The following is a 288,358-nucleotide window of genomic DNA, read 5'->3' on the forward strand; positions in this document are numbered from 1 at the left end:
TCGTTTCCTTTGATTTAGGGCTCTCAAACCACTTCTCCATTGAACAATGGTTAGTTCCTTGCGATATAAAATGTCGAACATCCGCCCCAGACATAGGGATTGTGCAATCCCGTCCTTCCTTCAATGCTTTCTTCGTGAGACCATCAGCATCTTCATTTTCCTTTATTCCAATGTGGCTGGGTATCCATTGGAATACGATGTTGTGACCCTGCCATGAGGCATATTCCACAGTTTCTGCGATACATTGTGCTATTTCACCATTTTTGTAAAGTGATCTCACATTTCTGATTAGCTGAAGAGCAGGTTTGCTATCAGTGCATATCACCCATTTTCGTGGCTCGGGATTCTCGCAGATAAGCTTAACTGCTTCAAAGATAGCCACCAATTCTGCTGTCGTCGATGAAGATTTGTGCGATAATTTGTACATCTTCTTTTTCTGAATTTCGGGTATAAAGACCGCACAGGCTGACGCTTCTTCTGTGCATGATCCGTCTGTATATATCTTCGTTTTCTTCATTATGCATTACATGAAGCTGATGAAGTACCAACTGTGCCGCTACTAGAGGTGCCATGTCTGATTTCTTCTCTATGCCGTCTATTTCACGGATAACGTTGAGAAGTGGCAACGTCCAAGGTGATTTTGAAGGTTTCCATTGTTTAAATTCTGGTACTACTGCTTGAAATGATGATATAGTATCCTGTAGGCTCGTTGCCGTCCTTTGCGTTAGTGCGCCAGTTAAAAAATGACTTTCATGTTGCGTGAAAATTCTAAATAAATTTCGAGATGTTTCTTTAGTTCGGAGTACTGCCAAAGGTGGCTCTCGCGCCTCCGCATACACTAAAGCACTGGAAGTTGACCGTGGTAAACCCAGACATACCCTCAAGCTCCTTGCCAAAAACAAGTGAAGTCTCCTTTCGGTGGAGGCTGGGAGTCCGTGCAGCAGAGGCAGTGAGTAAGTTACGATGGGCCGTATCGAGGCAACATGTAGGGCTAATAACGACTCTGTAGTACCACCCCATTTGGCCCCGCAGAGATGCCGGAGGATTCGAATGGCCTGATTCACTTTTTGTTCCAGGTACTGTACATGAGGCGACCATGTTAGTCTCCGATCTAAAATTACTCCCAAGAATTTATGAGTTTTAACCATTTGAATAGGCTGATTTTGCAGAATAATCTGGAAATTTCCAGGTCTTTATAGTGTAAACGGAAGTATGGCTGTTTTAGCCAGACTCAGTGTCATATCTCTTTTTTTTAGAAAATGGTCTACTTAATACAATCCTTCTTGTAGAGTTTGTTGTACATCCAAAAACGATGGACCAGACGTCCATATACTTATATCATCAGCATATACTGAACATCTGATGTTAGGTGGAAGATTATACGGGAGCTGCGCCATGACTGCATTAAAAAGAGTAGGGCTTAGCACGCTGCCCTCTGGCACTCCTTGGTTGACGACATGTTCTGACGTTGGGCCCTCCTGCGAAACTACAAAAATTTTCCGGTGCTTCAGGAAGTCAGCGATCCAACGCAGTATCTTGCCCTTGAATCCCTGTAACGCCAGGCCTTCCAGAACGTGAACGTGACTCACTGTGTCGTATGCTCGGTGGACATCAAGGAATACGGCGACCGTGATGTTTCCTTGCGTTCGTTGGTTTTCCACATCTGTGACCAAATCCAGAATGCAGTCCATTGTGCATCTACCTCTTCTGAAGCCGGCTATGCTTTCTGGTAGTAGATTTTTTATGTCTTGCTACCATAAAATTTGTTCATTGATCATTTTTTCCATCACTTTTGAAAAACAACTTGTCAAACTAACCGGCCTAAACGAGTCCAACTGCATAGGGCTCTTCCCTGGCTTTAGCAACGGTACTACTTTTGATATCTTCCAACTTTCCGGAATTTTTCTTCTTGCCAATTTTTATTATAGATGTCCAACAGGTGTTTTTTCCTTTTTTTGCACAAATTAGCAAGAGCAGCGTATGTAACTCCATCTGTTCCTGGTGAACTTGTTCGTTTTACTGAAGACAGCACATATTGGAGCTCCTCTGGTGTGAAGCTGTCATTCAGATCTGATGAACTGATCGCAGAAAACTTTGTTACAACCGCCGAAGCAGATTATGCTGAGGATTTATATTCGCTAGTTTGGGCGGTCTCTCCATTTCTCAGTATAAGATCGCAAAATTCTTCGGCAATCACACGTTCGCTAACTCCTCGAGACAGCGCTAGAGCCTGTAGTGGTCTCGAGTGGACTACTGGCTTTCGGAGGGCACGTACCATGTTCCACAGTTGAGGCGCCGAGGTAACTGAAGAGAGTGAGGCACATAAATCTTGCCACCTTTTGGTTGAAAGCTTCTGCAGTTGGTTACGTATTGCAGAATGAACTTTCTGTGCCACCTTGAAATCTTCTAAATTACCCGACCTGCGATATCTTCTTTCAGATCGGCGTCGTATTGCCCGAAGCCTCTCATACTCAGCGTCAACACCCGAATACCCATCTGGAACGGGTACTGCACGAGTTGCTTTTGTTAGAAATTTTGTTATCTTCGATGCATAAGTTCCTGCGTCAGAACAAGGTTCAAGATTTTGTCTCTTTAGTTCTCGATAGATTGCTCAATTTGTAATTCTTGTTGTGTGGTTATTTTTTGTTTTCTTCAATTTTGGGTGATATATGAATATTGGCAAGTGGTCACTGCCTCTTGTGTCAGCGTCTGCAGTCCAGTCTGCTCCAGCCGCTAATTCAGAGGAGCACACAGTAATGTCTAGTACGCTGCAGTAGTTATGCCCCCGTAGAAACGTCGGAGAACCATCATTTAGTATAGTGTAACCATAATCTTCGCATATTTTTACTATAGCAGATCCTCTTACACTACAACGCTCACTACCCCACAATTCATGGTGCGCGTTAAAATCACCACATATGATTATGGGATCATGGTCAGATCTACACACTGCAGCCAACTCTGCGTATGAAACGTTTGCTTGAGGGTGCACGTAAACACTAACTACAGTTACAGTAATGTTACGAAACTTCACCTTGCATCTAACGAATTCCGGCGCACCTGTATTTGATGTAGCCACAAGTGTCGACGGAATATCGCGTCTCACACGCAACATCACTCTGCGTTTTGCAGCAGGACGTTCTGCTTGGTACACCACATAATTGGACAAGCGAAAGTTAGTGAATACTCTTGTTTCGGAAATACACAAAACCGGAAACCCGTGCTGAGCGACGAATTTCCGAAAATCTCAACTCTTATTCTGCAAACCGTTGCAGTTCCACTGGAATATTGCACTTCTTTTGTACTAGTTAGATAGTCCGGTAGCCCTGATTACGACAAGAGAAGATGCTCAACATCTAGCACCAATTTCACTTCTGGTAAAGAAGTGAACTCCTGGAATCCAAGGTGCGCAGTTGAGCCAAATTATCAGACAAGGCTGGAGGGATTCAAGATGGCTGCTCCTTTAGTACTGGGGCAGAAGGAGAAGCCGGATGTTCGCATCGTGCTCACTGTGATATACAACTGCACCTACATTATTCGAGCTGTAAGGACAAATTACAGTGATTGTAGCCGCAACATGACATTGCCTGTTTTGTCATTGTCTTGTATAAGGACCATTACTTTATGGCTCGACACTATTTATGTATACTATAGAGTGCATTTCAACAAATATGGCACCAATTTGGCTGGTTAGAATAGTGCCAGCAATAAGTTGATGCCAAATTAGGTTACTGTTCCTACTTGTCACTCTCTACAGTGAACAGCTAAATGCACCGATTGTAAAACGCTAACATAATGCAACAAATTAATCACGGGAAGCGCTCTGCAAGCTGGTTTACAAGAAAAATAAATGTCTAAAAAAGTGTTAAAAGATCTAGCAAAAGTGTTTCTAGAATCTTGGCAAGAAGTTTACTAGGCTTCTTATAAGTATAGTAAACATTTACAAAAGTTCTTTAAAAAATTTAGAACAACGTTTTTAGACTTCTTGCTAATTAGTAATTCATTAGTAACTGCCATCCATCATTACAATAATCTGTTTTGCTTGGAGACAAGATGGGCTTTTAAACGTCAGCTCATTATTATTTCAGGTGTTGCCTGGAATGTATCATACTGTACATCGAAAAGTGAATGCGAAATTTTAACAAATCTTGTTCCATACGTTAAACCTTTTATTCTTAACAATGACCGCAAACTTTGTCCCAAAACTTGCATGCTTTATAGTAACTATAACTATACAAAGGAATTGAGGGGCTGGCCAGATACTTGGTCCAGGAACCTGCACACATACAAAAGGCACAAACTGTTTTCTTCGAACAGACTTCTATCAGTGCAACGAAAATTAGCAGGCTAGCTTAGCAAACACATTATCGGCCCAGTAGCATATATATGAAGCTAGAAAATTTGTTACAGCCAAAAAGCAGCAGTCGAACAATTGATTTTTTTCTCGCCCAGCGCGCTTTAATTTCGGTATCTTAGAACCATGAGTAGTCGAAATTAATGGCTTTCACAACAAATCTGTGTTTAAGAATCAAATGGTGATTTTGGCAACACCCCGAATTCTAATTCCATCCAAGATACTCTAACAAAAGACACAGTGAAGTAAAAAATGCTACAGTATTCCAGAATGCCTTCTGTCAGTCATCATTAACAATGTTAAACATGATTAAGTATCACTATAATATATCACATATGGTTAGGTATTAGTAAAGTTAGGTATGATTAAGCGTGACAGAAAATCACTTCATTGTACTTTCGGCATTAAATTCAAGAAGACAATGAACCAAGGTTACAAAAACATTAAAACAAAATATTCAGTCAATATTACAGTAAAAATTAAACCATTGATCTGCTACAGCCTTATTGATATGCAAAAAGTTCCATCTTAAGTGACTAACTACAGATTACACAAAAATTAAAGAAGACAAAATCTTAGGAAGCAGCACTGACACATTCAGAGACGGGTTTTGTGCTTGCAATAAAATTCAACCCTAAGAACAGAAAAATCTGCCTTTGCAGATAAGTTAGGTGGCATTTTTGAGGTCGGCAGGAGGGACTACATGGGCATGTGTATTTTCATCATGTTTGGTCCGCAAGTGCAGAGAGTGTCTCCACGCACCATGTACCCCTAAATGTTGTTATGAGAAGGAGTCTGACTCTCGTTATGAGAAGGAGTCAGGCGAAGGCACCGTTCCGGTGCTTTAAAGGTGGTTATCTGACGCACTCTTGTAATGCTTGATCTGCGAGGCGTGTACAATATTATTGGACCGCACAGCAGATGATGATGTATAGATGGGTCTGATCTCATGTGACAGGTGTTGCTTGGCGAAATACAGGCTAAGGTCTCCTGTAATAATACAAAAAGTTTTTCCGATGGACCCACCCGACTATGAGGGGACCAGAGTAAAACGAGGGTACCGGGAGCAAAATGTACGTCTCGATGTTCCGCATTATATCGACGACGTTGGTTGGTCTGCGACGCCATCAGCAGAGTGCGGGCGAGCTGACGGGCATGATCGGCTCGCGCAATCGCGTCGTGGCGTACTCACTGGTGGACGAGGTGTGAGCCGAGATTACTATGTCCTGTGGTAAAATCGGCAGTCTTCTGTACAATAAGTAGAACGGCGAAAAGCCCACTGTGTCGTGAGGTTATGAATCATATATAAAAGTTGCGTAGGGTAAGGCAAGTTCCCAGTCTCGGTGATCGGGCGACACGCACATAGCGAGCATATTTGTGAGAGTACTGTTAGAGCGTTCCGTAAGGCCGTTTGTTTGAGGGTGGTAAGCGGGGGTCAGTGTGTGTTGCGTGGCACAAGAACGCAGGATGTCCGATGACTTGGGATAGAAATGTACTGCCACTGTTAGTGAGGAGTTGTTTGGGGCACCGTGAACCAATATAACGTCCCGTAACAATAATTCAGTGACGTCGATTGCATAGGTTCGCGGTAAAGCTCGGGTAATAGCGTAGCATGTAGCGTAATCTGTAATCACGGCTGTACATTTGTTTCCCAATGTTTATGTGGGAGCGCAGCGATGGCGTAGTGGTTAGAGCATCCGCCTCGCATGCAAGAGGTCCGTGGTTCAAATCCCGGTACCGCGCAGTTCCCAACCGGATTAAAAAAAATCCGCGTGTTGATGGAACTGCATTAAGAGGCCTGGGGTGCGGCCTCACCGGCAAACACCGCCGAGAACGCACTCCCTCACCAGAGAAGGATTGGCCACCCTGGTGCAGTATCTGGCCACTACCTCCCACATGCTTACGTCAAATACCTCACGGCCCTCAGTCCCCAGCAGCTGCGAAGCAAATGACCACGGCGGCAGTCAAATCTGCAACGCAGCAGAGGGTGCTAAGAATCTCTGGATCCAGACAGGCCGCCATTGGAACCTGAAACTGGCAACGTTTAATGCTAGAACCTTATCTAGTGAGGGAAGTCTAGCTGTACTATTCGAGGAGCTAGAGGGTGTTAAATGGGATATAATAGGGCTCAGTGAGGCTAGGAGGACAGATGAGGCCTATACGGTGCTACAGAATGGGCACGTCCTTTTCTACAGGGGCTTGGCAGACAGAAGATAACTGGGAGTGGGGTTCCTAATTCACAGAAACATAGCTGGCAACATAGAGGAATACTATAGCATTAATGAAAGGGTGGTAGGTATCGTAATTAAACTGAATAAAAGATACAAGATGAAGGTAGTACAGGCTTACGCGCCTACATCCAGCCATGATGACGCTTCAGTTGAAAGCTTCTATGAAGACGTGGAATCGGCAATGAGTAAGGTAAAAACACAGTATACTATAGTGATGGTCGACTTTAATGGAAAGGTAGGGAAGAAGCAGGCTGGAGACCAGGCAGTAGGAGATTATGGCATCGGTACTAGAAACGCCAGAGGAGAGCTACTAGTAGAATTCGCAGAACGCAATAATTTACGGATTTTGAATACCTTCTACCGAAAACGAGAAAACCGCAAGTGGACATGGAGGAAATGGCCAAAATAAGAACGAAATAGACTTTATAATGAGTGCACACCTTGGAATCGTGCAGGATGTGGAAGTGATTGGCAAGGTACGATGCAGTGACCATAGAATGGTACGGTCTCGAATTCGCCTAGACTTGAAGACGAAACGACAGAAATTGATACGCAAGAAGCCAATCAATCAGCTAGCACTGAGAGGGAAAGTACAGGAATTCAGAGTGTCGCTGCAGAACAGGTACTCGGCTCTTAGTGAGGAAACCAACCTTAGCGTAGGTACAATGAATGATAATCTGATGAGTGTCATTACGGAGTGTGCAGTGGAGGTTCGAGGCAGGGTAGTTAGACAGGACACTGGCAAGCTTTCCCATGAAACGAAGAACCTAATTAAGAAGCGTCAAATGATGAAAGTGTCAAGTACAACAGACAAAATAGAACTGGCACAGCTTTCGAAGTTGATTAATAAACGTAAGGTATGCGATGTAAGAAGGTATAACATGGAGAGAATGGAACACGCTCTGAAAAACGGAGGAAGTGTCAAAGCATTGAAGAGGAAACTTGGGATAGGCAAAAGTCGGATGTATGCACTAAGGGACAAAGAAGGCAAAATAACTACCAATATGCATAGGATAGTTAAAATAGCGGAGGAGGTTTACAGAGATCTGTACAGTAGCCGAGACAACCACGACCGTAATACTATAAGAACTAGCAGTAACCCAGATTACACCCCACCAGTAATGATAGAAGAAGTCAGAAAAGCTTTGAAGAGCATGCGAAGGGGCAAAGCTGCTGGTGAGGATCAGGTAACACCAGATCTGCTGAAAGATGGAGGACAGATTGTGTTAGAAAAACTAGCCACCCTGTTTACGAGGTGTCTCCTGACGGGAAGAGTACCAGAGTCTTGGAAGAACGCTAACATCATCTTAGTACATAAGAAAGGAGATGACAAGGACTTGAAGAATTACAGGCCGATCAGCTTGCTCTCTGTAGTAAACAAGCTATTTACAAAGGTAATTGCTAACAGAGTAAAGAAAACATTGGAATTCAATCAACCAAAGGAACAAGCAGGATTTCGAACAGGCTACTCAACAATTAACCACATTCATACTATCAATGAGGTAATAGAGAAATGCTCAGAGTATAACCAACCACTATACATAGCCTTCATAGATTACGAGAAGGCGTTTGATTCAGTAGAAATATCAGCCGTCATGCAAACACTGCGGAATCAGGGCGCAGATGAAGTATATATAAACATTCTGGAAGAAATCTACAGGGGATCAACTGCTACCATAGTGCTTCATAAAGAAAGCAACAGAATACCAATCAAGAAGGGTGTAAGGCAGGGGGACACAATTTCCCCAATGCTATTTAACGCGTGCTTACAGGAGGTTTTCAGAAGCCTAGAATGGGAACAGTTAGGGATAAGAGTCAATGGAGAATACCTTAGTAACCTGCGCTTTGCCGATGACATTGCATTGCTGAGTAACTCGGGGGACGAATTGCAACTCATGACTACGGAGTTAGACAAGGAGAGCAGAAAGGTGGGTCTTAAAATTAATCTGCAGAAAACGAAAGTAATGTACAACAACCTCGGCAAGGAGCAGCGCTTCGAGATAGGTAATAGTGCACTTGAAGTTGTAAAAGACTATGTCTACTTAAGGCAGGTAATAACCGCAGAGCCGAACCACGAGATTGAAGTAACTAGAAGAATAAGAATGGGGTGGAGCACATTCGGCAAGCACTCTCAAATTATGACAGGTAGATTGCCACTATCCCTCAAGAGGAAGGTATATAACAGCTGTATCTTGCCGGTACATAGCTATGGAGCAGAAATCTGGAGACTTACGAAGAGGGTTCAGCTTAAATTGAGGACGACGCAGCGAGCAATGGAAAGAAAAATGGTAGGTGTAACCTTAGGAGACAAGAAAAGAGCAGAGTGGACTAGGGAACAAACGGGCGTTAAGGATATCATAGCTGAAATCAAGAAGAAGAAATGGACATGGGCAGGGAATGTAGCGCGTAGACAGAATAACCGCTGGTCATTAAGGGTAACTGACTGGATTCCCAGAGAAGGGATGCGGGTTAGGGGGAGACAAAAGGTTAGGTGGGCAGATGAGATTAAGAAGTTTTCGGGTATAAATTGGCAGCAGCAAGCACAGGACCGGGTTAACGGGCGGAACATGGGAGAGGCCTTTGTCCTGCAGTGGACGTAGTCAGGCTGATGATGATGATGAAAGAACCTGCTTGTGGCAGGGATCGTAGAATCGCCTTGAGAGCCGCAAAGATTATTGGCAAAATGACTTGCTCGTTTCCGGCTGTCTCCGCCGAGATCGCATTTCTTGAAAAATTTTTCCTCAGCAAGCTGCTTTGACCCTTCCCTTTGGTAGTCAGTGGCTCCTTGGCTGTGTCTGGCCCGGCAGAAAGTTCTACTTCAGCATGTTCCTGGGCCCGCACTTCTTTGCCAACGCGATGTTTTGGTGCTGAGCTCTTCAATACTTCCGAGTAAGAGTCGTGGCGCCACTGTTTTGCATTTCCTTGTGCCGCAGGAACATCTTCGACTACATCCGCATTAGGTGCTGGACCACTTTGTATCTTATGGTACCCTTTTACATTTCTCTCTCTTTGTGCCGCTGATGCCAAACAATTTCGAGAGCAGCCTGAGAACGACGCCGGATGTGGTCCAGCACAGTTGGCACACTTAGGTTGACGCTTCGAGGTGCATTCTTTGTAATCATGTGCACCCGCACATACCTTGCATCTCTTGGTTCCCCTGCAAGTCTTAGCCTTATGTCCATATCTCCGGCAGTTGTAACACCTTACCAATTACTCAATGTATTCTTCGACAGTGTGAACCGTAAAGCCGAGAGCAACTCTTTTTGGCAATGGCATGTCATGTCTAAACTGGAGTATTACATTACGTATGGGCTGCATTGTGGCACTTCCATCTTCATTTCTTACCCATCTCTTTTGTCGTGTGACTGAGATTACTCCAGCATCTTTAAGATATTCCAGTAGGTCATAATCACTGTATTCGAGTGAAACATCTCTTGTCTTTGCTAGGGTCTTCATGTAAGACTGAGGTATCATCACATGTACAGGCAATCCAGCCAGACTCTTGATCAGCAGCAACTTGTTTGCCGAGTACAAAGACCGTACACCAACACAAAAACTTCCGTCTCTGTTGATTTTTGATGATGTCACTTTCTCATTGATAGCGGAGATTATCTCTGATGATATGCGATTGGGATTCACCTTCCAGAAGGAGTCCTCGGCAGCGATTGGTCTGAACACCACCGGTATCCCCGTAGCTCGGTTCTTGTGATGGGTGACCACCGTGTAAGCTCCCTCGTCTTCCTTGGGTGCTTCTGTATCCATATGTGTCATGTCATTAAGGGAATACGTCGATGTAGCGTCATCGTTGTCAACCCCTTCTTCCTCCTCTGTACGCCTCTTCTTGCACTGCGAGGCCTCGCTGTTCTCTGTATGGGACGTCGATATTGTTGCTGAGCCTGCAGCAACTTGAAGTCGAGCGGGATGGATAAGTGGTGCTCGGCTTGGCGCTAGCGGCATCTCGTTGTCCCCCATACCCGGGCTTTGGCAGGTATGAGGCACGGGCCCGCTAAGGGGCAATTCTGATCGCGATGCGTAGTGAAACTCCGACTCAACGATGTTTAGCTGCCACTCTGAAGACAGTCCACCCACCGCACACACTGTAAAAAGATCCTGAACTCAATATAATAACTGAATTAAGAGAGCGAAATGAAGCTACGGGCTTCTTCCATTCACTTCTTCTTCCTTCGCTGTTACTGACACTGACAGCTGAGTATCACCCATAGAAAACAAATTCAATCAGTGTTCCAAGTTTGTTAAAATTCCTGAGGGTTACGCTGGAGTAGACGCCGAATACGAAAGACTTAGGGCCATTCACCGCAGAGCAGAAGGAAAACACAGACGCACGGGTCTACTTGAACATTACCACGACTGTCAAAAAACGCATGACCGCATGAGACGACAACTGGATAGACTAGGCAAAAAGGGCTGGCGGGAATTCCGCACTTCGCTACCGCCACTTACACCCGAGTCAAAATTATGGAATGTTCTACGCTTTTTAAGTGGGACAGTAACACATCAACAACCATTTAGAGCCTTAGCTTTAGTGAAAAATGTACCGGAAACGACCATTGCGGACGAATTTTGTCAGCGTATTACACGACCAAGTACAGCCAGGCACACGCCTGAATAGATTAAGTCTGTTGGAGATAGTAAAGCATTGATTAACTTTTCTCTCAATAGACATCATGATGACCTAGATCATCCGTTTTCACTACAAGAATAAATAACGCTCTTGTAGCGTGCCGACAGAGGACAGCAGCTGGTCCTGATGGGATAACATATGCAGCATTAAAAAAACTGGGTCCTGTGGCCACATATACTTTGTTGAAGATATTTTATGATGCATGGACAACATAGTGCCTTCCACCCTACTCGAAAGTTGCAACAGTGGTTCCGATTCTCAAAGTCAGAAATACTCTTTATCCATAGATTCTTTCCGTCATGTCAGCCTGACTAGCTGTCTTCGTAAGCTTATGGAAAAGATGATAGACGCTAGACTTCAGTGGTAGGTAGAATGTACGAACGTGCTTCCAAAAAAATATGGCAGGCTTTCGTAAACGCCGCTGCACCATGGATGCCATTCTAGACATTGTAACTTATGTAGATCATGAGAGGAGCTGTGGAAGAATCGTCGTTGCAGTATTTCTAGATATAAAGCAACCATTTGAAGCAACCAGCCACGCTCATGTACTACACGGTTTGATTCTGTTGGGAATAGTTGGCAGAACCACTAAGATGGATTGCAAAATTCTTAAGAGACAGGAAAATCTTCATAGACACAGCTGACGGTAAATGTAAAGAGCATGAAGTTAGTCAAGGGGTTCCACAGGGTAGCGTAATAAGCCCATTTCATTTAATTGCGTTATGGCTGAAATATCCCATATCTAATCTATTTGCTTGAAATGTTTCATATATGCAGACGATCTGTGCCTTTGGGCATCAGGCACAAGCATTCAAGCAGTTCAGCAAAAACTTCAAGATGGGCTGACAATAATCAATGACTTCTTTGAAAGTAGAGACATGATTCTTTTTGCATGAGAAAACGTTTGTACTTCCAATCACAAGGAAATGCCTTAAGAAATTAAACTTCAGATAGACTCTCAGCGCTTACAACTTAAGCGACAGCACAAATTTTTAGGGGTTATTTTAGACAGACGTCTGTCTTGGGCACCATAGTTAAAATCATTAGAGGACAAAGTCAAATCCCTAATCAATATATCACGTCGACTGACCGGAGTAAAATGGGTAGTTCATGTTCTTCCTTATTGCGTGTATATTTAGCGATCATTCGACAAAGAATAACTTACTCTGCCCCGCTTTTACATGGAATATCACGTAACTTAGAGGAGAGGATTTAAAGATTGTTGGCCAGAAGCCTTCGTACATGTCTTGGTATATCACGAGCGTCTGCCAGTGCTTTAGTAATTGCGCAGTCTCGTCAACCGACTTTCCATGCTATGAAATTTACGGAAACTTGCCGGCATTATCTTTGGTTGGCAACTCAACACGCTAATCATTCCTTATACCGAGCTATTCAGGAGAGATCAGCTGCAAAAATACATAAAAATATAATAGAAATGAAGAGTTCACTGCCTACGCCCGAATACTGGCCTCCATGTGTATCCCACCCACCATGGCGACTCTCTATCCCAGATATTACAACTTCGATTCCGAGATTAAATTGTAAGATTGATATGGGCACAATTGTAATAAAGCAATTAACTTTAACACACCTTTATACCAATTATGAAGACTATACTAACGTGTACACCGACGGATCATGTCTGAATGAAAGCTCTACGTCGGCATTCTTTTTACCTGCATACCAAGCGAGAAAAGCTTTTAAACTCAGCCATTTCACAACATCCACAACAGCCGAACTCTATGCAATACTCTGTGCTTTACGCTTCATATGTTTACAGCCAGTTCCACGTCGATGGGTAGTTATCAGTGACGCACAATCCTCATTAGTTTCTTTAAAAGGAATCAGCTTGGGCAACAAAGCTAGTGAGCTCTCACATGAAATATAGAGGACGTACGCTATAGCAAAAAAATCAAAGCACACCATAATGTTCCAGTGGGTGCCAAGCCCCTGTGGAATCACAGGAAACGACATAGCTGATCACATTGCACATGCAGCACACCAAGAAGATAATATATCACTGCTACCTCTACCGATGAGCGATGCACGGTGTCTAATAAATAAGCTGAGCTGTCAACTGTCTGAGGAAACCTGGTTAGAAAATGGTGCGCAAAACTCTCTGTTGTATAACATTGATCCCAGTATAGAATATACTATTCCGTTAAAGGTTAGCCGACAGGTAGAAAAATCATCAATAGGCTTCGACTTGGTACAGCCTACACGAAGGCTTTCTTGTATAGAATAAGAAAAGCTGGCAGTCCTACCTGCTGATGTGGAGAAACTCAAGAAGACATGGAGCACATTCTTCTGCATTGTAAAAATCATGACGTACCTCGAAAGAACCTTTTTCAAAAACTCAATTTTTTGGATTAGTGACCTCCATAAATTGCAAAAATTTGGGTCCATGACCAAAAGGAAAGCCACAAGCCACTGCAGCGTGTGCAGTCGTTCACTTTCTGGAGAAATCAGATATAGTTCAAAAGTACTAAAACAACACACTTCACTGTTAACCGGTATGTTTCATAACAGTTATTTCGTGTTTCACTACGATATTTTTAGGAAAAACTTTCTGAAAACAGTTGAGTATTTAAGCGACAAGATCACCTTAGGCATTTTATTGAACTTTCAAGTTTTGTGTGAACACTTAAATTGGCGTGATTAGTTGTGTTTTTACAAACTCAGTGTGGTGCGGACACATTTATATGTAGTGTGGACACATTTATCTGTGGTGTGGACACTCAGCTTTGAAAAACGGGAACTCATTGTGTAAGTGTTGTGCTATGTACATATGTACAGCCTTGTGTTTGCTACAAGATGTGCGGTGTCGACTTTTGTGCAAGAGAAGAGGAGTAGCTGGCGCCACGTATAGGGACCAACCCCTTCTTACATACATTTAATTAAAAAATATACACATACATCAAAGAAGCTGCAACGTCTTTGATCAAGCGTGCTAGGGTACACAAGGTCCTCATCACCTATCAGCAGATAATATTTATCTAAACCTACTCATAGCGTGCGTGTGTTAAAGATGGGTAATGTATAAAAATATTTATATTTCACATTGTTTTTCATCGTAGTTTTCATATTACACTGAATATGTATGTACTTCAATATTTGTTATAATGCCGATGATGCATTACGTATTTATCGCTAAGGAACAGCTTGGTTTGAATATTTGACTGATGTTATTCTGTTCGTTGTAGTCTTCCTCGTTTATTTATTATTTGTATGCATTTGTTGAACATTTTTATGCGCTGTTTTGTTGTACCTGCCCGAAGTCCCGCACGAAGAGTGGGCCAAGCCAAGTGATACTCTCTCCTTTTGCCCCCTTTGTGGGCATTTTGTGAAATGCTTGAATAAATCCATAAATAAAAATAACATATATAACATACTGAACACCAAAACCTATTTAGAGTCTCGTGTTTTTCGGTTATAACGTGCTTGAGCGCTGAGCCACAGATAATTAATTTTCCTATCACTTCAGTTTGGGGTCTCTCCAGTGGTGACGAAGATAGAATGAAGGCTTCCAGAGCTTGAGGAGACCACTAGAAACAAGGATGCCTCCAGGATGGCAAAGGTATCACAGATTTTCACAGTCAGCGCTCCTTTTAGCGTTGCTTAGACAGAGTTCGTTAAAAATAATGCGCGTGGACGTGGACTCCCATGAACAGCAGCACGTGTGAAGTTGTGAAGAAAAGCGAGGGCACTTCACCACGCAAGTGAATGAGACAGCGGTAAGTCAGACATCATTTCGGCTAGTGCGAAGAGAGAACAAGGCGATGGCAGATTGGTCAGTGGACTCGCGATGTAATGCAAAAGATCGCCTGTAGAGCAACCTTGATGGAGGGGGGGGGGAAATATCACGAGATGAACACTGGCGGTACCCAGGACGATGAGGTTAGGCGGTCGCCGCCGAAACGAGAAAAGCTGCGTTTTTTTGATTACGATAGGAATTATAAGGACACTCTCGGCTGGATTTTGCCACCGGCGTTGGCATCGACGTCAACGTGGGCGTCACCGCGTCACTCACCGTATATGTATGCGTATCTATATATAGGAAAACGCGAGAAAGAAAAAAAAACAGCAAAGGCTTTGACGCGCGGAATCGAACGTGGGACATCCACATCATGACTGCGAGGAGTAAACCACTAAGCCACCGACGGGCACGTCATGCAACGGTCAAACGACAAGCTATTCATATCCACCACTTACCACTGTTGGCAAGCTTCTCGGACGGGGGGGGGGGGAGCCTGTCGTGTTTTCAGCATTATCAGCAAGATGGCGCAATGAGCGCGTGGTTACTCTCATATCTCACGGTTCCTTTGGACGTGGAGGGGAGGGGAGTGGACGATCTCTCACGTGCCCTGATCTCCCAGTGGGGAGGATTATACGTCTGGGCTGGCGTTGGGCTTGCACTGAAACGATTTTGTTGTATTTGCGGGGCGCACAGAGGTCAATGCAATCGTTGCACAGCCTCCGTTTGTGAAAAGGGCGTGCTTTCCAGACACAGCGAAGTAACAACTGAGACGCTTATTCGCGTTCCTCTGTACCGGTGAAGATGTTTCATGCGTCATTTGTGCGCAAGAAACGTGGGGCACGTTTCGATCTATTTGCCATCAGGCGCGTGGCGTTCCAATTTGTTGCTATTGCGTTCATTGCTTCGCCTTTGCGGCAAAGCTGTGACTTTTTCTTTTGCAAGGACCTTGCAGAATCGAGACGATACTCTTCTTTAGTTGTTTGGGAAGGAGGAATATGGCCGTGTGTCTGTAGTAGTGGTTTGTAAGCAAAGACAAATGCAGTGACCATGAAACAAAGAAGTGCGTGTGGGACTCCGCTCTGGCGAGCGAGCCCAACCGATGCGATTCGTAAAAGCTCTGTTGCCCTTATAAACCTTGCCTGACTCTTCAGAGATACGTGACGATATGACCTTTTGAACGCTAACTTGCGTATTGGGAGCGATAGCGACGTTTGGAGTGTTGCTGTCGCTGTGACGTCATCACGTGACTCACCTAAGCCGTTGTCAGTGCTTGCTTTCAACTCCGAATAGGTTCAACATAGAGGTTTGTTCATACGCTCGTCACCGCATACCGGACGCATTCGAGGCCACCTTAATGTGAATGAGCCCTAATAAGGCGTCGCGGCACCGATACACTTGACTGATAAACGAAAATTGAAGAAACAACTCAGCATTCATCCTCAAGTGCACAGCTCACTCTGCAGTCACTTTTCTTTATTGCAAAGCATTTCTTAGAGAGCTTCGGCAACATTTAGCGCATTTATCTATCTATCTATCTATCTATCTATCTATCTATCTATCTATCTATCTATCTATCTATCTATCTATCTATCTATCTATCTATCTATCTATCTATCTATCTATCTATCTATCTATCTATCTATCTATCTATCTATCTATCTATCTATCTATCTATCTATCTATCTATCTATCTATCTATCTATCTATCTATCTATCTATCTATCTATCTATCTATCTATCTATCTATCTATCTATCTATCTATCTATCTATCTATCTATCTATCTATCTATCTATCTATCTATCTATCTATCTATCTGTCTGTCTATCTATCTATCTATCTATCTATCTATCTATCTATCTATCTATCTATCTATCTATCTATCTATCTATCTATCTATCTATCTATCTATCTATCTATCTATCTATCTATCTATCTATCTATCTATCTATCTATCTATCTAGCCGCCTATGACTTTTAGCTCTGCGGGCCGTTTCGATAATAGCATAGATACCGAACTTGGTATGCCATAACATGTCTGCATGAAGAACGTATTTGACTAGTCATAACATGAAAAAAGGGTATGAACGTCATGAATGTCATGATTTATATTTCACGGTCCTGCTGCCCTTGCGGTGGTTTCGTTCACATGACATGTTGCAAAACTGGCATTGTATGACATGACTGCGTGGCAAACATGAGAGACCCTAACATTTAAATCACGGCGTATACATCATGAGGAGACCGCCAGGTGGCGCCGAGGAGTGCACACGCGTTCACATCGGCTCCAATAATCATCGTGCCTAGCAGCGATTAAAATCATGTGACTACCAGTGAAATTACGGGAATTGCGCAGGAAGACGTCAGGTACACGCTAACACCACCTTTTTGGACAAGCGATCCCGGTTTCCTCTGAGAAGTGAAGACCTTCGGCAGAGCATGCCAACCCGCCACGCTAAGCCTCGCGGCGAAGCGGAACGCGGAGCCCTGGCAGCCAGCTCTTGGCCCACGCGTCGCGCTGCGCCTGCCCGAACCCCAATGGACAACGACCCAGAACTAGCCCAGGCACTCATGGCCACAGATGACTCAGACATCGAAGCACAAGTGAGCTCTGCAGTGGACGCCAACGGAGATTTCTTTTCACCTGACGAGGTGCTACAAGGGGAATCTACTAGCGACGCCGAGAACGAGGAAAAAGACTCTGCGGAGGAATGCGACGACGAAGTCAGGAAGGGTAAGGGGCTGGTAGCAATCTCATTGCGACTGCGAAAACGCATCAGGAAACAAGAACGTGCAGCCAGTGATGACAGTGTTGCTCGAGGCGTAACTGAGAGCAACAACTCCGACGCTAGGACGCTTGCAGGAGAGCGACGCGGAAGAGCATCTGAAAGGGGCCGAAGACGAACGCGCGCAGGGACGCTGCCCAAAAACAATATGATGGTTATCATGCGGCCCAGACCAGGGTTAGTTGTGAAGGAACTGAAAGCATGCCAGGTTGCGCGAGCGATAGAACATGCGAGCGGTGACCCGGAAGCCTGTAACAGCCACAAATTTTTGCTTCGCCTTCGCAACGGATCAAACAAAATTATTGCAAGCACTCCGTACGAAGATGTAGCACAAAAGATCTTGAAGATAAAAACACTGGAGCTCAATGGCACCAACTATCCCGTAAACACCTACATATCCACTCCTGCTGGATACTTCAAAAGAGTGGTGCGCCTATTAGAACGCGAAACGCCAGAAGCTGAACTACTGAGCCATCTCCGAGTGCGCACTCAAGGAGTGACAACTGTTTAAGCCCGCATGCTCGGACAGTCACAAACTGCAGTGATCACGTTCATTGGAACAATACTGCCGCACTTCGTGTATTATTACGGTGGTGAAATGCCGTGCGTGCCTTATCAACCCACACGGCAGTACTGTAAACTCTGCAAGAGCCAGGTACATAGGACGGATGTTTGTTCCACACCAATGACAAAGGCGTGCAGCATTTCCGCCTAAGAGACCCACCTAAGGACCACACTTGCAATCCGGAATGTGCCCTGTGCGGTGGATGCCATCCCACGGCGGCATCGGAGTGCACCAAAAAACTCAAACGCGTCCTTCAAAAGGGGCGGTCGTTGCTGTCACACCACAAACCGCTGGCATACTCAAGAGACGCTGGTTCAGCCCGGACCACGAGGACTCTGCACCACCAGGCGGGGCCTGTTCCAGTTCCCGATCTAGGTCTCGATCTACATCCCGATCCAGATCCGGCTCTCGAGACTGCTCCAACTCCAGGAATGGTTACCACAAGCAAGCCCAAGCAAAGCAACAACACCACAAGGGCAAGAAGGCGCAGAAAAAGAAAGAAAAGAACCAGGTGAGCTGGGCAACAAAATCTTCCCTACACTCACACCAAACACCACAACTCACGCGCTTAGAACGTGAATGAGAGATAATGTGGGTGAGAATAGGTGACCTAGAACGTGAAAATAGGGAACTAAAAAAGCAACAAACGCAGCACCAGCAACAAAACCCTATAACCGCCCAGAATGGCCAGATATTGCAGACCCAACCGAATGCAGGAGGCGACTCAATGATTACGTGATGATGATATATGTTGTTTAATGGTGCAAGGGCCATTGATGGCCAAAGAGCGCCAGGAAATGATATCGGATGAGAGCAATGGTTATGGTAAATGGCTGTAAAAGGGCCTAAATTTCTGCGCTCTAAAGATGCGTAAGACATACATTTATTAAAATCATGAATCATGGCATGCTTAACTTCACTTTCATAGTGAAGTGAAGCATGCCTGGTGAGAATGTGTCTTTAGTTATCATAACATCATAAAATAGGAGCGTTATATTAGACCGATTTCTCGCCAGCGCCCTTGGCCCCAAGGGCCGGGAGACAGGTGCTCTTTTGGATGTAGCATCCGCAGCAGCAACCTCCTTTCGGAGGCCGTGCTACCGATAACTTGAGTAGATAACATGGAAAGTATTTACTTCCTTTAAGAATGCGTTCCATGCATTATATTTAAAAAGAGGTTCGCAACCAACAAACATAGCTGGGTGAAGGGTCCTTGTACGCTAGTGGAAAATGCTTTTTCCTGTAAGCCTCTAGCTCAGAGAATTCAAGGAGTATGTGAAGTACGGTAAGTGGACGGCCACATCTGTGACAGCTGGGTGGGTCACCACCGGACAAAAGGTGTGTGTGCGTGCTGTGTGTGTGTCCTATTCTAAGCCGACGGAGACTGACCTCTGTACGGCGTGTTTTCGACGTGGGTGGCCAGTTACCGAGGTATGATTTAATCAAGTGTAACTTGTTATGAGTTTGTTGATCCCATAACTTCTGCCAGTAAGCCCTGAGCTTTTTCCGTATGTTTGGTTTTAGGTCCATTATAGGGACAGCAACTGAAGAGTTGGCGGAGCTTCCGTTAATTGACGTGGCGAGCTGGTCGGCCAACACATTTCCTTCAATCTCGCGATGTCCTGGCACCCAGCACACGACGATATGTTGCTTGGAAGTATAGGCTGCGCAGAGTATTGAATAGAGGGATATAACTATAAGGTTTCTGTATTTTTAAGACTTTTCAACGCTTTTACGACACTCAGAGAGTCTGTGTATATAACTACCCTTGGCGTATTCAATTGTTTGATGTGTTTAACGGCTACGAGTAACGCGTAAGCCTCGGCTGTAAAAATGCTTGTGCTGGTAGACAGAACGCCGGCATCCGAGAAGGATGGGCCGACCGCCGCATAAGACACGCCAGTATGGGACTTGGATGCATCGGTATAATATTCTGGACAGTCATATTTATGTTGCAGCTCTAAGAAATACATCCGAATGTGTATGGGGGAGGCATGCTTTGTGACAGCTACGAAAGATGTGTCACAGTCTATAACCAGCCACTTCAATGGCGGGAGCCGCAGAGCGGGGGCGCTGAGGTGGTATTCAAGCAGTGGGACATCTGTTTCTTCACCTAGGTCTCTGACACGCAGCGAGAAAGGGCGTGCCATTGCAGGTCGATTGTAAAAAAGTTGAGAGCTGGACAGGTCGTTGATGGTGGAAAATGCAGGTTGCTCACTGTTCGCATTTACTTTAAGGAAATACATGAAGGAAGAATAAGTTCTCTGCAGATGGAGTGACCACTCGTCCGATTCTTCATAAAGGCTTTCAAATGGGCTTTTTTTAAAGGCGCCTGTGGACAGGCGGATGCCTTGATGATGAACAGGGTCTTACATTTTCAGAGCGCTTGGCGTGGCAGAGTGATAGACTATTGCCCCATACTCAAGACGTGAGCATTTAAGGCTTCTATACAGATTCATTAGGCACTTTCTGTCGCTGCCCCACGTTGTTCGTGACAGCACCTTTAGGATATTCACTGTTTTCGAGCATTTATTTTTAAGATGTTTTATGTGCGGTACAAAGTTTAACTTCGCATCTAAAATTATACCTAAGAACTTATGTTCTGTGTTTACGGGTAGACGCTCACCCTTAAGGACCAGTTCAGGTTCAGGGTGCAAGCCTCGTTTTTGTGGAAAAAGGACACAGGTGCTTTTCTGTGGGTTCAGTTTGAACCCGTTTTCATCAGCCCATTTGGATACCTTGTTAAGGGCGAGCTGAACCTGTCGCTCACAGATCCCAAGAGAACACAATTGAAACCTATCTACACATCCTCGACATGTGTTGAATAAAAAATATTACGGGGGATGTACAGACGGAGAGAATTCATTTTTATAATAAAGAGCGTACAGCTGAGCACCCCACCCTGTGGCACTCCGGTTTCCTGTACAAATGTTCGGGACAGAACATTGCTCACTCTAATGCGGAAGGTACGATCAGACAGATAGCTTTCAATGACACTGAACATATTACCGTGTATACCTATGTGTGAGAGGTCTCTCAATATTCCAAACCTCCACGTAGTATCGTAGGCCTTCTCCATGTCGAGGAACACAGATAAGAAAAACTGATTATGAACAAAAGTTTCACGTATGTGTGCCTCGATACGTATAAGATGGTCGGTGGTAGATCGGCCCTCTGTAAACCCGCACTGGTATGGGTCGAGCAATTTGTTTGTTTCTAAGTAGTGGAGTCAGCGGCAATTATTCAATTTTTCAAACAGTTTGCAGAGGGAGCTTGTTAACGCTATAGGTCTGTAACTTGATACAGTAGAGGGATCATTTCCCTGCTTCAAAATTGGAATTATAACAGCCTCCTTCCCGGAGGAGGGGATCAAACCTGAAGACTGTATGCAATTATAAAGAGAGAGGAGGGTTTTTTTAGTTGCGGAGGGTAGTTCCTTCAGCATCGCGTACATTACGTTGTCAGAACCTGGGGTAGATGTATTACAGCAGCTGAGTGCTGTTAGCAGTTCTGCTAAGCAGAACGGTGCATTATATGCCTCATTTCTTGCGGATTTTCTTTCTAACTTTAGTTTTTCTATTCGTGCCTTGTAATTCTGGAAGGATTCGGAGTAGTGTGAGGAGCTCGATATGTGTTCGAAATGTGTGCCAAGAAAGTTGGCTTGATCCTCCAAGCTTTCCCCGAGGCTATTAACTAGTGGAAGAGAATACGTTTGTTGGCCCCTAATTTTCTTTACCTTATTCCACACTGTTACCTTATCTGTGTACGAGTTGATACTCGGTATAAACTTTGTCCAGCTCTCTCGTCTAGCTTGTCGACGCGTTCTCCTTGGCTGCGATTTGACCCGCTTGAAATTTTCCAGGTTTTCTGCTGTAGGGGAATCGCGAAGCAACGCCCATGCTTTGTTCTGAGTGGTCCGTGCTTTCCTGCATGCGTCGTTTCACCATGAAACTCGCCGTTTAGAAGACATACCGCTCGTTTTGGCAATACATTTAGATGCGGCATCAAGTATAAAAGCTGTAAAATACGTGACAGCGTCATCTATGGTTAGGGCAGACAGCTCAGTCCATGTCATGCGTGTAAGAGTTCTATACCCTTCCCAATCAGCAGAGTCAATATTCCATCGAGGAACCTGCGGGGATAGTTGATCTTTGTTCGGCGCACTCAGGATGATTGGCAAGTGGTCACTCCCATAAGGGTTTTTAAAAACGTTCCACTTAAAAACAGGTAAAAGGGACGGTGATGAAATGCCAAGATCTATGGAGGAGTACGTGTTGTTTGCAAAGCTAAAATACGTAGGCTCCTTTATATTTAAAAGACATAAACTAGAAAAGAAAAGGAGCTGCTCAATGAGATGTCCTCGCGCATCACAGTGAGCATCGCCCCACAAGACATTGTGTGCATTAAAATCACCTAGAACCAGAAACGGCTCTGGGAGTTCATCTATTAATGATTCTAGATCACGTCTGTGTAGCTGTTGATGCGGTGGTATGTACGCAGAACATATGGTAATGAGTTTTTTAAAAAGCACAGCTCGAATGGCCACTGCCTAAAGGGCCATTTGGAGCTTCAAATGCTGGCATGCTTTACTACGATCAACTATAATGGCTACACCGCCAGATGGTACGACAGCATCCTCCCGGTGTTTTCGGAAAATAATATATTGTCGTAGGAAGTCCTTGTGCTTAGGAGTTAAGTGCGTTTCTCGCACACGTAGCACTTTCGCGTTAAACTTACTCAGAAGTTCTTGGACGTCATCTAAATTTCTAAGTATTCCCCTTACGTTCCACTGTATGATTTTGTCTATAGTAGAAAAAAAGGGAAAAAGTGCTGTGTGCAAAGAAGACGCCGATTAACTCATTTTACAGGGCCTTTGTCAGGCCCTGTAATCGGCGTTCTGTCCTTTTTGGGGCGGTCGAGAGAAGCTCGCCGCTCCTTCGGCGCTTCCTGCGCCCTTTAGCTTGAACTGGTGTCCATAGCCTCTTGCGAGGCACTGGATGCCCGCTCTAAAGAGGGATCTGTGTGTCGCTTAGACTTCGCCTCGATCGACGAAGTCTTTGTCCCCACCAAGCTGGGGGTTGATGAAGCCCCCTTGGCCTTGTGATTGCCCTGGCTGCTGACAGATCTTGTAGAGGTCACTGGTGTGGACAGGCTGAATGTGGGCAGGGCAGCGCTGGATGCTCCCGCCGTAGGCGCTTGTGGCATTGGCCTCGGCACGTTAGGCGCGGTCCGGGCAACTGCCAAGGGCCTTTGTGGTGCCGCCCCTCGTCGCACCACTTCGGCAAAAGGTGTTTTTAGTGCTAATGATAACAAGACCCGTTGTCTTGCTTCCCTGAATGTGATATTTTCCTTAAACTTTATAGTTATTATTTCTTTTTCTCTTTTCCAGGCTGGGCACGCTCTGGAGTATGTGGGGTGACTACTTTCGCAGTTAGCGCAGAGTACCTCGTCATGACTACATTCATCAGCACTGTGGCCGGTTGTGCCACACTTAGCACACATCCATCAGCTGCCCTCGGCAGCTCTGGGATGCATGACCAAATTGCTGGCATTTGAAACAACGCCTCGGGTTGGGAATGAAGGGTCGGACATAAAATTTTACATAGCCAGTTTCGAGAGTCTCAGGTAAAGTGGTTGAGTTGAAGGTGAGTATCAAGTGCTTTGTTGCTATTTCATTGTTGTTACGTCTCATTTTGATGCGCTGGACATGTATTACACCTTGGGCCTTCCATCCATCAAAGAGCTCTTCTTCACTCAGTGTCATCAAATCTTCGTCCGATACCACGCCCTTCACTGTATTCATGGTACGGTGTGCGCTCACAGAGACGGGGATGTTACCAAAGGCTACGAGGTGCGAGAGTTTATTGTACTGTTCCTTGTCTTTTAATTCGAGAAGCAGATCTCCACTTGCCATCTTTGTGGCCTTATAACCGGTTCCAATGGTCTCTCTCAAGCACTTGGCCACAAGAAAGAGTGAGATTGCTCTAGCTTTTGTAGATGATTGTTCGCAGTAGAGGACATGGTATTTTGGGAAAGTTTCTCCGTTTTTGGGCCAAAGTAGTAAAGTTGCGTCGGTGCGTACCCTTTTCGAAGCACGATCAGTTAAAGAGGGGGTCGAGTATTCCATGAGAAAATGTGTATTTTTTGGTAACGGCGCCTACCACCCACCACGGAGTCCAACGAGGAGACGTGGCAGAGCAAGTGGGCATGTGTGCACAACGCCAGCAGTACGCCGTTACTATAACCCAATATGGTTTACCCTAGTTTGAATAGCCACACAAGGTTAACCCTTGCCGCCAGGAAAAACAGAAGTAAATTGGAGAGAGGAGAGATTAGGAAAGATTGAAAGTAAGAGGGAAAGACGAAGATGAAGAGAGGCAGAGACAGCAAAAGGCGACTGTCGGTTTCCCCTGGGTGGGTCAGCCCAGGGGTGCCGTCTACGTGAAGCCGGGTCCAAAGGGGTGTGTTGCCTCTTCCAGGGGGCCTTAAAAGTCCAATCACCCAGCGTCGGCTCAACCCCCAGGATCCCCTTTTCCCCGGACACGGCTCAGCCATGCACGGCTAGGCGTGGGAGGGAGCCAAAACTCCCCCATTAGCTCGGGTACGTGGTGTCGCTACACACCAAACGCCCACTTGCGCAGGCGCCCCTGCGGAGTCAATGATTACGTCGTCGATGCTGAAGGAAACATTAAAGGAAGTTATACCGACAGTTATAGTGCAAGTAATGATAAAGGTAGATAGAAAGCTAGATATTCTGAACAAGAAAATCCAGGCACAACACATCGAATTCACGAAAACCTTGCGAAAGCATGCCACAGGCATCAACATCAGAGGAAAGCTGAAAACATTTACAACAGGCCCGGATTGTCGTTCGTGAACCAGGAGATGCGTAACGGCTTCATATCAAACGCATCGTTCAGAAAAGTGTGAAATATGGGAGTGGAACTGTCGTGGTTTTAGGTGGAAAAGATGGCAACTGTTGCAGCTGGTGGCGTCGCAACAAAAGTCACCTGCTGTCATAGCAGTCCAGGAAGCCGGAACACAACCAAAATTACGGGGCTACGAAACTTACAGTACCGGGGACGCAGAATGGAAAGTTGCTACATTAGTCGATAACTCAATTGCAGCAATATGTCATCAGCCCATAGAAGAGGCAGATATCCCGAATATCATAACAGAAATAACCTACAAAGGGAGCCGTAGAAAGAGCGCCTTAGTACTTAATATCTATAGCCCCCCAAGACAAGATAAAGCAACGTTCGACAAGCTCTTCCAAGAGACAGCAAAACTAGCGAAAGGGAAATCATTAATCATAGTTGGGGACTTTAGTGCCAGGCATGCAAGCTGGGGATATAAGATGCAAGACAGCAAAGTCAAGAATATCGCAAGACAAATAGAGAAACTGGAAAAGACGCTGTTAACTGACCCTGCAATACCAACGAGAATAGGTAACAGCGTATCCATGGACACAAGTTCGGACTTGACGATAGTACACAACTGCCACAGCGTGGACTGGTACAACACCCTTGAAAACCTGGGCAGTGATCATTACACACGAAGCACCACAATCCGCACCGGCTGAATCCGCAAACACGTCGGCACAGCCAAAATTACAGACTGGCATGCATATAGAAAATCGTGAAAAGCGCATGTGACTGCCATAGACGACTTGGACGAGTGGTGCAAAGTAATTTGAAATGAAAAGCAAATGCACACCAAAACCGTCGCCCCAACAGATGACACCCCAGAAGTAGACGCTCACCTTCTCCACCTGTGGGAAGCAAAAAGAAACCTCACTAAAAGATGGAAAAGTCAAAAGCGAAATAAGGAACTCAAAGCGAAAACTAAAGAAATAACACAGCAAGCCGAACAGTACGCTAATCAACTCGTGACAGCCAACTGGGAACAATTTTGCGATTATCTAAATGGAACTTTAGGAACAGCAAAGACATGGAATATCCTCAGAGCCATGATTGACCCTCTGAAAACTAAACGCGAAGGACCAAAGTCTCTAGAAAGATTATTGCACACGTATCTAGGCACACGAGATGACCTCCTTCAAGACATCTTTATTAAGTGTTTCGGCGCCCGAGCCATCACAGCCCCTTACCACGCTAAATACACTGAGCTCCCAAACTCTGAACTGGATGCACTTTTCACGCATGCCATGGTCAGAGCGGCAATCGACAGCATGAAACGCAACACAGCGCTTGGGGCGGATCAAATCACCAATGCCATGATTCGAAACATGAATGACGAAGCCACAACAGCGCTTCCAAACTTCATTAACAAAGACTGGGTGAATGGCATTATACCTCAGCAATGGAAGCATGCTGTAACAATTATGATACCTAAACCAGGAAAGAAATCGGCAATAGAAAACCTCAGGCCAATCTATTTTACCTCATGCTTACGCAAAGTGTTTGAGAGATTAATAAATACCAGTTTCGACGGCACTTTCAACAAAATAACTTGTTTCCAAACACCATGTTTTGTTTCCGCTCGAACCATTCCACGCAGGACATCCTTCTGCTTTTAAAAGGAGAAAGTACTAACAAATGTTCCAAAAGCAGGAGAAAACATCGTCATGGCCATCGAAATAAAAGGCATTTTCGACAACGTAAGCCATAAGGCCATATTAGATGGGCTAGCAGCGACAAACTGCGGTCAAAGGACGTACAACTATGTACAGAGCTTCCTGACTAAAAAAGCTGTTGTTATCAGATTAGGAGAAGGCGAATCCAATGTCTTCCACCCACCGAGAAAAGGCACACCAGAAGGCGCTGTGATCTCACCTACGCTTTTCAACATAGCCATGATAGGTCTAGCCAGAAAACTGGAAGATATTCCCGACATCCGACACTCCTTCTATGCGGATGACATCACTATATGGACAACCAAGGGTAGCCTGGCAGAAGAAGAGCGGCTTCCACTGGCAGCTAAAACAGTCGAAGAGTACACTAAAGAAAGGAGACTTCAGTGCTAAGAAGAAAAATTAGAACTCATTCGGTTCTCCAAGAGTAAAAAAACAAAGGACAGACCCGAGTCTCCGCCTTGAGGTCAAGCTAGACGCAATATTATTCCAGAGAAAACGACTGCTCGAATCTTAGGGATGGGGTTACAGTCCAATCAGCGATGTCCCCACACACTGAATATGTTTAAACGAACAGCTCAACAAATTGTTCGTATGATAGCTCGAATAACAAAAAATCGTGCTAAACTGAAAGAAAAAGACGTACTTCGTTTAGTAAAGAGCTTAGTTATCAGCAGACTAACATACTCGCTACCCTAGCACAACATAAACAGAAAGGAGAAAGAAAAAGCAGACAAAATTATAAGGATGGCGTATAAAGCGGCTCTGCGACTACCACAAAGCACTTCAACTGCGAAGCTATTACCACTCGAACTTCACAATACATTTGATGAGTTGGCTGATGCGCAAGTAAACACCCGGATTAACCGCCTGCTACAGACACCAACCGGCCGAAAACTTCTTCAGACGATTGGCCTCGGTGAACAAGTACAGGCACATGGAAGAGCAAAGGAATTGTCGTGCTCAGTCAGAGCCTGGTACAAGATATGCCCCCTAACGAATGTCACAAAACGAGCGCTCAAAAAAGGGCGCGCCGCCAAATTCTCACGACGAAACGCCGGAGTGACGTCGTGAGGTCAACGATAAAAAAAGAAAATAAGCATCCAAAGACTCCCCGGGCACGCGTCCCTCTCCCCTCGGAAGCGTAGGTTCGCCGACGAACCTCCTCACCCCACATCGGCGGCCGAGCAAGCCCTCGAAATTTCTAGATGGAAAGGTCTAGATGGAAAGGTGAATCATCCGTCGCGGATGGCCCTCGTACCGTCTCACGCTTTCCCCCAGCCTTCGCTGCGCATCGCGCCGACGAAATGATGAGAATTTTCTGGAATCGTGCGCGGAAGGTACTTAACCGAGCAGCGGAGATGGAAGATCAGGAGAAGACGGAAGTTAGCGCCAGAGCGCGTAGGGATTCCGCCGTGTAGTCGGCGAAGGTTTTGTCCGTAGAGACAAAGCAGGAGAAGATGATTTCCACCTGAGGGGTGACGGCTCGAGCTGCAGGCAAGAGTGTGTGTTTACCGCTATCGAGCGAAGACGCGTGGCAACAGCTGCGTGTGTGAAGCCGACGTGCTTCCGGTGAAGAAGTTTGAAGCTTGGAGAGTGGCTAATTGAAGACGCGAGGTTTCCTAGAAGAGAAACTTCGGGGGCAGCGGAACGACAACCAACGTGAGGTTTCCTGGAAGAGAAACTTCGGGGGCAGCGGAACGACAACAACGCTGGACTTTGAGTGAGTGATTCTTGGAAGAGTATCATCCAGACTTTTGTTCGAAGAACTTTGGACTGAATAGGTTTTCTATCTCTTTAGTCTTTAAGTGTCTTGGTTGCTCAATGCATGCGACTGCATTGTAGTGCGTATTGCTGTCTGTGTCCGTTGTTTCGAGTGTTGCTGATTGTACTGTGTAGTACGATGTTTGATTGGTGACATATTGTATGCAACTATTGTGGAGTGTGTATACTTGTGTATTGTTTTAAATCTGCCATTATTGAGAATATAATTTTGTTTTGTTTATCAACTCTCGGCTCTGACTTGTTCTTTGGACCACAGCCGGCGTCCGCTGGCGCGCCAAAAAGGACTACTTCTAAATTCTTCACGCTTTCGTGGTGCGGTTCGGGGGGCCGGTACTTCGGCCCTTGGAAGTAGCCCGGCGGTCGCCTCCCTATTAACGGGACCTGGGACACCGAAGAACATGGACCGAGTTTTACATGCTGGAAGACGTAAAGCAAGAGCCGCTTACATAGATAAAAACAAAAAATATTTGAATACGGCCAGATTTACTGACGCTACACCATATCAGGCAAATGCGAAGAACATGGTGGCCGTGGTCCCAGACAAAAAAGGAAACGTCACAAGTTGTGCCTCCAAAGCCCAAGTCTCTATCACAGAAGCGGAGGAGATAGCGATCGCGCTGGCTATCAAGGAGAGCAGGGAGCGAAAAGCCCCAATGAAAATCATCACAGATTCGAAGGCTGCATGTAGAAATTACGATAAAGGTAGAATATGTATGAAGGCCTTCCAAATTCTAACCAAAGCTCATAAAGACTTTCCAATTGAATACACCCAAACCATTATCTGGGCGCCAGGGCACGAGGGCGTCACCGGGAACCAGCTTGCGGATGAGGTGGCTCCAGGCTTCACAAATCACCGAGCTTCCTTGCACACTGCAATAGAGGATCCAACGCCCCTAGACCCTAACTTTGGTACAATTCTTCAGTATTACAGGGACAATAGAAAAACTGTATCCATCACCGCATAAGAAACTTTCAGCAGTGGAATCGGTGGAATTACGCAGAATACAAACAAACACATACACGAACTTACACAGGCTGCATGTATTCTACCCCACAGTATACAAAGATATATGTCCGTGGTGCGGGGCCGCACCAACTCTGTTTCACATCACGTGGGAGTGTACGCATCACAATGAAGAACACCACAACATGAACAACACAGAGGAACAATGGGAGGCACTGCTGTCCAGCTCGGCCATTGTTGATCAGCGCTGGCTGGTCCAACGGGTAGAGATGCTGGCTAGGGCCAGCGGAGCCATGGAATAGAGGTCCGACCATTTGGAATGCTCCGCGTTACGCGCAAATAAAGTTTTCTCTCTCTCTCTACATATCATGTAAGTTATAACTACACGCCACGCTAATAATGCTCTGGCTCTCGTGATAATCATGACAAGCGTGTCATGTAAAACGTGACTGCATGCTACACTCATGATGTGCTCACGGCCGTTTCGCTAGCTTCACATATACCAAATTTGGTATTACTATGCGTGACTGGATGACGAAAGTACATGACTGGTGCAAACATGATAATCAAGAGACGCGTGTCATGTAAGAACATCACTACATGCCACGATCATCATGCGCTCGCGGCCATTTCGCTGGCTTCCCACATACTAAATTGTTGTTACGTAACGTCAATAGACCCGAAGGTACATGACTGGTGCAAACATGACGATCATGACACACGTGACATGTAAGATCATGACAACATACCATGCTCATCATGCGCTCGAGACCGCTTCGGTAGGTTCACTTACACCAAATTTGGTATCAAGCGACGTAAATAGACGACGAAGGTAAGTGACAAATCCAAACATGATAATCATGATATGCGTGTCATGTAGAACGTCTGCTGCGCTTATAGCGTGCTCGCGGCCGTTTCGCTAGCTTCAATTATATCTCCCCGCAGAGGCGTAGGCGGCACCACTGGGCTGACCCACACAGGCGAAATCGGCAGTCACCTTTTCCTATCTCTCTCTCCCTACATCTTCGTCTTTATCTCTCACTTTTTCTTTCCTGTAGTCTACTCTCTTCCGTTTACTTCCAAACTTCCTGGTGGCTAGGGTTAACCATGTGCAAATAGCCTATCTTGGTCTAGGCGCATTGGGTTATGGCAGTGTTGTAGGGCTGACGCCTGCAGGTTTTGCAGGTTGTAAGGCTGACGTCTGCAGGCGAGTATGTTGCGTAAGTTAGTTATACGAGATGGAAGGGTCCTGGTTTTCCGAAACGTCAGCACCACACTCCCCGATAGCTACAAGGCTTAATAGACCAAGAAGTTACGTAAGGAATTGACTCTGTATGAGTCAGTAAAATGTAGTGACTCAAGCAAATAGTCGAGCCTTCATGTGTTTTTAACGCTAAAACGCACAAAATAGATGTACCACTAAGAGTGAGAAAATGAAGCTTGGCAAAAAAGCGTATTTTTGTTCTTGCAGAAGAAGTTGAACCTGTTAAAAATGTCGTTGATCCATGTTTTGTGCAAAAACATGATGACGTAATCACATTTTTATTTAAAAAATACATGGCAAAAGCTACTAGACGTGCTCTTCTGACAAAAAAAGACCTCATTATTTCTTGCCGCATTCTGGTGATGTTATGTCATGCATTGAAAATTATATCCACAATCGCGGTGCTCTTGCTTATCAAAATGACACAGAACTATGAACACAAGTTTTTGAGAGCTTTTAGAGGTGCGCCTTAATCCGACATTTTTAACGTGGGAAGAGAATCCGTGCCTACAAACCAACAGAATATGCATTGGATTGTGTATCAGTCGCATCCTGAATGACCTTTTCTTAGCCCAACTTCATGGAGGAGCACGCGAACAATTGAAAATGCCAATATTACGAAACACATTCCGGCATGTAGACGGCTTCGCAATCATTTTCGAAACGGATTAAACGTGCCTAGAACCTCGCTGCTGTTCAACGGAAGCACACGCTCATGGCGGCGTGCTGCACAACAATGGCAGCTCTGCAGATTTATTTGATCATATGAGTTGCAAAACTGCGTTCCGAAACTCCGACACGCCATTAGCCGACCTTGCGGGATTGAGCCGATTGTTGCGCCATCTGGGAGCGACAATAAAAAAACACTGCATTGCCACTTGTGTGCGCGACGTTTTTTTTTATGCAGCTAAATGCCGCGCGCAACACTGGCGTTGTCGCCTCATTAAATGGCCTTAGCTTGCATGGCGCCCACCACCGCGGCTTTCGCTCTGCAAAGGCGTAATCAAAGCCGGGTCAAAGCGTCAAGGTTTATTTTGTCGAAGGTGGTGCTTGCAATTTCGTGCTACCATGGTTTCAATTCTGCGCCTTGCTTATTTCTATTACTCCTCGCTTGCTCGTTTGAAAATGTGCGCTTGAGATCCATTGCTCGCGGGAAGTCTGACGAATCCTTTTAACAGTTCCACTCTGCGGTTCACGATGCGTCTCACTGACACGATGGAAGTGATGACCTCACAAACAAGGCACAGACACGGTAGAGTGCAAACCAAAGCACAACAGTACTTTCCGTGAATTGGCCGCTTTGTTTTGCATGCAGTGGTCGAATTCCACTTATCGCGATATCAATAAGACACCGGCTAAGATACCATGTAATAATGAAAGCCTGATTACAAGAAAGTGGGAACTTGAACATTGCTATTTTCTTGAAACTAGCACTGTGAACGTTCTTTTCTCTTCAGGTGCTATGTTTGTGGAGTCTTTCCAACGACACCGGCGTTTGCTGCTTATGCAACGTCGTTTGCTGTCATCGACAGACTCACTAGGTTGGATCCACCCGGATCAGCGTTGCATCCTGCTTGCATCACGCCTTGCGGCTGACTATTTTGCCGAAATGTAAACATCGTGGGCTCGCCACATGAATCTGATAAACTACCGACTTCGCTGCACCGTTCATTACGCTGTGCTAGCTGTGTACCTACCACACGAACATGCCGCTTATAGCCACGTTACTTCTAGCGCAATGCGGAAAACACGAAAAAGGACACAACAGCAAGAGAACAAGCAGCTCCTCTGTCCTTTATCACGTCTCCGCCTTTGGGACAAAGTAACATGCCCAGCACCTTTAGGCACCAACTCACCTAAGAAGAAATTCTAGGCACTGCCATGCTGTATGGCGGAATGCGGTGGCGCTCACAATCTTGCTAATCGCAAGAACAAAAATATTGCGTTTTCTAGTTAGTTTTGTTGTCCAGAGATGGCGCTACAATTTACTCACTTCCGCCATTTCAGCCAGTGCCGTGTTCGTATTTTGGTACATGGAGCCTACGGGGAGTTTCCCAACTCATATGATTTAATAACTCTGGCAGCTCTGCTGGTATATGGGTTCGGTGGCACTGCGCGGTACTGTGTGCTGCCGTGCGAGGAATCAGGAAACATCCCGAGTCGGCACTGAGTGCAACTGGTGCAACTGGCTAATGGGGAAGTTGATCGTGGGTGTTTTCTGGTCAACACTACAGCAGAAGTGAGCGTGATGCCACGTGTCAACTGATCGCAAAAGCCTGTTCTCGTTGCGGTTGCAAGCTGAATAGAACAAGATACTGACGTAGGGGTGCTGCTCAGTAGAACTGGGCTCAAGAGGAGATTTGAGTGTATATTCCCAGTATACTACACTAAATTACCTTCCTGGGAGCGGACTTTTTGCCTCAATTTGGACTGGTCTTAGATAGACGCATCCGGCGCTTACAAGATGCCCTCTGTAAAGCAGAAGTGTGGAGAAAGCCACGTAAGCATCTGCGTCCAGACTCTACACTTGCGATCCAACTGAACTCCACACAATTTACGACTGTCCTACGTGACTCTCCGAACCTGACGCGGCTGCCACGCACTGGTGGTGTTATCAGGAACAATATTTTTCACCGCATTTCAACCGCAGTATTCCCGGTTTACGCACGTCAACTAAAAAATATCCAAAATATGTACTCTCCTACTTCACGCTCCCCGACCCACCCTGGTGAGCTCGGGGTCACGCGCACCTTTAGACCTTTAGATGCTTCGGCCAGGTGCGCACCTGGCCGAGCAGACGAGCGCAGTAAAATAGGCTGCGAGTGCGAAGTCCCTTCTTCCGATGACTTCTCCCGAACTATGATGATATGTGGGGTTTAACGTCTCAGAACCACCATATGATTATGAGAGACTCCGTAGTGGAGGGCTCCGGAGCTTCCGACCGCCTGGTGTTTTTTAGCGTGCACCGAAATCTGAGCACACGGGCCTACAACATTTCCGCATTCATCGGAAATGCAGCCACTGCAGCCGGGATTCGATCCCGCGACATGCGGGTCAGCAGCTTAGTACCTTAGCCACTAGACCACCCCGGCGGGGCGTCCGGATAGACGTTCCAGCGCTTTATCAATGGCGTTTTTCACGGTCTAGCCTTTGTCAAGCATACCTAGATGATCTCTTTATCGCAAGCTGCTCATAAGATGTGCATGACGTGCATCTGCGATATTTGTTTCGGCGCCTGGCAGAGTATTCAGTACTGCTGAATACAGAGAAGTTGGAATTTCGGGTGCGGAAGCTGACGTTTGTTGACCACGTCATCTCGAATTGTAGACCTCCACACCATCCAGACAGGGTCAAATCTGTGGAGAGCTTCCCACGACCCAATACGTAACGTAAGCTCCGCGAGTTCCGGGTCTCTTAAACTACTACCGTGGTTTCAACCCTTGTGCGCAACTATTCCAGAACTTTCTGACCTCCTGCTGTCAGCACACGAAGATACAACTGGACAGAAGGCCCCAAAGCATTGGGACAGAAGGCCCCTTCTGTCCCAAAGCATGGGACAGAAGGCCCCAAAACAATTTCTTGTAGGAAACCAAGAAACCTCTCGCCGACGACGTGCTGCTCACTTACGTGCAGCCGAGACCTCTTCAGCGCGTTAGCAACGTTGGACGCAGCTGTGGGTGCCGCACTTAAACAGCACATTTTAGTGCCCTCGTTTGATCGCGTGCTCTGTTCCAACGGCTGCAGGAGCATTCCCTCGTTGTGATAGCCTCGAAATGTATTTTAAGCGCATTCGAGCTCAGGTTTTCGAGCCATCACATGCCAACGCTAGGTATACCCCCTCTCTAGTGACATGTATAAGCCAACCAAAATTATTCTCACTCTATAACACTTCATCAGATACGCCAATTCATGGGGCTTCGTAATTTTTTCAGTGCTTATCGCACAGCACTTTGAAGAACTACTTCGACCCCTTACATCCCGAACTGAAAGAGGCCAGCCACTTATAAGCAGGTGAACCGCTTAAAGTGATTGACTTGCTTCGGCCAATGGCCAACGGTCATCTGCCATTTATTAGCAGACAAAATCCCAGGCTGGGTTTACTGCTGCCAAGCAAGCGGTTGCTAACGCCGTGCTTCTTGATAATTTGCGAAGCAATGTACCTACTCGGTTGGTTGTGGACGCATGCAGCGTGGCAGTCGGAGCCATCTTTCAGCAGTTAATTACTGCACATGAAAACCCCTGTATTTTACTCTCGGAAGCTACTTCCTCCAGAGACCCGTCACAGCGTTTTCGACCGGGAGTTATTAGGTATCTACAATGCAATATACCACTTGCTACGTTTTTTCGAGGACACTCGCTTTACGTACTGACCACTCACTCGCCACTGACGGACGTTTATCGCACAAACATTTGAAAGTATTCGCTATGTGAAATCCACCATCTTGATGATATTTCACAACTGATATAACGTGAAAGGCGCTGACAACACTGCTGAAGACTCCCTTTCTGGTATAGCCACGACTGACTCTTCATCTCTAACAATAAACTGCGCCACATTGTCCACCGCACAGTAGATTGATAGAGCTCGCCGCTTTTTGGGAGAACCCTAGTTCTCTTTCGACTATGCCTGGTGCTACACACATTATCATCTGAGTCCTTGTGGAGTGATGCTCTGCGCACCTTCCCCACCCTTTCGTTTCCGCCTTAATAAGTCCCACCGTTTTCCACTTTTTTATGGCATTTGTTACTCGGGCTTTCGGGCTACTCATTGTCTTCTAAACCAGGGCTATGCCTGGCCAAGAATCATTGGTGGTGTGCGTGCCTGGACGCTAATGTGCCTGTTCTGTCAAAAGAGAAAGATCGTCATATTACGACGCCTCCAAAAGCTTTACTTCCACCCGGCCGTCATTTCGCCCACGTTCATCTGGACATTGTAAAACTTCTATCACAGTCTCAGAGCTGCCGTTATATACTGACCATATTCGATTGTTTAACGCTCTTGCCGTAGGCTGTTTCCTTCCAAGGTATCTCTACCGAGGCAGTTGCCCGCGTTTTGATTTATACGTGGGTATCTCGTTTTGACTTCACTGGCACTGTGACAACAGACCGTGAACGTCCATTGGCTCGTTGTTTGTCTGTCTGAATTACATCCTCAGAGCCAGACATTGTCGTGGTACTGTGTATCACCCCTGCGCCATTGACATGGTTGAACGCCTTCCACGACAACTGCGGACCGCTTACCCCACGCCTCATTAGGGCGACCTGGGTTGATGCCTTGCCACGTGCTGCTCCTAGGTTTGCTGGGTGTTAGCAGCAGAGATAGTGTACAGGAGTTCTATGCGGCTCACTAGGGACCTTTTTACATCAACGCAGCTACAATCGCAGCTACAAAAAAACCTAAAATGCTCCCTAGACTGCGTTGTAGACGGCCGGCTTACCCCACTTCAGCCTTCCTATCAGACGGCAATTCTTGTTCCCCCTTACTTGGCCAGCCCACGTTTTTGTGCGCTAGGACTCGGTCAGACCACATTTAACGCTAGCTTATGACGCATTATTTCACGCCCTCAAATACACCCGAAAAACTGCCACTCTCCTGGAAATCGGCTGCGAAGAGACACTCAGCTTTAACCGGCTTAAGCCCACGCAGCTGGAGACTGTTATAAAAACCTCCCATCTACACCTGACATCAATCCTGTTTGACACCCCCAAAACTTGTCAGATTTTGATTTCCAGACTACATAGGGGGCCTTGTAGCGCCCTCGTTATGACGACGCGCGAAACAGAGAGCGTGCCAAAGGAAGGAAAAAGACAGCACATGGAGGTGTAATGTCATGCCGTGGCTGGCGTTCGCTGCTGGCGTCGATTATGGCCCCGACATGTCTTTTTCGCTCCGGGGATATAAGCCTACAACAATAAAGGAGTATGGTGACGAATCGTCTTCTTCCCTTTGAAACTGACACCCACTTAACAGCGATACAGCCTCTTAGGCGTAAACTTTGGCTGTCTGCTCAAGAATAGGGCACTTCCGGCATCACGAGCTACCGAATTTTATGCTTGGAGAGACCATGAATCTCTCACGGATGGCTTGCAGTCACTGAGTAATGAGGGGGTATCCATACTTCCCGTTAACTGCGGTAATGTTATGAATATTAGAATTTACCACGGACATCTGCCACATCAAATGAGACGACAATTCTGTGGCTGATTCCCTTTCACAGAGTCTAGTGAGTGCATCAATCTCACCCAGAAAAAGAGACCATGTAGAATAAAGGAAGCCTCCTCGTTGGAAGGATGGATAACAGAGCGACTTTGTTGCCCAAAGCGCCGTTGCATAAACGCTTCTGTTGTCGGCTGTTCCTAAATTCAAGCCCCAGAAACGAACCGCATGCTCCACGCACTAGTCACATCATCGTCATTTTTTTCTTCTAATATTTAACAAACTTAGCCGCCTGATGTGAACAGTTCTAAAGGGTAGTATTTTTGCACAAGCCTGACCAGGTGCGAGCAATTCTGTATTCAGGCTTTATATTAACGAACTAAGCCATCCTTAAAAAATGGCGCCTGACGATGAACTCTAAATCACCTACGTTCTAACACATGGTTTGTTCACGAGAATTTCTACCAGGTCCATGTGAACCAGTGTTGGATAATCCTGTTTTGCTCCGGCACCTGTTCTTCCATCGGTGCTTCTGACGATTGTTCCATGCTTGTGCTACTGAACGGGTGCCTTGTCACAAACAATCGTTATGCCGCCTCTTCCACAACGTTCTGTTGCAGCTCTTTTTGAAGAGTTTTGTTGATATCCTTGTTGTCACTTTGTTTACGCTAGTACCATCAGCGTTCTTGCTCTGCCACAGCCAGGACTTCCTCAGTCGCGGCTGTGATGCTGTCTTGAAATTCTTCGCGGTCGTTTTAGAATAGTTGTGCAAAACGGAAGCCGTGGACATCGCACCGGGCCTTCTGTTACGCCTTTTTTTCAGGTGTGTAGTGAACACTGTACTTGTGTTGTACGCTTTTTTCAAGGGCTTTTACCTCGAGCCGCCGATGGTCCAATCACTGCTGTCACTGTGTCTCGGACAAAGGAGTCTCGTTGGGCCTCTCAGTGAGTTTGGTCATTTGTAGTGTTCCACCATGATGTCATTTGGGATCACTTTGGTCAGAATCGCGAAAGACATCTTAGTGTTTGAAAGCTCCAATCGTCCAAGAGCCTTGAGACCTCTCACGTTTATGTTCACCGTATCTAGGAGATTCCTCATGGGGGTCACATCGATGGAACATCGTACAGGCTTGAGCGTTCTAAGGGTATGCATGTACTTATGCTCGATGATCCTCGTGTTTCCGAAGCGGTTGGTTAGGATTCCGACAACATCTGCGTGTGAAGAATCTCACCTGAATTCCCTGAATCACTTTGGCCGCTGATCAAACCAAAAGAAATTTCAGGCGGTGAAATCTTTCCCCGTTCTTCAGGATGGCGTTCACATGAACGACATGCTTGAAATGTCCCAGAAGGGCTGTTATTGTAGCACTGCTTCATTAAAGTGAACCAAGTCAAGCTTCAGTTGTCTTGGAGCACTACCCATGGAATGATTCCCCGAAGTCGTTCCTGGAGTCACATCATCGTTGGGTATTGCCAAGCATCGGTCGAACGACGTTCAAGCTGAAGTTGCTCGATGCGATACTAGAGAAGAGACAGCGTCGCTGCTGCGTTGTCTTTGTACTCCAAGACCGATAGATAGTCTCAGCAGCTTGCTCGTCCATGAAAAGCCCTTCTAGTTGTTCGTTGAGCGCTCGTGGTCTATAGTTGCAGTTGTGCAGTCTGTCATGCAGAAATGAAAGCGTGAGGGCGCTAAACTGGCTCGATGCAACGAGTTGGCTTGCCTCGTTACGCAGACGCGTATGTAAAGCTCGTTGGGTAGCTAGTTTGCCTTTGATCCGATCCATCTTCGTTGGTGTGGAAATCCTTTTGTTGCCAGGTTGCTCGTGTCGCAAATCCCGGGTTTCTCGGCACAATAAAAAGTAGAATAAAAAAAAATTGCCCGCAGCTTCCCTCGGGGGAACACTGAGGAGGATGCGGAGCATATAATTGGTTAACGGGGTGTTAAAGTGCGACTTACTTGGGTCGACGGCTAAATTGGTTAACGTAGTTGTGAAATGGGGTGTTAAATTGCGACTTACTTGGGTCGCTGGCTAAATTGGTTAACGTGGTTGTAGGAGGGGTGTTAAATGAGTGAACACGTACGACACGTATGCGAAAGGGCGGTGTTTATTTATTGCGACGAACTTTGAGCACGATGGCTTTTTGGTCGGTAAAGTGAAGAGTGAGTGGATCGGGTTGCAGCGGTCGTAGGTCGAAATTTGCAAAGACGTGGTCGATGCAGGTTCCGCGAATGGTGGTCGGCTGGTGGTGTTTGCAGTCGTCGTGCGTTGCGCGTTTCAGCGAGTGTCGCGACGCCATGTATTCGACTATCCACCCGCTCCATCGCAGTGAGTTCGCTTACGACGCGCGAACGCCCTTCGGGACCCACACGCAGACGCTCGAGCGTTTCGAGCAATCGATCCCAGTGCAGTTCGTAAGCGGACAGCGTGAGGAAGACGTGGGGCCTGCCTAGTTGGCGAATCATTGCAAAGAGTTCTTTGCGCCGCTCTGGCCAGTACTGAATCGTGTTTGGTATTCCGCGCATGAAGCCGAGATCCCGGTTGAGCACGTCGTCGAGAAACTCGCGTCGGCCGCTCTCGAGTTGTTGGCGGGTGAACGAGTCGGTGGTCGCGTTCGTTGGGAACGTCATGGTCTTTTCGGCCACGTTGAAGCGCATAACCTTGGCGGCCATGTACAGAGGAGAAGCGCACGCGGTGTGTAGAGGAGGAAGGGTGCACAGATGGTCGGGGAGTGAAGCGCGCGCGGTGTGTAGAGGAGGAAGGGATGCACAGATGGTGGAAGAAGGAGGAGGAAGCTTGCGGACGGCGCCGCACTACAAGCCTCGAGTGTTAGATGCTCCGCATCTAAAACACTCGTCGTTGTAAGAATGAAAAACAGGTCGACTATATTGCCCAGAGCACCGTTGCATAGACGCGTTCATTGTCAGCCGTTCCAAATGTCAAGTCCCAGAAACGCGCCGCACGCTCCACACGCAAGCCACATTATTGTCATCCTCTTCTTTAAACATTTAACAGTCCTCAAGAAAATAGCGGCTGCTGAATGGAATGCCCAATTGTACCGCCCTGCAGTAATGTCTGCGTTACCAAACATAAATTGGTTCCCCTTGTCCAGCTCAAAAGGACTTCGCTACGACACAGTGTTTGGAGCTGTTGGGCTTCGCAAAAGTTCTTCACAGCACGTTTTCTGTGGGCTGCAATCAAACGTGATTCTCGACAATAGAGTGGTCAATGTCTCGCGTGCCAGCACTCCATGGTACAGCGTCACATCGTGGCATAGTTGAAGACTGCTCCTGACGACATCGTTGGAACGTTGCCACCCTGTCAGGGGGAAATGAACTTGTTAATTTGTGCGCAACGTTTCACACGTCTGCCAGAGAATATTCTCTTCTGCAACTGGTGCTCATGCTTTCGTTAGCCAACAGCTCTATAGCTAATCGTGCATCAGAATCATAGCTCATTGCGCATCAGAACGATGGCCTACCATGTGATGAGTTACACAACGGTTGAGATATTTCACCGGTAGTTGAAAGCCGTGCTCATGGCAATTGAAGAACACCCCTGGGTTGAAGCACTTCCCATCGTACGTTGGGGTAAACGTACTGAGTTCAAGGCATACCTTGTGTATAGCCCGACCCAGCGTATGCCTGGTGTACGGCCCAACCCTGTGTCTTCCTCGCCAGGCCGACGCATGATTCGTCCATACACAAGGTAAAAAAAGTTATACCAACTAAAACATCGAGTGCCCCTGGTCTTGATAACATACCTCCAAAGCTATTAAAATCCACTGGAGCTACTTCTAGCCACATTCCGCAAATCATATTCTCTCAGTCCCTCTCCGAAGGTATCATACCTGCGGACTGGAGGGTAGCCAAGGTAACCCCAGTATTCAAATCAGGTGACCGTTCTAACCCATCTAATTATCGTTCTATTTCGCTGACATGGATTGCCTGCAAATGCCTCGAGCACATTATTTATTCGCACGTTGCCCACCACCTCGATAACAACGGGGTTTTGTTCAAAAATCAGCACGGCTTCCGACCTGGTTTGTCCTGCGAAACTTAGCTCTTTGAATTCACTGCCGACCTCCACCTAAATTTAGATTCTCTATTTCAAACTGACGTCATATACATAGACTTCTCTAAAGCCTTCGATCGTGTCGCTCATCAACGACTAATAAACAAACTCTGCTGTCTGAACTTGGACCCTTTAGCCCTGTCATGGATCCGATGCTTCCTATCACACCGATCTCAGTTCACTGACATTGCCCGTCTTCACTCCACTGCTGCTCCCGTTAAATCTGGTGTCCCTCAGGGGTCAGTACTCGGCTCCTTACTCTTCTTCATATATGTGAACGATCTACCATCAGGAATTTCGTCATCCGTTTGATTATTTGCGGACGATTACGTCCTTTATCGCCGAATAACCACCCCTGACGACCACGAAATTCTACAAAATGACCTATCCTTAATTGAAAACTGGTGTTCACTCTGGATTATGCAGACCAATGTTTCCAAATGCAAAGTCATGCGCGTATGTCGCAAACAGTCTAACTCGGAACACGTCTACAATTTAAACTCAACGACCTTGGCGTATGTATAGTTACCGATACCTTGGCGTGCTTATTTATAACTCTCACGTGGTCGGATCACATCACACACTTAGTTGCTGACGCATCAAAGAAGCTTGGTTACATTCGAAGAACGTTATGCCTATCACCTACTACAGTCCGTAAAATTGCGTACGTAACCTTCATTCGTACGAAGCTCGAATACGCATCGTCCATTTGGAGCCCTCACCAAACCTATCTGATTAATCTGTTGGAATCCGTTCAGAATAGTGCTGCCCGGTTCATTATGTCCAATTACGATCACTCATCAAGCATCACTTTTATAAAGGAGTCTTTAAACATGCAGAATCTAGCTGACAGACGTATAATTTCTCGACTTTGTTTATTTCACAAATTATACTATTATTTTCCTCACTTGCACGGTTCTCTCTCGCTTTCTCCCGCCCGCTATTCTCGCCGGCTATTTAATTCCAGAAGCCTCCAACGTCTTTTCGGTACGACCATTGCATTCAATAAGTCATTTTTTCCTGTCGCCATCGAGGAATGGAATAACTTACCGCAAGCCATCGTCTCAGAGCGTGACTCGTGCGCATCCAAACAACTACTAACAGCTCACTTAAACTTGGAAGCCCATTAAAACTCTACCACTGTCACTGTATTTTGTGCTCTTGTATGTGTAAATTTTGTGCGCGCATGTTTTTATACTTGTATAAGTACATTTTCTGTGCGTCTGTTCTCGGATCCTGCAAAAGTATTGCTCGTGTGTTTGTACAACTTTCTATTTTTTTCTTCGTATTTGTATTTAGAAAAATGTCCCCACTCCTTATGTAATGCCCCTAAGGGGCCCTTAAGGGTCAAATAAATGATGATCTTGATGATGACGATGATATAGCGCTGTAGCCGTCGTTCGCTATTTACCTGACCAACAAGCCCACATTTCTTATCGTGAGTATGCATCCCGCCTACTTCACATCAAGCTTTGGTGTACACCGCCACGAGGTACACTTTTAGCGTTCACCTCATTTCAGTTGTGTAGCCACGCCTTTTTGCTTAACGTGGAAAACCACCTGAAGCAACGTATGACAAACATTTAAAAGTTATCCGCCAAGAGCTTGTCAGTGGACCGAGTGGCGTCGGCACACGTGGAAATCAAGTGGTCCAGGGCATTAACCTCAATGTTTTTGCATAACACCTCAGAGTAGGTACACAACCCACACCTACGGGAATTCCTCAAGAGACTGAATTTCACTGCACACGCTGCACATCTGTCCGTCGCTGCACACGCGACGGACAGATGCGCCAGGTTAGCCAATGTATGCTTTGGCTGTTAATTTTGGTCGTGCCCTGACAAGGGCGAGGAGTACTGTAGTGAACTTGCCAGCGTGTCGCAGATCGACGTTACATTTCCTCTCTCTGCGCCACCAACAAAGGCACCAAGAGAGAAAGGAAAGGAGAAACCTGCCCCCGGTGAATCTAGTTAACTAGCCATAAAACCAAGTTGGTACTGGCACCTGAACCAACACCCTTCATTCCCACGTCACTCGTGCGTCAGCAAGGTAATGTTTATTTATTACACAGTTTGTTTATTGTTTGGTCGATTCCCCATACTTTCGTTACTACGCGCTTGTAAACTGGTCTATTCAAATTATACGCATATCCTTAGCTTGTTTTTCTTCAAAATTTGCTTTGCAGAACGGGTCAGATGTTTCCGCTGTGTCTGCCCCGCCGCGGTGGTCTAGTGGCTAAGATACTCGGCTGCTGACCCGCAGGGCGCGGGTTCGAATCCCGGCTGCGGCGGCTGCATTTTCGATGGAGGCGGAAATGTTGTAGGCCCGTGTGCTCAGATTTGGGTGCACGTTAAAGAACCCCAGGGGGTCAAAATTTCCGGAGCCCTCCACTACGGCGTCTCTCATAATCATATCGTGGTTTTGGGACGTTCAACCCCACAAATCAATCAAATCCGCTGTGTCTGCTTGCGTACGAAACGTTCTAATAGTCGCCGTCTTCGCGCTGGCGATGCTAGAGTAGCAGCTTGTGACACCCCCCTATGGCGTCATCTATAGGAAGGTTCGAAGCATTTCTGGTGACAATTTTGTGCTCCATGTGGCGCATGTCTGTTTTATTGGCACATTGAGAGTGCGCCCCGTATGCTGCATAGGTAAATCAGGAGCAACTTCATCACGAGATATACTCAACAGAGCAACTATGTTTACTCCGTGATATATCTATAGATACAACTTTATTTGAAAAAAAATCAAAGTAAATGTGGGTGGCCCGTAGACGTCTAGGAGTCCCCTGACCGACATGTCTAAGCAGGCTCGGACCATCAGCCACAACTGGTCGTCCGAGCCAGTGGCCCGAAGAGCGGCCTCCCACGCGGAAAAGGAAGGGTTAGGGATATGGTCTACAGCCACTGGATTCGGGCAGCTCCACAAGCAGTGAAAAAGATCAGCTCGGGGGGCCCCGCAAGTGGTGCATTGTAGTTAGTGAAAAGCGGGATGAAACAGGCGTGCTAGATAGTCTGGAGCTGGCACGAAACTGAACTCCCTTCAGGGGTGATGGAGTAATGTGGGGCAGGAAAATCTCGTCTACCGTTTCGGTAATACCTCGTAAAATCACGGTAGGTGTGGATTCCCTCTTGTTGTTTTCTCATGGGTTTGGGTGAGTAAGCCAACGGAGTCCGCATGAAAAGACCTTGGTCGTGCGCATGAACGCGCTAATTCCCAGGGATACACTCATGGCCAGGCACCCACGTGATAGCCATTGCATGAGGTAGTGAAGAAATGTTCAGTGTGCGTGAGGCCATCTTTGGAGGCCTTCAAGGAAGTATGGATAAGCGCTTTGGAATTCAGTGCAAGTTTGAGTAATGGTAGAATCAGCGGCCACATGCGCCGTTACGTGGGCCAGTCCAACCACCCCAGCGACGTCAGGGCGTTCTCTTTTAACCGACGCGGAAATGCGAATGCGTCTGTCTTCTGTCATGGCAGCAGCTGTGGCCGTTTTTTCGAGTGGGCGTACCGCAGCGTTGACATAGATGACGTCTTCACAATTTTTGTACCGCCGTATGTAATAACCAGCGCGTGGGTTGTGTCGGTCGGGGGACGTTGTGGCTTTATGTGGCGCGGCAAAGGTTCGAGTTGCATGTGTGCCGTGACCCTCATTAGAATTGGCGACCAAGCTTCTTCGTTACGCATCGTGTCACTTGATTAGCGCTCCAGGGTTTGGAGCGGGTTCCACCCTGAAGGTGTCCGAGCAATGCACAAGAGTTGATTGCTTCTCTGTGCATCTAATAGAAGGAGAGTAGTTTGCTGCGCATTGGCACCCTCAGTGTGGTTTTAACCACCCACCTGATTGGACTGTTAGCCCGTTCCACTTGCTTTTGAGCAAGGTGGTGATACGGAAGATGTTAAGCGAGGCGACCTACCATCAAAGCATCCACAATTTGCATGGTGTCCTTTTCAGATAGACCATGATTGCGCGATGCACTCCTGTAGATCAGTTCTAAAATTTAATTTATTTGTTTATCAAGAAAGTTCAAGGTGAAGTTTGCGTCTAAGTTTGACGATATGTGTAGACCTGATACCCTGATTTTATGTACTCTTGGCACAGGTTGACCATGCACTCTCAGACCAATGCTTGGGTCACGCATGTGGGGTTAAATTTGTAAATAACCCCGACTTTTCTGGAGAACAGTGGAGACCCATATGCTGCTCGACGAGGTTATTAGCAGTTTGTAGAACGTCTTGTGTCTTCCCAACAGAGCCATGACACACCCACAGAGTCATATCATTGTCATATCATTGTCATAAGACGCGTGCTAGAATTTAGAAATATCACCAAGTTTTTTGGCCAATGGGGCCAAGGCTACATTGAGTAAGAGCAGTGATAGGACAGCTTTCTTGGGTGTGCCCCTGTTTGGTGGAAAAAAGTGGCGGATGTGAGCCCACTTAACCTAACCTCGGTGGTGTGATTTGCCAAAAAAATTTTGACATAATGCTAGGTCCTATGGCCACAGCCAGTGGTGACCAACGTCTTGAGAATTTGTTCGCGTCCTGCACTGTCGAAAGCCTTTTGTATGTCTTATGCGAGTATGGCTCTGGTTCGGGCTGTCTGTCGTTTGGCACAAAATATGGTCTCTTTAACATGCAGGAGGACATCCTGCGCCAATAGGTTAGGACGAAAGTCAAACTGGGTGTTGGAAAAGAAATGCATAGCTTCTAAATGTGGTCGTTCTCGACGGAGAACAGCATGCTCAAAATGTTTCCCTACACAGCACATTAGCGAGTTGGGTTGTAAATTTAGGAGACGTAGTGATTGGTCTGATTTAGGAATCAGATTATTCTGTCCATGTTTCCAAACACAAGGTAGCGTGCCTTTCCTCCAGTGTTTGTTAAAAGAGATCCATGAGCTCCTGCAGAGATACGTCATGTAAGCTTCGGAGGACCTTGTATGTTATACGAGCCGGCTCTGGTGCAGTGTCCCGGGTAATACAAGGAAGAACCTGTTTCACCTCTGAAAGCTTGATATCTGCATCTAAGTTGTCCTGATCAGGGGAGTGTTAAAGGGAGTGTGTTCGGTTCCACCGGTAGGAGCTGAGGATTGTTAATGTTTTTTACGTGTGTCACAATGTCTGTACCTTTTTGCTGTTCTAGGTAAATGAGCCGTTCGGTAGTGGCGTGAATGTGGTTCTTGGTCGACATGGGATCTAGAGGGGCCCCTGGGATGTTCCATGTATATTTTGTGTGAAGTGTTTCTTTCAGTGTGCCACAAATGTGTTCCCTATTTGATTTAGCTAGCTGGTGGCATACTGTGCAGCCTCCTCTGTGACTGCAGCGACACGTAGGTGAAGTTTGTGGTTGAGTCTCTGACGCTTCCATCGTTTACAATGACTTCGTTGAGGCTCCAACAGATGGAAGACATGAGGGTCAACTTGACGCGCGTTATGTGTGTTCTTAATCTTTTAGATGCGGAGCATCTTATACTCGCGCCTTGTAGTGCGCCGTCCGCGCCGTCCGCGCCGTCCGCACCGCTTCTCGAACATTCGACAGCTGACGCGCGCGCATGCGCCGTCGCGCCGTCGCCCACTCTTCCACCATCTGTGCATCCCTTCCTCCTCTACACACCGCGCGCGCTTCACTCCTCCACCATCTGTGCACCCTTCCTCCTCTACACACCGCGTTCGACATCTACAATTCTCCTGATTCTCCAGTGGACGCGCATGTGCCGTCGCGCTTCGAGAACATTCAACAGCTGACAGTGCATGCGCCGTCGTGCTGTATATATACTCAAGGTCGGCGCTCGCTCGCTCAGTTGCCGCTCGTCGGTTGGTTTGTACGGCGCGTCGACGTCCAAGGTCGCGGTGAAATGAATTCCAACGAATCCACAAACACAATGATCGACGTCCCTTCGACCAGCGCCGCCCTTTCGCATACGTGTGTACGTGTTCACTCATTTAACACCCCCTCCTACAACCACGTTAACCAATTTAGCCATCGACCCAAGTAAGTCGCAATTTAACACCCCATTTCACAACCACGTTAACCAATTTAGCCATCGACCCAAGTAAGTCGCACTTTAACACCCCGTTAACCAATTATATGGTCCGCATCCTCCTCAGTGTTCCCCCGAGGGAAGCTGCGGGCAATCTTTTTACCAGGCTTTTCAAAGGCGTCTTATATCATTTGAGTCCAGGACTCTATAGACTGCGGAGTAGTATCCTCCGCGGCGATATATGTTCGGGGTTTACCCCAGTCAACAAAAGTCTGCATTTTAGGTCGGAAAAGTTTAAAGTTTTACTTTATGACGGCTGGAATCACATGGTGGTTGCTACGCAGTGTATCCGGCAGAACCTTATGTGTTTTACTATCACATGTGCACTCACTATCGTTAGGTTAGGCGTGGTATCTCTGGCGGTGCAAGTGCCTACTCGCGTTGGCACCGTAAGATCAGTAATTAAGGCAAGTGCGTGCTGCATCATGGCGCTATGTACAAGGTTACCTTTCGATGGATTACTTACGGAATGGCGTGCATTATGGCGTGCATTAAAGTCACGCACTATGATGTGATGTGTGCATCGCGTCTGAGCAAGAATTTTCAGTATCTCGTTGCCCTTATTGTTAGGGGTGCTGTATATGCTGATTACCAGGGGTACTTCGATCACCCGATGTGTGATTCGATGGGATTACCTATAGCAGAATTGTACTCGGTTCTTTTCTTTGAAAAGCTTCCCGTAGGGGTCCGATCTATGAATGGAAGGGTTTCATGAATAAGAATAGCGGTGCGCGTTGTTACGGATGCCACCTGATATCCTAGCAAAAAGATAGGCTCAGACCCGTCTCCTGCAGAGCCATGATATTGTCACGACGTCAAAACAGAGGTAGTGCCGCAGATATTGAGACACCAGAAGCAGGTCGATCTTTTAAATTAGAACGCGCAAGAGAGTTTTTTTTCCGTCTATTTCGTAGTCTTTCGTGACACATGCACAACTGCCATTGTCTTTCTTGAGCAAGCACGTGACATATGCCTCCATCCGAAAGACCCATCGTCCCGATGCGAAACGTAGGTGCTCTACCAGGCGTATGAAGTGGTCGTACGAAAACGGTAATCGGGAGCTAAATTACTCGGAAATTACGGTTTCATACGCACGACGTGCATGACTTCGGGCAAATGCTTTTGGCGCTTAGAACTACAATCAGTGTCGGGAACAACTTCGTAGTTCACGTCATTTATTTATTTATTTTTTATTTATTTTGTTACCCTCAATCGCCGAAGCTTTACAGAGGGGAGTGGGTTACAACATGAAAAATATACGTGCTATTTTATACATGAACAAAACTAAAAAAAAAAAAAAAACCTCTACTCAATGAGGCGTAACAAAAGTGAAACGTAAAAATAAGGAAATCACAATGAGCAAATAGTGAATGTAGTAAAATTATACAGTACTAGCAAAAAAGTGTAAAAGTAAGGGAAATGACACACACACACAAAAAATCAAGAATCCACTGGAAAACGCTGGCATCTTGACACGTGGAGACAGAACTTCGTAAGGAGGGGAATAGATCGGATGACTAAGGAGAGCTATCGCGAAATAGGTGAGCTGATAAAGAATGACGAAAGAGGGAGTGATCAGAGATGGAAACGATGTCACCTGGTAGCCGATTCCAATCGTTTGATGTGACCGGTATGAAGGAGCAAGAAAATGTGTTTGTGTAGCAGAAAGTACCTTTAACCTTGTGTTCATGGTCGATCCGAGAGGAGTGATATGTGGGAGGCGTAATGAGCTCATTACGCAGTGATGGATGATGGTAGGTCTTATGGAAAAGGCAAAGGCGGAAGTACTTGCGACGCAGTGATAGAGGTGGCAGTGACAAGTGGTGCTTCATTGCTGTTACGCTTGATGTACGGTGATAATCCGATAGAATAAAACGTGCAGCGTTATTTTGAATTAGCTCAAGGTGCCTAATCAAGTTTTCGTGGTGAGGGTTCCAGATTGCAGCAGCGTACTCCAATTTCGAGCGCACGAGGGTTTTATAAAGAAGCATCTTCAAGGAAAGTGGGGCGTTGCTGAAATTTCGACGTATGTATCCCAATGTACGGTTAGCATTGTTCGTGATGACGTTAATATGGGCATTCCATGTTAGATTGAAAGAAATGGTGACGCCTAAGTACCGGTATGACGACACTTGGTCAAGATAAACATCACCCAGTTTGTATGTTGAGGAGTTATTAGGCTGGCGGGAGACTGTCATTAGCTTGCATTTTTTGGGATTTAATTTCATAAGCCATTTATCGCACCAATTCCTAATGTTATTTAAGTCTGTCTGCAAGATGTTCCTATCATCATCGGTACGTATTTCCCTGTAAAGCACACAGTCATCGGCATATAAATGAACGGATGAAGAAACGCAGTCAGGGAGATCATTAATATATATTAAAAACAGCAGAGGTCCCAGAACTGAGCCTTGCGGGACACCCGATGTTACACTTATTTCCGGCGAGTCATGACCGTTAACAGTGACGTACTGAAGACGGTTTGTTAGAAAGTAGTTGAGCCATGCCAGTACATTCGAGTCAAGGTTGAGAGAGGAGAGCTTATGCATTAGTAAAGCGTGATTGACTTTTTCAAATGCTTTTGCAAAATCCAGGAAAATGCAGTCAATTAGAGATTGTTTATCAAGAATGGTATGCAGGTGATGAGTGAAAAGAAGCAACTGGGTTTCACAGGAAAACGTACGCCTAAAACCGTGTTGGGCCGATGTAAAAAATGAATTCGATTCTAAAAGTTTCGCAATATGTGAATGCAGTACATGTTCCATTAGTTTACACGGAATGCTTGTTAGTGAAATGGGCCGATAGTTAAGAGCGGAGTGTTTATCACCAGACTTGTGTATCGGCACAACCTTACCGACCTTCCAGTCCAGCGGCAAAGTTGCTTGGTCAAGTGACTGCTGGAAAATCTTACACAAGAAGAGAGACGAATATGCGCTTGTTTGTTTGAGAAATTTTGAGTTGATACCGTCAGTCCCACATGATGAGGATGTTTTTAAGGTGTCAATTAACTTCAAAATTCCTGCAGAATCAAAAATGATAGGAAACATTGAGCGGTAGTCACGGCACACAACTGCGTCAACAGGCGCAGCAGTATTTCCCGAGAAATTGGCTGAAAAAATATTGTTAAATAACGCGGCACATTCAGATGGTGGTAGCGGCTCACCAGAGTCATCGTTAATTGATAAATCCGCATTTTGGCTAGAATTGATAACGTTCCAAAATTGCCGGGGGTTCCTTGATAACAATTCAGGCAACGTATGCGTTTGGAAACGATTCTTAGCAGCACGCACAGCTTCCACGTATTCTGCCTCAGCATTTTGATACGCTACCCAGCAGTCACTAGTATTTTGCAACTTGGCTGTGCGGAAATAGCGCTTTTTTCTATTAGACAAACGTTTTAGATGCGTGTTATACCACGGTCTTTTTGTGTTGTTCCGTATGCGTCGAAGGGGAATGTGCGCATTGGTGACATTAGTAACTAAGTTTTTGAAAAGGTCCCAGTTCTCTTGTACACTTCTCTCTTCAAAATTGCAACAAAATGTGTCTAAGTACGCGCACATATCTTGGTTAATGGCGTCAAAATCTGCATTGCGGTAGTCCCGGATGTACTTGTCTTTTTCAGTTCCACGTGAAAAAGACATGGTGATGTCGAAATGTAACACCAAATGGTCGCTCAGACCAGGAAGATAGATAATTGGGGATATGAAGTCTGGATGAGTTGACAAAACTAGGTCTAATGTATTAGACGATTCATTAGTTACCCTTGTTGGTTTCGTTACAACCTGGGTAAAGTTGAAACAATTACAAAAATCTAGGAACTGTTGGGATTGTGTTGAAAAGGGGTCGAGTAGAGGAACACCAGCGTGCCAGGTAATGTTAGGAAAATTCATGTCACCAAAAAGAAAAATTGGTGACGAAGGATACCGAGTGACGACATAGCTGAGAACGTCATGCAATTGATCGACGAATGACGATGTATAGTTTGGGGGACGATAGCATACGCCTAATATAATCTTTGTGTGCTTACTTGAAATACCAACCCAGACTGTTTCCAGAGAGGACACAACTTCTACTTGAAAAGAGGAAATTGTATGCGATACGGCTATCAATACACCACCACCCTGTCTATCTTCTCTATCGCACCGATACACATCATATGTGACGTCAGTCTGGAAAATTTCTGTATTTTCCACCGTTGAGTTGAGCCATGTCTCGGTTAATATTACTAATTTTGCCTCCATTGAGGAAATAATAGAATTAAGCTGAATCCTGTGTTTCATAATGCTCCTTATGTTGGAAAAAAGAACAGGGACATTGAAAAGAGCAGTCACGTCATCATTCCTACCTCCGGCTAATTGTTACTTGTGAGGACGACTGAAGTGAGTAGAATTCGCATTCATTTTGCGGTTACGAGTACTAAAGGCGGGTCCATTGCGACTACCCGAAGGCTTATCTTGGGTGACACTGTCGTTTGGAACGGGAGTTGTAATCTTACTAGTTGCCTTCTTTAGTATACTATCAGTAGCACGGTCATAAATGTAGCAAGTGTTACCTACATACAACTTGTCATGGCGAACTGAGAAAGCTGGTGACTGTGGCAATGAGTTTGCAAACTCAAATAGTTTTTTCCGTGCAACTCGTGTGGCTATTGAAAAGTCTTCTGTGACGGAAACATTAATACCTTTAAACGTTGCTCGCTTAAAAAGAACTTGTTGCCGAAGCTTAAAACGACTAAACTTGACAATGACAGGTCTACACCTGTTTTCTTGGTAGCTGCCACCTAACCTATGCGCACGCTCAATTACATCATCAGTTATGTTCGGGTCGACGTGTTGCATCAGAAGGCTTACAATTTTTTCCTCAGTTTGTATCCACGATTCCTTAGCGTCCGGGATACCATGAAAGATTAGGTTATCACGACGCGCCCTGTCTTCAATGACGTCAAGGCGTGAACTCATGACAGTGCTTGTTTGTTCGAAGGTTTTCACGGCCTCTTCTGCTAGAATGAGCCGCTCTTTTACGTCATCAATTTTGTCACATTGGGCCTCGATTTTCAATATCCGCGTATTCATTGCGACAAACCCTTCTTCGAAAGACTTCTGCGCCGTCGCGACATTAGCCGAGATATCCACTTGGCCCTGGGCTAGCCTACCCGTCTCAGCCTTTAGTTCTTTTAACATCGTTAGCACTTCTTTTTGCCATTCATCGGGACCGGGGTTGCTTTCAATATCTCCGCAACACAACAGCTTAGAAAGTACATGAACATATTCATCATATGCGGTACACAGTGCGTGGGGGCACGGGAAAAGCAAAGTACATCTGTTGCTAGTGCGCTTAGCAAACAGGGAACATTTGTTACTAACCTGCACGAAGTAAAAAAGTCGCACGAAGTGGAATTGAGCCATGGTGTCGCAGGTGACTTTCCCGTGCCCACTGAAGCGATGCGAAGCATCGAGCCTGGTTATAGCTTGCGCTGAAACTGGTTGCTTTGTCGATGCGGCTGTCCGGGTCAAGTGGAGCGATGCGTCTTGCGGATAATCGTTGAAAGTCATCAGATGGTATGGCGTTTCACCGCTGTCGCTGTGCACCGGCTGATTTGACTGTTGATCCGTAGGCATCAGATAGACGGTGCGTAACACGTGGCAGCTCGGACAAGTGGCGAAACGGACCAGAGCCTGCACGAAGTAAAAAAGTCGCACGAAGCGGAATTGAGCCATGGTGTCGCAGGTGACTTTCCCGTGCCCACTGAAGCGATGCGAAGCATCGAGCCTGGTTATAGCTTGCGCTGAAACTGGTTGCTTTGTCGATGCGGCTGTCCGGGTCAAGTGGAGCGATGCGTCTTGCGGATAATCGTTGAAAGTCATCAGATGGTATGGCGTTTCACCGCTGTCGCTGTGCACCGGCTGATTTGACTGTTGATCCGTAGGCATCAGATAGACGGTGCGTAACACGTGGCAGCTCGGACAAGTGGCGAAACGGACCAGAGCCTGCACGAAGTAAAAAAGTCGCACGAAGCGGAATTGAGCCATGGTGTCGCAGGTGACTTTCCCGTGCCCACTCGTGACTTTCCCGTGCCCACTTTCCCGTGCCCATTCAAGCGTCGCGTGACGCTGTGTAGACCAAAGTGCCATCTTAGCAGTTTCTCAGACAGTCCACGTCGACGTATCGGAACCCAGACCCAGACTTTGTCGCCTGGTGAGTAGCTAATAAACTTGTGTCGGGTGTCGTAGCGTTGTGCACCTTGATGCTGCTGATGACAGATGCGCACGCACGCGAGCTGTCTGGCCTCTTCGGCACGCTGAGTGAATTCCTCGGCGTTTACATGGATGTCGTCACACTCATGCGGCAACATGGCGTCCAATGTTGTCATGACTTCTCGAACATAGATCAGACTGAACGGTTTCATTCCAGTGGTTTCTTGTTGAGTGGTATTATAATCAAAGGTCACCTACGGCAATATCTGATCCCGTATTTTATGTTCCGTGTCAACGTACATGCTGATCATGTCTGTGAGGGTCCTATTGAGGTGCTCCTTCAGACCGTTTGTCTGCGGATGGTATGCAGTTGTTCTCCTGTGAGCTGTACCGCTGAGTGTGAGAACCGACTCCAAAAGATCTGCGGTGAAGGCTTGTCCTCTGTCTGTGATCACTGTTGTCGGAGCACCATGCCGAAGGACGATGTTTTCGATGAAGAACTGAGCGGCTGCTGCTGTTTCGCGCTGAATAGCTTTAGTCTCCACGAAACGGGAGAGGTAATCGGTGACCACAATAATCCATCTGTTCCCTGTTGTGGAAGTTAGAAAGGGACCCAAGAAATTCATTCCAATCTGGGTGAACGGTTTTGCTGGTGCTTCGACTGGATGTAAAATACCGGCTGGCTTGCTGTGACGCACTTTTCTCTTTTGCAGTCAGTGCAAGTTCGCACGTGATAGTTAACAGCTGCAGGTCACTTTGGCCAGTAGTACTTGCATCGTAGTCAGCACACTGTTCGGGTGTAGCCTAGATGACCAGAAGTTGCTTCATCATGGCACGCTTCTATAATTTCTTTTCGAAGAGAGGCAGGCACGACGAGCAAGTGCGGGTTACCGGATGGTGAAAAGTTTTTCTTATAGAGAACATCGTTTCGCAAGCAAAAAATGGCAGTCTTCTAGCAAATAACCACGGCACGTCTTTGCGTCATCCTTCTAAATATTCAATGAGTGGTAAGAGCTCAGAGTCACTGCGCTGCTCTCGTGCAATAGTCGCCGTGTTGACAACTACCAAGGATGCCGTGTCGATGTTTTCGTCATCAGGAGCGACAGTTTCCACTGGCGACCGTGAGAGACAGTCGTCGTCAGTGTGCCTCTTTCCAGATTTATAGATGACGGTCATGTCAAATGCTTGAAGCCTTGGGCTCTAGCGCGCCAAACGACCAGATGGATCTTTAAGGTTGGTGAGCCAGCACAAAGAGTGATGGTCGCTAACAACCTTGAAGGAGCGGCCGTACAGATACGGACGAAATTTGATGACTGCCCACACCACGGTGAGACACTCCTTCTCGGTAGTCGAGTAGTTCTCCTCCGTGCGAGAGGGAGTTCTGCCGGCGTAGGCTATTACCCTTTCACAGCCGTCTTGCCACTGCACCAGAACGGTCCCTAGACCTATATTGCTGGCGTCAGTGTGAAGTACTGTAGGGGCATCCTGGTCGAAGTGCGCATGCACTGGAGGTGTTTGCAGGCGTAGTCGTAGTTCATTGAATGCCATTTGCTCCTGTTCACCCGAAAAGAAGAAGACGTCCTCAAGTGTGAGTCGTGTTAATGGCGCCGCAACAGACGAAAAGTCCTCGATAAATCGCCGGTAATAGGCGCACAACCCTAAGAAGCGTCTCACAGCCTTTTTGTCACGGGGTGCAGGAAATTGCGCTACGGCATCTATTTCGGCCGGGTCAGGTCGAACACCCTCGTGACTGACGACGTGGCTTAGAAAGCTGAGTTCGTTGAAACCAAAATGACATTTTTTCTGGTTTTAAAGTCAGGCCGGCCGAGCGTATGACTTGGGGTACGGTGAATAGACAGCTTAGATGTTTCTCGAATGATGCTGAGATTACAACATCGTCCAGATAGACCAAGCATGCTTGCCACTTCATGCCCGATAGTAAGGTGTTCATGAGACGCTGAAAAGTGGCTGGCGCCGAGCACAACTCAAAAGGAACTACCTTAAATTCGTAAGACCATCAGGCGTCACAAACGCCGTTTTTTCACGATCTCTCTCGTCGACTTCTATCTGCCAGTAGCCGCTTCGGAGGTCCATTGAAGAGAAATAGCCCGCATGACGCAGCCGATCGAGTGAATCGTCTATGCGAGGCAGTGGATAGACGTCTTTCTTCGTGACTTGGTTCAACTTGCGATAGTCAATACAGAAACGCAAGCTGCCATCTTTTTTCTTGACTAAAACCACGGCGGACGCCCAAGGACTTTTCGAAGGTTGTATGACGTCATCCACGAGCATCTTCTGTACTTGCTTCTGAATCTCCTCGCGTTCGTTCGGAGCCACACGGTAAGGGTTCTGCCGAATTGGTCGCGTGTTGTCTTCAGTAATGATGTGGTGCTTGGTCAATGGTGTCTGCCGGGCCTTTAACGTATGCGAAAAGCAGTCTTCGAATTGGTGTAAAGTCCAAGCAGGCGCTTCCTATCAGAGGGTGGTAGCGTGGAGCAGATGTCCACCGACCAAGTTGTCAAGGCAGGGAGTGTCGCGTCGTCTGGTTGCAAAGCACAGCAATCCCTTGCTTGGTCTATATTGTCGAAGTAGGCGATTGCGGTACCCTTCTAGATTTGACGACACTCGTTGCTGAAGTTTATGAGGAGCACTTCTGCCTGTCCACCAGTAAGCGTTAGCATGCCTCTCACGATGGAAGTGCCTTGCGTGAGCAAAAGAGCGACTATGTGCTCCACTATAACATCTTTATAGCAAGGCCACCCACTGGACACAGACACAAGGCAGCAGGATCTCGGTGGGAGGGTCACATCGTCGGCTATTCGCAAACGGCCGCGTAGTTCGTCGCTGCTGTCGTCGACGTACGGATGTGCGCAAAACGTCACCATACGTTGAGGGATGTTGATAACAGTGCTATGATCTCGAAGAAAATCCATGCCCGAAATTAGCTCTTTATAGAAGTCTGGCAACAGGACGAAAGTGGCCATGAAGCTAGAATCCCCAATGCGAAGTCGAGTGGTGCATTTACCCATGGGAGTCATCAGCTGACCACCAGCACTCCTTATGTGCGGCCCTGTCCACGGTGTCTTGACCTTTCTAAGGCGGTCGGCGAGTTCTTGTTGCATAATTGAGAAGTCGGCGACAGTGTTGACCAGTGCTGTAACGTGATGTCCCTCAATGAAAACGCCAAGATCTGCACGTACAACTTCACCGGCATTAGTATTCGTCGTCGTATTCGTCGTCGTATTCGTCATCGTACTCGTCGTCGTGTTCATCGTGGTTGTCGTCATATTTTTTTGCGATTATAGGGGGAACCTTTCGGTGTCTCGACGATTGGCAACCCTGCCCCCGGAGGTCGCAGCAGTTAGTTTCTCCGGCGCAGGCTAGGCGAACGGCCTCTGGTGACGTCCGCGTAGCTCTGAGGGAAGTCACAGTGACGCGCAGGAGATGGAGATCGCCAGTGACGCGCTGTAGTTGCTTGTGTAGTCGACAGTTGATCGGCATCGTTGGCACGATGGTCTTCAGAGCGGAAAGAAGCGGGACGAGAAAAGTTCCCGAACCCGGAATCGCTATGACGGCAATAGCGGGCAATGTGACCTGGTTCTCCACAGTGAAAGCAAATAGGTCGACAGTCGGCCATGCGCCACAAGTCAGTTCGGCGAACTGGTGGTCGTCTCATGGAATCCCGTTGCCATCAAGGTATGGCTGCGGGTCGTGGCTGGAAGGGTGTCTCCACAAATGATGGTGGAGGACGACAGACCGCATCAGCGTAGCTCGCTGGATGTGGCTCAGGACTTGGCGCGGGTGGTGTAACGGCTTGCCTCAACTCCTGGCGGAAAATTTCGGCAACAGATGTGACGGGCGGTTGAGTAGGAGGGACGCAGAGGGCATGAAGTTACTCACGCAGTATTTCTCTAATCATTTTTCGCAGGGAACTTTCACATACGGCAGTGTTCTGAGCTGCAGCACTTACTGCCGTGTGGTTCGGCAGGCGGTCAAAGTGTCGGCATGGTTGTCGTAGTGCGCGCTCGATGACAGTCGCCTCTCTTATGAATTAATCTACTGTTGTAGGTGGATTTCGTACGTGGCCCGCAAACACTGATTCTTTGACACCCTGCAGTAGGTGACGCACCTTCTTCGCCTCGGGCATGTCAAGGTCAGCTCGTCGAAACAGACAGATTATACCCCCTGCATACATGGCGGCTGTTTTGTTTGGTTTTTGTACGCGAGCCTCAATCAGTTGATGTGCGCGATCCCGTCGGTCCGAGTTCGAAATTGTGGCGAGGAACTTTCGACGGAAATCTTCCCAAGATTTGAAAGTAGCCTCGTGGTTCTCGTACCACGTGCGAGCGCTATCTTCTAGGGCGAAATATGCACGGCCAAGTTTGTGGTGTTCGTTCCAGAGGTTAGATACAGCGACCCGTTCGAACTGTTCGAGCCAGTCATCGACATCCTCGTTATCTTCCCCATGGAAAGCTTCAGGAACGCGAGGATGTTCAAGAGTCGCCTGCGAGGGAAGAGTGGTCTGCGATGGAAGGGTAGCCGTGGATGTGGTAGGAGCTGCCATGCTGGTTAGAGGCGGAACAGGTGCTTGATATGTGGGGTTTAACGTCCCAAAACCACCCTTTGATTATGAGAGACGCCGTAGTGGAGGACTCCGGAAATTTCGACCACCTCGGGTTCTTTAACGTGCACCCAAATCTGAGCACACGGGCCTACAACATTTCCGCCTCCATTGGAAATGCAGCCGCCGCAGCCGGGATTCGAACCCGCGACCTGCGGGTCAGCAGCCGAGTACCTTAACCATTAGACCACCGCGGCGGGCCGCGGAACAGGTGCGGACTCCAGACTTAGGCCTAGTAGGCGCCGACTGAATCGGTGCACCGGAGTCCTGACGAGGGGCTGGGTCTCGGGACTAGGTGAACGGGTCCGAGCAAGACTGTCCTGCATCCGGTTGTAGGCTCCAGCACCTGCATCAGTGTCACGACGTCAAAACAGAGGTCTTGCTGCAGAGATTGAGACACCAGAAGCAGGTAGATCTTTTTAATTAGAAGAGGACGCTAGGTGGCGCCGACAAGAAGAGCCACGTCCGCAAGTGCTCCGTGAATTTTCCGGCTCCATTGTGAAAATTTATGTGTCCGGCCGATTTAGACTATTGCCATGGCTTCCTGAAGTTGTTCCGCATCGACTGACACCAACCACAGCTGTAAGTGACCGGATATTTTTATTTTAGAAGCCCAAACGCACCTGTCTATCGTGCGAGCTCGACAATGCCATTGCCGCCTAGTAGGCGGCTGCAGAAACGCTACCGTGCGCGTTGCGCGCGTACACGATGAATCTCGCCAATGAGCCCTCAGACGCTATTGCGCGTCCTGGACCCTCGCGGATGACGGACACGTGACGCCAAGAGCTTGAAATTATGAATTTTGAAGACTCTACTGCTAAGATACTCTGAACGCCAAATGAAACCAACGATCAGAACGCCGAGACCGACAGCCAAAAGCAAGCGGATGGAGCCCGGCAAACGGTGCTCACTCTGCGGCAGAACAAGGCTCTTGCGAAAGAAAAGAAGGCCAAGTCCGTGGATTTTTCGACGACCTCGTGCCACCAAAAATTATCCACTGCTGAAGCAACCAGAAAATCTAAATACAGGCCTGCCCACAGGCGGCTACCCCCCTTGCCCAAAGACGACTTCAAGATAGTGGTGCGACCACACCAAGGGCTACCGGTCAAGACCCTGACTAGTCCACTACTGGCAGACGCCGTGATAGAAGCTTGCAACGGAAAAAATATCTGGTGAGCAATTTTCGCTCAGAATGAAGCAAGCTTCCAACATCTTCATTGTTTCGACGCCGCACCATACAGTGGCGGACGAGGTGAGGCGTATTACCACCCTAAAGATGAACGGCTGGCCACACTCAGTCAATGCCTACGTAGCGGCAAGCGAAGGGACAACTAAGGGTGTCATTCACGGCTTAGATCCCCACACGATGCTTGAAGCGCTAAAAGCCAATCTCTGTATACGCACCCAAGGTGTCGAAATTGTGCAAGCACGGATGTTTAAAAACACCAAGACGGCCGTTATAACATTTTTTGAAGGGAGTACACCTTGGTACGTCCATTACAACGGCGGAAAACTTGATTGCTACCCCTACAAGGTTGCCACCCAGGTGTGCAAAGTGTGTCATCAGGTTGGTCACCGTTCGGACGTTTGCCCCCAGCTGAACACTCAGGTGGGTCACGTTTGCGGACAACGGGACTCTGCAACCGGACATGAGTGCTCTCCGAAGTGTGCAGCTTGTGGTGAGGGTCATATGACAGACGACCGAAGTTGCAGAAAACGACTGAAATCTCAGCAGAAAAGAACCTCAAAGGCTAGTGTGCACCTGCCTACTCCGAATGACACCTCACTAAAACCACCTCAACGCCCCCGCTGGTTCAGTTCTGATGATGAACAGTCTGCCCTTGACCACTGTCCAGAGTCACCAAAGACTCGCCCAAGGTTTGGCTCTAGATACAGATCTAGACCGTGATCCCGGACCCGGAAGGACTCTACTCACAAGACCCCACCCCGATTTTACTTACACAAGTCACCTAAATCCGGGGCTCCACGCTCAGCGATCAAGCAAGCGCCCGAACATGGCGAGGTGAGCTATGCATGAGTTGCTTTTCCCGCTGCTCCTATAACGGCTAATCCAAAATATCAAAAATTATTAGCGAGAACAAGCTCCTCCGTGAGAGCTTGGCAGAAATATGTTGGCCTCCCTCAAAGCTAACCGCGGTATGGAATCGAGCCAAAAAGCACTTTCTAAAGCAACCGGCACATCTGGCCAGGTTACGATCGAGTCTAATTCAATGGAAGCTACAATAAAACAAGTAATTTAGCAATTGAAAAGCATGCAAAGCTTTCAGAAGCAAATGTTTACGGAATTTCAGAAACTAAAAAATTATGTTGACAAATCTTTTGCCAGCATAAGGGCCACTGTTCTTTTACGGCCTAAAAGCAGCCCAGGTGCTCCGTCTATCCGTCGTCCGAAGCAACTCCCAACCTCGGACAGCGTTAGCACTATCCATGGCGAGTAAAACACGAGCGCACACCAAATACCTCGAAATTTTGCAATAGAATTGCCGCACCTTCCACAAACGTGCGGCCACTCTACAATTTCTTAATACGGCGCCAGTCAAACCTGATGTCATTTGTCTACAAGAGGTTGGGAATAAGCCAGTCAAATTGAGTGGCTACTATACGATATCGAATCCAGACTACCCTAAAGTCGCCACGTTGGTTCTTAAGGGAATATCGACTAGTATAGACTATCTGGTAACTAGCAGCATTAACCACCAAATCATAGGTAGACTATCGCACAAGCGTAGAAAAGCGAAAACCATAATTACGAACGTGTATAGCTCCCCTAAGGAAAAAAGGTCCGATATTGACGCGCTCATTCGGTATGCCAAGAGTAATTTCAGCTTCCAGGATCGACTACTGCTTCTCGGGGACTTCAATGCCCCTCACACTACCTGGGGGTACCAAAAAGATACCCCGAAAGGCCGGGAACTCGAGTAAGTTGTTGATGTGCATGGGCTGCAACTTCTCGTACTCCCGCAACACTCGACAAAATTGGGTAACAGCATCAGCGCAGACACATTTCCTGATCTTGCACTCATAAATAATGTTGACGAGGTGTTCTGGAGCAACATAGAAGAGAATCTCGGCAGTGACCATTATATTCTGAGCGTGTTGATTGCCTCCTCCAAAATTCAGCAGTCTCATGGCCATGTTGTATTAACAGATTGGGTAACTTATCGTAAAGTCCCACTGGCCAAAATTTTACCGGATAGCGCTGAAGATTGGGCAACGCACATACGAGAGGCTCACAAAGCAACTTCTAAGCGGGTTGCGCTCACAGCGGAAACCCCGGTAGTCGATAGCCATCTGATACATATGTGGGAATCCAGGAGAGGGTTGACCAAGCGATGGAAACAACAGCGACTCAATAAAAATTGCGCCATACAGAGATATCTATGCTGAGATATCTGAGCGGGCAAACGCTTTGCAGCAGTTGGAGACGGCGAGCTGGGTGAATTTTCGCGACTCACTCCGAGTAACCTTACACACCTCCAAGACATGGGCAATAGTGCGCAGCATAATGGAACCTGGTAAAACCAAAACGGCAGCAAACCGAACTCTAAAGAAGCTCGCTGAGGAATTCCCAGGAACAGATGACGCCCTCCTCGTTAAGCTCCGAGACAAGTACCTAGGCGCGTTCACAATCCCCCCGTGCACTTTAGCATACCAAGGCCAGGAAAACGCAGTGCTCGACGCACCAATCACAAAGGCAGAACTATTCGCGGCCGCGCAAGCAGCACAGCGCAATACTGCCCCCGGACCTGACCAGCTAAAAAACACGATGATTCGGAATCTGAGCGATGAACACCTGGAACAACTTACTCGGTATTTTAATGAACAGGTATGGGAGAAGGGCGTGGTTCCTCAACATTGGAAGGAAGCCAAAATTATTTTTATTCCGAAGCCAGGAAAAACACCGACCTACAAAATCTAAGACCAATATCATTAGCATTCTGTCTTAGCAAATTTTTCGAAAAGGTGATTCACACACGTCTCACGACTTACATTGAAGATCGGTACCTTTTCCCAACAAGCATGTTTGGATTTCGCCAACATTTGTCAACGCAGGGCGTCTTCCTTCTACTTCGGGAAGAGGTAATCTGCAATACCATGGTCGGTGCAGAACATCTCGTCGTAGCTCTTGATTTGAAAAGTGCATTTGACACTATGTCCCATGAGCTCATCTTATCTGAGCTAAATGGCATTGGTTGTGGGCAAAAGATATATGACTTCGTTTGTTTTTTTCTAACCTCTCGCACTGCTACAATAGGCCTAGGCAATACACGCTCGGATCCGTTTCCTATGCCCAATAGAGGCACACCACAAGGGGCGATACTATCTCCTCTTCTCTTCAACATCGGCATGAGACGCTTAGCAAGAAGACTAGACAGCGTTTCAGGGCTAGGGTACGCATTCTATGCGGATGATATTACCCTATGGGCCAGCAGTGCCTCTTTGGGACAAAAAGAGCAAATATTACAAGACGCAGTGACCGCTGTTGACGACTTCGCTTATCAGAGCGGAATGAGCTGTGCTCCCGATAAATGGGAATTTATTAGAATCTGAGGCAGAGGCCGCCGCATTCACGAGCCGGTTAACATTTTTCTAGGAGACCACAAGATAAAAGAGATACAGAAAATGCAAGTCCTCGGACTGTGGCTACAAAGCAACAAGCGAGTGGACCACAGAATAAAAACCCTCAGAACAACGGTGAAGCAGATCTCCCGTATGATTTATGGAGTCACTTATCACCGAAAAGGTTTCAAGGAAGCCGAGACGCTCTGGCTGGTTCAGGCTTTTGTCCTCAGTCGGCTAACATATAGTCTTCTTTTCGAGGAGATCAATAAAACTGATTTAAAGGCCCTAGATGCGTTGATACGAACATCGTACAAGGCGGCTCTCGGCCTACCACTTGGAACGTCCACAGAACGTCTCGAAACGCTCGGCATACACAATCATTATGAGGAGTTACGCGCAGCGGTGCTCATTTCTCAACGGAAGAGGCTTAACTTAATCACTACTGGGAGAAAATTGCTACGCAGCGTAGGTTCCCCAGCTCGTCCTCAGTATGCGGGAGAGGAACTGGAGTCCATGGCTAAACAGCTACGTGAAAAGATTCTAGAATCCCCTATCCCAAAAACATGAGCCCCGATATCACAAAGGTTGTAGGAGTGCACGAGCTCGCAAGTTACAGCGACAATTCGGGTACAATCCGGACACGGTGTACACAGATGTCGCCCTATGCGGCACAAACAAGTACGTGCTCGCAGTCGTAGGAGCGGCCCCGGGTCAAGGCCTTTTGACCTGCGCCACGGCACAAGTCACGTCCGCGAATAACGCTGAGGCTTTAGCTATTGCGTTTGCTATTAAAGCTAAGGATATTCTGGAACGGTCGTCCCTTGTTCTCACCGATTCTATGGTCGCATGCAGACTCTTTCTCACGGGAAGACTACCACACAACACCATTCGCCTATTAGGACAGGAGTTAACGCAGGACCATGCTATCATCTGGTGCCCGGGTCACGCAGGACTCGATGACAATGAGAGAGCGGACGGCGAAGCTCGTGCTTTAACCAACCGAGCGGCCTACCACTCTGACGACAGCACCTTTTTACCGCGAGATATCCTTGAAAACCAACGGCTTGAGCGACGAAGGTACAGTGTACCACACACAGCTTTACCCGGCCTGAATTCTTATGACTGGCACCGTATTCAAGCAAACACATATCCAAATCTTTCGTTGAAGCATGCTATTCGCCCTGCTATGTAGAGCGATAGTTGTCCATGGGGCGGAGGCAGGCCCACTCTCGCCCACATATTGTAGGATTGTCGGAAAAGGCCAACAGAAATTGACTCGCCTCAAATAGCCGGAAAAATTTCCTCAATGCAGCAGTGGGAGACTTTGCTCGCCAGCGAGGATCTGGGAGTGCAACTAGCGCCCCTCAACCAGGCGCAGCGGGCCGCCAAAGCCAGTGGAGCCCTGGAATAGGGGCCCCACCCACATGCGCCCGTATCTCTTTTTTTTGTTTTTTCAAATAAACGTTTTGATATATATTTTTAATTAGAATGCGCAAGCGAGTTCTTCTTTTTCGTCCATTTCGTAGTCCTTCGTGGCACATGCACAACTGCCATCGTCTTTCTTGAGCAAGCACGTGACAATATGACGTGGTTCCACAGAGTGTTGAATGTAGGCGACCAATGGAGAGTGTTTCTTTCTAATGCTTCGACAATTCTACTGCCATATGTTGGTATCACATGAAGTTTGATTTTTGTATAAAGAAGGCAAACCTGCTCTTCCATAAATTTGTCGATTACTAGAATTCACCATGTTGGGTCGTTGTGGGAGTGAAAACTCCCGATTTGGTGCTGTTTGCCCGCTCCGTGTGCTCAGAGGAAGCGGCAGCAGATTTGCGTTGTTTATGCTTACGGGTTGGTGATGATTGAGCTTCCATATCGTACAGGTAATGGATTGCGACCGCAATTTTACCCATGTGGTGACTAAACGTGGTCTCCATTCTCTGGAAAGGCTGTTCTTGTTCGTTAATAAGTTGTGTTTTAACAGCTGCGAGGCTATCACTTACGAAGTTCAGAACTAAATGTGTGAGGCCTTGAGTGAATTCTGGGGTTAAAAAATATTGCGCACACATCTGTTGAACGAGGGCTGGTGAATAGGTTGGTGTTAATTGGGAGGGAATTCGGGAGGCCTGCTCAACGAGCGACTTACCAGAGTCCTCCAGGGGGTCCTGCCGTCGCTGTAGCTGCGACTGGGGGGCTTGATCTAGGCAACCTTTTGCGGCGAAGCCAGATGCACCCGGGGCCGCTGCTCTGGCCTCAAGGTCAGGTTATGTGTGGGCTCTCGTTGCGGGAGTGCTGGTCACGTATCGTAGCTTCTCGCACTGCATTGCGAAGAAGGTTGCGGGTGGTTTCGGTTCCTGTAGGTATGCGCAGGTGCCTGGTGGTGTAGTATAGTGACGTGGTGGTGTTTGTGAAGTGTGGTGGCACCGTGGTGTTATGTACAACGTGCCCGGAGACGACGGCAGCAGTGCTTCTCGATTGAGTGGTGGAAAGACGATGACGTTGGCGCGAAACGTCACGCATGAAACTGCGGCCCGCCAGAAAGAAGAGGAAGTTTGCGCGAAAGATCGCGCTGCCAATGCACGAGAGGGAAGAAGGGGAAGACCAGCCGAGGGCAGAACGAGATCGAGCTGGCTGGAGTGCAGATCCTGGGTGTCGCGCGACTGCGGCGACGGGTTCCGGACCCGACCACGTGAAGTCAGGGCAGGCTAGGACGCTCCAGCTGCCCATGGTGTACTTGGAGGTACGCGGCCTTCCAGAGTTTCGGTCATGACAATTCAAGGTCACGTCCCAGGTGTTCATTCTTGCCGTGACTGTTCAAGGTCACGTCCCAGCTGTCGGGGCTTCAACTCCAATCCCGAACCACCCGTGGAGGGCGGAACCTTCCGCGTGGTGATCATCTCTTCGACACGAGCCAGCATCGGCAAGCGGCCGTAGTTCTTGCTAAGGCAAGGGCTACCTCGTCTTCCGCCAAGCGTCGCCGTGCTGGTCAGCGCGTGACTCCACCTGGTGAGATATCGCCAGCGTCCGCCGCCTCAACCCACCGCCACCATCAACGCCACCGGTGACTGTTGATTTTCATAAACATTCTAGCTGGACAGCTTTTAGGATAAGTTTCAGCCTGTCTGCTTAGACTCGGTGTCTGTACATCGCAACTGCATCTTTTTTTGTTAATTAGGCCTCAAGTTTCTACTTTTTTTCACACCCTAAACTGCTTCGTCATTTCTTAGCTCCGAGGCTTTCCCTCCGAGCAACAATTTATTAAACCGTAACCCTGCATCACAGATGGGTGGATGTGCTTGGGGTTGAATAGGTTGCGAGGTCTGCTTTTCATACCTCGTGGTTTTTGAGCACTTGGATTCGGCCCTCCTACCATGGCCTTGGCTGCGGGCGTTTGGGGACTGCTGCGAGGTTGGTTGTTTGGTATGAGCTGTTCAGAAAGTTGCCTCAATAAAGGGTCACTGGGCTTGTCTAGGAGCTGGCGTATCTCTCAGCACACAAGGCCCAGGTCTTGTCTGTCGGGCCGGGCACCCCATGTCGATAGTGAGATGTTCATTGGAGCCTCACTTTAGACAGCGCAGGACGCAACCATCACGTTGTTTGCCAGGGTTAAGCATGCCGCGATTTCCGCACCGCTGTTCCAGTGAATATGGGCAGATGTCATGTTGGTAGCCAGTTCTAAGGCAGCAGTGGCACACTTCGGTGACTGGTCAGAAAGGTCTGCACCGAACTTCCATGCTTTGGAAGTAAGCGTATTGGGGCACACGCTTTCGCTGGAAGTGTAGAGGCGTGCTCCATTCCGCACACTGACCAGAGGAAGCTGCGTTGCTCACACTGCCCCATCTCAAAGTCTCTGACACTGGTCGATAGGGGCATGCAGAAAATAGACGCGTGCGCGCGTCCTTCTTGTATCCCAATTCTCCGACAGATGCAAGGCGCGACATGCACGCGTCGTGTTCACTTTTCACCGAAACCATCGCAAAGTTGCTTCTTTATCCGCTAGGCTATGTAATCTGGCACTGTTGTCAGACTGGAAAGCTTCACTGAATGGCACCTATGGTCGGCTTAGGATAATAGTGATACTTTGAGGATAAGTGACGATGTCGTTCATGAGGGCATCCTGTGTGGTTATAAGGAGGACTCCTGTGATTACTCCTCTGCACCACGTAAGCGGAGATTAAGTACGATCTGCTGCTGAGCTTGAGCGTCTGCACATGGCACAGCTGTTCCGCAAGGTTTAGGTCTGAGGTCCTGATTAAGGTGATGTTCTGCTCCTCGCTTACTCGTATTCACTCACTGAGAGGCAAAAGGGGCTCAGAGAGTAATTTGTATAGCATCGTGCAAGGGTATTACTGCTTCTCGTTGCAGGGATATGCCTCCTTTTATACAGAAGATCACCTTGTGGTTCTCTACGAGAAGACATGACTGGCGGGGCCGGCTGGTTCCATGTTTGTGCTCGTGTTGGTGAAGTAGGGCTGGTCTGAAGCGTGAGGCGCGGACGACCGTAAATATGAATAGTGGGCTGCTTCGGCAACACCACTCGGACCGGGGTGGAGCCGCAGGGTTCGACGTTGTCGACGGGCACAAATTCGTCAGAATCCATGCAGTCTAGTTGGTCTCGTGAGTCAGAATTGATGGAGGTAATCTCCGCGAATTGGTGCCCTGCCCAGTTCTCTTCGTTGCGAGGCACGTTGCAGAACGCATCACAGAACGCGTCGGCCACCGATTTGCCAGATGGTGCCAAATTTGCCGTTGGTGCCAGATGAAAGGTGGTGACTTGCCTGTTGCGATGGTTTTGCGATTTTGTGCCGATGGTTGGAAAACCCTGGCTCCTGAGGACGGATAAGCAAAGCCAGATGTAATCCGATCTGCATGTATTGGCGCCCACGTCAGTATACTCTTACTCGGCGAAAAGCGGTGGGTTCGGCCCGGACCCCAAACTTGATATCAGGCAGGCTAGAGACTGGCGCCGGTTACAAAGAAACACCTATCTTAATCTATTGATTCTCAACGAAATCCCCCCAACGCCGTACCTAGACACATGTCCGTGGTGTTGGGAGCGGCCATCTCTTCCGCAGATAACGTGCACGTATAGACTCAGGCCACCCTAAATTAATTCACCCTTGTTAGGGAGAAACCTATTTAAGAGGCACTGGGAGGTCTGGCTTGCAAGCAAGGATCGATAGAGACAAGCTGCTCGTCTCGATCAGGCCCTGCGAGCCGCGAAGGACAGTGGGGTCCTGGACTGGGAAACCCACCTACCTTGACCCTGATTCCCTCTGGTACAATAGTTTTTATAACTACTACAAGTACCCGGAGTCGAAAGCGACCTGTGCCCTACAAGGCTGCCAGCTATGGGCGAGCCACCAGGGGACGCCGGTCGAGTCGGTCGAGCCTCGTGTGGTACTATCAGCGCTCGTGTTTTGCTAGTGTACATGATAATAAGGGCTGCAGCACGAGCACGAAGGTGCTAGAAGAAAAGTGAAACGAAAGGCGAGGCAAGGAAAGCAAAAAGGAGAACACGAGCGCTGACTACCAACTGAATTTTAAAACAAGAGAAGGCAAGAGGAAATAAAGAGCGAAAAAGAGTTGCAGTCATCCCATACTTCCACAATATATCTCATGGTTTGAAGAAGGTAGGCTCGAGATATGGTGTGGATGTAGTTTTATCAGCCCCGTGCAAAGTAAGCCAGATTTGCAGGATGATGGATGAGCGCCACAGTGGAATCCCCAAAAAAAGTAGGACATGCGCCGTTAAACACATAAATAAATTTGTAGTTTGCGCAGTTGGTGTTGTTTACATGCTTCCTTTAACGTGCGGTCGTTGATATATAAGCCAAACTGGGCAGTGCATTAATAAAAGGTTAGGAGAACATATGAATGATGTGTGCAAAGGAATTAGTTCCAACATCATTCTGCACTGTAAAAGCTGCGGGTGCCAGCCTCGATTTCCGGGCGTGAGTGTGCTGGTACGCCACATGGACAATGTAACTCGTGAAATAGCTGAGGCGTATTTTATTAGAAAACATGGTGACGGTTGCGTGAGCCAACCTTCGGTGGCCTTGCATGACAGAGTTCGCGCTTTTAGATAAGGGTTAGCCATTTTATCATTGTATCTTCTTTTTATCAGAGCCTTCCCCAGAATATGTCACGTTGCTCACGTTTGCTGGTAATAGATTGCGTGTTGTATATATTATCATGTGTGCTGCGAATAAGAAAATTCAGTTGGTAGTCAGCGCTACGCGCTGCAGCCCTTATTATTATGAATTCCAACCAACTAGCCCAAATAGCCCAAATAGCCGTTCTTCTTCTTTGCTAGTGTAGCGTCGCTGTGCCCAGCGAGCCCACTCATACAAAAATGAGTGTTTTGTTTCGTACCTGTCATTTGTTCCAGCGGGAGCGCGTGCGTTCTAATAAGCATTCGACTGCCCTCTGCCGGAGTGGGCTGCTCCGGTGCAGAGTTCGTTATTCACTCTGAATCCACAAATCGGTAACACCACTAAGTAACACCACTAATACTTATCGTCACTCGCATTCGTTAGGTAGAGAATATGTGTGCACATCAAGTTATATTTGATAAATATAAGCGTCGTTTCAGGGCATGTAGCGCGTATACAGTTTAAACAGTGGTCATTAAGGGTAACTAACTGGATTCCCAGAGAAGGCAAGCGGGTTAGGGGGAGACAGAAGATTAGGTGGGCAGATGAGATTAGGAAGTTTGCGGGTATAAATTGGCAGCAGCAAGCACAGGACCACGTTAACTGGCGGAATATGGGAGAGGCCTTTGTCCTGCAGTGGACGTAGTCAGGCTGAAGATGATGCTGGTGGTGATGGTGATGATGATGATGAAGCGTCGTTGTGTCGAAGGTTGTGCTAAATTTACTAAATTGCGCGTAGCACATCTTTGTGAAAACCTTAAGTGTCTGTTGGAAATGAAGTGTGGATATAATTAGGAAGACAACCAGGGCTATTTTGCCAACATATTTATTACAACCCGCTCTTCGCATTGGATGCATTGGACTGCGCCATCGGGGCCTCTGGTTAATTGCCAGGCGCTTCACTGTTAGCCTGCAAAAAAGACATCGGATCGTTATTACAGCGGTTATAACCCTATTTCAAACACAGAACAGTGAGACGCATGACTGTTCTGTGTGCATTCCTTTTGAAGTCGTTATTCCTCGCGTTCGCCTATGGCATGTTCTAATGAAATCAACAAAAAATGTAAGAATTGTAGCGAAGGAAAAACGATGAAAAAAGACACGAGCAAGCAAGCAAGCAGCAGCTTCAGTAGCAGCACCACTACTTGATCACTCTTCTTTGGACGTTGTTCTGACGCGACGAGTAGCTCTGCCTCACTCTCTTGGGACTTTCTGCGAACAACTCTTGCATACCTGTTCTGAACTTTGGACGCTGCGCACAACTGCTTGGACGCTGCGCACAACTGCAGCATGCTGGACACAGTATCACCTTTAGGCGCAAACGACCCTGTTGCCCGAGCCATTGATAACCTACAGCCGCCTCCAGGCAGTCTGCTGCTAGCCAGACACCTGATGACGCGTTCGACAACATGATTGCCTCGGACCTGAACCCTTCTAAAAGACTAAACCTTCACCTTTTCTTGGCGTCATATGACGAAGTTTTTGATTTCGCTTCACCAAAATGTGGACAAAAATCTCTGGTCACCCATCTAATTGACACCGCGGACGCAAGACCTATTCATCGATGCCCTGGCCATGTCTCAGCGACTAAGCGCAAAGCCATTAAAACGAAAGTTGATAAGGTGCATGCTAAGGACAACATCGAGCCATCTTCGAGCCCTTAGGCGTCACCCGTGGCACTTCTAAAAAAGAAAGATAACACCTGGCGCTTCTGCGTAGACTACCGGCTCCTCAACAAAATCACCAAAAAGACCTCTACCCTTTGCCGCGAATAGACGACGCTCTTGATACCCTCCATGGAGCACGGTACTTTTCCTCTATCAACCTTCGTTGAGGCTATTGGCAAATAGCTGTTGATAAAAATGATCGGGAGAAGACCGCCTTTATTACACCCAGTGGTCTATACGAGTTTAAAGCCATGCCCTTTGGGTTGTCCAATGTGCGAGCAACATTTGAGCACATAGTGGACTCGCTACTGAGCAGTTTCAAGTGATTCATATGCTTCTGTTACCTGGACGATATCGTCGTTTTCTTTCCGACGTTCACCAGTCACCTGCAACGCTTGTCGGCTATTTTGCAAGTCGCCCCGCCGCGGCGGTCTAGTGGCTAAGGTACCCGGCTGCTGACCCGCAGGTCGCGGGTTTGATCCCGGCTGCGGCGGCTGCATTTCCGATGAAGGCGGAGATGTTGTAGGCCCGTGTGCTCAGATTTGGGTGCACGTTAAAGAACCCCAGGTGGTCGAAGTTTTCGGAGCCCTTCACTACAGCGTCTCTCATAATCATATGGTGGTTTTGGGACGTTGAACCTCACATATCAATCAATCAATATTTCGAAAGTCTTTCGCACCACCAGTCTTCAACTCAACTCTTCAAGATGGCGCTTTGGCCGCCGAGAAATCGCCTGGTTGGCGCTGCGGGTATACTACCTAATCTATCAAAAATATGCGTTGTCCCCAACTTCCCTATTCCACGTTCTTCCAAGAACGTCCGCTCGTTCTTCGGCCTGTGCTCGTATTTTTTCTCTTTGTTAAAGATTTCGCCGTCCTTGCGCTGCCCCTCACATGTCTTTGTAAGAAGGACGTTCCTTTTTCTTAAGAACCTGACCAAGCGTCGGCTTTTTTTAATCTCGTCAACCGACACACGTCACCCCATATGTTGACCCATTTCGACGACTCTGCGCCTACCGAAGTTCGCACCGATTCCAGTGGTCATGGTATCGGCATTCTCCTTGGTCAAAATCAACGTGGCCACGACTGCGTCATTGCTTACGCCAGCAGCCTCCTCTCCGCAGCTGAGCGGAACTATTCTATAACCAACAAAGAGAGCCTTGCTCTTGTTTGGACTGTCGGGAATTTCATCCCTGTCTTTACGACAGACCCTTTACCGTGGTAAGTCATCACCACGCCTTATGCTGGCAATCTTCACTCAAAGACCCGGCTGGTCGACTTGGCCGTTGGGCACTACGACTTCAAGAGTACACGTTCACTGTTGTCTAAAGGTCTGGCCGCTTGCATCAAGACACTGACTGCTTGTCCCGCTATCCAGTCGACTCGCCAGGCTCTTCGGTGAACGATACCATTCCGCCTGTGCTTGCTGTAACTGACCTGTTCAACATTTACGCTGAGAAACGACGTGACCCTAGTCTTCGTAACATTATCGACCACTTAAACCCTACAGCTCCCGATTCATCCCTTCGTGTCCTTGTGCTAAATGATGGCACTTTGCTTCGTCGCAGTCTGATACCCGATGGTGCTGAACTCTTGAGATTCGCGCACATTTTCGTCCGATTGTTCTGTTCCAGCTTCATGACGTGCAGATGGCGGAGACCTCGGCGTTTCACACATCTACGACCGTGCAAAGCGTTGATCATACTGGCCAGGAATGTATAAGCCAGTGCATCGTTACGTGACCTTGTGCGATCTTTGTCAGCGTCGAAAGAAGTCAACACTCCCACCTGCCGGCTGTCTTCAATCACTTGACGTACCATATGAACCGTTTCATCGTATCGGTCTTGACTTGCTTGGTTCATTCCCCACATCAATCTCGGGGAATCGATAGATCACCGTTGCCACAAACTATGCCACAAGCATTGAAATTACTCGCGCACTCCCCACCAGTCGCGTGAATGACGTAGCGCTCTTCATGCGCCACAACATCATCCTTCAGCACGGAGCACCGCAGCAGCTTCTGACGGGCCATGGAAGGCAGTTTTTATCTCGGTCATTAATAATATTTTAATGTCTTGCTTGACCAGACATAAGCTAACCACGGCCTGCCATATGCAGACAAGTGGCTTAACCGAGCGGACGAACCGAGCCATTACCGACATGCTGGCAACGTACGTGTCTGCCGATCACCAAGATTAGGATGCAGCGTTGCCTTTTGCCACGCTCGCCTAAAATACATCGCGGTACGAGACGGCTGGCAATGCACCTTTCATATTTTAATGAGCTGAAATGCAACGCTTTTTATGTACACGATGATGACTCTTTCGACGCACCCACTTACTGAATACGCTCAAGAACCTACAGTTCGCGCCAACCATGCACGTCAACTTGCGTGCATTCGGCGAACTGACTCGAAAGCAGGCTGAAAATCTTGATACGACAGTCGTCGCTGAAACATACACTTCCCTCCAGGACCCCTTGTCCTCCTGTGGTCTCCAGCACGCCATATTGGGTTTTATGAGAAGCTACTATTCCCGTACTTCGGACCATGCCGTGTGCACCACCAAGTGACCGAAGTCACGTATAAAATCGAACAATTGTATTCGTCGTCGTCCACGCAACCCTACACTGACATCGTTAGCGTTGTCCGTCTGAAGCCTTGTTACACACCGGACTCCCCCAACGTACATGTATAGGTACCACTTTCACTACCTTCTTCTCCGGGTGCACTGAGTCGGGGCCTTTACCGCCGGAGGGTAATGTTATGTGTCGCTCACCTATATATATATATATATATATATATATATATATATATATATATATATATATATATATATATATATATATATATATATATATATATATATATATATATATATATATATATATATATATATATATAAAGTAAGAATTCATTGGACGTCATCTTCCTCATCTGTGAATAACTATCATCAGTCTTCATTTCGTTTCTCTTCATCATCGGCGTCATCTTGCTGTTGCTTGAATAAAGCGTCAGCTGAACCGTTGTATTTCAAGTGGTGGAAGGAGCTTCCCGATCTCTTCGACCTCTCTCCATCAAAAGCCATCTCCTGGAGCTCCATTCGGGACGTCGCTTACGCCAGCAGAGCACCATGGCGCAAGAGCAAGCCCAACCGAACCACCCGCCGGCGCAACCAACAGCCGCCAACCCTAGCCCGGTCAACAACCCCCCTCGGGAGCTTCCAATGTTCTCCGGTCTGCCTGGCGAAGTTGTAGAAGACTGGCTCGACAACTATGACCGCATAGGTGTCTATAACAAATGGAACGAGGCATCGAAATTGGCACGCGTCCAGTTTTACGTCTCTCAGGTTGCCAAGACGTGGTTTCTAAATCATGAGAGCGACTTCCGCGATTGGTCTTCCTTCAAAGACCAGCTCCAACGCATTTTCGGCACACCAACCGTCAGTTCAGAAGTTGCTCGCAAGAAACTGGCAGAACGCGTTCAACATTGCGGTGAGTCCTACACTTCCTATATTGAGGATGTGCTTTGCCGCCGGAGGACTTTGCCGCCGTATCGACGACACCATGCCTGAAGGTGATCGTGTCCGGCACCTTCTGAAGGCTATCGGACCTACTGCTTTCCGCGCCCTCGTCGCGCACAACCCTTCGACGGTTTCCGACGTCGTCTCTGTATGCCAGCGGCTTGATACCTTGCAGTCAATCCGCCTGCGACCCGGTTTCTGTGAGAACCCCCTGGCAAACAGTATGGAGCTCCGATCCATCATTCGAGCCATGATTCTTGAGGAATTGCAAGCCTATAGTTTAACCCCTTCTAACAGCGTTCCCGCTCAACCCGCCTCTAGCAATCTGCGTGGTATTATTAGGGAAGAAATGTCAGCGTTTCAAAGCACCCACCGTGCTCCACCATGCCCCCAACCCGCTTCGTATGCACAGATCGCTTCAATGCAACCCTCGCCGTCGCTAGTACCGCCACCTGTGCCTGATCATGAACATCTCGCACCTCTAGTCACCCGTCCACCGAACCCAACCTTCCATTCTTCCTGGCGGGCCCCACGGCCTATTTGCTACTACTGTGGAATTCGAGGACACATTTACCGGGTCTCTCGACGTCGGCAGCAAGATGAACGTCGTGGTTATGCCGCTTTTGAACGAGACGACACATGTGCTCGAGGCTACTACCGTTATGCCGACAGTCGTTCAAACCACTGATCACCGTCTCCTGTGCGCATTTCCAACACGACCAACAATACACGTGCATCCCGACACGCTCCCCTTCGCCACTCCGACGCTTTGTCACGATTCCCTTTGCCGCAGTTTTCGGCTGACATCAAATACCCTCGTCAAATTGGCTATACGGAGGACGCCTCGTCGATATCAGCCATTTCTTCTCTACCTTCATCCACCCGTCCGTCAGTACTTACTACTCACCAGTGAGCCGAGTCCTATTGCACTGACATCATCGGTCGGCTTACCGGCGCTTCATCTTCCCCTAATGCCAGGCTCTGGAAACAACTCCGACTATTCAAGTTGGAGGACGATGTGCTATATCGATACATTTTCAACCCAGAAGACCACTGATGGGATCCCGTCGTACCACGCGCAATACGCACTGAAGTTCTGCGCGCTTCCCACGACGACCCGACGTCAGGACACTTGGGTTACTACAAACATACGAGCGCATCCACAGACGATTCTTCTGGCCAGGTCTTTTCACGACGGTAGCTAAATATATTGCCTCGTGTGCACTTTGCCAACACCACATACGGCCCACTACTGCTCCAGTCGGGACCCTACAACCAATTCCTTGTCCATCAGAGCCGTTGTCTGTCGTCGGAATTGACCTCTTCGGGCCCCTCCCAACTACATCAGATGGCAAGAGATGGATCGTCACCACCGTTGATCACAAGACCCGGTACGCTGAGACGGCCTCGATCACTTCAGGAACTGCTTCGGAAGTAGCAACTTTCTTCTTGAATGCTATTTACGTACGTCAGGGAGCCCCTCTTGTTCTTTTGACCAACTGGGGCAAGGCATTTCTTTCGAGCACGCTTAGTCAAGTTCTTCAAGCATCAAAAACAGATCATAAAACAACATCTAGCTATCACCGGAAATCCAATGGCTTAACGGAAAGATTTCATCGCACACTGTTTGACATGCTGTCCATGTATATCCGACCAGACCATCGCAATTGGGATGCCATACTTCCCTTTGTCACGTATGCATCTAATACGTCAGTTCAACAAACCACAGGCTATTCTCCATTTTTCCTAGTATACAAACGCCAACCGACATCACCACTCGACGTTTCTTTCTTTTCTGGCCCCGTCAACTCTTCACCATTCGTTTGCAACCAGTTTCTGTCCCGTGTTGCTCGATGCCGTCGTCTTGCCCGTGTAAACACCGAAGCTAGCCAAGAAGACCGCAAACATCGTTACGATGCTACTCACCGCGTCGTTCTCTACCGCCCTGGCGACGATGTACTTCTGTGCACTCCTGCGCAAATGCCTGGCTTATGCGAGAAGCTTGAGTCAAGCTATCTTGGCCCCTACAAAGTTGTCGAACAGACCTCACCAATGAACTACCTTGTCACACCTGTTCATGTCTCCACTGACCAACGCTGCCGCGGGACAGAGATTGTGCGCGTTTCGCGTCTCAAGCCCTATCATGTGCGTTCCACAGCGTAATTCGCAGCCAGGCTGGCCGCTTCTTTGGTTGGTTGCGAAACTTTATTGAGGTCCTGCAGGGCGCGTCAGCGCGCAGCGGGCGACTCCCACGTTGGGACCGTTAGGCCGAGCCTATCGGCGGCTCCGCGGGCCTGCTGGACGGCCTAAAGTTGGTCGGCCAGGAGGGAGCTGCGTAGGGCCGCCTCCCACCTGACCAATGTAGTGTTGGGGTTAGTGTACATTGCCTTGCACTCCCAGAGCATGTGCGCCAGCGTGGATACATCCCCACATGCGGGGCAAGCGTCATTGGGGAACACGTCAGGATAAATAGCGTGAAGGGATCTCAGGTTAGGGTACGTGTCGGTCTGCAGTAGTCTGAGTGTATGGGCCGGTGGCCTATTAAGATTTGGATGAGGGAGTGGATATAGTCTCCGCGCGAGGTAAAATTATTTTGTTATTTCGTTGTACGTGACAGGCGCGTCCCTGTTTTCCGCAACTCCGTTAGACCCGAATCGTTGCCCGGAACCAGCGCGGTCGGTTAGTGCGCGCGCGGCCTCGTGGGCAGAATCGTTGAGGTTGGGGGGAGCACCTTGGACCTGTCCAACATGTGCAGGAAACCAAATCAGTACGTGGTGCTTGATGCCGTCGCGGCTACCACTTTGGAGCACGCGCAGGGCTTTCTTGGAGATTACACCGCGCTCGAAAGCGCGAATAGCTGACATATAGTCACTATAGATGACCTCCCTTTCACCTTCCAGGATGGCCAGGGCGATGGCCACTTGCTCGGCAATCGTCGGATCGTCAGTGTGAACTGATGCGCAGTTGGTGATTTGTTGTTTGGAGTCGACGACGACTGCGGAGAAGGCGCGGCTCCCACGGTACGCTGCCGCGTCGACAAAGCTGACGCCGTGCTCCTCATTGTGAATCTGCTTGAGAAGAGTGGCAGCTCTAGCCCGTCGCCTACCACGATTGTGCTCGGGATGGACATTCCTCGGTATCGGTGCCACGGTGATGAGGTCACGAATCTCACGGGGCACCTGTCTCATCTTCTCGTCCACTTCAGCTGGAGAGTGACCGAGCTCTCGGAGTATATGTCTGCCGGTTTGGGAGCTCGAAAGGCGCGCGAGCTGGGCCCGCTCCTGCGCTTCGGCAATCTCCTCCAACGTATTGTGTACTCCAGGCTGGAGCAGGCGCTCGGTGCGCGTCCTGATCGGGATACCGAGGGCCCGCTTGGTAATCTTTCTGAGCAAGACGTTGATCTTGTCACGCTTGGCACGCTGCCAATTGTGCATGGCCGCGACATATGAAAAGTGGCAGAGCACAAAGGCATTGACAGGGCGGATTAGGTTGTCTTCCTTGAGGCCTTGGTAGCGGTTGGCCACCCGCCGAACCAGCCGAACCGCGTTATCCGTCTTGGTGGCGAGCTTGAGTATAGTCTTGCCGTTGGAACCATTGGACTCGATGGTCATGCCGAGGACCCGAATAGAGTCGACTCTGGGTATTGCGCTGCCATCTCCGGTGTAGAGCTTGATATCACTCTTCGAGATCGGCTGCCAGTTTTTGGGCTTGAGCCCTCGCCTAGTGGGTTGGTAAAGGAGGAGCTCCGACTTGCTTGGGGAACACCTCAGGCCTGTGGGACGGAGGTAATCTTCCGTGGTGTCTATGGCCTCCTGCAGGGAGCGCTCGACTTGCTCGTCGCTGCCACCTGTGCACCAAATGGTAATATCGTCCGCGTAAATTGTGTGGTTAATGCTATCAATACATGAGAGCCTCTTGGACAACCCGACCTTGACAAGATTGAACAGGGCGGGCGATATCACTGACCCCTGTGGCGTGCCGCGCGATCCCAGCTCTATCTCCTCGGAGACAAGGTCTGCCACACTGAGGGTGGCTCTCCTACGGGTCAAGAACGATTTGACATATTTGTAGAATCTGACTCCAAGGCCGAGCTCAGCAATCGACCACAACACGAAAGAGTGAGTAACATTGTCGAAGGCTCTCTCTAAGTCGAGGCCGAGAATGGCCCGCATGTCTCGAGTGTTGCAGTCGATGACTTGGTGCTTGAGCAGCTTCATAGCGTCTTGCGTCGAAAGCTTGGCCCGAAAACCAATCATGGTGTACGGGTAGAGCCCATTGTCTTCCAGGTACCGAGTCAACCTATTGAGGACAACATGCTCGGCTACCTTTCCCACGCAGGATGTGAGCGAAATGGAGCGCATGTTGTCCAAGTTGGGTGACCTTTCCGGCTTAAGAATGAGCACAGTGCGTGCGACCTTCCACGGGTCAGGGACCTCGCCGCTCTTCCATGCCTCGTTGATGACCTCGGTGAGGTAGTCGATTGACCGGTCGTCCAGGTTGCGCAGGGTCTTATCAGTTATGCCGTCGGGGCCCGCGGCAGACCTCCCATTGAGCCCGTAAAGCGCCTGCCGAACCTCTTCGTGGCATATCTCGGCGTCCAGTTCAGTGTTGGCCGGTCCTGAGTACTCGGGGTACGTTGTTGCGGGGTTCGAGTCGACAGGGAGGTACTTTTGCACCAGCTGCTTCAAAACCTCCTCTTCTGAAGAGGACTGCTTGACTTCGTGCATGGATCGCGCTAGTACTTTCCGCTGGTTAGTTTTGGTGTTAGTCTCGCTGAGCAGGTGCTTGAGCAGGTTCCATGTCTTGCCATTACGCATCGGGCCATCTACCGAGTTGCACACCTCGTCCCACTGCTGCTTGGAGAGGACGCGACAGTGCTCCTCGATGAAGACCATCGAGGAGCACTGTCGCGTTTAGGTCGGAGATTTTCTTGCGCAACCTGCGATTGAGGCGCCGGCCTTTCCAGCGGGCGAGAAGTGACTGCTTGGCCTCGAGCAGGTGGGCAAGGCGGCTATCCATTTTTTCAACCGGAAGGTCAGTACTAATATTCTTCGTGGTATTTATGACGTCCTCTCTGAGCTGGCTAATCCACTCCTGTAGGCTTTGCCTGGTTTCAGGTAGGGGTCGTTCGTTGCGGACTTTGCGAAACTGGTCCCAGTTTGTCCATGAAAACTGCCGTGCCCTCTTTCGGACCACTAAGAACTGGGTCACCAGGACGTGATGGTCGCTACCTAAGTCAATGTTTGAGTTGGCCCACTGTACATCGGGGAGATTCTTGATGAAGGTCAAGTTGGTAGTGGAGTCTCTGCAGGATGAGGTGCCCAACTGAGTTGGAAAGGCCTTTTCGGTGATTAGAGTCAGGTCCATGTCCGTCGCGTTCTGCCACAGTTCGGCTTCCTTGCTGGTATTGTACGGGTAGCCCCAAGTGTGGTGCGGAGGATTAAAATCGCCCGCCGCAACCAGGGGGTTGGGACCTGCCAAGTTGACGGCCTTCTTTATGAGGGTCCTGAAGCGCTGCCGTCGGTCCTTAGGGCTACTGTACACGTTGAGAAAAAAGATGCTGCTTCGGTCCGAGCTGCGCGGCAGAATCTCGGTCATGACATATTCGGCGCTGCTGGTGGCCATTTTGAGGTCGTGAGAGATGTGTGTGAGCTTGTTACTGACCAAGGTGCAGACGCCCCCGCCATCAGAATAACGCGAGACGGGCTTGTAACCAGTCAATGTGACGTTTGGAGTTAATGTTTCCTGAAGCAGAATGACGAGGGGTTTTTCGCGAGAGCATCGAATGTACTGCTGCAAGGACGCCTTTTTACTAGGAAAGCCCCTGCAGTTCTATTGCCAAATAAGAAACGTCTCACTTGGCTTGGCCATCTTGGTGCTTTTGTGGGCTGGTGCTGCCCTCAAATTGGCTAAGAATAGCGTGGACGATGGGGCCCATAGCTCCGGGCTGGGGTTGTATGACGGCGGTTGAGGTCAGAGCTGGTTTCACTACGCCTTTGAGAAACGACTCTACCTTGGATACTCGGTCGTTTTGCGCGGCCAGGGTGATCTGCAGTTGGGCGAAATTCTCCCCGAGCTTATTGATGCTTTCACTGAGCGCGGATAGCGTGTCTCGAAGCTCAGACTTGACTCGAATCGCTACACCTTCCTGTTCATAGGCGACGGCCCTCTTCTTGGGAGCACTTTGACCCTCACTGCTGCTGTCGCCGGCTTTAGTGCTGTGCACCTCCATGGGCAGGGGCATTGTATCGGCGACGCATGCGGCGGCGGGTTGCGGTGGTGGGTTTCTCGCGTTCTTAATCTCAGCAATTTCGGACATAAGCCTGTTTATGGTTTCCTTCATCGCTGCGTTCTCGCGTTTCAGCTGGGAAATCTCGCGCGCACTCTCCGCATGCTCTGGGAGTGACCCCGACAGTACCTCAGCTGTCCCTCCTCGTACCGTGTCGGCCCAGGTTATAGAACCCGACTTCTTGCTTCTCGCTGACACCCCGCTAGGCTGCTGTTGACGCACGGTAGACCTGGATCGAGACCTAGAGCGGCTCCCAGACTTGTAGCGCCGGGCTCCTCCTCGGGACCGGGAGCGGCTCCTGGACCGGGAACGGCCCCTGGAATGGGACCGAGAGCGTCGCCTGGAACGGCCCCCGGAACCACGTGACTGCTGGAAGTCCTGCCCATCCGTGGGGGGTGATGGTGGTGCCGTGGCTTGGCCTTGATTGGTGGCACAAGACTTTTCCCAGCGCCATCGTCGCACGACATACGGGATCTGGAATCTTTGCCTACAGTCCTTGTCAGCCGTGAGGTGTTGCCCACCACACAGCCTGCACATGGGGGTACACTTGTGTTGTGCGTCAGGATTTGAAGCCCCACAGCCCCGACATACGACGTCGCCTGGGTTGGGACACACATCAGCACGGTGACCGAGCCGACCACAAGCGTAGCAAATGTCTATTTTCTTGCGATAAAGCGAACATTGCACAAGGGTGGGGCCGTAGCGTACAAAGTTTGTGGGACTCTATGACCATCGAAGGCGACGATTACCGTACCGGTGCTGCCTATGCGCTTGGCTGCCTGGGCGAGCGGATTTTTTTCATTTACGATCTTGTTGTCAATATAATTCGGGCCGTCTACGAGTGGAATACCTCGGATCACGCCCTTGCACGTGGAATGAGGGGCGGCCTCGTAGGCACTGACCTCGTATGTTCGGCTCATGACGACGATCTGCCGAACTTTGACGTAGTGGTTGGCATTTTCCCTTCTAGGTGTGCTGACAACCATAATATTCTGCTGCACGTTGGGGCATAGCGTGTCGCCCCGCAAATCTTCGGCGCAGATGCTTGTGGCTGCCAGGATTGCATCAGCCACCACGGTGCAGCCGGTCTTGACAATATTGAGGCCTCCACGGGGCCGAATCCCGATCTTCGTATCCTCCCTGGGGAGCTGGGGCATCCGGCCAGCGCGGATGATTCTAGCCCAAATGCCAGGCTCCGGCAACAACTCCGACTATTCAGATTGGAGGACGATGTGCTATATCGATATATTTTCCACCCGGAAGGCCACTGATGTGTTCCCGCCGTACGATGCGCAATACGCACTGAAGTTTTGCGTGCTTCCCACGACGACCCGACGTCAGTACACTTGGGTTACTACAAAACGTACGAGCGCATCCGCAGTTGATTCTTCTGGCCAGGTCTTTCCACGACGGTAGCTAAATATATTGCCTCGTGCATACTTTGCCAACACCGCAAGCGGCCCACTACTGCTCCAGTCGGGACCCTACAACCACTTCCATGTCCATCAGAGCCGTTCTCTGTCGTCAGAATATACCTCTTCGGGCCCCTTCAAATACATCAGACGGCAAGAGATGGATGATCGTCACCGCGGTTGATCACTTGACCCGGTACGCTGAGACGGCCTCGATCACCTCAGGAACTGCTTCGGAAGTATCTACTTCTTGAATGCTATTTGCCTACGTCATGGAGCCCCTCGTGTTTTTTTGAGCGACCAAGGCAAGGCATTTCTTTCAAGCATGCTCAGTTAAGTTCTTCAGCCATCAAAACAGTTCATAAAACAACATCTAGCTATCACCGACAAACCTATGGCTTAACTCAAAGATTTCATCGCACGCTGTGTGATATGTTGTCCATGTATATCCGACCGGATCATCGCAATTGGGATGACATACTTCCCTTTGTCACATATGCATATAATACGTCAGTTCAACAAACCACAGGCTATTCTCCATTTTTCCTAGTATACAAACGCCAACCGACATCACCACTCGACGTTTCTTTCTTTTCTGGCCCCGTCAACTCTTCACCATTCGTTTGCAACCAGTTTCTGTCCCGTGTTGCTCGATGCCGTCGTCTTGCCCGTGTAAACACCGAAGCTAGTTGAGAAGATCGCAAACTTCGTTACGATGCCACTCACCGCGTCGTTCTCTACCACCCTGGCAACGATTTACTTCTGTGGACTCCTGCGCGGACACGTGGTTTATGCGAGAAGCTTGAGTCACACTATCTTGGCCCCTACAAAGTTGTCGAACAGACCTCACCGGTAAACTACTGTGTCACACCTGTTCATGTCCCCACTGACCAACGTTGCCACGGGACAGAGATTGTGCACGTTTCACGTCTCGCGCCCTATCATGTGCGTTCCACAGCGTAATTCGCGGCCAGCCGGGCCACTTCCTTAGACGGGGGAAATTAGTGTAAGAATTCATTGGACGTCATCTTCCTCATCTGCCAATAACCATCATCAGTCTTCATTTCGTTTCTCTTCATCATCGGCGCCATCTTGCTGTTGCTTGAATAAGGCGTCAGCTGAACCGTTGTATTTCAATATATATACTGGTTCGCAAACCCTGACAAATACCGGTCCACAGGTGGAAACCGTTGGTAATAAAATTAAGAGAACCGCTAAGCTGTGTTTCTTCTCTTCACAAGTACGTTTAGCCCATTGAAAACTTCTTCACACACACGCACACACACACATACACACACACACACACACACACACGCACACGCACGCACGCACGCACGCTCGCACACACACACACACACACATATATATATATATATATATATATATATATATATATATATATATATATATAAATATATATATATATATATATATATATATATATATATATATATATATATATATATATATATATATATATATATATATATATATATATATATACGTTTACGTTTTCATCCTTTGCAAGAATACCCATTCATTTATTTTCAGTATGACTGGTTGTACATTTTTCTGTAAGAGAGGGCAGGTGGAGGGAGGGGGGGAGGGCACATTAGCTTTCCAACATGGCCATTATATTCCGAAAGCTGGAGTGGGTCGTATGCTTCTTGTGTGTGTGTGTGTGTGTGTGTGTGGCCCGATGCCACGGGCCAGCCGCCGAACCACGTGAACTTAAACTCGATCCATGTGTGGGATGCGAGTAAGCGGCAACATGTTCCACATTTTTCCGTTTTTCTTGGTCGCCTCCGCTGGCGGCGCGTCTTACCTATACCCAGTAACAATGCCAGAATTACCCGCTCGTTTCCGGCAGCTCTTCGTCGCTCCTTTCTAGTTCCTCTCCTTCTTCTGCTTCTTGTTGTCTGTTGCTACCTCGTTCGCCCGTTTGTCTCTTTTTTTTGAGGTTCTTTAAACTGTGAGGGTGACCCTCTGCTACGGGAATTTGTATCATTTCACTTACATCCTCCGAAGAAGGCTGGTCCACCAGCCGAGACTGTTAGGATTAAATAAATATTTTATCGTTTTGTTTCCTATACTGCACTATTCTCAAAGTTTATAACTAGATATATATATATATATATATATATATATATATATATATGCAGAAGAATAACTTCGGTTGCCGCAAGGTTATAAATATGAAAGTAGATGCGCTTTCACATAACAACTGTTTATTGTGCCGACGTTTCGACAGGAACCCTGTATGCCTTGAAAAAGAAGGGTTCCTGTCGAAACGTCGGCACAATAAACAGTTGTTATGTGAAAGCGCATCTACTTTCATATATATATATATATATATATATATATATATATATATATATATATATATATATATATATATATATATATATATATATATATATATAAAACGTGTGAAGAAAGCAAAAGTGGGTGAAAAGATAAATTGCCATGGGAAGGATCCGCACCTGCTCCGCTTGAAGGACGCTTTCGATGCTCTACCACTGAGCTACCACGGTAGCTATCCCCCCAGCCACTTTATTGGGTTGATATGTGGATTTAAAGATGGGCGTTTCAGTGAGCGCCACGAGTAGCCATGGCGGCGAGTGTGGCATACTCTTTGGAGCCTGTTTGGCACCACGTAGCACGTGACCTTATTCAGAGCAGGCAGCTGACCAATAGTCCCTCGTATACTACTTAAAGGGACTAAGTCTGCCAGTGCGAGACACTCGATAATGAATTAAGAAAGAAGTGTATACTTAAGGGCTCTTTTTTCCGTGTTTTACGCAATATTAACGAGGTCTAACAAACAATGATGCCAAGGAAAGTATAGGGGAGCAAGTTATCTTTTCCAGCGCTTTTCTTTCTTCATATTTTCATAATAATTCGGTCTATTATCTTCCCCTATACTTTTCTTGTCATTATTGTCGGTTAGAGCTCAATAATAGTGTGTAAAACACGCAAAAACGAGCCCTTAAGTATACACTTGTTTCCCATATATATATATATATATATATATATATATATATATATATATATATATATATATATATATATATATATATATATATATATATATATATATATATATATATATATATATATATATATATATATATATATATTGTGGTGAAGCCTTCGAACAGTGGGTCGTCCTCTCCAGCGCCTTCTAGTGGGTTGCCCTTTTTAGCAAGAGGAAGAGCAGCTCGTGCAGAGAGTCGGTACCCGCATTGACTGTCGCTGTCAAGCATCGTCGACAAGTGTCCGCCAATAAACGTCTCAACAATTTGGTGGAGAGTGCTGTGCCCTTCTAACACCTTCGGTTTGCATTTGATGCCCCTGGAGCTTCGATCCCGCACCGTGCCTTCTACCATGCACCAAGACGCCGCACAGCAAACGCTTCCTCCTGCGCCGACGCCATGTTCCGGTGTTCCCCGCATCCGCGACCCTCCTGTCTTCACCGGCGCGGATGGCACCGACGTCGAGGACTGGCTTGCTATGTACGAACGCGTCAGCGTCCCCAATCATTGGGACGAGGCAGGTAAACTCGGCAACCTGGTTTTCTACCTCGCGGGTGTGGCCGGCATGTGGTACAACAACCACGCATCCGATTTCCCCACTTGGTCCGCTTTTAAAACCGCCGTCGTCGACGTGTTCGGCCGTCCTGCCGTTCGTAAGCTTCAAGCCGAACAGAGGTTACGTGAACGAGCACAGCAGACCGGTGAGTCTTTCACAAGCTACATAATGGACATCCTTGACTTGTGAGAGAAAGTGGACGCGAGCATGTGAGAGGCCGACAGAATTACCCATGTTCTAAAAGGCATCGCCGACGATGCTTTCACCATGCTCCTAGCCAAGAACCCTCTCACTGTGGCAGAGATCATTACACTTTGCCAAAGTTACGACGAGCTGCGACGGCAGCGCTCGATGTCCCGTCGACCACCCTCACGTGACGCTGATCTCTCGGCCTTGTCAACACTTCCGGACCACACCGCCTTGCTTGCTGAAATCAAGTCATTCGTGCGTGAGAAAGTTGCCCGCCAGGTCTCTTTGCTGGCCTTTGCTTTCCCGCAACGTGCTGAACAGTCGTCAAGCACACTTCTGCCTCCCCTCCGCTGAGCCATTCAGCAGGAAATCGCGGAGGTCGTTCCAGAATATCACCAGCCGCCTCCAGTATCTACACCACTCAGTTACGCCCAAGTTGTCGCCAGGCCACCCCCACAGATTCCTGTGACTGGCCCTCTTGGTTACACCGATACCATCGCCAGAACCCAGGCCTTCGGAGAAACTGTGCCGCCTACATTTACCGACATCATCCACGTGCCCCGTGCGCCGCCCACTATGCAGTTATATCAGCAGCCGGCTCGCCCATCGCGTTCTTCGACATGGATGGGACCCGCGAACCGATGGCGCACTGCGGACAATCGCCCAATCTGCTTTGCTTGTGGTTGCGTCGGTCACGTAGCACGCTACTGCAATCGTGTGCAGCGACCGCAGGTCGCCTCCAATTTTCCCAGCCAATCGAGCCGCTTTTATGACCAACCGCCACCTACATCACCGTCGTCCCGCCCCGCTCCATCTACCCGCCGCTCACATTCTCCACGACGTCGCTCACTGTCGCCGATGCGGCCACGTCCACTAGAGGGTGACCAGGAAAACTAGTCGTCGCAGTCCACGAGGCAAGGGCTGCGACGCTGTCGAACTGCGGAAGCCCTCAGGAAAGACCATCGAACGTGATAGACGTGCTTGTGGATGGTGTTCGTGCATCTGCCCTTGTAGATACTGGAGCCACCGTATCCGTGATGGACGCAAAGCTTAGCCGATTACTGCGCAAAGTGACCACGCCACTTTCCGGGCTCTCCCTCCGTACAGCCAGCGCCCAAAGCATTCACCCTACAGCGATGTGTACAGCCTGCCTCATGATTCAGGACGTGATGTATGCCGTCGAATTCATCATAATTCCTTCATGCTCTCACGACGTCATCCTAGGATGGGATTTTCTCTCCCGCCACGACGCCGTCATTCATTGCGCACCAGCAGAAATAGAGCTGACACCATTCCCTTCTTTGACGCCGGCCGACAGGCCATCTACTGCAAGCAAGTTACTCGTCAGGGACGACACGAAAGTGCCTGCAAACTCGTCCGCGGCGGTGTCGGTCTACTGTGCAAGTCTTTCAGACACCGCTGCACTCCTCTCACCATCTCACCGTGTTTTCACCAGAAAAAGTTTGCTGGTTCCTTTCGCGACCGTGCAAGTAACTCGCGGCAGCACCACTATTTTTGTTCTGAACTCATCCCCGTACAGTGTTACGTTGGTGCGAGGGGAATGTCTCGGCAGCGTGGAACCCATCGAAGACGCACAAGTCATGGATCAACCTGATGACACGCACTGCCGAAGTTCCAATACGCTTAGTGCTGTTTCTACATCTGTTTCATCAACCGCTGATGTATTTGGTCCTTCCATTGCCGACAACCTCACGCCGGTACAGCGCTCCCAGCTTCTGGCCCTGTTGGAAGAATTCCGCTCTTCTTTCGATGTATCTCAACCTTCTCTCGGCCGCACATCCACTGTTACGCATCGCATTAACACAGGCGCACAACCACCACTACGGCAACGTCCATATCGCGTATCTCCCACAGAACGCCGTGTAATCAACGAGCAAGTGGACGACATGCTACGCCGCGATGTTATTCGACCCTCTAACAGCCCCTGGGCGTCTCCTGTCGTTCTCGTCGCGAAGAAGGACGGTTCGGTGCGGTTCTGTGTGGACTACCGACGTCTCAACAAGATCACTCGTAAGGACGTGTACCCACTACCGCGTGTGGATGACGCGATTGACAGCCTGCAAGGAGCCGAATTCTTTTCATCTCTAGATTTGCGCTCAGGGTACTGGCAAGTACCTATGGCTGAGGACGCTCGACCGAAGACTGCTTTCGTCACTCCCGACGGCTTGTACGAATTCAACGTCATGCCGTTTGGGCTGTGCAATGCGCCTGCCACATTTGAGCGCATGATGGATACCGTTCTGCGCGACCTGAAATGGAACACGTGCCTGTGCTAACTCGATGACGTCGTCGTTTTCGCTCCGGACTTCTCCACGCACCTTCAACGCCTGCGGCATGTTTTAACGCGTCTGAGTGACGCCAGTCTGCAACTGAACTTAAAGTAGTGCCGATTTGCAGCTCAGCAGTTGACAATACTCGGCTACGTCGTGTCCAAGGACGGAATTCTCCCCGATCCAGCCAAGCTTCGGGCCGTCACCGAGTTCCCCAAGCCGACATCCGTCAAGGAACTGCGCAGTTTCATACGACTGTGTTCCTATTTTCGGCGCTTCATCCGAAACTTCGCGTCTATCGTATCGCCGCTGACAAAGCTCCTCGGTAGTAACGGGCCTCTCCATTCATGGTCATCACAGTGTGACGAAGCATTCACAATGCTCCGTCGTTTACTGACGTCGCCTCCCATACTCCGCCACTACGACCCTACTGCCCCTACAGAGGTACACACGGATGCCAGTGGTGTCGGTCTCGGCGCTGTCCTTGCGCAGCGCAAACCAGGGTTCCCGTAATATGTCGTGGCGTATGCAAGCCGTACGCTTACAAAAGCCGAGACTAATTACACCGTCACTGAGAAAGAATGTCTGGCAATCGTCTGGGCCCTTAACAAGTTCCGACCTTATTTATATGGTCGCCCATTTGATGTAGTCACCGACCATCACGCACTATGCTGGTTGTCATCATTGAAAGATCCCTCAGGCCGTCTCGCCCGGTGGGCACTTCGCCTGCAAGACTACGACATCCGCGTGCTGTACCACAACGGAAGGCAACATGCTGACGCCGACGCCCTGTCGCGCTCTCCCTTGCCTGATGACAATGCCCACGACTCAGCGTCTCACCTTGCCGTTTCTTCCATTAGCATTCATGCCGTTGCTACTGAACAACGCAAGGATCAATGGATTGCCTCACTGATAGACTTGCTGACTGATACATCCACTACATCCACTCGCGCGTTGCGTCGTCAAGCCCACCATTTCTCCGTTCGCGACGACCTTCTCCACCGACGCAATTACAGCGGTGACGGCCGCCAGTGGCTACTTGTCATACCCCGCAGTCTGTGCTCTGACATATGCGAATTCTTTCATACTGATCCGCAATGTGCGCACTCCGGCGTATCGAAGACTTACAAGCGCATTCGCGAACGGTAGTTTTGGCGCGGCATGTACCGCTATGTGCAGAAATTCGTTCGCTCCTGCATAGAATGTCAGCGCCGCAAAACTTCAACGCAACTGTCGCCGGTAGGTCTGCAACCTCTACCTTACCTTGCCAGGCCGTTTGGGCGCGTTGGCATCGATTTGTATGGGCCACTTCTACTAACGTCGGCCGGTAACCGCTGGGCCATTGTTGCTGTAGACCACCTCACACGATACGCCGAAACTGCCGCTCTCCCCGCGGCTACAGCGAGCGATGTGGCCTCCTTCCTGCTCCAACGATTCATGCTGCGACACGGTCCACCTCAGGAACTGCTCAGTGATCGAGGCCGCGTCTTCCTGTCTGAAGTCGTCGAAGCCATTCTCAAAGAGTGCAACGTTGTTCACCGCAAAACTGCCGCTTACCACCCGCAGACGAATGGCCTCACTGAACGCTTCAACCGTACGCTCGGCGACATGCTCTCCAAGTACGTCGCCGCCGATCACACAAATTGGGATTCCATTCTACCCTTCGTCACCTACGCATATAACACCGCCCCTCAGAGCACTACTGGCTTTTCACCTTTCTTTTTATTATATGGAAGGCACCCGTCGCACACCATCGACACTATACTTCCGTACAAGCCAGATCCGTCAGAGTGGGCGCCTATTTCTGCTACAGCCAAGCTTGCTGAAGAGTGTCGAGAGCTTGCAAGGACCTTTACAGCGCATGATCAAGAGCGGCAAAAAGGCATTCGCGCTGACACCAGCACTACTGCGCCCATGTTCCTCCCTGGAGCGCTCGTCTGGCTCTCGATCCCTACCACTTCAACTGGCCTATCTTCAAAACTATTACCCAAATACGAAGGCCCCTACCGTGTCGTCGAACGCACTTCCCCTGTAAATTACTTGATCGAACCCATCGAACCATCTTCGGATATGCGCCGTCGAGGGCGCGACATTGTCAACGTGGAGCGCCTCAAAGCCTACAACGACCCGGTCATAGTAACCAGCTGCTAGATTGCCAGGCGGCTCCCTCTTCGTACCCGGGGTAGTTGTGGTGAAGCCTTCGAACATTGGGTCGTCCTCTCCAGCGCCTTCTAGTGGGTTGCCCTTTTTAGCAAGAGGAAGAGCAGCTCGTGCAGAGAGTCGGTACCCGCATTGACTGCCGCTGTCAAGCATCGTCGACAAGTGTCCGCCAATAAACGTCTCAACAATTTATATATATATATATATATATATATATATATATATATATATATATATATATATATATATATATATAGAAAGTGGTTGTAGCGTTGCACATAGTCAAGTAGATCCTCCGTGACAACGGTAACAACGGAAGCGTTTATTTCGACAGCTTCGACCAGAGTCTCGCCTTCGTCAGGAATGAGGGTACATTCTGTCCGCGCTCGCATTTATATTATGCGATAATTGTGAGCGCGAACAGAATGTACCCTGATATATTTATGGCGCGCGAAGTCTCGCCGAAGACCATTTCTCGCCAAGGATCAACAGGGAAGGAAGAACGTCATCGCTTCAATACTCAAGGCAGGCGCCACTTTGTGCAGCAATGTGTCGCCTCAGGGTTGAGAGCGTTTGTGTGCTCTCTCGTGTGGTTTGTGTGTGAACGGGCACTAGTTTACTTGATCGTGTGTGTGGGCAGCTAGACTCATATTTTCTGTGCTTGAGTACGGTTCCTAATGGGTGCACGTTTGTAACAGATAGTGCTTTTTTAGCGGCATGATGCCACGAAGCTCTTGTGTGGCGCTGTGCACGTCAATCGCGAGAATAAACTTTAGCTTGCAGTACCACGGACAACCAATTGTTCGCAATAAAACAGTTGTTTTCACTTCAGGTCAGTCAAACCAGCAGCAGTTATATATAATATTCAGGCCCTTTCTTCAGAAGATTGTCCCGCGACAGAAAAAAAAAAGTCACATGCTGCGTAACAGGCACTTTTAAAAGCGACTGAAGTATCTAACTGAAGTGTGTGAATACAAAAGTCGCTATTTACGGCCTTATAGGAGCCACTGGCGCGCGTACGTGTGAAAACACTTCTGGGACGAGGTTTGGCCCCAGAGCGGGCATGAGGTGAATGAACTGTGCCCGGGACGCCGCTTCGGTGGCAGGCAACAGGCCGATATGTATTTTTTATCCAGTGGCCATGACACCACCAAACTGTGCGTGCCCTCATGAGGTCGTCGTCTTTTTTGCGTCAGTGCACTTTCGCGTTTTGCAAAACGCGCCCTGGCTGCACTCATGCACTTTACGAAATGCACATACCCTCACCACAGAAACACGCGAATATAAGACATCGAGGCATCTGTAAGCAATGCTGGACAGGAGTATTTGCATTGGAGTTATAGCAAAAAAAATCGAGGTAATTTCACACAAGTGAAGGCAACCCTGTCGGAAGTGCGGAGCTAGGCAGCCTTATTTTTTCCTCCCCGATTTTCTTTCAGTACGAAAGCTGTATACGGCTAGGGGAAATAGAAAACCATTCGAGACCAGTGTCGCGAGGCGTCTCCATTGGCTGTGCTATCAGTTACGTCGTTTTCAGCGTCGTACTCAAGCGCGCGGGCCATCGGCTATGCTGTGAGTGACGTCATTCATCCTGTCGCAGCCGTAGTACCATAGTCGCCGTGCCAAGCACACGTGCATTAGTTTCTACTGAAAACTTTCGCATGCATAAGCCACGAAGAACTGCAGAAGCGTGCCAGAATTGAAAATGTGACGGCTCGCTTGATACAAAAACAGGCCCTGGAGGGCGAGTAGCGGCAGCAACTACGTACCGATGATCCAGCAGCTTACAAGCCATGCCAACTGCGTACAGACTTATCAGAAAGTACTGGTAATATGCACATATTTTCCCAATAGATTACTCTTTTGTTGTAACAACACCTATACAGTTGTCTTTTTCATTCTAAGCTTTTCTATGGAGTTCGGATGGGGAAGAACTACTAAAACTGAATATAAGAGACTTTTGCTATTACAGAATAGAGTTCTCCTCCTGTACTCCAATTACCAAGAAAGTTATGCAAAAAAGGACAACACCTCTATTCGGAAAATATATTACGCTTCATGATCATCAAGTATTGTACATTAAAATTTTGCAAATGATATACAGAAAAAATTGTACGAGCACAACAGAAGGGCAGGACGACAGACTTATCCCACCCGCCAAAGCTTACGCCGTCTGCAATGAAAAGGAACAAATTATGGCAAACGAACGTTGAGGTATCAAACGACCGATAAATAAACAAATTTGAACACATGCCTAATTTTCATTGCACGGAAACGTCCTTCAAGCTGCAAGAAAAAAGGGCTCACGCAGGAAAATCCATGGCTTGATTGATAAGAAAAAGTTACTGATGTAAGCAATGGTAATCGGCCAGCAATAGAAATTTCTACTAAATGTGTTATACTAACTACAATGTTATTCATCACATGTCCCCATTGTTCTAGACTAATCTTTTTCTTGAGTGGTCAATAATTTTGTTAGGTACGAGGCGTTCTGTATAGTCAAAGGCACATTCAATGTAACATGAAAAGTTTTACGTGACCTATTTTCTTTATTGCTTCTTTTGTTCACGATCGTCTGGATACCGAGAACGCTGTTGTTTCTGTGTTGTTTTTTTAAATCAAGTTTGAATAATATACAAATACCTGTGCTGTACGAGTTATGCACAAGGGTTTTTGGCTCTCTGTCAGGCTATATGCCTTTAGCCTAGCGTCTTTTTGTTTCTTGGACAAAAACAATAAAAATTTTTATGAAATAGAAATTGAATCGAAATTGAATTCGCTAATCTGGATGAAATTGCTGGTGGTGGGTACACATTGCAAAGCCCGCCGCCGGGTCAGCTCGCGATGCAGAATGCTTGCAACAACGCAGTGGCGTTGCGAGCACAACGTCAACGTGCTGATTGCGAGATCGTGTTCGCCGGGACAAACGCCCGATTTTCCTGGCAGTTTGTCTAACGGCACTTCTTTGGCTGCCACGTCTGTGACCGCCTGTCTTTTATTATCTATTTATTTAACATTATTGCCAACGTCATTAGAGAATACAGCAGAGAGGGCATATGAAAGCGAGTATTTGTTTACACAAACCCATAATGATGGAAAACACAAGAAAAATCCAGAAAACAAAATGGCATAAAAATTAAGGAATATACATTGGCATTATAAAAACACACTGTCAAACAATTGTAGTAAAAGCAAAATCATGAACTCGGTTACCGGTAAAAACTACTGCAAAAAGATAATTCATGCATTTATAATATGGGGTAGGGTCAACAATTAGGCATCATTATTGAACAACTTATTCAAACAGCCATTGTGATTAACGCGCTCAGAAACGCATTAGACCTGTCATTACAGTGCTCAATGACTGCGTGCACGCGAGGTATTGGGTACATGAGGATTTTGTAGATAACTGCCTAACGGATTTTCTGGGCATACTGCGTACCTTATGGATATAGCTGCGAAAACTCACTTTGCAAGAGATGAGTATTCTTACGAGTTTACTTATCTTTAAGCAAAAGCAATTTACAGAAGGCGAGGTCGGCAACCATGCAGACAATGTAGGCAGCCTCTGAAGACACGAAGAGAATGCAGACAGCCATGGTAAAAGAACAAGTGATCTTGAACTGCTCTTCAGACAATCACTGCGAATATGCAGTAAAATGTCAACCTATTTCACCATAATGGAAAAAAAATCGAAAGCACTCACTGCATACGCATATGCATTGGCCGCCATCGGGGTTCTTATAACAGGTTAACTCGGAACCGTCGTTTTTGCAAACATTCCAGTCAGCATCAACCTCGTCTGGGTGGCAGTGCGCATCGCCTGTGGTGACGTGAAAGGAAAGCAAAGGATAATTCACCATAAATCATTCGACAAATATCACAAATATCGGTACACTGGTGTCTGTTTTAACTATCTATGCTCCCTATAAAAGAACGTCTATTAATTACTCTTTCAATATTTAAAGCTGTTATGAGAGCAGAACAAGGGTCGTTTTCGGTGCCGTAGTTGTCCAGTGCCTCTGGTGTGCGTACTAATTTCGTAAAAATTGAGAAAACAAAAACGAAATAAAAATACCGAGAGGAAACTAGGATTCGAACTCTGGCCCCACGCATGCCAACCTAGCATCCTACTAGTGAGCTACGCTGGTGCTTCAAACTCTGTTTGAAGCTGACTATAGGCAGGCTTCATGTTGGGTAAAGAATTGCGTTTTTATATGTGTAAAGAAGCATTTGGGACCGAAGAAGGAACAGCCAGGCGTCACACAATGCGAATCGCATAACGAGTCGGTCGTCGAATGCTTCAACTCTTTACAAAAACTTCTAGCATACTTCTATATTGTGGTCAGCCACAACATAGATATCAGTCACCTAATTACTCATATCCAGCTTTTCTGTACACGAGCGGTTTAGTTCGTCTAAACGACACCAGGTGGCGCATCGACCTTAATTCAAAAGTACCACAATTACGTATGCAGTGACATAGCACTGAAAAAAAATATAATCAAAAGAAACGATGCACACACCCGGAAACGTTCACTTCACCTCAGTGGGTTGCCGTGCCGCGGTGGCCGAGTGGCTAAGGTACTCGGCCACTGACCAGCAGGTCGCGGGATCGAATCCCGGCTGCGGCGGCTGCATTTCCGATGGAGGTGGAAATGTTGTAGGCCCGTGTTATCAAATTTGGGTGCACGTTAAAGAACCCCAGGTGGTCCAAAATTCCGGAGCCATCCACTACGGCGTCTCTCGTAACCATATGGTGGTTTTAGGACGTTAAACCCCACATATCAATCAATCAATCAATCAATCAATCAATCAATCAATCAACCAAAACCTAAGGGCGCAGATAAGAGCGCACAGTGTCGGCGTTATCTCACAGTGAAGACTGGCAATGAATTGACAATGTACCTAGACATACCATGCCAGACAGCTCGCCGCATTCCGCACGAAGTGTCTGGCCATCGGAGACACATACTTGGCGCATCAGAAGAAGCGTGTTTGGTTTTATTCGTGTGTTTTTAGTTTCTGTGCTGCCGTATCGGTGTGGATATTAGAAAGCATGCTGCTTTGAGCGTTTTGTGTTCACCGAGCATTGTTCGTACCCAGGCATAATGCGTCAACCATAATGCCTGGGTACGAACAAGAAAAAAAAACATTGCGGTTGTATAATAGCCAATTTTTTAATGCGAAGTATTTTTTAGCGAACTTCGGTGACTTAGAGCGTATCTATCTATCTATCTATCTATCTATCTATCTATCTATCTATCTATCTATCTATCTATCTATCTATCTATCTATCTATCTATCTATCTATCTATCTATCTATCTATCTATCTATCTATCTATCTATCTATCTATCTATCTATCTATCTATCTATCTATCTATCTATCTATCTATCTATCTATCTATCTATCTATCTATCTATCTATCTATCTATCTATCTATCTATCTGTCTATCTATCTATCTATCTATCTATCTGTCTGTCTGTCTATCTATCTATCTATCTATCTATCTATCTATCTATCTATCTATCTATCTATCTATCTATCTATCTATCTATCTATCTATCTATCTATCTATCTATCTATCTATCTATCTATCTATCTATCTATCTATCTATCTATCTATCTATCTATCTATCTATCTATCTATCTATCTATCTGTCTATCTATCTATCTATCTATCTATCTATCTATCTATCTATCTATCTATCTATCTATCTATCTATCTATCTATCTATCTATCTATCTATCTATCTAGCCACCTACGACTATTTTAGCTCTCCTGGCAGTTTAGATAATGGTATCGATATCGAAATTGGTATAGCATAACATGACTGTATGACGATCATAAATGACAAGTCATAACATGAAAATCAAAACATGTATCTTATGAATGTAATGATTCACATATCATTATCTTGCTGCTTTTGCGGTGGTTTCGGTCACATGACACATTGCAAAATTGCTATGGTACGACATGACGGTATGGCTAACATAAGTGACGGACCCTATTGTGTAAATCATGACATTTATAATGTAATTCATAACTAAACGCCACGCTCGTAGTGTGCTCGTGGTCATTTCACTAGCTTCACATATACCAAAGTTGGTATTACCGGACGTGAATGGATGATGAAAGTACATGACTAGTGCAAACATGATAACCATGAGACACGTACCGTGTAAGAACATGACTGCATGACCCGCTCATAATTTGCACGCGATCGTTTCGCTAGCTTCGCATACACAAACTTTGGTACTACGTGGTACGTGAATCAATTACGAAGGTATATGACTGATGCAAGCATGACAATCATGATGTGCGTGTCATGTGAGAACATCACTACATGCTACGAGCATCGCACGCTCGCTGTCGTTTCGCTAGTTCCACATATACCAAATTTGTTATTGCGTGACGTGAATGGACGACGAAGGCAAATGACACGTCAAAACATAATATTCATGACATGCGTGTCATGTTAAATATCACTGCTATGCCCACAGCATCCTTGTGGCCGTTTCGCTAGCTCTACATAACCAAATATGGTATCATGTGACGTGAATTCACGACGAAAGTAAAGGACACTTTCAAAAACGATAATCATGACATACGTGTCATGGAAAACATGACCACACGCTACGCTCATAGCGTGCTCGTGGCCGTTCCACAAACTGCACAATTCAAAATTTGGTATCACGTTACGCGAATAGACGACAATGGTAAATGACATGTTCAAACATGATAATCGTGCATGGAAATCATGTTCGGGATAATCTGCATCCGACTCGCAACGTTGTCCAGATTTTAAAGTGACATATCGACCTTTCTCATTCGTGCTTCGCATATCGATTCCCACTGTACGTGGACTTTACCATTTTTTGTGTGTGCGCTACTTAGTTGAAGCTCGCTTGCTGCTTGCGTTACGTCAAAGTAAAATAACCTTACGTCAAAGTAAAATAACCTCAAAGTAACCTTGAGAACGCTAAAATGAGTATGAAAAGAGAGGTAAAGATATCTATTTTTTTGTTTTCATTTAGTTCTTGTCGAAATGTGGCTGCCACCTCCTGTTTGACGCCGTCGAAGTGGCTGTGGCTCAAACTTACGCACGCAGCCAGGCTTGGTTTCACACCGCAGCATGATATCGGTGTCGCACGAGCATTTTCGCTCGTAATCAAGGCCGGTAGAGATCAATTTGGTACTCAAGACCAGTACACATTGAGGCTGAAAATTCTTTGCTTATTTACATTTTTGCGCGCACACAGTTCACTTTGTGCGCGGCAAAATGTTACCTTGAATGTTCTCAAATTTACTCGGCCAGCTTTCCATACGATTACTAGATACTCCTGTTAGCATCGCATTTATATACACGTTAAATAACTCCTGGTAGTTGGAAGTTTCCGGAGCCCTCCGCTATAGAACATCCGTAATAACCATGCCGTGAAGTTTAGGTGTTACACCCCGAGTATTATTATTACTGTAATGGCAGCCGGAGCGTGTCATTGTGTCAATCGACTGCTGTGTCATTACATATCTGTCTTGTTTTTGTCAGGTATATATATATATATATATATATATATATATATATATATATATATATATATATATATATATATATATATATATATATATATATATATATATATATATATATAAGGGAAAGAAGTGTATACCTAAGGGCTCGTTTTCCGTGTTTTTAACACAATAATAATGAGATATAACAGACAGTAATGCCAAGGAATGTACAGGGGAAGTTATTAACATTAATGGAATGTAAATAAGAAGAAAGAAAAGTGGATGAAAAAATTACCAACTGTAAGCAGGAATCGAACCTACGACCTTGAATATATATATATATATATATATATATATATTCAAGAAAAAAACACGAGGTTGAGCAAGGTTACCAGCTGAAGCGGTGTTCACTTGAGCGACAAATTCACACGTGTAATTGTGGAGCCTAGTGACGCCAACAGGCGAGGAGAAGTCCCCCCGAAATGTCTCTCACTCACATGGGCGAGGTGAACGGAGGGGGAGACCAGTGTTACAGACTACTCTGGTGGCTTATACTAGCGATTTGATGAGCTGCTAACATGCTGCAGACAACCATGCAGCTGCAGACTGAACAGCCACTGCCGCTCTTTGCAAAAGCAAGTGAAACAATGTGGCCAGACAAGAGCCCAAAATTCTGCCATATCCCACACCGGCGAGGGATCATTTGTCCTGTCGGGGAAAAGGTCGCCGCCTCCGCTGAGGAGTCATAGGGAGGTTACACACACGCACTAATCCGTGTTGACGTGATCACGTGATACACAATCCCCCTGTGCCCCCTGCCGATTTCTCCCTCAAGTGAATATCCCTTAACAGTCTGTCTGAATCATGCTTAGGGTGCATCACCACCCCCACAAATGTACATGTGGCAACATGCTTTGGAGTTGTTTAAAGGGGGCCTTAATAAGGCAGCTAGCACATAAGTATTAAAGCTGTCACATTCGGAGAAACATTGTTGTCTTCCTTCTCCTTTTTCCCCAATTTTTAATCCACTTCAATGCATTGTAATATTTCCTACGTCAGAACAAGACCCAAGGCATCCCTCCAGCTATCTTTGCATAGACAGCTTCAGCAGGCTAACATGCACCGCCTCGGCCTTTGACAAGCACTAAAAGCTAGGTAGTATACTGTTCACCACGCTGACACAATCTCTGAGCAGTTTCTGGGTTAGGCTGTGATAGCACAGCGTAACCACAACAACACAAGCTTACTAGAAACGCACATAATAATGTGTCTGTGTCAACTGTTATAGCATGCTGCAGAACTGCCTTTTGATTACGAGAACTGAATTCTGGGAAAGTTTTTGAGATTGCATGATTGAGCTGGTAGCGCAAGAGATGAAGACGCAAGATGAAGGTTAACTTGTCTTTTCAGGTAATGAGGTGGTCAAGGCCTTGCAATCAGTCACATCTAGCTTGTTTTGATTTATAATGCATATATGACGCACATATACGCACTATATATGACTCTGGCTGCAAGCGATGTTGTGGTGGAGGGCTCTCGAAAATTTTGATCACCTCGGGTTCTTTAACACATACTAACACTGTAAGGCACATGGGCCTCAAGCAATTCACCTCCATCATAACGCGGTCACCACAGTAGAGATCTTACTTGCCCCTTTTGAGTCAGCAGCCGAGTGCCAGAACCACCACCGCCGTGTAGGCATGCACCGTGGCGGCAATGATACTCTAGAAAGGCAATTTCTGTCCACTTGTGAGCAGCCCTTTTTGCAGGACGTGGAAAATGCCGACTGAGGGCCTATCATGCAAAGTGACAAAGGTGGACCAGCCAGCACACCAAATTGTTAACAGTGACGACTGTGAATGAGTGACCACAGACGTAACAGTAACTGTCATTAGACACTCCCGTTTTCTCACAATATGAATACGGCTAGGCTTACATGAAGAATGGTTTGCTTCAATACGTTTTTTTTCTTCCCAGCATGTTGAATAACAATGGTGGATTTTGAGATATTTATTCACTTCATGAATTTCATACACTCGAAGCTTATCCACTTTGTTTTTTTAAAGGACATACACGTGGAGCACTGAGCTTATGCTGCCATCTATGAATTGCAAAAAATTTCAAGTTTGCATGCATTGTGCGTGGGTTGTAGGATGCCTTCTAGGCCATTGACATCCCGATTTCATAACTGCTCAGCCCTTCATGTAGATAACAAAAGGCGCTTGATGCTGTTTCACACACATTACGCAGTTACCACAGTATTGTAATGCGGTGCTGTAATGGCATCACAAAAACATGGCATAAGGAAAGCTGTGGCTATGAGTGAAGCTAAACTTGTTTTTGTGATGAACGTATGAACTGCGTGAACGAGTGCCAAGTTTTTCTTGACCATTCACTTTTAGTTTAAAAAAGATTATCCGCTTGTAGTCCTGAATTTTTCCTCACCTGAGAAGCTTCGCTGCTTTATAGACTTCCTTTTAGCTTTGGGCTACAAAGTGGGAGAATGACCATTCCAGTTTCACAGATATTTTTCCACCTTGCAGGCTTCTATAGAACTTATTTGCCAGAGTGTTGGTAAGCTTCAACCGCAGAAAATCAACTGAAGAGCCAGAAATGTGCCATAGCTTGGCACCAACACAAGACCTTGACCAGTCACTGGCACAGTTTGCTGCTTGTTAATCTATTGTCCTTAGGGTTCATGTGGCTAGCAGGCAAACGAAGTAGTGTGCAGAGGTGCTAACCATGTGTACAGTATGTGCGCAAACATGGAGACTGCATGACAATTGCCGCAAGATTTGTCCGTATAGTATCTCGCAAACTGTCTTTTTTCCTTTGCCGACACTCATTCTGGACAAGTGTAGCACACTACGAGACCTTTTTCTCTACATTTTCCACATTCAATTGTGCGCATTCAGGCTTTACAAGAGTAATGCATTTGATCAATAATTGGGGAAAAAAAGCCCTTCTGCTGTTGTCTCCTAACAAACACCTACAGACTCTCATTTAAAAACTGGCTAGAAAACTCGTGCATAGAGCATGGCTGAACAGAATTGGCAATAGGGGTGCTTGCTTTAGACCTTTTGGACTGGCAAATGATGCCAGATGATAATGTGACCACCATATAACATGATTCATACTCTCATAAGACTATTAAATGCATATGATACAGCTGTGTGCCGCTTTCTTTCTCGTACTGATGTTACGGCCAAACATTTTATTTCTGATCAGATCAATTTTTTCAATACGATGTAACTAAAAGGAAAGTTGCTCTTTTCTCCTGCTTGAAGAATGGAGCAGCTGACAATTATGCGAAGGCCAATAATTTCAGCCCCTATTTCCTAAATACACCGGTCTGTGAAAAATGCAGGTGGTGTACCTGTGGCGGTACACTCATGCACAGTGTTTTTCCTCTTTTGTAATATGTCTTGCCCATGGCAGTAATATGCACCGCAAAAGTAATATGCACCGCAAAAGTAATATGCACCGCAAATATGCACCGCAAAGAACTTGAGGGCATAATATTGTAATTTTCATGTGAGCGTCAACTTCGTTATGAGAAGGTTTGACTGTAAATTCATCATAAAATATGCACAAATACTGGTTTGTCTTTCATGCAGACTAGCACAAACACACTCAAAAATGGTCTGTGACATGTATTCTTGGGCATGTTTGTGGTCATTTGTTTTTACTTTCAAAGTGCACTAAACGTACAACGGGAAAGTGCTGTGTCCCCGTCGATATTTTCCGTCGTTGTTTGCTAAGCGTGCTAGAAAAGTGAAAAACAGGCTTGCGGGCTTCTAGATGCAGTACACTTGGCACGCAGATGACAACACTAATGAAAGAATGTCGCATACAAAATGAGGCCTTTGTCTTCTTGAATAGACTTTGTCATGTAACTGCAGGCTACCAAGAATTCAAGCACTTGTGTAGGCCTGGTTCACTGACTGCACGGTATCTTTCCCGTAGTAGAGAACATTTCAGTGTAAATGGTGAAGTCATTTTTCACCCTTCAAGCTATTTGGTTTCAATAAATGCAAAGTTGTGCGATGATTTGGAAAAGAGTAATTTTGCAACGAATTTAAATTTTGTCCGCTTAATATATTAATAAACAGCACCCCACAGGCTAATCGGAGGCCCAACTCCGTACTCTCTAGACCCTTAATTAAGGGTTTAATCAGCAGAAATATCATTTCATTAAAATATTTTCATAAAAATAACCACAAACTTGACTGATACACCGCTGAAACCTACATTTGGAACATAACAATCCGGGTGCGGCGATGGCATAGTGGTTAGAGCATCCGCCTCGCTTGCAAGAGGTCCGTGGTTGAAATCCCGGTGCCGCGCAGTTCCCAACCGGGAAAAAAAATCCGCGTGTTGACGGAACTGGATTAAGAGGCCTGGAGTGCGGCCTCACTGGTAACCACCGCCGGGAACGCACTCCCTCACCAGAGAAGAATGGGCCACCCTGGTGCAGTATCTGGCCACTACCTCCCACATGCATACGTCAAATAACTCACGGGCCTCAGTCCCCAGCAGCTGCGAAGCAACTGACCATGGCGGCGGTCAGATCTGCAACGCAGCAGAGGGTGCTAAGAATCTCTGGGCTACAGGCCGCCATCGGAACCTGACCTTGGCAACGTTTAACGCTAGAACCTTATCTAGTGAGGGAAGTCTAGCTGTACTATTCGAGGAGCTAGAGGGTGTTAAATGGGATATAATACGGCTCAGTGAGGTTAGGAGGACAGATGAGGCCTATACTGTGCTACAGAATGGGCACGTCCTTTGCTATCAGGGCTTGGCAGACAGAAGAGAACTGGGAGTGGGGTTCCTAATTCACAGAAACGTAGCTGGCAACATAGAGGAACAGTATAGCCTTAATGAAATGGTGGTAGGTATTGTAATTAAACTGAATGAAAGATACAAGATGAAGGTAGTACAGGCTTACGCGCCTACATCCAGTCATGATGACGCTTCAGTTCAAAGCTTCTATGAAAACGTCGAATCGGCAATGAGTAGGGTAAAAACACAGTATACTATAGTGATGGGCGACTTTAATGCAAAGGTAGGGAAGAAGCAGGCTGGAGACCGGGCAGTAGGCGATTATGGCATCGGCACTAGAAACGCCAGAGGAGAGCTACTAGTAGAAGTCGCAGAACGCAATATATTGCGGATTTTGAATACCTTCTACCAAAAACGAGAAAACCGCAAGTGGACATGGAGGAGCCCTAATGGCGAAGATAAGAACGAAATAGACTTTATAATGACTGCACACCCAGGAATTGTGCAGGATGTGGAAGTGGTTGGCAAGGTACAATGCAGTGATCATAGAATGGTACGGTCTCGAATTCACCTAGACGTGAAGAAGGAACGACAGAAACTGATACGCAAGAAGCCAATCAATGAGCTAGCACTGAGAGGGAAAGTACAGGAATTCAGAGTGTCGCTCCACAACAGGTACTCGTCTCTTAGTGAGGAAACCAACCTTAACGTAGATACAATGAATGATAATCTGACGAGTATCATTACGGAGTGTACAGTGGAAGTTGGAGGCGGGGTAGTTAGACAGGACACTGGCAAGCTGTCCCAAGAAACGAGCAACCTAATTAAGAGGCGTCAAATCATGAAAGTGTCAAGTACAATAGACAAAATAGAACTTGCAGAGCTTTCGAAGTTGATTAATAGACGCAAAGTATTCGATGTCAGAAGGTATAACGTGGAGAGAATTGAACACGCTCTGAAAAACGGAGGAAGCGTCAAAGCAGTGAAGAGGAAACTTGGGATAGGCAAAAGTCGGATTCATGCACTAAGGGACAAAAGACGGCAAAATAACTACCAATATGGATAGGATAGTTAAAATAGCAGAGGAGTTTTACAGAGATCTGTACAGTAGCCGAGACGACCACGACCCTAATACTATAAGAACTAGCAGTAACCCAGATGACACCCCACCAGTAATGATAGAAGAAGTCAGAAAAGCTTTGGAGAGCATGCAAAGAGGCAAAGCTGCTGGTGAGGATCAGGTAACATCAGATCTGCTGAAAGATGGAGGACAGATTGTGTTAGAAAAACTAGCCACCCTGTTTACGAGGTGTCTCCTGACGGGAAGGGTACCAGAGTCTTGGAAGAACGCTAACATCATCTTAATACATAAGAAAGAAGATGACAAGGACTTGAAGAATTACAGGCCGATCAGCTTGCTCTCTGTAGTATACAAGCTATTTACAAAGGTAATTGCTAACAGAGTAAAGAAAACATTAGAATTCAATCAACCAAAGGAACAAGCAGGATTTCGAACAGGCTACTCAACAATTGACAACATTCACACTATCAATCAGGTAATAGAGAAATGCTCAGAGTATAACCAATCACTATACATAGCCTTCATAGACTACGAGAAGGCGTTTGATTCAGTAGAAATATCAGCCGTCATGCAGACACTGCGGAATGAGGGCATAGATGAAGTATATATAAACATTCTGGAAGAAATATACAAGGGATCAACTGCTACCATAGTGCTTCATAAAGAAAGCAACAAAATACCAATCAAGAAGGGTGTAAGGCTGGGGGACACAATCTCCCCAATGCTATTTACAGCGTGCTTACAGGAGGTTTTCAGAAGCCTAGAATGGGAACAGTTAGGGATAAGAGTTAATGGAGAATACCTTAGTAACCTGCGCTTCGCCGATGACATTGCATTGCTGAGTAACTCAGGGGACGAATTGCAACTCATGATTACAGAGTTAGACAAGAACAGCAGAAAGATGGGTCTTAAAATTAATCTGCAGAAAACGAAAGTAATGTACAACAACCTCGGAAAGGAGCAGCACTTCAAGATAGGTAATAGTGCACTTGAAGCTGTAAAAGACTATGTCTACTTAGGGCAGGTAATAACCGCAGAGCCTAACCACGAGACTGAAGTAACTAGAACAAGAAGAATGGGGTGGAGCACATTCGGCAAGCACTCTCAAATTATGACAGGTAGATTGCCACTATCCCTCAAGAGGAAGGTATATAACAGCTGTGTCTTGCCGGTACTTAGTTACGGAGCAGAAACCCGGAGACTTACAAAGAGGGTTCAGCTTAGATTGAGGACGACGCAGCGAGCAATGGAAAGAAAAATGGTAGGTGTAACCTTAAGAGACAAGAAGAGAGCAGAGTGGATTAGGGGACAAACGGGGGCTAAGGATATCATAGTTGAAATAAAGAAGAAGAAATGGACGTGGGCCGGGCATGTAGCGCGTAGACAGGATAACCGCTGGTCATAAAGGGTAACTAGCTAGATTCCCAGAGAAGGGAAGTGGGTTAGGGGGAGACAGAAGGTTAGGTGGGCAGATGAGATTAAGAAGTTTGCGGGTATAAATTGGCAGCAGCAAGCACAGGACCGGGTTAACTGGCGGAACATGGGAGAGGCCTTTGTCCTGCAGTGGACGTAGTCAGGCTGATGATGATCATGATATATATATATATATATATATATATATATATATATATATATATATATATATATATATATATATATATATATATATATATATATATATATATATATATATATATATAATGGAAAGAAGAGTATACCTAGGCACTCGTTTTTCCGTGTTTTGACACAATATAATGAGGTATAACAGACAATAATACCAAGGAGTGTATAGGGGAAGGTATTAAAACCAATTTAAAGTAAAGAAGATGAAAGAAAAAGTGCGTGAAAAAATAACTTGCCTTGAGCAGGAATCGAACCTACGGCCCTCGAATAACGCGTTCGAGCATCGAACGCTTGATTCGCCGAGGCAGCTGGTATCGCAGTGAACCTATGGAAGACCCCCTTCACATCCCTTAATGTCGATTTGTCTGTAACTGGGCTCTACTTTGCAGAAATGCTGCTTTTATGCCTGCAGGTAATCTTTTTCATTTCTTTATAGTCGTGAATGCAGAGGATGATGGAGAGTTGGGCGAAGCATCCGTCATCAGGGGAGTGAATGATGGAGAGTTGGGCGAAGCATCCGTCATCCATTCATTCTTGCTTACGTACGTCCATGCATCCGTCTGTGTGACCGTCCGTGCGTTCGTCTGTTCGTGCGTGCGCACGTCCATCTGTGCGTCCAACCCTGCGTTCGTCCATGCATCCGCCCCTGCGTCCATCCATGCGTCCATCCGTCGGTGCAGCCATCCGTGAGTCCGTCGATGCATCTGTCTGTGTGTCCGTTCGTCCATCTATTCAACACTCCATGTACCACCATCTCGCATCTTTTCATCATATATTCCCGATATAGAGTATAGAAACACTACCATCCAGCGGACATTCCAAGGACTAAACGAGAGGTGGCACACGCACACTTTCTTACGGCTTGCGGTTCGTGTCTACTACCCACCTTTAACGACCTCGACTTCATGGTATTCATGGTACTAGCTCACTCTATTCATAGCACTGCGTCCCAATGCTCGCTAAACCTATCTAATCCCAAGGAGGTTACGCCCGGCGAGTGTAATGCAGCAACCCTTTTTTGCCAGATAGTGCTCAATGTACATGTCAATGGCTGCTAATGGGGAATGAGAGACAGAAAAATTCGGCTTTTACTTTCGTACGGCTTGCGCTTCGCACCTACTTCCCACCTTTAACCACCTTGAGTTCATGGCATATGCTACTTCACTGTATTTATGGCACTGCGGCTCAGCGCTCGCTAAACCTGTCTAAAACCAAGGAGGTTACGCCCAGCGAGTATAACCTAGCAACCCTGTCTTGTCAGATAGTGCTCAATGTACATGCTAATGGCTGCTAACGGGGAATGAGAGACAGGAGAATTCGGCTTTTAGTTAACGCGCACGCTACGAATTTTATATTGTTCAACAACGCACAGGAGAAATCTCCCATCGGCACCACCTTGCAGGTCAAAGCGTAAGACTGGTTACACACTACGACTACGACTACGACTACGAGGGACGAACGGGTGCCACTATAAGGAGCTTTGATCTTAAAATATTAGTGTAAATTCCTCCAGAGTGACCGGAGGAGCGATGAATATAGGCAATGCTTTAGGTGTGCCCTGTTTTGATCCCGCTTCTGCCACGGTGTGATTTATTACGTTGACACTGTCGCGACCCCATATCCAATCACACAATAGAGAAAGGCGGAATAGATCTTTATGAAAAGTGATTTTCTTTGCGGTGCGCATTTGTACTGAGGACAACAACAGTGTTAGTCCTCGATGTGTCCTATGTTATAATTAGGGCTCTATGGTTTCGGATAAATCAGAAAAAAATGGTTAAACTATCACCTGTAAATTGTTTCGCCGTTATTTCTTATTTATCAGCTCCCATTTTAACGCGCTAGCGTCACAGAGCTTGTTTCGCTGAAATTTCAACGTCGGTCTTCGCTTCAGCATCGATGGTTGTGAACGAAAAAAATATCGCCTTATGTGACACCGAAAAATTCAACACGACGCAAATAATAAAAAAAAAACCTATCAAGGTAATTCTATGCTACAGTGGGGATGGAACGAGAGTTGTTTGGGTCCAAGTGGGGCTCCAACCCACCTTGTTTTTGTGGCAAGCGTCGGTTTTACCACACAGCCAGGCTGGGGGATACATTGAGAATAGCTTCTGCTTCGAAATCCAGTAAATGGCATGCTTTAGAAACACCCCCGTCTTGTATACATGCTTCACAATGCATCGCAAAATTTTGCAGAAATAATGCGTGGTACAAGCACTCATGGTAACAGGGCGTTAGAACATGTGATTATCTTAATGAATTTGTTGTTTGAAGCCGGTAACCCTCTACAAATCACACACGCTACTGCGCCTGTTTCTTGAAGGTGATGTAAAGGGTGCATAGCTTGTTGGAAGAAGTTTCATGCTATAAGTGTTTGAAGTACGCACTAGCAGGAGAAAATCTCTATCGCTTTGAACTCCTAAGGGCGAAGCTTGAGGGTTCTCTATTTTTTCAATGACTATTATGACTTTGTTCCGGTTTTATCAAATGAGTATGATCGAAGCGGTCATTGACACGTCGGCCGCAAGGACGTTGGCAGATTTTGAGGAGGGGGCATCTCTTTGATGTGGGCCATTTTGGTGAGTATGCCATAGAAAAAAAAAGTCGGAAAGGAGGGGGGGGCACGGGCCTACATTTTCAGTCAGATGCTGAATAACGAACGGCATATAGGTGGCGTGCTCCGACGTACTGACTAAAATCCTGTCTATAGAAAGCCGAGCAATAAAAAAAATGGCCGTGACATCCGCGCCATACGGACGTACTGCCTATAGCTAGTAAGAGCGGGCGCAAGAAGAAAAAAAGTAAAAAAAAAGAGAGCCACTGTCTCTGACTCGCTTGCCTGGCGTCCGGAGCCGGCATCAGCTTACGCAGTTCCGTTCAGTAATGGGCGTGAGCGCAAAAAAAAAAAAAAGGTTCCGCGGACGATTTTCAAAAAGCCACTTGGTAGATATATACCTCAGAAAACAACTCGCCATAGGGTGGTAGCACTGTGGTGCATTGGGTAAGGCAAGTGCTTCACGTTCATGCAGTCCCGAGTTCAATTCCTGTGCTGAGCGTGCTTTGCATGTTATTCGCGCAGATGTAGATGACTGTGGTACGAATGGTTTTCTAATTACCCAAACTCATAATATACGCCGCGTTATCGACGACTCTCTGCGTGAAAAAGCGCCTTTTTTTCCTTAGGACTAGGCCACCTACGGAATCGTCACGCCTAATCGCAGGCCTTATCTTACCGAAAAAATTGGCTTTTAATCCCGCCTAATCCTTGTCCCATTTACTCAGAAGGTCACTTCAAATAGGGCCGGTTTCTCTGCGACACGGCTACGGAGCCGCGTAGAAGCAGCCATAATGTGACGGATTCCTGCCTCCAGGCGTTGCGTCTAGCCAGGATTTCACTAATAGTGTAGTGTGGTGCCACAACATGGCTACGCCATTGGTCAGCTCGTTTGGCTAATACAAAGTTCAACTTAGTTTGGTAGCGATTCTACGGCGTTTGGGTGATGTATCTTTGAGACTTTTTGAAATCAAGTGCCCGGTGGCATGCGCCATGCCAAGTACTGAACAACTATATCTGGAATACAAAAGAAAAATTGGTGGCAAGGTGACGACGGAAGCTTGCGATGCACAATCCGTAAGCAGTGGTTGTGTCAAGACTTGTGTTCTTCAAGGCTAGAACAGAACTGATTTCTTGAGTGGTAGCGTGTATACGCTTCTTACCCTCTCCCTAATAAAAAATAGCTATATGAAGATAATGCGAAAGACACTACGCTGACAGACCCTTTTATGAAAAATCCGCCCCATTTTTATTACCATCGATGAGTCACCGGAAATTTGTGGATGACAGGCAGTGACAGTTTTTGCAACCGTTTGTGACGAAGATCTTCTTCGGCGTAGGACTACTATGATATACTAAGAAGTGGTTCAGCAGTACAGGAAAATATCACTTAAAATGTTAATGCACCCCCCCTTTTTAGAGACCGGGAATCACCACTCGAAAGGACTGCGCTACCACCATTGACAAATATCTCGTGAATTATTCTTGGTTTTGTTACATATACTCACTTGCGTAAATTGCTACAACCTTCAAGATTGTTATATGGTCAAAGATATATGTTCTGTATTCAAGTATTTCAACGTAATCATAGATTCAGCTTTCACAGACATAGGCGTTTAGTTCTCCTGAACAGCGATATGGTCACGTGCCACATGACCTTATCTTTTTTTAAATCTTGCGTGTAGTAAAAAGTTGCAATGCGACAAAAAAGACAAAAATTTAAGAGTTGGATTGGTGTGCCGCCTTTTGTCGTCAATGGTGACAGAGATAAGATCGGCGAGTTGTAACGTCAAATAGGCTTGTCGTTACCCTATTATATGATTGATGTTTGGGGTTTAACGTCCCAAAACCACCATATGAATATGAAAGACGTCGTATTGGAGGGCTTTGGAAATTTCAACCACCTAGGGTTCTTTAAAGTGTGCTCAAGTCTGATGGATGAAGGGTCATCTTGCCGTTGGGCTCTTCAGTTTGACGAATACGACATCCGCATACCGTTCCAGCCGCAAGCATACCGATGCTGATGCACTGTCGTGGTCTCCGCTGTCCCCTGACATTGCATCGATTTCCCCAGACCACAAGTTGTCAGCTCTGGACGTGGGCACTATAGCTTCTGTGCAACGCGATGATCGAGAGGATGTGCCTACAACATTTCCGCCTCCATCGGAAATGCAGCAGCCGCAGCCGGGATTCGATCCCGCGATTTGCGGGCCAGAAGCCGAGTACTTTAGCCACTAGACCACCATCGCGGGGCCTTCTATTTTATGGCAACGAATCGTTCAACGCATCAGAAAAAAAATTCTTCGGGACCGCACAGGAAAGTTTGAAAAGGAAGCTAACCGTATTCTCTTTTTTTCCTCCTTGTGATTGCCGGTCGTTTGTCCGGCTCCCAACGTAGAGAAGAGACAATTGGCAGCAGCGGTTGCGGTCGCAAACAAGTCGCTAATCTACTGCTACTTTCGTCACAGGACAGTATATGCGGAACTGTCTACGAGCCGAAGCAAGGAAAGGATATCGCCTCTGCACGTGTATCGCCAGCGGACCGTTTCGTCACGACAGTGATTGGTGTGCTGCGTCTGCCCTCTACCGGCCAAGTTCCCGCATATAAGCAAGCATCGCTGGCGCCGAGTCACAATTGGCAGCAGCGGTTGCGGTCGCAAACAAGTCGCTAATCTACTGCTACTTTCGTCACAGGACAGTATATGCGGAACTGTCTACGAGCCGAAGCAAGGAAAGGATATCGCCTCTGCAAGTGTATCGCCAGCGGACCGTTTCGTCACGACAGTGATTGGTGTGCTGCGTCTGCCCTCTACCGGCCAAGTTCCCGCATATAAGCAAGCATCGCTGGCGCCGAGTCACAATTGGCAGCAGCGGTTGCGGTCGCAAACAAGTCGCTAATCTACTGCTACTTTCGTCACAGGACAGTGTATGCGGAACTGTCTACGAGCCGAAGCAAGGAAAGGATATCGCCTCTGCACGTGTATCGCCAGCGGACCGTTTCGTCACGACAGTGATTGGTGTGCTGCGTCTGCCCTCTACCGGCCAAGTTCCCGCATATAAGCAAGCATCGCTGGCGCCGAGTCGCAATTGGCAGCAGCGGTTGCGGTCGCAAACAAGTCGCTAATCTACTGCTACTTTCGTCACAGGTTGGTCTTATTTCTCCACCCAACCATACTTCTTTTGTTCCGTGAATACCGTTGCCGCTGCTGCCCAATCGTGTGCTGTTGTACAGAATGCCGACGAACGCTGAGTTGGCAAAAGAAATTGAGTGTTTACGCACTGAGGTCGCGGCGATGCGTGACAGCCTTAGTATGTTCAACGAGCTTGTCGAGAGTGTTAAGAAGCAGAATTCCGACCTCGCTACTGAAAACAAGGCTTTGAAAGATGAAAATAAGCAACTGACACGAAGGGTTTCTGAACTTGAACAGTACTCCCGACTAAATAATGTAGAAATAAAAGGCGTCCCTGCAACAAAAGGTGAAAGCTGTCTGGCAGTTGTTCAGTCCATGGGTGATGCTGTAGGGTGCAAGATTGCACCTGAGGATCTTGGTACTGTGCATCGTGTGCCAGCCAAAAAAGACACGAACATTATCGCGCGCTTCTGCTCCCGAGAAAAAAAGACTGAGTTCTTGAAAAAAGTACGCAAGGCCCGCTTGACGACTGCGGCCCTTGGGTTTTCCCAAAACAATCAGAAGCCCTTATATGCAAATGATCATCTCACACAAGAAAGGAAACGGCTGTTCGCACAGGCACTTGAACTGAAAAAAGCTAAAGGCTGGAAACATCTCTGGACTGATCACTGCATGATTAAGGCCAGAAGGACGGACGACAGCCGCGTCTACTGTATCTCTAGTGCGGGTGACCTTGCTGTGTTGGCCTAGCCTACCAGTATTGCTATTTACTGCTTCGTATTTTAAACCTACGCAACAATGTTTTCTTGTCAAGCTCTGAAAAAACATTTCAGTGATAAAAACCCAAAACTATCACTGATACATTTGAATATTCGCAGCCTACGTAAAAACCACAACAGTCTCATTGCATTTCTTTCATTAATTAATCACAATTTCTCATTTATTTGTTTGTCTGAGACGTGGTTGTCACCGGACGACAGAAACTTGTATGCGCTATCAGGATACAATGCAGAGTACTGCTATCGTGCTACACCACGGGGCGGTGGATCCGCCGTTTTTATTAAATCGTCATTGTCATACAAGCGCCGCAATGACCTTGCGTTTTCTAATATGTTCTGTGAATCTGTATGGATAGAATTTGACAAGAGTGTTTTCTCAGTCGATGGCCGGAACACAGTATTAGGGTGCATTTATCGTTCGCCAGCATCTTCACAGTCTGAGTTCTGTTTTCAGTTCGATAAGTTGTTGCACACTATTACGAACGAAAACAAAAATATCATCATCTGCGGAGACATGAACGTCAACATTATCGACCCTACTAATCAGTCATGTTCTGATTATCTCGGGTGTTTACATGGCTACGGTTTTGAATCTTTAATAACCACTCCCACCAGATGTGACATAGCAGGATCTAATACGTTAATTGACCACATATTAACCAATTTTGCTACAGACAATACAGAAGGAGTCATTGAGCACAGCATAACGGATCATTACCCTATATTCCTGACTTTGGGCACAGAAAATTACAAGTGTAAGGAAAACAAAGAGAGGATATCTTTTAATTCTCAAAAATTCGTATCTATGGTACAATCAATTGACTGGACCGTCGTAATAAGTGAATCCTGCGCTGAAAAGGCTTATCAGCTATTTTTGACTACAGTTACACAATGCATTAACGAATGCACGACGGTACATATCACAGCTCGTCATTTTAGTAATCCCAGAAAACCTTGGGTTACAAGGGCGCTACTTCGTTGTATCTTGAAGAAAAACGAACTTCACAAAAGAGTGACTTGTGAGCCATTTAACTCTGAACTTAAAATTCGTTTCAAGAAATATTTTAACACGCTTGCAGCCGCACTTAAATGTGCAAAACGAGAATACTTTCAGAAAAAAATTTTGGATAATGGCAATGATACGAGGCGCAACTGGCAGGTCATAAACGAATTCTTAAATAATAAATGTCGTGAGCAGATAACGAAAATTAGAACTGAAGCAGAAACATACAGCCATCCAACTGATATCGCCAATGCGTTCAGTGAGTATTTTAGCAGTACCTGTGAATCTCTGAGAAATCCCCCATTACCAACATTACCTCGCCAGCCTTATTCTTTCTTCTTGCGACCAACGAGTGCAGAGGAAGTTCTTCGTGTTATAACTTCGCTCAGGTCCACGGGACCTGGTCTTGACTCTGTTCATCCATCCCACATCAAGTTAGTCTCTAGTGAGCTATCTCCTGTCATTGCAGATTTTGTTAACAAGATGTTTAAAGCAGGCATATTTCCCGATTCCCTAAAAGTTGGTAGAATAACACCTGTTCACAAAAAAGGTGATCGCGAACTTCTGAGTAATTATAGGCCCATTTGTATTCTTCCATTTTTCAGCAAAATAATCGAGCGTCTTATGCATACGAGATTAATATCCTACCTGACAAAGTTTAATCTGTTGACATCTAAACAGTACGGCTTTCGGCCTGGCTATTCCACTGAGCTTGCGCTTCTAACCCTCACCGATAAAATAAAAGGGGCAATCGACCAAGGCTTCGTAGTTGGTGGCGTATTCATAGATTTAACGAAAGCTTTTGACACAATTAATCACAGAATTCTTATACATAAACTTGAATCGTATGGCATAACTGGCCCTGCACTTCACTTTATATCTAGTTATCTCTGCAATCGCACTCAAGTTGTTCAGATTGACGGTAAGGTTTCAGCAGCTAAGAAAGTAAATCAAGGTGTTCCTCAGGGCTCGATCCTTGGCCCGCTGCTCTTTTTGCTATTTATTAATGATCTACCTAATGTTTTGACCGCTACAGACTGTATCTTATATGCAGATGACACGACCATTTTTACTTATGCTAACAATGTCGATGAGCTACAACGAAACCTTAACGTGGATCTACATAATATAGGTTCCTGGTGTCGAATGAACATGTTAAGAATTAATCCATCAAAAACCGTTTTTATAGTTTTTCATTCCTTCCCGACTGTACTTTCAAAATCTATATCTGTGCGTCTGGACGATAATCTAATTCCCATGTCCGACAGTACAACGTTTCTCGGTGTAGTTCTTGACCGGCATATGAAATTCAATCTTCATGCGCAATCACTCATTCGCAAGATAACCTTTGGAATACGCGCCATAATCAAAACTCGTTCATATTTTCAGCCACACATAATCCACTCCCTTTATCACGCACATATTCACAGCCATTTATCTTATTGCATATCAGCCTGGGGTAACACATATTTGACCCACCTCAACCAACTACAACGCCTACAGAATCAAGCACTTCGACTCATGACTTTCAGCCATTTCTTAACCAATGCAACGCCACTTTATCAGAATTTAAATATACATCCTCTTTATCACCTCTTTCAGCTGAAGTTATCAGTTGTGATGTATAGGCTTTTTCGCGGTAATGTGCATATAGATGGCATTGTCTCAGAAGGCCTTGTAAATAATAATATTACTAGGTTTTCTGAGCTTGATAACCGCCTTCTGCCTAAAGTTCGCACAAACTACGGCAAGTTCACTACCACATTTACGGGAATCAAGCTGTGGAATTCCCTTCCTTACGTAATAAAATCATCAACCACAGAACATGCATTCAAAAACCAAGTAAAGAAATATTTTTTGCAACAGTTGTCTTCATCTTAGCAACTGCTTTTTAATGTAGCGATAACAATTGCTACATGTTATATTGTCCTTACGTTTTGTATTATAACTTGCGCTTGTTTGTTCTTCAGAGTTTTCTTTTTTGCCTTGCTAAACATATATGTATTTTCTACTTTCGTTTTTTCGCACTGTGCTTTTCTTTTTTTTTCTTTCTTACTGAAGATACCGTAACAACTGAATGTTGTATATTTTGTTTCTTCTCCCGTTAACATCATGTATGGGAGCCCCCCTGACAGTTTCAAACTTTGGGGCTCCTTGTGTGTATTACCAATCCTGTACGCACTTTTCTGTAAACTGACATCGTTGTTGAATAAACTTAAACTTGAAACTTGAAACCATGATGATGTTGGTGCAGCGATGGCGTCAGGAAAAATTGGGAACACCTGTGCCTATCTAAAGCAATGTAATCATAGGCAGGCCTTATAAAACCATGTTTATGTAAGAGCTCATTACCAACGCATAACTAAGCTAATGAAAGCACACTGAAATAAAGCCTAATTAAGCCGAGCTGAGATATTTGTATGTGAATAGCCATGCTTAGCATTAAGGTAAAATGTGTTGAGCGTAGTCTAATACTAAGACTGAGTCTAACTAGCGCTTATTTGGTGATTTAGCTAACTACTTAGATTAACATAGTATGCCAGCTAATCAAGAAGAATTCTATAAGATTAGACCAACAGCTTATTTACAAAACAAGGTACTTGGTGTTCCAATCCCGAAGCGATTCTCAATGTAACCCGATCGATACCTTTCTCAATGTAACCTGATTGATTTTTTGAATGAGCGTGTAAGTGAATGTGTGCCCAGCCGAGCCTGGACAAGCCAGTGTCGACTACCTTTGATCTGTCCCAGCCTTGCACTACACTGTGAAAGCTGAGCAAATTTTTTTACCATGTCGAAAGGTTCAAGCGATGGCCGATCTTGAAGGGGTTGGCATGCATTTAACGACTGAACAGTTCAATGATAGCATCTTCGCAATTTTGAGATATAGGTTACCTTTAATTTGTAGCGTAGGCTAACTTGTCATCTTCATGGTTCCGAGATTTTTTTTTCTACTACTTGGCCTTCTCTGGCTGCACAGAAAGCGGGTGTACTTCTTATAATAATTGTTGGTGGTTTGGCGTCCAAAAAAGCTATACAAATTTGAGAGATGTTGTAGTGGAGGGCCTGATAGTTCAACGATGTGGGGTTAACGTGCTACTAAATCTGAGCACACGGGGTTCTAGCACAATGAGTCAGTCGAAATGTGGCCATCGCGTCTGAGGGTCGGTCCCGCAAACTAACATGGTGTTACCTAACACAAGGCTCAATGTAAAAAGTACGGCTGCAGCGGTCGCATTTTCGATGAAGACGAAAGTGCTTGAGGCCTGCGTGGTTCGTCTCAGGGGCACATTAAAGCAACTCAGGTGGTCTAAATAATGAAAGCACTCCACTACGGTGTCTGTTATAATCATATGCTTGCTTTGGTGCATTACACTCTTACTATTATCATTGTTATTATGTTCCCTCTAATTTACCACGACATCATTCTACAGTTTGGTGCACTACGTGAGGTTCTCATCGACTGAAGGATATGTATTTCTGTCGGATGTCATGCAGCAAATCTAGTGAAATGCAAGGTCTTCCAGTGAACCACCACAACCTGACATCATGAAACGAATGGTTTCACAGAATTTATTAGTCGAACATAAGATGATTTGCTGCAATGTACGTCACTTCCTATTATTAAGACTGGGATCGTACAATTTATCCGTGACGTATACGCCCAAAGCACCATTGCGCAGACCAAAACTACCACATCCCCTGTCTTCTACCTATAAGAACTCGAGGCCTCCAGTACGTAACGCGCAATCGCTCCTTTCCACGCTTATGTGAGTAAGTCAACGGCAGTTTTCCCAGCTACTAAGCGTTCATGAATGCCGCCAGAAAGCGCGATCTCACGCCACATTGCTAACACCTTCAAACGCACCAATATGTTTTGAAGCGTTTTAGCGTTGTATTACCTTCACGGAGCTTTCATACGTTTTCACGTTTTCGTTTGCGAACTGTTTTTCTTTGCCGTCGTCTACATGTAATAACTTGCTTTGGGCTACGGACTAATAAAGCCCCCTCTTGGCGGTTTCATTTTCCACCGTCCTCCATCTGTAGATTGTACGTGATAGAAATAAAAATTGATCTGATTTGATTTGAGTGGAGTTTTGTGGCTCCTTGAGCTATAGCTCCAGTCATCAAGCCACTTGAGCTTTCTTGTAACGTATTATTGAACAATGTCAAGGCATAAAATTGCGCATATGAAACCACTACACTCTTACTATCACTCTACCATGGTGTTCTGTCCGCAATTCCCCAGGATGGCTCTATTTCAGAGGAGAATTAAATAGGGAGTTGTAATATAGTGTACTCTTGACGGTCCTTACAGTTGTCCGCAATTTTGGTCCCCTCATCGGGAACCCGCTTGAGGTTATTGTACGACGCATTCACAGTGGCGAGCAGCGCTACTCAAAGTTTTGCGCACATTGTCCCAGAACTGCCTATTGTAACGACCGAAAGTGTCACTGCTTTCCGAAACAAATAACATTGCTCATGTTGAAAAAAAAAACCCACAAAAAACGTCAAGTTGGCAACACAAGCTTTGTGCTGGTTCTGCCATTGCTCGTCAGACGGTATTATTATAGTGCGCCTTTGATATTTACACTGTATTTTGAATAGCCCCCTGATGCTTTCCTTAAATTCAAGATATATTGAATATCTGGTGCCGCCGATAACTAAAATAGACCCCTGGTTCTCCTTCTGTTGTTGAAACAATCCGTACCGTAATCGTAAATAATAATACATGGGACGATTACTTGCTCTATTTCCAGAAGAGCAACCGGATCTGCATCAAAGATTCTGGACTTTCGTCAAAGAACAAGCAACTAAATCTTCAGCAGAGAAAAAGTATAAAGAACGCAATCCACATAGACTAAAACAAGGATGGAGATAGAATAGAGCGTCGGCTTGCAACTGGCTTTATTTGAAAAAAGCTCCTTTTCATAAGCGTGCGAATCCATGCGCAGTTACAGTTGCGCAAGACAAGACGCGCTATGGAGAATCATTGCTGGAGATTTACGTGTGAAAATGAGGATTCGTTAATGAGGCGTGTCGAAGAGGAGAACAGGACTGTAAAAGCTATGCCCCATAGGTTTCGGCACGCGCGTGCTGTAGCTTGTGCAGTGCAGTTGTGCAGTAATGGCAGTTGAGAGGTGCAGTGATGCAAAATAGGACTGATGTGTGCCTTTCCATGTTGGTGAATGGAGGGCGAGCAGTATACAATTTTTTTCTACTTGCACACACTTATTTTGACGCCGATATTACAGATATTTTAGTTTATCACATTTCTGTATCTCGTTAAGGGGACGTTCACAGGAATAATGGCTTGTATGTAATCACAATAGGATAATTTGCCATAGCAATTCCAATTCCAGTATCTTTTTAGTGCTATTATGCGGGAGGCCCACCACAGAAGACATGGGCGCGGCAGTCGGCGTATGCTTCGACATAATGTTCCCGTGATGCAAGCGTTTTTGACAGACCTTCTAGATCTGTCCGGGTATTCATCATGACAATCTTGTTTCTGCTTGGTTGCTTAGTAACCGCGTCAGGATGTACTTTTTACGCCACGTAGGAAATAAGGTATCGCGGTATATTGATACATTCAGTTGGTGACAAGTACCGTGGTTGGAGGATCTGATATTATGGTCATAACGCACGTTATCAACGTTACGATGCTGCTTTGAAGCCAGTCTCACATACGCGTTGCGTGCTCTTTGTTTGCTCAAGACTTTCAAACTCCGGAATACAGAGACCAAGCGGCTTCGTGCCAGTACCAACGTCGGTGCTATCACATGTCTGCCTAACCCATTTAGTTGCAGACTGTGTATCCAGAGCAACATCATGTCCTGCAACATTCATGTTCGCGCGTGTGGCTAGCATTTTGTTGTCAACATCACGGATAAATGCGTGCTCTCGATGAGGTTCAGCTTACTTATCTTTATTAGCCTCTTTAGGTAGTTTCCCGCTTTTTGCCACCTCTCGTATTTCAGAGAGAACCGTGCGTATTTCTGACAACAGGTGCCATCTTCCGCGTCTCACAGGCGCATGGTCATTGCCATTTTGCACATGTACTAATCGTCGAACTCAATGCTCTTGCGCTCCTCCTCTAGGTCCTGTCTATGTGACAAATGCATTGAGCGCCACACATAAAAGAACCCGGAGTGCGTGACTAAGAGGCGAGGAGAATGAAGACTGGTGCATGGAGAATCGGTCGAGCACAGAGTGACTGTTGATTGACCAGGAACGTGAAATAATAGACTTTGAACTTGAGGTTATCTGCAATAATGACCAAGGTAGGGGCTGGTGCGACTTGGGAGTAAAAGTTTTTTCGGAGGTACGTGCTGCTGCTATCCAAAAAATAGGTGAGATCGCAAAATGCGAGAAAATGTCAAACAAAGCTGATGAAGTGGACCGAGTTCACTCTCAACGTAAAAAACGAGGCAACACCAAGAATGAGAATACGGCAGTGGAGGAGCAGATCTTCTTATCACAAACAATGAAGGGCAATTTCGATGTGGCACCCTTTCCGCATAACGTTCACCCACAGTGCAATGTTGGCCGGCAAAAGGTACGGGCCAAGTCTCTCCTTTATTTCGTGGCTAAGTCTACGAGAAGTGTAGCTTTCGTCGATGCGGCGCAGTACGGCCGCTCCGATCGTTTTGCAGCTGTGGTCATTGATCATAGCGGTCGCGTACTCAACTCAGCTTCTGTGAGTAAAGTGTCTGCCTCCGTAGCTGAGCAGGTAGTGATAGCGTTGGCGATGACGGACCCTTGGTGTCCAGAGATATTTACTGACTCTAGGGCTGCCGCCCGGGCCTTTGCCTCGGGGGTAATCTCCAGCCCACATGGGCTCAGAGGTGGATCCGACTCTCCCCAACGCCAACGAACTTGCCCATAGCCGTGCGCGAGAAATCACGTGCCACGGCGGTCCGGGTGGTTACGAAGGTGAGTTCGTGGATAACTTTAAAGATCCACTTGGCACTTTTAACGAAGTCACGTCCCATTATCAATTGTTTAGGTGGAGGTACTCGATTCCGCATTCTAAGCTCACTCGGCCACAGTCGTCGGTTCTTCGGGTGCTACAGGCAGGTTTACTCCCATCTCGTAGCACATTCAGGTACTTTGCTGCTGCTCAGGCTGACCTCTCTACCTTTCTGTAAAGAAATTCTCTCTTTGCTGATGGCATACCTCCAGGGTGCTTTAGTTGTGAGGCACGTAAATGCACACTTGCTCACATGCTCTGGCAGTGCCCCTCGTTACATTGCGCAAAGTTCGGCACAGAAGAAGACTGGGAGAGGGCTCTTAAAAGCCCCGAACTTTCAGTCCAATACTCGGCAGTCCAGGAGGCCAGGGAACGCGTGGAGAGCCACTGTCTTCCTGTCTCGGCGGGAACGCGGCCAGCAACTGCGGCGGACACCTCTTAGGGGGGTGCCTGACCAGTTCTCCAGGACCAAATAAAGTTCATTTCACCTCATCAAGATTGAGAACAGCATGTCAGTGACCTGTGAAGAAGTAGACCGTTGTGATAACGAAACCACCAAGATGTGCAGCGTGCAACTAGATGGGCTAAGCAGGCATGCGATACCAATAGAGTCGATACTGGTAGCCTCATATAGAAGCCCAATCTCTGCTGTGGTCATTTAGATCCTGTCAACCGAACAAAGAGCGTGAAGCGAATGTGAGAATGTTGCTTCGGAGCCGCATAGTAACGTCGACAACGGTAGTGTTCTGTGTGATACCGAAGCCTCTAACCATGGTGTTGGTCACCAGCAGTATAACTTCGGTCTTACGTAAAAACATCCTAGGAGGAAGCATGCGAGAGCCGAGCCACACAAGATCTTGCCACGTGGTGCGATTACCCTAGAGCCAAGCTAAAGAGAATTACTAATGATAAATACTCACAGAGAGCCAGGAGCTCAAGGCTCGAGTAGAGGGTCACGAATCTTCAATGTACTAGCGTAGCCAAGAGGGATTTGCACCAGAAGCATGATATTTTATACCGTCCAAGCCGATAACATTGAGACACCAGGATGTTGTGGTGTGTTGTGGGCTACATAGCTTGGCGCTCACGCAACGACTTTACTATTAGATACTGCTGCTTCTGCCTCGTCAATATCGAGAAAAACACATTGATTCCTACTGAAGCGCTGAGTAAACAGCGTCGTCAAATCAGGTGAAGACCTCTTTAGGATCATTCGCGGTATACACATTGGACCAATCCTGATCAACAATAACCTTGCAGTACTTGTCTGAATAAAATCAATATTTTTGACATCTTACGTTGCTATGAGTGAAGGTCGTTTCAGAATATAGGAATACAGGAAAGCGATCGGCAATGTCACTCTCTATTACACCATCATCACTGACGTCAATCATGTTTGTGAGGATGTGATCATATAAAGACTGTGGGCCATCATCATAGGAGCGTGTTAGTGCAGATATCAGCGAATAAAATCCAAAGCTATAAAAATGAGTCTAATAAAAATGAGAGTGGCTACAGAAACATGTAAATTAATGTTCAGATCACCCATAATTACGAATATTTGCGCTCAGCAGGAACTTGTTGAAGCAAGTGGCGAAGAGCATTATAAAAACAGGAGGGGTCACCGAAAGGGGATCGATATACGACAGAAAGAATAGTTTTTCGTTGATTCTGCCAAAAAAACGGCAGATCAATTTCCAGCCAAGCAGATACACACTTGCAAACATTTACAGTTAGATCATAACTTCTTTTAACCATATTGTTACGAGTGACTGTGTTTATTTACAGATGAGGTGAAAAGGCGTTGTGAAATAGCAGCGTACTTCTGAGACAGGCGAAGAACGCTTCCACCCAACCACACAGTCCAGGCGGCGCTCCACTACTCTTCTTCTTCTTCCGCGCCCCGTAGGCTCGCGCATTTTCGTTTCATTTCCCCCGGCGGCAGATGAAGCTCGCCGAGCGAGTTAAATAGGCCTATGATGGTACTGTTCGAGGCGGGCTAAGTGAACAACTTGCGTAGTGCGCGAACGCCGGTTATTTGCTGTGACTCGGGCGACAACGTAATTCACGTGACTGAGACGAGTGACTATCACGAATGGGCCGGAATAGTTTGCTAGAAACTTCCGGTACAATCCTTTTCTACGAACAGGAGTCCACAGCCACACGTAGTCACCAGGAGAAAACTCTACGGGGATATGCTTGGCATCGTAGCGACTCTTGCTGTGTTCTTGCGAAGACAATGTTCGAAGGCGCGCTACTTGACGTGCTTCTTCAGCGTGACACAACGTCTGAGCAATGGACAGATCTTCCTGATGCGAGAAAGGTAATAGAGTGTCCAGGAAACTCTGTGAATTTTGTGCGTAAAGCAGAAAGAAGGGCGAATGTCCAGTCACTTCATGCTTGGCGGTGTTGTACGCGTAAGGAACAAACGGTAAGACGGCGTCCCAGTTCCTGTGGTCAGCATCAACGTAAATCGATAACATATTCGTGAGAGTTCGATTTGTTCTCTCAGTGAGACCGTTAGTTTGCGGATGGTAAGGGGTGGAGTGGCGATTAGAGGAGCCACAGAGGTGCAAAACTCCTTCAACCACATCGGCCATAAATTGTCGTCCACGGTCACTGATGACAACCCGTGGAGCACCGTGACGCAGTATGACCCGTTGTAACAAAAAAGAAGAAACAGCGGCTGCTGTGGCCGATGTCAGTGCGTCCGTTTCCGTATACCGCGTTAAATAATCCACGCACACTATAACATATCGGTGGCCCCATGGGGTCTTAGGAAGGGGTCCGAGCAAGTCAATGCCGACTTTTTCAAAAGGGGATGTCGGTGGAGGGATGGGCTGCAAATAACCTGCCAGGGCAGTGGTGGATGGCTTGTGGCGCTGACATATAGCGCAGCTGGTCACGTACTGTTTTGTGGTCTTTCACATTTTCGACCAGTAGAACCTCTCACGTGGTCGATGCAGCGTACGTGTGAAACCGAGATGACCGGATGTTATGTCATCGTGCGCAGAACGAAGGACGACCTGGCGCAGGCTTTCCGGCACCACTAGAAGCAACGGGAGGCCATCGGCTGAATAGTTTCTTTTATACAGCAAGCCATTTGAAATTTTAAAATGCTTGTCGACGGAGTTATGTGCAGCTTCGAGCAAAGGTTTCAGAGTAGGGTCGCGCTGCTGCTCACGTTTGAAGCTGCTGGTATCTGGGAAGTCGGACGAGACAGAAACTAAATCGTCATCAATGTCATTGTCGTCAGCATTAGTGTGTACTGAAGGAAAGCGGGATAAGCAGTCGGCATCTGTGTGACATCGTCCGCTCTTATAGGTAACAGAAAAGCTATATTCTTGTAGGCGCAACGCCCAACGAGCCAGGTGGCCAGACGGCTCACGAAGTCCCACAAGCCAGCATAGTGAGTGGTGATCGGTCACTATTCTGAACTCGCGGCCATGTAGATACGGTCGGAACTTCTGAATGGCGAAGACGACTGCTAAGCACTCGAGCTCGGTGACGGTGTAGTTCGTCTCTGCTCTGGTCAGTGTCCGGCTGGCATATGCTACGACGTGCTGGCGACTGTTGCAGAGTTGGACCAGCACAGCACCAACACCTAGCCCACTAGCATCAGTAAGAAGTTCAGTCAAAGCATCAGGATCAAAATGTTTTAGGATGGGTCCTGAAGTCAATAAAAACTTCAGCTGTTGAAATGCAGCCTCCCATTTATCATCCCACAAGTACGGTGTGTCTTTATGAAGAAGGGACGTCAGTGGGGAGGCAAGTTGTGCGAAGTTCTTAATAAATCGGCGGAAATATGAGCACAGACCCAGAAAACTTCGCAGGTCCTTCACTGTTCGTGGTGGTTCAAAGTTGCGAACCACTGCGGTCTTCTGTGGGTCTGGTCGCACGCCTTCTTTATCCACGAGAAAGCCTAATACGAGGGCTTGACGTTCTCCAAAATAACACTTCTTTGAGTTTAAAACAAGGCAAGCTTCGCGTAAGCATTCAAACACGAGCGACAAGCGGTGGTTACGCTCTTGAAAAGTATTGCCGAAGATAAACACGTCATCTAAATAGCACATGCAAATTTCCCATTTTAGTCCACGGAGCATTGTATCCATCAATCTCTCGAATGTCGCTGGAGCATTGCACAAACCAAAGGGCATAACGTTGAACTCAAAGAGACCATCTGGTGTTACGAAGGCCGTCTTCTCTTTATCTGAGGGATGCATAGGAATTTGCCAATACCCAGAACGCAAGTCAACAGAAGAAAACTAGGAGGCAGAATGCAGGCAGTCCACGGCGTCATCTATACGTGGCAAAGGGTAAACGTCTTTTTTTGTGATGGCATTTAGGCGACGATAGTCTATGCAGAATCTCCATGAATTATCCTTTTTCCTTACTAGAATGACAGGAGCTGCCCATGGACTACACGATTCTTGTATGACGCCCTTCTTTAGCGTGTCTTCAACTTGCTCAGCGATGACTTTCCTTTCGGAAGGCGAGACACGATAGGGCTTCTGGCGTATTGGTGGTGCTTGGCCTGTATAGATGTGGTGTTGCGTACGTGAAGACGGTGGCGTAACGGTAGACGTCTCGTCTTGGGCAAAGTCAAAGACTGAGGCGTAGCGTGTGATCACCTCCTGCAGCAGCGACCATTCAGTTGATGGAAGTGACTTGTTAATCATACGGTCAATGCTGGCAGAATAGTCGCGGTACGAGTTGGCGTAGGGTTTCTTTACATCCACCGAAAGTTGGAGTGACCGTATGGTAAGAGTACTTTGCTCTTGAAAGCTTGCCAGTTTAAGTCCTGCAGGCAGATATATGGGCTGCGCGGAAACGTTCACAGTCCACAAATCGGCACAACCATTGACGATGAGCACGAGGCAACGAGGCACAATAACGTTTTTTTAAGGGCGTTACTGAAGTTCAGCTCGACTAAACCATAGTAAGAACCCGCACAAGAACGCGAAGAGTTTACACGCACAAACATTGCGGTATGTGGGGCCAAGCAGACGTCTTCATACACGGAAAACACTTCCAAGCAGTCATCAACGGTATCTTTTGTCAATGGAGGCGGCAACACGGGAGGAAAAATAATCCCACCACTACCACAATCTAGAGTTGCACCACATTCCCGCAAAAAATCTATACCTAGAATGACGTCATGGGTCGCTCGTGCAAGCACCGTTAGTTCAGCTCGAAACGTTTGATTTCCAATAGAAAGTAAAACAGAACAATCTCCAACCGGGCTCAACGTTTCTCCCCCTACGCCGCGGAACGTAGCACTCTGATTCGAAGCAAACATTACTTTCGTCCCTAGGCGATTTTTAAAAGACATGCTCATTATGGAAACGGCAGCACCGGTATCAACTAGTGCAACAGTACTCACATTGTCTACAAAAACACTCACTTTGTTCTTAACCATTACAACACAAGGGGGTCTTGCGGAAGATGATTTTGTGGCCTCGCCCCCATTGGTCGCACCAGTTAGTTTCCCAGTGGTGGTGGCGTCCCCGAGCGGCGACGCGGAGACGGGGATCACTGTTGGCGTGCGGGTGGTGGGGTAACGCTGCGGCCGGAGCAAGGCGAGTCAGCACGTGCTGCGTGTTGCTGTTGGAAAGAGCCCTGGAATGGTCGAGACTCGCCAGCAGGTACATAGGGCGTGTACACGTTGAATCGTGGAGCTCGCTGCTTGCGACGGAAGCAGTACCTAGCGATGTGTCCAGGTAGCCCACAGTTGTAGCAAGTACGGGTGTCGCGCCTAGTCGTCCCCGGTGAAGTAAACCTCGTCGGTTGATAAAAGCCGGGCGATGGTGGTCGAGGAGTAAATCGCTGTGACGCAGCTTGCCTGCGTTCCTGGTTTCCGAGTGGTCGTTCACGCCTCCGTTCGAACCGATCGGTGTAATTCGGGCGAGGCTCAAAGTAGCTCTGTCGTATCTGAGGTACCAGTGGTTCACGGGTTATTGGTCGAATGCACACTGATGGCAGACACCAGCGGTGTCCACAGCTTGCAGTTGAGCAAGTTCTTCCTTAACCACTCACTCGTCTTATAAGAGAAGAGATGTCGTCCTGTGATGGAAGGTTTACGCTTGCAATCGCGGACACATTCTCAAGACGTCCAAATTTTGGTAGGACTCTCCTCCTCTTTAGCGCTTCAAACGCTCGGCAGTGTCTCCTTAGGTCGGAAGGTGTGTGTGAGTCTTCCTTAGTGATAAGGAAATTGTACACGTCTTCCGCGATTCCCTTGGGCAGATGACCTACCTTATCTTCGTCACACATGGTCGCACTCACGATTCCGCAAAGCTTCAGGACGGCCTCGATGTACGTGGTGCATGTTTCGCCAGGTAACTGAGCTCTGCGTGAAAGCGTTTGCTCCGCCTGCTTGACCTTAGCTGTTGAGTCACCAAAACACCTCGTCAGCTCGTCCACCAAAATGTCCCATGTGGTGAATGCACTCTCATGGTTGTCGAACCAAAGAGACGCGGTGCCGACGAGAAAAAACACCCCGTTCTCGAGCTGCTTAGCAGTGCTCCAGCGGTTGCTGCGACTCACTCTTTGGTAGTGCTTGAGCCAGTCGTCAACATCGTCATCCGGCTGCCCCGAAAAGGTCCTCGGTTGACGTTCCGGCATGCCGCAACAATCTTGTCCTGGCGGGTGAGCGTGTTGCTCATCAGCAACGAGGTTGTTATGGCCTGCTCCAGCGTCCTCCATGTCTGGTAGCTGCGGTGGCAAGCCTGCCAAGCGTCTGCTCCGTCGCAAAATCGGTAGAGCTGGGTAGGCCAGATCGATGTACCTAGCACCTCCACAAACTGTTACGAGTGACTGTGTTTATTTACAGATGAGGTGAAAAGGCGTTGTGAAAATAGCAGCGTACTTCTGAGACAGGCCAAGAACGCTTCCACCCAACCACACAGTCCAGGCGGCACTCCACTACTCTTCTTCTTCTTCCGCGCCCCGTAGGCTCGCGCATCTTCGTTTAATATTATAACTCAATACAAAATGGCTGAACCACTATGAAGATCATCACTTCGATGGCAACATTCGCTGTTACAACTAGGAAAGTCATACAAGTCACCATAACCAGGTGACAGCCACATTTTCGGTCAACAGATAACTTAAAACTAGTGATTAAGGGAATCTAGTAGAGTCATGATTCTTATGAAGTCTTCGAGCATTCAAATAGATCGAAGGAAAGCCCCGGTTCTGCGAATACATGTTATTAAAGTCAACGGGAAGGAAACAAGACAATTTGTTTTTTTCAAGCTTAACATTATTTCACGTACATGCGTTGAACACGTGCAGATCAACGTCATATATACTTTTCTGCACCAGACTATCAAGACTTTGTCTTACCTTATTACCAAATTGTCCACCCATGTTCTATGGACTGACAAGTGTGTTATTAATGTAAGCCCATATCATTTGTTTCTTGATAGCAAGTGCCTTAGAAAGCAGCCACAGATTATCAAATGCCCGGTGCTCATTATTGCAGACTTCCTTTTCTTGCGCTCCCAAAAACTGAGCAAGGCTGTTTTCGGGCGGGACTTGTGAGCCATCTTGAGAAACTTGGTGCGCTTGTCGCGCGAACAGAAGTGTCCGACTGCGTTTTTGTTATTCATACCACGCGTTGGTGTTTTGTGGATAGTGTTGGTGTCTTCTTGCTTAATAGGGCAACCGGCTTTTTCACCGAGAAGCTCGACAACGTTTCTGCAGTTTCCGCCTTGCGTTGTCAGAACACCTCTTATTTTCGAATTGTGTTGGTGGTAGTACTAATCCAATGGCGAATCCTTTGCAGAAGCATCTGATTGTTTTCTTTCAGGTGCTTGTTGTCAGATATAACGCGGCGAAACAATCCACAAAAAACGCTCCACTACTTGTGTGAAGACACGTTTTACTGTCGTTTTATACCACTTCCTCTGAAAAGGAATGAGCGACATTGTTTGCCTTTCCCGTTTCATAGTGTATACTTTACAGCGTGGATGCCGTCATAAAATATTTTCATGCTAAACGGTGAAGATGTAGACGGAAAGCGCAAGCCGTAGAATCGTGTTTGACATTCGCGTCTTGTATTCCGCTGTTCTTGGAGCTACTGCGGATAGCGTGGGCCAGTATTATCTCGGTAATTATAGTCAGTTGGAGGTGAGATGAAAAGGAAAACAAACTAGAAAGGTGACTTTTCAATTTTAATGGCACCCTATTCCAGCAATATTGAGAAGTATTTTCACGAAGTGGAGTGTTCTTGGAGCAACAGGAACACTTTGCGTTGGCGCGTGTCTCATATATAGCTACTGCACGAGGTATGGGTAGGTGTTGTAGCATTTGGTTTGTTGGGAATGTAAGGACACACGATTGAATTTCTTGCATAATCACTTAGAATAATTGTATATTTTGTTAAATAAATTATTTCACTAGTTCAGACCGCCAGGGGGCCAGGGAGTGCGGACATGCATGTCTTCGCAGATTTTGAGTGATTCTCGGCATGAAATCGAAGACTTGACAGACACCTTCTTACCGTGAAGAAAGTTTCACTTCCACGGAATCTCGTGATACCTCTCTCAAGTAGGCAGACAGTTAATTTTCGGCACATCAACCACTTTTCTGTGACGCCGACGAACGCACGACGCCGTTGCCTCCTGCTGCTGTCCATAATGCGCTTGGCCTAGCCCACGGACGCTGGCGTCTTGAGCCCCCTCAAAGCGGCGTCTTCTCGGGTTAATGCCACAGGATGGCTACGACGAGTGTGAACGGCGAGGATATCACACAACAAGAGTATGAGAACGAAGCAGGTTGACGCCTTGTGAACAGAAGAGGACAAGCCAATGAAGAAACCACAATGCATGATGCCAAGGACCAAGAAACGCACTTCTCAAGCGAGAACGCGGCCAGTAATAGGTGGAGGAAGGGACAGAGAGCAAGACAAATTGTGGCTGCGAGCGGGAAGCCCCGTCTGCCAAAGGAAGATTACAAGATAATTGTGCGCCCACGTGAAGGCTTCAAGGTCACTGACTACGGGATCAATCGTCTAGAACACTGCGTCGCCAACGCCGCTATAATACCCAGGAATGAATCGGAAGAAGACACGGTATGTGCTGGTATGCCTGCGAGTCCACAGCGAACGTCCATGCCTCTGAAAAAGGCAATCTGTGTTGAGGCCAGCACGCGAGCCCGCCTGACGCGAACAACTCAACGGAGTCATCACGCAGCCGTGCCTTTCTGTCGCGCACGCACAGCGAGCCCGTTGCAGCAATAGGCGCCTTCCTGTCTGGCGAGTCTTACGCAATGCGTGGCGACATCACTCGTCCTTGGCTGCAACCACGCGCAGCGGCTCCGGATTCGATGAGAATGACGCGGTTCAGCGGCGACCCCATTGGAGGATTCCGACCTCACGACCAACGGCGCTTCTGGTTGGACAATTGGTTACTCAAAAAATCCACCCGGTGCATATAAAAAAAGCCCTACGGCGCGTCGCGAGCAGTAGACCTATGTGTCAGAGAAGAGAGCTCGGCTCTTCGAGTCTCTAAACTGTCGGCCCCAGTGCCGAATTTGCAACGCCTCTGTATATATGCTGTACATAAACCTTTTTTAACTCTCCATCGTCTCGTCCGCTCGTCTATCAGCTCTGCGCAGAAGCAGTCGCGAGCTGAGAAACCTACACTACCAAACGGCTGGTGACCTTCCCGGCGGAGTTCAAAGCACAGGCGCCTTCGGGACCGTGTTGGCGTCGCCGTCTTTCGTAACAGTGAGAGCAGCGGTGAGATTTCGTGGCGCCCTTCGTAACGTCGTCGGAGGAGAGCTTCGTAACAGTGCCAACTATAAAGAGAACATTCTAGTGGTCAGCACACCATCAGAGGAGCGCACCGAAAACTACAGAACTATTGCTCAACTGAGCATTGGGGACAAGGAATTCGAAGCCAATGCATACGAGTCAGCTCCGGAAAATACATCTAAAGGGGTGATCCGAGGAGTAACGCAGGACGTGTCTCCAAGAGAGATAGTGGATATACTAGTAACACCGAGAAACCCGACGGTCCTCATGGCCGAGAAGATGAGAAGCACCATGAACGTCATCGTCCTTTTCGATGGGCATCGCGTTCTAAGTTATGTGACATGCGGAAGAGCACTGGTCAAGTGCTCACTATATCGCAAGAAAATAGACGTGTGCTACCAGTGTGGACGCCTTGGTCACAGGTCACAGAGCTGGCGTTTGTCCGAGCCCGAATAGCAGAATTTGTAGAGGGTGCGGGGCTGAGAACCCACCACAGGACCACGAGTGCGAACGGAAGTGCCTGATGTGTGGTTAAGACCACCCGATGGCAGATCGCCATTGCAAGGCCAGATTCAAGGTACCGTACCTGGTGAAATGACGCCGCTGGGAACAAGCCCGTCGAGAGAAAGAAGAAACGATTTACTACGAGACGGAGCGAAAGCACTTCACAGGCAAGGATGATGTGACTCAGGTCAACGATCGGAACATCGGACGCGGGACGCATCCGGACCAGAAGCCTTCCCCAAGCTTCCAGCACAAGACAAAAGCCGCTCTATATATACGTTTACTACCACCACATTTATGTTGAGATCCAGATAGAGATCCAGATCGAAGTTCAGATCGAGGTCTAGATCCAAGACCGGCAAAACCGGGTCTCCCCGACCACCGATAGGATGATCTCAAAGCCCAAAAGGACCAAGTGGCGTCCGTGGCACCACGGGACGCTTACAGATGAGCTGGGCTGCTGTAGCTTTCTTGGGAGGGCGTGGAGGCAGAAGCTGCTATTTATTGTAGGATTAAGGCGCTAGAGAACGAATTGGCGCAGACCAGGCAGAACAATGTTGCATTTATGAATGAGATTAGAAAACTCAGAGAAGAAAATGACCTTCTGAAGAACTGAGGGGTTACTCACAACGAGGAAACCTCAGAAGTTTTAACAGAGAAAAAAGGTACAGCAATCAACGAAGAGGAAGCAACCCTCATCCCCATTAAACGTAAACCAAAGAACGCTCCGATTAAAAGCGCGGTAATGAAACCCAATGCTTTGGCGACGCCACAAGAAAGACAGGAGGAATTCGCAAACACAATGGAAGCCAAAATTTAACAAATTGAAAGGAAATTGCAAACTAAGCTCGAACAACAAGAAGTTATATTTGAGGCAAACACAGGCAAAAATCGGGGTGCTAGGCAAGACGATATTGCAGAAAGTGCAGCAAATAGTGGCTGATTTTGACGCCAAGCTAGTAATATGGGGATCACAGTCAAGTGGTGGGGGCCAGGTTAAGACGGCTTTCAAGCTGTACGCTAGGACCTCGGTGCCCACCGAGGGATCGAATAGCCTATAACGGCGCCATGGACAGACAATATAGCCACACGATTTGGCTATAGAATTGTCGAGGATTTATTCGAAAACAATGCAATTGCAACAACATCTTAAAGACACCAGCACCCCGGATGTTAAAATGGTACAAGACACGCACGGGCTGGCCAAATTGTCGGTATATAAGTCATTCGTCAGTGCTGATGAGGAGAAAAAGGTAGTAGCAACTTCGGTTGAGCGAAATCACGTGGTGGTGCTACACGACACGGAAATTAAGGCAATAGATCACATTTTCCTCGAACTCATACCCATGTGGAAAACAGAGGACAGTCGTTTTGTATTAAATATTTACAGCAGTCCTAAATGCAGAAACCACAAATTCCGCCCGCTGTTTCGCAGAACCGTCGCTATAACGGGCAGCCAGGAGCTGGTGATTGGAGGAGATTTCAACGCCCCGCACGGTGCATGGGCCTACATGATCAAAACCCAGAAGGGTAGGAACTTGTGGTTGGGTGCACAGGAGGAGGGCCTGATGCTCGTGACCGATCTGTCTATTCCTACAAGAAGAAGTACTAGCGTTTGCGCGAATATCACGCCAGATTTGACGTTCACCAAAAACATACTGGTCACGCAGTGGACCTATCCACAACTTGACTTGAGAAGCCGCCATTTTATACCTTAAATAACTGTGAGGGCAGAGCCGCGGAAGGGAAAAGGAAGACAACCTAAACTTGTTGACTGGTCAAGTTCCGGAACATCAGAGAGGAGCCTGACGAAATGATACAGAGTATTGAGTATACCGCAAAGTTAGTATACCGCAAAGTTAAAAGAAGACGTGGAGGCAGCTACGCAAACTGTGCCACCAGAGGCGCAGCTTGAGTGTTTAGACAATACGCTTCTCCACATGTGGGAAGCTAGGGAAGGTTTAGAACGGAGGTGGAAAAACAAAAACACAACCGGACAATTCGAAGAAGGATAGCTAAATTGAACAGGGATACTGAGCGATACGCCCAGCAGCTGTGCAGACAGCAGTGGGAGGAAAAATGCAATGACATGGACAGCCAGATAGGAATGGCGAAAACGTGGAACTTCCTTAGACATTTGGTAAACCCGGACGGGAATAAGTTGGCAGAAGGCACAATATTAATCGGTTAGTATGACTGTATCAAGGTATAGTTATTTGACGTAAGCATGTGGAAGGTAGTGGCCAGATACTGCACCAGGGTGGCCAATCCTTCTCTGGCGAGGGAGTGCGTTCTCGGCGGTGTTTTGCCGGTGAGGCCGCCCCCCGGGCCTCTTAATGCAGTTTCATCAACACGCGGATTTTTTTTTAATCCGGTTGGGAACTGCGCGGTACCGGGATTTGAACCACGGACCTCTTGCATGCGAGGCAGATGCTCTAACCACTACGCCATTGCGTAGTGGTTAGAGCATCCGCCTAATAATAATAATAATAATAATAATAATAATAATAATAATAATAATAATAATAATAATAATAATAATAATAATAATAATAATAATAATAATAATAATAATAATAATAATAATAATAATAATAATATTATTATTATTAATTATTTGAATAACAATAATAATTATTAATATTTCTTGCACACGCCTATGAGTCCCTATACGAAAGCGCGCGCTCGAAAAGCACAAGCGCTCCCAAACGCGTCTGCACATGAGAAAACGCCCCTTCAAATCTAGCTTCCCCGCACAAAAACCATCAGTGAGGAAAAGCCCGCCTCAACAGCCACCGAAGATGGCGTTCTGAAGGATATATGATGCACAGCGAACGCTCTATCAGTGCAGTATTGCGAAGAGTAGCGGGAACGGAATCCAACGTTAACGTAATCAAACGAGTCACGCTGCTTGCAGAGCCATCGACTGAATTCGACACCCGCGAACCCGTTTTAATATGTCTCTTCGAAGTCGATTAATGTAGCTCGGAAATGCACACAATAAGACACCGTGTTTTGCCCCATCTGCCGTTACACACCGATGTATTGTAGCTCGATTCTATTCCACTGCTGCGCAGTGGCTACGTAGAGCGCAGTTGTGGCTTGTCGCAATTTTTACAGCGCGCGGGGAGGGAAAAAACAGAGCCGAGAGAGAACTGAACAGACCTGCGAGCTTTTAGAAGTTCTTGTTTTGCCTGCTGCGGTGGTGTAGCTGTTACGGTCCTCGGCTGCTGACCGAAGGTCGCGGGTTCGATGCTAGCCTGAGTGGTTGCGATTCGACGGAGACGAAACGCCAGGTGCCCGTGTACTAAGTGATGTCAGTGCGGGTTAATGAACACCACATGGTCGAAATTTAAGGAGCCCTCCACTGCGGCGTCTCTCATAATCATGGGACCATAAACTTCAGACGACAATATTATTATTATTATTATTATTATTATTATTATTATTATTATGCAAACTTTATTTCGTCTTAGATAACCCCTTTCTATAAGGTAAACTTGTTATACAAAGCACAACGACCACACACACAACAGCACACAAAATCGATTCACAAAGCAGCGATATGAAAACGTCAATAGTTGGTATATTTAAATGTGTTTGTCTGCGATTGCGATAGACGGTGGGCCGATGCCCCAACAAGGTATAGAGCAGGATTTCCTGAATGAAATCAAGAAAACATACATCTCTCAACCACTTCGCGTTACACACCATGATTACACAGGGCTGGCAAATGGTGATTTAGACAACGAGATCAGTGAGTCAGAAGTGATGGCCACCTTGCGAAAATTCAATACTAGATCAGCACCTGGACTAGATAGCATAACTTACACAATGCTATAGCAATTTGGATGACGAGTCCATAACTAACTTAACTGAATGCATTAACAAATCATGAAAGACTGGACAGATTCCGCAACAGAGGAAGACGGCAAAAAATTGTGTTAATACCAAAGCCAGGCAAGCGACTGCAGATTGCGGACTTGAGACCCATATCTCTCACATCTTGCGGGGAGAAACTCATGAAGAATGGAATTCTGGAGAGGATAACTACCTATCTCGAGGACCGAGATGCGCTTCCACCCACAATGATAGGGTTCAGGAGGAGCCTCTCAACGCAAGACACAATGCTACAGTTAAAACATCAGATTATAGATAATACGGGAACAGCGACAAAAGCCATTCTAGGGTTAGGCCTCAAGAAGGCCTTTGATAACCTAACACATGCAATGGTGCTCAAAAGAGTAAACGATCTAGGTCTTAGAAAACAGACCGACAATTACGTGCATAATTTTCTGACGGGAAGGAAGGCAAACATGATGATATGGGGCCTAGTTTCGAAGGAAATTGAGATGGGCAGTCCAGGTACGCCGAAAGGCTCGGTATTATTGCCTATGTTATGCAACTGGCCCTAATTATACTGCCAACTAAGCTCCAAGCAATCGAAGGACTGAGTCATACAATATATGCATACGACATCACCTTATTGGTGGGAAATGGGTGTGATGGGCAAATAGAGGAAACACTTCAAACTGCAGTCAAAACGGTCGAGCGGTATCTGGAAGGTACTAGGCTAGCCTGCTCTGTGGAAAAATCGGAACTGTTGCTGTACAGGCCTACTCGTAGAGCTCGCAAACCAGGCAACTGCCTGCAAGATGTTGCTGATAGAGAAGAAATACAGTTAATAACAGCCGAAGGAAAAACCATACCCAAATTCGACAGGATTAGGGTACTGGGTGTGCTCATCGAAGCCAAGGGCAACAATGGAGAATTACTCAGGCGACTCGATGCAACTGTAGCCCAAATATTGAGACTCATAAAAAGGATAGCAACTAAGCACAGTGGCATGAGGGAGGAAAACACAATAAGGTTTATACAGGCATTCGTGATAAGCAGAATAGTATACGTAGCGCCATAATTAAAATGGCAAATCGCGGAAAAGATCAAGCTAGACTGCCTCATTCGAAAAATATTCAAACTGGCTATAGGGCTACCGATGAGCACAACCACCGACAAACTGTTACAGCTAGGCCTGCACAATACAATAGATGAGCTTATCGAGGCGCAGCGTACGGCGCAATATGAACGTCTCTCTAAGACACGAGCAGGAAGACATATTCTAGAGCGACTAGGCATAACGTATCACACGCAACACGGCATTAAGGTGGACATTCCAAAAGAGACCAGGGGAACAATGATGATACCACCCTTGCCAAAAAATATGCACCCCGAACACAATAAACCTAGACAAGAGACAAGAGCAAAACAAATACAAAAAAAGTTCGGTAATGACAAGGACGCAGTTTTCGTAGACGCTGCTCGATACAAGCGCAAACGGGTGTTTACCGCAGCCGTAATTGATAGCAACAAACGCTGTACGACATGCACAACGATACGCACCACAAGTACCGAGACAGCGGAAGAAGTAGTGATAGCGCTCGCAGTAGCTCAGACCAACGCAACCGTGATAGTCAGTGACTCTCAAACGGCAGTGAGAAACTTTGCCAACAGCCGTATCTCCCCGGAGACACTATATATTCTACATTGAGGGTGTCGAACAAGCCCCAGAAATACATGCGTCATATGGACACCTGCTCACGCCATCGCTGGGGACAGCAACAGCGGGGCTATACATGACGCACCTCAGGGGCTCACCGACCGAGCTGCCCTCTCAAGTGCTGCCCCACCACCCTCCGGTGAATACGGCGCGGCAGACGAGTGGAAGGGGAAAGGCAGAATTACCAGATACAATGACATTCCAAAGCATTATAGATTACAGAGGGGCATTTTCCTGCCCCTCACCCAAAATAAACAAGAAGACAGTCTGTCGAGTGGCGGCAGTTACAAACTAGGACGTATCCTGATCCTACACTCTCGCACATCATATATTCTGATATATACAAAACGGACAGGTGCAAGTTTTGTGACTCCGGAGCCAGTCTGGAACATATGTTATAGGAATGTAGAAAGATTAGTGCCCAAAACGAGTATGCGGCCTCTGGTGACAGCCTTTGCGCACGCTGGGAAGCCGCAATGCTCAGCCTCGTCCTTGAAGATCAAATGTGGGCCGTCCAGCGGGCCAAAGAAGCCGCCAGGATTCAAGGACTCCTGGACGTAACCTAGGCGGGGCCATTCACCCACCCCACCTACTCGCCGGATTCTGAATAAAGTTCTTTCCTCCTGCTCACTAGTTCAGTCCTCACTGTAATGGCGTCATGAGTTCGTTGGTACCGTACCCACGTTGTGCACGTGCGTTCACCAATGGTTTTTTTTCACAATAGGTACAAGCCCATCAGCGGCGATAGCCGAAAGGACATTTGGTGACATTTCGGTCGATGTGACAGCAAGGGGAGCTTGTGCCTTCCTTCGTATCCATGACATCCGAGATGGTGAGCCAGAAAGGTGGAAGGTATTTTCGTTTGCATCTGCCAAGGTGCACCTCGCTTGCATGGAATGCAGTGGCTTTGGGAGTTTTAAATGCGAAAAAAGGACCTGTTCACGCTGCTCCCGCTTATAAAATGTCATCTGGGTACCACTGCGCTGTCATCTGATCCGAAAACAACCGGCGCAAGAGAAAGAGAGGGCTGAGCACCACTTGCGAAGTTCATAGTGCATCGCGAAATCCTGCTGGTGTGGTGTTTTGCGGTTGCACAGATTTCCGTCCACAACAAAAAACGCTGAGTTCCACCGCCTTAGGATATAATCGCAATCAGCAGGAAAAACTACGAGCCCAGTGAAGTCTACAAATGAGTACACTTATCGCGTTTATTCAAGCGCGACTCCTGCTATCTTACTTTACAGAAGCGATTTGCGTGCAGTAATGCCTGTAGTATGAGGCACAAAACTATTGCCGCACTCTTTTGCAGGCCACGTGTCATTAATAGGATATACGTATTACGACTCACGCGTGGATGCACGCACCGCGCATGTTTAGTACAACCGTGACGGCCTACTATCGCGATGCGTGAACGGGGCGGAAAGCACGACTTTCGACTCGGTCGAACTTCGACATGCCTTGACTGTCACTAGGTGAATCTACACGTGCTTTCGGCTGGCGTCACCGTAGCATATTGATATCTTGTTCTACCTGGAACTTTTGCAGCGCGTATGTGTTCCGAGTGGCCGCAGGACTCGCAATTGATGCACATGCGGTGCATGAGTGTAAGTGGGAGCCAGATTCTAGCGCTACGTTGACGCCGGCTTAGAGCACGAATTCTGCCTTGTCACAGCCTAGGCGCGCCGCAGGTCGACTGAGTCAAAGCAAGGCTTTCCGCTGTTCTCGTTTCTTTCAATCGTAAATACGTACCTGATCAAGCTGCTTCTGTAGTCGGCAATGGACGTGCTGCAGACATTGCGGACTGTCAAAGAAGGTCTCCTCGACGTTTCACACGAAATCAGCATAAACTTCCAGCACAAGAACAGAGCGAAACATGCGTACTGCCGGACTTGAGTTGTAAAGTTTCACGTTTGATTTTCAGAGCATCTGCTCGCCTGGTAGTGGAGAGTGTTGCTTCGCCACGCTTGCAACAGACGGTACCACGCGCTTGTAAATATGGCAGCAAGCACTGAGCTTGCTGTGTTCTGGTGTATAGTCTGATACCAGGCATGACCAGCGTCCGGCGGCGCTGCCTGACGGTAACCGGCGCGAAATGTGACAGGCTGCATTTCGCGCTGATGCGTTAGCCAGACTCCACTGCGTCTCCCTCTTTCCGTGACTGAGGGACGTCGGACGCACTGAAACGCGCATGCGCCAAAGCAATGCAGTGCGGCGCGCGCCTGCGATTATATGGCAGGACTGGTGCCTGGCCTGGCAAGGTTGGTGTGACGCGACGCAATGAACGCCAGCGAACCGCGCACCACGTCATGTCGAATGGTATTCGTGCCTTGATTGTGGCATGTAGTCATGTTTTAACACGACACGCATCTCATCATTATCATGTTTGGACGTGTCGTTTGCCTTCGTCGTTCATTGACGCCTCGTGCTACCGAATTTGGCATATGTGAAGCTAGCGAAACGGCCGCGAGTACATCATCCATGGGGCATGTATTCATGCTGTTACATGACACGCATGTTGTGACTATCACGTTTGGATGTGCATTTACCTATGTCGTCCGTTCGCGTAACGTAGTGGCGAGTTTGGTACATGTGAAGCTAGCGAAACGGCCGCGAGTGCATCATGAGCGTAGCATGTAGTCATGTTGTTACATGACGCGCATCTAATGATTACGACGCTTTCACCAGTCGCATACCTTAGTCATCCATTCACGTACCGTAATACTAAATTTGGTATAAGTGAAGCTAGCGAAACAGCCGCTGGCGCATCATGAGGGTGGCATGTAGCCATGTTGTTACATTACACGCAACTCATGATTATCATGTTTGCACCGGTCACATACCTTCGTCATTCATTCAAGTACTATAATGCCAAGTTTGGTATATGTGACGCTAGCGCAACGGCCGCGAGTGCATCATGAGCGTGGCATGTAGTCATGTTCTTACATGACACGCATGTCATAGCATTCACGTTAGGGTCTGTCGCTTTTGTTCGCCATGCAGTCATGTCCTATTATACCACTTTTGCAACATGCCATGTGAATAAAACCCCTGCAGGAGCGGCAGAACTATGACATGTGGATCATGACGTTCATGAAATACATATGATGATTTTCACGTTGTGACGACTCAAATATGTTCTTCATACAGTCATTTTATGCCCTACCAAGCTTAGTATCGATACCATTATCGAAACGACCAAAAGAGCCTAATGTCGTAGGCGGCCCGATAGATAGATAGATAGATAGATAGATAGGTAGATAGATAGATAGATAGATATAAATAGATAGATAGATAGATACGCTCAAAGTTGTCGAAGTTCACAAAAATTGCTTCGGATTCAAAAATTTGAGCAATTAAGTCACGAAATGCGTGCCGTCTTTAAGGCCAGCTGCCAAGAACTCACGGGGCATTTACTTTCAGCATGAAAAATTGAGCGCTGTCTCGTATGAGGTATTTTAGGCTACAACCGATTGTTTTGGAGCTGATGGCAGAGAGCGCGAAGCTCCACAGTTTCACAGTTCAGACATTAAAGGTCAACTAATCAATGTTCCTGCAAATAATTGTTCTTGTGATTCAAGAAGACACCCTAGGCACACCGAATTGCAAGAGTTTTTACCTAGTTAAAACAAAAATATTTTCACAAGTATTCCTTGAAATATAAAGATATGAAGATAGTTGTATTTGTTTTTTGAAAGGCTTAATAATTTTGAACAAATTCACAAAATGCTCAATAACATCATCATTCAAATAGTTTGAAAAGTTAGGTACAGTTTGCCATAAGAGTAATAGTCGTAGGCAGTATGCCAAGTCATGCACTCGCCGATGACATAGTACTTCATTTTTATCTATTTATCGTCACAATAGAGGAGTGAAAACATATCAGTGGTTGTCGAGAGGGGTGACCGAGAGAAAAACGAAGTCTGTGCGTGTTCGACGCGCCCTACGGTGTGTGTGTCGACGATCGACACCTTGAAGCGGCCAATGACATACGGTTCTCGGCTAGACATCTTGTCCGGAAAACTAAGCGATGTCCTCCAGGCGCTACCGTTCTTGTACCCCGGCTAGGGACTGTTCTAGAGTTCATGCGATGAGCGGAGGTTCCGGCTAACTTTCCTGACTGCTTCATTGCAACCGCGACGAGCTACGACTGCATTTCGGCTGCGAAGATGACCGAGGAAGCAGGCGAGGTGCCGTTGTCTTCGCTGTCATTTACTGCGACCGATCATTTTCCATGAGTGGTGAACCACCACTGCTGACTTTCTTGCAAGTCGTTGAGACGACCCGAGTGCTGTCGGATGAACGTGGTGTCCACGCTGCCGAGCTACTGCAGCAAAGATCTGTGCCCTGGCGAGGGCTGACGGGCGTTAATTACGTCAACAAGCCAGACGGTGCATCGTCTCTGAGCCAACGATATTGACGTCTCAACGACTTCGTACATGGTGAGTGGTTTCTACTTTAAAAGACAATTAGCGCAGCTAGGACTGTATGTAATTGATTGACCCAAGTGATACTAACTATTAGTTCAGTTTTATTTGTAACATTGTTGGTGTTAATGGTGTCGTGCATCGAGTCAGTTCTTTCGTTAGTGGTCCTTCGCTCAAGAAAAATACTGATATTACATATCACAAAGCTACACAGGACCCTGCAGGCACATTAAGAATTTCTACCTCGCACCCTAAGAAGCTAGCGTTTATTTTTACATGTATTCCACGATAACACTCCTAAGTATATAGCTAAGGCTACAGCAAGGTGACTACCTTGATTTGCTTTTCTCGTCGGTAGGGATGTGCACTGAGTTATTGTTCGCAAAACTGTACTGTTTTGAGCAAATAATAAGGTCACTGCGCACTGAGAACGGGAGCCTTTTAAACGGGAGCAAAAGAGGAAGAATGACTTGGCTTGGATTGAGATACTGCACTCTGTGCACTCTCATGATATATGGTTCAATATAATAAGTTCATTATTAGCAGAAAAAATCAAGATCGAAATATCATTTTTGACCTACGCACCCAAATCTCGATGGAATGTAAGAAATTGCAAGATGTAGTTATCGTATTTTCGATACATCGCCTCGATCAATTTTTCGAAACTTCGTATGGCAAGTTTATGCCAGCAACAGATGACAACGTATTTGATTTTTATCCATTATGGAGCTACGTAGAAATCGGTAGACACATCATTCAAAATTTTTTTCGTCACGGTGTTTCGGGTGGGAATCTCAAGGCGGCGTCGCCCCTCGTATGTTCTTGTCGCACGTTTTCTCGCTTGCTAAACGTCATGTCGTCGTAAAAGTGGCGTTTTCGGGATCTTGAAATCATACTTTACTGACACATGAAAAATAGTTTTGATATTTAGTGTCCATTTTAATGAGTCATAATTTCAAGCTCACAATGAAACATCGTCATAGATAGCCATAATTTGGATGGTGACTTACGGCAACTTAGGCCACGGCGTCCGTTCGCATCGACAAGGCACCATGTCTCTTTGTTGATGCATTCTTCGTGAATAATACCCTCGCAAGGGTTTTCAGCTGAAAGAGACAGCAAAACAGCATGTGTATCAGCTGAGAACCTTCTTTTTTTAGTTGAAAAAAAAACACAGTAAGCGTTTATTGTTAAAAAAAGTCTATTACTAACAAATAAAACAGCATGCAATGTGATCTGTGCTTAATAGCAAATGCAACAAAGTATAGAGTACTGTCTTAATTCACATACTAAGGTTGTATGAGACATGGACCCCTGAGTGCATGAAATTGTGTTTAATACATAAAGGATCTTCACAGAGGTTCTTGATTTTGACAGTTTGAAGGTAGTGCAATATATGAAAATAATTTAACGCTGTAAATCACATACTGTAGTATACATAAGAAGAATACGCATTGCAGTGCACTTTATTCTAAGTAAACACTGTGGAACTGAGTGCTCTGTTCTACCCCGAATAGTGAACGCTCAAATTGCACAGCGCAAACTGTCGATGATCTCTTGAGCTTCATCTGTCATATCCTGTTGGGGGCGAAAACGCAGCCATTTCGGTGCAAATGGCTGATGTTTATATTCGTTCTGCGATGACTTCTCATTTCTACGTGTGCGGTTCAGGCAACTAGGTAACCCGGTCAATGCCGAGAACAAGGTAAGAGTAATTTTAATCCACTTTATCAGTTACGTGAACAAATAAAACAGCGAACTAAAGCGCACTTATACCGTCAACAAGATTTGCATCTTCGGTAGTGACCGTCATGCCAAAAGGTGCTCTACAACCTCAGCTCTTAATTCTCCGTGCAATTTAATTGCTTGACTGCAAAATAAATGCACCTAAAGAATAATATATCACTGTATATGTATTTCAAAACAGAGGGTTCACATCATGAGTGCGAGAGAGGACGTGGTTCATCAACATAGCTTTTCGATGTTGCAGATTGACAGAAGCATGGACTGACTTACTTACACGTGCATAAGCAGTGCCACAGCTGCTGCTGCGCACGTGCGCGGCAAATCTGTGCCGCCACACAACACCCGATCATGAAATTCACTGCCTTGTAAAGCCTTGCAAGCATCGGAAGGCAGTGTGCGCCTACCTTCTGTGCGCCGAAGTTCATAATGCGCACGCCTCCTCCGCCACTATATCTTTCGCCTTGCAACCTCCGCTTTGATTTTTACATGTGAAGCAGCTTTTGCTCCGGATTGTGTCTGTCGCTCGGTGACCGTCCGCTCCCATACTGCGCGTGGGCTGATTCCCGCCTTTGACGCGTGAGCGCGAGCAGGTGAGAGGAGGTCACAGAGTGGTGCCTCTACTTCGTTCCTTCTTTCCTGTATATCCGTCACGCCTGTGCGCTCATACATAATGCTGCGAGCACTCGCTTCACTGCACTCTTCTAGCAGCGCTGGGTGTTCACTTTGCGGCACACACACCGTGATACACACCAGTGCGAAAGGGGTAACATAAATCGTGCGCACAATATTCGCAACTCCATGGATATATGCAACATACACCGAAACATACAAATGGAAATAACTATTGGAAACACAGGTGAACACAAGCGCTCCTTCACGTTCTACATGGTTTTCTTTATTGAAAGATGGTGTAATTGTTTGTGTCGCTTCCACTCGATCAGCATTCGCTGCGTACATGGAGTGCTCAATTACAGAGCTGTACATGTTCTGCGGTCGTACCATCAATGAAGCTATTTCTTTGGTAGATCGTCGTATTTGTAGTTCCACGATCACGGACGATTATATGCTTGTATGCTTCTTGCGAAATTGCGCGGGGCATGATAATGCACGCCTCAGAGGCCTTAGAAAGCAAAGGACACAATATTCTTGAAAGAAAAGGTAATGAACACAGAAGCGTGCAAGAAAACCAAAACGTCAACACTCAATATGCGGTGTAGATTACGACCAAAGGCGTTATAAACAAGCAGTGTTTATTAACTCTTTCGGACATGGTGGACACCCCAGGTAACCAGCTTTTACTCATTTTTGACTCTTGAAATATGTGAGCCCCGCGTGTCGGATTCAAAATGGCGCATATATTGAAGCTTTCGGGAATCTGATAGAGATGATGCTACTTCGTTTGGAATTCATTGTCACATGTTACGTTTGCTTTCTTCCGGCTGCCATTGTCTTCCAGGCAAGGTAGATGGCGGACCCAATATATTTTTATAGACACATGCGTACTTCCTGCATGCTAAGATTTTAGGGCAGGAAACCGTTTTGTATGAGTACCTAACGCTAAGTACTATAGAAATGAAGATCTGAATTTTCACTGAATGTGACTACAGTAGACTTACTGCACGGTGGTCCCCTCAGGTGACCAACGCATAACTTTTGAACTAGAATTGCTAAATTTTTGTTTCTTGCGATAAACTCCTTTCCTGCAAAATATTTCACAATGCTTCAATCAAATCTGTTTGCTAACAAAAACGGAGGCCCTTTTGTGAAAACGTTAAACAATCTTACTCGGGACGCTTTTCTGTACAGTGTCAAAACGCGCGATTTTTGTTGGCTTGCCTACCGCTCATGCACAACTACATGCATTGTTTATTTCGAAAAACGTACTTCCCTTTTCTACTGCCCTTTTCTTCTGCTCACAGTAAGATATTTAAGCGAGGCATAGCACGAACCTGCCTTGAGAATGCTTTAGATAGGTCGTGCGCCCACAATATCTCTGCGAGCTTCAAAGCTCAAGTTTCCCGCCTTAAGACTTCAGGTTTCCCCGAGGCGTTTATCGCGTCTCTTGCGGAGACGATCCTGCGGACTAATAAGGCGGAGCAGAGGACGCGACAGAATCTGAGCAACACGGATACAGAACGTGAAAGGATAGCCGTAATTCCATACATACACCAGATATCACATAGGCTCAAAAAAATCGGAAAACGTGTTGGAGTTCGTGTCCTGTTCTCTGCCCCGTTCAAATTAATCAGCCTCACCAAAACTACCAACCCCCTGAAAACGAAATCATCGACAGATTGCAGAGTTCAACATCGAAACAGGTATGCGGCCTGCTCCCGGGAAGTCGTCTATAGGACCCCCCTTTCATGTGGTGCTTGTTATGTCGGAACGACCGGAAGATGTCTGAACGATCGGCTGAGAGAGCACGCGAACAATGTTAAAAACGGGAAAGATGGTTTTCTTGCCCAGCACTGCACTGAGTGCAAGTGTGTTCCCCTCTTCGAGGAAACAGCGACGTTGTACAAACACAGAGATGTAAGCACCCGGGTCATTGTCGAGGCTGCGCAGATGGCACGCGAACAGGTGCCTTGTGTTAGCAAGTCCTCCGTGGCTTTGTCCGAGAAGGAACGCAGGTTCCTCGAAGGATTCGGTGTGTGCAGGTAGCTTCACTTTGCTCTTTCGGTTTCTTCTAAGTTTTTCTTTGCTGTTTTTCAGTGCCTTTGTATTTGTGTTGTTTGGTTTGGTTTTCTTACTCAAGTTCTGCTCTTGTGCCATATGGTTTTTATCACATGGTCACTGTCTCCTCTATATATTTTCGTGCTCTGCGCAATAAACTCAGTTGGAAGTTAGCGCTCGTGTCTTTCGTGTCCTTCTTGTCTCTGTGTCGTCGTTTTGTTCTCGCGCTATAACTGTCGTCATGCCATACCAACTAGCCCAAGCTGCCACACTTCTAAGTACGACAGAAGCTATGGCGAATAGTGTAAGGATACCTCTGGCTAAAGAAGCAAGCCGAAAAATTTAGCACAGCGTTGCACAGGTCTCGCAGAAAATACGTGGTTTCAATACCTGAACCGTGTTATTATAATCACAGTGGAAAATGCAACAAAAGTGTATTGCTGCGCAAGGTCACCTGAGAAAGCTAAGAAACAGTCTCCTCTGCAACGAACACTTTTCTTGAATACCTATTTCAGATAAGAACCATACGCCCCAATTGGCCTCAAAATTGTGGAGTGGCGCACCCTAGCGTATGACATAAGCGCGAGGACTCAGTTCTCAACCACGCTGCTGCTGCCGCTGACCCGTGCGCGGCTTCCGGCGAAAACCTAGCCGAACGAACAGACTTAAGAGCATGAACTACCACTTGCAATACATTTTTTGAAGTGCAGTTATGCAGTTGTTTTCGTTGCGACCCAATCTACAGGGTCAAAAAGTGAAACGTTCTTACTAGCAACGTCTGTGGTGTATCATTTTCCCATGGAAACGGCATGTACCTGTGGCCTAGTGCTTAGGGCATCAGACGTCGTCTGTACCGGAAGACCAGAGTTCAGGTGTTTAGATATTCCATAGGCGTGTATTATCTAGTTCCTACAAGTATATAGATACAGCTTGCGAAACGCCGTGGTCTTGCTGACGGCGTGGAGTTGCACGATGCAGGTGACGTTGTCGAGGTTGCGCTGTCAAGGTTCTCAACAGAGATCGCATCACCATCGCGGCTCTCTTCCTGCAAAGAAGTGAACTTGTGAACCCACCCCACAAGGTCTCTGAGGTGACGGAGTGCGCGCTTAATATTCCTCATGCAGTTTCACTAGGCACATAATGTTTCTGTGTGGTGATCGAGTGCTGCGCAATAGTGAAGTACTACTCCGTAGATTTTGTCCACACGAGAAAAGAAGGTTAGCTTTCTCAAAAAAGTCACAGCTTTGCCGCGAAGGTGAGGCAGTGAACGCGATAGCAATAAATTGGAAGGCCACGCACAGAATGGCAAGCAGATTGAAACGTGTGCCACGCTTCTCACGCACACCGGGACGCACCAAACGTACTCACAGGTACAGATTATAGCGAATAAGTGTCTCAATTGTTACTTCACTGTGTCTGAAAAGCGTGCCCTTTTCGCAAACAGAGGCTGTGCAACAATTGCCGTGACCTTTGTGCGCTCGGAACCTACAGCAGAATTGTTCCGACGAAACTCAAAGGCTAGCCAAGACGTACGATTCTCCAGATTGCAAGACAAGGGTGCATGGTCGAGCGTACACCCACTTATTCTCTACGTGGGCCAAAGTACGCGTCAGAGGTGAGAGCCGCTGCGCTCTACTGCGCCATCTTGCTGATAATGCTGAAAACACAATAGTCCCCCTCCCCCGATATGCCCGCCAACAGCGTTAAGTGGCAGATATGAATAGGTTGCCGTTCGAATTTTCAAGGAGATACCTTTTGATGATTCAGTGGTTTACGCCTTGCATTCCCGACGCGGACGTCCCGCGTTAGATTCCGCGCACTGGAGATTTTTTCAGGATTTTTTTCTTCCTTGCGTTTTCAACCCCCTATATATATATATATGTATATATATATATATATATATATATATATATATATATATATATATATATATATATATATATATATATATATATATATATATATATATATATATATATATATATATATATATATATATATAAGGGAAAGAAGTGTATACCTAAGGGCCCTTAGGTATACACTTCTTTCCCTTATTTCATTGAACGAGGGTCTCGAACTGGCAGACTTGGTGTGTTTAGGTTGTATAAGAGGGACAATTATTCAGCTGCCCGCTCATAATAAGTTCACGTGCCACGTGACGCCAAACATGCGCATAAGAGTGTTTTCACACTCGTCGTTTGGCTTATAGATGGCGCTGACTGTCACTCCTACTTCTAAATTCACAGATAAACCCAAAAAAGTGGATGGAGGGAGGGCCGCTGTGGTAGCTCAGTGGTTAGAGCATCGAACGCGTAATTCGAAGGTCGTAGGTTCGATTCCTGCTCACAGTTGGTAATTTTTTTCATCCACTTTTCTTTCTTCTTATTTACATTCCATTGGTTTTAATAACTTCCCCTGTACATTCCTTGGCATTACTGTCTGTTATATCACATATATATATATATATATATATATATATATATATATATATATATATATATATATATATATATATATATATATATATATATATATTGGCCCGCCGCGGTGGTCTTGTGGCTGAGGTACTCGGCTGCTGATCCGCTTTCCTATGTTATAGGTCCGTGTCTTCAGATTTGGGTGCACGTTAAAGAACCACAGGTGGTCGAAATTTCCGGAGCCCTCCACTACGGGGTCTTTCGTAATCATATGGTGGTTTTGGGACGTTAAACCCTACATATCATCAATATATATATATATATATATATATATATATATATATATATATATATATATATATATATATATATATATATATATATATATATATATATATATAAGAGAGAGAAGTGTATATCTAAGGGCTCGTTTTTCCGTGTTTTGACACAATATTAATGAGATCTAACAGACAGTAACGCTGAGGAACGTATAGGGGAAGTTATTAGAAGAAATGCAATGTCGATAACAAGAAAGAAAAGCGGGTGAAAAAATAAGCAGCCGCGAGCAGGAATCGAACCTACGACCTTCGAATAACACGCTCGATGCTATAACCACTGAGCTATCACAGCGGCTTCACTTCAACCCTACTTTTTTGGTTTTATATGTAAATTTAGGAGTAGGAGGTTCGGTCAGTGCCATCTATAAGTCAAGCGGCGTGTGTGAAACACCCTTTTATGCGCATGTGTGGCGTCACGTAGCACGTGAACTTATTACGAGTAGGCAGCTGACCAATATTCCCTCGTATACAACCTAATGACACCAAGTCTGCTAGTACGAGACTCTCGTTAATGAATAAGGAAAAGAAGTGTATACCTAAGGGCTCGTTTTTCCGTGTTTTGACACAATATTAATGGGATCTAAGGAACAGTACTTCCAAGGAATGTATAGGGGAAGTTATAAGAACAAATGGAATGTCAATAAGAAGAAAAAAAGTGGGTGAAAAAATAACCAGCCGTGAGCAGAAATCAAATCGACGACCTTCGAATAACGCGTTCGATGCTCTAGAGAGAGAGAGAAACGAGAAAAAAGGAAGGCAGGGAGGTTAACCAGATGCTAGTATCCGGTATGTTACCCTACACTGGGGTTGGGGAATTGGGGGTTGAAAGAGAAAGGGAGAGTTAAAAAATAAATAAGAGAAAAACACCGACACACACGCACACACAAAATCAGTCCACTCAGAGGCGTTCCGACAGGCCAGTAGTTCGTAAGAAGCCCAGTAGCACGTGCACGGCTTTCTTCTGTGACGATGAGTCATGACGATGGCGCAGTATACTTTCTTCTGACAGCGGCTGGTCATCTAACCTGTTTAGTTTATTAGAAAGGTGTTGTCTTTCTAGGTTGTATTTCGGGCAGTCACATTGATATGTCGAATTGTTTCTTCATCTCCGCAGTGTGCACAGTCGGCGGTGTCGGCCATACCTACGCGGAACGCGTACGCACGGGTAAACGCGACTCCCAACCATAGTCTGCACAGAGCAGTAGCGTCGCCTCGTCGATTTTTTGTTGGAAGCTGCATGCTTAACGTTGGATCAAGTGATCGTAATCTTGCATGCGTAAAGAGAGGCTCATTCCAAAGAGCCATGGAGCGTTGGCGGGCAAGAATGTGGAGCCTCCTAGCAGCGTCCGTCCTTGAGAGAGGTATTGACTGGTCGTTGTCTTCTGTATGGGCTGAAAGGGCAGCTTGATCAGCTCGTTCATTACCGATAATTCCACAGTGACTTGGTAACCACAGAAATATAACGTGGTGCCCTTTCTCTGTTATATGGTGTAGCATTTCTGCTGTTTCAAATACCAACTGCTCGTGTGGACCACGGTGTAGATTTGACAGAAGTGACTGCAGTGCCGCCTTGCAGTTGTAGAAAATCGTCCACCGTTGCGTGCTTTGGTCGTTAATGAAACGCAGCGCAGCGCGAAGCGCTGCAAGCTCTGCTGCCGTTGTTGTGGTTGCATGAGCTGTCCTGAATTTGATGATTGTGGCGTGCGTTGGAATAACGACCGCCGCTGTTGAGCTGTTTGGCAGGGCGCAGCCGTCGGTGTAGACGTGGGTGCAGTCTTGGTACTTCTCGTACAGCAGAAGTAAAGCGAGCTGCTTGAGGGCTGGTATCGAGAAATCTCGTTTTTTCTGGATGCCTGGTATTGTCAGGTTGATGACTGGGTGTTTGAGGCACCATGGAGGAATTGAATATCTCGCCGCGGGCGTAAAACCAGTTGGTAGGTAGTCACCATGTGTAGTTATTGTTCGACAAAAGGAAGTATGAGGTCTATCCACTGGTAGAGGGGCTAGGTGGTGATGAGTCCGGCCCACATGCCTTATGTGTGTCCTCAAAGCTTCAATTTCAATAAGGGTCTGCACGAGGTGGTCTTTGGCTACAGCTATAGTCGCCATTGTTGAGGCACCCTGAGGCAGGCCAAGACATATTCGAAGCGCCTGTGCCTGAACGCTTTGTATCATGCGTCGACTTGTTTTGCTGGCGTTTGATAATGCAGGCAGACTTTATCGTAAAAAGCCGAGGAAAAGCACCCTGTACAGTCGTAACATAGCATTAGGCTGCATTCCCCAAGTCTTTCTAGCGAGAAACTTGAAAAGATGGCATATGCCTGTCAATCGCTTTTTCAAATACGACACATGAGGGCTCCATGATATGTCTCTGTCGACTATGACACCCAGAAATTTGTGAGATCGACGATATGGTATACTTTGACCGTTAATTGACACTCTGTATTTCGACATGGGTTTGCGCGTAAATGCCAGAAGAGCGCACTTTCCGGAGGCCATTTCCAGGCCTTGATTGCGTAGATACAAAATAGTTGCAGTAGCAGCTCTCTGTATTCTCGCTCGTAACTGCAGGCGAGTTACCGCAGATGTCCAGATGCAGATGTCATCAGCGTATGTTGATAGATATTGTTTGGTAGGTGCGTATGGAGAGTGATTAGTGTTATATTGAATAGCACGGGGCTCAGTACATCACCCTGAGGGACGCCACGACAACTGAATTGTGTAGACGTGTTCCCGGTCTCTGTACTCACAAAATAGGATCGCATTTGGAGATAACTGCGTATCCACTTAAACATTCGGCCACCCACTCCAATCTCTTCTAGTGCGGTAAGGACGGCTTCATGTGTAACGTTATCATAGGCTCCTTTGACGTCAAGGAATAGAGAGGCGCAAAGACGCTTATGACCTTTTTCGTGTTCAACGTACGTGATTAGGTCGATGACGCTATCGATCGATGATCGACCACGTCGACAGCCAGCCATGGCATTTGGCTAGATCTCATGATACTCCAAGTACCACCCTAACTTGCTCTAACTACTGCTCTAACTCTAACTCTAACTACTGCTCTAACTAACTATGCTATAGCTACTGAGCTATCACAGCGGCCTTCTCTCACCCCACTTTTTTGGGTTTATATGTAAATTTAGAAGTAGGAGTGTCGGTCGGAGCCGTCTATAAGCCAATTGGTGAGTGTGAAACACCCTTTTATGCGCATGTCACACACACACACACACACACACACACACACACACACACACACACACACACACACACACACACACACACACACACACACACACACACACACACACACACACACACACACACACACACACACACACACACACACACACACACACACACACACACACACACACACACACACATATATATATATATATATATATATATATATATATTTTATATGTGACGCTATGATGAATGGCAGACGTGGCCTGGCCCATACGCTATGTTTATTCCATTCTCACTTCTTCCCTCTCGGCTTCTACCAACCATCGCTTCATACGTCACACGATTTAACCCTCCCCCCGAAAGAAAGCATGGATTGCGAACAAGGAGGAGTAAACAAGGAGAAAACAAAAGTGACAAATGTCGAAATTCCTAATGGGTTCTATGCTTCAGGGGAGTTTCGTAAACTTTCAAAGACTTCAGAAGTTAATGCAGCAGTCCGGTTTACGCAGGAGTTCTGGTGGGCGAGGCTGACTCTGGCGCTCCGGAGAAGATAACCGCGTCCTGCACAACTGAACTGACCATGACATGGCTTCAGCAGCTGCGAAGAACAAAAGAGGCTGGACGTTCTTGTAGAATTTGAAGGTCGGATGTCGTAGGCGCTGAGTCTTCTGTCGTGGGTGCTGTATTCTTTGTCGTGGCTGAGACAGAAGCATTGCTTCAAGCTTGCGTTCGCGAGAACCGAAGTTGATGATACGATGTCTGTGTACCTGCAATTTGCAAATGGTAACGTTCAGTCTCTTTCGTGGTTTTCTGTGGTGGTATGTCCATCGGTAGGATTGTACATGAAGCCTTGATATATCGTACAGAAGACTTCCTTGACGTTTCCTTCTATAAGTATGGCTCCAATGTTGACTTGGTCTTTCCTTTAGTTAGTGTCGTTTCTAACGACCATCCTTAAGCCACAAATTTGCCTGTGGTCTCATTTTAGTTCGTCGTTGTGCTTGATGTACCTGCCATAGTTTCCGGAGTTCTTTGAGTTCTTGTTGACACTACTGATGTTTCGGCATCTTACGAGGTGGTACTCCTTCAGTAACACGAGCCTGCTTTTTCTTGATAGTTGATGTGACTAGTAGATAGTTGGTAGTCGTTGGGTTGTCGTGATTCTCGAAAGAAAATGAAGGTGATGCACTAATATCGGCAGGGAGGTCTTTAGAGGCTCTTGCATCGCCGTTCATAATAGACGCTTCTGGTACAGGGCAGTGTATGAGAGTTGATTCTTCCGAGCCTACTGTGTTCGTTGGACTCGTAGGTGGCTGGAGACTCGACGGCGACACTGACAAACGCTTGATTTGGTCGGATTTTGCTTGGGATTGTTTCTCTGTCTGCGCAATTTTGGAGGTTGACTGTTCTGATGCATGAATATGGACGGTATACCCTGGGCTTGGCTGAGTATATTCGGAGTTCCTCAGCTGCATACCAACCATAGCGAGCGTGTGAGGCGTGAGGTGGGCGTTGTGAGTGACCGGATATCCACGCGATGGAAAAGCAAGAGGTTGGTCAATGCGTGAAGGCTGCTTTGGACTGTGACGACCGAATGCGGTTGCGTGTGGATGGTGGGTTATAAGCAAGTCTTCGTCGTAGTCGTCATTGTATTCTTTAAACCAAACGATCATTTCTTGTGTGATCTTTTCCCATGACTAGTCGTTTTGAAACATATGGATAAGGTAGAATTTGAACGCCTCACCGGAGACGTAGTCCGTAAAGTTGGCGACCATCTCCCGTTTCCACCATGACGCAGCGGTAGCGTGGAGCTCGAACAGGTCGAACCAGTCCTGTACAGGTCCATCGTCCACTGCTCCGGTGTACTGGGGGATGGGAAGGTCAGTCGATGATGCCGTCGTGATGCTCGTCGATGTGTACTGCTGGTGCTGGTTCGGTAGTTAAGTTATGGCCAGGGTGTCTTGCGGAGAACTTGGTCGATGATGTGCTACTGATGTAGGGGCTGGCAGGTCTCAATCTTGTTGACTCGTGTGACGCTATGATGACTGGGAGACGTGGCCTGACTCATACGCCATGTTAATGCCATTCTCACTTCTTCCTTCTCGGCTTCTACCAACCATCGCTTCATACGTTATATATATATATATATATATATATATATATATATATATATATACATATATATATATATATATATATATATATATATATATATATATATATATATATATTGTTACGTCAACGACAGGGGTTTATTCAGAGCCGACGTAACAGTCTACTCGAAGGTATACAGCAGTGAACGCGCCGCAGCGAGCTCTTGCCACCAACCAAACGTCTTCTTCTGCCACCACTATGTTCCCCGCTACACAGGTGCACATACCTAAATTACACATGTGGTAACATTTCCCTTCGCGCAGACGAAGCCCACTGAGCGAGTCAGTCTCTCGAGCAATAAAGCGCTTCAAACGTGCAACATGGACAAGTTCAGTTTTTGCAGACCGTCGGCCGTTCGAATGGAGACGCGCTATGCGGTAAACTAAATCACTGATACGGTCTACAATAAGATAAGGTCCCGCATAGTGCGCTAGCAGTTTCTCGCTCAAACCGAGTTTTCTAGTTGGTGCCCACAGCAACACTAGGTCGCCGCGATTGTACGTCACGTGTCGGCGTCGGCGGTCAAAATGTGCCTTCGAGCGGTCTTGCGAAGCAAGAGTGCGCAAATAAGCAAGGCGTCTAGCTTCTTCTGCCCGACAGATCATCTCGGATATGCAGGGATCATGGTGGTCCAAACACGGGAAGATAGTATTCAAGGTATGACGAGGTGGTCGAGCATATAGAAGAAAGAAAGGACTGTAGCCGGTAGTTTCATGCTGAGCGGTGTTGAATGCATATGTGATAAAGGGTAGAATACTGTCCCAGTCCTTGTGATCTGATGCAACATACATGACAGCATGCTCGAGAGAGTTCTGTTTGTTCGTTCAGTTAGACCGTTTGTTTGGGGATGATATGGCGTAGAGTGCCGAAACCTTGAAGCACAGACATGAAGCATCTCTTCCATCATGTCTGCTGTGAATTGTTGGCCACGGTCACTGATTACAATTTTGGGAGGTCCATGTCAAAGAATTACAAAACGTTGCATGAAGGAAGACACATCGGCTGCAGTTGCCGCTGGTATGGCAGCTGTCTCGCAGTACCGTGTTAAACGGTCGGTGCAAACGACTATCAAGCGATTTATATCAGAAGACCGGGGAAAGGGGCCAAGAAGGTCAATCCCGACTTGCTCAAATGGAGTTCTAGGGGGTAGCACCGGATGTAATCGCCCTAAAGGAGCACTTGTTGGACGCTTATGTCGTTGACACTCGTTACAGCTAGACGCGTATTGTTGTGTCGTCTGGCGCATTTTAGGCCAGTAGAATCTTTCTTGAAGACGGCAAAGAGTTTTCGTTGTGCCTAGATCACTGAATGTTGGGTCATCATGCATTGCCCACAAGACATAAACGCGAAGACTCTTTGGAACCACCAGAAAATATCGTGAGCCAGTGTTGGTATAGTTCTTTTTGTAAACTAGCCCATCTCGGATGCAGAAGCGCGTAGGCGATGATTTTGGTTTGGTAGCAAGAAGCTGTTGTATGGTGCTGTCCCTTTGTTGCTCGTCCTTAAAGGTTTTGGTATCGGGAAATGGTTGGTAGAGTGATTCAATGTAGGTATTGAAGGTGTCTGCGTCACATTCCGTCGTTAGAAGCGGTAGTCGCGAAAGACAATCTGCGTCAGCGTGACGTCGGCCTCTTTTATAGGAAACCGTGAAGTCATACTCTTGTAGACGAAGTGCCCAGCGCGCCAGCCGACCAGATGGGTCACGCAGATTGACCAACCAGCATAGAGAATGATGGTCTGTTACGACGGTAAAGGGGCGTTCGTACAGGTAGGACCGGAAGCGCTGCACTGCGAAGACTACTGCAAGACATTCTTGCTCTGTGACAGTGTAGTTACGCTTGGACTTACTGAGCGAGCGACTTGCATACGCTACGACGTGTTCTTGATTATCCAAGCGTTGAACCAGGACAGCACCTACACCAATACCGCTGGCGTTTGTGTGAAGCTCAGTGGGAGCCAGAGGATTGAAGTGTCGCAGAATCGGATGAGACGTCAAAAGTAACTTCAACTCCGAAAAAGCAGACTCGCATTCTGGGGTCCAGTCAAACTGTGCACCTTTCTGAAGCAGACACGTGAGCGGGTATGCGATATTGGCAAAGCCAGGAACGAATCGGCGAAAGTATGAACAAAGCCCTAAAAAGCTGCGCATTTCTTTCACCGAGTTTGGTTGCCTAAATGCCTCCACTGCGGCTGTCTTGGCGGGATCCGGTCGTATGCCTTCCTTGTTTACTAAGTGTCCAAGGACGAGATTTGATTTGATTTGTGGGGTTTAACGTCCCAAAACCATCATATGATTATGAGAGACGCCGTAGTGGAGGGCTGTCCAAGGACGAGAGTTTGGCGCTCTCCAAATTGAGTTGAGCACCAAGCGTGCTTTGCTTAGGCAGTCCAGTACGAGGCCAAGGCGTGTGTTGTGCTCACAAAAGGTGCACCCAAAAATAACAACGTCGTCCAAGTAACGCATACACACTTCCCACTTCTATCCGCGCAGAATTTTGTCCATAAATCGCTCAAAAATTGCGGGCGCGTTGCAGAGTCTAAACGGCATCACATTGAATTCAAATAGTCCATCTGTTGTAACAAATGCCGTTTTCTCCTTGTCTTCCTCGTGCATTGGAATCTGCCAGTAGCCTGACCTCAAATCCACAGACGAAAAGTAAGGGGCCGATGATAGACAGTCGATAGCATCATCAATCCGCGGGAGTGGGTATACGTCTTTTTTAGTGATGGCGTTGAGACGGCGGTAGTCAACACAAAATCGCCATGTCCCATCCTTCTTCGCTAGAATTACTGGAGCGGCCCACGGACTACATGATTCTTGAATTACATTTTGCTTGAGCATCTCGCAAACCTGTTCATTGTTCACTGCGCGTTCCGAAGGTGATACACGATATGGTTTCTGTTGGAAAGGTCTGTGAGATAGCGTGTTGATTCGGTGCTTTATACGAGAAGCAGAGAATGACGGTGGATCATGCTGAGCGAAATGAAAAATACTGGCATGTTTGCGCAGAATACTCGCCAGTTCATTACGTTCCTTCGTGCTGAGTGACTTATTGATCATAGCCATAATGGTGGTGTCCCTGGCATGCAGATTATCGCAACGGGTCTTATCCGGGGAATCATTCCTTTCTGCAAAAGTGGCAAGCGAGAATACTTGGTGTTCACGAATCTCTGCAAGTTCAGACCCTCTGGCAGCACTGTAGTTTCATTAGAGCAGTTAATCACCCATAAACCAGTATGTCCCTGCGCAACTGATAGCGTGTAGTAGGGTATTAAAACTGTCTTCTTTATGCAACTGAGATGCACGGGCTCCACAGTCGCGTCAAACGTTTTCTCGCTTGCAGGTGAACAGACAACAGGGACACATTTTGCACACAACGGCGGCACAGTTGTGCCCACAGACACGCAAAGAGCACTTTCTTGAGAGGGCGAGTTTTCCATAAACGCAACTGGGATATCGGAATCTACTTTAATTTGTCCTGTGCGGCAATCGACAGTAGCACCACATAGCTTCAAGAAATCGAGTCCCAGAATGACGTCATGCGTAGCATGAGGGAGAACAGCAAACTCTGAGACAAATTTCTGGCACGCCAAACTAACAGTCACAGTGCAGACACCAACAGGTTGTAACACCTCTCCGCTCACTCCACGAAACGTATCAGGACGGCCCCAACAAAACATATCCTTTCTTCCAAGAAGGCGGGTGAAGACTAAACTCATCACTGACAAGGTTGCACCTGTGTCCACCAACGCCATTGTTGGTACACCATCGATGAGCACTCGAACCTTATTTTTAAACATGGAAGCTAACGGAGGTATATCTGTTGAAATCGAAGACTGTCTGGCGACCTCACCTCCAACGGCCGCGCCGGCTAGTTTTCCGTAGGAGGCGAGGAGTGGCGGCGCCGAGGAGACGGTGATCAGTTGGCGCGAGGGGCAGGCGGTGGTCTCACACTGCGGTCAGAGGCCGGAGATTGGTTTCGTAGCAGTCCTGGGATCCCGTAAGACGCACTTCCCGGGAATGTCGGTGCTCTTATAACGCTAGAACGATTAAATCTCGGTGATCGGTTGTACCTTGGTGGCTGCCGGTAGTTGCAATACCTGGCAATGTGTCCTTCGAAGCCACAGTTGTAGCAGACTGGTAGAGGACGCTCACCGAACCAACGCTGAGACCACTCAGCTGTAAAGGGTCACTGACGAGCTTGCTGAGCGGGGACTGCCCACCTCTGTGTGGCGGGGCCGTGACGAAGGCGTTGGCCATATCGCTGGTCGGCCGCGAATGAGTCACGACGTGGCTCATTCCAGTTTCGCTGATATCTGCCAAACATACCGATGCTAGCAAAGGAGCAGATGGCACCGCCGTGTAGTAGGGTGGATTGGTAGGTGGATGAGGAATGGTTTCGTCAAGCCTACCACCTTGTCGCTACAGCTCTTCACGCACAATTGCCCGAATAGTAGCGGCAAGGTCGGTGGGCGGGCTCACGTCGACGTTGGCAACCGTTGTCACAATTGCCAGCCTACCAAATTTCGGGGCGATGTGACGAGTCTTCAATTTTTAAAACCTGCGGCAATGATTTTGGACGTCGGAGGCATAGTTGAGGTCATCCGTGCCTATCAGAAAATTGTAAATGTCTTCCGCTATGCCTTTCAAGAGGTGTTCAACCCTGTCTTCTTCAGATATCTGCGGGTTTATAATCTTGCAAAGCTTAAGAACATCCTCTATGTAAGCAGTGCACGTTTCTCCAGGAGTCTGGGCTCTTCCAGCAAGAGTCCGCTCCGCGCTTTTCTTTTTTGAGTTGGAGTCGCCAAACACTTCTTCAGTTCTTGAGCAAAAAGAGCCCATGTTGTCAAGGACTCTTCGTGGTTTTCATGCCACATCAGGGCAGTGTCCGTGAGAAACAGCGCGACGTTTTCCAGCTGATCGATAGAGTTCCAGTGGTTGTACCGGCTCACCCTTTTGTAGTGCGTTAGCCACGCGTCCACATCTCCTTCCATCCCGCGAACGGGCGGGGTTCCATATAGTGATGCCTAGGTGTAGCCAGCGTAGACGTGCGCGAAGTCGAGGCGGTTGTTTCCTGACCTTCGCTCTGGGCCATGACGACTGTTGTCGGCGGCAGACCGGCAAGACGACGGCTCCGGCGAACTCCGAACAGCTGTGGCTGCGTAGTACGTCGACGTGCCGTACCCCGCACCTCCACCACTCTGTTACGTCTACGAGAGGGGATTATTCAGAGCCGACGTAGCGGTCGACTATACAGCAGTGAACGCGCAGCAGCGAGCTCTTGCCACCAACCAAACGTCCTCTTTTTCTGCCACCACCATGTTCCCCCCACTACACAGGTGCACATACCTAAATTACACATGTGGTAACAATATATATATATATATATATATATATATATATATATATATATATATATATATATATATATATATATATGGTGCATGACTCTGATGCCGGCGGCGCAATTCAGCCGAGAATGTCTATACAATCACTATCGCAACAAAGTGCTAAAGGGCATGTCGGCCCTTTTCCGTGGTAGATTTATTTACGATATCTATTATATGGACACTCTTGGCCGGATTTCACCACATCTCCCACTTACCACTGTTGGCGGCCATCTCGGGGCACAAAGGAGAACTATCCTGTTTTCAGCATTATCAGCAATATGGCGAACCGAGTGTGTGGCGGCTCCTATCTGTCACGCGTATTTTGGCCCGCGGAGAGGAGGACAGTGAACGATCTCTCGCGCGCCGTTATCTCCCGGTGGGGAATATCATACGTCTTGGCTGGCGTTGGTCTTGCACTGAAACAATACTGTTAAACAATACTGTTAAAGTTAAAGTTTAAGTTACATTAGTTGCACAAATGTCACTTCCATCGTTTTGCAGACTTTGCCAAAAGGGCACGCTTTGCAGACACAGCGAAGTAACAACTGAGATGCTTATTTGCGTTCGTCTGTGGCTGTGAATACATTTCGTGCATCATTTCTGCATGAGAAAGGCGGGGAACTGTTCGATCTGGTTGCCATTCCGCTCGTCACCTTCCAATTTGTTGCTATCGCGTTCATTGCTTCACCTTTGCGGCAAAGCTGTGTTTTTTTCCGGAGTGCAACGCTTGTGTCAGTGAACATGATGAAGTGTATCAGAACCTGATTTCTGTGACTCTGGCATAGGCAAACAACTCATGTGATAATTACTGTTGGGCAGCTGTTCAAATTGATGCTTGTTGCTCTTTGAATGGCACTCTCCCCGGAGACAAGCGGCCTCAGTTCCAAGAAACGAAGCACTGCGCTTTTAAAGTGAACGCTAAAAGCGGAGTGCTGCGGTTTTACAACAGCGTCCGTCGCCAATACAGACAAGATAACGAACTGAACTGCTTATTTGTCTGTTTCAAGCACGAAGGTTGTTTCTATACGTTGCCCCGCCTCGAAAGTGGATGCATCTAAGCGCTGAAGTCATACTTACATGGTTCACAGCACTGCCATCGATCACACACCACGACAATAGACGATTTTGTCATCGTCTTTGAGACAGCGGGCGTGCGGGGGGTTTCTCCCCGGCCGTCCCATTCACACGGAGAGTGCGTGTTTCGAGAGGTGGGTGTGGCCCACTCTTTCCTCCGCCCCGCGGCGCTCCTTCATGTGGTCGAAAAGGCTGCCACATGGTTGGCGAAGCTTGCATGTGGTGAGAAAAAAATCGTTTTGCGCTCCTATATAACTTTGAGTTCAATTGAATGTCGAACCAAGGTGCACGAAAGGCGAAGTCAATGCTTGGGTATATATAATCTCAAATAGGTTTTTTTGCTGTAGATTTGCGCCACCCACATTAGAGCACTTAAATTTGCGATTCCTCTGCAAGAGATCCGCATGTGCTGGGAACTTACTGTACTTCGAAGTTTGCTGATTGTTGAGTATGAAGGGCATTGGCAACAAAATGACAACCCGATCAACAGGCGAAGTCAGTAAAGTGCCACGTTCAGGGCTTGAAGCACCTTCAGCTTTTACATGGTGTGTGGGGAAATAATGCACATGCAGCATTGTGAGTGATAACAATGAACGTCGACTGCTGGATGTCTGAACGAAAGTATAATGAAATGTAAAACAATGGAAAGGAAAGAGAAAAATTAATATGTCCTGATGAGCCTCTGGTCCCCACTCCAGCGGCCATCGTTTACTCCTTCAATATTACCTGGGCTGTTGTGTCGGTATCGTCAGTCATGTGTTTCACGTCGCTGTTCACTCGAGCCATAAAAAAAGCTGCTTTTGGTTCACAATATGCTTCACCGCATAGCGATTAAACACTGCGCCAAAGCCATCGGAAATCCACTGTGGCAGCACACCGTTGAATATGCGAACGCGCAGGTTCAAGCCTTCAAGATTATCGTCGTGGTAGTGATGATGGCTTCAGTGAATGCAATTTCAGGGTAGGCATTTCCCAAGAAAAGTCATAAAAAAGAAGACTTCAAAGAGTTTCAGAGTTTCAAACTTCACACGCCGTTACACATTCACTTTATGGGTCTCGTGGCATTCCCATGAAAGCTCCCGAATATATGCAGGTCCCAAACCTATGCTGCCGCATCATCTTGGTTCACGTGGCGTCTTGAATATTGTCACGTGATTCCTCAAAAAGATGATGACAATTGTGCATGTGTCGTGAAGAACTATGAAATGGACGAAGAAGAACTCGCTTGCGCGTTCTAATAAAGAGACCGACCTGCTTCTGGTGTTTCAAACTCTGCGACAAGGCTTCTGTTTTCACGTCTTCACCCTGGTGGAGGTGCTAGAGCCTACAACCTGATGCAGGACAATCTCACTCGGACCCATTCACCTAATCCAGAGACTCAGCTCCTCGTCACGGCTCCACTGCACCGATTCAGTCGGCGCCTACTAGGCCTAAGTCCGGAGTCCGCACCTGTTCCGCACCTTCCCAGCATGGCAGCACCTACCGCACGCATGGTTATCCTTCCATCGCAGAACTCTCTTCCATCGCAGGTGGCTCTGGAACATCCTCGCGTTCCTGAGGTTTTCGGTGGGGAAGAGTACGAGGACGTCGAGGACTGCCTCGAAGAGTTCGAACAGATCGTTGTATCCAACCAACGTGGAGTGAACAGCACAAACTTGGCCGTGCATATTTCGCACTGGAAAGTCGCGCTCACACGTGGTTTGAGAATCGCGAGGCTACTTTCCAATCATGTGAAAATTTCCGTCGAAAGTTTCTCGCCACATTTCTTGTAATTCAGACTGACAAGATCACGCACAGCAACTGATTACAAAAAAACCCAACGAAACAGCCGCCATGTACGCAGAGTGCATGATCCGTCTACTTCGACGAGCTGACCCTGACATGCCCGAGGCGAATAAGGTGCGTCACCTGAATGCAGGGTGTTAAGAAACCAGTGTTTGCGGGCCTCCTACAAAATCCACCTACAACAGTAGATGAATTCATAAGAGAGACGACTGTCATCGAGCATGCACTGCATAATGATGCCCCGACACTTTGACCGCCTGCCGAACCACACGGCAGTAAGTGCTGCAGCTCAGAGCACTGCCGTCTGTGAAAGTTTCCTGAGACAAACGATCAGGGAAATACTGCGTGAGGAACTTCGAGCCCTCTGCGTCTCTACTACCCAACCGCCTGTCACATATGTTGCCGGAATCGTCTGCCAGGAGTTGAGGCAAGCCGTTACACCACCCACGCCAAGTCCTTAGCCACATCTAGCGAGCTACACTAATGTGGTCTGTCGTCCTCTACCGTCATATGTGGCAACGCTCTTCCAGCCACGATCCGCTGCCGTACATTGGTGGCAACGGGATTCTATGAGACGACCACCAGTTCGCCGAACTGACTTATGGCGCATGGCCGACCATCAACCTATTCGCTTCCGCTGCGGATAACCAGGTAACATTGACCGCTATTGCCGTCAAGGCGATTCTAGTTCCGGGAGCTTTTCTCGTCCCACTTCTTACCGCTCGGAAGAGCGTCGTGCCCACGATGCCGATCAGCTGTCGACTACTCAAGCAACTCCACCACGTCGCTGGCGATCTCCATCACCTGCGCGTCACCATGACTTTCCGAACCCTCAGAGCTACGTGGACGTCACCAGAGGCCGTTCGTCTAGCCAGTGCCGGGGAAACTAACTGCTGCGACCTCCTGAGGCAAGGTTGCCAATCGTCGAGACACCGAAAATTTCCCTCTATCATCGAAAGAAGAGATGACGAGAATGACGACGAATACGAAGACGAATACTAATTCCGATGAAGTTGTATGTTCCGATCTTGGCGTTCTCATTGAGAGTCATCACCTTACAGTTCTGGTCGACACCGGTGCAGACTTCTCGATCATGCGACAAAAGCTCGCCGACCGCCTTAGAAAGTTCAAGACACCTTTGACAGGGTCGCACATAGGGAGTGCTGGTGGTCAGCTGATGACTCCCACGGGTAAATTCACCATTCGACTTCACATCGGGGATTCTAGCTTCGTGACCACTTTTGTCCTGTTGGTAGACTGCTATAAAGACCTAATTGTGGGAATAGATTTTTTACAAGATCATGGAGCTGTTATAAACATCTCTCAACGTACGGTGACGTTTTTCGCACATCCGTATGGTGACAGCAGCAGTGATGAACCACGCGGCCGTTTGCGAATAGCCGATGATGTGACGCTTCCACTGAGATCCCACCGCTTTGTCTCGGTGTACACAGGGTGGCCTAGCTATAAGGATGTGATAGCGGAGCACACAGTTGCTATTTTGCTTACGCAAGGCATTTCCATCGTAAGAGGCGTCCTGGCAATTACTGATGAACAGGCAGAAGTGCTCCTCACAAACTTCAGCAACGAGTGCTGTCAAATCCAGGAAGGTACCACAATTGCCTACTACGATGATGTAGACCAAGCCGGGGATTGTTCTGCCTTGCAACCGGAGGATGCGACAGTCTCTGCCTTGACAACTTTGTCGCTGGACATCTGCTCCACACTGCCGCCTTCTGATAGGAAGAGCCTGCTTGAACTTATACACCAATTCGAAGACTGCTTTTTGCACATGTCAAAGGTCCAGCAAACACCAATCACCAAGCACCGCATCATTACTGAGGAAGACGCGCGACCGATTTGGCAGAACCCCTACCATGCTGCTCCGAAATAACGCGAGGAGATTCAGAAGCAAGTACAGAATATGCTCGTGGATGACGTCATACAACCTTCTAAAAGTTCTTGGGTGTGTCCCGTGGTTTAGGTCAAGAAAAAAGACGGCAGCTTGCGCTTCGGTATAGGTTATCGCAAGCTGAACCAAGTCACAAAGAAACACGTCTACGCACTGCCTCGCGTAGACATTTCATTCGATCGGCTGCGTCATGCGTGCTATTTCTCTTCAATGGAACTCCGAAGCGACTACTGGCAGATTGAAGTTGGCGAGAGAGATAATGAAAAAATAGCCTTTGTCACGCCCGTTGGCCTTTAAGAATTTAAGGTGCTTCATTTTGGGTTGCGCTCGGCGCAACCCACTATTTAGCGCCTCATCGACACCGTAATATCTGGTCTGAAGTGGCAAACATGCTTGGTCTATCTGGACAATGTTATTGTATTCTCAGCAACATTCGAGTAACATCTTAGCCGTTTATTCACCGTCCTCCAAGCCATACCTTGGCCAGCCTTACTTAAAAACTAGAAAAAAATGTCATTGTGGTTTCAACTAACTCAGCTTTCTAAGCCACGTTGTCATTCGCGAGGGTGTGCGACCTGACCCGGCCGAAATAGACGCCATTGCGCGATTTCCTGCACCACGCCACAGAAAGGCAGTGATACGCTTCTGAAGGTTGTGCGCCTATTACCGGCGATTTATTGAGGACTTTTCATCTATTGCGGCGCCATTGACATGAATCACACGTGAGGACGTCCCCTTCCTTCGAGGTGAGCAGGAGCCAAATGACATTCAATGAACTACGACGACGCCTGCGAACACCTCCAGTCCTTGCGCACTTCGACCAGGAGGCCCCTAAAGCCCTTAACACTGACGCCAGCAATGAAGGCCTGGGTGCCATTCTGGTGCAGTGGCAAGACAGCTGTGAAAAAGTAATAGCCTACGCCAGCATGCACAGAAGACAACTACTCGACTACCCAGAATGAGTGTCTCGCCGTGGATTGGGTGGTCACAAAATTTCATCCATATTTGTATGGCCGCTCCTTCGAGGTTATTAGGGACCATCACTCTGCTGCCTCACCAACCTTAAAGATCCACCTGGTCGTTTGACGCGCTGGAGCCTAAGGCTTCAAGAGTTTGACATGATCACGATCTATAAGTCTGGGAAGAGGCACACCGACGCCGTATGTATCTCACGGTCGCCAGTGGAGCTTGTCGCTCCTAATGACGAAAACATGGACGCGGCAGTCTTGGGAGTTGCCAACACGGCCATTATTGCACGATAGCAGCGCAATGACCCTGAGCTGTTACCACTGATTGATTATTTAGATGGACGCCATAAAGACGTGCCGCGGTCATTTGCTAGAGGACTGCTATCTTTTTGCTTGCGAAACGATGTTCTCTATAAGAAAAACTTTTCACCATCCGGTAACCCGCACTTGCTCGTCGTGCCTGCCTCTCTTCGAAAAGAAATTATGGAAGCGTGCCATGATGAAGCAACTTCTGGTCATCTAGGCTACACCCGAACAGTGTGCTGACTACGATGCAAGTACTACTGGCCAAAGTGACCTGCAGCTGTTAACTATCACGTGCGAACTTTCACTGACTGCCAAAGAGAAAAGTGCGTCACAGGAAGCCAGCCGGTCTTTTACATCCAGTCGAAGCACCAGCAAAGCCATTCACCCAGATTGGAATGGATGTCTTGGGTTCCTTTCCAACTTCCACAACAAGGAACAGATGAATTATTGTGGCCACCGATTACCTCTCCCGTTATGCGGAGAATAAAGCTGTGCAGCGTGGCACAGCAGCAGAAGCCGCTCAGTTATTCATCGAAAACATCGTTCTTCGTCATGGTACTCTGACAGCGGTGATCACAGACAGAGGACCTGTTTTCACCGCATAGCTTTTGTAGTCGGTTCTCAGACTCAGCGTACAGCTCACCGGAGAAGAACTGCATACCATCCTCAGACAAACAGACTGATGAAGCGCCTCAATAGGACTCTCACAGACATGATCAGCATGTACGTTGACACGGAACATAAAAACTGAAATCAGATATTGCTGTACGTGACCTTTGTCTATAATACCGCTCGACAAGAAACCACTGGAATGACACCGTTCAGTCTTATTCATGGTGGCGAAGTCACGAAAACGTTAAATGCCTTGTTGCCGCATCAGTGTGACGACATCCACGAAGACCCCGAAGAAATTACTGAGCGCGCTGAGGAAGCCAGACAGCTCGCGCGCATGCGCATCTGTCATTAGCAGAATCAAGATGCACAGCGGTACGACCCCCGACACAAGTTCATTAGCTACACACCAGGCGACAAACTATGGGTATGGATTACGATACGTCGACGTGATCTCGATGAAAAACTGCTAAGACGGTACTTTGGCCCATACATCGTCACGTCACGTTTGAACGACGTGAACTACGAAGTTGTTCCCGACACTGATTGTAGTTCTAAGCGCCAAAAACATTTACTCGCAGTCGTGCTCGTTGTGTGTAAAAAGCAGTTTTTATTAAGTTGATTAGCTCCCGGTTACCGTGTGGTGCGACCACTTCGTACGTCTGGTAGAGCGCCTAAGTTGCGCATCTGGACGATGCCTCCTTCGGAGGGAGGCAAATGTCACGTGCCTGCTCAAGAAAGACGATGGCAGTTTTGCATGAGCCATGAAGATCTAGGAAATGGACGAAAGGAAGAACTCGCTTGCGCTTTCTAGTAAAGAGACCAACCTGTTTCTGGTGTGTCAATCTCTGCGGCAAGACCTTTGTTTTGACGTCGTGACATAATGACATCCCACATTACAGTTTGCTCGCAACAGCATGCCTTCCTCTTATGTTACTTTTGGCTCCATGCAATAATTTTTTTTCTAATGATCGCTCATAAGAATCAACTTCGCGGCATCTGACTACTCTTATCAATGGTTTAAACAGCATATGAGACACCCAGACATACCACTGAGCGAAAGAGCCGTATATTGCATAATGTGTATATTGTGTGTAGAGCACAGAGCTGGGCAGTGTGGTGCACCCCTTTTATCGTAGCAAGCGGCGGGTGTCACGCAAACAGCTGCCAGTTTTGTCAGAACCAATCAGTGGTTGTAAACAGTCAGTGGAAGGGCCCCTTTCTATTTGGGTTCGAATAATGACTGCCCCGGGTTGCCTCAGGTTGGGTCCAAGTATAGGGTTCCTCGATGCGCGCGCGCTCCTCCACCACCTTGCAGGATGGAAACAACCGCGTTGCCTTCTACGGCGTCTGTGCCCTCTAAGCAAGCTGCCTATAACCACGGTGGGCAGCCAACGGATGTCACGTGGCTGTATACACAGTTTGATGGGTCAAAACTTGCGGTACTCAAGCAACATGAACGGAAGTGTTAAGTTCTCAGATTGCTATTCTGTAATCTTAATTTTTAATGCGACATTACAGCTGGAGTTACTCGCATCAGAAAAATACTGTCTACGCCAGCCGCGTTAACACGTTCAATTAGCACCTTATTAGATTAGTAACTATTTTTGTAGCTTAAAGATCTGAAGCACACGTACCCGAATGTAATGATCTTTCATTGTGTCTGTGTGTTGTGTGCTTCTCACTAAAGTGCAAAAACAGTTTGCCAACTGGCTGAAAAAAAAATGAAAGAAACCACGTGCTCTCTTGAGAAAAGAGAACAAATGTGATTGTGTACCATAATTTCATATCTTGTCTTCAAAATATTGATCCGCTACCTCATTTACAGACCGCACCTCAGCGCATGGTATTTTGAATTTTGTTTTCATCTCTTTCATCTACTTCCAAACAGCACAGATTGCAAAAATTTATGAAAGCATATTATACTATTTGGGGCGCCAAGTGTGAGTTTTATGGCACGACTCACACGCAGACATTGACCGGCAAATCAGGAATGGAATGAAAAACTTTATTTCAGTCCTGCAGGACGCGCTTAGCGCGTAGCGGGCGTCTCCCACGTAGGGAACGACAGGGAGTACCTGGCGGCTGCTTCGTGGGCCTGCTGGACGGCCCATTGCTGGTCGGCGAGAAGTGAGCTCCTGAGAACTTCTCCCACTTGCTTGAGGTAGAGTCGGGAGGAGTTGTTCTACACTCCCAGAGCATGTGTGCGAGTGTCGCTGTGTGTCCACATGATGGGCATGTGTCGCTGGGGTATGCATGAGGATAATAAACGTGAAGCCTGACAAGGTTTGAGTACGTGTGAGTCTTTAATAGTCAAAGGGTTGATGCCTGCGGTTGGTTAAGTTTTGGAGGGGGGGGGGGGGTAGAAAAATGCGGCGTTCCGGGTAAAAGTGCTTTGTTATTTCATTGTACGTAATTGGTGCATTCCGATTAGTATCTAACCCAGCAAGATGGGGTTGCCCTGTGGCAGTGCGGTCGGTAAGTGCGAGCGCTGCATCATGGGCGATCTCGTTGAGGTAGAATAGGGCACCCGGCACCTGGCCGAGATGGGCGGGAAACCAGATGACAGTGTGGTGCTTCAGGGCACTCGGGTCTGCTTTGCGCAGGATACGTAACGCCTGGTCAGAGATGACTCCGCGTTCGAAGGCTTTGATGGCCGGCCTGGAGTCACTGTAGATGAATTCCCGTTTGCTGTCCAGCATAGCGATAGCTATAGCTACTTGCTCCGCTACTTCGGGGTTTCGGGTGAGGATTGTGGCAGAGATAAGAGTCTGCTGTATGGATGATACCGCGACCGCAGCGAGGGCTCGGTTGTTGTGATAGGCAGCAGCGTCCACGAAGGAGACGTTGTCCGCTTCCATGTCTATGCGCTTGAGAATGGTGGTCGCCCGCGCAAGGCGCCTGCCTCTGTTGTATTCGGGGTGTACATTTCATGGAATGGGAGCGATTGTGATAAGGTCACGGATTTCACGGGGAATTAAAGTCAACTCTGGGGGGTCCCTGGCCCTCCAGGAGAAGAAGCCGAGCTCGCGCAGAATTGGGCGGCCTGCCTTAGTGGTGGTGAGTAGGGTCAATTGCACGCGTTCATGAGCTTCGGCGATCTCTTCTAGTATATATACGCCAAGCTCGAGGAGCTTGTACGTTGGAGTGGTGATAGGGAGGCCAAGGGCTCGTTTGACCACCTTGAGAATAAGCGCATTGATTTGACCTCGCTCAGCACGTAGTCATTTGTGTACAGCGGCAACGTAGGTAAAATGGCACAAAACAAACGCGTGTACGAGACGCAGCAGCTGGTGTTTTTAGGGGCGAAGCTCCTTATAGCGGCACCCGATTGACAAGCGGGCTAGTTGGTACAAATTCATAATGGAATAATTGCGCTTGTTTGTCTCTTCTCTTTTTGTCCCGTTGGTTTGCGCTTCCAATTATTCCATTATGTGTAGGAGCTTGTTGGTGATGCCGTCGGGGCCAGGTGCTGAGCGGCCATTGAGCTCATGGAGAGCTCGGCGCACATCTTCACTAGAAAAGTCAGCGTCTAAGTTGGTGTTGTCGCTGCCAGAGTAATCAAGGTGAGGGGTCACAGGGCCCGTGGGAAGCGGGAGATATTTTCCCCCAAGGTTCTTGACAACATCTTCCGGTGACATCGTCCGTTTAGCCTGATGAACTATCTTCACGATCAAATGACGCTGATTTGTGCGGGTGTTGGTTTCATTGAGGAGGTGTTTGAGTAAGTTCCACGTTTTGCCATTTCGAACCTGACCATCGATCGAGTTACAAATTTCGTCCCACTGCTGTTTTCAAAGAGTGTGGCAGTGATCCATCATGGTCTTCTTCAGCTGAGATATGCGTTTGCGTAACCTCCGATTAAGGCGCTGGCCCTTTCACCGGGCCAATAGAGACTGTTTGGCCTCAAGTAGATGGGCGAGACGACTGTCTATCTTTTCGGTTGGAAGGTCTGTGCTGATAGTTTTGGTTGCCTTGTTTACATCAGCTTTGAGCTGGGCCATCCACGTCTCGAGGCTCGGTGGGGTATCGGGAGGAGGTCGTTCTGCGCGGGCCTTACGAAGGAGGTCCCAGTCGACCCATGTGTACGACTTGGTCTTCCTGCTTACTGTGGGGATATGTACGGCCAACATGAAGTGGTCGCTACCGAGATCTACCACAAGGCTGGATCCGGCGTAGTATCTCTTTGCGTGGACGTACCAGCGCGAGGGGAGTTAGCCTTGTCGGTAATGAGAATAAGGCCCATGTCATTCGCATTTCCATAAAGCTCGTTACCTTTGGGTGTGTCGTACATATAGCCCCATGCACTATGCGCGGCTTTAAAATTGCCCGCAATCACTAGCGGGTTAGGCCCCGCGAGACGGACAGCTTTCTGTATCAAGCGTGTGAATCTTTGTCTATGGTGGCTGGGACTACTGTTTACATTGAGCATGTACACGCTTTGTTGTGATATGTGGCCAGGGAGAGTTTCGACCATAACGTGTTCAATTTAGGGCACATTGAGACTGTTCGCTGTGCAGGTAATCTTGTTAGCGACCAGGGTGGCGATACCGCGTCCTCCCGAGGGGCCGGGCAACCACTGGTATCCGGAAAACGTGGTGGTTGGTACTACACTCTCTTGTAATAACATGATGTGAGGTTTGGCTTTGTGGCTACGGAGGTATTGCTGCAGGAAGGCTTTCTTGTGGGTGAAGCTCCTGCAGTTCCATTGCCAGATTCGCAACTCGTCAATTGGCCTGGCCATCTTGAAACATTTAGGAATCGGCCTCAGCACCCGGCGGGTGCATAAAGGCTGCGTGAAGTGGTTGACTGGACACGGCTGCACGTTGCGACAACAGCTTACTCGCGGCAACAGCAGGGGCGACGACGTGATCGAGATATTGCTTCACTTGGCCCAACCGATTACCGCGTGCCGCGAGGGTACAATGCACGAGAGCCATGCTTTCGTCAAGAAAGTGAAGGCTTTCCTTAATCGCCGATATCGTGCTCTTAATGTCGTCTAACTCTGCCTTTAAAGCTGGCTGGTCGTGGGTGACTGCGCGTTTTTTGGGTGCGCTCTCGCCATCGTCGTTACCGGCCCCTACGGGTTGCGGCTGCAACGGGGTGACTTCATTGTCATCGTAGTCGGTTGTGGGCGCAGCAGCGCATGCGTTTCTGTCAGTTTTCAGTTCGGCAATTGCGACTGTGAGTTTGCGTATTGTTTCTTTCATTATCGCATTTTCGTGCTTTAAGATCGCTATCTCAGATGTGGTGTGTGTATCATGCTCTGAGAGTGAACTTGACCCTACCTGTGATGAAGTGTTTCCTTTTCCCCGGACGGCGTCCGCCCAATTGAGAGGTCCCTGCTTATTCTTGTTGGCGTTGCCTGGCGATGGTGGTGCCGATGGGCTAGGCGATCGTTGACGCGAGACCACGGTGAGACTGGGGTGAGGCTGGAACCGGCGTGAGTCCCGGAACCAGAGTGGGCCCGGAGTATGACCTGGGAGTGGGCCCGGGTCATCCGGAGTATGACCCGGGCCGGGAACCTGAACGGGAACCGTGACGTGAACCAGAATGGGACCTGGAGTAGCCTCACGATACAGATCTGGTTGGGGTCCCACTTCGAGATGCGGGAATGGGTCCAAGGGTGGCCCCGGGACCTCGATACACACATGGTGCGGTTCCTGGGATGACTCCGGGATCGGGACTGGGATCGGCTGCCATCGGATCGACCGTCTGTAGAAAGCTTCGAGGCTTGGCCGTCGTTAGCGGTTGCGTTTAACTCATTCATTGCTTCGTAACTGTTGTGTTGCGTCGAGTGTGCTCGCTCCCATCGTCGTCGGAGCACCACGTATGGAATGTGTTAGCGTTCTTTACATTCCCTGTGGGCAGTGAGGTGGGCTCCTCCGCAAAGCTTGCATGTTGGTGTGCCGCGGTGTTCTTTTTCGGTGTTCGGCACGCTGCAGCCTCTGCAGATAACGTCTCCAGGGTTCGGGCACACGTTCGGTAGATGGCTGAGCCGACCGCAGGCGTAGCAAATATCTATCTGTCTACGGTATAGTGTACATTGAAGTAGCACCGATCCGTATCGCACAAAATTGGGCACACGATGTCCATCGAAGGCCACAATTACTGCGGTGTTACTTCCGATGCGCTTGGCAGCCAAAGCTAGTAGATTGCGGTCGTTGACAATCTTCGCATCAATGTCCGCCGAACCGTCTTGCACGGGAATCCCTCGAATGACGCCTTTGCATGTAGAATGTGGTGCCGCTTCGTAGGCACTAACTTCATAGGTCTTGTCAGCGATGCGGATTTTTTTAACGTGCACTTAGCATTTTCTCTTTTCGGCGTGCTTGCTACTAAGATATTCTGTTTAATGTTGGGGCAGAGCGTGTCTGCTTGCTGTTCCAATGGGCTGATACCTGCTGAAGTCGAAATGGCTTCAGCTATTGTCGTTGGGCCAACCCTAGCGATGTTGAGGCCCCCTCTGGGCTTAATGATAATGCGGATGTCGTTCTTTACTAGGTGAGGCATTCGGCTTGCTCGAATAAATTTCTTCTTCACATTTTCTCTGTTGCGGGGCTTGTGCTCGTTGCGTTTCAAAGCGCTGTATGACGGCACACGTTTGGAGCTTTCATTTTGGGCTCGGCGACACGAGGTGGTCTGCCAGCATTGGTCTGGCGTGATTTCCTCAGGGTCAATGTTTTCCCCTGTCACTTGGTACTCCATCGCTCAGCGAGACAGAGCGGCTACGGGGTGTGCGAGCAAGCACGCGCCACGTTAGAGCAAAGAAGCCACTCGTCAGGGCTAGCTGTCGGTGGGCGAGCGACGATGGTGGAGGCGAAATAAAATGCAAGAAGCAAGCACTCACTGCGCCCAAATTGTGTCGGCAGAGTCCTTGTGTCTTCTGGAAGTCGTTGCACTAATATAACGTTGAAATTACAAAGTGGCGTCGCAAGAGCGTTGAATAAAGCAGGAGCCGTAGTGGAAGCGTTCGCACAACCGGCCAATCAGGTTAATCGTGTTTTCTACAGGAATATGTTTTAAATTAGTACGCGTTATAAAGCGCTCATAGATGAGAAAAAGAAGCGACCACATGGCTTCCAAAATTGAGAAAGTATATTTTCTTCAATATACAGCAATTTCGGTTGCCATATATTTATTTTTACGATTTACGATACGTCAAAAACAAGTGATACAACTCACTGCAAGTTAAGCTCACCTAGTGTACCTTCTAGGCAGCCGGTGATTCGCCGGTCAAAGCGTGTTTGGCCTTGCCAACCCGACTGGCGAGTTGCTGCAGGCGAAGCGATTTCCAAATAAGAAAATAGTGAAAGAGTGTCGGTTTCTTTAAAAAAAGCAGTGCAGCAAGAAAACATTCTTTGAACATGAACTGACAAAACTCGTGCTTTCAATATAATTTTATAAAACAAATATTTGCTGGCGCCGGTGTTAGCAACAAGCGCAAAGCGTAGGCGCACATTTTGGCGTGATTGCGGCTTGTGTACAACAAGTGATTAATAAAACAACCCATTTTATGCTATATGAAATGAACGAGTTACATACGCATGTACACAGCGTGCAAATGAACGTGTATTGCACCCGGTGCACTGTTGATCGCGCTTATGCCGATCGCAATCAAATTTCTGAACAGTGATAGGCGTCATTCTTTCTGCAGCTGCAGCGTAAGAGAATCAATTACATCTGGGTTGATCACGATCAAAAGTGTCCGTGTGAAAGCGCTTTAAGTTATAACTTTCGAAACGCGGAAATGGCATAACTTAGGCTGCACAAACAAAAACGGTCCGTGGGTTGCCCCTTAATTAACGTGGTCGATTTTTACCAGCGACAAGAATTGCCTTTTCGGATGCTTTGGAAATCAGAAAATCCTATAGCCATTTCGCGAGTGGTTTGGCGCAATGTCGTATGCAACACCTGGAAATTTTGCCCGAGAAAATGCCGCGAGCATGTCTCACTAAACTAGCCGCGACAAGATGGGGCGAGCCGAATCGTGGCCGTCGATCGGAAGGCGACACTCACCTCTTTTAAGAGTGACTCCACCCTGCAAGGGGGCGTGAACACTGAGTAACTAACACTCTCTAAAAACTCTTCAGGCCTCTTCACATTCACATTTCACCGCGTTCTACGTCATGAAGAGGGGCCAACGGAAAAAAACAGGAAACGAGCTTGGCTACACTGGCCCCACGTCTGTTCTCGGCGCGCTTGCCCGGGCAAGTGACTGCGTGTGCGCTAAGCTGCTGTGCAATTCGTGTTCTTCGGGGCGTTTGTTTGCGCTCAATTCGGTGTTCTTCGTATCCATGTGAGCGTTGTTTTTTGTGGCGTACACGTGTTAATGCCCTATTTGACGTTTGGCGTGAATTGCGAGGATCGCAACTACTGCAAGTTCGTGCAACATCGGCCAGTGTTGCGATATTGGGTGCCACCTTAACTATGACAAAGGGCCGAAAGCGCGCCTGTAATTATTCCCAAGCGATGACGCGCGGAAACAAGTATGGTTTCGATCTATTAAACGGAAGGATTTCACGCCGACAGTGCATTCGAAGGTAAAGAATTCTCACATTGCTTTATCGGGTATGTGAATCATCGTTCTCAGCTGCAACATCTGTATTAAAAGGGAATACTCTGCTCGTACCTAATGAGAATACTTCATCGCAACAATGAAGAAACATGCATTTCTCGTGAATATTCACTGATCAGTGGGGTGCGTTTGTAAATGAGCAGTGCTAATGAGGCTATTCTTCTCACAATCGAGTTAAAATAACTTGTATTTTGCTCTTCCTGCCATAAAATTCACCTGATTTTGTCTATATGTTTTGTTTTCTGCATAGTTATGTGTGCAATCATCATTCGATGCCAAGCGTGTTACGTAGCAAGTTATTGCGACAATAAAAATGGCATCCTCATGATGCGATGCAAGAAAAAAAACCTGAAGTAGGGAAAAATGTAATTTTCTTTCATTGCAGATGATGAAACCCGCCTTCGGAGGTGGTTTTCTTTTTCCTTTAAAAAAGCGAATCGTAGGCGCAGCACTTTTCAGCTTTATCAATACCAAAATTCATAATGTCGCAAAAAAGAGTGCTCGATTGCTATACTACGCGTATCACTGTGCCGTTTTTTTACATTAAGAACGGCTTCGTGCTTATACCGCAGTTAAATAATTAAGAAGAAACAGCTATTCGCAGGTTCAATCTACACTTAGTGTGTTTCATGTGTAGCAAGTTTGTAACAGCCCCCCACCCTTTTTTTGCGCTCGCAGATTTGTGAGCTGCACTTTCAAGCAGAGGATTTTATAACGATGCTGTCACATCCAGATGAACGAACAGGAAGGATACTGGAAGTAGAACGGGAGAAACGCAAGGTGAAGCACAATGTTGTACCCTCTATTTTTCCGAACAGTCCAAAATACTTGCCCTCAATACCAGCATGTTATGAATAGCCAGCGAGGAAGATCGCAAGAAGGGAGAGCGCTGCTTTGCAAGGAGCTATAAACAGGTCACTTAAGAGGACTCAAGCAAAAATTACACCATCTTCCCGAGGGGAACCATCAGGTGATGCAGAGCATTGCAGATCGGTAATATCGGTGTTATCAACGTTGCTTTTAACAGTGTTATTACGTTGTTAGCATGCGTTGGCTACCACACATCGCAAGAACGTTAACAGAAACTCCGCGATGTTCCGCATCACCCCATGGTTCCCCTCGGGAAGACGTTGTAATGTTTTTAATTGCGTAGACAAAGGTGAAACGTTTTACGAAGGTCGTAATTAAGCAGAATCTAGTACTTGATGTGTCCGTTTCGCTTTGATGAGGATGGCTTTGAGGCGGCCGAAGTGAACCATGTAACGTTGCTAATGGTGTTTGGGCTGATCCTGTCACGTGCTCGCGTCAGCACACTGACTGACGGGACTGTTGCTTCCATCACACTTCATCGGAAGCATAAACGAAGTCCCGTGGAATCAACCGAAGCAAGCGCTGCACTCATGGAGGAAGGAAAGCTGAGGAGAGGCCTTTGCAAGGCGTGCTGCAGATAAAAAAGTGTGGCAGAAGTCACGTGCGCTTACAGGGGGTTGTGGGACAATGTGGGCACGCCAGTGTTTCGTGCGCCAGCGACAATTTAGTGTACTAGAATATGGGTAGTAAGTTCAGGGAGGAGCTGTGGCTGACGAAGTTGGTGTCGACAGCAACGAGATGGCGCCACCTTAGCATAGGCTTTCACCTCACGCATTGCCTCTTATGCGCTTCTGTGCTTTGATATTATCAACACCAGGGGTTTAATGTCTCAAAACTGCCATATGATTATGAGAGACGCCGTGGACGAGTGCTCCGGAAATTCGACCACCTGGGGTGCTTTAACGTGCACCTAAATCTAGGTACACGCACCTCAGTAATTGCACCTCCACCTAAAATGCAGCCGCCACGGCCGGGTTCCGATCCTGTGATAAACGCTCGCATACGTCGCGCCTAATAGACTTTTGTTTAATTGCTGACACGTCCGCGAAAAGTAATCTGAATGGGTGTGTTCATACTGCATTCAAAACAAAACGAAATGTCAAAGCTACAATGCACGGTCCAAATGCAGGTATTAACAAACGATGGCGAAGCAGTCGTCCCTGGGGAAACCGCCTGTAGTTTTTAAAACTCGGTTGGTGAAAAAAAAGGAAGATGAAGGTATCATAGAAGCATCTACAAACCCTAAAGTTTCTTGTTATATTACTGCTATATCAAGTCGTGAGCAAAAACACCGATCAAATTCGTCGCCATTCTGTGGAATTCTCAGTTCCTCATCACTTCGTCACGGTGGCACTTTATGAACATCGACTGATTTTCACGTGCAGCTTTTTTGTTTTGCCGCTCGAGACTGGTTGATACCCTTCACAAAAAAAACGAAGTCGTGGCAGGACGTAAATTGCCGCTCTCATTGAAGCGAGATGTGGTGTGATCAAGCTCATATAAATTGAAGGTAAAGAAAGCTTCAGTAAGCGTTCCAGCGAAGCTGCAGTCACTGTAGTGTTCACCACCTCGGGTTTGTAGACAGCAGGAAGGTCCATCGATGAACTTGAATCAGTGGCCTCACCGTCAACACAAGGTGCTGCAGTTTTCTTGGAAATGGTAGATTCGACTGCCAAGTTCTTCCGCTTTCTCGGAGGTCTTGGATGCGGTGCTTTTTTTGATAGGTAGCTTGGAGCGTTGGGCAGTAACATCGGCACGACGTCCGGCGTTAGCTCTGGTCTCCTACGTGGTACGCGAACTTCGCCGTTAATAACGTGCACGTAGTCTCCGAGAACACATGAAATCTCGAAGTGTAGCTCACATACAGAGCAGCTTTCATTCAAGGTCCTATCCTTTCGATGTAAATTCTGTTTCTAATCCTTCCTCCGTGATTCGTCTTTAGGTGCAGCGACAAGCGACGGCTGCTCACATTTTTTACAGTGGTATACCCTGTTTCGCACCTAGGTGCAAAGCAGTGTCGTTGCCACCGATGACTTGGCATTGGCTCACTGTCGCGTCGCCATCAAAAACATTACCAGAAAAACTTTCGTGAAGCGGCGCGAACACAAGCAACCGGTCACTGAACAGCACCCGAGAAGGCAGAGTGGTGCGGAGCTGACAACCTGCCAGCCCATGCTACGACAGCGCCGCCTTGAGAACTGGTTTTTTGTCCACGTGCGCCGCTTCACGCGACGCATGGCGAGAGAGGGTGCCTGAACACACTATCCCACATTCTAGTACACTTTAGCGAGAGGAAGACGCCGGGCAGCGAGTTTACAAAGGCGAGCCGCCGGGCATGCCGGCGCCTTCCTCTCACTGGCGACCGTTGCGCATGCGCTAGCTGCGGTAGCGTGCCCACAAAAGGTGACCGGTAAAATGGGCCATCGCAGGAAACTGAGGGATACGACGGCTTCGGTTCAACACACCACGAGGGTTAGCAGCGGTACGCGCGCACTTTTGTACAGCTCCGTTGAAAGAAACCATCTCTCCGTGAAATGTCAGTGCTTTAAAAGTTGTTTTTTTTGTTTTTGCTAACCGTGACTGACGATGACAAGCTACAAAAGCCATGAGCTCCAGGGAAACTTTGTTATTACACTAAAATGATCTACAATGTTTTTGTGCTGCTCGGGGGTACTGTCAGTTTGGCTTGTAGATCAGTCGATACAGAAAACAGTTTTCATTGTATGATACGTTACTGCTATTAACAAAAACCCATTCTAAAGATCTCAGGGTAAGGGGATAACTGTAGCAGTGTGCTAAGAGTTCCTTTCAAGATCACTGCTTCAGCCGACATCATGAGTCGATCGGCATGAAGCGCAGCATTTATTGAGTGCGTTGAGATATCTTTTTTTTTCTAGCCTTCAGCGCGCTATAAGATGTATTTCTAAGTAGGAGCCAGATGCTTACTTAAACGCTGATCTTGATCAAGCTGCGCGGCATGGCCGCACATAAACAATGCAGTCAAACATAGACGGCGCCAAATAATCGAAACCTTGCGCTTTTTTCACGCACTTCTTCCTTTGGGTGCCATCCTGACGCACAGTTCGACCCAGATAACGCAAATGGACTGATCCAGCGCTTCGTGTAAACTTACTCTTGAAAGAAGCTTTTGTGTTTTTAGTTATATGTATGAGTGCAATGGCCGGTGCTCATCTCGTATGACAAGTCGATTTCACCAGCGTGTTCCCATAATATTGTTACGGTTGAATTAAAGGATAGGTGGATTTATTTAAAGGGTGAGGATGAAGTTCGGCAGTCGCGGTAAAGATGGAGTCCTCAGGCCGCACCAGACAACGTCGTCTTCCTTTTCTACCTACCCGGCACATACTACAGCCCGGCTCATACCGTAGCAGTCCCCGGTTCACAGACGAAGCCCGCTGGGCGAGTTTAAGTCAATGGAGGGATGAAACTTCTTGAGGCGAGCCACGTGCACCAACTGCGTTTGATTTGACCGACGAGAAGGTGTCGTCAAGCGTGCCACAACGTACGTCAAGTAAGTCAAGCGATCTACAGTGACGTAGGGGCCTGTGTACTGCGGTAAAAACTTCTGACATAAACCAGGTTTTCGTTGGGGGTCCACAACCACACGAATTCACCTTTGCGGAATGAAATGACATCATGGCGTTGATCGTACCTTTGCTTGGAGCGATCTTGTGATGCCAGTGTGTGCAAGCGAGCAATTTGGCGAGCTTCTTCAGCCCGGCACAATGTTTCGGCCATGGACTCATTGGTATGGAGCTTAAATGGGAGGATTGTATCAAGGGAGCTGCGTGGTGATCGAGCGTAGAGCAGGTAGAAGGGCGTGAAGTTCGTGGCCTCGTGCTTCGCTGTATTATATGCGTAAGTAAATGGTAAGATCTCATCCCAGTTTTTGTGATTGGATGCGACGTACATAGCGAGCATGTTAGTAAGAGTTCGATTGGTACGTTCTACAAGACCATTTGTATGGGGATGGTATGATGTCGAATGGCTTAACTGTGAAGTGCAGAGGCGAAGCAATTCTTCCACAGCGTCCGCGATGAATTGACGGCCACGGTCACTGATGATTACTTGAGGTAGACCATGGCGAAGAACAACGGAGCGTAACAAAAAGGCAGCGACGCCATCAGCTGTAGAAGATGGTATCGCAGCGGTTTCGGCGTATCTGGTAAGGTGGTGGACGCACACTATTATGCAGCGGTTGTTGTTCGAAGATCGCGGAAACGGCCCCGATAGGTCGATGCCCACTTGCTCGAAAGGCGTAGTAGGTGATTCTACGGGGTGAAGAAGGCCGTGTGGTGCACTGGTAGGTCGTTTGCGACGCTGGCAGTTCTCGCAGCTCGAGACGTATTGTTTCGTAAAATCTCGCATTCGAGGCCAGTAAAAACACTGCTGCACTCGACGCAGGGTGCGACTGAACCCAAGGTGTCCTGACGTTAGATCATCGTGCATAGTACGGAGAACGTCGCATCGAAGACTTTGAGGTACAACCAGTAAATAACGCGCGCCGGTTGCTGAGTAATTCGCGCGAGAACAAGGTAAAGGTAGCGGCTTCTCCTCTTGGCAAAACTCAAACAGAATCATGTCGCCTCAACAGATGGCGTAACGTATGCTGCTCGTGTGACCGCGAAGTGGCGCTAATCATGCCTAGGATCTGCGACTCGTAAAAGCAACTGCACTGGCCAGAGACTGTACCTTTCTCGCTTTCATCGTTGTTAACGACAGCTACAGAACCTTAAGTGGAATCATCGAAGACGCCAAGCTTCATTCCTCGAGGGAGCACAACCGGCATTGGCGAACAGTTCAGTGCCCACAGAAAGGTTGCTCCTTCATTGACAGATACCAAACAAGGAGGGACGAATATGCCTTGTTTAGCACATTGAACGATGGCAGGTTCAACGATGGCGTCTAAAGATGTGGCAGATTCTGAGGCGAACACCGCAACTGACCTCATTGACCATGGCGGCACGGTCAGCTCATTGGAAACAATCAGAGCATCCTTCGCGGCCTGCGGTGCCTCATCGATGAGGGCAGGAACAATGTCATCACTGACGGAAAGTTCACCGATTCCACAGTCGACGAAAGTGCCACATCCTTGGAGAAAGTCAAGACCGAGAATCACGTCATGGGTACAACGTTGCAGCACGAGAAACTGTTGGGAACACCTTTTCTGCCAATAAGACATCGACAGCCCAAACTCCGACAGGATGAAGTACTTCCCAACCAACACCACGAAACCTTGTTGATTCGCCCCAAGAAAACATAACTTTGCGGCCAATGCGACTTTTGAAAGAAATACTCATAACTGATATCGTTGCACCAGTGTCCACCAAAGCACTTGTACAAAAGCCATCTATTTCCACACATAACTTGTTCTCGGACATTATAACTGGCGGAGGCATCTGAGGCAAATCTTGTTGTGCGACCTTACCTCAATCGGTCGCGCTGGCTAGTTTCCAGGCGGCGGCGGTGATGACAGGCGTCGTCCCGGCGAAGGCGAACGATGCAGTCGGGCAGATGGAGGAGTCAAACTATGGTCAGAAGCGGGAGAACTGCCACGGTGATTTCCCCGCCGTGACGTACTCCTGGAATAGGCAGGCCAATGACCATTGTTCTGACTAGTGCCCGCTGGCGGAAACTCTGATGGGGAATGATATCGGGATGTCGGCTCTATCTGTCGACGACAGAACTGAGCTATATGTCCGGCGATATCGCAACGGTAGCACACAGGAGCTTGGCGGTATGCATTGTACTCCTGGAAGGCATTGCGCTGACGTGGTGGTGGTACAGGTACATCTTCGTTCGGGTCGTAATAGGTGGTGGCTGGCTGATGGGGGTAACTGAAGCGATCTTCGTACCTCGGCAGCGGGTAGTTATTGCGCTGTGACTTCGTTGGTGAGGGTGGCTTGTAGTTGCAGCTATCGGTGCCTGCTGCGGCAATTGACACGGGAGGGCGAGAGGGAGGCGGTGCGAGTGTAGCTTCGTACGGCGTGGGGCGAGCGTGTCGAGTGAGCTCTTCTCGAATGATCTGGCATATTGTCGACGTGAGATCAAGCAGCGTGTATTCGTCAACACTTGCCGCGGTGGTTACATTCGGTAGGCGACCGAACTTGGGGGTGATACGTCGTATCTTCGTGGCCTCGAATGTGCGACAGTGGCTTATGACGTCGGTTACCGTAGGAAGGCTGTCTTTGCTGATGAGGAACTGATACACGTCCTCGGCAATGCCCTTCAACAGGCGGCCAACTTTGTCTTCCTCTGACATAGAAGGGTTGACAATCTTGCAGAGCTTCAAGATTGCCTCGACATAGGTCGTGCACGTCTGTCCTGGGATCTGAGCTCTCTGCAGTAACGTTTGTTCCGCCTGCTTTCTCTTAGCTACGGAGTCTCCGAAACACGCTCTTATTTCGGAAACGAAGCAATCCCATGACGTGAGGGCATCTTGATGGTTCTGGTACCCACGAGTGCTGTGTCCGTTAAGAAAAATACTACATTGGTCAGCTGGGTCACCGCGTCCCACTGGTAGTATTTGCTTACCCGTTTGTAGTGTGTGAGCCACACGTCCAAATCATCGCCAGATTTGCCACCGAATGTGCGAAGCACTATCAGATCCTGACGCAACCAGGGACCAACCGCACACGAACCTGGCGCTAGCGGTACTGTTGGGACTGGTAGAAGGTCTGCAGCTGCGGGGATCCGGTTTCCTTCTTCGCCGTGAGACATCTCAGCTGCCAGTGGAAATGGGGGCAGTCCAGCAAGGTGGTGGCTTCGTCGTAGATTAGGCGCTTGAAACGTCGTGTTTCTTGGTTGATTACCCCGCACCTCCACCACAAAGCTGTTACGGTTGAATGAAAGGATAGGTGGACTTATTTACAGGGTGAGGATGAAGTTCAGCAGTCGCGGTAGAGATGGAGTCCTCAAGCCGCACCAGACAACATCGTCTTCCTTTTCTACCTACCCGGCACATACTACAGCCCGGCTCATACCGTAGCAATATATTTGCTAGGCACTTGCGTGACAATTTATTTCTCAATATATTATTCGCAGCAAGTTCATGCGTAAGCTTGTTTTGTTAGTGTGGCATACACACGTATCTGTGATAAAATGGTTTTCGCACCCTCTGGCTTCAACGTTTCGTACTTAAAGGCCACCTCTCACTGCAACTCTTTTCATAGCCGCGGCCCACCTCGTTTTTCTTTCTTCGTTTCACGAAAATCGATACACGCCGTTTGCTTTTCACGCCCGAGATGGAGCTTTCACGCCCGAGAACGGCTAAAAAACCATCCGTAGTTTTTCAGGACGAAGAATAACAGGCGACCGCGCGTGCGAATAACAAATAATCTGAGGCTTGCGACGAAACGGTTCGCCGTCGCCTGCTCTTTTCGAACTGGAAGCCAGTAGCAGGCGGTGCATCTCACAACCCCTCGCTCTTTTACTGGTCACCTATTGAGAGAAGGAGTCCTGTGCTCTTTCCTACTTCCGGCTTCCCAAAATGTGACGTAGCGGCCTCTCCTAAGTTTATTCGTTCCTCCACGGGTGCACTGAACGCGCGCAGCGCTCTGCGCCCCTCTTTATATTCACACCTGAAGAAGAGGAGACTAGACGAAGAGAGTAGCGCATTCACCGCGAGAGCAGAAGCGAGAACGCAGAAGAAGTTCAAGCAGGTGCGGTAGCAGAAAAGAGGAGAGAGTAACGCGCAGCTGTTGGAAAGAGGGAAGGATGAGAGTTGCGCATGCGTAGTGTGAGTGTGGACGCTGACGTCGCGGGACATAGACCCGAGCAAGTGATGCTCTGCATCCAAAAGAAACAAGGTGTCTTCATACATTAACTTCAAGACGAAGCGGTCAGGGATTTGGAATATTTTTGGAGATTACCTACCAGTGACGAATGCATACAGTTTGCTCTCATAGAACACAATCCTTCTCCTTACGTCAAATGCTCAGTGACTCTTCTCCCAGATCTCCCACTTGCTGTTGTTTTGAATGGAGCGCAACTCCAATCGCTTCATTTTGGTAGCGCTGTTCCAAGTGCTGTGATTGAGGTAGCGCTGTGACATGGTTATGGTTACGAAGCTATTTCTGCAGAAATTGTCATTGTGAGTATAAGCCAAACACTTTCTTTCTCATACAGCGACAAACGCTGTATCGTCGCTTGGCTGGCATTTTCTTTGCTGGAACCACAAACCGACATTGATACACGTGAAAATGACCACTCTGCACAATCTTGCGCTTGGTAGTTCACAGAGCAACCAATGTTGTCTTGGACATCTGCAGGCAGAAAAATGAGAGCATCCAAGACAATGCGCAGAAGGCCGCAGCACGGAGATCATCAACACTGAAGAAAAAATGATGTCGTAACGGAATAAAGCTTATCTTGTGTCGCGTGGTGTTTTCTTATGAGAGCGAAACTACCTTCAGAATGCTTCACTTGTGCCCGACAGAGCTTCTAAAATAGATGACATAGTATTTCGCACCCATCACAGACCATTAAAGCACCAGTAGAAGCGATCGCGACGCTCCGGAATACCGGAACGCAGCGCCCGCACGGGCCCACAGGGTAACGTCACGCAGCCATCGGAAAAGTCTTAGGAGTCTACGGGTTGTTGGAGGAACCCTAAATCCAAGGCTTTCAGCCACGCGTGACTGTGTTCTCCTCTCTTGTTGTTCAAGATCATGCTAATTGGTAATTTTCGGCTTGCCTGTCTTTTGCATGAGAGCTGCCCGCCATTTAGGGCTGTGGGAAGGGCAGTACATCTAGTGTTATTAACTTATAGCCGAGCTGAACAGAGTCCAGGCTTTCATGTGATAATGCGTCGTGTGACGTGACAGAAACATACAGAAAATAAGCAACTGAACACCAAACCACGTGAAGATTTGTTCAAATAAAATGATGTACCTGGACTTGCGTTTAGTAGTTTGTAGTTGTCGTGCTCTTATAACTAGGAGATTACGTTTTCAGAACACTTACTTGAATTTGTGGTAGCCAGAACGGCAAATAGAATGAAAGCCGAGAGCACGCACTTGCCAGTCATTTCTGGAATAAAAATGAAGAAAGCAACGATTGTTTGACGGTGTGTACAGTGCACGCGCTCACAAATGTACCCATTAAAAAAAATTACTGGCGTACTTTCTTAGTAATTATAATTATGTAGAAAAGCATTGTGGACTAAATCTTGAAAACTTCGCAGAAACAACGTTTGATAAAACCCGAAGGCGTTTATTTTATGTAGTGGCTTGGGACCCCGAGAGTAACAAAAAACTTACAAATATAATAATCATTTATTTATTGCCGGGGCGCGCGGGTAGCGGTGAATGTTACCAATCACTGCCCATTAAGAAGTTTTGGCTGAAATCTCGTAGGCTGGGTGCCTTAAAACAAGGTAGTAAATAATATTTCCATAAAAATGTGATTGCGCAACTTTGTTAACTCTTTATGGCACTGTGGTCATCCCAGGTAACCACCATTTCCTCATTTTTGCCTCGCGAGACACCTGAGCTCCGCGTGGAATGTTTTAAATGGGGCGTATTTTAAAGCTTCCTGTAATATGACAAAGGTGACGCTCCTTCCTTTGGGCTTCAACGGGACTTGTTACATTTGGTTTCTTCCGGCTGATGCCGTGCTCAAGGCCCGGCAGACCCGAGATATTTTATAGATGTAAAAGTATGTGCTGTTCTTAATATGTTGATAGTGCAGGAGAGCCTGGCGTATGAGTAGCTAATGCTGAGGAATATAGAAATGAAGAGTTGCGCTTTCCCCGAAATTGACCAGTTGATTTGATTGATTGATTTATATGTGGAGTTTAACGTCCCAAAACCACCATATGATTATGAGAGACGTCTTAGTGGAGGGCTCCAGAAATTTTGACCACCTGGGGTTCTTTAAGGTGCATTCAAATCTGAGCACACGGGAGTACAACATTACTGCCTCCATCGGAATTGCAGCCACCGCAGCCGGGATGCAAACTCGTGACCTGCGAATCAGCAGCCGAGTACCTTAGCCACTAGACCACCGCGGCAGGGCAAAAGTGAGCCGTCAACTTTGATGGCATGGTGGTCACATGAGATGACCACTTATTACTTTTTGAACTAAAACTGGCAATTTTGTGTGTTGCGAGAAAATCATTTTCTGCAAAAGATTTCACAATTTGTTCAATAAAACTCTGTTTCCCGCAAAAAGTGGAGTTCTGCGCTCGAAAAAGTTTATTGTTCCTCACCGTCATAGGTACAAACCGAACATAATTTCCTAAAATATGCATGTCTGCCTACAGTTGCCTGCTCTTCTAGGCGAAACTAACGTTCCGCAGATTACACAAAATGTCTGGTGAGCGAGATGAAAACCACACCACTTCGCTATACACCTAGAAAATTGACAAATACGCCTGAGGGGTTCGCCTTATGGCCGAAAGAGCACCATGCTCGGCGTCATGTTTTCGCCGCATACCACAGACAATACTAAAAGATTATCCCACACAATGACTGAAAACAATAGTGTACATAGGGTCCTATGCAGAGTATGTTGGGAGTGGTGTGTAAGGGCGTGAATTATTCCCACTTTAAGTTTTAGCAAGTATTTTTCTGAAATGATTTTTGTTGTAATTAGCCAGCTTATGCATGCCTACACGCTCGACTACAGCATAGCAAGTCAATGTTTTGCCACCTCCATAGCGATCTCCGCATTTCCTGGCTTTGGTTCTGACCGGCTTTTGAAAATTTACCCATTGTTACGTAACACTTGGGGCCCATCGCTCGTCAAATTTTAAGAGCGGCTAGGTGACCTTTTAATTAGCATGCATTGAGCATGCGTTCCATAGTACTCGCTTAAAGAAGTGGTGCGAGCAAATCTTGAGGCTTTAAGAAGTCAGTGGTAGGTTTTCTCTACATGTACCCACACTCTACACGAATGGTCGGACACAGCAAACGCTTGGCATATATTTTAATTCACTTCCTAACTATACATGAATGCTCATTCTCTCTATCGAGACCCATTTCCTGCGTGTCCAACACTGGCATAGCTGATGGGACGGGAGATGAAAGTTTTAGTGACGTCACATCAGAGCTGTACTGACGTATGTCACCTTTGGACCTGCGTGACGTAACTGCCGGCAAAGCAATGGTTGCTGCATCACTCGCATCAGTTGGAGCTAGCCATTGCAACTGTCGGCAAATTTAATTTGTTGGTGCTTGTGTGGTACATGTGTGCAAGAGGAGTCGATACTCAACACGACGTGCCTCACAACTTTGTGTGGCCACGTCATCATGCCACCTACACTGCTACGTCACAGCCTTACTTGGCGTCCTGAAAGTGAAACTGAACGTTGCCCACATAAGTAATGCGATAATAAAATATTCAGCGAGAATACATGAATCTTGGTGCCTGCATCACGCTTCGTGGCAATATAGGGATCCCACCTCAAGATTGTTGTGTGACAACTCTGCTGCGGCTCTAGCAGCTAGCTCTAGGGAAATTGGAGACAAGCAGGCCAGAAGGCGTGGCTGATTCATTCTGTTACACCGACAGCGGCGCACGCGTGCACGTGCGTTTTTCGCTCGGTCTGGGGAGCTTAGGCGCTGTGCAGGGATCTTGGCCAGCTGTCTTCACACGCTGAACCGAAGGGCTTGCTTTGCGAAGCTGCATTTCCGTGATGGTACAAGGGAACCCACAAAAGTGGAAGCGAGGTTCGAAGTATTGTTGTGTGCCATGACAGTGCCGACAGTAACGAGGCACATGATACACCTTTTGGACTTTCGGTTCCTGGACAATTCGCACGAGAGAGAAAGGACACAAGCATGAACCACCATATTTCAAAGAAGAAAGTGAGCTCTGGCTCCGTCTCGCTTTACGTTTTCATTGTGTGAATTCTTAAAATTGTTTGCTTGGGCTACCTGAATCCGTAAATAACGCGGCGCATCCTTGAAACGGCTGTGAAAATGATTGTTCGCTGTCTTCTTACATTGTGAAAGTCGATCGAGGTACGGTTGTATGTTGTAACTACGTTGTGTATTGATTCTTTGTGTTTGTGAGGCGTAGCTCTCGTAGCTGGATGTTCACATTTGCACACGTCGTACCATGGTCAGCGTTACAATTTTGGTTGCTTTAAACTGAACTACAAACTCGCCGGCTGCAATTAACACATTTGAAAGGCTGTATCATAAAAAAAAACAAGTGTCTGTGAATGTTCAGCAAACTGTGGCATCGTTTCGCTGGTTTGTTCTGTAGCGGAGACGTAAAGGAAGAAGGATGCTGCGACATAGGTACACAAAAACCAACTGACTTATTCCTTGTTCCGCCCATGCCGCTTCGCGCTTACGTCCACTTCGTTGTCGTTGCTTGTCGTTGCTGCGTCGTCAGGCGATCATGTGTAAGAGCCCCCGGTGTATAGACAGAGTCGCAGTCAAGGTAATTCCATGTGACAGTCCGGGTTACTAAGGCAGAGTGGCTAAAGGGTGCTCAACTTTCATCAGGGGGTCGGGGCTGACGTGGCACGCACGTCCGGTAGCGCACGGGACTGTTTTAATCGATGAAGTGAAATGAGGCTTCCATGTCCCAGGTTATATAGTTCTTAAGGCTGGTCATGATCTGGTGTCAAAGATTTGTCGGTGTGAGCTGTTGGGTGAGCACATGAATGCGTTATTGTTGTATGGGTCTGTGCGTATGTGCGGAAGTATGACCCGGCTTGCTATGAAATGGGTCGCGTCGATTGGAGCACAGGCAAGAGGGGTGACAGAGTGGAAAGAACGCTGCTGATGTTGACCCACACTGACTAGAAAGCTCGTGTTGTTCTTGACCTGCGGGAGGAGTTTTGCGGCGGTGGTGGAGCCCGGTAAAGTGGGCTTGCCTATTTCGGAGAGCTTTGCACCTCCGTCGAGCTTTTGTGCAAACAGGGGGGCATCAGGTGATGTGGCTGGCTGACGGCACGTACGTTATGGCGAGCTTACGGCAGCGCTGGCAATTGTCTCGTCAGGTAATGCTTCTCTTAGTAGCTGACGGATACTCGAGGCGTCTGACGATTGTGTCGACCGTGCACTTGGCGGGGTTCCGTAGCATCGGTGGCTTCATGTTTGGCCACTGGCGTTGGCACATTGAATGATGCCGGTGCTGCCCCACTAAGCAGCGTGGGTATCGCAGTTTTGGCGCGTGAGGTGCTCAGAATCGTCAAGAGTGCTTCGTCAAAAAACCATGCCCTGAAATGACTGCGTGGTCGCCTGCGAAGTGGCTGATGCTGAAGCGCCAAAACTTCGCGGAACATGATTTTACTGGGCTTGTAGGCGCTATGAGGTAATGACGGCTGGAGTTTCGAAGCTGACGTTTAGCACGGCAAGGAGTAAGTGACGTTTCACTGTCAGTTGAGGAAGGCCTAGCACGGAACCTCTGATTCGGTCGTATGCCTCCGGCACAGGAGGAGGCATGACGCATCGCAGAGCAGAAGGAAGCACGATTACCGTGATGGCGTGCCTCTTCAGCTGCAAGACAATGTTTTGCAGGTATAAGCCAGTCTCCATCTTGAGTAGCCAGATGGCTGAACTGCTTGGCCGAAATTCCGGTGATTCCGGCGGTAGCAGGATGGAGGGCGCCGTGGTCGTCACCACTGATCATCGTGCCATGCTGGTAGGCAAGTCCGGGGCTGGTCAGCTGGGTGCGAGTGCCCAGTGAAAGCTTCTGTAATTCTACTCCATTGTCGGGAATTGCCATTTCAGCGGAGAGGCGAAAGTAAGAAGGATCCCGCTACATCGGAACACGACAACCAACTGATTAATTTGATGACCCGGGTGTGCCACATCCAATCTACCTCCACTTCACTGTCGTCGCTGCGTCGGCACGCCAGTATGCGACAGTTATATTTCCGTCACTTCATTAGAATGGTACTTATTCAAACCACTGAATCTATGGCTCTTATTACATGAGGGGGATAAGGAGAAAAAAAAGGTAGGGAGGTTAGCCGATTCTCGGACCGGCTGGATATGCATCCTGTGTTAGGGGAGTGGGTAAGGGGGATAAAAGATCACAAAAAGAGATGTTTGAAAAAACAACAGGATGATAGACGACACTACTTACAGTCGGTCACTGAAGCCACTTGCCTGCAAGAAACGCGACAACGCTCTCACTGCACTGCGTTCAGCGGATAGTCTCGACCAGTGTCTTGAGACCCTTTCTTCTGAAAATTGGAGAGTGTCCAGTCTATCTAAAACTTCCTGAAATTCTTTTCTTCGTGCACTGAACTGACAATACTCACAAGGAAGATGGACAATTGTCTCCGCGCAGCCACAGCTGTCGCATGTCGGGCTGCTGACCATTCCGATTTAAAACGAATAAGCATTCGTTAATGCCACCCCGAACCACAGGCAGCACAAAAGTGTCTCTTCAGCTCTGGCTATTGCCGACGGAAGACGAAGCCATGGCTACATGAATTATTATTGTCACCTTCGAGGATGTGTGGTTTTTTTCACGTGCGCCGAGTGTATGCGTGATACGCTTTGTGCGGCGCTCCGAGTGCGCGTATACATGATCATTTACATCGAAGGCAGTGCGGCGAAGCGGGCTTGTCGAAGCGGCGAGTGCGGAAAACTGTTCAGACCAACGTTGGTTCAGAGTGCATGCCTCTTTCCTATGTGATTCTTAAAGAGAAAACATGAGAATTGTGAGCCCTGTAACTGTCTGCATCAGTGTGCGACACGTCAACAGTAGCTCACAAGGAATGGAGGTAAGAAGGGATTAAAGAGATAGGAATAAAGGTAGAGAGAGAGAGAGAGAGAGAGAGATAGATGCACAGGGACAGCGAGTGACGACAGAAGAGAGATAGGAAAGATGAAATACGGTCACAAGAGTCTGAGGACGGGGCACGACTTGCGAGAGCTCTTGTCGGCGACAGGAGATGGCGTAGGGCTAATCCAGTGGGCCACAGCTACGCTGTCGTCGTCGTGGAGGACCGGTGGCAGGAGGTGGCGTAGGAGCAACCCAGACGGCCAGAGATTCGCTGTCGTCGGAGATCGCGAGGGCACAACCGGTCGCCACGGAATCCAGCGAGCGAATCCGCACGCCTCTTTCGGCTGACCACATGGCAGCAGAGGCGGGCATTTGGCGCTTTTGTGCATGTGTCGCTATGACGTGGCAATGCTTTGCCCAAAGATACATCCGCACCACCACCACGCTTCCACTTCGTGCTATTCTGATTTGCTGCAGCAAAGAGGGTAGCCTCGGCAGGTGGCTAAAAATTGCTCCAAGAGCGATCGCCCTTGCCGCCTGGTTTTTCTGCCACTTTCACCGCCTGGGGTGGAGGTTTTTCACGCTTTCCGCTTTGCCGCCTCGCCGCTTTGGCCACCCCGCTGCGGTGTGAACGAGACTTACGTGTGCGATAATAGGGACTCTTTACGTACACTTTTTCACGTTACCGTGTTATCAAGATGCAAGATTGCGTTTACGGGATTACCGGAACACGTGTTTTTCAATTTTTAGCTCCCCAAACACAAACGTTTGCGCACCTACGTAGAGTACACCTTGACATTTGCGTGAACCATAAATGGTGATATGTGCATTTAAACAATATATAGCTTAAGCGTGATTGAATCACTACTGCAGCCACGAGATCTGTTTTATGGTGCACATTATCCTCGTATGCGCAGAAGAGACAATAATTACAAGGTCACCGAACGATGGTGTCGACATCTTGCGATACTTCGTGCGACCACAGTCGTAAACATGTTTGCTTACTCCTAATGTTTTTTAGGTGAAGATGATTAAAGAGGAAATTTATTCATAATAAAAGAACTGCGCAGTTTCTACACCAACCATAGAATGCCCAACGTTGCTGCAACAACAGTTTTGTGATTGCCTCGTTTATTTCAGCTCCGTTAAATGGCTCCAACGATCCAGCCCCTCGTAGGCTCACACGTTTGCGTCTTCGGTGTTCTAGGTCACTTTGGCTTTGTAATCTGGCTGAAACAATGCGATTGCTAGTGGCGCTCGCATTTCAACCTATTTTGACCTGATGATTGTAGTATCCGCAATGCGGATATCGCGAGTCCCTACAAAGGCATTTGAGAGAGGGAGCCGCAAATGTTAAAGCTTTCCGGTGGGTAGTTTACGTTTCGTAAACTACCCACCGGAAACTACCCACCGGATATCATATGGGGTCCGGAGACCCCATATGATATCCGGTAACACGGTAACGTAAAAAAGTATTCGTACAAGCCGAAAACCCCTAACTGCGCGTGCTGGTCACGCGCCCGATATTGTGCCTGAAATTCTGTTCCTCTCTCGCTCAGCCGCGTTCGCGCAGAAGGTGTCATGCACATGTACAGTAAATATTCTCATGAAATGGGAGTGCAAGCACTACGCTAGAAAAAAAAACTACGAAGAAAAACGACAGGAGCAGTCGAGCTTGCTTCGCAGAAGCTGAAGCTAAGCTAGCTGCCTCACAGCTAAGTCATAATGGGCGGTGCTGCAGTCGTACGGAGGACGTGTGATTAACCTTCAGGCTCTTTTGTACTAAGACCGGGCAATCGTTTTTGTTTCTTTTTTGCACGCCGCAAAAGTTCGCACATGAAAGTACGCATCTGTTACTACCAGCATGTACATCAAAATATAAGTCATGTTTTCCTTGCCGACAACGTAGAACATCGATCGAGTGCGCGGCCTCATTTCGCAGTGCGTTAGACCGTTAGGTATATTTAACGAATTATATAAAGAATTTACATGGACGTATCCCATCGTACACGTACGGCAATAGAGCGGACTGCGGAAATATATTTCGTAGTAAGTTGGGCGTTATTTTAGTCTATCGTCTGCTACACAATGTAAACGCGATTATCGAACTTCCATTGCTTGACTACATCTGCTTGTCGCAATGCCGGCCCAGTTGGGAGATCTTTTACAAGTGATACATGGCATTTTTTGGCGCTGCAAGAGCAGCGCGAGAGCTCTGCGCATGCACGGAAGTGAGCAATAGCATGGTGAAAAGACGGGAGAACCGGGGACCTATACTTTGAGTTTCCATTTTTCCACCAGAGATGACGCTACTGGTCCAAAGTGGCAGCGCCACTAAGCGTTGCTCTGGTAGCCTATAGAAAACAATTGTAGCCAAGAGCATAGAAGCCACAAATATATGTGCGTCTTTGTTGTGGATAACCACCGCTCGTTAGTTCTTGAACCGGCCATAGAGGGCGGTACTTGTACTATACGCTGAAAAATGCAAATGGTAGGACACTAGAGAGCGTTACTTGAAGAAAAGAAGGATTGACGTTACACGTACGGAAGGAGAGAGAGACGATCGCACGACTACGATCGCGTATTCTTCGGCAGCGCCGTAGGCCAGGGCGTGCTCTATATTACAATAAAAGCACCGTTTTGGCACGCTCGCCCATTCAAAGGCTCGGCGATGGGAGATGAAGGCTACTGAGTGGCGGGCGCGTAGGGCGTTGGCGGCCAGCGCTCGAAGAAGGGATCGCGACGTGCAGGCATGCCAGGCAAAAGCCCACCACGAAGCAGCGTGGTGGCACTGCGAGGACCCTGCCCTAGGGAAAAGGGAGGCCGAAGCGGTGTGACAGCGGCATATGGACCAAGCTTCGCCACACTCTTCATCATTCACCCCGTGGATATGCTGTCATTTTTTATCGAATGCTTTCGGTAGCATTGCAGTTGACGCTCAACAGAAAAATGAGAGAACCCTACACTGCATAGAGGCGAGCAGTAAATATTAAGTTTCGCTGAAACGATGCATCATTGAACACAGTGGTGTGAATCTGAGTGCCAATTGTGATTTTATACGATATCTACCACACAGTTCCTTTAGCGTCTGACCTTGCGTACCTCAAGAAAACGCCGACGTAAGTGAACGCAGACTTGGCTGTAGTGAAGCAACCTTCTTGATGCCTTTGGCTTAAAAGCAAGCTCAACAAACAGAATACAGCGTACACAAGAGATGAGTAGCCCAATGGGTTACTCATCTCACGTGTGACTAGCTCAGATCATGAACGTACGCTTTTTTCTCTTTTTCGCCGAGGACAGCAAAGACGAGCTCTGGCGACGGTATTAGGGATTGTACATGTATTAATTGCTGTACCCTGACGCAGGAGAATTGCATAGTTCCAACGAAAAGGCCTGCGTCCTGATGTGGGCATGAGGTAGACTGAAGATCATCATCATGGCTATTCCGCTGGTGAATCACGCCTTTAGATTCTTTAGAATCAACGACAGTGAAATTTTATATGCCAGACATTCTTTAAAGAATTCATGTTACTCAGATCAAAGATCTATCTATCTATCTATCTATCTATCTATCTATCTATCTATCTATCTATCTATCTATCTATCTATCTATCTATCTATCTATCTATCTATCTATCTATCTATCTATCTATCTATCTATCTATCTATCTATCTATCTATCTATCTATCTATCTATCTATCTATCTATCTATCTATCTATCTATCTATCTATCTATCTATCTATCTATCTATCTATCTATCTATCTATCTATCTAATCTGCCTACGCCGGGTATTCTAGTGGCTTTACTATTAAATTAGTATGTGCAAAAATCTGCAGTCATTTGCATCAATTTAGGGCCAGCATGACTTGGCGCGACTAGATGCCTGCCGAATATGTGATGAAACGAATTTTCGCTGCAAGTGTCGCTGATACGCGCGAACCAAGAAGTGCGCTATGCAAATATGCACCAAAAAGAAAGTCGATCACCAGATAATTATTAATTGCGTGCTTTTAATGCGGTTGCGAATATATGGGCACTATCGGCTGATTTTCACATATATATATATATATATATATATATATATATATATATATATATATATATATATATATATATATATATATATATATATATATATATATATATATATGTATATGTATACATATATATATATATATATATATATATATATATATATATATATATATATATATATATATATATTTATATATATATTTATATATATAAATATATATATATATATATATATATATATATATATATATATATATATATATATATATATATATATATATATATATATATATATATATATATATATATCGAGAGAGAGGACAAAATAATAAGAAAAAGGCTCCGGTGAATGGAATAGAACGTCCGACGTTTTTTTTTTGTGAGTGTCAGGAGTTAGCCACTGAGCTATGAAGGAGCTCCTCCTTCATGGTTTAAACGGCAACCTATTTATATCCACCATTTACCACGGCCGACGCTGATATCGGGGAAAATATTGTGTTTTCTGCAGTACCAGTGAGACGGCGCAATGAGCGCGCGTTGCCAAATCCTCATGACGCAGCGGCAAGCGCTCTTATCCCACGCGTACTTTGCCCAGCAGAGAGGGTAAGATGAACGCTCACGCGCGCACGCGCTTATCTCGTGGTGGAGAGAATCGCACGTTTTTGGCAATCACTGAAACGATTCTGCTGTACTTACCGGGCGCAAAGTCTCCGCTTGCGAAAAAGGCACTCTTTTAAGACACAGGGAAGCAACAAGACACTTATTCGCGTTAGCAACATGGGACACCTTTCGATCTGCTTGCCATTTTTCCCGAACATTCCAAATTCTTCCGAACGCATTCATTGCTTTGCCTTTGCGGCAAAACTGTGACTTTTTATGCAAAATGAAGTATTGGTAGCGAATTACGCCCATATACAATAAGAACATTATTATGCATGACGTATAGGGGGATTTCTGATTAATTTATGCTAGGTTGGGTTCTTTACAAGCAACTGAATATAAGCACACGGCTGTTTACATTTCTTTCCAGTCAGAATTTTATTTCCGCAGCCGGGTATGAAGCCCATGACCGGGGCTTAGTGAAACAAAATTTGTGTGTCAAGCAATTACGGTGAATGGTTTCATAAGAATGTTCTGGTGTGAAACAACATGCTTAGGTACAGTTTTTATTGATTAATTTGATGCAACAAACACTGGTAAATGTGCTGGAATAATCTACAGCCAGCAATCAACTTGAATTGACAGCTCGTCACCGTCTGTTTCTGCTTAAGTTATTGCTATAGCATTGGTGCTGCTGAATAGAGTACCATAACTATATAGGTAAGTACCTGTGGATGGATTATCGTGGACTAAAGACTTAAGGTAGGCCGACACCTTCGAGAAAAAAAATTTACAGTTTTAGTCCAAAACCTTACACAGTTTTGGCTTCTAGGGCTTTGAAAACGCTTAAGATATAGATGATGAAATATCTGAAAAATTAAAAAAATAGAATTTGAAATAAAAAGTGCGAAAATATGCATGTTGTGCCAACACTGATAAATAAAGGACTTTTGGTGTAACTCAAACATCACTTAGCAGCTATGTAGTGAGGACAACGCCCTGTGCCTCTAACCTCCGCGACCTATATATCTGGTAGTCTGAGCGCGTTATCAAAAAAGGAGTGAAAAAGTTGATATTTAACGAGTTTGTTTGGCACGCAGTTGACAACATTACAAAAAGTTATGTCTAATAACTATTCTGCTTGAGTGCACGCTTACACCTATAAATAAACAGCACGCAAACTTTTATATGGACATCTTGGTTATAACCAGAGCTATCATTGTTAGCGTAACACTAGGATGCAAAATATCACTTTTTGAGAAACAATGGCTCTACAGGCTTTAACCAAATATCGATGTCACAAATACAGATTTAACACGCCCGAAATACGCTAGGCTTATAGCTTGTGACCTGTTTTCAAGGGGTACAAGCTTTTATTGAGCGAGACAAAAGAAATATTTTTCTTAGTTTTTTTTGTCTCTAGGTGTCTTTCATCTTCCTGTTGCACAGGGGTTCTAGCTGGGCTTATTTATTCGCCAACTTGCGTTTGTGCTTTTTTTGGTCTATACTTTGCCATGTTTGATGAAGTATCAATACTTTTCCTTTATTAGGTTTGAACGTAAGTCAAGAACTCGAAATTGCATAAAGAATGAACAATGAGCACTAAACGAAAGCGCGCATGTTCGAACTACGTAGTGAAAAAATAAATTGAGAACGTGATGTCGCGCGAGCATTAAAACGTACTTAGATTACTGAGTATCACGTAATATGCATATGAAAAATATTTATGACAAGAAGGTAGGCGTTGCGGAGATGGAAACATTGAGTTTCTGTTTTCGATGCAACCATCAGGGGTTGAAAAATGGTGATAAATTTTGTGTGACTCAAGATGGCTACATAGTTTTTGTCTAGGTGTTATTGAATGGGCAGGGAACTCGGAAATGTGAAATCGCCAAAAAATATTTTTTTGAAAAACGCGTTTTCGATGGTGTTGACGTACCTTTAGTGGAGCCTGACAGACGTGTGAAAACATGCTAACCTAACACTTCACGCTCCCTTTCCCCACTTCTCTGGCAGACACAAGCGTATTAAAAATAGGTGGTAATAGTAGACAAATAACATACCCCCGTAATTCAGTCTCAGCAGTCTAAATAGAGAAACGGAAGACAGCCACAGGTGCTCCTCTTAGCGTACCCGCCTATTTGTACAGTTTCTTAAGGGTTGCGTCTTATATAGTCAACGTGGCCCTTGAGCAAACGACTAGCAGAGATGATCGAAAAGATCAATTGTATTTGTTAAAATTGATGGCTGTTCATAAAAGCTTTTGCTATTTTGAAATAATAAATGACAAAACAAAAAGCACAAGGTAAAAGAATAAAAGATTAAGTTGTCACGTTGCAATCCATGGTGATATTTTTGCACAAGTTCATTAGCAATATATTCAATTGCAATAATAAACAATCTTTTACCAAAGAGCAGAGCGAATTTGCGATTGTGAATACTTTTAGCCAGAGCGGGCCGAGATAGTGGTGATTGCCGTGAAAATCACAAATGTATTCACCTAAATCATCATCACCAATTCTAAAATTGCAGTCAAAGCTTATGACACTAATACAGCGTCCAGAGAAGCCGGCTATATTCATCAAGTAGGCAAGAAGAACGTTCTAACAAAGTTAACAAATCAATACGCGCACCTTAGCGTACACATAGAATATAGAAATAAAGAGGAAGCATGCGATTAACGCGCACTGACCGAGACGTCGAGCGCAGCCTCCACCCTGTATCGCAAAGTCTGGCTGCACGCGATCGTGTCCAGAATGTCATAAGACAGCCAAAGAAGTTTTCCACACCCTACAAGAAAGCCGTGAAGATCAACAAAGAGCGTGAGTTGCAATGCACCCGTGCTTTGATATGCTATTCCTTGCACCACTTAGTGCAAGCATCATAGTTTTGCTTGACTTTTTTCCAAATAATCGTACCTCGAGCTTCCCCCACCCACTTCCTGCGGAGCCGTGACATTTGGCGCATTCCAGCACTGCAGCTATAGAGCCAACAAAGCCTAAACTTTTAGCCTCTCCCAAAAAATGAGTGGTCGATTTGATGTAGTGGCCATACAATAACCAATTGATTGCTAACCAATACATCAATACGCAATGAATAAATTATGTAGAAATGCTCCGTAGCTTACCTCCTCTACCACCACAAATGAGGGCTGCACATATTCTTTTTTGTACAGATGGGCACTGTAATTATTGTAGTTATTGGGCTGTGGAAAAGTGATCATACATCTGTGCCAGTGACTCTCATATGGCGCACGTCAGCCGGAGCAACATGGTCCACGGGCAGGAACGAACGTGCAGTATGGCCTTAATGTTCAGCCAATAAAGCTGCTTTTTCGTTGCTCTGTGCGTGCTCTCTCTGCGAGCTCCTGCCGACCAATGGCCCAGTGGGCTCGACCACGAGCTCATCAAGTCCACCTCATACGAGTTTTGTGCAACGAATAGCTGTCTTTCCGGGGGCGCCAAGCAATTGGGTACCCCCGTTCTTGCGTTTCGAACGCTTTCTTCAGTTCTCTCGTCTCAACCGGACACACAGCAATAGAAACCAAAAACTTGCGTACGAAAGCAACTCGAGGTACCGGCGCTAAATGATGCAACAACGAACTTTGTTACTTAGTACATTGCTCCTTTCACAACGCTGCGTACAGTTGCTCTACGAGTAAAACGGAGCACGACAGCTGTGACCGAGCTATGCAAAAGTGAACATGGGCAAACTGCATCAAGCAAGTGGTTCTTCACTTGTATGCAGAAATGGTGTTGTTATCTTCTGGCACCTTTCGTATAAATAAAAATGAAGAACCACTTATTTAGTGGCGCACGCTGGCATTCACTTTTGCGTAGCTCGGTCGCTGGTGAGACCCGTATACTTTCGGAGCACCTGTACATAGAAGGCCCCGCCGCGGTGGTCTAGTGGCCAAGGTACTCGGCTGCTGATCCGCAGGTCATAGGATCGAATCCCGGCTGCAGCGGCTGCATTTCTGATGGAGGCGAAAATTTTCTAGGCCAGTGTGCTCAGATTCTTGTGTACGTTAAAGAACCCCAAGTGGTCGGAATTTCCAGAGCCCTTCACTACAGCGTCTCTCATAATCATATGGTGGTTTTAGGACGTTAAACCGCACATATCATGTACATGGAAGTACCTGCTTTCGCATGATGGACATCAGATGCTGCTCTGCGCACACAGTTGCTTTGCGGTGAAGTTTGATAGATTACTAACGAGAAAGTTCAATAATATTTCGCTGCGCGCGACACAACGCGCACATATCGGCACCATGCAAGTGCAAACGACATGCAGAAGGATGCAACCTGACATGCACATATCGACATAATATCACAGGGATGTGTACGCTAAGGTGCGGTGCACGTCTGCGCACATTTGCCACTTCGGTGTATATCAAGCGCACGAATGAGAATGTGTGGCATCATCCAAGCGTGTGTGCATTCGCACACGTGAGGTCAATGGGTGCATGTGCACGTGTGGGCAGAGAGAGTAAAATTTAACGATGCCCGTAATAAGTATGTCCTGCTGTGCTGGATTATACCAACATGAATGGAACTATTACTGCCCGACATTCGCACGTACGGAATGACATTAAAGGCCCGAGATACTGAAGCTCGATTGATTGATATGTGGGGTTTAACGTCCGAAAACTACCACATGATTATGAGAGACGCCGTAGTGGAGAGCTCCGCAAATTTTGACCACCTGGGCTTCTTTAACGTGGCCCCAAATCTAAATGCACGGGCCACATAAGCTTGAAATTTTGCAACAAATTGCATATACCCTCAAGTAATGCATAAAAGAATCCACCTGCACCGAAAAGTTCACGTACGTTAGGTGTGCTCCCACTTCTCACTCAGACCAGTCTCTGTGTACTAGGTTGTTATTTTTGCGTAATTCGTTTTTAAAGGAACCTAAACCTCCATTATCGCTAAGTACTTGGACATTGAAATTCCACAGGCCCCATATACATACGTGTTCCGGATGTTTTTTTCACCCAAGGAGAATAAAACAATTGAGTAATCGCTGAACGAGACTTGTTCCACAACATGACCATCAGAAATTTGCCTGCTCTCATGCCACGTAAGCTCTGCCTTTTCTTACTTAACTAGAGCCGTTAAAATGTGTATAATAGCACTGCGATTCACTATTAAAAAAAGCCTCATTCTGAACGAAGCATTTGTCAATATTTTCTTTTAGGCAATTAGCACTCACAACTTTTATATCTAAGCAGCTGGATCGATCATCTGCACTGAACACACAATTGAGATCGCAAAGAAAAACGAGTAGTTTTTGCCTGTAAATATGGAGACAATTCTAGAAAACACTTTAAGGGATCACGAACGCTGGTTGGTGCATACACGCGATTATTCTAAACTTTGCCTTTTCATATGTGACCTGGTACAAAACAAACTTGACACATACAGCTGACCACTGTTAGCTCAACAATGCCTGAACACTGTAATGAAATTTCCCACCGTGCAGAAGTACCTAGTGCAAGGCTGATGCACACGTTATAAAGCGAGCTGAAATGAGCAACCATGCGGTCTGTTGCACTTTCTAATTTTGTTTCTTGGATAGCAGAATCTCGCAAATCATTTTCCTTAACAAGACCCCTGATCTGACACTGCTTGCGCCCTTCAGACTATCCACGAACGTTAAGTGTGCCCACGGGAATTCATGCAGACAGACCGGCCGTTTTCAACACGAGTGAACTGACTTATACGATTAGCTCAACAACAACAACTACTGTGCACCTGCCAAACTCTTTTTTTTCACCCCCTATCCCACTACCCACAAGAGAGGCCTGGGAGGAGTCCATGCTTGGCTGCTTCACCCTGGCCGCTCAGTTTTCTTCGGCAGCCCACGCCTGAATGGCGATGATCTCAAGTGTTCTTTTGTAATAAAGAGACCAACCATCTAAGTGCATTACAAGTGAAGCTCTCCGTGCTTTTCTGAATAAATGCCATCGAACATTCATTGTTCAAAACCACCGCTGCTTCATGGCCTCGACTCTCACTTTCTGCTCTGCTCGCAGCGCACACGAGACGAGTATGCCGGTCGAGGCATGATAGACTTATTGCGCTTTTGACTGCTAGCCCTGGGCAACGAATTGCTTGCGGCGTTGCGGATTGCGGTTGGATCTGCTCTCGTTCAGTGCACTGGATCGTCTGACAATCACGTTTGATAAGCCCACGCCTTTCGCACTTCAGGCAGACCAGTACTCGCACCGGCAAAACGACAAGGACATAGCCATTGTAGAACTTTCACAAAGGTGGTAGCTCTTCCACTGTCACACCTTCTTTTCTGACCAACCGCACAGCGGGCGTTGTCGATTAGGGGACCTCGAAACGAAAAACATGCTACTCGTGAAGGAGTACATCTTTCACATCAACAAACTCGCTCAGAGCCTTTTGAAGAGCATCTCCTGAAATGGTAAAATGCACCCAGTGAATCTTCAGCAACAGTTTTTGCTTACAAGGCTCATTGATCGCACAGTATTGACATTTACACGTAAGCCACGTTTGGCGAGCACACTGTTCTTCGTCTCTGGCGTGCAAAACATGACAAGCCAGACATGGCATATTTGAAACGCGCCTATATAGCTGACAGCCTTGAGCGCTCCGGCTTCTTCAAACGGTTCTTGGAAGTCTTCAATTTGGTAGGGTCGCTTCTAAGGGTTTCCGTTAAGAAAAACACAAATGTTCATGCCTTCACCAGCCGACAAAGACGGCAGTAAGAAGCGGCATCCTGAAGGAGGGAGAGAAGCAGCTTCATCTCGGCTAGCGTCAGCCTTCATTCCTCTCGCTAACAGCTTGCTAGCTTGCTTGCTTGCGAGACATTTTGAATGTGGCTCATACCTACTATGGGGGATCAGCCATTCAAATTGGCCGTCAATATAGGGGTAACATTTCAAATTCAGGTTTAATCCTTGAAGTACTTTGTACACACTTGTGTAGATCCCTTGCTTCTGGTAGGTGTGTCGACTAGAGGTTAAAGAACTGCAACATTCAATAAGGCATAGATGAAAGGAACCTTCGAAGACAATAATTTTTTCTTCGTTTAACCTTCAGTTATCACGGTACTATTGCATATCATCAGTTGCTGAAGGCACTAACTGCCATGTGTAACGACTCGTTCGATGTAGCACTTTCTAGCAGGCACGTCAAAATATATCTTTTTGTTTTCTCAAATCAACAATACCAGAAACGAAATAGCACTGTACTTCTAGACTGAGATTAGATCTTACATCTGCGAGAACACAACATAGGTGTCTTCAGAATAATTATATGTATCATAAAATTCACTGGCCTTTGCGCCACTAATATCCAATCATTAATCGATGAAAAATTGCTTTTTCATTGCCATTGAATATTGAGTGCTTTGAAATCATGCTGTGCAATCTCGCAAAACGTCACACAGGTCTCGTAACTAGGGCAAATATTTTCTGCTGCCCCAAAAGCCGATGAAAGCGAGCTATTTGCGTCCGTCCGCACCACCGCTAATAGGGAAGTCCCAGTTCTAAATGATCTAATTGTTCTGGAGTGCATTAAGCTATTCAATCTAAACTTAGCGGCATCAAGCAGCCACCCCTGGCAAGTTTTGTGCAGTCCCTTCGTGATTATATTGTTACACGACATATTATTGAACTATTTCCTACTTTTCTCTCTGGAAACAAGTAGATAGCCGTAGCGACTGATTACGGCACAAGATACGCTATCACACGAGCGCTACCGACAAACTGTGCCACTGACTTCGCGGACGTCTTGCTTCATGACGTAATTCTTCACCACGGCACTCCTCGACAGCTGCTGACCGATCGTGGTCGCTTATTTCTTTTAAAAGTAGTAAGTGACATTCTTCGCTTGTGTTCGACGCGTCACAAGCTCACTACGACCTATCACTCACAAACAAATGGTCTTACCGAGCGCCTAAATCGAACCTTGACAACAATGCTCTCCATGTGCGTTTTTAAAGATCACCTTGATTGAGATAGTACTTTGCCTTATGTGACATTCGCAGACAATTCGTCACGCCACGACACCCGTGGCTTCTCCCCCTTCTATTTATTGTTCGGCCGCCATCCAGCGTTACCCTTCGAGACTCTTCTCCCATCAACTACGCAAACTGTTACACAGTACACCGGGGATTCCACTGCTCGGACTCAAGTGGCCCACTAAAATGCACGGGAACGTCTTCTTGTCTCGCAGCTCTCTCAGAAGGCCTGCTACGATAGCCATCAGAGAGTAGTTTCCTACTCTCCAGGCTTATTGGTCCTCCTATGGACACTATGCCGCCACGTTGGCCTCTCTTCGAAGCTCCTGCCTCGCTACTCGGGACCTTACAAGGTTTTATGCTGGCTTACCCAGGTCACATACGAGATCGCTCCGTTGGATTGTCAGTCGACATCGTCTGCACCCGCCACTTACGTCGTCCACATGACCCACCTGAAAGCATACATCTCCGCATATGATCCTACTCTCCTTTAGGTGCCGAGGCGGTGCTGCCAGCGGCAGGGGGTTATATGTTGCACGACATCGGCAACGAGAGAACATCAGGTAGACGACGAAGACGATGAAAGCAACAACGCTCGTGTTGTTGTTGCTGTTGTACCTCCATCTTGGCTGCAGCTGCCTCTGACTTTCCTGGTATACTCTGTAAATATATTTATTTTATTCATTTTCTCCCCCCCGTCACAATATTTTGAAGCCGCGTCAACCGACAAATGGGGCACTTTCGTAGTCTTGGCGTCAGACGTTTACCAAGAAAACACCTAAAAAGCTTTACAACACAACTTCCGATAAGGATAACAATTCTCATAAAGCAAAATCTAAGAAAGTTGTCCTTTAAAAGTGCATAGAAGCCAGCCTTTCGAAACTCTCAGCTGACAGGAAAGGCTCCACTGAACTCGGCCTTCGGGCGTTTTTTACAGCGAAGACACATAATTGCGGTTGAGTTTTTCGAACTATTGTTTTTCGAAGTGGGAACCTCAAAGAAATATTTGGGGACATACCTGCAGCAGGGTCTGACCTTACTTGAAGTGCCTACTACTCACCGCTGAACCCCGAAATGGGACATGTCAGAATATACAAACAGGTGTGCTCAGCGCTAATAGAAACCAGTTTGTATTATCATAACGTTATTGGGGCAAGCGCCCTGTATCAATCACTCATCTCGGTGTGCTACATGGCGTATTCCCAGCCCCCTCATCATAGGCTCCGTACAGTGAGCAGGTGGCGCTTCTGAGCAGTAGTGGCGCCGCGGCGTTCAACGCTACCCTTGGCAAGTGGCGTGACAATGATAAAGTGGAAAATCTGAAAGTACGCACGCATATCTACTTCTAAGCCCACGATGCGACGTTTGTGTGTGCGCAGAGACTCAAGGCTCGCACCTATTTGGTGATGTCCCAAATACTTTTTGCAGGGTTTCAACAAATTTAAGGAATAGGTGACTACATTCCTGGTGCCGCGTTATAAATTGGAGAGAAGCTGCATGCCGCTTCACATGTACGCGACGTGAAAGACGTGGTAGCCTGGTCGTACAGGCGAAGAGGCGTTTGCAGCAGGGAAAGCAGCTCTGTAAAGTCATCCTGCACTTGAGTAATACATATTGTGGCATTAAAACTGGAGTGACTAAACTGTCACCTTGAAAACGAATAGTTGAACCAAGTTTTAATCGACGTCTTTCTGGTGGCGATGCATGCCTCATTTTACTGCGACGTGATGTACACCAGGGCGGTCTATCGTGTCGTTCCACCTTGTCACACTGTGATTTTAAATAGATGAACACTTCTATACGAAGCTGGTAGAGGACGGTTACTTTTCATTGCGATTTTGCACGATATGTTTGCACTAGACTGCGATCCACGGGTCACGATCGTAGGTTATTGTCGCCTCAGTAAAATATCTTGCATCATATTGTTGGCCCATGAAGCAGTGACTACGTTTGATTGAAATTGAAAAGTTTTATCCACGAATCGAGTGCGAGCTTTATTACAGGTGGCTTGTGCCACAGCGGAAATGCAACTTTGGGTGCTATGCAGGATGGCCTGAGCTTATCGGGCATACTAGTTTGCTGCGAGCTCACATTGCGGCGGCCATGGCATGAAGACATTGCGGAGCGCATGATAGCAGCGTTGATAAATATGACCACAAGAACGCGCGTGGCGTTAGAAACGCATGTGAGACATTTGCGGCGGTCGTCAAAGGAACACCGTGTGTAAACATGGCAGTGTCACCACCCAGTTGGCATTTAATAGATGCAGCGTGGTCAGCGTGATTGCCGCGCTATCTCTTTACCAAGTGAGCTCGCGCCTCCAATAGGTGTGTTCGTGGGCATGTGTCCTCTTTCGAACAGGTGATTTCGTTCCCCCTACAGCATGGAAATTCACACTCTCGAAGGCAGCAAGTGTGCACACGCAGCACTTTTGTTCTGCTCGTTTCACTCTCATGAAATACTGCAGATAAATAAAAGGACAGGTGGTCACCAGGGGCGCTCGCATCATGGCAGCAACGTGGCTGAGTTGGCAACGTCGTGAGCGCGGTGAAATTGAATGCGAAACATCGTAGTCACGTGGTGATACCGATTTCACTTCTGTGTGCGTGCGTGCATATCCTGCGCGATAAAGCTGATAAATAAATCGTGCCGCTCGACGTAAGTACTGCTCGTCGGCAAGAGCAAACCTGGTGGGTGCACCCGATCTTCGCCGCGGGCGTCTGTCAATTAAACTGATTGACGCGTGTACTCGCTTACAAACTCGTTGATTCTCAGAAGGCCTGAGTTGAACTCGGGACTGTGATGGTGCCGGTGCGACTTTCAAGCGTTTGATACGGTGAACGCTAAGCGGCAGCTTTTTTGCATATGAAATTATTGTTGAGCTTACACTACTTATGCATGGCTGGAGCCATAGATGAGGTTGTGATAACCCAACTTCTTGCAGCTTTCAAGTTGGTCCTCTACTCATGTGCGTGAGAGGCTTCCAAGTGAAAACCGCACCAGCTATGTCTTAAGTTTGATTGAACTAATTGACTGAGGCGTAATGACCATTGCACTGCGCTGTCTGCTTTTATTCATAAAGTATCAATTGAAAGGCAATTATCTCGGACAAAAATAGCAAGGCCATGGTCAGTATGAAGCTAATAAACGTATTGCTGATTAGCAAGACTCTGACTGTTATAATAATAATAAAGGCTGATTAGCATGGTTTTACTTAGCATGCTCATAATTAAACTCGCGTTAATTAGCATAGTTTAGTTAGCTCATGAACTAGCATGGTTTAGTTAGCCGAGTTCTAACTTTACATGGCTTCATCAGCACGGTGTTCTTAAGATGTGGCGTAATTACCTCGGCTTTACCATGACAAGGCGTGATTATCTTGGTCGTAGCATGTCCTGGCCTTATGAGCCAAGTTTACCATCCAGCCAACTAGCTAATTAGCTGTTCGCACGTGCTCAGGTGCTAGCGGGTGATGACCACAACGACGACGCGCACCGTCGGAGCAGCGCGCTTGAATGTACAGGCTGACACGTGGTCTCGGGAATGTACAGACGGCACGTGGTCTGAGATTTAGTTGCCGTCACGGTATTGTAAAACACTCGGTCGGTACCAATCTCAGAGGCCAGCATGCTGAATATTCTAAAACAGACTTAGTGCAGGTAATAAAAGCTTTAAAATAAATTTGAACACGCCTGCCTATAAAAACATACCATCACTAGAAGTTTCTGTTTCTGTTATTGCATGGGTGCACTTCTGCATTAAGTAGAACAACAAATATATGAAAGTAGATGTTTCTGGTTTGCAAACGCTGCCCACGTTAGTAAACCGTCATTGACGCGATGACTGGTTTCATCACAACCAATGAAGCGCAGCGTGCTGGGAGTAGATTTGACTTTTGTGTCCTGTTGACTTGTTCATAAGGGGTGTCGCTAGAGCTCGGGAATGTCTTGGGTTTTGCGAAACTCGGCCGATCCTGCAAAGCGCCCCATTGTGTGCGTGTCGGGGTAGTCTGATGCTCCCCTAAACGGAAGCTTCTGCGGCGTAGAAGGAGTTGTCAGGGCGGGTTCACGCTAGCGGCAAGCCTGCCGTGACGACGCCGTGCCGTGGACCGATGGCTGACGCCGTCCGCAGGATGGCTGTTCTAAGTGCATTGCAAGATTTGCCGGCGAGGCAGCCTCCGATAGAAATGGCCGCCCCTCAAAATGCAATTGTCTACCGCCTCGAATCTATCAAGCACCCACCGTGAACTCTGCAGCTCGTAAGCTCCGAACTGATGCTTCCATTCGTTTTAGTCTTATGTCCGTTAGCTTCGACAACACAGCAGTCGAATTTATTCGGTACCGTTTTTGAGAGCCATACTCAAATGATTGATGTTGTAGGCTTAAGCAATGCTTCCCAAATCTGGGAGGGCACATATTACACGTTTGTTAGCTGTTTCTATCTTGGATAGCTGGCGCCACTTGCCCAAACGCCGGCTTTGTGAGGCGTCATTTTGAATTGCAGTCCGCTTTTCTGAATACCGGACCGGCTAAAATGCTCTATTCACTGTTGGAGCGTCACCACCACATCAACAAAGTGAATGGTGTTGGAGAAGCTTGCTCGGAGCTGCACGAGACGTTTCTTGGCGAGACATCTTCTGTAGGAAGGCTTGGTAACAAGCATGATGTGTACGTCGAAGGCAGCGTTGCCGGGCACGTTCCACGGCCGCCACTGCACTAGATGGGCACGTTAACCATCTGCCTCTTAATGCTGTACTGGCCGCTTACGCGGGTCAAATGCCTAGCTAAAGTAAATGACAGAGATAGAACTATACAGCCAAAGAAGTCACATAACCATAAAGCCAACGAGGACGAAAAATTGACGTGATGGTGGCGCCGTCTGTATTCTGTCGGTAATCGTAAATAACTGGAAAAGTTGTTATTATATTTTACTCAAAAGTAACTTTTTCGAACAAAAAATAACTAAAATATTGTTTGTATATTTTATTACTGTCCATAAAATGAAATAGTTTTCGAAAGCGCGAGGCCGTTGTGATATGGCGGCTGGCATTCCGCATAGCAGACGATAACGTCGTCGTCTGCTTGTACGCCATGGCTGCCCCTGCTCGCTGCAGCAGCTCCCATTCTTAATTTCTCTCGTTTCCATATAGTACATTGCAGTAAACTAGCTAGAAGCTCATAAGTAACTTGCATACTTACTTTAGTAAGTTGTGATGCCGCATACAAAGCGAGCGAAATGACAACACTAACCACAGAAGTTTTCAGCAATAAATTGAGTTACTGCGAGTCAAGCGATCTTCACATAAAATAAAGCCCACGTAGGTAACACTTTAGCATGTAGAGCTCTGAACAATATGCATGCATCAGCGTTCATGTACAAGGAAGGTACAAACCACGCATAGCCCCAACGCAGATGCCCGGAGCACAGAAGCTATCCAGCGCAGGCTGATACATCTATCGCATTCCACAAACCTTCGCTCCAGTAAGTATAGGTATACCGCCAACGTTCCTGGACTTGTGTAGCTGATGATGGCGCAACACCTCATTGACAGTATTCGATAAACTTTCTGCAATTGGTATCAAGTTCAACACATTCGCCTGCCTTTTACGGGCAGTGCGGTGCGATAGTTTGTTTTCTGGTTCACGCTGCCAGCTAAAAGCGCATCATTTCCCAATTTTCTACGCGTTCGCACTATGCGTGCTTCCGAATGCCTAAAATAAATGAGAAACGGTTTTTTATGTTTACAATGATCAAGTCTTACGAATAAAATGGTCGAAAAAAAGGCTGTGTTCAGTTTTCTTTACCTATACCGGCGGTGCGCTGTCGTCGTTTTGATGGTGGCGACGCCTCACGGCGCGGTCACGAACCTCGCAACATGTCACAGGCTTTATGACGTGTTTTAGATGCGGAGCATCTAATACTCGAGGCTTGTAGTGCAGCACCGTCCGCAAGCTTCCTCCTTTTTCTTCCACCATCTGTGCATTCCTTCCTCCTCTACACACCGCGCTGTGTTCAGTTTTCTTTACCTATACCGGCGGTGCGCTGTCGTCGTTTTGATGGTGGCGACGCCTCACAGCGCGGTCACGAACCTCGCAACATGCCACAGGCTTTATGACGTGTTTTAGATGCGGAGCATCTAATACTCGAGGCTTGTAGTGCAGCGCCGTCCGCAAGCTTCCTCCTTTTTCTTCCACCATCTGTGCACCCTTCCTCCTCTACACACCGCGTGCGCTTCTCCTCTTCACGAACATTCGCTAGCTGTATAATGTAGCGCGCATGCGCCGTCACGCTTCGAGAACATCGGCAGCTGACGCGTGCGCATGCGCCGTTGCGCTTCTCCCCTTTCTCGAACATTCGACAGCTGACAGTGCATGCGCCGTCGCGCTGTATATATACTCAAGGTCGGCGCTCGCTCACTCAGTTGCCGCTCGTCGGTTGTTTTGTACGGCGCGTCGACGTCCAAGGTCGCGGTGAAATGAATTCCAACGAATCCACAAACACAATGATCGACGTCCCTTCGACCAGCGCCGCCCTTTCGCATACGTGTGTACGTGTTCACTCATTTAACACCCCCTCCTACAACCACGTTAACCAATTTAGCCATCGACCCAAGTAAGTCGCAATTTAACACCCCATTTCACAACCACATTAACCAATTTAGCCATCGACCCAAGTAAGTCGCACTTTAACACCCCGTTAACCAATGTTAACGATGAGTGTTACGCATTGGTACCGATATTCTCTAAAGCTCCCTCTCCTGTCTTCTCTATATCTCGTTCAAAAAATTGCCCGCAGCTTCCCTCGGGGGAACACTGAGGAGGATGCGGAGCATATTGACACGTGCGGTTCTTTTGGTTTACGAAGGAAGACGCTATCACTTTCTGTTAAGCGCAACGCAGGCCGCGTTTATCTTGTATGCCACTCTGGAACGCGTTATGACGCGTGTATAAAAAACTGACACGTGCGGTTCTTTTCGTTTGCGAAGGAAGACGCTATCACTTTCTGTTAAGCGCAACGCAGGCCGCGTTTATCTTGTATGCTACTTTGGAACGCGTTACGACGCGTGTATAAAAAGCCGGCGCAGTGCGCCACTGGGGGTCTTTTTTTTTTTCCGTCGGCCGACGACTGTTCACGCCGCTGTTGCTGTGAGTTGTGTTTGGCCCTGTTTTGCTGGGCACAAGTTCGCCCAATAAACAGTTCGCCTGACACCGCCCTGACTCCTGCGTGCTTCCTCTCAAGTGTTGCGTGTATCACAACCTCGTGACATCTGGTGGAGGTGCTTCTCTGTCCATGTACCGTACGCCCCCGTCCAGCCGTGAGCCAAGCCCAAGCCGCCAAGAGGACGACGCCGACCCGGTCGTTCGAGTGAGCCGAAGACAACAAGGACTACCGCCCGAATACCTGCCGCTCCCCGACAAGGACAAGAAAACAAAGGCTGCTACGAAGCCGGCATCCACGATGACGGAAGCAAGGTCTTCGGCAACCGTGGTCGTCAACCAGCCCAAAGAACCGCACGTGTCAGTTTTTTATGCACGCGTCGTAACGCGTTCCAGAGTGGCATACAAGATAAACGCGGCCTGCGTTGCGCTTAACAGAAAGTGATAGCGTCTTCCTTCGTAAACCAAAAGAACCGCACGTGTCAATATGCTCCGCATCCTCCTCAGTGTTCCCCCGAGGGAAGCTGCGGGCAATTTTTTGAACGAGATATAGAGAAGACAGGAGAGGGAGCTTTAGAGAATATCGGTACCAATGCGTAACACTCATCGTAGGAACGTTTCACGTGCTGCCATGCCTACGAAGCGACGAGAACGAGAGAGAGAGAGAGAGAGAGAGTAAGAAAGGAAAGGCCGGGATGTTAACCAGATATTGGCATCTGGTTTGCTACCCAGCGCTGGGGGCGGGGAAGTAGGGGCAAGAAAGAGGGGGTAGAAAGAGAAAAAAAAAACGCACGCGCATTAAAAAAAAAACGAAAACACGCACAGGAAGGGCGTCCTAGCTACAACCGTTCAGTAAGGCTGGTCGATCGCAAAAAGTGTAGTAGCGCTTTCAGGGCCCTCTTCTGTGAAGTCGCATTCTGACGATACTGCAGAGTTCCCTGCTCCGACAGAGGTTGATCATCTAATTTGTTGATTTCCTTGCGAAGGCATATTCGTTGTTTACCATACGCTAGGCAGTCACAAAGAATATGTTGCATTGTTTCCTCTTTGCCACAGTGGCCACAAGCTGTGGTGTCGGCCCTCCCAATGCGGAAAGCGTAGGCGTTGGTAAACGCAACGCTCAACCACAGCCTACATAACAGGGTCTGGTCTGCTCGGCAAAGCCTCGACGGGACTTGAAGACTTAGCGTAGGGTCAAGCGAGTACAGTCGGGCATGCTTGAAATGTGGCTGATTCTATTGTGATGTGGTTTGCTGGCGAGCAAGCCTGCGGAGCTTTCGTGCAGCATCTGTCCTAGAAAGTGGTAGTCGCAGTTTATGATCTTCTGTGTGGGCTGAGCGGACAGCTTGATCGGCCCATTCATTGCAGATGATTCCGCAGTGACTGGGCAACCACTGAAATGTAATTTGGTGCCCTTTCTCAGTCAGGTGGTGTATAACCTCTGCTATCTCTAGTACCAGCTGCTCGTGTGGTTCACGGCGTAAAGCTGATAGTAGAGACTGCAGTGCCGCCTTCGAGTCGCAGGAAATAGTCCACTTGCGTGTAGGTTGATCAACTACAAATTGCAACGCGGCACGAAGTGCTGCCAATTCTGCTGCCATTGATGTTGTTGCGTGAGATGTCTTGAATTTAATTGTCGTGGCCAACCTTGGTATCACTACTGCTCCTGTAGAACTGTCCGGCTGAACCGATCCGTCAGTGTATATATGTGTGGAGTCTTGATATTTTTCATACAAGAGAAGTAGTGTGAGCTGTTTAAGAGCTGGTGACGACAAATTGGCCTTTTTCTGGACGCCAGGTATGTTAATATTATTCATTGGTTGTGCGAGACACCATGGCGGAGTCACAGGTCTAGCGGCAGGAGAGAACGAAGTTGGGATCGACTCACCATGTGCGGTCACTGTTTTGCAGTAAGATGTGCAAGGTCGGACCACTGGTAGAGAGGCTAGGTGATGTCGAGGGGTTCGAGCAAGGTGTCGTATATGTGTCCTCAGCACTTCCACATTAATGTGGGTCTTGATGAGGTTGTCTCTTGTGATGGCGATGGTTGCCGCTGTTGACGCACTTTGGGGCAAGCCTAAACATATCCGGAGTGCTTGAGCCTGGACACTTTGAACCATTCGTATGCTTGTTTTACTTGCGTTGGTTAACACAGGTAGGCTGTACCGAAGGAATCCAAGGAAAAGAATCCTGTATAGTCGCAACATAGCAGTTGTGGACATTCCACAGTTCTTTCCCGCGAAGAACTTGAAGAAATGACAGATGCCTGTCAATCGCCTTTTCATGTATGATACATATGAGCTCCATGAGAGGTCTCTGTCAATTATAACACCTAGGAACTTGTATGATCGGAGGTGACGTATCCTTTCGCTGTTTATCAGAACGCTGTAGCTCTGCATTGGTTTGCGCGTAAATGCCACAAGTGCACATTTCTCAGAGGAAATTTGCAGACCTCGTTGACGGAGGTAAATAGCAACTTGAGTGGCAGCTTTCTGAATTCGCGCTCGCAGCTGTAGACGTGTTACTGCAGACGTCCAAACGCAGATGTCCTCCGCGTACATGGACAATCTGACATTACTTGGCAGATGCTCATTGAGAGCTATTAGCGTCAGGTTGAATAGTACAGGGCTAAGTATGCCACCTTGGGGAACACCACGGTGGCTGTAATGTAGTGAAGTGTCACCATCCTCGGTTCTCACGAAAAAGGATCGCTCAGAGAGATAGCTGCGTAGCCACTGAAACATCCGACCACCCACTCCTACCTCCTTGAGAGCGGTGAGGACAGCTTCATGTGGGACGTTATCGTACGCCCCTTTAACATCAAGAAATAAAGAAGCACAGAGACGCTTACGGCCTTTTTCGTGTTGCACGTAGCTGACCAGGTCTTTGACGCTATCAATTGATGACCGGCCATGGCGAAATCCCGTCATAGCGTCCGGGTAGATGTTGTGATGCTCCAGGAACCATTCTAGCCGTCCAAGTACCATCCTCTCCATCACTTTGCCCAAGCAACTAGCCAGTGCAATCGGGCAGTGTGATGTGAGCACCAATGGTGACTTGCCAGGCTTCAGTAATGGAACCAAACGGCTGGTCTTCCAGTTAACTGGGAGGGTGCCCTCTCGCCACGAATCGTTGTATATCTCAAGGAGGGCACTCCTCGCACACTCACCAAGGTGACACAGTGCTCTGTATGATATTCCATCAGGCCCGGGTGCTGATGTCCGTCTACACAAAGCCAGTGCTGCTTTAAGCTTGTGAATAGAAAAAAATTGGTCCATGCGGTCATCGTGTGATGTCGTGCCACCACGTGAGAGCGTGGAGGTGTTGGGATCTGCGAGTTGACCAGATGGCGCAGAACTCTTCTGCCACGTCAACCTCCAATCTCTGTTGAGAGAGGGCTAGAGCCTTGAATGGAGACCGCTGAATGGGAGCTGTCCGGAGCCCTCTTATTGTCCTCCACAAGTGTGATAAAGGTTTGCGAGGATCTAACGAAGCGCAGAAGGCTGCCCAACATTGTGACTCTAGCTTGTCTATGCGGCGTTGTATCTTCCTCTGAAGACGTCTAGCGATTTGTAAATCGTCGATTGCTTTCGTGCGTCGGTACCTTCGTTCCGCACGCCGTCGGAGAGCCCGAAGTCGTTCTAATTCCACATCAAATTTGGTTACTCTCGAAGAGCGTGTGAGGGTGCACACTGTGTCTTGCACTGTGGACTTGATCACCTCTTCTAAGTCAAATGAGGTGTTCTCTTGACAGCGTTCTTCCATGAGAGACTCAAACTTGGTCCAGTCCACTCTTTGGATAGTTTTGCGTACTTTGAAAGGTGATAATCCTCTGATCTTGACATATGTGGGAATGTGGTCGCTCCCATGTGTTTCTATATCCGCAAACCATCCGGCACATCTGACAAGACTTCGAGAAACAAAAGCCAAGTCAAGACAACTGCTGTATCCAGGGCCACGTAAAAATGTTGGGCTGCCATCATTTAACAAGCACAGCTCGTTGTCTCAAGCAAACGTTATCAGACTTCTACCCTTTGCGCTGATCTTCGGGCTCCCCCATAGGGTATGATGGGCGTTGAAGTCTCCGATGATCACCCATGGGCCAGGAGTGGATGATAGGATGTGTCCTAGTCCTCAGTGGTCAAATATACCTGATGGCGACAGGTGTGCACCGACAACAGTGACAATAAAACCCTTTTTCTTCACTGTTAAGCGTATATATTGGTTATCGTTGTCAGGTGGTACAGGCCGAAGAATGTAGGTCAGGTTACGTCGAATAAACAGCAGGACCTTGCTGTTTCCACTATAACAAGCCGACATAAATGATTCGTATCCGGGGAGTCTGATAGTGCTCGATAAATTTGGCTCGCAGATGACGATGATGGGAAACATATTGGTGGAAACGAACCGACGGAAATCTGCAATGCGTGATTTCAGTCCCCGCGCATTCCACTGAAAAATTGTTGCTTTTTTGACCTCTTCTCTGAAAGACAGTGGCTGCTGGGCCATTATCTACTCAAGAGCTGCCAGTACTGGACTCAGAGCGCCCAGTACTTGAAGTGCACTTTTGGTTGACGTTGTACGCATGTTGTTTAACACCGTGCGAATGGCGTTAATTATGGGTCGTAGAAGAGCAATCACTTGCTTATCCAAGTTCCGCTGCTCCTCTGTTGTCGCAGCTTGCTCTGATAAATGCGGCTTCTGATGCGATTCTTCCACAGGTTGCGTGCGCGTAAGTGGCGGCCACACTTCAGTAAAGAGAGATCTACTTGTTTTCTCTCTTCCATCGCCTGCGTTCGCCAAGGTGTACCCTGCAGTGGGCGCCGTTCCCAGATGCGATGACTTACTTCTGGTAGTTGACTGTGTTCTTCGCGAAGATCTTCGACGGTGACGTCGTCGTCTTCGCCGGACTTTTTCCGCGGCCTCTTTGTGGGTAGAGCTGTCTCGCACCATTTGTCTAAGAATAGTAAACTCCTTCTTTATGCGTGGACAGTCTTTGGAAGATGCACTGTGGGCACCTTGACAATTAGGGCACTTTAGTATGATTGCGCTGCATTTGTTCTCGGTGTGTGGTTCTGAGCATCTAGGGCACACTTCAGAGTTCCTGCACGCTTCCTGCACATGTCCGATCTTCTGGCACTTATGACATCGCATAGGCTTTGGAATAAATGGTCGGACCTGGTGACGAAAGTGGCCAACCTTCACATGGGAGGGGAGACAGTCCCCTTTGAACGTAATTCTCACACAATGTGTGTTACCAAGGTGGCTGACATTCACAATGACGTTATCTTCATTTGCCGGTTTTATTAGCACTGAGAGATCCGAGTTTCGAATTTCAGTGGCGATGTCATAAATGACTCCTGTTGAAGTGGTGCTATCAGCTGGTATTATAGACTTGACATCGATGTTACCCAGTTGCGTTACTTTCTGAAGCGCGTTTAGCGCATGTGGGTTCAGCACATCGACTGCCAAGATGTTCCTTCTTGCGTTTAGACGTACTTCTTTGATCTAATTTGGCGTAATATTCTCGAGATACACAGGGAGCGCTTGCCTGTTCAGCCCACGTAGACTGTCGATAGTCTTCAGCGGCACAAACAGGATAGAGTGAGGCCATCGCTGAGGGGCAGTTTTCACGGTGGTCGTGCTTGATGCCGAAGATGCATTGACGATCCGTCGTTTAGCCTTGCGGTACAGGATGGGTTGGAAGCCGTCGTCCGAGGACTCGTCGTTTGATGCGGAGTACAGCTCAGTGTCCTCACTCTCACTAGACGTGTTTCCTCGCTTCCTCGAAGTAGTCCCCGCGGTTGAACCGGACTCGGCCGGTGCCCCGTGAGGTTGAACATCCATCACCACGACATATGGGGCGATAGATCCCACAACTGCGGCGAAAAAACCAGAAAAGCACAAAGACGAGCAAGGTGTGTTCCGTAAACGAATCACTTCGTCTTCAAAACCTTTTTACGAGAACGAAGTGGACGTAGTAGTGAGGAGGTGAGTGCACGGGCACTTGGAAACAGACGATAGATGGATGGATGGATGGCCGGATGGATGGATGGATGGATGCATGGATGAATGTATGGATGGATGGATGGATGGATGGGTGGATGGATGGATGAATGAATCTGGCTGTGCCCTTTAGATAAGGCGGTGGCTCATGCCACCTAGCCATAAAGTTAATTACTATCGTTGTGTGTTTAAAGTTAGAATTGCACTCGTGCCTCTATTGCTGGCACCAATCAGTTAGCCTACTCCTGGTTATTTCTACCTGTTTAAACTTTACTTTGCATTCACTGTCCCTCGATCCTAATGCTTTGAAAAAGTCGGTGCCATTATCTTCGACAATAGGGTAGAGCCCTTCACAGAACAATATCAAATGTTTAGTCGTTTTCTCGTCCTCTAAACAAGCACTTCATACCATGTCTGTGTCTTCGTATTTTGCTTGGTACGTCTTGATCCGCAATACTCCCGTTCTAACCTCGAAGAGCAGAGAACTACCCTCAGAATTATCGTATATGTTTTCCTTTGCAATTTCCTGCTTAAAAGTTCGGTAGGTCTGCAGTGATGATTTCGTAAGCATTCCCATCTTCCACATGTCCCTGTCTGTTTCTTTCACCTTCTTCCTAACCGATGTTTCCTTTGGGCTTGCTTTACTGCTGTTGTCTAAATACATGTTTGACAATTTTTGAGTTTGTTTCCTCCATTTAGTATCGACATTCTTCATGTATAAGTGATTGAAAACATTTCTAGCCCCACGCTCCTCTCCCATTTTTCTCGATCGCTCCTCAAATTCTATCTTGCTGCTAGTTTCCCTGCACTCAAACGTTGTCCATCTCATGTCTCCCTGTACCTCCCTATTTGAAGTATTCCCGTGTGCTCCCAGAGGAAGTCTACCTATGCCACGTTGTTTACTTCCAATCTTGTTTAAACTTCTGATTTCATGCACAAGACCACATTGCTGAACATCAAACCCGGGACCATGAAACCTTTCTTAATCCCTCTCTCAACGTCATACCTATTGCAGTTCCACAGTGTCCTATTTTTCACTACAGCAGCATTCCTGGTGCCCTCAGTCATCACGTATCTTTCGTGCTCCCTTAATACTCAGCCCCGTTATTTATTCATGCGCCTGAGTATTTGTATTTATCCCCTATTTCTAGCTGACTTCTTGGATCTTATGCTCGCTGCCTTTGTTATCATCAAAAGTCATGATTGACGATTTTTTCATGCTGAACTTCAAATTTAACCTATCTCCTTCATTACCACTGATGTCCATCAATTCCTTCGGATCTTCCTTGTTGTCGGCTAATATTACAATATCATCTGCGTATATCAATGCTGGTATTGACTGTTTAATGTGTTTTTCTTGCTTGGCAAAAAAGCTACTGAATCTGAGTCGACTCCCCTCTAATTTGGCTTCTAGTCTCTGGCGATACAGCATAAATAACAAACGTGACAAGGGACATCCCTGTGAAGCCCGCGCTGTATCTCTAAAAAATCAGATACTTGTTCTTACAATTTAATAACTATCTTCTAACTTTTATAGTTTTCTTTTAGAAGATTAGTTATTCCATCTCCCACATCTAGTGTGTCCAGTATTCGCCACAAGTCTTCTTGGATCACACTATCATAAGCTCCTTCGATATCAAGAAATGCCAGCCACCGGGGCTTGTGTTCTTTTCCCACTATTTCAATACCTTGCATCAATGAAAATAGATTGTCCTTCAACCTCCTTCGTTTACGGAACCCATTTTCCCAACTGGTTCTCCCAGCATCCCCTCATTCTTCACCCATGTCTGTAGTCTTTCCTTCACTATCTGCATAACCAGCCTGTAAACTACTGATGTCACTGTTATAGGACGGTAGTTGTTTATTTCTGCTTTGTCCTCCTTTCCTTTATAGATCATGCTCATCCTGGTTAGTTTCCACCCATTGGGAGCTTCACCATTCATTATTGCTTTGCTCGCTGCCTCTCTTATTGTTTGCTTAGAGTTTGGTCCTAGTTTCTTTATTAGTATGATTAGGATGCCGTCAGGGCCTATTGATGTGCCTTTAGGAACTATATTTTCTGCCCTTTTCCACTCTTCTTGTCCTAGTGAAGCCACTGAGCTAATTGGTCCATCCTCTAGTGGTATGGTTCATGCAGCGCTTTCTTGGTGTTTATTTTTTCTGTCATCATTGTCTATATATATTCCATTGCCTTATATCCTTGTAGTCTGACCCCTTGAAGTGTAGTTCTAAAACTCTGTTTCATGCGTGTCTTATTAATCAAGAATTGAGATGGTTCCACAACTTTGCAGCTGCCTTTCTATCCTTTTTGTTTACTTCCGCCATCCATTGGGCCCCCTTTCTTCTAATCTTGTCACTGATGAAATCGGCCGCTTCCCTTCTGCCGATCAAAAAGTTATCCCATTTCCTTTTGACATCATCTTCCTATTCACCCATCTTTTTAGCATACCGGTGTTCCCAGGAGGCTTCCTGACGCCTTACTATGGCTTTCTACACATTTTACGTGAGAGACACTTCACGTTTAGTCTTCTGTGATGCTAGGTGCGATGCTAGGTACACGAGTGCAGTGCCAGATTCTACTTTAGGTAATATTGTATGAAACTTTCTGCCCCTGCTCCCCCTCTCTCTCGACCTACGCTCACCTCTTTCTCCTGAGTCGGCGGCGAAGTCAACAAGACGATTCCTAAGTAGAGTGACCTATCCTAAGCTGTGTGGCGTCCACAATCACGCTGCGCATGCGTACCTTCTTCACTCTCTCTCTCTCCTTTTAATTTGCCCCCTTCCTCTATTTCCCGAGTCGGCGGCGAAGGCAGCGCAACGCTGCCACTGTTGTGCGGCATCGACACCTTGAATGCCAAGTTCATACCCTTCCTCCTCTCCTCTCTCATACGCTTCCCCTATCTCTCTCAGATTGGCGGCGTAGGCAACAAGAGGCTTCCTCAGTACACTCTATTACTTCGTGGCCATTGATTGTTGGTCTTGCGGCGTTCCACTTTCTTGTGAGACACAGCACGTCTGCTTTGGTTAGGAATGAATCTCGTTCAATGTCGGAGGCGTATGCAGTGAGGGACCGGGTTTTCAAATGCGAAGCGTTTCTTAGCAAACTTCGGTGACTTTGAGCGTATCTATCTAGCTATCTATCTATCTATCTATCTATCTATCTATCTATCTATCTATCTATCTATCTATCTATCTATCTATCTATCTATCTATCTATCTATCTATCTATCTATCTATCTATCTATCTATCTATCTATCTATCTATCTATCTATCTATCTATCTATCTATCTATCTATCTATCTATCTATCTATCTATCTATCTATCTATCTATCTATCTATCTATCTATCTATCTATCTATCTATCTATCTATCTATCTATCTATCTATCTATCCGCCTACGACTTTTAGCTCTCCTGGCCTTTGGATAATAATATCGATACCAACCATGATAAGGCTTAATATGACTGCATGACGAGCTTCTTTGACTAGTCATAACATGAAAACTATGACATGTATGTCATGAATGTCATGATTAACATTTCATGGTCTTGCTGCTGTTGCGGTAGTCTCGTTCACATGACCTGTTGCAAAACTGGTATGGTGTGACATGATTGCATGGCGAACACAAGCGATAGATCCTAACGTAAAAATCATGGCATGCATGTCATGTAAGTCATGAGACATGACTACACGCCACGCTCATGATGCGCTATGAGCTGTCTCACTAGCTTCACATATACCGAATTCGGCGTTACTTGATGCGAGTGGATGACGAAGGCATGTGACTGGTGCCAACATGATAAACATGAGATGCGTGCCATGTGACATTATGACTACAAGCCACACTCATGATGCCCTCGCAGCCTTTTCGCTAGCTTCACATACACCAAACTTGGTATTACGGGATGAGAATGGACGACGAAGGGATGTGACTAGTGCAAGCATGATAATGATGTGATGCGTGTCATGTAACAACATGACTACATGCTGCGCTCAGGATGCACTCGCGGCCATCTCGCTAGCTTCACATGTACCAAATTCAGTATTACGTTGCGCGAAGGAATGACATATTTAAATGACATGTCCAAGCATGGTAATCATTACATGCGTGTCATGTAACAACATGACTACATGCCACACTCATGGTGCACTCGGGGCCGTTTCGCTAGATTCATTATGCCAAATTTTGTATTACGTCACGTGTATGCATGACGAAGGTATGCAACTGGTGCAAACATAATAATTATGATATACGTGTCATGTAAGAGCATGACTACATGCCACACTCAAGGCGCCAGTGCACTTAGATGTGACCCGTAGCGCGTCTGCTCCAGCGTTTGTTTCGTCGCGTCATGCCGGCGATGCCGCGCCAGGCGCCGATCTGCCTGGCATATACTCGCAGGCACGTACCGCACTGCGTTGCTTTAACGCATGCGCGCTTGAGCAGGCCCGGCGTCCCTTCGTCACGAAGCTAGGCAGACGCGTTGCATTCTGGATAACGTCGTTGGTGCGGAAAGCAATTCGCATTTCGCACCAGTTGCTACCGGTCTGCGCCGACAGACGCTGGTCGCGTCTGTCGCCAGACTAAAGTGTGTTCGCGTTTTGCTAGCGTAGCGTCGCTGCGCCCAGCGTGCGCTCGTCAACGTTACGTCGCAGTATATTGGGCATTTCATGATGCTCTCCCCACTGTTTCGCTAACTTTACAGATTAGAGTTTGGTATTTAAGGACTTGAATGGACGACGAAGGTACGTGACTGGTGCAGACACGATAATCATAATATGCGTGTCATGTAACAACACGACCACATGCCACGCTCATGATGCTCTCGCGGTCGTTTCTTTAGCTTCACGTATACCAAATTGGTATTGCATGACCTCAATAGACGGCGAAGTTAAATGACACGTCCGATCATGATAATCATAATATGCGTGTCATTTAAAACATGACTACATGCTACGCTCATAGCATGCTCGCGGCCGTTTCGCTAGCTCAACATACTAAATGTGGTATCAAGTGGCGTGAATATATGATGAAGGTAAATGACACGTCCAAACATAATAATTATGACAGGAAAATTATGTACGGCATAATTTACCTCTGCGTTGTAATGTTGTTCTGATTTTAAACTGACATATGAACCTTCCTAATTCGTGCTTCGCATATAATCGATTCCCACAGTACGTGGGATCTGCCAATTTTTAGCAGTGCTATTGTGATATGGTGAAGGCGACGAGACGCTTCGTCAGTACACTTAATCGTGGCTGTTGATTGTTGATCTTGCGGCGTTCCATTTTTCTCCTGAGACACAGCACGCCTGCCTTGGTTAGCACTGCATAAAGCTATATGTTTCTGGCGTATGCGTTGAGGGACTGGCCTTTCAGCAGTACAATTGCCATAGTCACCGGCAGCGTTCACGGCAGCGTTCGCCGGCATCAAGGGATGATGACCAGCAGTGTATTACGTAAAGGGGTTGAATGGTGGTGCACCTGCTCAAGGCTACCAAGACGAGCTTCTGTGGCTGCGCCGTCTGGCCACTGCTTTCCATCCACACATGGTTCGGCCATCCTATTCAACTGCTTACAAGATGACACATTATGGGAACATTATGAAGAAAAAAAAATGCAAAATAACGCAGAACTACATTCATGGGTAAAGATCTTCAAGGCACACGGAAGTTCGCCCATTCATAGCGTGCAACGCGCAAGAGAATGTAGTAGTTTCCGGCCATCTTAACTGGCTTGACTGAGGGAAGCCGCAACCTGCACGATGCCAGTGTCCTTCTGTCTGAACTGCGGCTTCAACCTTTGTTCAGGCTCGGGCTTCGGCTTTTATTGACCCTTATGCGGCGAATCTTCCTGTGGATTTTCCCCGGCAGTTCCCAGTTTCGCGATGTCGTCGTCTGATTCTCTTGACTTTGGCTAGTTATCCTACTTCGGTATAATTCAGAGCTCTTCGTTCTCCCACTTTGTCTATTTATGGGCACTTTTTACCGATCATTCCTGCAGCTTGTCTTCAGTTTTTTAATCTTGGGTGAGTTGGTATTCTGGCTTTTTGTCTTTTGCAACCTCACCTTCCGCCTGCAAATCCTTATGAGTTGCATTTTGTCCCTGGGTTGCTTCTTTGTCTTCTTCGTTTTTCTATCCTTCCTAGCCGCGTTTTCGTGCAGTTTGTTTCACCGTTCCAGGATTTTTCTTCACTCTCTCTGCCTCGCTGTCTCTTCTCGGGGAACCGGGTTTTCAGTTCATCTGCCTTTCCTTGCCTTCTGCTTCAGCTGCGTCCTTGGCTTCCAGCTTTTCTGTTTCTCGAGCGGACATCTTCGGCTTTGGTTTTTCGCCTACCTTTGTTTTTTTTTGGTGTTTTAGGGGTTTCCTTCCTTTTCTCTGCCTCGCCGTCTTTTTTCGCAGCACTAAGTTGGGAGTTCGTCTGCTTTTCTTTGGCCTGGTCTTCGGCTTTGTCCTTGTATTTCGGCTTTCTTTCGCCCTCGGCGTCAGCGTCACCCGTGTCATTTGACTTTCCTATTGCTACGGCAGACATCTCAGGCTTCGGATCTTCACACTCTTTTGTTGTCAGTGCTTTATAATCTCCGGAATTCTTAGCGAAGCGAGAAGTGGGTCTTGTTTGAAAAGCGGGTCTACGCGTCTTTTGGGGGCTGCAACTGGCGCTGCTTCTGGTTCCTCTAGACTCGGGGCGTCACCCATTCCCGCCACGGTGCCTCTTGTCGAGAGCAGACGATGGCTTGTCGCATAAACTCTGGAACCATAGTGATAAATGGTGAGCTCCACTGGTAGATCCGGAGTGGCCACCGAAATCCTGGAGCGAGCACTCAGACTGCGCGAAGCCAGATCTGCGAGAAGAACACGCACATGTCCCGCCTGAGGTCGCGCCGGAAGTTGTTCGCACATACGTCACTGAACCAGTACCGGAAACTTCATCGAATTAGCCGATCATCTTCGGTCACTTCGGTCATGCACACGGCGGAAACGCAAGTACGGCTCGTTAACCTCTCTGCTGCTACCGCAAGCAGAACTAATGCTCTTGCTGTCGCTCAAAGCGAGAAGCAAAACAGCAGCAGTACATTCAGCAGCATCAAAGAATGCCATTTAGAAACGCAAATACGTCCACAAGACACCACTTCGAGAAAGAAAATTAAAAAAAAAACGCTCAATGCAGCTGTAGGTAACAGCGCTGCCCGACAGCGCTGGAAATGACGGCAACGCATTCTCGGAGTTCCGGCGAAATCCGTCTCTGCTAGACGGAGCACGCGGAACGCTCCGTCCCGGAGTAGGTTACAAAGAAAATGAAAGAAAAAAAAACGGTCAAGGCAGCTGCAGGCAACAGCACTGCGCGAAAGGGCAGGAAATGACGTTAACGCCTTCTTAGAGTACCGCCAAATTCCGTCTCTGGTAGACGGAGCACGCGGAACGCTCCATCACGCAGTAGGTTACTCCTATTCTGCCAGTGGAACACGTGAACTTGCTTTGAATCTACCAGTGGAATGCAGCTTCTTGGCCGCGGAGCAATAAAACCTGCTCCCGCTTGACGAGTGGAATTCGCCAAAAGGTATGACGGAAAGGTACTTGGAAAGCATCCCACAAAGTGATTTGGGAGCTCCTCGAATGGTACCAGTCGTTGACAGCTCCAACCAGTCGGGCCTTGGTAGTTTCCAGCGAGTACGTAGCATGCCACCCATGGGGATTTGACGTTTTGAATATATTGTCAATCCACTCTTGCGCTGAAAGACCGTCTTTGGAGCCGTCCAAAGAACTGATGATGAGGCTAAATTCAGTAATCATATAGAACGTTGGCGCTGGTTGAGGCTGTGTTGCACCGGCAAAGACCAGGGATTCTAGCAGGCTTGCTAGTAGTCGATCATTTTCCTGAATGGCTTGTAGTAGTTCACAAGCTGTGATCTTATCTTCGTAGTCGGAGTCCACTTCACCACCACTCGGGTTGTCTCTGTCGTCGATTCATTCTTTCTTAGGGTTAGGGTTACCAGTTCCGTGCACTGGTAACACTCGCATTTACCCATTTGTTGGCGACTGGATTACCATTCTACTTCTGAAATGTTGTCTTCGCGGTAACCTTGAAGTACGCGAGACCTTGTAAAAGAAGGATACTTTACTGAAAACGCACAAGCCACACAGGCTACAAACGGCACATAGCCTACACTGCACGTGAGTCTCTCTGAACGTCGTCGTCGTCTTTCATACTGTTTAAAAAGGACACGTGCATTTCCAACACCTATGACTGGGCTTTTCGCTGGTTGCACGTCCACTGCCGAAGGCGTTAAAATTCGTTCTGGGCGTCTGCGTTCCCTAGTAGAGGTGCAGCCCTCCAAAAGTTGTCATTTACGACGAATATGGGAAAAGATGCAGGCGTCGTCACGGCATAGTCAGTTGGGGATGTTTCTCTTCAGACAAAAGTGCGTCTTTTCTTCGACAACGGGGCACCCGCTCGACAATTCCAGAAGTTTGTGACACATGCCCATGTGAACGAGCAATATACGCAGAAGCAGGTGCCATACAAGGTGAATGCTGTTTTCTCTTACATATACTGTTGTGATAGTTTGTAGTTCTGCGCATAGGACCATAGATAGTTCTGTACGGGTTCTTACTTGCATGGTGTCCATATGTGCTGGTGTAATTTCCCGCGCAGTGAAAAATTAGGGACATTCGCCGATAGCGATTGCCGAAGTTCATTGCAGACCACTCGCGTGTGCAGTTCAGTCGACGCACATTATACTGTGATCGAAGAGCGTGAGTGTACGGAATACAAAGAAGAGGAGTGGAGGCAGCGCGTGGACTGTGTGGTTGGGGAAACTAGTGCTTGGCCAATCCCTTAGTGTGCGTGTGTAGCGACAGCTTCTGTGGTCTACTCTGATTTACTAAACTGAACTTGTGCAGTAAGTAGGCTGATCCTGCTTACACGCTTCTTTAACTCCTTTGTAAATAAACCTATTCGTGCGTAACAAAAGAAATCACTTCGCTCGTGGGGTACACAACATTGTGCGATACGGGACGCACGCCGTACAAAGCTAGCTACTAAAGCTTGAATCGGTTCAGTTCCGTACCTATAGGTAGCTTGCATGCTCTAGTTCTTACGTCATATTTCTCTGTGCCTGGATGGGGCCGAAGGTGAGCAGAAAGCATAAAAAACACAATGTAACTCAAGACCTCAGGTGCCCAACAGCTGGGGATCTCCAAGACTAAGACTGCCGTGTACACAAAGCGTATTTGTGGTTGGCTCATGGTTGGAATCACAGAGTCTGTGGTCGGTTGGAGTTCCCAGAACCAACACGCAGGTAACAAAAATAGCTGTTCATAACCGAAAAGTGCATGTTGACGACAGAGCAAAGCTAGTTCTTAAGGTTCATAGTGTTTACGTTGAAATGACCGACTAGTATAAATTATACGCATGCTCTGTAGATGGTTTTGCACGCAGATGTATCGTACCTGCGTTTCGAATGTGCATGACGTCCAGACTGATTGAAGCAGCATGGACATCGTGCGGCCCTGATGAGTGGAGTTTCGCTCATAAATCGCAGCCTTCTGTACGTCCATTCGAGCCCGTGGTGCTCCGGCGGTTGCGAAGCAGTGACGTGTTGCGAGCGGCTTACCTGATAACGGCCATAAACAACACTGTATTGCAAGAGCCTACACAAATGCACACGTGTGCGTTGGTGTCTGTGCTTGCATTAGGGGTGGAGTACTAGTGAATCTGTAGAACATTTCCATTTACCTTATTCATTAATTGAGGGTTTATCGATTAGCTATCCACTGACTCTTAGAAGGTTTTGGGCCAGAGTGGGCTCAAACAGATATATTCTAAATTTTCTTGGTAATTGATTGATTCTCGAGTAGCTGTTAGCTGGCTTTAAAAAGAGACGCCGCCTCGTCGATACGGCATCTCTTTTTTTTTGTAACAATATATTGAACATCTTATGCGGATTAGGCTGAACTTAATTGTTGTAGGCCCGTGTGCTCAGATTTGGGTGCACGTTAAAGAACCCCAGGTGGTCGAAATTTCCGGAGCCCTCCACTACGGCGTCTCTCATAATCATATGGTGGTTTTGAGACGTTAAACCCCACAAATCAATCATTAGGCTGAACTTAATCAAACATTTTCAAGAACTAATTGTTCATTTATCGATTAGAACTGCCAAATCGTCCAAGTATCACTGCCGAAGTCAAACCAATCAATGCTTGGCAACCATTGATTGGTTTCTGGGCACAGTTATTGATTGCCCATCACATTGTATCGATTGTTCAAAAGTGCCAAACTATACTAATAACGTCAACAATGACACGTAATTCAAGCTTCAAAGCTTCAAAAGTGTATAGCCACGTGCAAATACGTAAGACAGCTACACAAATTTTCTCTTGAACGATTGGCTTGTTAATATCAGAAGCAGAACCCTGCCTGGTGGATCTGGAAAATAAGTCCTCGATATATATATATATATATATATATATATATATATATATATATATATATATATATATATATATATATATATATATATCACAATGAACGACCCTTAAGTCAATGCCAAGGGTGTCTTGTCGCCACGCGTATTTAGGCCACTTGCACATATTGTATATAGGCTAAAACCTCAGGTGCACAATCGCTATACTTAGCAACATTTTTTTTTCATAAAAAAGAACGTGTCGTTTCGTCAATGGGCAACATACCTACTCCCCTCTGTTTCCTGTGTGCCCTCTTGATACACACCAGTATTTAGTAACATAACGGCACATTGTAGCCGTCATCCATCAACCAGCGCAATTCCACACGAACAGGCTAGTTATCCCGGCATTTTAATGTTGTCGGGCTGAGCGAACGGTAAAAAGGAGTAACGAAACAAGAAGACAGGGCAGGTGGTGAACAAACTTTCAATTCAACTGAACTTAGTGTAAAGTTTGCTCACCGCCTGTCCTCTCCTCTTGTTTCGTTTGTCCTTTGTACCTTTCGCCCTGCCCAGCTACATTACAGCAGCACTCCTAATCATTGTGCGAAACTTTTTGGAAAGAAATAGCGGTTCACTCATAAAAAGCTGTTTCTTCTAGAAAATAAGTCTTTTTGAGCTCCATTACAAAAACACAGAAAATGAACTATAACTGAGTTCATTGTCGAAGGCATAGCCAGCAAGTGACACATTAGGTCTGTGCTCCCCCCCCCCCCCCCCCTAACGAGATTTTTTTCTCGCATAGGATACAAAACAAATTCACGCTCTACCACACTGACTTTCCCGGTTCTCATGTTGAACCAAGCTATTCACCTTGTTGTTGATTATGCTGCTGCAGCTGATTGAATATGTCTAAGCACTCTAGCAAGGGTGGGCCTTTGAAACACACACTCGTTGCTCGGTTCCTATGTTTCACGTCTGAACTAATTTTACGTTGACGCCACGGAATATGTGAAACTTATGCAGAATATTTCACTACTTAATATTCACACAGTGTTTTTTCTGAAGCAGTTTTGGCAAATATTTTGGCTGCGTGCTACAACACTTGCTTGCCACGCATACGGCGTAAGTTAGATCATTACTCGGACTCTTTTACTTTATTATTTTTGATATGAGTATTTCTTAAAACTTTGTGTAGGAGAAGCGGACGATGTGTTGGTCGCAATCAACGACACTGACGCTGCGATTTCTGCGAGACGAACTCCTTTACGCTATACCGTGAAAATACCAAAAGCCTAGCATTTCCAATCATAAATTGTTGAACAATACTAGACAGCGAGGAATAATAAACAGCCAAAGGATCTCTATTGTAGACTCACTTGTGGCTCAGTAAAAGAGAGTTATTGTGAAGGACTACACAGCTACATTATTGATAATATTCACGCCAGCACTTGGTCGGACATTTTTATACAACCTTGACGCCTCAACGTGGACAAACGGTTTATTCATTCAGAGTAGATTTCGTCAGCGGCCTTCCCACTCTAATCCCGTTAATTCCTTGGTATGGAATTTTGATCTGGTTGTCACCAAACACACACGATCATTCACCCCCGCCACATCTGGCAACCCAGTTGTTTCTTATACCAGCCGCTCCTTTGGCGACCCCACAGCGTTGCTAAACGGAAGTTTAAGCACATGTGCCAATTCACTTGTTGGAAATCTGCTGCTGGGTTGTCACCTGCTGCCTTTCCAACTGCAGGATGACACGAATGGCTGGCATCCGTTTCTATACATTCGTGTTCTTAATGCTTAAGGGAGGCAAAAGAGGTACTCGTTTACTGATATCCAGAAGTTCACACCTCATCTAGATATATTTCAAGTTTTTTTCAGCGCGCGAACAAAAAAAAAAAGGAAGAGGGTAGACCTTTTTTTTATGTTCGCGCCCTTAGAAAACTTGCAAATATGACTACGCACCCACTAGCACGAGCTTCCACTATTGTGAGTTTCATGTAGGTGACTGCAGGATCTTTAGGAAACTTCATGCGGTCGAGACCTACAACAACATGCTTTTCGAACCAGAGGCAACCCAAAGTCTGGTGCCTTTCGATTTTTAGGTTTCATGCTGAAACTTTTTCAACTACACGTTGCATAAGGACACCCCAGCGCTCTATTGCTGTCGTTACTATTACTATACCCGTTTTTCTCGCGTTTGTTGATAACACGTGGCCAGCGCCACTCGGGAAATTGAAAGACCCTTAAACTTCGCCTTTAAGAGTTGAACGCGATAGCAAAACCCGGCATACTTATTCATCATCGTCATCATCATTATAATCATCATCATCATCATCATAATCATCACCATCATCATCATCATCATCATCAGCCTGACTACGTGCACTGCAGGACAAAGGCCTCTCCCATGTTCCACCAGTTAACTTGGTCCTGTGCTGGCTGCTGCCAATTTATACCAACAAATTTCCTAATTTCATCTGCCCACCAAACCTTCTGTCTCCCCGTAACCCATTTGCCTTCTCTGGGAATCCAGTCAGTTAACCTTAATGACCAGCGGCTATCCTGTCTACCACTGGTCATTAAGGGTAACTGACTTCTTAATATGTTTTGTTAAACACACACACACGCACACACACACACACACACACACACACACACACACACACACACACACACACACACACACAAACACACACACACACACACACGCACACACACACACACACACACGCGCACACACACACACACACACACACACACACACACACACACACACACACACACACACACACACACACACACACACACACACACACACACACAGTAGATGGTACCAGCGCGCACGCGCGAATGGTACATACTGGTTTTTGATCTAAAGCAAGTCTCATGGCCTCCAAAATACGCTCTAAGCCGCAAAGGAGCGAAAAGAAAGTATGTGCTGCATTTCGTCCCTGAAACCAACAGTTAGTTCGTGGAGGAATTAAGGTGGATGTTCCACTCCCTCCATCTTGCCAAAAGTTCGAAAGATGACATCAGACGATGCCACTCATCCACGCTTGCAAAAAGCGAAAAAATTGCTCGCGCAAGTACAGTCAGCGTCGCCTCGCTCCTGTCTTCTATGTCGGGCGAGGCGGCGGAAATCGGCCGATGAAAATGAAGGAGGGCAAACGCAGACGGCATCTTTCACGTACTATGGGCCAACTGTGGCCATCGTTTCAACGACACGACGAAGGGTACCCCCTGTGACAGCTGGCAGACTGAAATTGGCATCGTTTCACCGAAGTGTAAACACACGCACATACAGAAACACGCACACTCTCTGTCTCTATGACTCACTCACGCCCATTGAATAACGGTTGAACTTGACATCAACCAAACGCTTTGAAGCGTATTAGTGCACTGGCATCGCTGCTAACCTTCTTTTTAGTGTAGCGACCTTGGCACTGGCTTGACGCAGCGTCGCGTGAGCACATCTTTCGTTTTCTTGCCACGCAAAACTGCTCAACCTCAGCTAACGTAGCTTACGCTACAAAACAGCCAGGCACATTTCAGCACAAGATAACCTTAGGATCCTGAGGTTATTCACTAAATTTCACGATCTCCAACTACAATAAAAGGGTTACATAAATAAATTGCCTCTTGTTGGTGATAAGTTGAACAGATGATTTCCACTAATATAGAAGAGTTAGAAGCTCCTAGAGCCCATGATGTGTTTAAAATTTTTATGAGAATTACGTGGGCCACCTAGTATATGGAATGACGTGGGATAATCCATAAGTTGGTTCACGCTGTTTCCAGACTTCTTTCCCTATCTTTGTGCTACTGCCTAAATCACGGTTAACTAAGCTCCCACGAAGTGTTTGCTTTAGGAAGTTCTTCATTTTCGCAATGAGCAGATTTCCAAATGTGACATAATCGCATGAACACACTGATTGTCGAGAAGCAGCACAATCGAGCTCAGTGTCGCACTGAGGGTTGGGAGGGTTGGAGAAAGTGGGGTTATGCATATTCGAAATTCATAAGGAATTATGACGGCACCTACATAAGAGCCATACCTCTGAGCCCATGGTCATGTGTTCTACCTCTTTCTATGCTACGTTTTCTACATCAAGTCCAACGGTTTGAAGGCTAGCGAGAATTCTCGCAATGAATGCTTTCGCACTAAAAAAAAATAGCAGGACTATTTTTGTATCTCAGACATGATGATGATTTATTTTTCTCTTTCTGTTTTGTGCATCGGAGATAAAAACGCCCCATTATAAGGCTTGGCTTGGTTCTTATTTCTGACTGTTTTACTTGTAGCCTTTCGCGATGCTCTGCAGGCACGTTTGTGCTCGTCTTGCACGAGCGTTTACAACGATGAAAGCTAGGCACGGGACGCTCGAAGTCACACATGTTTCTGATCGAACTTCTTGCATAGCTTTCACAGCGTTGCACCAGATGTGAGAAAAGGAGTATTGGTTCATCTGTCCGCATAGGGACGCACATGAGGGGGGGCATGGCGGGCACCCCCCTTCTTGTCCCCTATTAGTCGGTTTCGCGAAGTCTGTCCCGTACTATAGTGCCTAGAATGTGCACCCATACAATGTATTGATAGAGATGGGGTGCTGCTATCAAACATTGACTCTCCTTCGACGGGTAGCCCTTGTCATTCAAGGGTGCTTTTAAAGTAAGATATATGGTCTGAATATGAATTGGCTGCATAAGGTATAGTTATTTGCTGATTTTCGTCGTTGTATAGATTATCGAGCTCGTGTAGCAAAAATTGTGCACGTATTCAAACTTTACATGCAATGCAAGACTGATTTCCTGCTAAGTCAGATACCATTCACTGGAAAAAAAAATACACTTCAATCGGTGACTTTCGATTGTACGATGAACTATAAAAAAAGTTGATGTATTACAATTATGCAAGACTTGCAAGTGTAATTATTAGGCGCGTAGATACATGTGTCAACGAGAATACAGTGTACTGAAAATCACGTGTTTTTTCTTCTTCCTTCGGTGCCATGTGGTTTTATTGTAAAAGAGGCGTTGCAGAGTAGTGTGTCTGCAAGAATGACGTGACTTCTCAGGATGGGGCCGATCGGTTAACATATAGAGCGCTTTTGAGAGAAGGTTCCATGCAAAATGGTTGTTTTTTTTTAATTCTCACTTTTTTTCAAGCCAGCACGAGCATGCCGGCATTTCTAAAGAAATCGAAACGCATACCTTTTTTAGGAGTTAAACAGTTACAAAATCCGGTTTTATTTTATGCTTCTGGTAATCAGCAGGAATGCGCCTATTTGTTCTGGAAAGTTGTGGGTTTTCTTTAAATTGACTTACAGGCGCCGTTTACAAGTTTGCCATTTAGGTTGCCGCAACAGTTCTTCAAACAATAAACCGGCATATCCCACATACCTTCATAATTGACGTTCTGCTAAGCATGCGTAAAGAAAGTGACCACGTTGAAATTTTTATATCGCAACACGTCATGAAATGATACTAAATATATGTACAAATCTTACAGGCACAAACAAATGTTGCAGATGTTTGTATATTCAGCTTTCTTGCACTTTCGCGATGATGTCAATGGGAAATATGAGTATTAGCAACACCGGAAGCGATAGGGTGATATGAAGCGCTAGTGCTCGCTAGGATGCTACCCTTGAACGCTCTTACGTAAATCGACTTCAGCACATGGCGCCTTACTACAACTGACGTTAACCCAAAGTCACGACTGTATCATAGGAGTGAATATGGTATCATGATGTAATTGCATAGCAAGCACGGTTACCACAATTAACGTTTCACGAATATTAAAGTGGACTCGAAAAATATTTATTCATATGTGTGCTTTCACGTCCCAAAACCATACTTGAAAAACAGTTCTGAGACCTGGCGTGGCCTTGTCGTAGAATGCTTCATTGCCATGTATAATGCTAGAATTTGACTCCGGCTGAGACCTTGACATTTATTCTTTGCATTCGTCGGATCAGCGTTGCCGATGTCAAGTTTTTTTTAACGCTCACGTGTTAAAACTGCTCCTATGTGTTCTCGTTGTTGTTTGGTAAATTCCAAGTCTCGATAACCTGTGGCACAGACCCGCATACCAGTGGCGCATACCCAACCGCAGGTTTGTGCTGCTCTCTAGTAGAATGTGTTTGGACAGTCAAGAGTCCGACGGAATTCCGTCTGGTCGGGGACAAACATAGTGCAAAATAACAAAAACGCCGACCAAGGTGAAATACACAAAACTTAAAAAGACGTTTCGGCTCCCCACACGGGAGCCTTGTTCACAGTGACCGCAAATGGCGTAGTGCGCTCTTTTTATGGATGTTTCATCACGTGTTGCAGACATCGCGCGTACACAGGGGGGAGTGTCCCATTATTTCTGTTCAACCTATGCGCAGTACTGAACAGCCAGATATTCCATGTGCAATCGTGGTAAGAACTTTCTTTCCGTGGCAAATTATGCAGGCTTTATCCCAGTCGATAGCGTGCCCAGTAGACGCAACATGTTCTGCGAGGGCATTAGAAGCTACTTTCTTGTTTTTGACGTCATTAAAATGTTCCCGGAGCCTTCTTTTGTAATTTCCCGTTTTGCCAATGTATCCGTATTCACAGTCTTCGCAAGGAATCTTATACACCACGCCGGGAAAATCATGTCTGTCCAACTTATCTTTGACATTTGTAAGACGGCCTCGGAGCTTTCGTGCCGGAACGTGAGCCACTTGGACGTCGTAGTCGCGCAATACCCGAGCGAGGGTCTCGCTGAAGCCTGGGACGTAAGGAACCGATGCGCGTTTTCTTGTAGCAATGGTGTGTGACTGAGCCGCATGCTGCAGTTGTCGCTGCACCAAGTTTATGATGAAAAGTGGGTATCCGCAAGTAGCCAGCTCCCGTCGAACGGACTCAACATCTTCTACTGCGTCTTCTTCCCTAGAACAAATCCTCCAAGCGCGCTTTACGAGTGTAGACACAACAGAACGTTTATGGCAGGATGGGTGCACAGAATTGAAGCTTAGAAAACGACCGGTATGTGTTTCTTTTGTGTACACGCTGAAAGTCAGGCGCCTACCGTCTCGTTTCACGAGGACGTCAAGGAACGAAAGGCAGCCGTTCCTTGACGTAACGTGATGAAGCATGCACAAGAAGAGCGCACTACGCCATTTGCGGCGAACAAGGCTCCCGTGTGGGGAGCCGAAACGTCTTTTTAAGTTTTGTGTATTTCAACTTGGTCGGCGTTTTTGTTATTTTGCACTATAGAATGTGCTTGACGGCAAACGCGCCGCGATTATAAAAAGCATTCACGTCTTGACTATCGCGTGCTATTTATGAAACTATCTTATCCTCCTATACTAATTTTCGTTCACGCGATCACGAGAGCACCCGGACGTAAACGGCTAGGCAGGCAGGCAGGTAGGCAGGCAGGCAGGCAGGCAGGCGGGCGGGCAGGCAGGCAGGCGGGCAGGGGGGCAGGCGGGCCGGCGGGCAGGCGGACAGGCGGGCAGGCAGGCAGGCAGGCAGGCAGATACTGATAGGCGCCAAAAGTGCTTGCAGTACGCAAAAAAATGCTTCGCATTGAAAATGTTTGTTAGTGCTACAGTATGTGTATTAGCACTATTTTTTAAATGTGGCCATTCTCATGGGCGTCTAAGTCACGTTATTCTTCGTTGGCTATACAGGCTTAATCTCAAATTCTGGACAAATACAAGATTTGAGAATGTCCACCGAAAATCCGGATGTAGAAGTGCCATCTGTGTGACAGTATTTCTGCGAATCAGTGTGCCAGTTTATTGAGTCGTGAAAGGACGAGAGGATGTACCAAATTGGACTGTGAGCATCGAACTTATTGGTACGAATGCCTCAGTACTGATGAATAGTTAGCTCAGAGTTGACGGTTCTTTATTGTATTTTGTGGTACTTTTCTATTTTGTCGAGTGCATGAAGTCTGTACAGTCTTCATATGCAAGGCAAGAAAGAAAAAAAAAACATCGTGTGCCCTTTGAAGCGGCACTACATACATATCATTCGCATGGCATGTCAGCGTCCTTCCTTTCAATTTCGAACCTCACAGGCATGAAAAAACTGAAAGCAACGTGCAAAACACGAGAGCAGCCAAACAACGAAGGGATGCACATTACTAAAGACGCTGTGGGGAACGCGGGTTTCGCGAACGCATGACGAATGCGCAATTTTCCGGCGTACCGAAACCATTTGTCACTTGATGACACCGCCCCACCTTCTGACGTTGTGCGAGTGGAAATGATTCATTACTCAGCCCTCCTTTTTTTACGGTTGGTGTTTGTTACATGCGGTGACTAGACTTACCTTGTGAGGCAAACTATGAATCCTAGAGATATAATTCATACCTTTTTTACCCATTTCATTATTTTTAAGTGGTCCACAATAAGCGAACGTTTAACTCACATAAAACAACTTGATTTTTCATTCAATAGATTGAGCTACCACTAAAGAACGCCTCTGAGATTTATGATTCTTTGGAAATATTTAGTTTGAAGCACGGAGTGGTCCTCTTAGTGAGCACCAATATATAGAAGACCCAATATGCATCTACTAATGTGGAATACTCGTTGGTAGTTAGCGTCTGAAAGAAAAAAAGCGTGTTCCTACGAGAGTGGTCAGCAGAAAAATGAGCTATATTCAATACTGTCTTGTAGGTTCCCTAGTAAGGATAAAAGAATTTTATCTTCATAGAATCACAGAAAGAAGCCTGCTGCTTCATTATATGGAAGTTCAGAGTACCAGCTTGTAGAGTTTTCTCGCTTCGTCAGTAATACATGACCAAGTAAAGCCACAAACTCCCCCATTGGCACAATAATAATGCATCTAATTTTCATCAAAACACTAAGCGACTTCATATGAAAAATAAATCTAATATAGTCTACATATCCACCAAATAATATGGTTCTTCTATGTAAATAAAAAACATATTCTGACACAAACCTTCACCATTTAGACCAATTTTATTGGAACGTAAAAATAACTAATAGGTTTATGTCCAATATCTCTTGATAGAAACCTTGAATGGCACTTCGTTTAATTCCGCTTTGCTACGTTGAATAGTTTCGCCGTACTCGCAGTACAACGGAGGCTTGTACAGCGAAAGTGCTTTTTTTTCTCACACTATTTTCATTGCTACTAGGTAACGTTTCCGACCAGGCACTAAAATGAAATGTCATTTCAAATAGTAGATACTAATCTTTCTGAAGTAGCCCAATTCAGTTTTGTTTGTGAAGCGCAGCGAGCCCAGAGCCTCCGCAAACAATGCGTATAAGACGGAGGGGTTGCGGCCACAGTGGGACGACCATCTTAACGGCAAGACAAGAGTGCTGTGTGCAAACAGAGGAAGGAACTGTTAGTCCGCGCGGAGCAACGGTTACTCCCTCGGAACTTGTCGGAGCAGAGGTGCCCTCGTTGGAATGGCCAGCATGTGCGCAAGCAAATCGTTGCCTAAAGAAATGAGCTGTTCACATTTTGAAATAGTGGTAACGGACTGCTGATCCAACGGTGTCGAGTTGGAATGCTGCGTATTTGTCGTGAATTTTCTGTGGTTTATTTCGGAATTTACTTTTTGTGTATTGATTGTATATGGCATCAAATGAATTCTTCAACCTCCAAGTTCTCGGTAATTGGGCCAACATTTGTAGTCAATTATTATTTTTTGGACAAGGAGCAACTGATGGAACCAACAGTTCGTCCCTACGCAGTCAGTTCCTCTCATACAGGAGTAACTTTTACTCCTTGACATTTCATCCCTGAAAACGACAGAGGACTAAACATTTCGTACCCTTACAGTTACTCTCGAAAAGACGAATCATTCATCCTTTGGGGAGTAATGGCTGTGGCAATGCAGTTACCCCCCAAAAGGACGAACCACAGAACCCTTTTCATCCATTGCGGCTTAGTGTACGCACCACGCGCTTGCCATTTCGGAGGCCATAACAGGTCTCACAAAACCTCACAGATAGCAGCACATTACCTAGCGTTAGCTGGTTGCTTGAACAACGTCTCTGGAAAGGCATGATATGTTTTCTGCTAGAAGGAAATAGCTGTTTCTTTTTACAGCTGCTTGAAAGATCCTGTGTGCTTTTAGCGACGATGGCTGCACTATCCCGGCCTCTCTCGACGTAGCTTGATGGCCTCCCGAATTCGCCGACAAATCACCGAATGTGCTCGCTTCCGTCATGACACCTGTCGAACAAAATGCGTTAAGGAGACTCCTTCTACTACATGCATCTAAGTAGTGTTTTTTCCCGAACCAACTGCAAGAAACATCGTGGCTTTGTGGTAGGACGCCTGCTTCCCATGCGAACGAACAGGGTTCGATCCTCAATGGGACTTAAGACTTTATACTATACTTTATTTGATTCTTTCTCGATTTTTCGCTCACGGCCAATTTTTCTCTCACAACCAACCGTGCCGACGCCGACTGCGGAATTTTAGCGACCCGGGCTCTCTAACTCAATCGCGCTAAAATAGCACAAGTGCTACTTTGTGAACTTGTTACAACGCTGCAACAGTGCGTCCTTGTCATGAACCCAGGGAAACTAGTTCAGGGAAATTATTTACCCAAGTAACTTTCCAGGGTCGTCGAATTTTCGCGCTCCGCATGGCAATGTCACCGTCCCCCATAGCAGCATCTATGAGCTTCTACGGGCCATGTTTGGAGGTTTCTTAGTAAAGGCAAATTATTTTATCTCCATATGAGTGACCCTTCCACTGTCCTGCATCAGGCTTCCCCAATGAACTTTCAAATAATAATAATAATAATAATAATAATAATAATAATAATAATAATAATAATAATAATAATAATAATAATAATAATAATTATTGGTTCTTGATTATCCGTAAAGCATAGGATGAGTGAGGCAGAGATTAAAAGCTGACAGTCAGCTTGATACGCCAACATACTAATAGTTGTCACGACTTCGAAAGCTCCCTCTCATGGCACTGAGATCATTCGTGTTTATTTTTGGAGGATCTTCATTCGGGGTTATTTCTTCCAATGTTGGGTGACCAGGGTTTCCCCTCGCCTATGCCTCAAGGAAGCGGGGGCATCAAGTTCATCTTTGAGCTTCTTTGCGTGTATAGTTGTTACCACCGCAGGTATCGGTGCGTCATCTCATAAATCGATGTGCTAACAGTGGTGTGAAACTGAAATGTACTTTATTCGAAGCTTTATTTATTTCGAATGCATTACGGAATATGGAATCATGTTGAGCAGTGTTTCACGCAATATGATTCACTAGGTGTTAGTCACATGAGTTATGGGAGCACAAGTAAAGTTCAGGAGACCGTGCAGGTAGTGTAATTGCGGTCAGACAAATCAACAACTCTCCATCACTTCTTCTTGCTGGCGTGTCCTGTGCGTAAAACTAGTGTATTTAATATGTATGATTGCTTTTTTATGTGGCTAACATTAGGAATCAGTAACGCCTTTCATAAACCAAGATTGTGGCATGAAAACTATGCAATGCTGATATAAAGAATAAAAGCCGTGAAGGAATGGTGTCAGCGCGTTTCTTGGTATTGACTTCAGCTACAAAACTGCTATGGTATAGCCGATCTTTCAAATATATGATCAATCTATCGCTACTTTAGGTGTACCTAAAATAATTCCGAAGTCAGTAATCAAATATCACAAATACCACAAATACCTCGTACGACATGTGCTGATTGCATACACCGTTATTGTTTAACCGAACTTATTGCGGCCTGGGATGACGCTTCATGGCGGATTGTTAAGCCTTCTCAGAAAAGCTGTCGTAATCACTTAAATATCCAATCACATGTGCTCAAAAGATTGTTATTATGAATGGGCCGTGAATATTAATCGCAATGGTTTTATTATTGTAGGCTTCACTAACAATTTATGAGAATATTGACGTACTTGGGGAGAGATTCATTGAGGTTCATCTTGCCGTGCGCGATTTTACCGCTTCCACATGACGTCTCTTAGCAAAGTGAAAATACGCGCACGCTTCCTACAGACATCATAACAATGTTTCTTTTTCAAGCACTTGTCAGTTAAAGTATGAATAATCGGGATGTTTGCGTCTTTTCTTCTGATTGATTTCTAGGATATATATATATATATATATATATATATATATATATATATATATATATATATATATTACATGCTTTATAACCAGAACATAAACCGATATTGATCACCTCTATCAATTCTAAGCATAGTGTGAACTCTAAAAAAAGTCACTGGAGGTGAGAAACGCCTTTTCAGAACTACCGCCCGGCGTTTCAAGAACTATGTTTGCAAGAAAAAAAACACGTTACTTTCCTCCTGATCAAAAATGCAGAAACTGATTGCAAATAATGTTGCCACGACCGCGAAGAATGTGCTTACAAAATAATGGAGCCATGTGTAAAAGTTTCTCCGCTTGCCTTTTCTTGGAAGTTACCGTTTATGACCACAGGTTATGCTGCCTACGCGCTACGTGCCCAGCCCATGTCCATCTTAATGGAAAGCATTTCTTAGCAAGCTTCGGTGACTTTGAGCGTATCTATCTATCTATCTATCTATCTATCTATCTATCTATCTATCTATCTATCTATCTATCTATCTATCTATCTATCTATCTATCTATCTATCTATCTATCTATCTATCTATCTATCTATCTATCTATCTATCTATCTATCTATCTATCTATCTATCTATCTATCTATCTATCTATCTATCTATCTATCTATCTATCTATCTATCTGTCTGTCTGTCTGTCTGTCTGTCTGTCTGTCTGTCTGTCTGTCTGTCTGTCTGTCTGTCTGTCTGTCTGTCTATCTATCTATCTATCTATCTATCTATCTATCTATCTATCTATCTATCTATCTATCTATCTATCTATCTATCTATCTATCTATCTATCTATCTATCTATCTATCTATCTATCTATCTATCTATCTATCTATCTATCTGTCTATCTATCTGTCTATCTATCTGTCTGTCTATCTATCTGTCTGTCTGTCTATCTATCTGTCTGTCTGTCTATCTATCTGTCTGTCTATCTATCTATCTATCTGTCTATCTATCTGTCTGTCTGTCTGTCTGTCTGTCTGTCTGTCTGTCTGTCTATCTATCTGTCTGTCTGTCTGTCTGTCTGTCTGTCTATCTATCTGTCTGTCTGTCTATCTGTCTGTCTGTCTGTCTGTCTGTCTGTCTGTCTGTCTGTCTGTCCGTCTATCTATCTATCTATCTATCTATCTATCTATCTATCTATCTATCTATCTATCTATCTATCTATCTATCTATCTATCTATCTATCTATCTATCTATCTATCTATCTATCTATCTATCTATCTATCTATCTATCTATCTATCTATCTATCTATCTATCTATCTATCTATCTATCTATCTATCTATCTATCTATCTATCTATCTATCTAGGACATTTAGCTCTCCTGGCCGCTTCAATAATGGTATCGATGCAAAACTTGGTATGGCATAACATGAGTGTATGAAGAACATATTTAACTAGTCAACTCATGAAAACCATGACATGTATGTCATTTACATTTCATGGTCCTGCAGATATTTAGGTTGTTTCGTTCACCTGGCATGTTGTAAAACTAGTATGGTACGGCATGATTACAAGGCGAACACAAGCGACAGACCCTAACATGAAATCATGACATGCGTGTCATGAAACAATATGACAACATGCCACACTGATGATGCGCTCGCAGCCGTTTTGCTAGCTTCACATATGCCAAATTTGGTAATACGATACGTGAATGGATAACAAAGGTATGATAGTGGTGCAAACATGATAAACATGAGATGCGTGTCAAGTAACAACATGACTACATGCTACGCTCATGATGCGCTCGAGGCCGCTTCGCTAGCTTCACATGTACCGAACTTGGTATTACGCGATGCAAAGGGATGACAAAGGTAAATGGTACATCCAAACATGATAATCACGACATGCGTGTCATGTGACTGCATAACTAAATGCCAGACTTGAATGCCACACGTGACGCTAACGGATGACGAAGGTATGTGACTGGTGCAAACATAATAATCACGAGATGCGTAATCGTGTCTTGTAAGAACATTGCTACCCTCTACAGTCAAGGTACCACTACATTTTGACGTAACGCGGTGTGCGTGCTCGCCAGCGTTCGTTTTGTCGCGTCACGCCACCGTTGCCACGCCAGGCACCGGTCCTGCCATATACTCGCAGGCGCACGCCGCGCTGCATTGCTTTGCCACATGCGCGTTTCAGCGCGTCCGGCGTCTCTCTGTCACGAAAAGAGGGACACGCAGTGTTGTCGGGGTAACGCATCCGCATGGAGTAATTCTATTTTATGGCATCAGCGCAAGATAATAATAATAATAATAATAATAATAATAATAATAATAATAATAATAATAATAATAATAATAATAATAATAATAATAATAATAATAATAAAACAAAGGCAGTACATACCCCCTGAACATTCTTGTTCAATTAAGTTATCCTCAATATATCTCGAGTTATTCTCAATAACTAATTGCTAAATATGTAACGTGGAATCATATTTAAAGTTTCTGGTGAGCACATGTCACTCTTAGTCCACTTTTCCTGAAGAGATACGTTCTTTGTGCTTAAATTTCTTGCTTATTTATTGACACTTTTTAATTTATCTATTTGTTTCAATACGCACAGCACCAATTGGCACTACAGTGGGGAAGCGTTTACGAAAAGTAGAATACAAAAATACATAGTCAGCCAAACAAATAATCAGTCACCTCAATCACAACCTGCAAGACAAATACATATATAAATAAAAAATGTAACACACACCAAAAATGCAACACGCTAATTCTAACATGGCATAAAACAAATATTTGAGATAGTATAGGCATTACTAGGAAACAGTTGGTTCCATCCTGTAATTTTTTTGGTAAAAATCATTTTGAATTACGTCTGTCTTGCATGCCATTTTTCTTATCGTGAACTTATGGTCCACACGGTGTGAGACATAGTACGGTGCAAGTAAATATTCCGCTTTATCGATTCCAACTTTACAATATTAAATAGCATAAAAGAACCCAATTTGAGTTTCGTAAAGATATTTTTCACAGTGTGTTTATTTAAAACTTTTCTGGCGTGTTAATAGAGCGTCCGTAGTCAGTCAAAACGAAATATTGACTTGCTGTTGACCGTATGAACTGCGTGTGCATTCAATAACTTAAATGAGTTGATAATCAACTTTTAAGGAGTTCGGTCAAAAGTGATTGGTATGCAAGCTTGTCATGTACAAGTATTGTGACTGATGGCCTATAGCACGATTACTAAAACTGGTGTCTATAGGTCTCTGTGCGCGTGGAAACAGGGTCTTTTGGCGATATTTCTTGCCAACGGGACACTAAAATTGTCTTTTGTAAACGTAACCCACTTCCCGTTCTGCCAATAATGCATCATTAACGTAACAGCGGTAAAGATCTCGTTCCGCGGAAATTCCGGCGTAGGCATCGGTGGCTCTCAGTGAAAAATCGTCTTGTCCATGATCTGAAATTTAGAGAATGCAAACAAAACGAATATTACAAATTTTCAGGTTTGAGTGATGATAGAAATCATGCAGGCCATTTGCTAGGCAAGCACGTGCTATACCACACAGCTGTGCATCTGCTTGGAAATAAAGCATGAATAACTTCCTCTGGTTGGAAATGCAAGGAAAATAACTGTCATGCTTATGAAATACGCGCATCCTGTATACAGGTTTCACAGCACAACATTTAATATCGCCACAATATTGCATGATACAAGCGTGCATTGTCATCGGGCATCCCAACACGTTATTACCAATGTGACTTTGTGGTCTAAAACAACCAACCATTACGAAAGGGACACACGTTACTGCACGTATTCCCTCATGGCTGCGTAGTGGGTGCATAAAGTTGTAAAACATTTTACACACACGATATACAGAAGCACGGTATGCTGGGCGAGTTCGCAATTCATCTTAACTTAGTTGCGCGAAAAAACATGAAGTTCAAAAGGAAGACACCTGGACACAGCGCACACTAACAACTGAAACTTTATTGGAGAAAACAGACATATGTATGCGGTTACGAGAACACGTGAGGTGGAAAAAATCATTAGATGAGCAGACATCTAATCACTTTCTTTTACCGTGTGGACATCGTGTGGTGTGCGGCACTGCGCTGTCGTGTAGGAAGTATTGTTTAAGATTCAATAACATAATTGTAGATCACAAAGCTTCTCTAAAGGTACAACCATTCTCTAACCAATCATCACATTGTAGAGAGTGCGGCTGCGCGGGAAGTCGAAGAGGCGTATTTCATAAACAAAGCTGGTGATTCATGTGTCACGTAACTCCCGGTAAAGTTGCTGGCTACCGAGGTATCTTTTCTGGAAGCGCATCATTTATAAAATCTGTCTCCTAATCTAATCATTTTATTTCAGCGCACGTGTTCTCGTAACCGCATGTATATGTCTGTTTTTTCCAACAAAAGTTCAGTTGTCAGTGTGCGCTGTGTCGAGGTGTCTTCCTTTTGTATTTCAATTTTTCGCGCAACTCAGTAATTACGTAATATTTGCCGTTCTTTAAACTATGATAGCCTTTTTTACGCAAAATGCAGCCATGTGTGAAACCTTAACTGAGTCACTTTCAACATTCTCAATTTAACAGTACTATTCCACAATTAAAATTGTTCAAGTAGCATCATGCAATAAAGAGTACTCACTGAGTGATTGAATTACTAACAAGAAACAGGACTGATACTGCTATAATGTTCAACTATGAAAGACGGAGCTTAATGGTCCCCCAGTTTTTTCACACAGTAACGAGCCTTAATGCATCAGACGAGTTTATTTGTCGGCTTGCCTAAAACTATCTACAGCGCTCACAAATTAAAACGTGACAACAGATTATTTTGTGTAACTATGTATGTGGGTATGCGCAGTTCCTCAAGATAACCACGCGATGTTGCGACATCAGTAACGATAATGTTGCCTGTGATGTACGCATTCCAGTCAAACTTACACTTATATCACCCGGATTGAAGATGGTGGAAACAAACTTATGGGCTGTTCTTAAGTTTTTCAGTTTGGATCCGTGACATTGCACCCTGCTTCGAAGAATCAAACTAGCAACAAAGTTTTCACTGTGTGTCCATATCAAAACACACGTAAATATAAAAACAAGGGGAACGTTGACGAAGAAAGACAAGTTCAAACGCCAGACAAATTCAAACGCGGGCTCATAAATCTCATGACACCCTTGGAGTTAGAGATATGCAACTGTTTTTTATTTGTAATTGCGCAAGTTGTAATTTATCCTCGGTAATTTCTTAAACATTAAAGTGAGAAAAATACAACACAAGTATATTTACATCAATATATTTATGAAAAGTACAATAGCACGAAACCAATATTTTCCTGGCGTAGAGTTTTCGATTAAGTAGAACACTGCGTCGATCAAGTGAAAAAAAAAGAAAGCGTTGTCGTATCGCTTATACAAAACAGCCTTATGACGTAACCATGATTAGTATGAAGTAATTTATTCAGCAAGCATTCAACGCGCTATGCTTTCTGAGTTATCATAATATTCATGAACAACGTGCGAACGTAATGAAAATGATGAACTTACCTTAACATTTACCCGAGGCATGTCTTTGAAGGAGCCTACTATTCCTAATAACCTATATTCACACCTTAAAGCCGCCAAGTCCATTCGTCCTACTTTAGGAAGAAGTTTTGAAGGAACGCTTTCCCGCAAGCAAGGGTGTCCATTTTTTACGCACAAAAAGTTGACGATCGCCATTATAGCGGCGTACACACGCACACGCACACAAAAACACTTCTACGTCCGTCCACAATTTTGCCGCGTACAGCGAAGTAGATTCCTGAGAGCAGCGTGATTATCTCGTGTAAAGTGGAGCAGTAGTTGAACACGAAATAAGAGCAAGGAGAATGAAAGTTGATAAACTCGATCAGCGCTGCACTCATGACTTCGGCGAGCAAAAAAAGCAACAATGGCGCGGATGGATACAGTGCATGCAGGCTTGACAATGAACATTACAATGAACATTAAAATACTCCTTGACATCAATAATTTACGCACTTTTCACTTGAACTAAATTTTCCTGAGCTTATTGGCGAACGGCGTTTCATTTTTTAAACAATTATTGACGCAACATTACCATACAGCTGAATGTTTGCGCAAACTATTTACTTTGTTGTTACTTAAAATGGGCCATGGCGCTCTCTTTCCTGCTGTTTCGACAGACTGGTGTACGCCACGGCAGGGCTGCACGGCGCCTACGCGCGCTTCTGCGAACACCGTTCTCCGAATTTTCCAACCCTCCGACGGGCGGCCTTTTTTTCTATAGTTTTACTGTGCGCACCCCTTGCAACCTTGCCAACAGCTGCAGTGCAGTCAGGTGAGTTTTTTTCGGACAATGGACTTCAACTTCCTCCGGCGGGCCCATAAGCTGCAGGTGCAGGACCTTTGAGACAAACATTCCATGGAGCTAAAATCACTGCTTCGTGTACGCTGGCTACCAAGACGCGTTTCAGCCAGATTTTCATCTTATTTCCCAAGCATTTATAATGAGAATAATAATATGAAATAAAGCAGTAATGAACCAATCATTTTTAACGAGAGAGAGAGAGAGAAAATTTAATGCGGAAAGGCAGGGAGGTTAACCAGAAAACATATCCGGTTTGCTACCCTGCACTGGGGAAAGGGTAAGGGGAAAGGGAGGAAGAGAAGCACAAACACACATACACACACTCGCACACAGTAGTGTCACAATCGTTCAACGAGGCGGGTCGCTCGCAGAAACTTCATCAGCGCCTTCGTTGCTTTCTGGCGTGAAGCTCGATCTTTCCGACATTCCAAAATTGACTGCTCAGAAAATGGCTGGTCGTCGAGGCGAGCAAACACTGCTGAGAGGGACTGTCGCTGAGAGCTGTACTGGGGGCACTGACATAAAATATGTTCAATTGTTTCGTCATTGTCGCAATGGTCGCATGTAGCGCTGTCTCTCATTCCGATGCGGCAGGCAAAAGCGTTCGTGAAAGACACCCCAAGCCACATACGGCAGAGAAGGGTCGTCTCGGATCGGGTTAGGCCAGATGGAATAGTAAGTTGTAGGCATGGGTCCAGGCGGTGAAGACGGGTGTGGAGAAAACCGGGCGTATTCCGCATAGACCTTACGACATCCTGCGCAAGCGTATTAATCTTTGCTGCTGCGTCGCTTCTTGATAGTGGAATAGGTTCCATCACTCCATTTTCGTGAGCATTCTTAGCTGCATTGTCGGCATGCTCGTTACCGATGATGCCGCAATGGCCTGGTAACCACTGAAAAGATATGTCATGTCCTTCGTCTATTAGGTGATGGTACAGTTGTCGTATTTCGAGCGCCAATTGATCTTGAGGTCCACGACGTAGAGTATTGTGTAGACATTGGAGAGCTGGTTTCGAATCAGTAAAAATGCTCCATTTTTGTGGTGTCTCTTGGTCAATCCTGCGGAGTGCGCTGCGGAGTGCCGCGAGCTCCACGGCTGTCGATGTCGTCTTGTGTGACGTTCTGAACTGGATGGTTTCGGCTCTTGCTGGGAAGATCACAGCTCCTGCAGATCCTCCAACAGTTGTCGAGCCATCCGTGTAAAGTTTGACATGATCTTTGTATTCTTCGTGTAGCATGAGTAGAATCATCTGCTTTAAAGCTGGCGCCGAGAGCTCCGCCTTCTTGCGAATCCCCGGCACTGTCAAGCGCAGTTTTGGTCGGACCAAACACCAAGGAGGTGTTAGTATCCGTTCCGGAGGTGTGTAGACTGTGGGAAGGCACTCACGGAAAGTCAATACTCTCTTACAGAAGGAGGCACTCGGTCGATCTTCTGGAAGCGAAGCTAGGTGGTGGGCAGGGGCGCGAGCAAGGTGTCTAATATGAGCTCTAAGCACCTCCAAAGTAATGTGCACTGTGGCCGGATGATCTTTGGCGATTGCGATGGTTTCCGCTGTTGATGTACAGCGTGGTAATCCAAGACAAACTCTGAGTGCCTGGCCCTGGGCGTTTTCTATTGTGCGTATACTGCTTTTGCAAGCGTTCGTCAGAACCGGCAAGCTATACCGTAGGTACCCCAGAAACAGCGTTTTGTACAAATGCAACATCGCGTGCACTGATGTGCCCCACGTTTTGCCTCCGAGGAACTTGAAAAGTTGTGCGATGGCCGTTAGGCGCTTCTTTAGAGTGGCCACATGGGGACTCCAGCAGAGATTTCGATCGATCGTGACCCCCAAAAACCTGTGGGTCCTGGCGTAGCAGACACTGTGTCCATCGATGGCGATGGGATATGACGTCATTGCCTTCCGCGTGAACGCGACCAGCGCCGATTTCTCAGGAGAGATCTCGAGGCCTTGTTCTCTAAGGTACGCCGATATTGAATTCGCTGCTTTCTGGAGTCTCGCACGTACCTGAGGACGTGTTACACCTGATGTCCAGGCACAAATATCATCTGCATAGAGAGATATCTGCACGGAATCTGGTATGCGTTCAACGAGACCGATGAGAACCAGGTTGAACAATGTGGGGCTCAATACACCACCTTGAGGAACACCACGGTGTGTATAATGTTCAGAAGTCGGCCCATCATCAGTTTGCATAAACAATGATCTCATATGTAGGTAGCATTGGATCCAGCGGTACACTCGCCCACCCAAACCAACTGACTCGAGGGCGTCAAGTATGGCTTCGTGAGAAACATTGTCATATGCTCCTTTGACATCTAAAAATAGTGCGACAGATAACCGTCTGCTCATTTTCTGGTGTTGTACGTAGGTCACCAGGTCAATGACATTGTCAATGGAGCTCCGAAGACGACGAAAACCGGCCATGGCGTCTGGATATATTCTATGGCGTTCTAGGAACCACTCGAGTCTGGCAAGGATCATTCGCTCCATCAGCTTCCCTACGCAACTAGCCAGCGCTATTGGGCGGTATGATGTCAGCTCTAGAGGCGATTTTCCAGGTTTGAGAAGTGCAACCAACCGGCTTGTTTTCCACTCTCTGGGGACCGTTCCATCTCTCCAAGACTCATTGAATACTTCCAGCAAAGCACTTCGTGCTCGATCACCGAGATTGCATAATAGGCGGTATGATATGCCATCCGGCCCAGGCGATGACGATCGATTGCATGAAGCAAGAGCCACATTCAGTTCTTCCATTGAAAAAGGCAGGTCCAGGTGCGGGTCAAGTGAATGTGGCGTGTAATCAGCAGTAAGGGCTTCTGTGTAATTTGGCGGGCCCGCAATCTTCCTACAAAAATCTTCCGCTACCTCGATATCCCTTCTATTTTGGAAAAGGGCCAAGGCTTTAAACAGAAAACGTTGTTGGGGAAATGTGCGTAGGCCTCGCACGGTTCGCCATATTTGAGAAAGCGGTTTGCGAGGGTCTAGACTCGCGCAAAATTTCGCCCACCGTTGAAACTCTAGTTTGTCTATACGACGCTGGATCTTCTTTTGCATGCGCCTGGCCATCCGTAGATCTTGAATGGATTTTGTGCGTCGATATCTACGCTCCGCACGCCGACGAGTCGCACGGAGTCGCTCTAACTCCATGTCCGTTTCTGAGGGCCTTGAAGAATATGCCAGCGTGCGCATCGCACTCTGCGCAGCTTGTTTGATCGCTTGCTCAATGCCAGAGGTTAAGCCTTTTTCACAAGCGTGTTCAATGTTGGTTGTGAATGCTGAAAGATCGATCCTCCGTACGGTTTTCGGCGGGTGGTCGCTAGCAAAGCCTTCGATGGTGAGATAACTGGGGATGTGATCGCTACCATGTGTCTCGATGTCTAAAAACCACTTAACGTTTGTGGCGAAGCGACGTGACACGAACGTCAAGTCCAAACAGCTGCTGTACGTTGATCCTCTCAGAAATGTAGGGCTCCCATCATTAAGTAGAGACAGTTCATGAGTCGATACAAATGAAGCCAGCCTCCGGCCCGTGGTATTGACTTTTGAACTTCCCCAGATTGGGTGGTGGGCGTTGAAGTCCCCTATAATTATCCACGGTTCCGGGACGCTCGAAAGAATGTCATCCAGTCTTTGGCAATCAAAACGGGCTGAGGGAGATAAGTAGACACCTGTTAATGTGAAGGTGAGGGTTTTCTGTTTCACAGTCAGGCAAACATATTGGTTCTCATCATGAGGCGACACAGGTTGAGTGATGTAGGTAAGCTCCCGACGAATATACACGATGACCTTGCTGCTTTCGTTTCGGGTTTTGGACGGGATTGATTCGTAGCCAGATAGCCTGATCGGGTTTGATAATTTCGGTTCACATATTACGATGATTGGGAAACGGTTAGAAAACACGTACTGACGAAAATCGGAAATCCGTGATGTAAGTCCTCTTGCGTTCCACTGGATGACTGATGCTTCTCTGACGTCTTTGCGGAACGATTGTTGATCTCCTGCCATGACTCTACGCGAGGGAGGCGAGGACTGGGCTCAGCGCGTCCAACACCTGTAACCCGCTTCGAGCGGTTGGAGTTCCCAGGCTTCTTAGTATGTCTGCCATGACAGCGACGAGGGATCGTAACATCGGGATGATCTGTCGATCGACCCTTGACACATCCTCAACGGAAGTAGACTCGGTGGAAGGTGTAGGGTGGCGAGGCCTCGCAGGAGGCTCCTTTGCAGGCTGTGTACGTGAAAGCGTAGGCCACTCATCCGCAGCTGTGAGCTTCTCCACTTCATTTCGCTTCGTGCTTACTACTTCACTCGTGCTCGGAGGAAATGGGTTATGCGCAACACTCTGTCCTACACGCCTCCGTCGGCGACTACGTCGCCGCCGTACCCTTTCAGCAGCCTCTCTGTGGGTTGAATTGTCCCTAACCATTTGTTTGATAATGGCGATTTCCTTCTTAATCCGAGGGCATTCCTTGGATGCAGCATCATGCGGACCATCACAGTTTCTGCACTTCAGACTTGTTGCCCGACATGCGTCTGCAGTGTGCGGCTCAGCGCATCGGGGGCATACTGTGGTGTTTGTACATACACTCTTGATGTGACCAATTTTCATGCAGTTATGGCACTGAAGTGGTTTAGGGACAAATGGTCGAACAGGATGTCGGAAGTGTCCCACTTTGACATGCGACGGAATGGAATCTCCTTTGAACATTATCTTTACACATCGGGTGTTTCCGAGGCGAAGTACATTCGCGATGAGAACTCCTTCGTTCGCTGGTTTTATGAGAGTTGGGAGATCCGAGTTTGCTATGGCCAAATCAATGTCGTAGATTACTCCCGCCGTGTAGGCACCGTCCATTGGAATAACCGGTCGTACTTTGATGCCTCCCAAATCTGATACTCTGCGAAGCTTGTCTATGGCGCTGGCAGTCATTGTGTCCACAGCTAGAATATTCTTCCGCGTGTTCACCCGGATATCCTTAATGTCGTTTGGTGCTACCCCCTCAAAGTACATAGAGAGAGCTTGCCTGTTTACTGCTCGAAGGCTGATGGTGGAGTCCTCGGGCATGAAGAGGATTGTGTGCGGCCAGCATTCACCTTTTGACTGAGACGTTAATGTCCCTGCTGGTGAAGACGACTTGATACTTCTTCTTTTGGCCTTCCTGCTTCTCACGGTCTCGAAGTCGTCATCCGACGAGTCGTCGCCAGTGGCCGAGTACAGTTCCGTGTCCTCGCTGGTGCTCGAACAGGTGCTTCGTTTCCGCGACGAGCTTGCCAAAGGTGGTCTATGGTCGGACATAGCCGCAGAAGGCTCCACGTCCACAGCCATGATGCAGTGACTATCACCGTTGGCCTCACTGGTTCTGGGCCAGGCGCGCTGATTTACCGAGGAGCTCGCCATAGCAGACCTCTGGCTGGGCAGACCAGTGGATGACTCCGCGTCCGTCGCCTTGGGGCAGGGAGCAGCGTCTCCCGTAGAAAGCGAAAAACTTGATAACAATGTTCGGAGCCGAAAGCAGAAGCCAGAAACAACCATAGGGTCTTTCGTGCTGGCGCGCGCAGAAGTAAAACAAAGATAACCAATATAATACAGACAGTTCACAGAAAAGCAATCAATAAATAGAGCAAAAACGAGCTGTCAAAAAAAAATCAACTTGCAATGGGAACAACAAATAAAAGAGTAGATATTCTTGGAATAGGACTGAAAAATAATGTAGAGTATACAGAACCGTGCAGAAGGCTTCCTGAAAGACGGAAAAAGGAAGAACTGTGCATGTGCAAATCTACGTTAGGACAGAGCAGCCTTCACTGAAAAAAAAAATCATTGTAGACTATAAAAAACACAACGAATCAAGAAAGTTGACGTTAGACAGACTCGGTATTCTGTAAAGGATAGAGTGTTGAAAGAAGCTGGCAGGTACATGCAACGGTCGATTCTCTTTGGATAACTTACGCGGAGTATGAAAGTTATTAATACCGAGAAGGACAGAATATATCACCCTGAACAAGCTTGTAAAGAAATAACAGCTCTGCGCGATATTGTCGGCCGTTAAGTGATGGCAAATATAATATTCTAGTAGTGTTGAAAGGATTATAGTGAAACAATGGGGGTAAATGCTTATGAAATTTTTCTGGACTCACTCAGTGGCGCTACTGCTGGATTTAGCAAGGTCATTCAAAAACAGATATTCATATGTATTCAAGTTGAGCACGACATATCGCGGTGTACAATTTGTAGAAAGCTGTAGGAGAACCGGATTTTCGAGAGATGTTGTGCCAACACGAAAAGAATGAAGGCCTCGCATGGCAGCACATTTAATGCAAGCGGAAAAAATTCAGCATGCTATCAAAAAGAACACCTAGATCACTTATCTCATAAAACTTACTTAACGACACTGTAGTGACAGCATATAGAATTGAACCGTTGGACGTTTTACGAGATACAACAACATTAATAATAATAATAATAATAATAATAATAATAATAATAATAATAATAATAATAATAATAATAATAATAATAATAATAATAATAATAATAATAATAATAATAATAATAATAATAATAATAATAATAATATCAATAATAATACACTCATATCATTCCGGCATGACCGAAAATATCTGGCCACATTTATTGAAATCTAATGTCCGGGTACCTATGAATCTCTATATGCGAGTGTGTGATTGCGCAGTTTGGTGGGTGTGTCCCGGCTTTCATATCTTATAGGTAAATGCGTCACAGGGTTGGTGTTGAAAGGAAATGTTCGCAAGCAGTTTTAATCATTACGCGCCTGCAGAGCAAGTGCTGTTTACATAATGTAGAGTTTGGCTTAGGCATCACACCAGCCCGCGAAAATGTGTCATACAAATTGTATTTGGCAGTAAATGTTTAAGCTAATCCTAATGACGGCACGTGCGCATTAGTGACCTCGACCAAGTAATGTCACACCCACACAAAATAGAAGTTTTGTGAATTCAGAAGCCTACGGTAAATGTTGGTATAAAGCTTCAGCATTTCAATACATGGTCCATTAAATGTGTATCACGTGTGAGTCAGTTGCACCTTTCTTAATGTACATGTGTATGACGTGAGATTTATTTGACGCTTGCAAACATTACACAAATTAATTATTTACTAGTGCAATAATAAATTTTTGATAAAATTACTATGTGCCCAGCCAAGATTATTATACGTAGCCAAAGGAAAGGCAAGATGTTTTTTTTTGCAATAAATAATTACAACTTCCATCTTGACTGTAATCATAATAGTGCCTGCAAGTCGCATTCACGGAAGTTATTTTCTTGTTTTTGAAAATACTCTCTTAAACATTGCAGTGCGCATGCAGTTATGGTAAATGGCCGCGGAAAGCAATCGCAGAGGAGGGGTCAACAGGAAATCTTGTTATATGAAGGTAGCATATAGCCATCAAAACCTTCTAATAATCAGAAATTTTGTCCACCGATGTGGAAGCTAAAAATGCATCGAAATTACTGTTTCATGCTGCCATTCCTAACAATTCATTATTGTGAACAATACAGTTTGCATGCATTTTGTTTTTACACTGTACTATATAGGATTGCTCTATGATAATAGAAAGGTTCGATTGGGAGCTTCAATAGGTTTTGTGACCTGACACAATTTCTTCCTCGTAAAACATGTCTGCTCTCGTATACATTTACGTCGTATTAATTGCAACATATTGTTTCAAACCTAAATGCGATGAAAAATGTACGAGTTAATTTAAACCAATGCATGCATAGTTGCAACTATCAAGTACACAAAGCTGACCTGAAACTTTGGTTTTTTTGCATGGCAGAAACAGCATATATAATTGATACTCTTATTGTTGTAGAAAATTAGCAGGTCAGCTTTGTGTACAAATTGTTATATATTACATTCCGCATAAAAGTGTGATCATGGTGGTAAGTATATACGTGGTTCATCCCGTATAAGGGAGCACTTCCACATATAAGGATCCACTTCATATGTTATATATGGCGTGGCCGTGCCTTATTAAGGCCGGATTTGACTCCTTATATAGGCCAACCGCGTCATATATGGCTGTATATAACCCCATACAAGAAACCGACGAACCCACCCCGCCAGATATAAATACATATATGGTAAATGAAAACCACATATGCTGACGTATATGCCTATATGTGGCCACATATAACATATATAAGGGCCATGTATGGCATTTCCGTAAGGGTAGTTAAGCCTTCTCAGAAAAGCTGTCGTCATCACGGAAATATTCAACCACATGTGCTCAAAAGATTGTTATTATGAATGGGCCGTGAATAATAATCGCAATGGTTTTATTATTGTAGGCTTCACTAACAATTTATGAGAATATAGACATACTTGGGGAGAGATTTATTGAGGTTCATCTAGCCGTGCGTGATTTTACCGCTTGCACATGACGTCTCCTAGCTAAGTGAAAATGCGCGCACAATTCCTACAGACATCATAACGTTTCTTTTTCAAGCACTTGTCAGTTGAAGTATGAATAATCGGGATGCTTGCGTGTTTTCTTCTGATTGACTTCTAGAATATATATATATATATATATATATATATATATATATATATATATATATATATATATATATATATATATATATATATATATATATATATATATATATATATATATATAGTTCAAAAAAAAGTTCAAAAAAAACTTCCGGGTCCTATGTTAGCACTTCATTGTATATATATATATATATATATATATATATTACATGCTTTATAACCAAAACATAAATTGATATTGATCACCTCAAACAATTCTAAGCATAGTGTGCACTCTAAAAAAAGGTCACAGAAGGTGAGAAACGCCTTTTCAGAATTATCACCCGGCGTTTCAAGACCTATGTCTGCAAGAAAAAAAAAGGTTACTTCCCTCCTGCTCAAAAATGCAGAAACTGATTGCGAATAATGTAGCCATGACCGTCAAGAATATGCCTACAAAATAATAGAGCCATGTGTAAAAGTTCCTCCGCTTGCCTTTTCTTGGAAGTTACCGTTTATGACCACCGGTTATGCTGCCTACGCACTTCGTGCCCCGACCATGTCCATCTTAATGCAAAGCATTTCTTAGCAAGCTTCGGCGACTTTGAGCGTATCTATCTATCTATCTATCTATCTATCTATCTATCTATCTATCTATCTATCTATCTATCTATCTATCTATCTATCTATCTATCTATCTATCTATCTATCTATCTATCTATCTATCTATCTATCTATCTATCTATCTATCTATCTATCTATCTATCTATCTATCTATCTATCTATCTATCTATCTATCTATCTATCTATCTATCTATCTATCTATCTATCTATCTATCTATCTATCTATCTATCTATCTATCTATCTATCTATCTATCTATCTATCTATTTATCTATCTATCTATCTATCTATCTATCTATCTATCTATCTATCTATCTATCTATCTATCTATCTATCTATCTATCTATCTATCTATCTATCTATCTATCTATCTATCTATCTATCTATCTATCCTACGACTTTTAGCTTTCCTGGCCGTTTCACCAATGGTATTGATACAAAGCTTGGTATGGCACAACATTAGTGTATGAAGAACATATTTAACTAGTCATAACATGAAAATCATGATATGTATGTCATTTACACTTATTTATTTATTTCTTTATAATACCTCAAGGGCCCCATTCAAGGGGTGTGACATGAGGGGTAGACAGTTCACAAACAGATGATTTGTTCGATGGCTTCTTTGAAATGGGCGACGCCGGAGTGGTGCACGACGTCACCAGAAAGATCGTTCCATTCTATTGATGTTTGCACAAAAAATGAAGAGTTATGGGCAGTGGCATGCTCACGAGGTGAATAAACCACTTTAGAATAGCTAATACGGCATCAAAAACGAAGTGCTGGAACGATAGCATGGTTTAGGGGCAATGCATGATAAAATTTATTATACAAACACAGTCTTCAAACTTTACGGCGCGAAGCTAAGTTAACCATGTTAGCACGAGATTTTAGCTCGGCGACGCTACTGTGATAGGAGTAGTGCGAATGCATGAATCTGGCTGCGCGATTTTGCATGGAATGAAGTGTTTTAATTAGGGTTATTTGATGGTGATCCCAGATAGCACATAGGTATTCTAGCTTCGGGCAGACTAGTGTTAGATAGGTTAAATGTTTAACAGAAGGCGGGGTTAGTCGTAAGTTTCTACGGAGGCAAGCGGGAGACACATGGTGTGATTCGGCATCCGATGCGGCGCGCGATACCACACGCCGCGTACGACGATTCAAGAAACATGGGGCGAACAGCCACCAGCGCTCAGGCTCCGCCCACATACGACCCCTCAGCTCGCACGCTCGGAAGACATCGTATTCTTTTTATTAGGCGCAAAATAAAGAAGCTCACGCAGCCATGCTTTGTTTTCTGATAACATCGCCAACAAAGCTACGCCTTCGCAAGCGACAAACATCGACACAGCCCACATTCATTATCGACTCCGAGCGTAGGCCTAGCAAAGGCCGACGTTCTCGAGAGTGCCTCTCTCTTTCTGACTTGGGCTCATTGTCCAGCACTTCTTTTTACCAACACTATAAAGCCTCGTACACTTATAAGACGCTTTCGCCCGTGCGACTGGTTCAATCAATGGCGTCTATGTAAAAAGCAAAGGTGGGAATGAAGCGGGCCGGTTCACCGAGACCGCCGGTACCGCTCTTTGTTTACCTGCGAAATGGACTTCTATAACGGCTCGACATCTCGTCGTTGGTTCAAAAACCAGCGTTGCTTTGCAGAAATAGTGCACTTCAAGCGTCACTTTATTCAATCATCAGTTATTTCACGTCAGAAACAGTCTATCCAATGTTTTTGATGCCACTGACAAAGGCGATATCCAGAAATACGAAACGATCGGAGCGGCGAGGCAGAAACTTGCGATTGCGCTGACCTGCGGCACCCCTTGTCACATTCCGGCGCTGACATTGGCTGCGGCCGCCAAACCGGCGCGGCTGCCGTGCGGCTACATTCAGCAAGTTGGATGCACGCGCGGCGTGCGAATCGTCGCTGCATGCTGTCAGGTGCCGGTCGGATGCGGCTGTTGGCACGAACAGCCGTACGGCAAATCGCATCCGAATTCGAACCATGTGTTTCCCGCTATAGCCAAGAACGCGGTTTGAGTCATTAGTGATTTTCATTATGTGGCATGACCAGGTTCTGAAGTTAGAGTGATACCAGATCTGAAGTTAGAGTGGTACCGAGGTATTCACATGAAGTAGATGCTGTAATTTCAGAATAAAACAGGGAGTATTTTTCGGAAAAATAACATTGCCGGCGATGGGAAGAAATGGCATAGGTTTTCTTTAAGTTAAGAGACATCAGCCAGTTTTCGCACCAAGATTGAATCAAAGAAAGATCAGATTGTAGGATGACAGTGCCGCTTTCTTTGTAAATAGGATGATAAATGACATTCGTCTGCGAATAGAGTAATGTTAGAAGCCAAGTTATTGGGGAGGTCATGAATATAGATTAGGAATAGCAGAGGACCAAGGGCAGGGCCTTGAGGTACACCGGAGGTTACAGCGGATAGGGAGGAGCAATGGTTGTTAGCACTAATGAACTGCTTACGGTTAGTGAAGAACTCACATATCCAATTAAAAACAAGACAATTAAGGTTAAGACGTGAAAGCTTCAAGAATAATCTATTATGGAGAACTTTGTTGAAGGCTTCTTTGAAATCAATGAAAATGGCGTCTACAGGTATGTAATTATCCAGTCTAGAGCTCAGGTCGTTAACAAACAGGGCGTGTTAAGTGTCGCATGAAAGTCCTTTTTGAGAACCGTGTTCGTTTGGGGTAAAAGAAATGTACTGAACGTAAGAAATGTACTATGTGGGAATAATTTATGTGCTTCATTATTTAGAGCCTACACTTGTGATCGAAATGGGCGATAATTGCTTGGTGAAGATGAAGGACCTTTCTTCGAGACAGGAACGATCTTACCAAGTTTCCAGTCCACCATCCCCACTCCGTATGAAATGGACTGCTGACATATGTACGAAAAGATAATGCTTGTTATAGGCTAAGTGTTCTTGAGTATTTTAAAATTAATGCCGTCAATTCCCGCGTATGACGTCAGTTTCAATTTGTCGATTAGCTTTGCTGTTCTGTATGAATCCAATGTAATGACTGGCATGACAGTATAAGCAAGGAATAGGGACTCTGGAAGCAGCCTGCAAGATTCAGGGGTAAATATGGAAGAGAAGGCAGAATTTAATACTTGAGGAATAATACGACCTGGCATCGGATCACCGTATTCGTCGAGTAATGATAATGGTTTTGTGGGATTGAGTTTAATGGCTCTCCAAAATTGTTTAGGATTAATGCATAGCATATTAGGCAATGTAGAAGAGAAGAAAGAACACTTAGCCTTCGCTGCAAGCGATTCAAATTCCTTTGCTGTTCTGCGGTACCTATTCCATGCGCTCGTGGTGTTGGACCATCGAGCCGAGCGATATATTCGCTTTTTCTTATTGTTAAGATGCTTAAAAGATGTGTTAAACCAAGGAGAAGACACCTGTTCCTTAATTGTATTTGTGAGTATCAACCTATTGATAAAATCATGAATTTTGCACTTGAACAAAGACCAGTTAGTTTCAAAAGGGCATTGGAAGAAGTCGTTTAATTACCAGTCGCAAAATGTGGATAGTTCGTTGTTAGAGGCGGCATAGTTACCCTTATCGTAGAGTGTGAGGGTTTGCATTGAATGTCTTTGGCCTGGTAGTAGATTAGAAAACGAAGCGTGGAGTACAGTGTGATCACTTATGTCGGGGAGAGGAACTCGTGATACAAGAATGCCAGTGTGTGACGTGAGAATGAGGTCAAAAATATTTGAAGAGAGCACAGTAACTCGTGTTGGGAAGGAAACAAGTTTAGATAAACCAAATGTTAGGCACGTGTTAACAAAATCACTTTTCACAGGTGTGTTTAGCTATCGTGAGCATGAGGTTAGACCAGTTTATATTTGGGAAGTTGAAGTCACTCATTAAAATAACTGGTATGTTAGGATGAGAGGCATTCAGGAAGTTAAGGGCACTGTGAAAATTTGCGATAAATGAAGTATCTGTGTCAGGGGGGGGGCGGTAACAGACACCAATGGTAACCGGAGGATATGAGTTTCTGCAGCAGATAAACAATAATTCAAGGCTGGAACGTACGACCACTGAGGAGCAGCTTTATCGACTGTGAGCAGCTATAAGAATCCTACCACCAAGCTTACCCTCACGATCTTGCCGAAAAATTGTAAAGCCTGGAAAGCAAGGCGTTCGTTCGGAATCACATATTGAAGGGTTTAGCCACGTTTCAGTTAAGAGTACAAAGTTGCATTCTGTCGTGCAGATAAGATTAAAAAGCGAGTCGCATTTCGGCAAGAGGCTTCTAATATTAGTATGTACAATTGACAAAAGTTCAGTGCTTAATTTAGGATTCGCTGGTCTAGCAAGTGGTAGCTATGAGCTGAGGGGGATTACTTTTTCAGATGAGTGATCTAAAACGTAAGTAGTGCCATCAATGGTTAGCTTGTTGTACCGAAGTTTATACGTCTTGCAAGATGCTTTACCAAATTCAATGAGGTGCTTACGGGCCTTGCGTGTGTAGAGGGAAAGATCTTCACTAATGCTGTAATTGGAGTCTTTTAGTTTTTTAGCGTCGGACAGCACTAGGTCTGGGTTCTTGAAATGGCAGAACTGGAGAATGATGGGCCTGTTTTTGTTTGGTAGAAAATGCCCTATGCGGCGAGAGCGTTAAATTTCTCTAGGTTGGACTGACACTTCAAGATTTGCAAGGCATGGATCGATGAAGCGCTTCTCAGACTGTGCCCAAGTCTCGTCACTGGTATATTCAAAACCGTAAAAGACAAGGTTGGATCGCCGCTGTCTGTCCTCAGAGTTGTCAATCCTGGTGACAAGGCTAGCGATATCACCGCAGTTTTGCTTAGTAAGTGTCTGCAAACCGTCGACCTTTTCCTTTACCGTGGCTATTACAAAGTAGTTGTCTTCAATTTTAGAAAGTCCATTAGTAACTTCTTCAAATTTATCCTCGTGTTGCAGCAGCGTAGAACGAATAGATTTCATTTCGTTAAGGATGGCTGCCTGTCCGGACTTGATTTCGCTGAGGACAGACAAAATGTCGCTAGAAATTTAAGCATTAGCGGACCGAGTTGCAGGGTCTAGATTAGTCTCGATGTCGCCACTTGATAGCAACAACACTCGCAGGGCACGAATACAACTACAAACAATCTCTAAGCAACAGTTGGGGCTCGGCAGCACTAGCAAAGCAGCATATTTTGTACGCTTGGAAAGCAGGGAACAGGAATTGTTTACCTGCACAAAAAACAGGCGTTGCAAGTGAGTGCGGACCATCGCTGGAGTGCTGCCGAGCCCACTAAAAAACGCGCGGCCTTTGGTGAATCTTTTATCGTAGCGGTGTGACGTCAGTTCTGTTTCCGTGCCTCGTGATCATAAGGAGAGGGGCAGCAGCAGTGACGGAGGCTCAGGCGGGAACATTGAAGAACATTCGTGCGGTGTGGGCGGCCGGGTATCCACGGCACAAGGCAGACGGTGAATCCTGGCTGATGGGTCCAAAGCGTGCAGCAGATGCTCAGCCTGGGAGGCGGGGCTCCGATTTGCAGCGTACTGTGGACCATCGGGGAAGGATTGAAGAGTGGCCGCAAAGAATATCTGCACAAAAAGCAGGCGTTGCAAGTAAGTGCAGGCCATCGCTGGGGCGCTGCCGAGCCCACAGAAGAGTGCGTGGCCTTTGGTGAAGCTTTAATCGTAGTGGTTTGACGTGAGCTCTGTTTTCGTGCCTCGTGATCATGAGGGGAGGGGCAGCAGCTGTGACGGAGGCACAGGCGGGAACATTGAAGGGCATTCGTGCGTTGCGGGCGGCAGGGTATCCACGGCACAAGACAGACGGTGAATCCTGGCTGATGGGTCAGAAGCATGCAGTGGGTGCTCAGCCTGGAAGGTTGGGCTCTGATGTGCAGCGTACTGCGGACCACCGGAGAAGCATTGAAGAGTGGCCGCGAAGAATATCTGCACAAAAAGCAGGCGTTGCAAGTGAGTGCGGGCCATCGCTGGGGCGCTGCCGAGCCCACTGAAGAGCGCGTGGCCTTTGGTGAAGCTTTAATCGTAGTGGTTTGACGTGAGCTCTGTTTTCGTGCCTCGTGATCATGAGGGGAGGGGCAGCAGCTGTGACGGAGGCACAGGCGGGAACATTGAAGGGTATTTGTGCGGTGCGGGCGGCAGGGTATCCACGGCACAAGACAGAGGGTGAATCCTGGCTGATGGGTCCGAAGCATGCAGTGGGTGCTCAGCCTGGGATGCCGGGCTCTGATGTGCAGCGTACGGCGGACCACCAGGGAAGGATTGAATAGTGGCCGCGAAGAATATCTGCACAAAAAGCAGGCATTGCAAGTGAGTGCGGGCCATCGTAGGGGTGCCGCCGAGTCCACAGATCTTTAGGTTGTTTCGTTCACCTGGCATGTTGCTAAAGTGGTATGGTAGGGCATGATTACATGGCCAAAACAAGCGACAGACCCTAACACGAAATCTTGACATGCGTGTCATGTAACAACATGACTACATGCCAGACTATAATGCACTCGCAGCCGTTTGGCTAGCTTCAAATGTGCCAAACTTGGTAATATGACACGTGAATGAATAACGATAGTGGTGCAAACATGATAAACACGAGATGCGTGTCAAGTAACAAAATGAGTACATGCTACGCTCAAGATGCGCTCGAGGCCGTTTCGCTAGCATCGTATGTACCAAACTTGGTATTACGCGATGCACACGGATGACAAAGGTAAATGACACATCAAACATGATAATCACGACTTGCGTGTCGTGCAACAGCATAACTACATGCCACACTGATGATGCGCTCGCTGCCATTTGGCTTGCTTCACATATGCCAAATTTGGTATTACGTGACGCTAACGGATGACGAAGGTATGCGACTGGTGCAAACATAATAATCACGAGATGCGTGATTGCTACACTCCACAGTCATTGCTAAACTCCACAGTCAAGGCGCCAATATATTTTGACGTGACGTGGTGCTCGTGCTCACCAGCGTTAATTTTGTCGCGTCACGCCGGCGTTCCCACGCCAGGCACCGGTCCTGCCATATACGCGCAGGCGCTCGCCACGCTGGGTTGCTTTAACGCATGCGCGTTTCAGCGCGTCCGGCGTCTCTCCATCACGAAAAGAGGGACACGCAGTGTTGTCGGGGTAACGTCTCGGCATGGAGTAATTTTAAATTACGCAATCGGCGCAAAATAATAATATTAACAATAATAATAATAATAATAATAATAATAATAATAATAATAATAATAATAATAATAATAATAATAATATTGTAAAGGGGGTTTATTGAAGGACTGAGCAAGCGGGTGGCAGCTCTTAAGGAACGCAAGGCGAACCCAGATGACGGGGCTTGATCGCCGATCTCGTGCCTTCTTCTTGTGCTGATGATAGCTGACCTGATGGTATCAACGTCTTTCTTATTCACTACAATTACCCCCGGCGAAAAAGTTGAAGCCATCCTGGCGATCTAACACGTGGGGACAAGCGGGTCAAAGTACGGCTTTAGACGGTTTACGTGAACGATATCACGTCCACGCCGACGACGGTCGCTCGGTGGCGTGAGGGGTTCAATGGCGTAGTTCACGGGTGAAGTACGCTCTACCACGCGGTAGTGACCATGATAATTGGAGAGTAGCTTGGGTGATACACCAGGGGTGCAGGGCGGTACATGAAGCCATACAAGTGCTCCAGGAACGAACGTTGGTGCAGAACGATGGTCGTCGTCACGAATCTCCTTCTGGCGCTGTTGGTCGGTTGTAGTAAGCCGCTTGGCTAGCTTGCGGCACTCTTCTGCGTAACGAGCGGCTTCCGAGACAGGCTTGTATTCGGAGGGATCTGGCGAGTATGGGAGTAAAGTGTCGATGGTGTGTGATGGTTCGCGACCGTACAGGAGAAAAAATGGGGAAAACCCTGTAGTGACTTGCGTAGCGGTGTTATACGCGTATGTCACAAATGGGAGAACGAGGTCCGAGTTTGTTTGATCAGAAGCGACATGCGTAGCGAGCATGTCCCCCAGAGTACGATTAAACCGCTCAGTCAAGCCGTTCGTCTGTGGGTGGTAGGCTGTACTCTTCCGGTGAACCATATGGCACTGTTGAAGAAGTGCTTGTATTACATCGGAGAGGAAAACACGGCCTCGGTTACTGAGGAGTTCTCGAGGAGGACCATGACGAAGCACATAACGATTGAGTATGAAAGTTGCGACGTCTTGTGCTGCAGCTGTGGGGAGAGCAGCAGTTTCAGCGTACCGTGTTAGATGATCTACTGCCACGATAGCCCATCGGTTGCCTGCCGTTGTTAATAGTAGTGGTCCGTAGAGGTCAATTCCTACACGGTCTCATGGGCGGTCTGGGCATGGAAGTGGTTGCAATGAACCTGTTGCAGGATGTGGCGGGCTTTTCCGCCGCTGACATTCGTGGCAGCCGCGAATGAACTGGCGGACGAAGGTAAACATTCCGCGCCAGTAATACCTTTTTCGTAGGCGCTCGTAGGTCTTGAAAACACCGGCGTGAGCACATTGCGGGTCGGAATGAAACGACGCGCAGATGGTAGAGCGCAGCGTTCGGGGAATGACTAGCAGCCATTTCCTACCATCTGCTGAATAGTTGCGCCGGTACAAAAGGCCATCCCGAATACTGAAGTGCGGAGCCTGGCGGCGCAGGGTTCGAGTGGTTGGAAGTGTCGGTGCCTCGGAGAACGCGTCAAGAAGCGAAGCGACCCATGGGTCATTGCGTTGTGCAGAAGAGATGGTGTCCTCGTCAAGCGCTGACAACGTGTTGTCCGAGGAAACAGATGCGATGTACGGGGATAGGGGAGATCGTGACAGTGCATCAGCATCGGCATGCTTGTGGCCGGAACGATATACCACGCGAATGTCATATTCTTGAAGCCGAAGAGCCCAACGGGCAAGACGACCTGATGGGTCCTTAAGCGACGATAACCAGCATAATGCGTGGTGGTCCGTTACTACATCAAAAGCATGGCCATAAAGGTATGGGCGGAACTTGACAAGCGCCCAAACGATATCCAAGCATTCCTTCTCGGTGACGCTGTAGTTTGATTCAGCCTTGGTAAGAGGTCTGCTGGCGTAGGCGACGGCATACTCGGCGAATCCAGGCTTGCGTTGCGCGAGAACCACACCGAGGCCGACACCACGGCGTCGGTGTGGACCTCAGTTGCTGCCGTAGGATCGTAGTGACGCAGTATTGGTGGCGAAGTGAGGAGACGACGAAGGGTACAGAAGGCATGGTCACACTCAGAAGACCATGCCGAAATATCAGTGGTGCTGCCTATAAGTTCGGTCAAAGGCGCAATGATAGAGGCGAAGTTGCGCACGAACCGGCGAAAGTAGGAGCATAACCCCACGAAGCTCCGTAACTGCTTCATAGTCGTTGGTTTGGGGAAGTCGGCGACAGCACGTAACTTAGCCGGGTCTGGAAGTATACCGTCCGTTGATACGACGTGCCCGAGAATCGTAAGTTGGCGAGCAGCGAAGTGACACTTCTTGAGGTTGAGTTGGAGCTGAGCATTCTTCAGGCACGTGAGGACGTGTTTGAGGCGCTCGAGATGTGTTCCAAAGTCTGGCGCAAAGACGACTATATCGTCGAGATAGCAGAGACAGATTTGCCATTTCAAACCCCGAAGAACCGAGTCCATCATGCGCTCGAAGGTGGCAGGCGCATTGCAGAGGCCGAAGGGCATGACATTAAACTCATACAGACCGTCCGGTGTCACGAAGGCTGTTTTTGGTCGATTGGCATCGGCAAGGGGGACCTGCCAGTACCCTGAGCGCAAATCTAATGATGAAAGAAACTCGGCACCTTGTAAAGTATCAAGGGCATCGTCAATCCTGGGCAAAGGATACACGTCTCTTCGAGTGATCTTATTTAGGCGCCGGTAATCCACGCAGAAGCGAACGGAACCATCCTTTTTTTAACGAGCACTACAGGTGAGGCCCATGGACTTTGTGAAGGTTGAATGACGCCACGTTGCAGCATATAGTTCACCTGTTCGGTAATAACTTGGGGTTCCGTCACAGAAACACGATATGGTCGCTGTCGTAGTGGCACATGGGAGCCGGTATCGATGTAATGTAGAGTGGTAGAAGTGCGGCCAAGTGAACGTTGAACAACATCGAAAGATTCGCGGTACTGGTACAGCAGTTGGAGGAGTTCAGATCGTTCAGATGGTGACAGTCCGTCTGCGATCGCCGAATCGAACACTTTTGAAGCCTGTAGATGAGAGTGGTTAAGAGCACTGATGGCGGCGAGGTCACTTTTGGATGATTCTTGCGGCACGGTAAAAATTTGTCCGTTATCAATGGGCTGTACGCATCCAAGAGACTCGCCTTTAAACAGTTTGATGGTATGCGGAAAGGGATTGGTAAGGCAGAGAGCACTGGCTCCATTAGAAATTGAGAGGGCTGAATAAGGGAGCAGAAGTGGTTTCCGACTTAGAAAGAGGCGTGATGGCTCGAAAAATGCTACTTCATCACGCATGCCGTCGGAGACCACAGGGAGCAAAACAGCTGTTGTCGGTGCAATATCAGTGTCTTCTTTGACAACTAGCTTGTGCGCGGCTTGATTAGTGTGGTCGTAGGGCTGCTCGAAGAACGGAAGCAGTTGAAGTTCGGAACGGGCACAATCTCTAACGGCACGATTACGGGATAGGAAATCCCAGCCAAGTATGATGTCATGAGAGCACGAGGAAAGGACGATAAACTCAACAATGTAGTGGTCCTCCGCAATTTTGAGTCGGGCAGTGCAGGCGGCTATAGGTCGAACAGGTTCTCCATTTGCTGCATGTAACAACATATCAAGCGGCGTGGTCACCTTTCGGAGCTTGCGGCAAAGTTTGGCGTCTATAACAGACACAGCGGCACCGGTATCCACAAGAGCGTATGCATGGGCGCCGTCTACAAAAACTTCGACGATATTTTACGGCAAGGTGCGAGGACTTGAACATTTCGATAGCGCAGTTCTTGCCCCTTGAACTGCGACGGCTAGTTTCCCTCATTTTGAGGGGCTGGTCATGGACGCATGGGTGACAAGGAGCGTCGATTGGGTGAAGGTGAGCGACGAGACGAAGTTGCCGGATAGTCACGGGAAGACGTGTTTGACTGACGATCCGAACTTTCATAACCAAAAGGTGGTCGGTCCATGTAATTGCTTCGTGGTCGGACGTCTGTGTAGGCGGGCACACGACGACGGCAGTTTTGGGAGATATGGCCAGGTCCGCCGCGCGCAAAACAAATCGGCCGGTTATCGTGCGTTCGCCAGGCATTTGCAGCAAGGGGCGCCGCCCACGTGGTATACGGCTGAGTCGAGGTTGTGGTAGCGAGGGGAGGAGCCCATGCGACGGAAGACTGAGTAGGAGAGGTGACATGCGGCAGTCCATTGAACGGCGAGGGCTGGTGTGGCTGCTGCCTCTTTACTGCGTCAGCATAACTAAGAGGCGCGGCGACAACTTGCTGCTGAAAGGGCACCGGCATAGCCTCGGCAATCTGGTCCTGAAGTGCATGTCGGAGCATGGGAGCTAACGGTGTCGGTGGTTGCTCTTGCTGCTGCTGCGGGAGCTCTTGGCGCTGACAAAATGGCAGGAGGGAAAGCTGACGTGCGACCTCCTCACGCACAGTCTTTCATTTGTGCTAGAAGGCGGGAGTGGTCAGGTACGACGTCCAGGGCAGCAAGTGGTTTGTTAGGCTGAAATGGACGACGGGTGAGAGCTCGTTGCCGTCGCAATTCGTCGTAGTTCTGGCACAGAGTTACCACTTCAGACACCGTGCCAGGAGACTTCGCTAGGAGCATTTGAAAGACGTCGTCATGAACACCTTTCATAATGTGCTGGATCTTGGCACTTTCGCTCATTGCGGCATCGACGCGCTTGCAGAGATCGAGTACATCTTCGATATAGGCGGTAAACGTTTCGCCAGGTTCTTGTGCCCGTGAGCGCAGGCGTTGTTCTGCGCGCAACTTCCGCACGGCAGGGCGACCGAAAACCGAGGATATTGCCTGCTTGAAAGTGGCCCAGTTCTCGAACTCGGATTCGTGGTTTGTATACCACAGTTTCGCCACACTAGCCAAGTAAAAGTTGACGGTGCTCAACTTAGCAGCGTCATCCCACCTGTTTGGTAAACTGACTTTTTCGTAGGACGACAGCCAGTCCTCGACGTCCTGGTCTTTGGTGCCCGAAAAGATCGGGGGGTCTCGCTGGTGAACCGGGCCGGGGCAAGTAGGAGCTGCGAGAGGTGCTGTCTGTTGGGCAGCGTCAACTTGCATGGTCGACGGCAGCGTGTGGTATCGGAGTTCCAGGGTGTAGGTGATGCAGTTACCCAGCACGATCCACCAAATGTAAAGGGGGTTTATTGAAGGACTGAGCAAGCGGGTGGTAGCTCCAAAGGAACGCAGGCGAACCCAGATGACGGTGCTTGATCGCCGATCTCGTGCTTTCTTCTTGGGCTGATGATAGCTGACCTGATGGTATCAACGTCTTTCTTATTCACTACAATAATAATAATAATAATAATAATAATAATAATAATAATAATAATAATAATAATAATAATAATAATAATAATAATAATAATAATAATAATAATAATAATAATAATAATAATAATAATAATAATAATAATAATAATAATAATAATAATAATAATGATAATAATAATAATAATAATAATAATAATAATAATAATAATAATATTATTATTATTATTATTATTATTATTATTAATATTATTATTACTGGTTCTTCATTTTTCAACAAGCATAGAATGAGGGAAGCAGAGAAACAAAGCTGACAAGCAGCTAGATTCCCCAACATAACAATTGTTGTCACGACTTCAATAGACCACTCTCATGGCACTGAGATTATTCAAGTTTATTTTTGAAGGATCTTCATTCGGGGTTATATTTCCCAATGTTGGGTGACCAGGGTTCCGACTCGTCTGTGCGTGAAGGAAGCGGGGGCATTAAGTTCATCTTTGAACACTTTTGCGTGTGTAGTCGTTACCACCACACGTATCGGTGTGCCATCTCATAAATAGATGAGCTGACTGTGGTGTGAAACTGAAATATACGTTATTAGAAGCTTCATTTCGAATTCAGTATGGAGTATGGAATCAAGTCGAGCAGTGTTTCACACAATATGATTCGCTAGATGTGAGTCACATGAGCTATGGGAGCACAAGTAAAGTTCAGGAGACTGTGCAGGTAGTGTAATTGTGGTTGGACAAATAAACAACTCTCCATGACTTCTTCTTGTTGGCGTGTCTTGTGCGTAAAACTAGTGTGTTTGATCTATATGATTGATTTTTATGTGGCTTACATTAGGAATTAGTAACGCCTTTCATTAACCAACATTGTGGCCAGAAAACTATGCAATGCTGATATAAAGAATAAAAGCCGTGAAGGAATGGCGTCAGCGCATTTCTAGGTATTAACTTCAGCTACGAAAGTGCTATGGTATAGCCGATCTGCCAATTATATGATCAAACTATCGCTCATTTTGGAGTACACAAAATATTTGCGAGGTCAGTAATCAAATGCCACAAATACCACCTCGTACAACATTATGGGCAGAAACAGCGCACAAACTCACAAACTCATTTCTGCCCATGATGTATCACCAACTAGCCCAACTTTCGGTCGTATAAGATGTGTTGATTGTCTAGACCGTTGTTATTTAACCAAACTTATTGCGGACTGGGATGATGCTTCATGGTCGATAAATAGTTAAGCCTTCTTAGAAAAGCTATTTTCATCCAGGAAATATTCGATCACATTTGCTTGAAGGATTGTTAGTATGAAGCGGCCGTGAATAATAATCGCAATGGTTTTATTATTATAGGCTTCACTAACACTTTCTGAGAATATAGATATACTTGGGGAGAGAGTTATTGAGGTTCATCTAGCCGTGCGCGATTTTATCGCTTGCACATGACGTCTTCTAGCTAAGTGAAAATGCGCCCACGCTTCCTACAGACATCATAACAACGTTTATTTTTAAAGCACTTGTCAGTTGAAGAATGAATAATGGGGATGTGTGCGTCTTTTCTTCTGAATGATTTCTAGGATATACACGCTATAATAAAAAAAAACATAAACCGACATTGATCACTTCTAACCATCCTAAGCATTGTGTGAACTCGTAAAAAAAGGTCAATGGAGGTGAGAAACGCCTTTTAAGAATTACCGCTCGGCATTTCAAGAACTATATCTGAAAAAAAAAAACGTTACTTCCCTCCTGGTCAAAAATGCAGGAACTGATTGCTAATATTGTTGCCACGACCATGAATAATGTGCTTACAAAATGATGGAGCCGTGTGTAAAAGTTTCTCCGCTTGCCTTTTCTTGGAAGTTACCGTTTATGACCACCGGTTATGCTGCCTACGCGCTACACTCTTAAAAAAAACGGAGTGACGTACTCTCCATTTAGGGAGGAACGGCGATGTCCCCAATGTTCGTCTTCAAATAGAGAAACGTTGCTCCCTCATCCACGGAGAAACACGTTCCTCCTTATGAAAATCAACATGGCTGCCCCCCGGCGAAGCGAGTAGGCTTAGCAAATGCAGCGATTCTCGACTGGTAAGGAGTACACGGCACTGAAAGTTACAAAAAACGGTCCCGCTGAGCTTGATATTGAACGAAATTATTATAAAAACAAGCAGACGAACCTGTGGCGGTGAACACATCGCGAAAGAGAACGATGGAGCAAGTACGTTTCGTTCGGTCAGCGAAGCCACGTTCACTCCGAAAGACACGGTTTCTGCAGAGCCCTCACCTGAAGAGTGCATGCTAGGCTTGCTGTATTTATTTCTCGCAGATTCACATAGTGTAGCGACGTTATCCATGCGCTTACGGGTCCGCAGGCCACGAGATGTGCCTCCAAACCGTACACTCGATCGCAGCGAAACCATTCCGAATCCGTAGTGCAGCTTTGATAGATAGATGTTCAACGATATATAAATGGCTGGAGGTGTGAGAGCGTCAAAGCAATGAAGTAGGTGGTAGGTGGCGCCATCTGGAGGGATTGATCAAAGATAAAAAAAAGTTGACTGCCGCGACGTTTGTTAATACCCACAATCAGGGCTCCCTTGCCGTGATATTTTACGCATCAATCCATTCAAGACCACTTACGGACACCGAAAGCCTATTATGTGCTGATGCAAGCTATATAGCTACACATGCACACATGGTCACATAGTACACAAATAGTACGCAACAAGCACACTAGCGTATACGCTAACAAGTACGCAAGAAGAGCACAATCAACCATTCAAAACCAACGGCTCACACCTCAACGTGTTTACTGTTTTTTCTTTATTGCCTTCTTGACTACAGGTCAAGCTAATATGACAATCACTATTACACGTGTTTCATGCGTGACAACGCGTCAAACAAAGATATTACATCTTCATTACAGTCGGTAGTCTTATACACATCTCGCACTTTTATAACAGCTTCCACGAAACACTCATTAACGGATAGAACTCTCACATCACAGTGTATGTACGATAGCATACTACGCCAAACCGAATGAAGACCAAGTACAAATATAACATCCAAATTTTGCACAGAACTATCACAAGGCAAAAAACGAATTCCATATGAAGTAAGAGGTAAATCTTTTTTTAAAGTTCTCTGTAAAATGTCCCAAAAGAAAATAGCGTTCTTACAATCAATAAACACATGTTCAATGGTCTCAGGTTTGTTACACAGGAGACAGCTGCTTCCCCATGGTACATACATCCCTCTCTCTTCAAGCCACGTTTTTACTGGCAAGGTTCCCGTATGAAGTTTAAAAAAGAAGGTTTTCACATGGGGTGGTATACACATGTTTTTCACTCGCTTTAGTACGTCATGACCATATGATTTTTCATACCTTGAACGGTACAGGGGCACAGGAAAAACATTCTGTATTAGGTCTTTCATAAGGCGCTTTCTTTTCACATTAGTTAGGTAATCTATCGAAAACCTCGCCCTTAAGAAACGATATGAGAACACAACTTCGCGCAAGAACGGTGACAAGGTGTGTCGTTCTCGCCAGTCTGAAGATACAAGAAGTCAGGCATGTGGTGTAACAGCGTTGTTTGAAATAAAGAACGTAAAAAAGAGTCTCTCTGGTCTCTAATGAGCAGGAAACGTGATATTACTTGGTTAAGAAACAGATGGCAAAGAGACAGCCCTCCTTGCTTAACTCGCCGAAACAAGTTCGTTCTAGATGTTCTCTCCCACGTAGAGCTCCAGATGAACGTGGCGAATATTCTGTGGACTTTGTGAATGGTTTTACGCTTACAACTAAGTACTTGCAAAAGGTACATAATTTTAGCAGCCAGAAAAACGTTGCATACAGCTGACCGAGAGAAAATTGATAAGCCACGACCGCCCCATCCTTCGGCGGTCACGCGCAGTTCTTCAGTCTTTTCAAGCCAAAATGCTTCACTGTCTTGATACCTGTCTAATGGTACCCCAAGGTAACGACTAGGCGTCGTGAGCCACTGAATATTTCCAAAAGAACTGGGCGTAAGGTCCCAATTACCATGCCATAAACCAATGCTTTTTTCTTTGTTCATTAAACTTCCACTCGTGTCACAAAACCTTTGAGTGATTTTTAATAACGTAGTGACATTCTCTCTATCAACTGCAAAAAAGGCAATATCGTCGGCGTATGCCAAAACACGCACTTCACATGACTGCAACCTGAAACCATTAATCCCTGCATGGTGAATCACTTTCTGACACAATGGTTCCAAAAATAGAGCGAAGAGCAAAGGACTTAAAGGACACCCCTGGCGCACAGAGGAAAGTACTTGTATGCGCTGTGAGAGTTCTCTATTTACAATTAAATTTGTGGTTGAATTTTTATATGCCAATTTAATACCTTTACATATGATCGCACCAAGACCAACGTACTCAGCTAGCATGAAGAGTATTTGTGTGGAAGCATGTCGAAAGCCTTGGCTAGATCAATTTGCAACATAGCTACTTTTAGTAGCGCAGCGTCACAATACTCCAAAATGCTCCTGGCAACATGAATATTCGTGAATATGCTCCTACGCTTGATGCCGCAAGTCTGATGTGACCCGACCAACTTGTATATAACTCCTTGCAAACTCCTAGCCAGAACTTTCATAAACGCCTTATAATCTACGTTTGTTAGCGTGATTGGCCTGTATCCTGTCACTTTGCGTAAAACATGTTGCTCTTTCCCTTTAGGAATCAGCACGGTGTGCGCTCGATTAAACGATGGAGGCAAAGCTCCGCGATCTAAAGACTCTGAAAAAACCTCATGCAATGCGACGGCCATATCCTCCTTGAACGCTTTGTAAAAGGCGGCATTAATGCCATCTGAACCAGGTGATTTGCCCATGCCGAGATCATCGATAGCCTTCTCAATTTCCCCTATACTAATAGACATTTCCAATAAATTTGTGTCCTCAGCATTAAGTGTCGGCATTTCTATCAAGAACTCATCTACAAAACCCGGCTCCTTTGGTGCGCGATAAGCAAACAAGTCCTGATAATAGTTTTCAAAAGCTTTCATAATATCTTTATGTTCTTTCAATATTTTACCATTCCATTCTATCTCTAGTATGTCGTGAGCTCGAGCATATGCCTTTTCATCTGACAAGGCTCGCTTTGTCGGGGCTTCACCTACGAGGTATCTCTCAGCTCTTGCTCGTATAATTGCGCCTTTATATTTATCTTCTTCAAGACATTCAATTTTGTTTTTGACAACCTGCAGTTGATGTGTGAATAAGCCCGGGTTTTCTGCTTCAATATTCACAAAATCATTTAGCTCTGCCCGTAGCTCACGTTCCTGTTTTCGAGCTTGGTGCTGCATGTAGCAACCACACTCTATTGCATTCATTTTTATCTTTTGCTTAAATAATTCCCATCTTTTCGTGGCACTCCTTTCTGCGTTTTTGAAAAAATTCTCGATTTCCTTCTTTGTCTTATCTACAAACCCTTCGTGCGTATTTATCTTAGTATTCAGTTTCCATGTTTCCCATACAACCTTATTTTTGCACTTTCTACCTATCTCAAACAAAACTAAGCAATGATCACTGAAGGAAACAGCATAAACGTCATAGTTCTGACATAAAGGTACTATCTCAGAACAAACATATGCTCGATCTAGTCGTGCGTGACTCGAACCTTGAAAATGTGTGAAGTGCTGGCGACTGCCACCCATCGCAAACAGAGCTACGTCATGTAAAAAGTACTTATTAAGGCTGTCTCTAAGCAACCCAACGCTTTCATCACCTAATTTAGCAGTATACGTGCAATCTTCTTGGGTCAAAACACAATTGAAGTCACCCGACAGAACCACACATTTCTGACATTCAAAGTACGCTTGCATTTCCCGAAAAAACAAACATCTGTCTCTCGAATTTGTAGGTGCGTATACACAGATAACTCTAAATTTAGTGATCCCGTAACAAAAGTCACACAAAACAAAACGCCCATGTAGGCAACTTTTGACCTCTTCCTCTACAATACCAAGAGAGTTCTTGACAAAAATAATACATCCGGCTGATGCTCCCACTGCATAGCTCACACACGCATTGTACCGCAATGAAAATTCTGCTACCAAGCTATCAGTCGCGTCCTCAGTACTAACTCTAGTCTCCTGGACCGCGAGCAAGTCAACGTCTTTTTCTTGCATCAAGCGTTTCAACTGGTACTGTTTGCGACGCGTTCCTAGACCACGTACATTCAGCGTACCAATGCGTAAAGGCGCAGTCATGCTAGCCATGTTGATGACAAAGATGAAAACTACAATGCTGCGCTTACCGTGTCTCGTATACCGTGCAGTGGGAAAACCGGGGTCTTACGCGTCTAGATCGTGTCCCCGAACCGGCGACGATGACGCCGACCGGGTTTCGAGGGCATATTTTTTACTCTTAGCGCCCGTGACGCGATGCCACAGACGCTCCGGGCGTTTCAGGTTGCGTTCCGTGCTCTCCACTCGGTAACACTTGCCGCGTCCCGTGGTCGCTTCCGGAGACTTTGTGCCGGCTTCTGGCGTAGCGATCTCGCCACTGGTACCCATATCTTCCTCCATCGATTCTTGAATGTCCTGCTGGCCGCCTGTTGCGGCCAACTCCTCGGATTCTTTCACTGAGTCTTTGCCATCTTGCGTTGTCGCGTCGGCTGTCTCTTCTCCAGTTGCCTGAACCGCGGCGTCGGGTCCCACGGCGTTGCTGCCAGGGGCCACCTTCTCAGCCTCTTCGACGTCCATTAGATTATCTTGGGCGTCGTCTGTTGGCAGCACGGTCTTCGTAACTCTGGCATAACTCCTAACGCAATCTTGACTTTCATGACCAAACGCTCGGCATACACCACAGCGGGGCGTCTGGCAGTCTCGTCGTATATGTCCTTGCATGTGACACCTTAGGCAAAACGGTGCCCGACCCGGGGCCACAAGAAGGACGGTGCCCCCTCCAATCTTAAAAAGGTGCGGCAATTGTTCTAGCACCACGCCTTCCTTCAGTTTCAGTCGCACCACCTTCGTCGTTGATATTGCGTGTTCAAAGCCAGCGACGGTCCAGTTGTCGTTGGAAACCTCCAGAACTTCACCAAACTCACCCAACGCTTGTCGAACGCTCTCATTCGAGACCGCAAAGTCAACCCAGTGGAGTTTCACTGTTACATCATGTTGGATAGGGTCGATGATAGCACAGAAGCCACCCTTGACTCGGAGTCCACCTGTTTTGAGTAATGCCTCTTTGTCATCCTTGCTTCGCATCTTCGCCAGCCAGATGTGATTCATCTGGAAGGCTCCAATGCCAATGATCGCCTTGATGAGTCCCACTTCTTCCAATGGGGCCCGAAAGTCTTCCAACCGGTATGGTCTTTTTTCCAAATCCCCGTGCAGAAACACACACTCTTCCATACTGTCACCCGACGGCAATGTAGGCAAGAAAAACCGGTAATCCGATGGTGCAGAAGGGAACCTAACACCGCGGCCAGCAGCGGCCGCCGAAGCACCTCGCACGGAGCGAGCCATCACACGTCCGTCTCCCACCGAAGCCGAACGCAGAGTGACCTCGACGTGTTTACTCACACTCTACTGTGAAAGCGCGCCAGCTTATATAGCGATGAATTTCAACTGACCTGAGTGGCACAGGTTACAAGTAGGTTTTCTTACATTTTTTTTCACGTTTTTTTATCAATACCACAACATGCGCACACGTAAATATATTGTATCTGATGCTTAGGTAAACCTTAGTTAATCAATGGTTGCACAGTAATGAACGGAATAATTACTAGAGCTTATCAAATTTTCACGAAGGCAGATGCCCCAAACCGTGCTTAGAATGCCCACGGCAATTCGAACGCTGCGCCATCTGTCGACCACTGCCACAGTTACTTTTTTTTTCTTGAAGCCTCTGAGAGTGCAAACACTTGCCACGCGTTAGCCATTTCGAAGGTCACGTTTTTTTTCTTCTTACTTGGAGAGGGCGCAGCATGCAGACCAAACTGTCTTTGTCGTGGTAGGTGTTCTGTGGTCACGTCGACCTCGTTTAGTTGTTTCGTCTTAACGTTTGCTTATATTCTTTTTGCGTGCGTACCACAAGTGTGGCCGTTAACCATGGATATAGTACACCACTAGCTTTTCAATGACAATGTTTTAATGGGGTAACGACCGTCCTAGCAGTGTATACGTACGTTACAACGCGGGTCTTGCGAGATAAATAAGCGATGACCTCGCATCCGACGGTATTTTTTCGTGAGCCATGACAGTGGCTGTTGGCGTTGCGGGAGCTCTCATACTTGAGTGGAGGAACTATCGCGGCAGTGCGCAAGTTTACTATAACTTTATAGAATGTTGTGCCTGCATACTTTTCTGCTTCAGACGCCTCTCGCGATTCGCCTCGCGTGTCAACTTGCAATCATAGTGCGTGCCACAATTTTGTTGTTAGCGCTGTGGCTGTGGTGGTTATTACTCTGGATTCGGAATACTCTTTTCACAAAGGTGAGTGAGCGTTAGTACTTACTTGCTGTGGACAGCTGCTACTAGAAGTGCATTTTGTGTTGAGTTTCTCACGACAAAGGAGAATCATGGACGAGAAAGACATACTGCTCGCGTGCATAATTCCTTCCTACTTCTCAGTGCTGGCATGGGCAATTCAAAACAAATGCGAGTGAGAATTTGGTTTAACCTACAGAAGTAATTGGTTCACTTTTCTCAAAAGTTTAGTTATGATGATGTTTAAAAAGTTTCTGATGGTTGTAATCTAGTCTGGCGAATAAACGCTCGGTGAAACTTCGCAGCCTGTTTCCCTTTGTGCTTTCACCTGCCGGGGTAGCATAGCCTTATTGGGTGTCGTTTGACTATGCTGATGGAGGCAGGTACGACTTCCGGCCACGGCGACCGTATTCGAGTGGGGGTAAACTGCAAAGAACATCCATATGGTGGTAGTGGCACGTAAAACTCTATCAATTGTATATGATCGTACTTCCACGCATGGACTGTAGGGTGGTATCAGGTTTCCTACACTATTGAAAAAATAAGTGCGATGCTTTTTTACGCGCCTCGTTGAATTCATGAGTGCTGTTGGTGCCGTGCGAAACTAAAAATGCGTGGGCTTACCAACTATGTCGACACCGAAAAAAATGATTATTTTTTTTTTACACTCTAAGGTAATCGATAAAGCAAGACTGCTTGGGAAGCAGAGCTCCTTGTATTCGTGACAAATTGGTAGTATGAAACAACACAAGACACACATGGAAGTGTGCGGAGCATCGTGCGAGTGCCTGACGATAAAAAAAAGAGGCTTTTACTCTATACTAATAAAACAAAAGAAAACGTCATTCCTGCATTGCTTACAACAATCTTAGGTTAAAGCAATCGCTCGCGACTGGCCGCGGGCAGCTATAGGCTTGGCGTGCGCATGCGCGCGAGCAAGACCCCCGTGATTGAGGAGTAACTTGAACGCTGAAGGAGAAACGTTGCTCCTTTGGTCCTTGCCGTGAGAGGGCGCGACGGGTAAGGCGCCCGAAAGGGAGGAAGTCGCTGCGCCGAAGGAGGAACGGAGCCCGTTTCTCCATTCTCGCTCCCTTTTTTTTAGAGTGTACTTGCCCAGCCCATGTCCATCTTAATGGAAAGCATTTCTTAGCAAGCTTCGGCGACTTTGAGCGTATCTATCTATCTATCTATCTATCTATCTATCTATCTATCTATCTATCTATCTATCTAGCTATCTATCTATCTATCTATCTATCTATCTATCTATCTATCTATCTATCTATCTATCTAGGACTTTTAGCTCTCCTGGCCACTTCAATAATGGTATCGATGCAAAACTTGGTATGGCATAACATGAGTGTATGAAGAACATATTTAACTAGTCAACACGTGAAAATCATGACATGTATGTTATTTACATTTCATGGTCCTGCAGATCTTTAGGTTGTTTCGTTCACCTGGCATGTTGTAAAACTAGTATGGTACGGCATGATTACAAGGCGAACACAAGCGACAGACCCTAACATAAAATCATGACATGCGTGTCATGAAACAACATTACAACATGCCACACTGATGATGCGCTCGCAGCCGTTTTGCTACACACAATCTCTAAGCAACAGTTGGGGCTCGGCAGCACCAGCAAAGCAGCATATTTTGTACGCTTGGAAAGCAGGGAACAGGAATTGTTTACCTGCACAAAAAGCAGGCGTTGCAATTGAGTGCGGGCCATCGCTAGAGTGCTGCCGAGCCCACTAAAGAACGCGCGGCCTTTGGTGAATCTTTTATCGTAGTGGTGTGACGTCACTTCTGTTTCCGTGCCTCGTGATCATAAGGAGAGGGGCAGCAGCAGTGACGGAGGCACAGGCGGGAACATTGAAGAACATTAGTGCGGTGTGTGCGGCCGGGTATCCACGGCACAAGGCAGACGGTGAATCCTGGCTGATGGGTCCAAAGCGTGCAGCAGATGCTCAGCCTGGGAGGCGGGGCTCCGATTTGCAGCGTACTGCGGACCATCGGGGAAGGATTGAAGAGTGGCCGTGAAGAAAGAAGATCTGCACAAAAAGCAGGCGTTAGAAGTGAGTGCGGGCCATCACTGGGGTGCTGCCGAGCCCACTGAAGAGCGCGCGGCCTTTGGTGAAGCTTTAATCGTAGTGGTTTGACGTGAACTCTGTTTTCGTGCCTCGTGATCATGAGGGGAGGGGCAGCAGCAGTGACGGAGGCACAGGTGGGAACATTGAAGGGCATTTGTGCGGTGCGGGCGGCAGGGTATCCACGGCACAAGACAGAGGGTGAATCCTGGCTGATGGGTCCGAAGCATGCAGTGGGTGCTCAGCCTGGGATGCCGGGCTCTGATGTGCAGCGTACTGCGGACCACCAGGGAAGGATTGAATAGTGGCCGCGAAGAATATCTGCACAAAAAGCAGGCATTGCAAGTGAGTGCGGGCCATCGTAGGGGTGCCGCCGAGTCCACAGATCTTTAGGTTGTTTCGTTCACCTGGCATGTGGCAAAACTGGTATGGTATGGCATGATTACATGGCCAAAACAAGCGACAGACCCTAACACGAAATCATGACATGCGTGTCATGTAACAACATGACTACATGCCAGACTGATGATGCACTCGAAGCCGTTTGGCTAGCTTTAAATGTGCCAAACTTGGTAATATGACACGTGAATGAATAACGATAGTGGTGCAAACATGATAAACACGAGATGCGTGTCAAGTAACAAAATGACTACATGCTACGCTCAAGATGCGCTCGAGGCCGTTTCGCTAGCATCGTATGTACCAAACATGGTATTACGCGATGCACACGGATGACAAAGGTAAATGACACATCAAACATGATAATCACGACTTGCGTGTCATGCAACAGCATAACTACATGCCACACTGATGATGCGCTCGCAGCCATTTCGCTTGCTTCACATATGCCAAATTTGGTATTACGTTACGCTAACGGATGACGAAGGTATGCGACTGGTGCAAACATAATAATCACGAGATGCGTGATTGCTACACTATACAGTCATTGCTAAACTCCACAGTCAAGGCGCCAATACATTTTGACGTGACGTGGTGCGCGTGCTCACCAGCGTTCATTTCGTCGCGTCACGCCGGCGTTGCCACTCCAGGCACCAGTCCTGCCATATACGCGCAGGCGCTCGCCACGCTGCGTTGCTTTAACGTATGCGCGTTTCAGCGCGTCCGGCGTCTCTCCGTCACGAAAAGAGGGAGACGCAGTGTTGTCGGGGTAACGCCTCGGCATGAAGTAATTTTACGTTACGCAATCGGCGCATAATAATAATAATAATAATAATAATAATAATAATAATAATAATAATAATAATAATAATAATAATAATAATAATAATAATAATAATAATAATAATAATAATAATAATAATAATAATAATAATAATAATAATAATAATAATAATAATAATAAACTTATTATTATTAATAATATTATTATTGGTTCTTCATTTTTCAACAAGCATAGAATGAGGGAGGCAGAGAGACAAAGCTGACACTCAGTAAAGTAAAAAGTTGGGCGAGTTGGTGCTGGTTCATGATGATAAGGGGCGCGAAAAAAACGACACACAACAGAGAAGAAGTACACGGGACGACGCGCTACTAGCAACTGGAATATTTTATTCAGGAAACACCATTTATACCGCAGTGACATCAAATTTAACCCAACGAATCGACCAAAAACTAAAAATACATGCTCAGCATGCCTATAAGTAACGTTGCAGATAGGCTATCTCCCCTTCCTGCAGACTGATAGAGGGGTGGCTGATGCAATCAGGCCCCTCCCTCTGGATAAAGAGGGCTTCTATAATCTCCCTCTCCGCTGAGCCCCTGTGCCTGTAGATTACAGTTGTCTGCTCAAATGCCGGCTTACAGTTACCCTGATCGCATCCTCTGCAATGCATCGCCAGATGCGTGAACGGCCTTCCTATTAAAGAGCTGCTGTGCTCTCGCAACCGCACGTTGAGGCATCTACCAGTTTGCCCTATGTATGCCTTGCCGATGTATAGGGCAAACTGGTAGATGCCTCAACGTGCGGTTGCGAGAGCACAGCAGCTCTTTAATAGGAAGACCGTTCACGCATCTGGCGATGCATTGCAGAGGATGCGATCAGGGTAACTGTAAGCCGGCATTTGAGCAGACAACTGTAATCTACAGGCACAGGGGCTCAGCGGAGAGGGAGATTATAGAAGCCCTCTTTATCCAGAGGGAGGGGCCTGATTGCATCAGCCACCCCTCTATCAGTCTGCAGGAAGGGGAGATAGCCTATCTGCAACGTTACTTATAGGCATGCTGAGCATGTATTTTTAGTTTTTGGTCGATTCGTTGGGTTAAATTTGATGTCACTGCGGTATAAATGGTGTTTCCTGAATAAAATATTCCAGTTGCTAGTAGCGCGTCGTCCCGTGTACTTCTTCTCTGTTGTGTGTCGTTTTTTTCGCGCCCCTTATCATCAAAGCTGACAAGCAGCTAGATTCGCCAACATAACAATTGTTGTCACGACTTCAATAGACCACTCTCATGGCACTGAGATTATTCAAGTTTATTTTTGAAGGATCTTCATTCGGGGTTATATTTCCCAATGTTGGGTTACCAGGGTTCCCACTCGCCTGTGCGTGAAGGAAGCGGGGGCATTAAGTTCATCTTTGAACATTTTTGCGTGTGTAGTCGTTACCACCACACGTATCGGTGTGCCATCTCATAAATAGATGAGCTGACTGTGGTGTGAAACTGAAATGTACGTTATTAGAAGCTTCATTTCGAATTCAGTATGGAGTATGGAATCAAGTCGAGCAGTGTTTCACACAATATGATTCGCTAGATGTGAGTCACATGAGCTATGGGAGCACAAGTAAAGTTCAGGAGACCGTGCAGGTAGTGTAATTGTGGTTGGACAAATAAACAACTCTCCATGACTTCTTCTTGTTGGCGTGTCTTGTGCGTAAAACTAGTGTGTTTGATCTGTATGATTGATTTTTTATGTGGCTTACATTAGGAATTAGTAACGCCTTTCATTAACCAACATTGTGGCCAGAAAACTATGCAATGCTGATATAAAGAATAAAAGCCGTGAAGGAATGGCGTCAGCGCATTTCTAGGTATTAACTTCCGCTACAAAAGTGCTATGGTATAGCTGATCTGTCAATTATATGATCAAACTATCGCTAATTTTGGAGTACACAAAATAATTGCGAAGTCAGTAATCAAATGCCACAAATACCACCTCGTACAACATTATGGGCAGAAACAGCGCACAAACTCACGGAACTCACAAACTCATTTCTGCCCATAATGTATCACCAACTAGCCAACCTTTCGGTCGTACAACATGTGTTGATTGTCTAGACCGTTGTTATTTAACCAAACTCATTGCGGCCTGGAATGATGTTTCATGGTCGATAAATAGTTAAGCCTTCTTAGAAAAGCTATTTTCATCCAGGAAATATTCCATCACATTTGCTTGAAGGATTGTTAGTATGAAGCGGCCGTGAATAATAATCGCAATGGTTTTATTATTATAGGCTTCACTAACACTTTCTGAGAATATAGATATACTTGGGGAGAGATTTATTGAGGTTCATCTAGCCGTGCGCGATTTTATCGCTTGCACATGACGTCTTCTAGCTAAGTGAAAATACGCCCACGCTTCCTACTGACATCATAACAACGTTTATTTTTAAAGCACTTGTCAGTTGAAGTATGAATAATCGGGATGTGTGCGTCTTTTCTTCTGAATGATTTCTAGGATATACACGACATAATAAACAAAACATAAACCGACATTGATCACTTCTAACAATCCTAAGCATTGTGTGAACTCGTAAAAAAAGGTCACTGGAGGTGAGAAACGCCTTTTAAGAATTACCGCCCGGCATTTCAAGAACTATGTCTGAAAAAAAAAAACGTTACTTCACTCCTGGTCAAAAATGTAGGAACTGATTGCGCATAATGTTGCCACGACCATGAATAATGTGCTTACAAAATGATGGAGCCATGTGTAAAAGTTCCTCCGCTTACCTTTTCTTGGAAGTTACCCTTTATGACCACCGGTTTTGCTGCCTACGTGCTACGTGCCCAGCCCATGTCCATCTTAATGGAAAGCATTTCTTAGCAAGCTTCGGCGACTTTGAGCGTATCTATCTATCTATCTATCTATCTATCTATCTATCTATCTATCTATCTATCTATCTATCTATCTATCTATCTATCTATCTATCTATCTATCTATCTATCTATCTATCTATCTATCTATCTATCTATCTATCTATCTATCTATCTATCTATCTATCTATCTATCTATCTATCTATCTATCTATCTATCTATCTATCTATCTATCTATCTATCTATCTGTCTGTCTGTCTGTCTGTCTATCTATCTATCTATCTATCTATCTATCTATCTATCTATCTATCTATCTATCTATCTATCTATCTATCTATCTATCTATCTATCTATCTATCTATCTATCTATCTATCTATCTATCTATCTATCTATCTGTCTGTCTGTCTGTCTGTCTGTCTGTCTATCTATCTATCTATCTATCTATCTATCTATCTATCTATCTATCTATCTATCTATCTATCTATCTATCTATCTATCTATCTATCTATCTATCTATCTATCTATCTATCTGTCTATCTATCTATCTATTTATCTATCTATCTATCTATTTATCTATCTAGGACTTTTAGCTCTCCTGGCCACTTCAATAATGGTATCGATGCAAACCTTGGTATGGCATAACATGAGTGTATGAAGAACATATTTAACTAGTCAACACATGAAAATTATGACATGTATGTCATTTACATTTCATGGTCCTGCAGATCTTTAGGTTGTTTCGTTCACCTGGCATGTTGTAAAACTAGTATGGTACGGCATGATTACAAGGCGAACACAAGCGACAGACCCTAACGTAAAATCATGACATGTGTGTCATGAAACAACATGACAACATGCCACACTGATGATGCGCTCAAGGCCGCTTCGCTAGCTTCACATGTACAAAACTTTTGGTAGAAATCATTTTGAAATACGTCAGTCTTGCATGCCATTTTTCTTATCGTGAACTTATGGTCCACACGGTGTGAGATATAGTACGGTGCAAGTAAATATTCCGCTTTATCGATTCCGACTTTACAATATTAAATAGCATAAAAGAACGCAATTTGAGTTTCGTAAAGATATTTTGCACAGTGTGTTTATTTAAAACTTTTCTGGCGTGTTAATAGAGCGTCCATAGTCAGTCAAAACGAAATATTGACTTGCTGTTGACCGTATGAACCGCGTGTGCATTCAAACACTTAAATGAATTGATAATCAACTTTTAAGGAGTTCGGTCAAATGTGATTGGTATGCAAGCTTGTCATGTACAAGTATGTGACTGATGGCCTATAGCATGATTACTAAATCTGGTTTCTATAGGTTTCTGTGCGCGTGGAAACAGGGTATTTTAGCGATATTTCTTGCAAACAAGACACTAAAAATGTCTTTTGTAAACGTAACCCACTTCCCGTTCTGCCAATAATGCATCATTAACGTAACAGCGGTAAAGATCTCGTTCCGCGGAAATTCCGGCGTAGGCATCGGTGGCTCTCAGTGAAAAATCGTCTTGTGCATGATCTAAATTTTAGAGAATGCAAACAAAACGAATATTACAAATTTTCAGGTTTGAGTGGTGATAGAAATCATGCAGGTCATTTGCATGGCAAGCAAGTGCTATACCACACAGCTATGCATCTGCTTGGAAATAAAGCATGAATACCTTCCTCTGGTTGGAAATGCAAGGAAAATAACTGTCATGCTTATGAAATACGCGCATCCTGTATACAGGTTTCACAGCACAACATTTAATATCACCACAATATTGCATGATACAAGCGTGCATTGTCATCGGGCATCCCAACACGTTATTACCAATGTGACTTCGCGGTATAAAACAACCAACCATTACAAAAGGCACACACGTTACTGCACGTATTCCCTCATGGCTGCGTAGGGGGTGCATAAAGTTGTAAAACATTTTACACACATAATATTGAGAAGCACGGTATGCTGGGCGAGTTGGCAATTCATCCTAACTTAGTTGCGCGAAAAAACATGAAGTTCAAAAGGAAGACACCTGGACACAGCGCACACTAACAACTGAAACTTTATTGGAGAAAATAGACATATGTACGCGGTTACGAGAACACGTGAGGTGGAAAAAATGATTAGATGAGCAGACATCTAATCATTTTCTTTTACCGTGTGGACATCGTGTGGTGTGCGGCACTGCGCTGTCGTGTAGGAAGTATTGTTTAAGATTCAATAACATAATTGTAGATCACAAAGCTTCTCTAAAGGTACAACCATTCTCTAACCAATCATCACATTGTAGAGAGTGCGGCTGCGCGGGAAGTCGAAGAGGCGTATTTCATAAACAAAGCTGGTGATTCTTGTGTCACGTAACTCTCGGTTATGTTGCTGGCTACTGACGTATCTTTTCTGGAAGCGCATCATTTATAAAATCTGTCTCCTCATCTAATAATTTTATTTCAGCACACGTGTTCTCGTAACCGCATGTATATGTCTGTTTTTTCCAACAAAAGTTCAGTTGTCAGTGTGCGCTGTGTCGAGGTGTCTTCCTTTTGTATTTCAATTTTTCGCGCAACTCAATAATTACGTAATATTTGCCGTTCTTTAAACTATGATACCCTTTTTTACGCAAAATGCAGCCATGTGGGAAACCTTAACTGAGTCACTTTCAACATTCTAAATTACACAGTACTATTCCACAATCGAAATTGTTCAAGTAGCATCATGCACTAAACAGTACACACTGAGTGATTGAATTACTAACAAGAAACAGGACTGATACTGCTATAATGTTCACCTATGAAAGACGGAGCTTAATGGTCCCCCAGTTTTTTCACACAGTAACGAGCCTTAATGCATCAGACCAGTTTATTTGTCGGCTTGCCTAAAACTATCTACAGCGCTCACAAATTAAAACGTGACAACAGATTATTTTGTGTAACTATGTATGTGGGCATGCGCAGTTGCTCAAGATAACCACGCGATGTTGCGACATCAGTAACGATAATGTTGCCTGTGATGTACGCATTCCAGTCAAACTTACCTTATATCACCCGCATTGAAGATGGTGGAAACAAACTTATGGGCTGTTCATAAGTTTTTCAGTTTGGATCCGTGACATTGCACCCTGCTTTGAAGAATCAAACTAGCAACAAAGTTTTCACTGTGTGTCTTTATCAAAACACACGTAAATATAAAAACAAGGGGAACGTTGACGAAGAAAGACAAGTTCAAACGCCAGACAAATTCAAACGCGGGCTCATAAATCTCATGACACCCTTGTAGTTAGAGATATGCAACTGTTTTTTATTTGTAATTGCGCAAGTTGTAATTTATCCTTGGTAATTCCTTAAACATTAAAGTGAGAAAAATACAACACAAGTATATTTACATCAATATATTTAAGAAAAGTACAACAGCACGAAACCCATATTTTCCTGGCGTAGAGTTTTCGATTAAATAGTACACTGCGTCGATCAAGTGAAAAAAAAAAGAAAGTGTTGTCGTATCGCTTATACAAAACAGCCTTATGACGTAACCATAATTAGTATGATGTAATTTATTCAGCAAGCATTCAACGCGCTATGCTTTCTGAGTTATCATAATATTTATGAACAACGTGCGAACGTAAAGAAAATGATGAACTTACTTTAACATTTACCCGAGACATGTCTTGGAAGGAGCCTATTAATCCTAATAACCTATATTCACACCTTAAAGCCGCCACGTCCATTCGTCCTACTTTAGGAAGAAGTTTTGAAGGAACGCTTTCGCGCAAGCATGGGTGTCCATTTTTTACGCACAAAAAGTTGACGATCGCCAATATAGCGGCGTACACACGCACACGCACACAAAAACACTTCCACGTGCGTCCACAATTTTGCCACGTACAGCGAAGTAGATTCCTGAGAGAAGCGTGATTATCTCGTGTAAAGTGGAGCAGTAGTTGAACACGAAATAAGAGCAAAAAGAATGAAAGTTGACAAACTCGATCAGCACTGCACTCATGACTCCGGTGAGGAAAAAAAGCAACAATGGCGTGGACGGATACAGTGCATGCAGGCTTGACAATGAACATTACAATGAACATTACATTACTCCTTGGCATCAACAATTTACGCACTTTTCGCTTGAACTAAATTTTCCTGAGCTTATTGGCGAACGGCGTTTCACTTTTTAAACAGTTATTGACGCCACATTACCATACAGCTGAATGTTTGCACAAACTATTTACTTTGTTGTTACTTGAAATGGGCCATGGCGCTCTCTTTCCTGCTGTTTCGACAGACTGGTGTACGCCACGGCAGGGCTGCACGGCGCCTACGCGCGCTTTTTCGAACAACGTTATCCGAATTTTCTAACCTTCCGACGGGCGGCCTTTTTTTGTATTTTTACTGTGCGCACCCCTTGCAACCTTGCCAACAGCTGCAGTGCAGTCAGGTGAGTTTTTTTTTGGACAATGGACTTCAACTTCCTCCCGCGGGCCCATAAGCTGCAGGTGCAGGACCTTTGAGACAAGCATTCCATGGAGCTAAAATCACTGCTTCGTGTACGCTGGCTACCAAGACGCGTTTTCGCCAGATTTTCATCTTATTTCTCAAGCCTTTATAATGAGAATAATATTATGAAATAAAGCAGTAATTAAGCAATAATTTTTAACGTATCCAGAAACAACCGTTGGGTCTTTCGTGCTGGCACGCGCAGAAATAAAACAAAGATAAACAATATAATACAGACAGTTCACAGAAAAGCAATCAATAAATAGAGAAAAAACGAGCTGTCGAAAAAAAAATCAACGTGCAATGGGAACAACAAATAAAAGAGTAGATATTCATGGAATAGGACTGAAAAATAATGTAGAGTATACATAACCGTGCAGAAGGCTTCCTGAAAGACGGAAAAGGGAAGAACTGTGCATGTGCAAATCTACGTTAGGACAGAGCAGCCTTCACTGACAAAAAAATCATTGTAGACTATAAAAAACACGACGAATCAAGAAAGTTGACGTTAGACAGACTCGGTATTCTGTAAAGGATAGAGTGTTGAAAGAAGCTGGCAGGTACATGCAACGGTCGATTCTCTTTGGATAACTTACGCGGAGTTTGAAAGTTATTAATACCAAGAAGGACCGAATATATCACCCTGAACAAGCTTGTAAAGAAATAACAGCTCAGCGCGATATTGTCGGCCGTTAAGTGATGGCAAATATAATATACTAGTAGTGTTGAAAGGATTATAGTGAAACAATGGGGGTAAATGCTTATGAAATTTTTCTGGACTCACTCAGTGGCGCTACTGCTGGATTTAGCAAGGTCATTCCAAAACAGATATGCATATGTATTCAAGTTGAGCACGACATATCGCGGTGTACAATTTGTAGAAGGCTGTAGGAGAACCGGATTTTTGAGAGATGTTGTGCCAACACGGAAAGAATGAAGGCCTTGCATGGCAGCACATTTAATACAAGCGGAAAAAATTCAGCATGCTATCAAAAAGAACACCAAGATCACTGATCTCATAAAACTTACTTAACGACACTGTAGTGACAGCATATAGAATTGAAACGTTGGACGTTTTACGAGATACAACAACAACATTAATAATAATAATAATAATAATAATAATAATAATAATAATAATAATAATAATAATAATAATAATAATAATAATAATAATAATAATAATAATAATAATAATAATAATAATAATAATAATAATAATAATAATATTATTAATAATAATAATAATAATAATAATAATAATAATAATAATAATAATAATAATAATAATAATATTATGAATAATAATACACTCATATCATTCCGGCATGACCGAAAATATCTGGCCACATTTATTGAAATCTAATGTCCGGGTACCTATGAATCTCTATATGCGAGTGTGTGATTGCGCAGTTTGGTGGGTGTGTCCCGGCATTCATATCTTATAGGAAAATGCGTTACAGGGTTGGTGTTGAAAGGAAATGTTCGCAAGCAGTTTTAATCATTACGCGCCTGCAGAGCAAGTGCTGTTTACATAATGTAGAGTTTGGCTTAGGCATCACACCAGCCCGCGAAAATGTGTCATACAAATTGTATTTGGCAGTAAATGTTTAAGCTAATCCTAATGACGGCACGTGCGCATTAGTGACCTCGACCAAGTAATGTCACACCCACACAAAATAGAAGTTTTGTGAATTCAGAAGCCTACGGTAAATGTTGCTATAAAGCTTCAGCATTTCAATACATGGTCCATTAAATGTGTATCACGTGTGAGTCAGTTGCACCTTTCTTAATGTACATGTGTATGACGTGAGATTTATTTGACGCTTGCAAACATTACACAAATTAATTATTTACTAGTGCAATAATAAATTTTTGATAAAATTACTATGTGCCCAGCCAAGATTATTATACGTAGCCAAAGGAAAGGCAAGATGTTTTTTTTGCAATAAATAATTACAACTTCCATCTTGAATGTAATCATAATAGTGCCTGCAAGTCGCATTCACGGAAGTTATTTTTTTGTTTTTGAAAATACTCTCTTAAACATTGCACTGCGCATGCAGTTATGGTAAATGGCCGCGTAAAGCAATCGCAGAGGAGGGGTCAACAGGAAATCTTGTTATATGAAGGTAGCATATAGCCATCAAAACCTTCCAATAATCAGAAATTTTGTCCACCGATGTGGAAGCTAAAAATGCATCGAAATTACTGTTTCATGCTGCCATTCCAAACAATTCATTAATGTGAACAATACAGTTTGCATGCATTTTGTTTTTACACAGTACTATATAGGATTGCTCTATGATAATAGAAAGGTTCGATTGGGAGCTTCAATAGGTTTTGTGACCTGACACAATTCCTTCCTCGTAAAACATGTCTGCTCTCGTATACATTTACGTCGTATTAATTGCAACATATTGTTTCAAACCTAAATGCCATGAAAAATGTACGAGTTAATTTAAACCAATGCATGCATAGTTGCAACCATCAAGTACACAAAGCTGACCTGAAACTTTGGTTTTTTTGCATGGCAGAAACAACATATATAATTGATACTCTTATTGTTGTAGAAAATTAGCAGGTCAGCTTTGTGTACAAATTGCTATATATTACATTCCGCATAAAAGTGTGATCATGGTGGTAAGTATATACGTGGTTCATCCCATATAAGGGAGCACTTCCACATATAAGGATCCACTTCATATGTTATATATGGCGTGGCCGTGCCTTATTAAGGCCGGATTTGACTCCTTATATGGGTCAACTGCGTCATATATGGCTGTATATAACCCCATACAAAAAACCGACGAACCCACTCCGCCAGATATACATACATATATGGTAAATGAAAGCCAAATATGCTGACATATATGCTTATATGTGGCCACATATAACATATATAATGGCCATGTATGGCATTTCCGTAAGGGTAGTTAAGCCTTCTCAGAAAAGCTGTCGTCATCACGGAAATATTCAATCACATGTGCTCAAAAGATTGTTATTATGAATGGGCCGTGAATAATAATCGCAATGGTTTTATTATTGTAGGCTTCACTAACAATTTATGAGAATATAGATATACTTGGGGAGAGATTTATTGAGGTTCATCTAGCCGTGCGCGATTTTACCGCTTGCACATGACGTCTCCTAGCTAAGTGAAAATGCGCGCACGATTCCTACAGACATCATAACGTTTCTTTTTCAAGCACTTGTCAGTTGAAGTATGAATAATCGGGATGTTTGCGTCTTTTCATCTGATTGATTTCTAGAATATATATATATATATCTATTCTAGAAATCAATCTAGCAATTCCCTGACGAAGGCCGGTCCCCGGCCGCAACGTTGGCAATAAAGCATCGTTTTTCGTTTGCTCGTTCGCTTCTTCTGGTGATTTATAACTCGACCGGAATCCAGGAAGACTTTCAAGAAATATATATATATATATATATATATATATATATATATATATATATATATATATATATATATATATATATATATATATATATATTACATGCTTTATAACCAAAACATAAATCGATATTGATCACCTCTAACAATTCTAAGCATAGTGTGCACTCTAAAAAAAGGTCACTGAAGGTGAGAAACGCCTTTTGAGAATTATCACCCGGCGTCTGCAAGAAAAAAAAAGGTTACTTCCCTCCTGCTCAAAAATGCAGAAACTGATTGCGAATAATATAGCCATGACCGTCAATAATATGCCTACAAAATAATAGAGCCGTGTGTAAAAGTTCCTCCGCTTGCCTTTTCTTGGAAGTTACCGTTTATGACCATCGGTAATGCTGCCTACGTACTACGTGCCCCGACCATGTCCATCTTAATGCAAAGCATTTCTTAGCAAGCTTCGGCGACTTTGAGCGTATCTATCTATCTATCTATCTATCTATCTATCTATCTATCTATCTATCTATCTATCTATCTATCTATCTATCTATCTATCTATCTATCTATCTATCTATCTATCTATCTATCTATCTATCTATCTATCTATCTATCTATCTATCTATCTATCTATCTATCTATCTATCTATCTATCTATCTATCTATCTATCTATCTATCTATCTATCTATCTATCTATCTATCTATCTATCTATCTATCTATCTATCTATCTATCTATCTATCTATCTATCTATCTATCTATCTATCTATCTATCTATCTATCTATCTATCTATCTATCTATCTACGACTTTTAGCTTTCCTGGCCGTTTCAATAATGGTATTGATACAAAGCTTGGTATGGCACAACATTAGTGTATGAAGAACATATTTAACTAGTCATAACATGAAAATCATGATATGTATGTCATTTACACTTATTTATTTATTTCTTTATAATACCTCAAGGGCCCCATTCAAGGGGTGTGACATGAGGGGTAGACAGTCCACAAACAGATGATTTGTTCGATGGCTTCTTTGAAATGGGCGACGCCGGAGTGGTGCACGACGTCACCAGAAAGATCGTTCCATTCTATTGATGTTTGCACAAAAAATGAAGAGTTATGGGCAGTGGCATGCTCACGAGGTGAATAAACCACTTTGGAATGGCTAATACGGCATCAAAAACGAAGTGCTGGAACGATAGCATGGTTTA

The 288,358-nt window shown here is 46.3% G+C and overlaps 1 protein-coding gene across 3 annotated transcripts; it reads right to left on the reverse strand.

Moving 5' to 3' along the window:
* Positions 1-4,148: 4,148 nt before the first annotated feature.
* LOC119167590 (uncharacterized) lies at positions 4,149-195,124 on the reverse strand. Of its 3 annotated transcripts, none has more exons than XM_075866078.1 (5): positions 195,013-195,124; positions 182,579-182,644; positions 140,588-140,683; positions 93,593-93,709; positions 4,149-4,276 (listed from the first exon to the last, which is right to left on the reverse strand). In XM_075866078.1, the coding sequence occupies exons 2-5, from the start codon at positions 182,640-182,642 to the stop codon at positions 4,176-4,178; spliced, it is 378 nt and encodes a 125-aa protein (XP_075722193.1). In that variant the 5' UTR covers positions 182,643-182,644; positions 195,013-195,124; the 3' UTR covers positions 4,149-4,175. The 3 variants fall into 3 exon arrangements, with proteins under 3 accessions (XP_075722193.1, XP_075722194.1, XP_075722195.1); XM_075866079.1 differs by having other exon boundaries at positions 194,889-195,030; XM_075866080.1 differs by lacking the exon at positions 4,149-4,276 and adding an exon at positions 69,578-69,677.
* Between the last annotated feature and the right edge of the window lie 93,234 nt (positions 195,125-288,358).

The sequence above is a fragment of the Rhipicephalus microplus genome, chromosome 6 (assembly GCF_043290135.1).
Source record: "Rhipicephalus microplus isolate Deutch F79 chromosome 6, USDA_Rmic, whole genome shotgun sequence".
In the NCBI taxonomy this organism is placed as follows: domain Eukaryota; kingdom Metazoa; phylum Arthropoda; class Arachnida; order Ixodida; family Ixodidae; genus Rhipicephalus; species Rhipicephalus microplus.

Bases quoted from the DNA above. Each gene is read 5' to 3' on its own strand.
- LOC119167590 (XM_075866078.1), bottom strand. From the start codon at position 182,642: ATGACTGGCAAGTGCGTGCTCTCGGCTTTCATTCTATTTGCCGTTCTG. The intron at 140,684-182,578 runs GTAAGTGTTCTG...TGTCTCTTTCAG, and splicing joins TCTGGCTACCACAAATTCAA to CTGAAAACCCTTGCGAGGGT. The intron at 4,277-93,592 runs GTGAGTGCTTTC...GTATGTGTGCAG, and splicing joins CCAATGCATATGCGTATGCA to GTTCCTGGACCAAGTATCTG.